The 288358-nt window shown below is 35.9% G+C and overlaps 16 protein-coding genes, 1 long non-coding RNA gene and 2 pseudogenes across 39 annotated transcripts in view; 10 read left to right on the top strand and 9 right to left on the bottom strand.

The window, feature by feature from the left end:
• LOC127802044 (peptidyl-prolyl cis-trans isomerase FKBP42) overlaps positions 1-6414 on the top strand; it is a 14377-nt gene extending 7963 nt beyond the window's left edge. For both annotated transcript variants that reach the window (XM_052337690.1, XM_052337691.1), the window contains exons 3-8: positions 2683-2865; positions 4066-4155; positions 4469-4653; positions 4757-4879; positions 4988-5140; positions 5975-6414. In XM_052337690.1, coding sequence (XP_052193650.1) covers positions 2683-2865; positions 4066-4155; positions 4469-4653; positions 4757-4879; positions 4988-5140; positions 5975-6301 — 1061 coding nt within the window. In that variant the 3' untranslated portion in view covers positions 6302-6414. The remainder of the gene's footprint in view (positions 1-2682; positions 2866-4065; positions 4156-4468; positions 4654-4756; positions 4880-4987; positions 5141-5974) is intronic.
• Positions 6415-7015: 601 nt separating this feature from the next.
• Positions 7016-7827, bottom strand: LOC127802045 (uncharacterized). The gene has a single exon (XM_052337692.1). The coding sequence runs from the start codon at positions 7626-7628 to the stop codon at positions 7266-7268; it is 363 nt and encodes a 120-aa protein (XP_052193652.1). The 5' UTR covers positions 7629-7827; the 3' UTR covers positions 7016-7265.
• Positions 7828-8832: 1005 nt separating this feature from the next.
• Positions 8833-9610, top strand: LOC127801027 (ferredoxin-thioredoxin reductase, variable chain-like). The gene has a single exon (XM_052335802.1). It carries the CDS (start codon positions 8903-8905, stop codon positions 9392-9394), a length of 492 nt encoding a protein of 163 aa, XP_052191762.1. The 5' UTR covers positions 8833-8902; the 3' UTR covers positions 9395-9610.
• Positions 9611-19884: 10274 nt separating this feature from the next.
• On the bottom strand, positions 19885-25739 carry LOC127800975 (cytochrome b5 domain-containing protein RLF). Its single transcript, XM_052335693.1, has 6 exons — positions 25568-25739; positions 24412-24469; positions 22480-23095; positions 21701-21835; positions 20741-20791; positions 19885-20222 (listed from the first exon to the last, which is right to left on the bottom strand). Exons 2-6 carry the CDS (start codon positions 24442-24444, stop codon positions 20149-20151), a joined length of 909 nt encoding a protein of 302 aa, XP_052191653.1. The 5' UTR covers positions 24445-24469; positions 25568-25739; the 3' UTR covers positions 19885-20148.
• A 14919-nt stretch (positions 25740-40658) lies between these two features.
• On the top strand, positions 40659-47878 carry LOC127802732 (cycloartenol-C-24-methyltransferase). Its single transcript, XM_052338735.1, has 14 exons — positions 40659-40867; positions 40996-41130; positions 42711-42777; positions 43434-43507; positions 43661-43745; positions 43851-43906; positions 45323-45377; positions 45658-45705; positions 45789-45872; positions 46070-46186; positions 46278-46361; positions 46476-46601; positions 46932-47029; positions 47584-47878. Exons 2-14 carry the CDS (start codon positions 41048-41050, stop codon positions 47645-47647), a joined length of 1041 nt encoding a protein of 346 aa, XP_052194695.1. The 5' UTR covers positions 40659-40867; positions 40996-41047; the 3' UTR covers positions 47648-47878.
• Positions 47879-57907: 10029 nt separating this feature from the next.
• Positions 57908-74310, top strand: LOC127800984 (pentatricopeptide repeat-containing protein At3g53170). Of its 8 annotated transcripts, none has more exons than XM_052335705.1 (6): positions 57908-58389; positions 59005-60100; positions 60362-60438; positions 64945-65233; positions 65711-65767; positions 74127-74310. In XM_052335705.1, exons 1-3 carry the CDS (start codon positions 58051-58053, stop codon positions 60385-60387), a joined length of 1461 nt encoding a protein of 486 aa, XP_052191665.1. In that variant the 5' UTR covers positions 57908-58050; the 3' UTR covers positions 60388-60438; positions 64945-65233; positions 65711-65767; positions 74127-74310. The 8 variants fall into 8 exon arrangements, with proteins under 8 accessions (XP_052191665.1, XP_052191666.1, XP_052191670.1 ...); XM_052335706.1 differs by lacking the exon at positions 74127-74310 and adding an exon at positions 67444-68094; XM_052335710.1 differs by lacking the exon at positions 74127-74310 and having other exon boundaries at positions 59005-59953; positions 60040-60100; positions 60365-60438; positions 65711-66856.
• A 2326-nt stretch (positions 74311-76636) lies between these two features.
• Positions 76637-84345, top strand: LOC127800968 (polyamine oxidase 1). 2 transcript variants are annotated; one of them, XM_052335684.1, is made up of 10 exons: positions 76637-76798; positions 76890-77139; positions 77378-77506; positions 77605-77666; positions 77914-78068; positions 80072-80215; positions 81331-81480; positions 82494-82748; positions 83326-83407; positions 83576-84345. In XM_052335684.1, exons 1-10 carry the CDS (start codon positions 76747-76749, stop codon positions 83773-83775), a joined length of 1479 nt encoding a protein of 492 aa, XP_052191644.1. In that variant the 5' UTR covers positions 76637-76746; the 3' UTR covers positions 83776-84345. The 2 variants fall into 2 exon arrangements, with proteins under 2 accessions (XP_052191644.1, XP_052191642.1); XM_052335682.1 differs by having other exon boundaries at positions 77602-77666.
• A 1513-nt stretch (positions 84346-85858) lies between these two features.
• LOC127802446 (protein ARV 2-like) lies at positions 85859-92179 on the top strand. 7 transcript variants are annotated; one of them, XM_052338271.1, is made up of 11 exons: positions 85883-86010; positions 86167-86286; positions 86317-86415; positions 86528-86575; positions 87220-87309; positions 87627-87672; positions 87774-87856; positions 87947-88041; positions 88918-88984; positions 89135-89210; positions 91774-92179. In XM_052338271.1, exons 3-11 carry the CDS (start codon positions 86320-86322, stop codon positions 91869-91871), a joined length of 699 nt encoding a protein of 232 aa, XP_052194231.1. In that variant the 5' UTR covers positions 85883-86010; positions 86167-86286; positions 86317-86319; the 3' UTR covers positions 91872-92179. The 7 variants fall into 7 exon arrangements, with proteins under 7 accessions (XP_052194228.1, XP_052194234.1, XP_052194233.1 ...); XM_052338272.1 differs by having other exon boundaries at positions 85897-86010; positions 86252-86286; XM_052338268.1 differs by having other exon boundaries at positions 85859-86010; positions 86077-86415.
• LOC127802448 (uncharacterized) lies at positions 89653-90493 on the bottom strand. Its single transcript, XR_008023283.1, has 2 exons — positions 90352-90493; positions 89653-89712 (listed from the first exon to the last, which is right to left on the bottom strand). It is a non-coding gene; the product is annotated as an uncharacterized LOC127802448 (long non-coding RNA).
• A 784-nt stretch (positions 92180-92963) lies between the features above and the next one.
• LOC127802445 (alpha-N-acetylglucosaminidase) lies at positions 92964-135729 on the bottom strand. The gene is made up of 19 exons (XM_052338267.1): positions 135300-135729; positions 130102-130175; positions 128401-128612; positions 126253-126374; positions 124677-124762; positions 122185-122279; positions 122009-122090; positions 119188-119294; positions 118523-118553; positions 116134-116251; positions 111383-111433; positions 110742-110851; positions 110446-110548; positions 107460-107558; positions 105100-105210; positions 104598-104845; positions 93823-94060; positions 93528-93606; positions 92964-93434 (listed from the first exon to the last, which is right to left on the bottom strand). Exons 1-19 carry the CDS (start codon positions 135570-135572, stop codon positions 93196-93198), a joined length of 2478 nt encoding a protein of 825 aa, XP_052194227.1. The 5' UTR covers positions 135573-135729; the 3' UTR covers positions 92964-93195.
• A 1662-nt stretch (positions 135730-137391) lies between these two features.
• On the bottom strand, positions 137392-143701 carry LOC127802289 (phenylacetaldehyde reductase-like; annotated as a pseudogene).
• Positions 137392-165133, bottom strand: LOC127802290 (phenylacetaldehyde reductase-like). Of its 2 annotated transcripts, XR_008023264.1 has the most exons (7): positions 164907-165133; positions 164117-164286; positions 162584-162775; positions 162160-162325; positions 160256-160439; positions 159659-159906; positions 137392-137495 (listed from the first exon to the last, which is right to left on the bottom strand). XR_008023264.1 is itself a non-coding variant. In XM_052338006.1 (6 exons), the coding sequence occupies exons 1-6, from the start codon at positions 165028-165030 to the stop codon at positions 159762-159764; spliced, it is 981 nt and encodes a 326-aa protein (XP_052193966.1). In that variant the 5' UTR covers positions 165031-165133; the 3' UTR covers positions 159559-159761. The 2 variants fall into 2 exon arrangements, 1 of the variants encoding a protein (XP_052193966.1); XM_052338006.1 differs by lacking the exon at positions 137392-137495 and having other exon boundaries at positions 159559-159906.
• Positions 153974-157085, top strand: LOC127802288 (receptor-like protein EIX1). The gene has a single exon (XM_052338005.1). The coding sequence runs from the start codon at positions 154359-154361 to the stop codon at positions 155439-155441; it is 1083 nt and encodes a 360-aa protein (XP_052193965.1). The 5' UTR covers positions 153974-154358; the 3' UTR covers positions 155442-157085.
• Positions 165134-169339: 4206 nt separating the features above from the next.
• LOC127802286 (receptor-like protein EIX2) lies at positions 169340-172925 on the top strand (annotated as a pseudogene).
• An 89-nt stretch (positions 172926-173014) lies between these two features.
• Positions 173015-193773, bottom strand: LOC127802287 (U3 small nucleolar RNA-associated protein 21 homolog). Its single transcript, XM_052338004.1, has 18 exons — positions 193549-193773; positions 193330-193357; positions 190730-190830; positions 188057-188260; positions 187682-187925; positions 186846-187021; positions 183716-183798; positions 183292-183364; positions 181001-181066; positions 178665-178707; positions 177568-177707; positions 177061-177273; positions 175705-175789; positions 175297-175591; positions 174391-174652; positions 174019-174241; positions 173686-173900; positions 173015-173477 (listed from the first exon to the last, which is right to left on the bottom strand). Exons 1-18 carry the CDS (start codon positions 193672-193674, stop codon positions 173328-173330), a joined length of 2727 nt encoding a protein of 908 aa, XP_052193964.1. The 5' UTR covers positions 193675-193773; the 3' UTR covers positions 173015-173327.
• Positions 193774-200143: 6370 nt separating this feature from the next.
• LOC127802790 (uncharacterized) lies at positions 200144-206942 on the top strand. The gene is made up of 5 exons (XM_052338814.1): positions 200144-200559; positions 203636-203713; positions 205156-205255; positions 205915-206057; positions 206547-206942. Exons 1-5 carry the CDS (start codon positions 200242-200244, stop codon positions 206754-206756), a joined length of 849 nt encoding a protein of 282 aa, XP_052194774.1. The 5' UTR covers positions 200144-200241; the 3' UTR covers positions 206757-206942.
• A 3282-nt stretch (positions 206943-210224) lies between these two features.
• Positions 210225-251050, top strand: LOC127802063 (structural maintenance of chromosomes protein 5). The gene is made up of 30 exons (XM_052337725.1): positions 210225-210444; positions 210696-210873; positions 210963-211116; positions 211617-211690; positions 213114-213263; positions 213368-213472; positions 213580-213725; positions 214078-214189; positions 214285-214440; positions 215373-215494; positions 215572-215716; positions 215805-215870; positions 220242-220370; positions 220444-220542; positions 220848-221013; positions 221097-221242; positions 221636-221699; positions 221789-221913; positions 222128-222205; positions 230324-230396; positions 234107-234210; positions 246417-246533; positions 246607-246684; positions 246804-246903; positions 246986-247040; positions 247186-247234; positions 247320-247407; positions 247512-247584; positions 250493-250596; positions 250681-251050. The coding sequence occupies exons 1-30, from the start codon at positions 210404-210406 to the stop codon at positions 250737-250739; spliced, it is 3156 nt and encodes a 1051-aa protein (XP_052193685.1). The 5' UTR covers positions 210225-210403; the 3' UTR covers positions 250740-251050.
• A 14916-nt stretch (positions 251051-265966) lies between these two features.
• Positions 265967-269642, bottom strand: LOC127801469 (N-terminal acetyltransferase A complex catalytic subunit NAA10). 6 transcript variants are annotated; one of them, XM_052336666.1, is made up of 2 exons: positions 268956-269642; positions 265967-266740 (listed from the first exon to the last, which is right to left on the bottom strand). In XM_052336666.1, the coding sequence occupies exon 1, from the start codon at positions 269530-269532 to the stop codon at positions 268966-268968; it is 567 nt and encodes a 188-aa protein (XP_052192626.1). In that variant the 5' UTR covers positions 269533-269642; the 3' UTR covers positions 265967-266740; positions 268956-268965. The 6 variants fall into 6 exon arrangements, with proteins under 6 accessions (XP_052192626.1, XP_052192629.1, XP_052192624.1 ...); XM_052336669.1 differs by having other exon boundaries at positions 268963-269642; XM_052336664.1 differs by lacking the exon at positions 265967-266740 and adding an exon at positions 268628-268871.
• An 884-nt stretch (positions 269643-270526) lies between these two features.
• LOC127801503 (F-box/WD-40 repeat-containing protein At3g52030) lies at positions 270527-285027 on the bottom strand. 2 transcript variants are annotated; one of them, XM_052336713.1, is made up of 9 exons: positions 284753-285026; positions 282934-283134; positions 281016-281070; positions 279785-279883; positions 277940-278043; positions 275628-275717; positions 274745-274884; positions 272986-273070; positions 270527-271218 (listed from the first exon to the last, which is right to left on the bottom strand). In XM_052336713.1, the coding sequence occupies exons 1-9, from the start codon at positions 284911-284913 to the stop codon at positions 270855-270857; spliced, it is 1299 nt and encodes a 432-aa protein (XP_052192673.1). In that variant the 5' UTR covers positions 284914-285026; the 3' UTR covers positions 270527-270854. The 2 variants fall into 2 exon arrangements, with proteins under 2 accessions (XP_052192673.1, XP_052192674.1); XM_052336714.1 differs by lacking the exons at positions 277940-278043; positions 281016-281070 and having other exon boundaries at positions 284753-285027.
• Between the last annotated feature and the right edge of the window lie 3331 nt (positions 285028-288358).

Raw genomic sequence — 288358 nt, 5'->3', positions numbered from 1 at the left:
GAGTCTCCTATGGGGGGACACTCAGGCGTACAAAACACGTACCATAAGGTAAAGTAGTTGTTTTATTGGCCAAAGCTCAAGGAGGAAGTCATGCATTACGTTCTAGCTTGTGAGTTGTGCAAAAGATGTAAACACGAGACTATAGCCTACTCGGGGTTATTGCAACCACTTCCTATCCCAAGCTAGGCATGGGAGAGTTTGTCGATGGATTTTATAGAGGGGTTGCCGAAATTAGAGGGAAAGGACTGCATCCTTCTTGTGGTAGATCGTTTTACAAAGTTTGGCCACTTCTTAAGCCTTGCTCACCCTTATACTGCCTAGGAAATGGCCTGGACTCTACTAGATCAAGTGGTTAAGGTGCATGGGGTTCCCAAAACTATTGTATTGGACAGGGATAAAGTATTTACTAGCCTCCTATGGCAGACTTTGTGGAAATCCTTAGGGGCCAAGTTGAACCTATCCACCCCCTATCATCTTCAAACAGATGGGCAAACGGAAAGGGTCAACCAATGCTTGGAGACCTATTTTCAGTGTTTGTGTTTTGAGAATCCAAGAGGCTAGCACAAATGGCTTTCGGTGGTACAATTGTGGTATAATTCCAACCACCACAGTGCCATTCAGAGGTCCCCTTTTGAGGCTCTTTTTGGCTACAAACCACCCTACTACCAGCCCTACCGGGACCCACAAGTGTAGCAACAGTGGATGAGCACCTATAATAGAGACAACAGGTCCTACAGTAGCTTAAGAAGGACCTGGCCATGGCCCAGAATCGTATGAAGCAATTGGCTGAACGGGGAAGGAGTGAAAGGGAATTTGAAGTAGGCAAAGAAGTGTAATTGAAGTTGAGGGGGCCTCACTCCCTAGCTGCAGGCCCCATCTCCAAGCTCAATCCAAGGTATTTTGGTCCCTTTCCCATTATGGCCAAGATTGGCAGGGTGGCCTATAAACTTCAGCTACCAAAAGCTACCCAAATACACCCGGTCTTCCATGTGTCCTTATTGAAGAAAGTAGTAGGAGAACAACGGGTGAGACCCCAACTACCTTTGGAAGTGTTTGAGACCAATGGGATCCCGGAACCCGCTGCTATCTTGGATAGGCAGGTGTTCTACCACCAAGGGGCACCCATTGTGCAAGTATTGGTGAAGTGGTCCAATAGACATGGGGATGATAGCACTTGGGAGTACCTCCTGGACTTGCTCAACGAGTTCCTGTGAGCAGCCAGCCTACTAACCATTTCTTCAGGACAAGAAATTGCCCCGGGGGGGGGGGGGGGGGGTATTGTTATGTACTAGCAATAACTAGGAGGGTACTTACGTAAAATGTAATTGTGCAAGTAGAAGAGGGGATAGAACAGAATGTAGTTAGGCCCTGTTTGTAATTGGCCATTGGCGGGAACATACATGTGTATGCGGGGAGTGGGTATAAATTGCAACCCACCCCCACATGGAGAGGTATCCAGAAGTTGAATACACATTTCTGAATTTCCCTCCAACTCTCTCTCTCTTTCTCTCTCGTCTTTTTGATCTCTCTCTCTCTCTTCTACAATTCTGTTCTTTCTCACTTACCTTCAGGAATTCTCTTGATTCCCCGGTGATCACTACCAATTCAGAAGGAGCTCCGAATTGATCATTGCCAGATCCCTGTGGATCTGAGAGTAGTGTGTCATCAAATCCATTTTCAGGTCATCTTCTCTTTATTAGGTTTGAAATCAGGGCTGCTTTTGTTTTCTATTCCTGACACATTGCTTGATTTGCTTTTGTTCACACAAGAGATGTTGCAACATGTATTTTGAATAAGAATCTATATTAATTAGCATTTGAAAAAGTAGACAGAAAAAACTAGAGTGAGTGAACATACTTTTCGTGAGGAGAACGTTGCTTTCCTGATGGTAAATTTGTGGCTGCAAGCTTTACAAATTATAACTGATGCTTCTTAACTGCGTACTGTATGAAAATAAAATGGTAAATATACAACAGATATTTCTGAGCTTCCATTGGCTTTTCAAATCTATCATATGATGCATGAGAGGCTGAATATGCATGCATTATCATTTTTTTTTTTCCCCTGAAGAGTTTGATCACTGATTCATTTTATTCATGTGTACAATAAAAAGTTTATTGAAGATAAATTTTAAATGCAAGATGTCATGATTGGTTTTCTTTTGCATTTCTGCTATGATTTCTGCCTCCATCTTTACGACAGCTAAAAATATTTTTGATAAACTGTTTTCTTTTGTAAAGATAAGAGTTTGGCATACATCTAGATCTTTTCCTATGTGAAGAAATGCAAACTTAAAATTTTGACTAACCATGCTGTATGATTGGGAGAATTTGTGATAACAGACAAGGAAATGCACTTTGATTCTGATGGAAGTTTTATAGGGCAAAAACAAATATATTGGACGTAAATTCCCCAAATTGGTGTTTTTGTAATTTGTACTGAGTGGCAACTTGTTAATACTTCTTGAAAGCAAGAACTCTACTTATGTCTGCTTGGAATACTGATTATTAGAATCTTCTAGTGCTTGTCATAAACCTCATTTATACTGTCCAATAATATTACCTTCCCCAAAAATATGCCATTTGCAATCTGCTCATGAAGGATCTTAAAATTGTCTGCTGTTGGTGGCTGTATTAGGAAGAAATACTTTTAAGGATTATTGATGTCATCATCCTTTTCCAGGTGAAGATGGTGAAAGTGAAATCATTGCTGAAAGTGCTTCAGTTGTGCATGGAGAACTTCCTCAAGATGGTCATAGGCCACCAAAAGTTGACTCTGAAGTGGAAGTTCTTCATGAGAAAGTCACTAAGCAAATTATCAAGGAAGGTCATGGTCAGAAGCCATCCAAATATTCAACATGCTTTTGTAAGCCCCCACAGCCAATTCATTCTTGAAGTTATAAGGTGTCTCTTATGATTGTAATTGTTCCTCATATTTATTATTGAATCTAATACCTTCAGTAGCATGACATCACATGTTTTGAAGTCCAACAACCGTCAAACAATTGAATTTGGACTGCGTCTTCCACAGCCATAGCAGTTCTTTTGAAATTTGTGTCACAATAATGTTAATGCAAAAAGTTAGGCATGAAGGAGACCAAGAAAGCCAAGTAAAGGGTCCTGTTTTTATGCAAAATGTTTGATGAATTTTACAAAGTTGAGAGAAGTGGTTAAGAAGGCGTTGGCTAGGCTATATAATTGGTAATCCATAACCAAAACAAATTCAGAAATGTTGTTAGAAAAGGAAAAAAATGGATGAAGTTTTCAGGCTCAAACTAAGGGTCTATCCTATCCATTTATCCATTATTGGTTTACAATTGTAAATATTGTCTTCTTGTGATAATAATGCATCTATGGGATCTTGATTCTCTGTTATTGTGAGTGAAACTGCAGTGAAGATGAATTAACATAGTAGAATTCAAGCTTTTCATACTAAGGTTGAAAGATTGTTCTATTGAATTTGAGATCAGATTCCGCTGGCAAGAATTATCATTAATGAATTTGTTTCTTCCAGTCCCTTTCTATTCTTAAACGGTAAGTACTGAATGCTAAAAAAAAAAACCATTAGTTAGCATTGAACCCAGTGGCACAATGCACTCGAGCTTCCCTTTCATAATTTTAGTTTTTAATTTAGCCATGAGAACTTTGCATATACTTTTGCTGCCAGAATTCTGGACCACGGAGTAACTATTGTTTTTACTACAACAATAAATCAAGCCTTAATCCCACTAGGTGGGGTCAGCCACATGAATTCTCTCTTGTTTATGGCCATATCTTCAGTGTGGCTATCACTATTTGTCAAATCATGGAAACTAAGGAGCCGTACTTTTGAGAGCGTGGAGCATCCAACATGACTAATCCATCCTCACATTTCAAAAGAATAAAAAATAAAAAAAAATAAGGATAAGATTATTAGAAGAATTCCCTACAAATTTTTGAAGTTAAAATGGTTAAAACCATTGGTGACCCTTCTGGCAAAAATATGTCCAAGGAAAACTTGATGTATTCTATCCCATGGGAGTTGACTAAACACTAACCTATTTTTGCTATTCTGAACACTTGATAGTGCACTATAGGGCATGGACTGAAAGCACCCAGCACAAGTTTGAAGACACATGGCAGGAACAGCGACCAATCGAGTTGGTATTAGGAAAAGGTACTCTCATAATCAATGCCTGTTTCTGTAAGTTCTATATTTTGGTAACAAAAAACTTTTACCTGTATTAGTATGTGTCATCGTTGGGCAAAATTGACTGTAGAAGCATCAGGTGTTATTTTTATTTTCTTAGTGCAAATTATGATACTGTGTTGATTGCTTCAAGTAAAAGTTTTTATCTGCATATACTTTTTGGAACCATTTTGAAATTGTAATATTATTTGCCAAGAATAAGAATTTAAGTTGCTAAAATTTCTTCACTTCAAACTTCTGCTGAACAAAATAATAAACATCTGTTGCATTTTTTAAACAGAGAAAAAAGAAATGACAGGTCTGGGCATTGGTGTGTCCAGCATGAAGTCTGGTGAACGTGCACTACTCCATGTGGGGTGGGAACTAGGCTATGGGAAAGAAGGAAGCTTTTCTTTCCCAAATGTTCCACCAATGGCAGATATTCTCTATGAACTTGAACTCATTGGTTTTGACGAAACCAAAGAAGTAAGTTGCCTCTGTGAGTTTTTGATGAATATTATGTGTTCATTCTTGAAATATGATGACCTTGTCAATGTGCTCATCACACTAGATTTCCAATATGTTGCAGGGAAAAGCTCGTAGTGAAATGACAGCAGAGGAGAGGATTGGTACAGCTGATAGAAGAAAGATGGATGGAAATGCTTTGTACAAAGAGGAAAAACTGGAGGAGGCTATGCAACAGTATGAAATGGTTACAAGATCTTATCTCTGCATGTTATTCCTGTTCTATTTATCACTCAGAGGCATTAGTGAGTATAGTTTTTCCTCTTTTTAACACACTGTAGTAAATGTTGTGCAGGCCATTGCTTATATGGGGGATGACTTCATGTTCCAGTTGTTCGGAAAGTACAGAGATATGGCTTTGGCAGTAAAGAATCCATGTCACCTTAACATGGCAGCTTGCCTGATAAAACTGAATCGCTATGAAGAAGCAATTGCACAATGCAGCATTGTACATGTCACTTCTTGGTTATATCTTGGTTATGTTGCCCATTCTCTTTTATATCCAGTTTATCCTCTCACTTAATGCTGCTAGATTGACGAAGGAGCCCGGAGCCTGTTTTTACACATCTGGGTCTACAGGCTTGTTAAACACTGAAACTTCACATCATATGATATTTCCTTTCTATTTCGGGTATTCTTCTTTGCTTTCTCTCTGTTGGTCCGGGAGAAAGGAGAGAGGGGGGAGGGGGGGGGGGGGGTTGGAAATTCTGAGTGCAATCTCTGTGAAGGAATTGCATCCATCCATCCAGTGTCGAAAACTTTTAAACTTGGTAGACAGCATTTTCTCTTCATTGCTGGGTTTAGCTTAACTTAAAGCATCCGTTTTAAGTTTGTTTTTTATTCCTCTAGAGGTACCTTCTTTTCATTGTTCACTGTGTTTTACTTCTTTTACCTGCTTTGAACACATCATGCAGTCTTCTTATGATGCCGTTTTCCAAACTTAATTTGGGTGCAATGTTGCCTGCCATGATAAGTTTCTCAAAGTCCATTTTAGTTTATTAAATCATTTCTCACCTACTTTTTGCCTTTTTCTTTATCCTTTCAGGGGAATGGCCTTGGTGCTTCCCATTACAGATTCTGTGCTTTGATTTAACCATAATGGCAGCTATGTCAAAATAACCCTTTGTTTTCCACACAGACTGCTACTTATCATTTATTGCCAAATAAATTGGTAGTTTTGGCATGCTTCTTGATATCCAGGAAAATTTCCTAGCATTGTGTGTGTGTGGAAGGTTGAACTGCATAAGTGACTCTTAATCTTATCGATTGAAATATGTTCTAGGTGTTGATGGAGGATGAAAACAATGTTAAAGCACTATTCAGACGAGGAAAAGCTAGAGCAGAACTTGGACAGACAGACGCTGCTCGAGAAGACTTTCTCAAGGCTCAGAAATTTACTCCCGGGGACAAAGCAATTGCAAGGGAGCTACGTTTACTTGCTGAACATGACAAGGCTATTTATCAGAAGCAAAAAGAGCTCTACAAAGGATTATTTGGTCCAAGACCTGAGCCTAAACCGAAGAGAACCAACTGGCTAGTTCTCATATGGCAATGGTTAGTATCACTACTGTATCGCATTTTTAAGAGCGGGAGGCAGAAAGCTGACTAAGCCATTTGTTTTCGGAAACGTGTTAACTGAGTGATAGGCAAGTGAAACTGTTTAATAATATTACATTACAGTAACGCGGAAAGCAGACATGGCTGTGACACTCTTTTTGTTTAGCTCATCTTCTTGCTTGGATGTTGTTTAGATTACCTGTATAATACTGTCCAAAAATTAATCCCCCCCCCCCCCCCCTCCCCCCTCTTCTCTTTCCCCTGAATCTTCCAAGCATTTTCGGCTCTCTCTCCCCCTCCCCCTGAATCGTTCAAGCATTTTCGATTATTTCCCCCTCCGTCGCTCCCGCTTGGTTGGTTTCTGCGGCCAGCAACTTGAATTTTGCCCGTTCTGCTCAAAAGCTTGGTTTTTAGTCTTTTAGCAGAAACTGCAAAAGCGGTTTGACGTCACAATCCAATGATATGTTCATGTATCTATAATTGGAATAAATAGCAGTCGTTGATTTTTTATTACGTCAGGATTTAAAATAAAATTTCCTTCAACTACTTAAACCAAATAATAATAGTGTATTATTAATGGATTCTGATATCACGTTAGCACAAAATTGTAAAATCTTGTTACAATGAATATTTCTCCATGAATAGGGAGGTGACCTGACATGGCCACAGTTCTATTTTGGAATAAGTTTGGTGCAGGGCTCGTGATATTTTGTAAAAAAGAAAACTCCAGAAGTGAAGCAAACAAGTTTTTGATGATCTTCCAATTGACCTTGTCCAAAGAAGCTTGGAAACCTAGCCTCTTTGAAGCTCGTACTCCCAGTTTTTATAGCACAAATTGAAGATTTAATTACAATACAAAATATCACAAAAATCCCAGCTCTGTATCCAAAAGAGAAAACACAAACTTAGTTGCAAACAAGGAAAAGGTAATCCAAAGAACAATATCCATTTAGCCATGAATGGCTTATGATGAATCCATCTTCAGGGAACAACACTATTCCTCTGATCATGCTGTGTTACCATGGCTGCTTGAGCATGGACGTCCAAGCACAGTAAGCACAAACTATCTTCTGAGATATGTACACATACACAGCAAATGACAAACTCATCAACACCAAGTCCTTCCAGTCACCCTTCTGCTTGGGACTCAAACTATCCTTCAATCTCTTCCCAAAATTCTCAACACTGACAACAAGCTCTGGCAAGAACTGCTTCTTCTCCTTCTCCTTCCTTTCCTTGACTTCCGAGCCCGGCCGATCGATCGGTATGCGGCTCTGGCAGGATACGGTGATGAGAATTCTGGGGCAGTTTTTGCTCTGAAGAGCTTGGCCTGAGCAGTTTCTGCTCTGGCAAGAGTGACCAAGAAAGAGAGCAGCCATGGCAGAGAGGCAACTAAGGTTTTGGTTGGATTGGGTCTTGGATGTGGAGTTCTGATGAGTTGATTCAAAGAAGATTGGGATTTTGGAGCCTTGTTGGAGAAGAAAATGGATTATCCATCAGGTCTAAGAGAAGTTGGAAGAAAATATCTTTCATAGAAAGCAGTATATACCTTAGATTTCAGAAGGAAGGAAGCCAGTATGGATAAGGTTCTTGATTGGAAATGTCTATATATTCCATTATTATAATAAAATGTCACACTTGGAATTGACTGTTAATATTGATTATATTTATAGATTCCCATTTATTTATAAGATCAAATGTACAATAGTATTATTTACTTATTCTTAGCATTATTCCACGTTAAACCATTTTACAATAATATAATTGCTCGAATTATTTAATAAAAATTTGAAACACAAACAAAAAAAATTTCTATCCCATCAACGTCTGCAAAATTTGTGTACCAATTTAAACATTTCAAATCTAATTGGAGGATGAAATTGATTGAAAATTATATAATTTAAGAGTGAAGTTAAAATAATAAAAAATTTAAGATACAATTAGCTCTAAATTATATAATTTAAGAGTATTTTTTAAAAAAATTAAAAATTTAAATAAAAAACATACAAGTATATAAAATAAAATATATATTTGACTAATTATCCAAAGTCAAATAACAAAAAGAAAGAGTAAGAATATTTAGTTTTCAAGACATAAGTCGAGCGATTGGATAAATGATATGTCAATATCAGTTTGATGGATCGTGAATTCGATTTTCACTTTGTATAGTGAGGTTAAATTTTATGTCTATAATTTATTTTTTATAATATAATTAAGAGTAAGAGCATACAAGTAAGGGCACTCGTTCCAAGAGTAGGGATATTTGGATATTTCACAAAATTCAAAGACAAATAAAATAATATACACTCCCCCCCAAAAAACGTATATTTACAGAATGATAAATATTTTCCAAGGAAAATGGATGTCCAATCAATCACGTGGCGGGTCGCGTGCCCATCTCTCATTCCTGGCTGGTTCCATGACCATAGAAACTGGATCAGCTACCCCCACACCTGGTTGGTTGGATCAAATCAAACAAATCCGAACATAACAGATCAAATAAATTCACTACCTCACTACTAAATCAATAAAAATAAATCTCACACTTACACGCACACCCACACACACACACACACACACATATATATATATATATACACATACACGGTGTGAAGAAGAAAGAAAGAAAGAAAGCGCAAAAGTGAAAACCAGGATGAATTCTCCTACCTTCTTCTCTCCCGCTGCGACCTCCTCCCTCAATCACCGTCCTAATCCACTCCTCAGCACTCCTTCCGCCCACGGGACCTCGTTTCACAGGCGGCCGCCTCATTTGGTCCCCGGCGGAGCCGCCCGGAGACCCGCGTTGCCGCCGGTGAGGGCGTCAGATTCGACCACTCCGGCCGCGGCGTCTTCGTCCGGGGCCGTGGCGGTGCTGGCGGACGAGGAGGAGAAGGCGGCCGAGGGGAAGATCGGGGCCAGGGTTAGGGTTAAGGTGCCGTTGAAGGTTTACCACGTGCCGAAGGTGCCGGAGATGGATTTGTGTGGAATGGAGGGGGTTTTGAAGCATTACGTTGGGGTGTGGAAGGGGAAGCGGATCTCGGCCAATCTTCCGTACAAAGTTCAGTTCATCACGGAGGTGGAGGGTCGAGGACCGGTCAAGTTCTTCGCGCATATTAAGGAAGATGAGTTTGAATATCTTGATTGACTTGCTATTGAGTTTTGCACTGTTTGCTTGAATCCTGTTGCTGTCATCAGTGCCACCTGAATAATAATATCTCTTTACAAGTTCTATTCTGATAATTGATGTAAATAATTCAGCTAACCTGGTCTTCAAATCTGTATTTTTGCGGTCTGGATATCCTTTTTTGGCCGTTTAAATAGTTGAACCAAACAATTGGTATCAGATTAGTCATTTAGCTGATTTTAAGTTGCCCAAAGGGTTCTTCTCCATTGAAGGACTTGTTAGTAGTGAATTTAAATGGTCATACTTGTTGGTGGACCAAAATCTGTGAATTTAATGTATTTGACTGAATAATTCATCAATGGTGACTCGCATACTAAATTGCTAAAAACAATTTATTTAGATTGGAGACCAATCATATTTAACTACAACAGCACATGAAGCCTTAGTTAAAAGCCTTAATCTCAATATGTGAAGTTGACTACATAAATCCTAACTCACCAATCATTTCCATGTCACGTCTAAGAGTCTCTCACTAAGTTTTTTGTTTCCTTCCTTCATCTCTTTTGCTCAAGACTTGTTTCATTGCATCCACTCTCCTTCCAAGAGCTTCTATTGGTCATTTTTTCACATGATTAAATAATCTTAATCGTGTCTTACTTATTTTATCTTAAATATCAACCACTTAAACGTTATTATGAACAACCTTATTTCTAATTTCATCTTTTTTTGTGTGACTGCACGTTGATCATAACATCCTCATCTCCTATATACTCATATTTTACACATGTTGGTGTTTTACTGCCAACATTTTGTGCCATGATTTGACCGAATTAGGTTTTTGTGTTAATTCATGAGCTTTTGAAACTAAACTTACCTTTTTTCAACAGTCTATTTTTATCTAGATCACTATTTAGTTGGCACAAGTTGGCGAGTTGAGCTTTTCTTATTTCATTATCAGTGATTGATGCAAGTTACAGAAGTATTAGACGCAGAGCAAATGAAGTATTCCTGCATTACCTTTCTTTTCCCAATTGGTTACATTTACTTTAGGGCTAGTAAAAAATGTCAAAATTCACTTCAGCTCTTAGATTTTTAATCCGGTTAATGTGCACAAAGGTTAGTAGTTCAGCAAGTTACCAAGGGTGTGTTTGATTGCATTTAGTTGGAAAAGGAAACATTTTTCAACTTCCATGGAAAACAAAAACCACCACCCCCTTAGAATTAATTTTCCATGGAAAATAGGCCAAAACATGCTTTAAAGTGTTGTTTTAGACTCACTGGTTTAGGCAGATTTAGACGAACAATTATCTCTCCCAAACTCTTTTCCCACTCTCAGATCAACAGTAAGAGATATTAACACAAACAGGAAGTAGAGAATTCACAAAACTAAACAGAAACCAGAAAATCAAACCACAAGAAGCCGAAATTTATCCTGGTTCGGATTGCAAGTGTTGCAACCCTACATCCAGCAGTCAAAACACCCCGTGAGCAGTCTTTTTATTCCAAAAAGAATGATCAGTACAATAGCAAGTCCCTTCCCTTCTATTCCCGAGTACCACACAACCCTCATTCTCTAAGATTACAAAGCTACCTTTTCTCTAACCTTTCTCTTAGAACGATCACTGCACTCGTTACAATAGAAGTGAGAACCCTTACCTACCGTCAACTCTTGCCCTCTATTTATAATAGGGGTGGACATCCCAATATAACAGATTGAACTTAGATAATTTCAGTTTTAACCCCCAAACTTTTACTAATTACATTTAGGGTATAGAAAACACAACTGCCTATATAAACCTTAGCCAATATAAGCCATTGTCTTCACTGATCTTCTAGTCTATCTCGAGGCAAACATCAACAGAAAGGGTTGTACCATAGAATTCAATTACATGGAAAATGTAATGTGTCAAACAACAAAGATAGAATTCAATTCTTCGGATGTGACATTTTCCATGGAATTTCCATGCCATCAACATACCCTAAGTGAAATGTTTTGGCATAAAAATTTTCAATATCTGGCTGGACAGGTCTGTCATTGAATCATGTTTCCTCCTTTTGCTATATTTGGGAACTTCCCTGGCCACACCAGCTATGGATAGTTGCCTTGTTGATACATATGTTTTGCTTCCAATTAGGTTTTGAAGACTATTTACAATACGAACAGGCTGGCTGCGTCATTTTGAACTGAGTGAAACAACTAATTAATTTTTCAAGTTTGGTGAAAGTATTAAAATACTGTCCTTACTCATAGCTAGGATTTTTTTATTGCTTTTCATGTCTTTAATTTAGCGCCCGTAACTCCAGCCTGAATGTTCAGCACCAGTTTATTTTGTTGAGCAAATCTAGAGCAAGCTAGTGAGTGATTATTTGATGGTCGAGATTATTTTGATATTCCCTTGTCAAGGGGTCCCAAACAGAGCTTTCTAGCATTCCCTAGAACTTTCAGTGCCAATTTATTTTGTTGAGCAAGTCTAGAGCTTGGATTGATTTAGTAAGCTAGTCAGTGATTGTTTGATGGTTGAGATTATTTTGATATTCCCTAGACAGTCCCAAACAGAGCTTTCTAGCACTCGTCTGCTGCATACATGTCAGGAGCTAGTGTAATTTGGTTTCATTGTTGACATCTGGCTTTGTTCCCAAATTGCTGAACAGATACTGCATGCAATGGGATTGGTTTTAGTGTTTCAGTAGACAACGTTATAGATAAAAAAAAATTCTTGCTTGTAGAACTAAATGAAAAAAAGAAATCTATCTGAAAAATGAAAAGGGAATACAGGTTATTTAGAAATGTAAATGTTATGAGAATATATCTTCAGACATATATCACTGACTGCTTTTGGTGTATTGGTCAAACATAGTCCTGCAAACTTTCCAAGGTAATTTGTATTGATGGAATGCTATTATCCTTTCTCTAGTTCAGTTGCTCACACCAGTGAATATGCTGAAACTTGTTTTTCCACTACTCAACTGCTGTGTGAGAGAAGATTGCATGAAAGGTAATTGCTTTTGAACACTTCTTTTATGTGAAATCAAGTGAAAAATGTGAAACAAGTGAGGGATCTTATATCACCAGTGGAGAATGGTAGATATATAACTTACATTACTATCGTGATAGAACTAAAACTTACTGCTTGCCTATCTACTTGCAATTAGAAAACTCAACAATAGACATATAATTCTCTTCTGCAGCATAGTTTTTAATGAGAAATCTAACTTTTCTAGTTTATACTTTAGCTATGGCCTTGGACTGAATGGAATCACTTGTCAGAGTGATGTTTTTTCTTCTCTAAATATAATGCAAAATGGCTGAGCAACATATAAATACTTTCCAGTGGATTTGCAGTATTTCAAATTGCTTGAAATGCTCTTCTGTATAATAGCTGGAGCTTAATTCATTCATTATTGGCATTGTCTCGTACAGCCACTATTAGTTGATCCCAGAGCTGATCTAACTACATATATCAAGTTGCAGGGCTTTTCTGAGTCATTTTTCACTTTATTTCTTTGGCATTGTATTGTTATTACGCATTTCATTTCTAATTAAACTAGTGTCATGGTCTCATGGCCTGCCAAAAGTCATTCATTATCATCTGACATGTTTGCCATTTAGGAAATTTTGGGGGTTGTGCTTCCTATTTCTCAAGTCATTTTTAGTTGGAATCTTTGTACTAGGTGAGAGGTTTATCTGTTAGTTTCCAAATCAAATTATGGTCATGATCATACCTCCCCTACTTTGAAGGGTTGGCTTGTAGTGAAAAGTTATATAGCCTACCTTTGTGAATGGGCTCTAAATCTTCCTAGACTGACTTCACACACAGTCTTATCTAGTGTGTGTGTGTGTTATTGTGCATATTAGTTGAAGCACCGAATACATACCCAAAAAACAGTGTCGCAAAATCTTCATCAATAAAGAACAAAAAAATATGTACCCAGAAAAAGGGGGGGAAATAGATAGGGAATTTAAAGAAAAGACTAAATTCACTAAATGCCATTTTTTAAAAAATTATTATCAATCTACTACCTTTGGGGACCATGATGCCGCGCTGAAGGGGCTGGTTTGTAAATGTGTAATTGCTTGTGCCACGGGGCAAATTATAACATGGAGTCGTTTCTGCCCAATATTACTTGCTCAGCACTTGCACACAAATAATCCAAAAAAATTAAAGACTTAGAATTGCATTCGCCAGAAGCAGCTATAAAGAGTAACTGCTTCCATTACAAGTAACTATAACCTGTCTCGTGAGTTTGGGGTTTAGGATTGTCACCATCCTCAATCTCAACCTCTCTCCGGAAGAAGCAAAGAAAGTGAGTGTGAAGCGTATACACTTTCTGTTCCCCCGTGACAACTTAGAAGGAAGATCTATCGCACCGGCTTCCAAGATTTTCCTCAGTACAGACTGTCTGCAAACATGAATTTCCTTAGGATATGAAGAATTGTGGAATTTGTTTCCGGGGTATGGGGGGGTTTGAGTTTTTGGAGCTCAGCTCAACCCAGTTGAAGAAGAATTCAAGAACTGTTAGATGGGGGCAATGGAGATGGATTTCGATTGCTGCCCTTTAATTCTTACTCAGTGGATTGTAGGTTTTGCCAAGTTAGTATCTTCTTTAAGCGAATCAATGAGGGCTCTGATAATTCATGTTTTTCTTGCCCCCCACAAACCTTTGGATTATTTGATTTTCCCCTATAGCGAAGAGTGACGCAGACCTTGTTTTAAAGAGTTCCTCACATATATGGGAATCTGGAAAGAGAAACCAGAGAGAATGATAAGTGGAAAACAGAAGAGGCCAGCGGCTCTTACTAACAATGCAAAAACATCGATGAAAATACCAAGCAAGCATGGGGTATTTTTCCAATTCCTGGTCTTCTAGTCAGATTTCTTTGTGTATACATATGTGAGTGATCTGTTACGGATCTTGCATGTCTATTGATTTGTTGATTTTCTGTTATCCCGTATATACAAATACATATATTTCATCTATAGATGCAACAGCAGAGTCAAGTTCGATAAGCACGCAGGCAGACAGAGAGAGAGAGAGAGAGAGAGATGAGCATCTGGTTAGCTGAATTTAATAGGGGTAAAGAGATACAGAAATTAGGATAATTAAAAGTAAAATAAAAATAATAACAAAAATTAATTAAAAAATAACCCAAATCCAGCCCATTTGAAGATGGAGTTTACAGCACTAATTAATTCTTAGGAAAATGCTATTTGTATTTTTTTGCTACACCTTGGATTACACAATACAGTTAAAATGATAAAAATATACATCATCCAAAGCGGTGAGGTGGTGAAGCGCATGACTAAAATATTCATCACCCAATGCAGTGATGCACGAAAAATATTTTAGTCATTTACACGTATATGTAACTTAAGGTGTAATTCTTGATGTATAAATAACATGATCTTAATTCTTAATGATATGTAGTAATAATGAATAAAAATAAAAGGTTTAAAAATTAATATCAACCAAATCCCCATGAGAAGAGGTAAGGCTGAGGATAAATGGAGGATGGTAGCTTGAATTGGCGGTATGGTTTTGTTGGGAGTGAATTTATTGTTGAATTACATAAATTTCATCATACGTAGCGGAATAAAATTAAATTTTTATATGTATTACATTTTTCAAAATATATGATTTACAAAAATCAAAAGTTAGACAGAAATATACACGTTAATGAAATTTGATTCTACCGTTAAATTACCCGTTGTATAATTCTTCAAGTGTAGAGTTAGTCCATTCGAAATTACTTAAATCACTTAAATCTAAGAATCTTAAGAGAAGAAGAAGTGAAATTTTTTTCAAAATTTCTAATTAAAGAGAATTTATACACATATTTTTACCTTCTCACAATTCTCCAAATGTTCAAGAGAGCAAGAGAGGTTTCATGGGTTCATGGTGCTATTTACAGCGTACCATGATAAAACCCTAGTGTTCTATTGGGACAAGCTTTAACAAGCCCAATCCAATAGTATTCTATTGAGTCAAGCTCAATCCAACTAATGTCATTGGGCTAAGTTTAATGTGTTAGCAAAAAGTTTAATTAAATTAATAATTAAATAATTATATTTATAATATAATATAATTATTCTTATTTATTTAATAAATAAATACATAATAATTAGTAATTATTAATTTATCTTTTTTTTCTTTGAAAGTTATTTTTTATTAAGTGAAATTTTTTAGGTTTACAATTAAATTGACAACGAGAATAATCAACTATTAATTCTCGTAAATCATGAATGACATTTAACAATATATAATAATCATCGAATTTATTGTGAAACGGGTATTATGAATATTTTACTACGATATCATATAATATGATCCTTCTATCTTATATCCCGACAATATATGATATCATGGACAGTATGTCAAATATCTTAATTTCGTCATATGACAAATCCAAAATTAATCTTGACTAATTATGATACAACCTTATAGAACACACATTCCATTATTATATTACCTAGACTAAGGATTTATTGTCAAGTTATTATTAGATCGCATAAGATATTTTTTTCATAAATCTCAAAATGATAGATTACATGTCTGATGTACATATACCTCGTGTATTATTGAATTAGGCACATATATACGTATGATCATTTTTAATTAGAATGATCATATAATATCGCTGATATCCTAATCCAACAATACACAGATATCCATGTTATCACAGGTCTAAAGATTAGTTGCACATCCATAGTTAATATTGAATCATTGACCCTTGAGACAAAATCCATGTGATTTAATATTAACAGTCTCATTCATATAACAAGCACACACTCATATTGTTTTTATATCTCATATAGAATAGCACGAAACTCCCTAACCTTATCTTTCAGTATCTTATACTGAACAAGGAGGAAGACGATGTGCGTCGTTAGTTGTTACTATCCAGGTTATGAACTTTATAAACAGAACAGGTTTATAATATAATAAATCGTGGATTATCTGTTATGCATATTTTTAACACATAAAAATGGTATTCACTTTTTATTATATTAATAAATATATATTTAATTTAAATTATATTATAATTTAAATAAAAATATAAATTTATCGTTTAAATATTATTTAAAAAATTACAAAATCAATCTCTTTATGTGTCAATAAAATTGATCATCAGCACTCCATATCTAGCACTTACTGCTGCCGGCTCAGGAAGTTCAGACAATGGAAGGACTAATGAGAACCTTACTGGCTCCGCGAACGCTCGGCCCAGCGGGCCAACAGGCTGGGCTCCTTGTGCCTTTAACGAGGAAATTCTTTCAAAACTCAAATAAATCATATCACAATCGAATAAGAATTCAGTAAATAAGGAAAAGGTTAGAGTCCAAATCCCACCCCCTCTCTAACACATTATAACAATTTAGAATTCCAAGTGAAAGATGATCTATAATTTGTACATCAGATCCCTTAGTCTTGCGAAAAAACAGAGATAACCATGGGAAATTAGGATCTAATATAGAAATTTTGATTTGATTAATTTAATTTGATTGTGTTACTTTTATTTGCGATTATTCTTCTACCGTACATAATTACTTATTTGGCTAATGCTTATTGTACGTAAATAAATAATACAAATTTTGTTGCCTCGTCGATTATAATTTATAAATAATTTCTCTTTACCTTAAATGACATTTGCCATCCTTTCATGGAAAGAAAATATTTTTTTATTTACTTTTAGTACTATTTTTGATTAACGCTCCATCACGAGTGCCCCCGCTGTTCGGTCCCCACAATTTTAGCATAAGAGGTAAATCGGAGAATTCAGCAGACAGATTTCGACCTCTAGCACAACTGCAAACGTAAGGACGATAAGTATTTTTCATTTTTCAGAGTCGCTCCTTGCCTACTGAATTATCTCTTGATCATAACTCAAACACAAAATCTGAAGACTCAAAGAACAACACCATAATGCATTCTTTTTTTTCATTTTAATACTAACACCTTATGTTTCTCAACATCCGTGGATTAGTTATACAATCATGTCATTGTCATGTCTAGTGACTATTATGTGAAGTGTACAAATAAAATTTGAAAATATTGGTTTTGACTTCTTATAAAAAAAAAGAAAAAAATTCTTGAAAAATAATTATATTGTTTGTTTATGAAAATAAATTTTTCTTGCATTATTTCTTGAAAAAATGTTACGTGTTTATGTTGTTTGTCTACATTCATTCCCCCAATCCCCATAGGATATGTTATGTTGCTCCATTTATTGAATCTGACTTATCATATATTGTTTTAATTTTTCGTTGTGCTATGTTTCGAATTATTCTTGTTAGCATTAGTTTTTGTCTTAATATTTATATTTTTCCTTTTTGAGCATCATCAATTCATATACTATTAAACTTGTTTGTGATTGAAATCTCAAAGTTTGATTGTGATTGAGACGTTAAATTTAATTGTGATGAAAATTTCATCTACAGTTAAATATTTATTTTTGTGACTATTTTTATCTTCTTATCAGGATATAAATTTATATAAATTAATTTTTTTCTGTATATATCTATAAATGAGTGAAAAATTTATAAACAAGTATCAAATATCTTAAAATTATTGTAATAATATTACTATTGTAATAGCAATATCATTATAGTAATATTTTATTCTTTTTGTCCATAATTTTTTTTTATCCTAAATTCTTACACCAACCACAAAAAATATAACCAACAAAACTATAGCCTCATACTAAGAGAAGAACATTATTATGGGAGGGAAACTGATGATGTAGAGTAGAAAAGGTTTATTTTGTCTTAGATATGTCAGTGATCACAAATGTCGAAGACACTTTCTTTTATAAGATTAGATGGCTTGGTCAGCGTCCTAGGATATAGAGTGATCCGATGAGTAATATATTAATATTAATTTAGTGGATTGTGAATTCGATTCACATCTTATGCAAGAATAAAAGATATAACTTGTAATTTATCTCTTCTAACATAATTAAATATACGCGCACAAAAAATCATGCAAAGACGATCATTCCAAGATGACTTGGCTAGAATGGGAGAGAAACTGATGATGATTTAGTGTCGAGTAGAAAAGTAGATATTAAGATGAGTATTATTTATCTTATTTCTTTTGTTAAGTTTTTATTTTAGTTTGATTCTAATTTCTTTATGTTTATCTTTTAGATAATCATTTAACCATTAGGTTTCCACAGTCCTAATAAAATTTGAGCTCTAGCGCGCGCTCTCTCTGCCTCCCCGTAATTTTGAAGTTGGGTGAAGTGTGATGTCCTACATAGTGTGGGTAAATTTTTAAAATTAATCGAAGTTTTCTTACTACTACTATTCTAAAAGTCATAATTCTTTGTCAAAGAGCAATTCATATTTTATATTTTTTATTATAAAAAATTCAATATTTAGTAAATGTTGACACATATTTTTGTAACATCTCGCATCGAACAATAAGAAGGTCCGGAACAACTTAGCATGATAGATCTACGGGAACTTCCCGGGGGTCACTCATTTTTCGACTTTCCTAGGTCAAGTACGCTTAACCCTAGAATTATTTACCTACATTCAATCCAAAAAGTATCTAGTTGATATTTTTTCATTTCTTAATTATTCTCGATATATACTATCATTCTCTAGACTCTTGAGGTATTATACACATCGTGTCATCATTATGGGACCCACAGCTGCAAGTTAGCTCTTAGCTCTCGCCTTTCAACGATCAAAAGCCTCACCGCACTTATAAGCCCCTCCGTCGCCCTCTGGGCAACCTGATGTGAAATTCATGCCTAAGGATCAATGTAGATAAAGAACTCTAAAATTAAGCGTGCTAAACCTGGGGAAGCCCAATGATGGGTGATCCTCCTGAAAAGTTCGCGTAGACCCATCAGAATAAGTTGTTCCAGACCTTCCTATTGTTCGATACGAGGTGTTACAAAAATGTGTGTAAACAATGAACTTCTAACTTAATTCATTTATTAAATGAGTAACATTTTTTAATTTATATTTAACTTATTTAATTTAAGAACTCAACTTACCAACTAGTTAACGAGTTCAGTCATGAACGTCTACAAATTGCCTCAGTTTATTTCTAATCTCACTAACTAGATCATCAGTAGAAGAGATCTTAGTACTAAGCGTGTATCATATCATTTTGATTAATTTTCATAGTTAACAAATTTGATATGCGACAAGTCTCCCAAGCAATCATAAAATAGGCCCTTTGTATCTAAATGATTAGAGTTTGAACTATAGAAATAACCCTTCTACAAAATAAAAATAAAATTACATACAAAAATAACTCTTTCATTAGGTAAGAAGCCTAATAGGAGAATATGTTTCTTATTTTTCATCTATCTAAATGCCCTTGTGAGAATAATTTATTTACATATTTTTCCCATTTTTAGCATTTTGGGAGTAATGTAATGATATTTTTTTTCCATCAATTCCAACTGTTTGATACGTAAAACATGAAAACAATGAGCCATCAATCACCTCTTATATTTGCTCAAAACAAAAAAAACAAAAAAAATCAACAGCATGTACTCAGAAGCATTTTATTATTGCAGTAAAAATATTGGGCTGGACATGATACACCTTATTCCAACTTCCAGGATAGTACAAACCAAGTAATGAATATGCTGGAGCAAACTTATTGCACAATATGGGTATACAATAGCATCAACCAAAGAGATTGTATAACTTACATTCAAAATGGCATAATTGAGCATCTGCCCAATGATATCTTTGTATAACGGCTGATAAAAAAAAATTAATTCTGAATAGCTTTAAAATGGTAGTATGCCTTCAATGGCCATCTAAAAGACCCACAAGGCACTTCTCCAACAAGGCATCAGCATTCACCCAAGCATGGTATTTATCTAAATAAAAGATTTAAGGATGCAACTCTAGATAGTAGTGATCTTTTACACTGAATTAGACATGAGGTTAAAAACAAAACAAAAAATTAGTAATTGACATCTAGCCTTGCAAACTGAAGAACTAACAGTTGGAACCCATAAAGGCCCGGGGTGCTCAATCCATATGCATATCAGGAAAGATTTCGTTTGAATCTCGGGTGTTGAACTATGATTATTTGACAATGGGATCCACGGATTTCAGTTCCAAACATATATGTGCAATATACACACAGACAACAACAACGGAAGTTTCAGACCAAAAAATAAAAAAAGAAGGTTTTTATGGGTTCCCATAACGATATGTGGATCAGAGTTTCATGTTGTTCTTCTGCAGAATTTCACAACCCAACTCACAAAAAATCAAAGTGGCAAGTGGCAACAATCCAATAATCGTAGGAGACTGACCTCTACCCACTATGCAAATTTCAAGACTAAATATGCAAAGAGTTTTAATTTTAGCGACTAATGTCAAAGGATACTGAATAAAGATGTGCAGTCCTTTCCAACTGCCTTCATCAGCATATCAACACCTGGTTGTCAAAAATAAAAATAAGATGTAGCAATAATAGATGGAAAACGACGAAAGAAAAATGATTCAGTAAACTTGAAATGCAAGATGAATATCCCTGATTGAGACAATCTTCAGTGAGAAAGACACAAGAAAAAATTAAATTGTAAAAAGTTGTATTTTTGTCTCATAAGGAAGTGTTTGAACATGTCATAAAAAGTATTCTGAATTTTGAACGTAACCAGTAGCAAATGCAATTTTGCCTTGTCTCATAAAGAATTAGCCTCCATCATAAATTATGGCAAATGCTATTTTACCTCCCTCCCTCCCTCTGCTTGATATTAAGCTTCTCAAAGTTATTCACTTCAAGAAGATTCTTTATGAATGACAGACTTTGTATGGCTGCTATGCAAGAAAGCAATCCAAAAACCAAATGGAAATTCTAGAAACAAGCTATAAAATCATCAACGAGACCCACAAGTAGGAAGCCAAATAAAATATATAAGTTGCCAAAGAAAAGCATTATAGGCTGGCAGTTCCAGTATTGCTTATTCAGGAAGCACCAGCTGTGAAAAATGTTCCCAGCTAAGAAGCAAAGGTATTGATATAGACACAAGACATGGCAATTTCAGATACATGGCAGAGATATGTCAAAATAATAAATTCTGTAATATTTTTACAGACATGTCAATGCATATAAAATTCAAAAACCAAAAAATAATGAAAAAATAAACATTAAATCAACATAGAAGGTACCATTCAATCTATATACTATCATTCAACACAAAAGTAATGTCATCATAAATCATATACCACTAACATGAAAGAATGATGCCAATGCATCAGCAGTAATTTTTCTACAATTTATTAGGATGTTGGAGCATATGCTTCATTAATTATCTGAAATTTGACCTAACTAATAAATCCTTACCTCCTGGATGAAATTTCATGTATGGAGCTATATTGTATACACGTCCTTTAAGAACAGTCCACATTTCACCTCCATTTTGGTGTTCTTTGACTTCACTCATGGGTATAAGCCTCCTATTTGATTGTCCCTTCAATCCTAAAATAACAGACAAAACATGAACCCTGAGAAAATATGAGCAATTTTACCTCAAACCCAATAAAGAACACATAAAATTTCACTTGATGAATACAAATATTGTGTGCCTTAAAAGTTGATTTTTTATATTCCTAATATCAAAGACAGATGTGAATGCATGTGTTAGGCATTGCAGGGTCCAAAATATTAGCAAACAAAGAAGTAGCCACCCAACTATATGCATTCCTCCTAGATTACACCCTCCCATTCAGACAGAGCTAAGCTTATGCATACAACAAGACTTGTACAAAAAGTAATTTGTTAACAGTGAGTAACGAGGAAATTTACACACGGACAACAAACTCAATATTATTCTCACCATACAAAAAAAATTAAGCAAGGACAACAAACTCATGACACCCACATTGCACACCTTGAAGCTCACATTAACCTGAAGGAGCCTCAGACATCTATTAAGAATATTATATGACATATTGGAACATGAAAAAGCCTCTATTCAGTTAAGCCTACTGCCTTGATAACAATGAGTCAGATAATGTTAAAGTGTCTCTGGTAGCATATTCAACACTCCTGAATCATATGAGGAAATACACTAGAAGAGCCATTAATCATTTTGACAATGACACATTCTAAAGAGTACGTACCAGCAAGATCAGGATGAGTTCGAGTAAGCTTAAGCCAGTCCATTTGGCTATAACCCTTCTCAAAAGGAACCTTGGCACGGGGAGCAGGCTTTCTAGCAGTGGTGTTCTGTTGCTGTGAACTTCTAATTGAGTTTCCAGTGTCTTCAGATGCTACTGGTTTTGGAACTTTGGTCAACCGGTCTTGAGGAGAAGTGTCAATAACATTAAAAGACAAAGAACCAACATTGGCCTCCTCCTTCAGAATGGCATTGCTTGATAACTTATCTTTCCACAAAATACCGCTACGCTTTTTAAAGCCAGAATAACTTGTAGACTCGTCCTTTATAGTGATGCCACCAGTATCTGGCACAACCCTATGCAACTTTTGACCATCTCCAGGTTTTGGATCTTTAGTCAACCTGTCTTGTGGGGACATGTCAATAACATTAAAAGACAAAGAACCAACATTAGCCTCCTCCTTCAAAATGGCATTGCTTGATAAATTATCTTTCCACAGAGGACCACGACCATGCTTAAAGCCAAAGGCACTTGTAGACTCATCTTCTATAGTGACCCTGCTCATATCTGGCACAGCATCATGCAACTCTTGACCATCTCCATGAGTAGGCAAAGCAACCTAAATGATAACAATCCATTTTAAAGTTCAATTATGTCAAAGAAGAAAAAATATAGCTATAGTCATAGAGTTGGGTCAAAGCAAAGTAAAATAATCACAGTATTATACAAAAGGACAACTATACAAATCTCTATTGAACAATCATCCTACACAACTTAACCCCTTTTTCTATAAAATGCTACAGTTACCTTCCACAAATAACTAACTTCAAGATCAAATTATTAAAGTAACCTTTTTATCTATCTATATCTATATCTATATGCATCCTAAACATAGAAGAAAAGACATCTGAAATACTTATAAAACCTATATGCATGCATATTGTTAATAAAAAAAAGAAGAGAAAACTTTCAAACTTTGAAATGAGCATTTCATGGTAGGAAGAGAAAGAAGAAGTTAAGAGGGGTTCCTAGATAAGAACAAAGATAATGATGCAAAATTTGATTTAGATTTATTATATCTATGGGTATTTGTATGTACATGTGAATGTACTTGTTTACCAAGGCCTCATTCATAACCAGCCTTCCCCAGCCCCCCAGCCCCAAAACAAAGCTAGCTTAAAGAAGTGACCGGAAAGAAAATGGTTTAAAAGTTGTTGTAATAGAGTGTTTGATAACTACTTTAAAAAGTTGTCATTTTTGTTTGTTATTTTTGCAAGAACATAATTTAGAAAATAATAACAATACTCCCAGAAAAACAGAATTGCCTTATCTTATGAAAAGAGTTATTAAAAATAAGAAATATGTTTGATCCCTTTTATGAAGGTGAAAAATTAAAAGAATATTTTTTTATGCTTTTCGCTTTTTTAAGTATTTTGCAATTTTATGGCCCAAAAATCTTGCTTTATTTAAGCCAAAAGTCCAGCAAACAACAGTATTTAGTTTTTTAAAGGGAAAAAATAACTGCTAAAAAATGTTAGTCCAAAACAAAATCTAAAAGTAGGTGACTGGGTAGTGAATCTAGTGATTGAAGGGAAAATAGTTGTTCTTGTGGAAAAGGTGGGGGAAAATAGTGATCATTTGGATTTGCTATAGTTGAGGTTGTGCAAGAAGGGAAAGATGGCAAGAGGAATAAAATTACATGCAATGTAATGGGTATTTAGGTACTTTTCTAACTTCTTTTTTTTAACACTGTTAAACCAAAAGAACAAAACAAGCATTTGATCTATATGTGTACCATCTTATAAATTAAGAGAATTAAGTGATGAAAGAATGAGAGTTTAAGAGGGTTTATGTAATTTTCCCTTGTACAAAACCAACCAAATAAAAGAGAACATAAAGTTGTAAATGTTCCACAGACTTAATTCAAGAACTTACCGGATAAAATGTGAAATCGTCGTCGCTTTCCATCTAATTTATCAGTTTCCAGAACAACCTGACAGGTTTTTCACGTTTCATTATTTTATCATTTGACAAATATAAACAAAATCATTATGTCTGCTATTATGAGTAAAGATCATTCCATAACCAAAAAGCAGACTCAAAATCCACAACAAAAATCAGTACGTCCAGGTAAATTGTGCTCTGAAAATTTAAAAGAGAGCAAACTAGGCACAGTCCAACCTAGTTGCACGGAAATAGAAACGAGAAACAAATACGATACAAAACGAAAACGAGAAATGGCATTTTTCAAAAAAGCAGGAGACAAAAATGCAGGGGAAATACGTAACTAAAAAAAGATATGGGCTTTTGTAAATATATTTTTTTTAAATATAGAAAATTACAAAAAAAATAGTTATTCAATCTAAAAATAAACATAAATTTCATAATACATTCAAACAAACATAAACGTTAGTTCCATTATCGATGAACCATAACTTACTAATTAAGAACAAACAATAAATTTAAAAAAGAAAATAATCAAACATAAAACAATTTATAAAAGTTCCTCCACTTCATCATTCTCTTTCTCTATGGTCTCTTGGACTTCAACCAAGTCCATTATCATTTAATCAACACATCGACCAAGTTCACACTTCAATTCATTCCCAGACTAAAGCCTAGCAGCATGAATCAGTACAACTAAGAGGAACGGAGTAGATAGAGAGATGACAGAGTCATTAAAAGCATAGCAGTTGGCGGGTTGGGATGGATAAAGAGTCAGCTCTGCTAAATCCTAAGCATCTATTGGGTTGAAATGAGAGTGTGCACATCCCTTTAACTGCCACCAGACAAATTTCACTTTCAAATTAAGAAAACCAACAATAATTCATTTTGTAATCATTCTGAATGAGTTTATTTGATCAAACAGGGGCAGCCTCATAATTAGGGTGACACGAATCACAACCCTAGCAAGAAAAGGTTCCCATCACTCTGAAAGATTACAACAACACAATCAAATTATCACAATGAAAGCAAAATCATTAGCTTACGGACAGGAGTCAGACCCTTTCAAGTCAAAACGAAACAATACGGGAATCACAGAAATAAGACCAAGAAACAGACAAAAGAAGAAAAACAAAAGAAATCATACCCCTTTAAGCTGAATCAACGGCGGCACCGAGCAATCGGAGTTTGTGTTTGTGAATCGAGGGCGGAACCAGACACCGAGCAACCTGGCGGCAAGGGGGAACGATGATAAGGGGACGGTCGGAGAGATGAGAGAGTTGCTGTAAGCCGAACCAAGGTAAACCTGCGAGATAGAAGGGTTCAAAGAGGGCAGCCCTCGAATCAGAATTAATATTATGCCGCGCGTTTTCAAATCGGTCCAATATTTTTTTAATATTACGAATAGCTCCAAAATGTTTCTCAAATTGAAGAAATAGCCCAAAAACATTTTTTTTTTCCTCGATATTTCGATATAAGAGACATTTTGTAAAGAATAATGTTATTTATTTAAATTGAAGATTTATCTAGAGTCTAGTTGGTACCTGTTCATTGAGAAATAAAAAGGCGTAATATAAACATAGATACTTACATATTTTCATTGAAAATGTGCCAACTATACTGAATTTTTATTCTAGATAAATAGTATTACTCTTTTAAGAATACCAAAATGATACCCCCAAGATGTTCCCGTGCATCATAGAGTCCAACTTATTCAAACAAATTCTCATTTTATGTTAGATAAATCATTTAAAGATTGAACATCGATTTTGTAACTTAATTTATCCAACAAAATTTCGATTCAAATATAATAATAACATCGTGATGTTGCAATTAAAGACTGATGTTCCTATGAATATCACACAAAAAGATAAAGACAACATCTAAAATAAAAGAAGTTCCTAAGTTTAATTTATATGAGATTTCAAAATTTGGGATACAACAACAATCCATTTTCGAAATTCCCTTATTTACATTTACATTCTACATGTGCATTTACCTATTCTCATTTATTCAGTAAAATAGCCATAATCACCACATTAAAATTAATCTATCTTTAAGATCTTATGTTGAAACCTTAATAGGTTTGGCTCGTAGTAAGGTTGCATTTTTGTTTGAATTAAGCTACACGAGGAACTAGGAATTTATCAAACTATTTGTTAATAGGTTGTTACCAATGATCCTACAAGCCAATCTCTTTCACTCACGAAAACCAAGTCCTCTTTTCTTAGCATGTACAAAAAGAATAAATTCTTATTTATCCCAAAAACTATGTCTATGGCTCACAACATTCCTCCCCTTTCTTTTGCTTAAATTTATTCCAATTTCATCTAGCTAGTAAGATTTGTTTCAAGGCTTCAAATTCTTTAAATCCCAAACCACTAGAATCCAAAAGAGATGTAATCACATGCTTTAAAGTAGCAAATTTTGGGAGTTTTAATGACAATTTACCAATATTTTGCCACAAACAAACTTAATCGCCATGAAATAAGTTCACAAAAAGCCAATCAAAAGAAAATTAGTATGTCAGATATATATACCTATATATATTTCATTGACGTAAATAGTCCTGGAATCATAAAATTAGAAGATATTTGCAAGTATACTTATGACGCATGACAATCGATGTTTGTTGTTGCTAAAGCGATGAAGAGAGTGAAAAAATGAGAAAGAGAGAAAAAAAAGTCAAAGGGACGTCAAATAAAGGGAATAAGGGAAAGATTGAGCAGTAAGTGGAGGGAAAATAATGGAATAAAAAGAGATCTAAAAGTAATGACACTTTATGAGATTTCAGACATTGACTTGTTGTTAAATTATATTTTACCAAGCTCCTTTTGATGTTTAAGTAAAAATAAAATAGTTGATTTAGTTTGTCGAACGACCATAAATTTAATTTTACCCTTTATGCATTTTACAACTTGGAACATCTCATCGCAAATGGTGGAAAGATAAATTTTTCTTTTTGGTTTTATGCTTTTTTGCATGAAACAAATAGGAAAAGGCCAGAAAATGATTATCAGCATGTTAGCATACAATATTATTGATGTGGCACCAACTGAAATTACTAGAATACCTCTACGCGCTGATAGTCTCACCTGCCACGCGGATCACCTGAGAGACCGACACATGGTAAGTCAACACTCCGGAGCGGAGCCCGAGAAATCCGGGCCGAACCGCAAGACCCGTTCCAACTTGACCGGGATTCTCGGGAGTCGTGCCCACTCATCTCGGGTACCCCAAAACGGGTTCACCTATAAAAGATAAGGACTCTCGTCAGGTACAAAAAAGCTCTACAGCTCTCTCATTTACTTCTACTCGCATTTACTCTACTGATTTGAGCGTCGGAGTCCACCTCGGGGGATCCTAGCCCCGGCCCTCCATTGTCTTGCAGGTTCTACACCCGAGGTCCGACATCCCCAAGTCCGAGGTTCCATTCCCGAGGTCCAGTCGCAGAGGTGGCACGTGGTGGTCGGTCCCAAAAACCATCATCATTTGGCCCCCCTTTGAAGATAAAGGCCATACTCGAGATGTCCTCCCCCTCGAAGTATCAAGGAGGTGCAGAGGCTAACCGGGAGGATAGCAGCATTAGGGAGGTTCTTGTCAAGATCTGCGGAAAGACAGTTGCCATTCTTTAAGGCCTTGACTCGAGTCCAGAATTTTGCATGGACAGAGGAATGCCAGGAGGCATTTGAGCAGCTGAAACAATGTCTAGTCTCCCCTCAGTCCTGGCAAAACCACAGCCAGGAGAGTCACTATATATTTATCTAGCTGCCTCAGATGAGGCTGTCAGTTCGGTTTTGGTACGAGAGGAGGACAAAATTCAAAAGCCGATCTATTATGTGAGCAAAAAGGTTGGCTAGCGCTGAGATTCGTTACACTCCAACAGAAAAGTTGGCCTATGCCCTAGTCATCTCCGCTTCGAAAGTTGAGGCCTTACTTTGAGGCACACCACATTATCGTCCTATCAAGTCAGCCGCTGAGGCATGTGCTAGGAAAGCCGGACTTGTAGGGGAGGATGCTCAAATGGGCAGTAGAGCTGAGTGCTTTCGACATCGACTATCGACGTCGGCCGGCCATCAAGGCGCAGGCTCTTGCCGACTTCATCGTGGAGGGTACCCTACCAGAGAAAGCAGACGAAGGGATTTCCCAGACTTGGACTCTCTCCGTAGATGACAGCTCCAGTGTCAGAGGCAGTGGCGCTGGATTACTACTGCAGGGCCCCGATGGCCAGGCTTAGCCGTATGCCCTCCACTTCGAGTTCAATGCCTCTAACAATGAGGCCGACTATGAGGCGCTCATTGCCGGGCTCAGGCTAGCGGAACAGATGGGAGTCAGGGATCTGGAGGTATATTCTGACTCGAATTTAATTGTGCAGCAGGACACAAGAGAGTTCGAGGCCCGAGAGGACGTCATGGCCCAATATTTGGCGATAGCCAAAGATCTTATGGCACGATTTCGGACAGTGAAGATCAATCATGTCCCACGGGCACAGAATGCAGTGGCGGATGCTCTCTCGAGGATAGCTGCTTCTTTCTTCCCTAGGAATTCCCGAGTTGTTTACATGGAGTCGTTGCCCCAGAGGAGCATAGAGACTGAGGCAAAGCAGCTGTGCGTGGAAGGGGTTGAAAGTTGGATGGATCCCATCGTAGCACATCTGACCAAGGGATGGCTACCCGATGAGGAACAGGAAAGTCGAAAACTCAAGCGCCAGGCTGCCAAGTTTCTACTGGTGGGATCAGACCTTTATAAGAAATCCTTCACTCACCCGATGCTGAAGTGTGTGGGACCGGTCGAGGCCGACTACATCCTAAGGGAAATCCACGAAGGGATTTGCGGCAGTCACATCGGAGCTCGGTCTCTCTCCCAGAAGACACTTCGGTAGGGGTATTACTGGCCGACAATGATGAGCGACGCTGGGCATTTGGTCCAGACTTGTGAGAGATGTCAAAAAACTTCCAACCTGGTTCACACCCCGGCAGCTGAACTCACCCACCTGGCTTCGCCTTGTCCGTTTGCCAGGTGGGGAGTCGATATGCTCGGGCCTTTTCCACTAGCGGCTGGACAAAACAAATACTTGATAGCAGCCATCGACTGCTTCACTAAGTGGGTGGAGGCCGAGCCTGTGGCGACTATTACAGGACGGAGGGTAAAACAATTCCTTTGGAAATCCATCGTCTGCCGGTTTGGTATTCCAAGGGTGCTAATAACTGACAATGGCACCCAATTCGAAGATCGATCAGTGCAAGAATGGTGCCGAGAGTTGGGGATTAAGCAACATTTTACCTCGGTCGCCCATCCTCAAGCTAATGGGCAGGTAGAGCTTACGAACAGGACCATTCTGCAAGGACTCCGAGCTCGAGTTGAGAAGGCGAACGGTCAATGGGTAGATGAGCTCCCCAGTATACTATGGTCTTATCGAACCACACGGCGAACGGCTACAGGAGAATGCCCTTTCACATTGTGTTATGGCTCGGAGGCTCTCATCCCTGTCGAGATTGGGGTGAGGAGCTACCGAGTGGAGCATTTCGATCCTGAGATTAACGAGCAGGGGCTAAGGTGTAACTTGGATTTGATGGATGAGCTCCGAGACCTGGCACGAATTCAACAAGCCGCATATAACCGGCCCATTGCTAGGTACTACAATCGACGAGTCCACGCTAGGAGCTTCATGCCAGGAGATCTTGTTCTACGACGGTTCGACGTGAGTCATCCTCGAGACATGAATAAACTAACTCCGAATTGGGAAGGGCCGTACCGAGTGGTGGAATCCCTAAGTCCGGGGGCATATCGACTAGAAGACATAGAAGGCAAGCCCCTGAAGCATACTTGGAATGTGCAGAACTTAAGGAAGTTTTATCAATGAGCAGGGGAATTCCCTGAATCTCTTTGTACTCTTTTTCTTTACGACTAATGGAAAGGCTTCATATTCTCTTCATCTAATAGCAATTGTCCAAAGGATTATACTTCGTCGAAGAAAAATCCAAGGGTCACGAGCCCTAGGCCGTCCTCATAAGTGGACTAAGGGCCATGAAAAAAACTCTAGCCAACACCCTCCTTCGCGTGGGAGTGGCTAAAACCCAAGGGTCACGAGCCCTAGGCAGTCCTCAAAAGTGGACTAAGGGCCATGGAAAAAACTCTAGCCAACACCCTCCTTCGCGTGGGAGTGGCTAAAACCCAAGGGTCACGAGCCCTAGATCGTCCTCAAAAGTGGACTAAGGGCCATGGAAAAAACTCTAGCCAACACCCTCCTTCGCGTGGGAGTGGCTAAAACCCAAGGGTCACGAGCCCTAGGCCGTCCTTAAAAGTGGACTAAGGGCCATGGAAAAAACTCTAGCCAACACCCTCCTTCGCGTGGGAGTGGCTAAAACCCAAGGGTCACGAGCCCTAGGCCGTCCTCAAAAGTGGACTAAGGGCCATGAAAAAAACTCTAGCCAACACCCTCATTCGCGTGGGAGTAGCTAAAACCCAAGGGTCACGAGCCCTAGGCCGTCCTCAAAAGTGGACTAAGGGCCATGGAAAAACTCTGGCTAACACCCTCCTTCGCGTGGGAGTCGCTAGAATCCAAGGGTCACGAACCCTAGGCTGTCCCCAACGGTGGACTGATGGCCACGAAAAGGTTCGTTCATGGGTCACGAGCTCTCGGCTGTCCCCCAAGGGTGGACTAATGGCCAAGGAAAAATTACAACACAGCACCCCCCTGATTGTTGACCTAGGGAGAACCAAGGGTCAAATTCACCCTCGTCAACTATGGAAGGGATCGAGGTTCAACTAGTCTCAGCCCATATGTTCGCAAGCAAAAGATGAACAGTCAAAGTGAAACGGCACTGTATAAAAATGAGATGATCCAATACATGATAATAGAGGAAGTACAAAAGGCCCTAGCTAGAAAAAAAAAAGAAAAAGAAAAGCTCAAGCATCAGAAGGCGCATCACCATCGTCGGCCATCTCCGAGTCCTCTATCCCGGCCACAATCTCCGCAACAGGACCGAACAGTGGACATGTCCAAGTCTGGATGAGCTCGTAATACCTCTGTCTCATGAGCTTGGAATCCCTTTGTCCAAGCGTCCTGCAGGTTCTTCTGGAGGAACTCCTCTACCTCAGGAAGCTTGATGGGCTCGGCATACTTGCGCTCGTATTGGCGAATGACTGAGTTCGCCCGAGATAGCTTGCAGCTCGTCCGAGATAGCTCTGCCTCTAGCCCCTGAATACGTAGGTCTGAAGCCTGCCGCTGGGAGGATAACTCATCCAAGTTCTTCCTGTGGCTCTCCAGTAACTCGTCCCTCTCCTACAGCTGGGTGTCTAGCTCCAAGGTCTTCTTGGAAGCTTGAGAGAAACGTCCAAAAAAGTCCGAAACGAGTGTGACCACCTGCAATGGGCAAGGCAAGTAAGGATAACATAGATGAGACTGGAGGATGTTGATAAAGTATAGATGATTACCTAGGCCAGATACTTACACAATGTGGCTTCTATGGCCTTCGAGGACTGCTCGGCCAACACCTGACGATCGGCAGGAGTGGCAAAGTGGTGAATCATACGTCTTGCCACCTGAGTGTTCCGGCTGAGATCGCTTGCCTTCACTCCCCAATCGGGAACATGGTCTGGACTGTGGGGAGGAGACTCCGAGGCTGGCATGAGCTCTCTCGAAGGATGGGAAGTCTTCTTTCTCTTAGCACGACTAGGCTCTCCTTCCTCAGCAGGAGGAGCATTCAAGGAAGCCTTTCCCCCCGTAAGAGCTGGGGCGCCCTCGTCCTCCGCGGGTCTCCGTTTGTTCTTCCCCCAGATGAAAGCTGTGCTCACCATCTCAGCTGCAAATGCGCAAACAAGATATTAAGGGCAAGAAAAGCGAGTTAGAAAAGTATGAAAATAGTGGGAAAATGACTACCCAAAGTGACATCAGGCTCGAAGCAAGTGTGAGTGGATAAACCCCCTCAGGTACAAGGTGCGATCACATATCAGGACCCGAGCGCTGATAGGGTTCAGCTCTCTCAAGATCTGAATATTGTGAAGCTCGTCCTGCGTGATCTTGCGACTACGGACCTTTGAGGGCTGGAAAGCCCACTCAACTGGCACCCCGAAGCTGACCCCCCCGGTCTTTCAAGCCAGCAAAGAAAAATCTACTCTTCCATCGTTTTACCGATGTGGGGTTATCGACTACAAACTGACGCTGGTTGAGGGGGGAAAAGGCAAATCGAGGTTCAGTTTTGCTAATGGAAATTACCTTGAACATCCTAAAGAAAAGTTGAGCAGTGGGCTCAATGTCCCGAGCTCGACAGCAGAGAATGAAGGTAGATAGGCACCTCCAGCCATTGGGAGTCAACTGAGAGGGGCATAACCCCACGATAGCGAACACCTCAACTACAGGAGTCGCGAGAGGAAATCTAAGGCCGGCAGCCAAGGCCTGCTCGTAGACGATGATACAGCCATAGGGGGCCTGGTGAGCTTTCAGACCTCGGGGTTCACTATACCAATACTCATCATGAATGAGGCGATATTTTCGGAGGAGGGGAAACAACTCCCTCTCGGTTATGGTAGAATGGTCCGTGGTTAGATCCTAGGGTAAGCTTCCTAAGTTGGGATCACTACTCACATGAGACTCTGAAGTGGGATGAAGTGAAACTCTTTCAGGCCTCCTAAGTTTCCCGGGCCTACGAAGGGGGCCGTGGGGGGGCTAGATAACTCGGTGTGTGATTCCTCACTACTAGAGCTGGTACTAGAGTTCTCGGAATCAGAGGAAGAAGACATGCTAAAAAACGAGCAGAAGTAGTTAAGAGAAGGTCACTGACCAGGAGAGTAAAGGCCGAGATCAAGAAAACACAACCACGACTGGGCTAGAGCCTCGGAGAGCTCAGTAGGCGCAATTTAGCTTGGGAAAATCTCGAGTCACGCCTGCGAAAAAGAAGAGCCAAGGAAACAAGTTAGTGAAGTTAAGCCTTGTTTTAAAGATTGTTTTGTTATTATTAACAAAGGAAAAGCCCAAGGGTCGACCATGGCTAACCCGAGGGGATAAATATATATATATATAATAAATAAATAATAAAAAAGGGGCAAAAGTCTCAAGGGTCGGCCATGGCCGACCCAAGGACGCCCCTGATATATATATATTATATATGTATATATTAAAAAAAAAATTGCAGAAGGAGAAGCAGGAGGGGGGTCGGCCAGGGCCGAACCCCCCTGCCCTGGCCGACCTCGGCCAAGCCGAGCCAAGCGCTCGGCCTCGTCGAGATCTAGCGAGGCCGAGCATGGCCGAGGAAGCTCGACCTCGGCCGCAACCGAGGTCGGGCCAGGCCAAGCCGACCTCGGCCATGATCGAGGCGGCCTGGCCAGGTCGACCTCGGCCAGGCAGAGGCGCCTGGCCGAGGGAAAATTTGAGTTTTTTTTTTTTTTTAAAAAAAAAAAGCAAAATGGAAGCAAAGGTAAAAAAATAAATAAATAACAAATAAGAAAAAATAAAAGCAAATGAGGATGGGAAAGACTAACCTCAAGAAGTTGAATGCTTGTTTTGAAATAATAATTGTGGGGTGGGGCCTTAGGGCTTATATAGAGGGGACCCAAGGGGGGAAAAAATTCAAAATGACAATGTTTCCCTCCAAACAAATTTTTCCCTCCAACCAAAACCCATCCCTATAACCTCAATAGTCAGGTAACCTACTCCTCGACCCAGCATGATTTTCAACTCGGCTCAAGGAGTGGGGGGCAAATGATGTGGCACCAACTGAAATTACTAGAATACCCCTACGCGCTGATAGTCTCACCTGCCACGCGGATCACCTGAGAGACCGACACGTGGCAAGTCAACACTCCGGAGCGGAGCCCGAGAAATCCGGGCCGAACCGCAAGACCCGTTTCAACTTGACCGGGATTCTCGGGAGTCGTGCCCACTCATCTCGGGTACCCCAAAACGGGTTCGCCTATAAAAGACAAGGACTCTCGTCAGGTACAAAAAAGCTCTACAGCTCTCTCATTTACTTCTACTCGTATTTACTTTACTGATTTGAGCGTCGAGTCCACCTCGGGGGATCCTAGCCCTGGCCCTCCATTGTCTTGCAGGTTCTACACCAGAGGTCCGACATCCCCAATTCAAGGTTCCATTCCCGAGATCCGATCGCAGAGATAGCACGTAGTGGTCGGTCCCAAAAACCATCATCAATTATTTTCCTTGGTAAAATTATTCAGATCAAAAGGCATCTCAGCTTGAAAGAGAGAGATATCTAAAAGCAATGATGCGTTTTCAAGGAGATTTCAGACATTGACTTGCTATTAAATTGCATTTTACTAAGTTTACTCTTACGTGTTAAGCCAAAAAAAGTAGTTGATTCAGTCTACCGACTGACTATAAAATTCATTTTGTCTTTTCTGCATTTTACCACCTAGAACATCTTACCCTAAATAGTAGAAAGAAAAATTTTCTTTTTGGTTTGATGTTTTTTCACAAGAAACAACAAAGAATAAGCTATTGATAGGCTATTAATTACCAATGATCCTACAACCTATAATCCATTTCCACGCACGGAAACTAGGTCTTGTCTTCTCAACGTGCACAAAAGAACAAATTCATTGCAATATTCATCCCAAAAACTATGTTCACGGCTTACAACATCCCCCCATATTTTGCTTAAATCTATTCCAATCTCATATAGCTAGTAAGACTTTTGTTCAAGGCTCCAAATTCTCTAAATCCCAAACCACTAGAATCCCTAGGGTTTAACAAATATAGTCACATGTTTTAAGGCAACAATTTTTGGGAGTTTTAATGACTATTTACCACTATTTCACCACAACAAATTCAACAACCATGAAATAAGTCCACGAAAAATCAATCAAAAAATAATTAGTATGCCATATATATATATATATATACCTATATATATTTAATAGATGTAAATAGCTAAACTCTTTCTTATGTTTAAGTCGAAAAAAGTAGTTGATTCAATTTGCAGATTGATCATAAAGTTCATTTTGTCTTTTTTATGTTTTACCACTTGGACCATCTCCCCCAATTAAATGGTGAAAAGAAAATTTTTCTTTTTGGTTCGATGTTTTTCTCAAGAAACAAATGGAAAGATGCTAAAGAATGGCCATTGGCATGTTAGCATACTGTACTATTTTTCTTGGTAAATTATTAAAATAAAAAAAAATCTTAGATTGACAGAGATATATATCCAAAAGAAATTATGTGCTTTTAAGAAGATTTTGAACATTGACTTCATGTTAAATTGCATTTTACCAAGCTCATTCGTATGTTTAAGCTAAAAACAATAGTCGATTTAGTTTGTCGATTGACCATAAAGTTTATTTTGCCTTTTCTAACGTTTTACCACCTGGAATGCCTCACCCCAAATGATGGAAAGAAAAAGTTTCTTTTTGGTTTGATGCTTTTTCATAGGAAACAAACGAGAAGAGGCTAGAAAATGGGCACCGACATGTTTTCATACTGTACTATTTTCCTATTAAAATTATTCAAATTAAGAGGCATTTCAACATGAAAGAGAGAGAGAGAGAGATCCAAATACAATGTTGAGTTTTCAAGGAGATTTGACACATCGACTTATTAAATTGTATTTTACCAAGCTCTTTCTTATGTTCAAGTCGAAAAAAAAGTAGCCTATTCAATTTTTCGACTGACCATAAAGTTCATTTTACCCTTTTTCAATTTACCACTCGGAACATCTCGCCTTGAACGGTGGGAAGAAATTTTTTCTTTTTGGTTTGATTTTTTTTGCAGAAAATAAATGGGAATTGTCAACATTCGGGGTTAGTCGACCGTGATTCGTAAGCCAATAATGAGAAAAATGAGCACAAAATGTAAAGATGAGGAACTAATGAAAACCAACAATAAGTCACACACAGAGAAGTTTTTACGTGGTTCGACCAGAATGATGCTTAGTCCGCAACTGTTCTTTAGTTATTCCGGCAGAGTAACAGTATATTATTGTTGTCTCTCCTCTTACAATGGTGTTTTGACTCCTATTTATAATGTGGAGTGTTTACAATTTTCACAAAATTCATAAATTGAAGGATAATATCATGGGGACAAAGTGTCCTCATCAATTCCATAAAATTAATAATGAGTTCCGTATTACCATGGATCTGATTTGCCTCAGATAAAGTAGACGGGTCCTTACTTCCGGTTGTTCAGCAGTCTTATTGTTATGCGAGGTGGACGGTAGGCCAGCGAGCTGGAAGTATCGTTAAGAGCTCGTTTGGTTAGGCCAGCGAGCTGGAAGCATCGCTAAGAGCTCGCCTAGTTCCGTGATCTAAGCTCGGGTCTTAGCGACGTGTGACTTTATTCTAACGAGCTCGGCCTTTGGACCTATTGGGTTTCAGGAGATTGAGCCAACCTGTTGGGTTGAGTTCAACCCATAAGAAATGGTCTGGGAAATACCCATAACACTAGCCCCCTAGCTCGTAGTGCGATTTTCGAACTCGAAGCAAATGTATGCCAACTATTCCAACTGTCAATCCACATTTCAGACTTTTATCCAATCGCTTCAAATCACGTCGTTTCATGTCACACGCCTTGTCTAAGGCATATTTAATGTGCATGTTCCCCTATTACTGCGCATGATCATAACCGTGGGACCCACGAGCCATCATGCAACCAGTGAATGTGGGGCATGCCACGAGCCGTTTTGATCCGACGGCTGGGATCATTCGAACTAAAAGTATAAATAGCAGAGATACCCTTATATTTCCCTTTTCATGCCATTTTGAAATCATGTTCTTGATTTCATTCTGCTCTCGAGACTTCCATTGCGATGAAGCTTCTCCGGCTACGATCATTCGAGCGTCCATCATCGTTTAAGGCTTGATCAAGACTCTTATACCAGCTAGAGATCCACTAATAGGTAAATTTCTTGAGACCTTCGTCTTTTTCTTGAGATTTCTTTCATTGGGTCATCCATCGTCAGTTTACCGTTATTAGACCTCTGGCCTTTTTGATTCTATCAGTGTCACTTCTCACTTTCTGGTGCACTGATTTGAATCAATTTGTTAGGTATCCCTGAGCCTTCGGGCTTGATAACTTTATGATTACTTTTTAATGGAGTATCGGGCTTGTAGTCGTAGCCCCCCTCGTCTTAGGCGATGCCCTATTACAAAGCGCATGACCTTTCAGATATGGAATACCTTTAGGGTTTTTGGTTCTTCGAGATTTGGTTCGCAAACTACTACCTATCTGTTTTTTCTTTCATTGTAGATGTCCAATTCTATTCAAGAGAACTCAGGCTAAAAGCGTTGTAACCATATCATAGGAAACACGATACCTCAAACTCGAAATATTGCCTTGTGATAGAGATGCATAACCTTGAGAGAGCGAGCTAACTATTCTTTCTTTCATTGTAGATGTACTATTTTTTTTTTATAAAATTATTCAGATAAAAAAACGTCTCAAATTTAGAAAGAGCTTGCCATAATCCTAATTTTATTTTCAAAACCTAATAACCAAAGACTTGATGGAGCTCACTCACAATGAAGAGCCAGAAGCCTCTACCCTTAGGGCGTAGATCAATTGGCAAAGGAAGAACCGTTGGGGTATTACTCTTTGGATCTCCAGATTTCGTGTTCGAGCCCTAGTTAGGAGATAGTTCAGCAGACAATGAGTGTTCCTGAAAATGAAAAATGCTTGTCGCTCTTACGTTTGTGGTTGTTCTAGGGGTCGAAACCTGTCTACTGGATTTCTTGATTTACCTCTCCTGCTGAAATCGTGTGACCAAATTGCGGGGGCACTAGTGATGATACGTTAATAAAAAATTAAAAAAAAAAGAGCCAGAAGCCTCTTTCGCATAGACAAAAATAGATAAAACATGAGGGGGTGCAGAATGGGGAGGTTATATACAAAATTTTAAATAAAATTAGTTTTAGTATAATGATAAAAATCTTTAAGAAATCAGTTGTTATTTGGATATAATAAATATAAATTTTGTTTACGTAGTTAATTTTTGTTCTTAATCAAGATGCTAAAGATTTAGATAAAATATTTTTATTAATAAAATTTTGTAACACAAAAACATGGTATTTACTTATATAATATAAATATAGATTGTCGCTTATACTTCAAATGTTAAAGTTTTGCAAATTTGTGAAAACAAAACCAAAAATCTTTATATATATTTATATATATAAAAGTAAGATAGTCTTGAAAAAAGAAATTTTTCCCCAAAACTTGCATTAATGATTTGCAATTAATACTTACATTAATAATTTGCATTTTGTAATTTGCATTAATAATTTAAATATTTCAATTGCTTTGAAATAATAAATAGTAATAAAATTTCCCCCAAAACTTGCATTAATGATTTGCATTTAGTACTTATTGTATTAATAATTTATATTTTATAATTTACATTAATAATTTAAATCTTTCGATTGTTTTGAAATAATATGTACTAGTTATTGTAAAATTAATAATAGATTTTAAATACACGAGTTTTTCAATGCTAATTATGGATTTTTCAATACATTATTACGTGAATATTAAATATTTAATTAATTCGTCAATCAATCAAAAATAAATATTATTTATGAACAATATGAATAGACATTTAAACTATTAATTAAGTCATAAAAAATTATTCATTTATATAAAATTTTATCTTTATATAATGTAATATAAATATTATATATTATATATAATATATAGTAGAATAGTATGTAAATATTTATTCCCTCCAAAAATCTGTCAAACTATTTTTTACATCTAAAATTTGTATTAAACTTGAATGAATTTTTTAATGCTATTAATTAATTAAAAATAAATATTTTCTTTTATATCTTCTCATAAATTAATCCGTCAATCAATCAAAAATAAATACTATTTATGAGAAATATAAATAGACACTTAAAGTATTAACTAAGTAACGAAAAATTATCCATTAAATAAAATCTTATCTTTGTATAATTTAATAATATATAATATATTATATTAAAGTATAATAGTTTGCACATTTTTGTTTTCTCCAAAAATATATCAAACTGTTTTTTGCCTCTAAAATTTATATTAAATTTGCATGAGTTTTATAAAAAATACTAATAGACAACTTAAACTATTAATTAAGTCATAGAAAATTGTCTATTTATTTAAAATATAATAGTTAAACAAAGTATCTTGTCAAGTGTCAATCAATGGTGAATTGTTTTTCCTCAAAAACTTGTATTAAATCAAAGGTAGTGATTAATTAATTATTAATTACTTTAATAATTATATTATAGTCTTGAAAATTCATAAAAAATGCTAGGATTTTTCAATGCTAATTAATATTTAAGGTATCACATTTTTAAGACTATGGAAGAAATCAAAATTTATATTTTTAAAATTTTGTTATTATTAAAAAAAACTTATTTTACTCATGTTTAAGAGTTTTAATTTATATTTATAATTATAATATAATAAATAAAAAATAAAAAACATCTTTGAGTGTATATATTATAGATTTTATAATATTTATTTATAAATAAATATAATAGAATAAATAAAAATATTTATAAGTATTTTGTTAAGTGACTTACTTAATGTGTTAATTATTCTTTAAAACATTAAATAACAGTACATTAAATTAAAAGTATTATCCATTAGTATATTGAATAACAAATAATTAATTAAATTTAAATTTTGATAAATAATTAAAGATTAAAAAAATTATAATTATTAATTTTATAAAAAATATTTAAAATAACAAGTTTGTTTTTTTATTTTTAAATTAAACTCTCCAGATTCACGGATTCACCACTAGTTGAGTGAAACGACAAAAAAGGGTGAATTTTTGACATCTCCTCCTTGATCATATCATCATTTAATAAAAATTATTAAATAAAGAAAACCAGTATATCATCAAAACCAAATAATAAATTAAATATAATTAATAAAAAATAAAAACTCAGTATAATATTAAAAAAAGTCAGTATAATAAAAATATGGGTAATGCAAAAAATAAATTATACTATGTTATTTGTCCATAAAGATATTAAATTTATTAATATTTTTAATATATATTTTTAAAAAATAACACTTAGTGTGACATTCTTTTATTAATATATTATCTTAATACAAATAATATATAATATACTAATATAAAAATATAATGTTAAATATCCTTTGAAATTTCTAAATAATATCTTCGTTTATCGTTACCTTTGTTTTTTGGAATATTCAGATCAATCCCCATGCGAACTGGACGAGCGGTATCACATCGGTGAAACGCTGGACTCCACAACGTGCACGTGCACGTGCTAACATGGCGACCGGAGGGAATCTGTCCCTGTACGGTGCGTGTCGTCTTGTAATTCGGCGCTTTTCAACCTTTCCTTCCTCCTTTGTCGCAGTCGCAGATCCACCCAAATCCACAAAAACCTTAAGTACAGAATCGACATGGAGACGGCACGCTTTTCCTGAATCCATTCGGGATCCCCCTCCCTCTCTCTCTAGGGTTCTTCGGATCTCACTTTTGAAGTAAGCAAGCAGAACAAGCCACATTGTTCTTGATGTGCTTTTTCTGGAGATGCTTTCTCAAAATCGAACTCTGTGTTTGTTCTTTTTTTTTTTTTTTTTTTTTGATCCGTTTTATTTCCCATTTTCAGTATAACTGTGGTGGCGCCGGCGGTGTCTCGGTGAGAATTTCGCTTCTGGGAGATGTCGAGAGCCGGAGCCTTGGATCTCGCCACTGGCGTCGGCGGAGAGATTGATAAAGGGGAAGTTCTCGCCGCCGTGGAGAAGTATATCGTCTCTCTCAATTTGATTTGTCTGCTGAAAGATATGCACATCTTTGTTGATAAAATGATCGTTGCTTTATAAATCATGTCACGTAAATTTGGTAAAATGTGCATTGTAGCTTGGTAATCGTTCATGATTAAAAAGGACTAGAGTTTTGGTTAGTACTATCCATGACCTATTCCAGTAAACCGTCTTAATCACGGCAGTTTTTAATTGCTTGCCAGCAAACCTTTGTCACCATTTTTTCCAGTTTATTTTTTACTGTGATGACGCAATGCACCAAAAAATTATGTGATAACAACCATTTGGATGTCTGGATGTAAGATTTTGTCTAGGGAAGTAAAAATGGCTTAGCTTATTTCTATCCACTTGTTTATGAGTAACCATTTTAAACTCTGTTTTTTTTTTCGGAAATACCTGTTCAATGTTTTTCTAGTTTCACCCCTATTGGGCACAAAAAATATTTAGCTTCTTTCATTTGATTGTTGTTTTTCTTTTGTTTCTCCTTACATACCTTAATACCTAACAAATCCAATAATCAACGAGATTACACTTCATCTTGAGTAACAATGTCATAGATCTTTTACTCTAAATCCCAGGATCTAGAATCAAGGACATTGTGAGGAGATTACACTTGTTGTGAAGTCACAATTTAGGCCTTTTAATCTAAATCCAAGAATCAGAATCAAAGATATTGTAAGGAGATTAAACTTGTTCTGAAGTTGAGAACGAGGAAGTTCTTGCTGCTTTTAAGCAGTATACGCTCTCTTTTTTAAATTGATATCCATACATCACCAATATGAACATATGTTGATGAAATGATCATTGCATCATAAAAACATATCATGTGAATTAAGAAAAGCATGCGGGAGGTTGGTTGTGGTTGATGTTGGAAAAAGGACTAATGATCTGGTGGTCCCTATTCTGCAAACTTTTTCCAGTTAACCATCAATTTTTTTAACAATTTTATTACTTATCAGAAAATTGTTATCATCTTTTTTATTTTTAGAAATTGAATAGATTTCTAAGTTGTAGAGTCAGTCTGAGGAATTAGAATTGTGTAGATTTTCCATCTTTGACCAGAAGCCAATCTTGACATTCTTCCATGCCTTCTTTCCACGCCCCCCCCCCCCCCCCCCCCCCTCTTTCATTTTTTGGACACTAATCTCCAATCTCAAAGGTCTAACTTTCTTGTGGTTAAGTTTGATATCATGATAAATTTTGTATAATTGATGTGCATTTTGATTCTGCAAGAAATGCACCATACATTCATTAAGTTTTCATCAGTCCCATCCTCATTTTCTGAAAATTACATTATGAGAACTTGGGTTCTTACCCCACTTTACCTGGTTACTTGGTATTATGGAAAAGTTACTAGGAGTAACCATTAGATCTAGATGCTGCTTACATAAAAATAGTAAAAGAAAGAAATGCCTCATGCTGGCAGCAGTGTTGACATGGCTAATATATGTCACCCTTAATATTTGAGATCCTGGTCTGTGTTTATTGGCGCTGGATTTACATGGTCTGCTTGATATTCTGTGGATTTGAATACGGTTAAAGTAAATGTCTATTGCTTCAGGTATGAGAAGTATCATGGCTACTATGGAGGTGAAGAGAAGGAGAGAAAGGAGAACTACACTGACATGGTAACAGAATTTCACTTTAACATGTTCTACATTTACAGTGTTATTTTATACCTGCCATCAGTTTATTTGACCCAGTTACCCTATAAACATTGAATTTTAGAAATAATCTAATGTTGATGGATGCTTGCTTCATTTTCATCACATGGTTTAACCCATGGTTCAGCCATTTGAACAAACCTTACTGTGCCATGCCTCTTTTCCAGTAAAGATACACTTACTCATTCTCTTGGCTTCATTCATTCAGGATTCTTATTTCCTAGTATATCAGCTCCTCAACCATTAGATTGCAAACTTTTTTAGGGCTGGGAGATATATAGCGGCAACCACAGATATTCTGTGGACCATGTTTCCTTAAAGGAACAGCCTCCTGCAGTGAAGGAGTTGAGAACAAACTCTTCCCTTGTCTGTTTGGTAGCCTAACTTTATAAATAATTGGATAGTGAATGGATACAGCATCTCTGCTCTTGGATCATTCTAGTGAACTGACTTCAAGTTATGAACTTATGACCTGGTGGTGGACCCAGTTAGTGATTCAGTTTTCTTAAAATTGGAGCCCCCCCCCCCCCAAGATGATTCTCTTTCAGTGCCAACTTACTTGGACTTCACAAAAAAAAAAAATGTTGCTATGTATAAAAATTGTCACATTTGGTTTTCAGGTGAACAAATATTATGATCTTGTGACCAGCTTCTATGAATATGGCTGGGGAGAGTCATTTCATTTTGCTCCCAGGTTAATGTTTAAGCTCTTGATGGTGCTCCCTCTCCACTTTCTTCAATTCTAAATGTTACCCTCAAGCTATTTACAACCATTATGTACATCCTGAGATGTGTTTGCAACTGTTGATGGAAAAACTAAATGTGGTAATGACATCTGTGCCTGCAGATGGAAAGGGGAGTCTCTTAAAGAGAGCATTAAACGACATGAGCACTTCCTTGCTTTACAGTTAGGCCTAAAGCCTGGACATAAGGTCTTTCTCTTTCATTTTATTGTGCATGAAAATTCAGGGACCGATAATGCAATGACTCTTGTGTGTTTTGAGATTGTTGATTTTAGCTTTCTGGTGTCACCATAGGTGTTGGATGTTGGGTGTGGAATTGGTGGACCATTACGTGAAATCTCTGAGTTCAGGTAAATGATTTATTCACGAGTGAATTAATTTGTGGGTCAAAAAATAATAATGAATAATAGTTCATGCTTTTGTACACGGAAGCTTCCCCCTGGAATTACTCATTGACCTTTCTGGTGATAGCAAGCTGAAATCTTTATACATGCACACACAAGTAGAAGCTAAATTTAAACCTTTTGACTATTGCAATAAACTTAGTGTACTACTTAAAATATCTATACTACACTTTCTTGAATAAAAAATGTTAAAACTTGAATGAAGCTAATTACAACTAGTCAAAAAAGTAAAATCATCACTTCTCTATTTAGCCCACACACTCCTTACTTTTCTCTCTTCCTCATGATTATCATTCACGGTTTGCTAATGCAATACCTCATGCTTTACCTGACCCACATGCCCCATCTCTTCCAATCTACACACACACACATTTGTAACACCACAACCTCCTAACAAGGGTAACAACCTTTGCCATCTTTCTTGAGAGGTGTGAAAGTAAATAAGGATGATGGTAAGAGACGCAAATTACAACATGACAAAGTTTCTTGTCTCAATTTTCATACAAATTAGGACGAGATAAGAATGTTATGCTAGATGTGTAGCCATATAAGAATAAACAAAATTGAAAAGGACATTATCTGTAATATGGTTTCAGTGTTGCCTAAGATATGCAAGGTGCAATTAAGATGGCTCTACTCATCTGACAAGAAGACTAATAAACACATTAATGAAAGAGAGACTAATAAACACATTAATAGAATGGAAGAAGGTTGTGGCAAAGAAAGAGAGATGATCAGATAAAACTTGATGGTGAACACTTAATAGAGATGGAGTGCTAGAATTCATGTAACCAATCCCGCTTTGTGGATTAAGGCTTGTGATCATGATGTAAGTTATTTTATTTTTTCTTTTCTTTTTGTCTCCCCAATACATGCACAAAGACGTTTATACTCTGCCAGAGTTTCTGCCTACCCAGACTCTGCCATGGCAGCATGGCCAATCCCTTCACTACCTCTTACCTGGTGTCAACCCTCTTAACTTCATGCCTATATTGAAACTCCACTACCATACTTGAGATGAAGAGAGGAAATTAATGTTTTAAGGACAAGTGTAAAGCTGAATTTGTAGGTACTAAGTAATAACAGTTGTTAATGAAGGTTATTTCATTTTCTTTTTCAAACTTCTAAATCAATTTGAAAATGCCAAATACTATTTACGTGGCATCGAAAAACCTGCCACATTTCTTGAACAGCAGGGAGGACTCTGTTTACAGTAAGAGAAGTCAGTCTAATTTCCAGTACGTGGGAAGTGTTGTCTCTATTTTCAGTAAACATCAGGGCTGATTGATGTAATTTACTCTAATTTAATTACAATTTTAAATAGTTGACTCTGACATTCTTTCCTTTTACTGATTTTTTCAGCATGACATCAGTTACAGGACTGAACAACAATGAATATCAGATAACAAGAGGAAAGGTACATACTTATGCATTATCACTTGATGATTATGTATAGTGGCAGAAGGTTTTTCCATGAGAACAAATAATTAAGTTACTGGATTTGACTTGATTTCTCCCAGTTCAGATGATGCTTTTCGGTGGGTTTTATTTTGTTGAATGTGGTTAAGTTATAGTCCTATTTGAACTGGGATCATAATTAAAAGATTACCATGATGCCCTTCTTTAGTTAAATTTATTCTGGCAAAAATGCAGTCACTTCTGTGGCATAATGCCCGTGTGCTTCTGTTATTCTGCAGGCACTTAACCGCAATGCAGGAGTTGATAAGACTTGTGACTTTGTGAAAGTTAGTATTTTCCTAAATATAATTCATTTTTTCCCGAGACGTTAGTGTTTCCAGGTTATGATCATAGTTTCAAAATGATGCAGGCAGATTTCATGAAAATGCCATTTCCTGACAATAGTTTTGATGCAGTGTATGCAATTGAGGCTACGTGTCATGCTCCAGATCCGGTAGATATATCAAACACGTCTAATCTTGTTTTGTTGTTTTAAGTAATGCTTTGATTAGGAATAACAGATTTAACTTTTTGCCCTGGTGATGTGTAACATGGTTTCCTTTTGTTTATTATCTTCTTTGTTTTCTATTGGTTTAGCCCGTGTTTTGGTTCCCTAATGTTCGTTTATTTTTTTATTCATGTGCTCTGAAGGTTGGCTGCTACAAAGAGATCTATAGAGTATTGAAGCCGGGCCAGTGTTTTGCTGCGTATGAGTGGTGCATGACTAATTCCTATGATCCCAATAACACAGAACACCAGAAAATCAAGGTTTTCAAAAGAATAACCAGAAACTTGCTATTAACTGTTTTTTAATGAGTATATATAGATGATTGTACTCATAAAAAAGTCCTTTACACAGGCAGAAATTGAGCTCGGTAATGGACTCCCGGATGTGAGGCTTACGGGACAATGTATTGAAGCTTTGAAGCAAGCTGGTTTTGTAGTAAGTAACAAGTTGCTGCTCCACAAAAATCTGTCTCATGAGATATTGAATGTCAGGCAAATTGGAAAGAATTATTGACCCTTTTTTTTTTGCTACTATCTTTTATCTATCAAGGTTATATGGGACAAAGATCTTGCAGCCGACTCACCTGTCCCTTGGTACCTGCCTTTGGACAAAAGTCATTTCTCACTGAGTAGCTTCCGTCTAACGGCTGTTGGACGTTTTGTAACCAAAAACATGGTATGAACTTAAAACACTGTACTACCAGTTTAATTCTAAATACGGTTTTCCTGGTATTATTTTGAGGGTTTGGGTGAGCAATCACCTGTTTTAGCTTGAAAATTGTGTATTCCACCTACGACAGAAGTAGAGTTTAAGTTTGGTCGGAATGGACTTTCCTGACCTCACAGTAATAAAATGACATTTTTAATTTGATCGGTGTTGTGGATGATATCAATCAAAACTTGAGAATTTTGTGTTTCCCCCCGGCTCCTCCCCCCACCCCACCCAAAGAAAAAAAAAAAGATGCTGGTACCATTTAATATAAGTGTTTTGTTTTCCCTGATGAAGGTCATGGCTCTAGAATATGTCGGACTTGCCCCTAAGGGAAGTCAGAGGGTTCAAGCTTTCTTGGAGAAAGCCGCAGAAGGGCTAGTTGATGGTGGAAGGTGAGAATTACTCCCATTCATATTTTTTATTTTTCTTTCCTAATCTTTAACATATCGACTAGTTGTAACTAGCATTAACTTAGCAGGTCTATCTTGTTTCTGTGCATAATTCCTTGATCAACTGGTGCTTAGCCCTTTGGAATTTGAATAGAGCACAAGCCACTTGCTTTAGTGAATAATAAAACATAACCACTGTGGATTTCTATCCCATAATAAGAAGGGGATAAATCTGGGCTTGGATTTGATTTGCTTTCATTAACTAGATTAATAATGCTTAGTATATTGAAGAAATTATTTTGTGCCTCCGATCTTTGTGTCTCAAACCAATGATTTACTGCCAATTTTATCTTCCATCATTCCTCTCAACCACAGAAGAGATACAAAGACCATTACCATCGTGAAATGTTAGAAAAGTTGTTGATTTTTGTCCTAGTTTTTGTATTCAAAAGAAAAGTATATCTAATCTCCCTTTGAACTATCATCTGAAGTTATTGGATTAGAGAAGTTGAGAGGGGAGAATCCATTCTAAGTATCCGACTCACATGATGTTTCAGGAAGGAGATCTTCACGCCAATGTATTTCTTCTTGGCTCGGAAGCCGCACACCGATAGTCAGTAACGCCCAAGTGGAACTAGTCAAGAAGCTGCTTCGTTTATTGAATCTTTCTTGGCAGTTCTGACCAGCTGCTGTTGCTTGTGGGGATTTTCTCCCGTGTTTTAGTTTTAAACTTCCTGCTTAATTAACTGTAATTTTTGTCTCTCTTCTGGCCCATCAAAATTCAAGAATCATATGTTGTGCTTGAGATACAGATTTCCCTCTCCTTGGCAGGAATTTAGTGCTTTGCTTTTACTTTGGTCTACAGTTTCTAGAGAACTCTCTTTGACAGAAGAACCCTCTTGACCTGGATAATAGAATCCAGAAAATTTAGAAAAAAAAGTATCCCAAAGAGCCCTGGTTGACTTAATATCAGATTAGGCAGCCTAACAAAGCTGGCTAGCTAGCTAGCTCAACTTTGGCCCGGGTATTGCTGTGGGGTTTGGCACGGACAGGAGTTTTGAGTTGTCATCTATTATAGCTAACAGCTATTCTTCTTTAAATTTCTCAAAAAATGACTATTCTCTTTTTCTGTAAATGCAAAAAAAAAAAAAAAATACTTATATCTTTAAGATGCACCACATATTTGATCCCAACCTAATCAGACGAGACGATTGGATTTATTGATAGGGATAATATTATGAGTTTTTTCGAGCAATTAATGGGTTGGCGTCAAAATTATTTTCCATTTTAAGATTTACATACATTCAATATATGTTCGGCATCACAATTTCATTAGAAATTTCTTCTTCTTGCCTTCTTGGGGGGGGTTTGGTAACATTAGTAATTGTTATTAAATCCAAGTCAATGCCTTCCAACCATAGAATCCACAGTAGGAAAATTGCGCCGTGAAAGGTATGTCCATATTAATTAATTAATCTCAACAAATAAGAATATATACAGCCCAGCAATTGACAACAACAATCTTACATAATAAAATAATTCTAGAGATAAACAGGTTTTACATGCTTATTTCCTCTTACAAATTACAATTGCAGTTGCAGACCACAAATTCAATCAAACTGCAGTTTTACTAGACAATTTTGTGAACCAAAAACTTGACAAGGACATTGATATTTCATATTGAAAAATGCTATTAAAATGTCTAAAATACCATCACCTAAAACAATGAGGTGAGGCAATAAAGCGACGTGTGAGATGATGAGACATATTACTAAAATACGCTTCACACAAAATGATAAAATATAAAAAATATTTTTATCATTTGTGTGATGAGGCATAATACTAAAATACGCTTCACACAAAATGATAAAATATAAAAAATATTTTTATCATTTATGATGCATTAAGCACACGATGGATATGTGGGCCGACCTATTTTTACATATTTATTTAATATTCGTAATTTAATTTATAAATTTAATCTCCATACATTCTTTCATCGACAGATCCAAAAAGATAAATCTGACATACTCAGCGATGCAATATGAAATTTGCAGACGATTTTTGCCGAAAGAAAATCAACACAGAATCAGTAAACAGAAAACAGAAAAATCAATAAAACAACAACAAAGAGAACCCTGAATTCATTCATTGAGAAGGAACAAATCTGTGTATTGGCAAATCAGAAACAAAATATATTGTTGGGACAGATGCTTTTATCGTCAAACAACAGAGTAAAGAATCAAATCAGTGCTGTCAAAACCCACAACCGCCTTGGAACCGCAGTATCCCAGCCGGGTCGAGACGTCGCCCGCGGCCCCTCCGCCGCGTGGGTCCCCATCGTGGCGGGGTTGGAGGTGGTGGTGGTCGTCGTCGGCGTTGGCCGGAGGGTGGTAGTACATCCGGGCGGTCTGGGGGCAGTGGGAATGAAATCTGGCAGCGATTCTCACCCCAGCGTCCAACAACTCCGCGTACTTTCCCATCGTTTCTTGTATTAATTCCTTTCTCCCTCTGCAAGAAAATATTTTCTTGGGGGAGAGAGAAAGGAAAAGAAAGAATAGGAAAGGAGGCGAAGAGCAGAAACGTATGAAAGAACTGCTAGAAAACGTCCCAAACGTTGGAGCCCATGAAATGGGAGAGACGGACGAAGAAAATACTTTGCCTTGAGAGAAATTTGGAGGCTTCAGTCCGTTATTTATGGCGGCCCTCTGGCCCCCCAACCCCCTCCCCTTCTCTTCCCTGTGCTTTGATTTCAGATCTGTTTAGTGTTTTAATGTATTTGCAGAATAGTCCTCCGTTTTATTGCATTCTGATTTCCTACCAGGCTACCCACGTACCATCATTCCTCCCTTTTGCATAAATTTAATATAATTTATTTATAGTACTTTTGAGTTTTTGTAATTTGTTTATAACAACCCCATTTGTTAGGTAAAGAATTTGTGGAATTGTTTCTAATTTGAAATTTACACGTTTGCACAATTAATAAATTCTATAAATATTTTTTGAAATTCATTTTGAATGTTAAATTTTTATATTTGAAATAAAAGAAAATATAAACTTTAATTCTATGAATCCATTTACATTGGAATTGAATTATAAATAAATTTCTCATTTGCAAAAGGTATTTGTAAAATTAAAAAATATCTTAATTGCAACATAATATAAGTGGGATTTGCCTTATTTCTTTAATTATTAAAGAAGAAAAACTTTGGGTTCCTCCCAACTCAAAAGGGAGGCGGTCGAACCTAAGCTTACAATGATAAGGAATTTACTCTAAGTGGTGGTTTGTACTTGTAAGCATTCCGATGCTCAAATAAGTAAACGGGTAAAAATAATAGACTAAAGAATAATATACATTGCCTCTTAAGAGAACTGGTTTATACAGAAGAAAAAAAGTCTTTCTGTATGTATGCGTTGTGCGTTTGCAGGGTGATGAGACTGGATATCCATCGCCGACAAAGTTTCTTGATGGTGGTATGGTACTGATGAAACTCTTATTAATGTGAATGAGATATGTTATTAATGAAAATAAAATGTTAAGCGAGCATGAGAATACTCAACATGCAGTTATAATGATATTGTTGCAGGCTGGCGCAGGGTCAGAGTTGAGCCAAGACCAGTATTAGGTCAAAACGGAGCTTGATTGGTCTATGGGCCAAGATAGAACTGGATTGGGCTAGAAGCTCGATTTGAGTCAATATGGTCCACTTAGATTACTTAACATAATATTATTTTTCTTTATTAATGTCGTCAACTCAAATATCTTGAAACTTGTATGTTATATAATGAACTTTAATACATTAACTATTGATCCTAAAAAATATAACTAATAAACTTATAATTTTAAAAAGAAACATTAATTTTATTTTTTATGTGAAAACTCATTCATTTTGGTTGGACTTGGACTTATTATTTGTGCACAACCAATCTCATACCTACTTTTATTCGGTGAGTCAAAGGACATTCATGGCATGAATTCCATTTCCTTTTGGGAAAAGTGGAAATTTGAAAGGATAGGGGGCAACAACAAAACATGATAAACATCAGGGACTTGTTCATAAATACGCTATAGTCAAGGACGTGTTTGGAAACGTGGAAAAAGGACGCGTGAAGCTTGAAATGCGTGCCGGGAAATATTCGCCGCGTCGGTCGCTGACTGCTTAAGCCGGGAATGCCGGAATCGTAAATTCTCTCTTCTTTCCTATTCTGCCCCTAAGTTTCCTAAAAATTCACAGACCGTGCCCTTAAAAAGAATTTATATACTAGCTGAGCTGTTGTAAGTTTAAAAACAAATACAAAATATCTATTTTATTGGAATAATAATGTAAATACGCCAAGATTTTTGCTACTTTCTATGCAGTTAAGCTAAAGATATGCTCACAGATAGATAAATGTTTTTATTATTATTATTATTATTATTATTATTATTATTATTATTATTTTATTCATTCACGGGTGACCATTGCATTATGATTCCCCCAATATTAATAGATTACTCTCAACTCTCAACCACAACCAACCCATCAATATTATTCTCTTGCTAATTAATTAATTACGTTTCTTTATAAAATAATACATAATTCGAAAATATTTTTTATTTTTTGTTAAAATAAATAAGATAAAATCAGAATACTTTTCAAATTAAGATATGAATCGTTAAGATAAGATTAAGAAATATTTTAAATTTTTATAAAATTATTTATTATTATTTTTTAAATTTATTAAGAATTATATTTTTTCTTTATATATTTGTTAAATACATATAATAAAGTATTGTGATAAGAATTTTTTACGAAGATATCCCTATTGTCAAATTCATTCAAAATTGTATATTAGTGTAAATAACAAAATTATGATTAAAATAATATTTTATTATTAATGTGAATTGTCAAAAAATCAAAATAAAAAATAATAATGTTTTATTTTCTAAATTTATGTTCAAAAATAAATTCAAATAAAATTTAAAAAGAAAAAAATAATTATTAGTGAAATTACAATAATATCACTTGGATAATTAAAAAATGTCAAACTATAATTTTTTTAAAAAATAGATCATGGGACGAATGAAGATCAAAGAAGAAAAATAATAAGATTGTAATTTTACGTAGATAATTAAAAATTGTCAAAATATAAAATAATAAATTTAAAAAAATAGACCAGAAAAAATATTGAAGAAGAATAATAAAAAGAAGATTGTATGAAGATCTAGAAGATTGAAGATCGAATGAAGGAGAAATCTAGAAGATCGTTGGTTGGATAGTGAAGCCAAAGAGAAAGATTGGTGAGAAGATGAAGAATATGAGGAAGAAGATAAGAAATCGGTGAGCATGAAAAAAATTCAGTGGCAAGAAAAAAGATGAATATGTGAAAAAAAATGAGTAAGGGATAAGATGAAGATGTGAAAAGAAATGGGTGAGAGTTTTATATAAGGGCATACAGGTAATTTAAACTTATCTATATAATATCAGATAAATTTATCTAAATGAGAGATCAGATAAATTTATCTATAAAAAGTCAAATAAGAGTCGCGTGAATTTTTTTCTTGAATATTGTCAGGTAAATTTAATTAACAAATATGTTAAAAAATTAAAAAATCTAAAATACTTTTCATATCTTAACTTTTTCTATCCCATAGCTTAACAAATACTATCTCGTAAAATTTTTATTTTTTGATAATTAGCTATGCAATGTTGTAGTTTGTCCCAGACATATTAGATGACGTGTAACTACTTAAAATTAATAGGTTTATCATCTCATAGTTAGAATTTTAACCGGTAGCATTTTTTATTCTTTTTTACCTCATGATACCTAAAAAAAAGAAAAGAGAGAAAATAAAATAGGTGTCCGTCCACTTGGGAGATACTGTGATAAAATAAAGCCCAAGAAGTGACATTTGGTGAAAAGGAAGGGGTCAAACAGACAAAGTCAAGAAATAGGCCGTCCAATCCAGAAGCTTTGAATCAAGAATGTACCTGCCTCCTCCAAACAATAAATGTGTCTTTAATAGGGTGAAAAATGAAGATCAAATTTATTTTTAATTCAATTTTTTTAAAAAATTATTGAATATATATATATTTTGTATGGAATTCAAATTCCATCTTAATAAAAAAATAAATTTTTTTCTTAAAATTAAGAAATTAAAATTCTTAGAGAGTGGGGTGACATTTGGATCTAAACATATGATGGTTGATATAACTCTTTTAATTCGAAGTGTTGACGTTAAAATACTTGGTCAGCTCTCATTTTCTTATTGTGAGAGAATATAGAGTACTTAAATCATCCATATAATTAATAAAGAGAAACAAAATTATACTGTAACTGTAACATTCCGCATCAAGCGATAGGAAGGTCCGAGACAACTTATCCTGATGGGCCTACACGAATTTTCCAGGAGGTCACCCATTCTTGGATTACCCCAGGTCAAGCACGTTTAACTTGAGAGTTCTTTGCCAACATTCAACCCAAAAGGTATATAGCTGGTGTTGTTTCTTTCCTTACACTATCCTCGATATATACTAACTTCTTTGGTCTCTCGGGGTATTACATTCTCCCCCCTTGAGCACATGACGTCTTCGTCATGCGACCTTACAACTGGTCCCAGACCTTCTCCCCTTGGGGGCTGCTATCCTAGAAGCCTGCCAGAAGCCGTTCCTTGTATAGGCCTTCGAGCCCTAGCGCCACTCCCCGCCCTCATCGGACCGCTTTTGCCAAGGGTCGGCTTTGATACCACTTGTAACATCCAGCATCGAGCGATAGGAATGTCCGGGACAACTTACCCTGATAGCCCTACATGAACTTCTCAGGGGGTCACCCATCATTGGATTACCCCAGGTCAAGTACGCTTAACTTGGGAGTTCTTTGTCAACATTTAGCCCAAAAAGTATTCAGCTGGTATTGTTTCTTTCCTTACACTATCATCGATATATACTAACTTCTCTGATCTCTCGGTGTATTACAGTAACGATTAGAATATTTGATTTTTGTGTATACTAGTTTTTGTCTCCTATCGAAAAAATCTCCACAAACAATATATGGAATGTGAAAGCAAGACGTGGGATATCGCTGGAGATGCTTTATGAGACTATGAATGATATAGGGATACTACATTTTGCAAATATATCTCTTGATGAGTTTGAATTTGAGTCTATATTATTTTCAAATGATAATAATGTGCCAACAAATTTGGAACGCGATGATTTTATAATCTTTGATGATGTTTTAAAGTTGATGAACAATTTGTATTTTATATTATGGTGCTGATTTAATGATAATTCTTTTGTAATTATTTGTATAATTTTGTAAATTTTGAATTTATAAATTATATTTTTTACAGTTATATAAGAATAATATAATGTATGTGTGAATATATATATATATATTGTTGTTTCCGTATCTCAATATTTTCAATTTTTATATTATCTCGTATTCGTATAATGTCGTGTCTGTGTCCATACAACTTAAAAAAATTCATCTTAAAACAAACAATATAAACGCTAGTCCTAAAAAGAGAAAAATAAAAAGAAAAAAGATTCATATACATATCTTTTTGTTATTTTACTTAATTACTCATTCTTTAAATATTAAATACTAAGGCTGCATTCTCTTTACTGTTTTCAAATTATTTTTAGTTTTTAATTTTCTAAAATAATGAAAACACGTTCTTTTGGTTGTTTTTAAAAATATATTTTTGAAAATAAAAAAAATTGTAAAGAAAACTGAAAATAACAAAAAGTTATTTTGAATACTTTCATCCAAAACAAACTCTAAACTCAAAACATATTTATTTATTCATATTTTATTATTTTAATAAAAAAATATTATAAAATTCATTAACTTTAAAATATATATATTTTTAATAATATATTAATATTAAATATTTTTAATTTGCTTAATAATCAAATTTATTAAATAAAATATTATTAAAAAATTATTTTTAAAATTTGAAAGAGAACGCATTTTCTAATTTTCTGTTTTAAGAAATAGTTTTTCAAAATGATAAAGAGAATGCATTTTCAATTTTTGAAATACAAACTACAAAAAAAAAAAAACTGAAAATGAATTCAAAACTCAAAACTGAAAATTGAGAAGTAAAGATAACACAGCCTAATTTTTTCGTAAAAAATTATTCAGAAGGACAATAAACTAGTAATTACGAAAAATTCAACACATGATATTTTGGATCTCAATTTGAGTAAATGATATCATTTGGATTACCATTTAAACGTTTATTGTATCATTTGGATTACCATAAACGTTTTCTAAATGGTAATGGTAAAATCCAATGTTGATAGAAGTGACAACAAACAAATAATAAAATGTCCCTTAATTTCTTCACAACCATTTAGAAAACGTTTTCTATTTGGGATTATTAACATTCAGAAAACGTTTCAATTGATTTTTATTAAAGTGTTAGCACTACCATCCCTTGATTTTGAATAATACCATCAACAGTTAACAACAATTATTATTATTATTATTATTATAATATAATACCATTTGCATCATCATATCTTCAACCTAATTATTATTTATCACTGTCACTGATACAAGTAGTAGTAAGAACAAAGAAGTGCAGTGCAGTACGACACGAATTAAGGGATACGGTGTGTATGGTGTGAAAATAAGGAAGTGCAGTGGGGACACAAATTAATGGGTGTAATTACCATTTTAGACAAGTACGGTGCGGGGGGTTGGCGTGGTGGCTTCCCAAAATTTTAGGTATTTTATAATTTAGTAACAAGTTGACTTAAAATAGGCAATTTTATTGACATAGTCAAATAAGTTGAAAAATATTAGATTAATGTTAAAATTTATTAGTCATCTGTCCTATTCTTATTAAAAGATTTTTTAGGTATTTGTCAAACCATTTTTTATGGACTGAACTCGATTTAATAGATCGGTTCAATCTCCTAAAGCTCAATAGGTCAAAGACCAAGCTTGTTAAAATAAGGTCACACGTCGTCGAAATCCAAGCTTAGACTGCGGAATCAAGCTAGTTCCCAGTGATGCTTCCAACTCGCTGGCCTAACCACGTGAATTATTAGCGATGCTTCCAGTTCGCTGACCTAACCGTCCAGTTCATCGCGGAACAACCAGAGGTAGGGATCCACCTACTTTATCTGAGACAAACCAGATCCTTGGTAATACGGAATCCACTCCCAACTTTATAGAGTTGATAATGACACTTTGCCTTCCATGACATTATCCTTTCATTTATAAATTTTGTAAAAATTATTAACACTCCACACTATAAATAGGAGTCAAAAACACCATTGTATGGGGATGAACAATAATAATATACTGTTTCTCTGTCAGAATAATCAAAGAATAGTTGTGAACTAGACATTATTCTGATCGAACTACGTAAAAATTTCTTTGCGTACTGTTTGTCATTCGTTCTATGTGTTTTTTCTCTTCATTTTTGTGCTCATTTTTTTTATTGTGGGCCTACAAATTACTGTCGATTAATTCCGAACTTCAACAGAAGATTTATTAAATAAAAAGAATAATAACATATTTAATAAAAATAAAAATTTAAAGGTATGCAAAGTAAAGGGCAGTAAGACACGAATTAAGGGATGCGGTGTGAAAATAAAAATTTAAAAGTATGGTGTGCAAATAAAGAAGTGCAGTGGGTGTGGGACACCAATTAATGGGTGTAGTACCATTTCAGAGAAGGAGGATGGACTTAAAAAAGAGGGGGCGGTACCAAAATTGTAGGTATTCAATAATTTATTAACAAGTTGACTTAAAAGACAATTTTATTGAGAAAGTCAAATAAATTGAAAAAATATTACGATTTTAGTAATTGGCGCAATCGGAACATCAACGCAAATTGCGTCCCCACTTGAAGAGATTTAGTAATAAAATATAATGTGCAAGCAGTGATATATATCGTTCAAAAGCAAAAGGTCGAAAGGACGGACAAAGTCCAGGGAGAGGTGGGAATTCAGCCGCCACCACCCCTTCAAATTTTAGAAAGTTAGAAACCTCTGCTTACTTGATGCCCCCTATCTATGCTTGGCTGTGGAAAGGACATTCGCCTAAACAAACACCATTCATTCTTCCTTCTTCGCCCCTCGAATCTCTCTCTATGCATATGTATGTATATATATACAAGAAATGTTAAAGATATGTTTTTATTAGATAATAATAATATATATCATATTTTATAATATTTTAACTTAGAATATTTTCGTTTGATAATATAATAACAATGTTGAATTAATTTTTGTTGATTATTTTATTAAAAAATTATATAATAGAATCAGAGACGGATTTAAAGAAGAGCCGGATTGGGGTTCAATTCAGATCTATGTAAATTATTATTTTTTTCATTTTTAAATTATCAGCTTGTATTCTTTTTAATCAACTCATGTTCTTTAAACCCCAATTTAAATATGTTATCGCAAACTAAACCCATAATCTAACTAAAATTATTATTTTTTGAATTGACCCAATACCCAAACCCATTAAATCCTTTCCATTCTCTCTCTCTCTTCCTTCACGTTCACATACATACATCGCTCCTGACTTTCTGATTTTCACCCCTCGCGTTCTAAATTATTGAATTTGCCCCTAAATAGAATTGCATAATACATTTTTTTTGTATCGGATAATATCTCATCTCATTTATAAAAGTAAATATAAACTTCTAAATCTAAAAAATAAAATATTTAACAATTACAAATAATAATATGTTAAAATAATGTGTATGCTAAATTATATATTAGCATCATTTATTTATAATTGTTATTTAACGGGCCATTAGGCCCAATAAGCCCTTAGTCCAGCACTACTCATGTCGGGCTGGGCCGCCTACAAAATGCCTAAGAACTAATAATATTATTTACTTTTTAAAAAAAATTATAATAACTGCGAGTGGGGAAATATGTTTCAAGCCAATCCACTAACCCGCGCAATGCAGTTCCAACTTCCACCTCCCGCAACTGCCAATTTGCGCTGCTAATCTTCCACCTCCGATTCCTATTCCTAACTGTAAGCTCCTCTCCACCCCCGTTGCAATGAGCCTCCACCTGATAGATTCAACTAGCCTGAGCTGGACATCGTCATCCCTTCTAATCCCTACCACCCGCTCGACAAAAGTCCTCACTGAACCAAAGAACTCATCAGACGCTCCGTCGTTGCTAATAGAATCAGCGAAACGGAGCTCTCGATCTCCCTCAAAGGGTCTGCAGAAGCAACCCAAGAAGGACCTATCTCGGATTCTGAGAACAGAGGCGGCCATTAAAGCCATCGAGAGAAAAGCTAACTCAACCAAGTACAATCAGCTGTGGCCCAAAGCGGTCCTGGAAGCTCTCGACGATGCTATACGAGACAAACGCTGGGAGTCTGCTCTCAAGGTTCATCAACTTACCCTTTCGCGTTCTTTACTCTGTTTTGTATTGCTTCTTTAGATAGCGTGCTTTTCAGTTTGTGTGTTTTCCGGCTTCTGGATATCTATCGCTCTCCCGTTGATCTTAATTTTCTCTTTTGGAGAAGTAATCAAGTTTTCTAGTGGTAACTGAAGATAAGTGAATTGATAAAATGGTCCGAGACTGTGGTTTCTTTTGCTGCTAAATTGTGGTGCTCCCTGGCGACTCTTGTTTGTTTTATTGTAGTTGAACTGGATTAGCGACAATGTGTTAGATTGTTTCAAGTACTTTTGGGTTGTTGGATTTATTTTAGTTTATGGCTCAGATATTAGATTTTAGTTTATGGTTCTGAAGAAGAAGATAAGAAATGTGTGAGGTGGACTAATGAGCCTGAGATTTTTGATGTTGATGCTATTCATCAATTGCAAAGCTCTATTTAGTTCATCTCATTGGAATTTGTAACTGAAAATTGAGAATGACCAACATTATCTCAAGTGAAATGCCTAATATTCACAATGACTTGGTTTTGTTTCATCTCTAAGTTATGGGTATGTTCTTAATGATTCTAACATTTTTAAACAAATATTGATTTCCTGTGAATAGATTTTCGGTCTTCTTCGTAAGCAACACTGGTATGAGCCGAGATGCCGAACATACACAAAACTGTTAGTGATGCTAAGCAAGTGCAAGCAGCCGAAACAAGCAAGCCTTCTTTTTGAGATCATGCGTTCTGATGGGCTCCAACCCACTATTGATGTGTACACGGCACTTGTTAGTGTATATGGTTTCAGTGGCCTCCTTGACGAGGCATTTCATACTCTCGATGATATGAAGTCAGTTTCTGACTGCAAACCAGATTTATATACGTATTCAATTCTTATCAAATGTTGCACAAAACTACAACGTTTTGATCTCATTGAAAACATACTCGTGGAGATGTCATACGTGGGAATTGTATGTAGCACTGTAACCTACAACACTATAATTGGTGGATATGGTAAGGCCGGGCTGTTTGAACTGATGGAAAACTCATTGACAAACATGATTGAAAGTGGCACATGCCTTCCTGACGTTTTCACCTTTAATTCTGTCATAGGGGCTTATGGGAACTATGGGAAAATGAAGGAAATGGAGAAGTGGTTTGACAAATTTCAGCTAATGGGGATAAGGCCTGACATAATGACGTTTAATATCCTGATTAGATCATATGGGAAAGCAGGCAAGTATGAGAAGATGGATTCAGTTATGGAGTTTATGAGGAAAAGGTTCTACTCCCCGACTGTTGTCACTTTTAACATAGTTATTGGAACATTTGGGACAGCTGGAAATATTGAGAAAATGGAAGAATTCTTTCTGAAAATGAAGCATCAGGGAATTAAGCCCAATTCTGTCACTTATTGCTCTCTCGTTAGTGCTTATGGTAAAACTGGGTTTTTGAAGAAGGTTGACTCAATCATGAGGCAAATAGAGAATTCTGATGTAGTTCTGGACACTCTATTTTTCAACTGTATCATTAGCGCTTATGGTCTGGCTGGTGATATTAAAAACATGGGTAAGTTATTCTTGACAATGAAAGAGAGAAACTGTAAACCAGACAATATAACATTTGCTACCATGATCCAAGCCTACACCGCACAGGGAATGGTCGAAGCTGCTGAAGATTTGGAGAAAAAGATGTTCATAGTTGAGAATAATTCAGGTATATTTTGTTGCTCTTTACTCAATGAAATCTAGTTGCTGCTGGTTGATAGAGCATGCGGGTCTTCCTTTTTAATTAGTTTCTTTCTTACGAAGGATGTAAAGTCCTTTTTTGTTTCTTTTGATTTTTCTAAATATCTGTTTTTATTTTTGGCTAGAAAATACCTATTTTTTTTATCTGTATAAACAGCTTAATTTTCTGAACAGTGAGAAACATATTAAGGTGCAAATCTGAAAGAACATACTCTGTCTTAATTTCTAGCAGGAGTGATGTTAATAGGAGACTGAGATGAGCAAGGGAAATTCTGGTCCAAGTTTTGTGATTAGTTTCTGCAACAGGTACTTATAATTATTAGTTTTCTCCACTTGATGATTTTCTTTTACCTTGTATTCATTGGTTGGCATTCTAATTTATTGCCACAAATAACGTCTTAGGCAAACACACTTCTGACTACACACTAATTCATAGAATACCTTTAATTCATAAATTCATAAGCATCTCATTCAGACTTTTGCTTCTATCACTTAGGATGGTGATCTCTGGCATTTTTCAGATGTTCACAGGATTCTTTAGGGTCCAAGAAAGGTTTTATTGTTTGCGATTTCATTCAACTGACACCCAGCAAACTCAAAAATAATAACAGCCACCACTGCCCGAGATTTAATCTCTTTAGCTTTTGATCCATGATTTATTTGCTGCCATAGACAATGGTGTTGGTTCCTAATGATGGTAAATATATCCCAAGAGGGGGGGTGAATTGGGATTAGGTAAATTTTCAATAATTTAAAACTTTGATGGATGGCAAAACACTATGTTTCGAAATAAACTTTTTTGTTAAGTAGGTTTTGAAACCTACTATATATGTTTCGAAATATACTTTACTGTTTTGCAAGATTCGAAATTCTTTACCTTGTATTTCAAAATAACGATATTTGGAAAAGATGATTTATATAATTAAGAGTATACCAAAGATGTGTGTATATCAAAGATATGTTTTCTATGAATATGTATAAGTTTATGCTCAAGAAAACTATTTTAGACTTTGATAACAAAACATATGAAAGTATGTGCAATAGGCAATAATGATATGCGAAAGCTAAAGAACACTTGCACACAAGATTTATAGTGGTTCGGCACTCGCCTACTCCACTACCTTCAAGCTTACCCACTTGAAGGATTTGCAATCCTAATAACTTTTACTAGTGATTACCACAATAAGGGTTTTACCACGGTTCACCCCAAAACCTTACAAAGTGAGTTTTTACGGGCTCAACTCAAACCTAGCACCAAGTGAGCTTTAGACTCAACTCAAACCTTACACCAAGTGAGTTTTAAGGCTAAACTCGAACCTTCGACACAATGAGTTTTAGGCTCAACTCAAACCTTTACACCAAATGAGTTTTTAGACTAAACTCAAACCTTACAACAATCAAGATAAATGAAGTTTATCTTTACAACCCAACAAATGTATAGCAATAGAATGCCTTACCAAATGGCTGTACAAACCTCTTAACTTGAGGCGAGGAGAGCTGGAGAGATGAGACTCGTTGTTTGCACTTGCTTCTTATTTTTTACATCACAATGCACATCTAGGATCGTATGAATGGATTTTCTTGAGAGCTTGTCAAACGGATTTAGATCACTTGTGCTTGTGTGTGTGTCTCTAGTGTGTGCTCACTTGTTGTGTCTTGATCAATCTGTTCTTGTCTTGAAATGCCTGCTATTTATACCAAAAGATAGAAATCTAGCTGTTTTATAGCCGTTAGAGACAAGACATAAAAGTAGGTTTTGAAACCATAGTTATTAAAGGCGTGCCTAGGCGCAAGGCGCCTTAAGGCGCCAGTTTGGCGCCTCGCTTGGGCTGAGGCGAGGCGGTTTCTGCAAGGCGCACGCCTTGCAAGGTGAGGCGCGCCTAGGCGCGCCTCATGAAAATCGGCCCTGCATCCTGCCTGCATCATTTCTTTCTCTCCTCTCCAGCATCCTCTCTTCTTAGTTTCAGCATGTATACATCACTACTTATTTACATTTATTTAGTTTAAGTAAATGTCTACATTTTCTTTTATTTATATTTTACCTTCCATTTACTTTAATACATAAATGTAAATAAGAAAGTACCCCTCATTTGGATTCAATAAAAATATCTAAAAACTCAAAATCCATAACAATAAGAAAATAGAATTTTGATTTTAGTACAAATTCAGGATTTAGCAATTTTACCACCCCCAAAATACATACCTACTATTTCTTGAAAAATTCATTAAAAATCATTTTAACAACAATGAATATTAACTATCAAAATACCAGGAGTTAGTTTTTCAAAATGAAAACATTTTCTTATATGTCTCCTTATAATGCCCTAATCTTCCAGACTTAGAAAAAATGCGCTAATCTTCCAGACCTAGAAAAATAGCATTTTTCAAAATGAAAGCATTTTCTTGATTGTGGACTTGTAGTGTTTATTGATTGTGGAGAATACTAAAGCTATTCCAAAATGTCCTCCATCAATAAAACAAGAGATTGGAGAGTACATGCAAAAGAAGAAAAATAACAGGGAATCAGGGATGAGCAAAATATGGCACCGTAAGATGATGATTTTCAATTTGGTAAAGGGTATGATGATGATGATGATTAAAACTTCTTTATTGATTGTGGACTTGTAGTGTTTATATGTTTGTTTAGAACTTTGCACGATGGTTGATACTTGTTTGAGTTTGAGACTTTAAGTTTGAACTTTGATGATGTTTCTAGTTTAGAAATTGTATGATGAATGAATTAACTTTGATGTTGTTAGTTTAGAATTTGAAGATAATGAAACATTAATGATATGCATGTGTTATTATTGATAATTTGATAGTTTTTTATTATTTTACAAGATTTTTAGTTTTTTTTCTAAAAGGTGCGCCTCGCTTCGCAAAGGCGCGCCTCGCCTCGTGCGCCTCGCGCCTCAGGCTCCAAGACCCTTTGCGCCTCGCGCCTTTCAGAACTATGTTTGAAACATACATAACAAGTTTCGAAACATCACAAATTTACACATAGGTTTCGAAACATACTCATAATGTTTCGAAACATACAGCATTTCCAGTTGTATTTGCACTTAGAGACAGCATTGAGTGGGAGACATAATCTATTCCCACTTTGAAAAAGCACTCACATTCAAATTTGAATTTGAATCTCATAGCATGGAGAATGCATTAAACAAAGAATTTTGATAAAAACAAAATTGCAAAACAAATGCATCTCGATTTTCAAATGATCTGCTGACAAAATGTCAGAGGTTTCAAAACATACTATCATAGGTTTCAAAACATACCTCTCTGGAGATGAGGTTTCGAAATATACCATCATAGGTTTTGAAACATACCTCTCTGGAAATGAGGTTTCGAAACATGATATATAAGTTTCGAAACATAGTTCAAAACTTGAAACAAATGCTAATACATAGATGTTTCGAAATAGCATATGAACTTGAAAACATTGAAAACCTTTTCAAAGGGGTTTCGAAACATGCATAGGAACATGATAGATATTCAAAAACATTTGCATGAAAGCACAATCCACAGCATGTATACATCATAGCTTATTTATATTTCTTTAGTTTAAGTAAATGTCCACATTTTCTTTTATTTATATTTTACCTCCATTTACTTTAATACATAAATGTAAATAACAAAATACCCTCTATTTGGATAAAAATATCTAGAAAATCAAAATCCAAAACAATAAGAAAGTAGATTTTGGGTTTTAGTACAAACTTAGGATTTTGCGATTTTACTACATCCAAAATATATACTTTCTATTTAATGAAAAATTCATTAAAAATCGTTTTAGCACTAAAGAATGTTAGATATCAAATTGTCGGGAGATAGTTTTCTAAAAAGAAAACATTTTCTTATAGGTCTTCTTATAAGGTATTAACCTTCCAAACTTAGTCAAAAATAGGGTTTTCATTTTCACAAAGTGATACTTGATATCGAAATTGCTATATGTTGAAAACCACACACTTGACACATGACTTAGGGATTAAACTAATATATGTTTTTCATCATTAAAACTAATGTACAAAAGTACAACAACAAATGGTAGTTGAACTTGATCTTTTCCTGAGCAGGTATTCCATGAACAATTTAATGTTATCCTTAAATTGAAAAGGGTGCTTGGCTAGCAGGAAAAGAGTGCTTTGGTGCTCATTTATAAAAATGAGAAAGATGTTCAAAGTTGTAAAAGTTAATAGAAGTTAAGCACAATGCCACAATTACAGTAAATTAAGGTATTATTTAGTATGAAAATGTATGTTGCCCGTGTCGGGCAAATTGGGGGGGGGGCGCGTCGGGCAACATAACAGCCCTGTTATTTAGTAAGTGTCAACTGGTCTGCAAATTTAGATTGAAGTGGTTGCCAGAAGAATGATTAAGATGGAAACTGCTATGGTGGGGTGTTGAGTGTCCATATCTCAGTCATGGTTCACTGGAAGAGAGTGGCCCTGTAAAATACTAAAATTACCCAAAATAGCAGTGCAGGAGCTACAGTAGTAGGAGTGAGTTGGCTTGTATAGCAGTTATTGGGGGTGATTATGGTTTTTAATTGCATGAAGTAGCCATTTTTACCGTTATGACAGGAGTCTCAGATGCTTCTGCAGGTAGTTTAAGGACAGGAAGGCATTTATTGCAGTCAACTGACTTGAACTGAATTCCATTCTTGCAAGTGATTGCTTTTCTTTTGTTCCTTCTTTCCTTCTTTATTTGTTAACGCCCCAATTATTCTTTGCTGCTACTTTTATTTTCTTAGTTATTTTTATGTCATGCACTTTATAACAATCAAACTAAAATGTTTTGTGCTTCTGTAAGTGAAACAGGGAAATCTGCTTGTTTCCTGAACCACTGGTGCAAACAGAACTGGTTTCACTGTGGAACCAATATTTATGGTTCATTCATGACTTAAGAACAGAAAGGAGGGATGGCTGGATCCCTTGTTTGATTGCTTGGCATACTTTGCATTCCTGTTAGAGCTGTGGTTGCAATTTAGGAGTTTTTTTCATCAAGGTCAATCACTCATCTGTATAGGATATCATGCTGTTCTGGGAATTAATGGAGATGACAGTGATGCCAATAAAGGTTTGAGGGAGCTACAGAATGGGTTGGTATTATTTTGTAGATGTTCGGTTTTGATTTTCATTTTCAGAACCCGGAAATGAAAATTTTGAGACCACTGAATTCGTATCACTTTTATTCCTCTAGGCAGAAAAGTTTTGAAAATTTGGTTCTGTCTCCTTTCTTCAACTTCATTTCTTGTTTCATCTTCAGAACCTAGAGTGTTCTGTATATAGATAGATTTTCAAGAGCTCAGAAAAAGAAATTTTGTTTTGCTATTTCTTAGAATTCAGGTGTTAAAATTTCTGAAAAAAACAAGTTTCCCCAGATCAAAATTTGTTCTTCTCTATTTTTTTTTAGAAGAAGAAAATGATTTTCATAGACAAAAAATAGATATATGTTCCCTGTATTTCTTATTCCATGTTCTTCCTTTTAATTCTATTTGACTTTTACTTTGTGATTTTTAAGTACTTGCTAGAATAAATACTCTCTAACTATGTTTTCATGTATTGCAACATTGCAGCTGCCTGAATATGAAGAGACCAGAAAGAGTTTTCCCAAAATTTGCATCTGTCAACAGGTCAGGATCCTCTCCTTGTGCTCTTTGTCCTTCTTTAGTTGTTTTAGTTACCTTTGGCGTGGAATTTCATGCGTTGAGTCTCATTGACAATATCAAATGGAAAGATGGAGTGTTGTTTCTAGAGATTAAGGTTGCTGTATTCTAATATAATGTATTAGTAAGCCCTTTTAGGCAATCTCCGTTCATCTTGCCTATAGCATTAGGGTAGATTCATTTACGATGGTTTGGGGACATTGTTGCCCGGAATCAAGAATCATGAAAATAATATTTTTCAAAGAATATTGTCATATAAAAATGCTATCAAAATGGTTTGGTAGTGACAGTTTTGTGTGAGATACTGTAATTAGAATTTTACATCCTTGATGGTGTATGAACTAATAATAATAAACAATGAATTGATTTAACTCAATGGTGGAATTGTCAGCGCCCGGAGACATATGGTAGCAATTTTAAGACTTGTAATGGGAAAGCTTTTTGATACTCGAGAATGCTACAGGGCTCGTGGAAGTAAAAAAATATATAAATTCACGTACAAACCCATTATGAATGTAAGGGCGACACAATGTTAACGACAGTATGGGTACAGATTGCTGTTTTCTTGTATTTAGGGACTTGGCCCTTTTATACTTGATAAAATATAATTTTAATAAATATCTTGGTAGTCACATACTTACTAAAAAAGAGTATTTAGGTAGTTTCTTATCATTCATAGTGATGCATGTACATTGCGAATGTTATAGGGGAGCCCATTTTTTCATTTGGAATTAGGTTTTAGATATTTTATCATCATCACTAGATGCTTTGCTTGGCAAATGAACATGTGAAGAAATTGACGACCAACTTCCATTGTAATTGCCTCACTATAGCCCATGGGATGCAGCTAGGTAGAATTTAGGGTAGTTTGCATTCATATTCATTATATATGTTAATAGGGTAGTTTACTATACCCTAGGTAGAGTTTAGGGTAGTTGTTTTTAGTTTATTTGTCCTATAATAGTAAGTTATGTGTGATCCATAAGGGTTAGCCCAACATATCCCATCAGCTAGACCTATATAGGTCATCTCTCTTGACCCATGGAGTCATCTTGGGTTGGTCCACTAGGTCTTGCACATCAACTATTTTTTTTAATACATTTTTGTGTTATTTTAATACAAAAATAAAAAATTACAAATAAAAAATTTTCAATTTTGAGTGTAAAAATTTAATATAACACATAGAAATAATGTTACCTAATAAATAATATCTCAAAATACTTTTATTATCTCAAAATGTTGACAAATGAAGAATTGTGTTTACAATTATAAAATAATATATAATGTTTTGTTTATAGGGTCTGCAGGCCGTGCAGGGCTTGGTTTCTGAGTGGGCCGGGCGGGGTTGGGTGGCCCGTGTCTTGCTTATGTGTTGGGATCCGTACGTGAATTAGGCTAAAGGTCTTAGCAAACTTTTCGACGAAAAAATGCGCTCTAATGTTAATGTGGGTCACGGAATTGTTTTAATTAATGAAACATATTTCAAAACACCATTCTTTATGAAGATAATAAAAAACTTTTGAGTTATATTAAAAATTATTATCGTGCAGAATAAGAACTATACGAAAACAAATGTGTCTTTAGAGGGTTAATAATTTTTTAAACCAAATGATTGTAAGTCAGCAGTAATATTTTTGCCGCAGTGGGAACAGAAGCAAGAAGCTGCTTGCAGTGTATGTAGGAGCCATCAATGGGACTATGGGAGTCCACAAATTTCAGTGGAAATTATTGAAGCAATGAGGGATGGGACTCAAAAGGGCAGAGCCCCTGGGAAGAATTATCATTGCTTCAAAATAATTTCTCCCATCTCCATAGGTTTCCGCTTCACATGGTTTGGGGCATCTTTTCTTGTTCATTTCCACATGGGAAGGGAAGGTCTACCACAGTGTAGGACAATAATGAATAGAAATGGAGGGTCAATTCCTATGAATAGTGTGGATCTTTCAATTCAAGGTACATTTTTAATCATTGTGCTTGAAATTAAGGTTTCTTTGCTGTCAACATGACATGGTGGTCTCTTCCAGTCTTAAAAAAAAGAATAAAAAATAATAATAAAGAAAGAAAAACGGAGACAAGAATTCATGTCAATTTTTGTTCATATTATTTACCAATGTTATACAAGAATTAAAAAATTTTCTGTTAAAAATAACTATAGATATTAACTTAGAATTCATATTACTTACCTAACTATAAATATTTAAATTTAAGGTATTTTAATGTTTATTGACTAAATATATTTTTTCAAATAACCCTTGTAATTTGTCGGGCAGCAAAATTAGGAAATTGATTTGCACATCTAAGCATTCCATTTAATATGGAGAATAATAGATTTTAATTATTAAAATTAAGATTAAGATTGTTTTTTAAGATACTACTACTTAATAATAAATTTTATTAATTTAATAACAAATAATTTCAAAGATCTGCGTCAAATTTAATATAATATTTACTTTTCATTAAACTTTGCCACCTTGCAAAGTCTACTTAGGTCATCTATGACCTAAGAGAGACCTATTTAACATTTAAATCCTCAATCTTTCTTAAACCTTCCCAACAATAACATTTGAGACTTAATGCTATTTTTGCAAATTTTTCCCAAATTTCTAAGATCTTTTTTTTGGTTTATAATCTCTTTTAATACGAAATAGTTTTAAGATTTTCTTTTGTAATTATCTTCATGGTACCTAAGATTTCTTGAACTTGTAACTTTATCAATCTTTTTTCTTATATTTGGTAAGTGAGGTTATTATTTTTGTCGAATTTCTCTATGAAAAGATAAGACTGTAGATCTTAAATATATTTTTGTAAGATGGGCTAAGTAATTTTTTTTAAAAAGTACAATATACTTAATTAAAACTAATATTTTACCAAATAGGTTTATGAAATTGTTTCAAATTAATTATAGACAAAAATCTTAGGAAAACAACCCATTTGACCATTGTCCATCCATACTAAACCATAATGATTGAATAGAAATGGAGAGACTTAAGAGAAAAGAAAAAATAAAAAAAGAAAGAAAGAAATGGAGATGGTAAGAAGGTCAAAGTCCAAGGAATGCTTCATATTTTTATGGAGAATACTGGGAGATTGTCCAAACCAAACTAGATTGAGTTTGAAATTAGGGCAGCTTTAATAATAACAAAATAAGTGGTAGAGAACCACTGCTCTTCATTTTTCATTATTTAGTGGTCTTTGTATTATCCTGTCTTTTTCTCTACATGGTCTAGGTTCCTATAATGTTCATCTTCATTCTAGAAGTCTCATTTTACCACTAGAGAAAGGGTTGGTGTAGAAGATTTATCCCATTTGATCATCATTTCTTGTTGTTTATCAATTTTAAGTTGATTAGAAATTGAGAGATGTAGTCCTAGTTCTTGTTCGTTTTTCAACTTAATTCAATTTTAAAATTAAGAATGACAAGTTGTAATAATTTTTAAACATTTTAATCAATCCATATAAACAAACAAGAAAAATTGATGGATGATGGTTCTAAAACACTTCCATAAAAATATTTCTAAATTTTATGAATGTATCAATCCATCCGAATAATGATAATGTTAGTTCTTTGTGATGAATTTTTTTTTTCCTTAATGTTTCGATAAGTATAAAGTTATGAGAATGATTCTTCGAGGTTAGATTGAACACCCTTGATTCTTGAAGGTAAATTTAATTGGTACTTGTTATAAGGTACCTACTACCATATTCACAACTTATCCAAAATGTTATACTTCTCAAGGAATGGTATAATTAACTTACAAAATTCCACAAAGACAAAAAAGACAGAAAGAATAAAATAAAGTGGTTGGGGTTTAGTTCTAGATTTTCCGGCTGCCATGGACCACCAGGAGAGGTGGTCATCTGGGAATCTTGGGTTGGGGGTGGTTCAATCTGAAAGCAACTTAGTTATATTACTCTGTGAAAAGCAGACTTCAACAAGATTCCTTTTCACGTACTTAGTTTTTTCTGTGTTTTGGTACACACGACATCTTCTCAAACTAATAAACCACCCTTTGTTTAATTAATCCATCCATCTTTTCCCAACAACACTTGTTTACTTCATCTAATTCGATTAGGTATTGTTCCATATTAAACAAACTATGGTTGTTTTAACTTTCCCCAACCCCTTTTTTTTTTCTATTTCAGTGCTTAACTTGTCAACAAATCTATGTCTTAAGAACTCGACTTTTGGAGCTTGTTAACTTTTATATTAAAATAAATAAATAAATTTATTGTCCATATAGATATAGTTTAACACTGTTTGATGTTCGGATTAATTAAATAATGATGTGATAAAGTTAAAAACGATGTAAAATAATAAATAATCATATCCTATGTTTGGTCAAGTTTGGAGGAGATATAAATCTAAATGAATCATATCCTATGGTTGGCATCAAACATGTCTATTCCAATCAAAAAGTTATTTGTAGTGGGAAGAGATGGGATAGATTTATCTTATTTTGGTGGAGTATTTAATATGTAGCTTAATTCATTATTTTTTTATTTAGATATAAAAAGTGATGTAACTCTATTAGATAATGGTACCACCTTATTTAATATTCCTTAGTGACATGTAATTTAATATAGTTTAGTAAATTGTCTCCAATTAACATATAAAATTACGAACGTTACACTTATTAAATGGTAAACTTTTCTGTTAATAATCTTTTTGGATGCTAAAAACACATTTTTCAATCATTGATTGTACTCTAGAATAATAATACTCGTAACAATACTTGTGAATTTTTTTTTAAAAAATAATATTTGTAAAGATAATTTTCGTGACACCAAAAATTTTGTCTAATATAAAATGGATATTGAATATGACCCGTTTGCCTTAAAAAAAAAAAATCCAAGAATGTAGGAGCTTATAGCGAAAGCTTCTAGGAAGATGACAAATTATGAATATGATGTGCAAGAGGCCGGCTTGTGTTGTGCCTGTGTAGTGTGTTGGTCTTACTCTTTCGGCAAAAAAGCTTTAGTCTGTAGCTGCGCAGAGTCTACAATTGAGGCTCCACGATCTAGAATTCATTGCATCTTGGATTATTACTCCACTTGTCTCTTCTAGACTAGGCTTCTAGATACCTAGGACCGAAGGCCTATCACAATGGGACAGAGGGCCGAAAACATCATCATCCTGTGAGTTTAGGACTGTTCGCTTGTTTTTTAAGTGATAGTTTTGGGTGATTTTACGTTGTAAAGTTGACAAATTTAAGCAGAGAAGGTAATTATGTTGTGTTAATTTAATCCTAGCAAAGTATGAGACCAGTTGAGTACATACTTGGGAAGCAAACATGATATTTATCAAAATTGAATCTCTATGTGTATCGCTCTGTGTATTACAATAATGTATCAATATACAACTTAATATTTATAATTCCAAGAAATATACAAAAGAGGAAATAAAATCAGTTGACCTATATGATTTAGCCTAAACCATATCTAATATACTCTAATTTAGTTAACACAGCCATAGTACAGCTATTATTGTAACATCCTCCCTCAAACTCAAAAAAGGTGTATTAAAACAAGGTTGGGTTTGGATGCCAATTTTCAAAAGCTACCAGGTGGATGAGCTTTGGCCAAAGTATCAACAACTTGATTGAAGGAGGGTCCAAACTGAAGTGTTAAGAGAGTCAGAGTACATTGTCAAATATGAAACTAACATGAACAACACCCATATCTTCTAACAACCATCTAAGCCAAAGAATCTCATCTATAGTATTAGCAACAGCTCTATAATCTGCTTTGGTGTTAGAGTGAAAAACTACTATTTGTTTCTTGCTCCGCCGAGAAATTAGAGAATCATCCAAAATAAAGCGAAATTCAGTAATAGAGCGTGGATCCCCAACCTAATCAACATCTAAATAAGTAAGGAAGAATAATTTAAAAATGTAAACCATTAAAGGTAGTTTCTTTGACATAGTAAAGGATGTGAAGAACAGCTGCATAATGAGAAAAGCGAGGGGCATACATAAATCGATTCACTATATGAATCACATAGGCAATGTCAGGATAAGTGACAGAAAGATAGACTAAACTACCAACCAACAATTTGTAGTGAGAAGTATCAAGAAGAACAATACTATCTGTTGGAGTGAGACGAACATTAGGCTCAAGTGGTGTAGAGGTGATCTTATTATTTGTCAACCCAGTTTGAGAGATAAGATCGGATGCATACTGAACTTGAGAGACACAATAACATTAGATGAAGATGTGATCTCCAATCCCAAAAAAATAATTAAAAGATTCCAAGTATTTCATTTTGGAAGATTGACTAAGATATTTCTTGAGATCTGTAATACCTAGGATATCATCTTCAGTAATAATCATATCATCAACATAGAGTAACAAATAATTAAGAAATCTCAATTTTTTCATTTTGAAAGATTAACTAAGATATTTCTTGAGATATGCAATACTTATGATATCATCTCCAGTAATAATCATATCATCAACATAGAGCAACAAGAGGGTAATACTATGGTTAGATTTGCGAATGAAAAGAGTTGAATTATATGAGCCTTGACGAAAGCCAAATTGAGGAATAGTAGTGCTAAATTTGGAAAATCAAATACGATGAGTTTGCTTAAGACCATGCAATGCTCAACGAAAATAACAAATTTTATTGGGTGGATGGTCATAACTAGGTGGTAGTTGCATATAAACTTCTTCAGAGAGATTACAATTAAGAAAAACGTTCTAATATCATTTTGAAAAAGATTATGTTTTCTTATAACAACACCGACAAAAAGACTACAAATTGTCGAGCAATTAAAGCAAAAGTCTCTTTGTAATCAATTTCAATTTCTTAAGTATAACCCTTAGTTACAAGACGGACTTTATTATAACTAATATTGTAACATTATCAATTCTTCTGAGTTTCTCGATAATATGTAGTTTTGAATTAATATTTCATCTTTTTATTAAAAAAGTGAACGCATTTGAAAGAAATCATAAAATGTTGAATTATTGGGATAAACCTTAGTGAACAAGAAGGGTTCACTATCACTTTTTTTTTTTTTTTTTATGGTATTGTACATACTTGTAACATAAAAACCCATATTCCTTTTCATTTTTTTGTCTTCTAATATTGTGAAAAATTGGATAAAAAGTAAAGTGTTTAATATTTTTAAATATCAAATGTAGCCAAGTTTTTTAAAAATAGCTATATCTGCATTTAAAATATACATAACAAGGTAATCACTTAACATTAGCTCATATATATATATTGCTAGTCAAACAGAAGAAAGCAAATACTTTGTTTTTAAGAAATGATTAAATCATTAAAAACACATTTATGTTTAGAGCATGGCCATGTATTGTTTTAGGGGGGGGGGGGGGGGGGGGGGGGGGTGCTAAAATTCAACCAAATCATCATCACAAGGATATTATATCTATCCTAATAGCAACATAGGTTGTTCAACAAAGCTTGTCCTACGAGCATTAGAGCTCCAAATCAAGAATGCTAGTACACCATGTAGCCACAAGAACTAGAAATAGACTCTAGTGGCTCATCACATATATGCATCAAATTGTCCTAACACTAAAGTGTTGATAATTAAGTCGAATTAGTTTTAATTTTACACCATTTGTATGGGTTCAAATTTAACAATTATCCTTCTTGTTACTGGGTTGATCATCAAATCACATTAATTTAATTCAATTCTCCAAATTACTAACCTCACAAACTCTTTTAATTTAAAGACAATCAATAGCCCGTAAAGATGACCCTAAATCCCACTTATATTAGCAAAAAATTAACAACTAACAGACGAGGAGGATGGATGGGTTACAGACAAAAATTTAGCTAACTTGGGTTTGGTAGATTTGTAAATCCGACTCTGGAGTTGGATTATCCATCGTAATATCATATTATTATTGGGAGTAAGGGTTGGTACTTGTCGCTGTTAAACGTCGCTTTTGCAGTGGCACCGCTTAATAATAATAATAATCTGTTTAGTGTTGCCTTATATTATTTTACAAAATAAAAATTTTTAAACTGTGGAACCAGCTTTTGGTCTGAACATATAGCACCCAGATTTCGCCCATTCGTGGCCCCAAAGCTTAGCCAAGTCATAATCCAAGACTCTGTTACTGTTAGTTTATTTACTGATGCTTAAGAGGATGACATTTTGAATCGGAGATATCTTGTTATGCGGGTCATGATGACATTAATGATGACCGTCTCCTAATCTTATTAGTTATATGATTTTTAACATAGTTTACTTTTACTTAGGTGGGAATACATATGAATAGTTGAGCTACTAATGATTAGATTTTTTTTTTTTTGTTTTTTAAATAACACTATTGGATTTATAATCTGCAGTGGCTGTGGGCTGTGGCCAGTGGACGACCGATGTTTGAACAAAAACCAAATGCTTGAAACGCTGATACCTTTTGACCAATGATTAGTCTTTTGCGTGTTATTTTTGCTTTTAAATCTAAAATGTGTCACGTTCCCATAACAAATCAGGCCAAGCTTCACTTCTTTTTTTTTAAAAAGAAAAAAATAAATCTTCCTAAAGTACATCCATGTCCTTAATTTAATTTTAATATTTTAACTTATAATTTAATTTTTTTATTATTTTAATTACACCTATATATTTATATCTTTTAATTAATTTAATTTCTATAATTTAATGTGTAAAAAACAAAAATATAGTGAAATGAGTTAAAAATATAATTAAAATAATGAAAATTTTAAATGATAATAAAAAAATATAAAAGTATAAAAATAAAATTATAAATTTAATCATTTATTTTTTTGTTGAGAAATCCGTTACAAGAGCCAAGTTGAAAAATTTTCAATTTTAACATACTTCTCCCCACTTTACAACGTCAAATGAACTAGGACTAAGATCCCTTACACATTGGTCAACGTTGTAATCACTAATCATTCATCATAGCCAATCACAGTGGTTTGTGCAATTTTATTTTTTTGAATTTATGTACACTCTTGTTTTAGACGAGGCTCCATCACTATAATTCTATTCTCGTTGCTCAGTTGCTCGAATTTAATAGAAGAGATTAATTACGAGATATGTTTCACGCGGTTAGGGTTCGAATTCATACACACTAGAAAGTTTAGAAAACTAACAAATCAGCCTTAACTGCTGAGCTGATCACTCAATGTGAATATTAACTAGTGGTTTGTTCAGGTTTAAGATTGGTTTTAATGTTAATTGTTATTATAAATTAATTATAATTTTAAATTTAAACAAACCAGTCACGAGATTTTAATTAAAAAATACACTTCAAAGTTCAAACCGTCCACCACACACCTCTACTTGCCGCCACTGTATTCAAGATTTGTAATATAACAAAGCACGATTAGTAAAATAATATGTAGTTAATATAATGATGTTTAAGTTTAGCTAAACGAAAAAAAAAAAAAAAATTATTATCGTTAATATGTAGTTTATAATTTTTTTTATTATTATCGTTACCTTGAACAGTTATGATACACGTGTCAAGATTCATATGTCGTCAAAGGTGTTTGTGGGTTGGGTTATATAATTCGAATTTTATATAAGAAATTTACAATTTTGAACCCAAATTGATTCATCATGACACAAAATCGGATGGACCCAATTAAATTCGGGTTCGATTGAGCTGGGTTTTCTTTTCATAGTCCATAAAATTTGGGTGAAATTCAGATTTTTGATAAGGTAGTTTTATGTTTTTTTTTTTTTTTTTTATGATCATTTAAATTTTTTATTATTTTAATTATACTTTTAAATTTAATTTTAAAGTCAATTTAATATTTATATTTTAATATATTTTTTATGTGGTAATTCAAAACTCTTCGTTGTTTGAGTTACACATTTAGATCTGTATTTTTGAATTAATTTAATATCTATATTTTTATATATAAAAATTTTAAAAATAAAGTAAAATGATAAAATATACGTTATATTCTATTCACATCAAAGTATAAGATTAAATTGACTTTAAAATGAAGGTCTAGAATTATAATCGAAATACTGAAAATTTTGAAGTGTCGTATGAAAAAAAGTTAAAATATATAAATTAAATTGAGTTAAAAATATAAATTCAAAGATATAATCAAAATAATAAAAAATTTAAACAATCAAAAATATAAATTTGGTCATAAAATTTTATTAAAAATTTTTGTAATTTACATTGTGTAGGGCAAACAAAAAAAAAAAAAAAAGATTTGTAAAATTTATTTTAATGTAAATTCTAAAAAAAACATATAACCACTTCTTTGAAAATGGAAAATTTTGACAATTTAGGTGTTTTTTTCTTGAGTGAGGAGAGTGCGGAAAATTACAAAAAAAAATTAAAACATAATTAAAAAAATAAATTTTATATCATCGATTGAGCTCCAACTATAAACTAATAAATAATCTAATAACACCAATGGAATGGAATCTACTATCATGGAGTCAAAAATAAAATAAAATTACTAAAAAATGGATTAACTTAATCCAATTATATTAATTAATTCAGTTAAATTAAATTAGGGAGTCTACTTAACGGTGGCCCTATTAGCTATGTTGTCACTCCCCGACGATCATCGGCGGCATCCCGGCGTCAACACGAATTCAGTATTTCCTCACGTGCAGCACACTCCACACCACACGTATAGCGCTGCTCAAGTGCGACTCAGGTTTCACGCGAACTTTACTGTTCTTCCCGGAATGCCCTTTTAAAATGACCAAACTGCCCTTCCTCCCTCCCAGCGCCATCTCATCTCAGCAGTTCAACGCCCGTCAATATAGAGCGAGAAAATTTATTATTCATATAAATATATATATATATATATAATACTGTTTAAGAAAGAGAAAACGTGACTACTATATAAGCAGGCTACCGCTGTTCTGCCTTCCCCGCCATCGGAAACACAACTCTCTAGCTTACACCATATCTATATACAGTTACACAAATACACACATATACTTTCTGTCTCTTTTATATTATCAATGGCGCCTCCTGTTCGTAGCTCCGTCGTCATCGTCGGAGCTGGTATTTCTGGTAAGAATGAGAGATAAATTAAGAGAGCGTTTTTCTTCACCTATTTATGTATCTATGTGTATATTTGATGTGTGTGTGTGTGTAAATTAAGGTATATCGGCGGCGAAGGTGTTGGTGGAGAACGGCGTGGAGGATATTGTGATATTGGAGGCGTCGGAGCGGATCGGAGGGAGGATGAGGAAGGAGCAATTTGGAGGCGTGTCGGTGGAAGTAGGTGCGGGCTGGATCGTTGGCGTAGGCGGAAAAGAGTCCAATCCGGTTTGGCAACTTGCCAGTGAATCGAGCCTTCGGACTTGTTTATCTGACTATAGCAATGCTCGCTACAACATTTACGATCAAAGGTAGGTAGCTAGGTTTCTCTGTTTGTGAATTTGCTATATTGCGCCCGAGGTTGAATGCCCTGCCGAGCTTCGCTGGGGCAAATTTCAACTTCTCCGCAATTTTGCAGCTCGATTTTTCGCGCTTCATTTTGAGTTTAGGCTCCATTGCGATTTTCTGCTTCTTTTTTTTTGTCGGTCTTATAATTATTTTTTGTAGTGATTTTAACTCTTGCTTGTGTGGTGACATGATTTTTTTCAGTGGGAATATTGTTCCGAGTGGACTCGCAGCCGAGTCGTACAAAAAGGCTGTGGACTCAGCAATAGAGGTGCTGAATGACCAAAAGGCCAACCAACAGACTGGTGTCTCCGAACTATGTCAAACGCCATCGTAAATGCTCTCTCCCTCGTCTAAATTCAATGCATACTTCGTTTCGTGTTAGATTCTGTATTTGTTAATTTTTTTCGATCATTTTCTGGTCATAGCAGTTCTCCCAGAACGCCAGTAGAGCTAGCCATTGATTTTATCCTTCACGACTTCGAAATGGCAGGTGGGGTCTCTGCCCTCATTTTTAATTAATCAATTAGGACCTTCTGCACAATTAATCGATCTCTGAGTTTTGGAATTGAAGAAAAGAAATGTTTTAAATTTTAAAAACTATTTTTACTTTTTTACACAAGGAAAAAATTTTGTATCTTATGTTTTTCACTCAAGTAAGGCGAAGTTGAACTGAGATTGTACATATGTATAGATTTTCGATTATGAACCGTAAAACTGAGATTGACTTTTGCCTGCAGAAGTTGAACCAATATCGACTTATGTGGACTTCGGGGAACAAGAATTACTAGTCGCTGATGAGCGAGGATACGAGCATTTAGTGTACAAGATCGCCGAAACGTTCCTTCTCTCCTCAGAGGGTGAAATCCTGGACAATCGTCTAAAACTCAACAAGGTACGTAGCAATTATAATAATATATTGTTAAGCATATTGTATTTTTTTTGTTACGTGAAAAAGAACGAAAAATATCCGCGCCAAAAAACATAAAAAAATATTAACACATAAACACATGTTTGTCTTGAGGTGCTGATCACACCCACCCGACGGGTCAGCATATGGTATTTATGTCTTTCTTTGTTTTTTTTTTTCATTTTTTTACATAATAAATTTTTATACATACATATATATATATAACCCATTAAATAATATCGTTTTTTCTACTAGCAGAAAAAACTTAAAATAATATGACAATGATACTTGTTTAAAAGTATAAATATATGGTGACAGGTATACTTAAGTGAATCCTATCTTTCAACTCAAAAGTTTCTTTATGAAATTAGGTCTGCATGGCGTTTCATATAGTCTTTTTGTTACCAATGTAGGATAAACAAAGAGGGACAGGGAGGGAGATGAGTTATAAAGGCAAAACGAACAGACAACGGCAATGTAAAAAAATCTGAAACTATATTTTTTATGCATGCACGCAACCACCTTCTCCTTACTGTTATTGTTGGGGTTGAATACCCAGATTAAGGCTTCCCATATAACGACACTTCCTGAACAGCGTTATTAATGCGTTATTTTATTCTGTTTTACCTTATTAAAATCTGTTATTTGGGAAACTGTAGAATAATACCTACAGATATAGGTGACCGAATGGGATTCTCTTTCTGAGTTTTTTTTTTTTTTTCTCCTTTTACTGTTCTACCAAGAGAACTACTTCAATATTGGGGACTGGGATTGGTTAGTGATGATAGTGGACTTTTGATGTCTCTCATATGCTTGTTACCATGTCCTTCATTGTCAATTTGGATGCAATAATTGGCTTATGGGCCTAGCAAAGTATATGGGAGCGAATTAGCCTGGTAAAAATTGGGCATGCTTCTATAATAACTTGAAATATGAAATGCAAACAATTGGTTTCTCATTGTTCGTAATCTTCACACTGTAATGTAATGTATATTCTATGCCTTCCTTCAGGATCTTTAGTTTACTTTTTTTAAAAATCAATTACACGAATATCAGTGCACATCTAGGAGACTCAGATCAACCCACTTTGTGGGCCTGACCAATCTGCATATATACAATTAATGCACATTTACTGCAAAAACAGGCTTTTTTGAGGAACTCCACCTCACCATGTATGCACCAATATAACGTTGACCTACCGACATTTTGGATGATTATAGTCATGAGACAGAGCAGCTGGGTTCTTTCAACACTCTGAATTACCACTTTAGGCCATCACCATAGTGGGTCCTAATCTCCACTATCTTGCTTAGTGTTCATATGGACTGGTTCTTGCCATAACAGCTAGAACTGACACGAGACAGTTTTTGATCAGTGGGACAGTGAGAGTCCAATCAACTCAAAACAGGAGCATGAAGTAAAGGGTATTTGTTATTTTCCTCATTTAATTGTTTGGTTGTCTGTTTTCCCTATCATTATTCCTGTGGAAGTTATTAGTTAATACCATAACAATAAAGAAACTGTTCTTACCAAGCAAAAAAAAAACTGTTCTTCAACGCTTATTGCTATTGATCCTTTTGGAACCGAGGAAGCTGGTGTAAACGGGTAATTTGTACTTGAATATATCTTCAGGCGTTCTCTAAATATCATCAAATCACATACTCTTAAGAATTCTGAATGAAGGTTTACTGTTTCTGGGCTTGACTGCGGGAATTGCATGGCTTTCTATCGTGGTGGGAGCTCTAATCCTCTATCTCTCTCTCTCTCTGTGCTCGTGTGTGATTGTATGAATGTTTATATAATATGCATTGAAGATTAGTTGATGTCTAGCCATCATTTGACATGTTCATAGATAATGCAACTATTCCCCTGCCATTATTTACGTTCTCATCACGGAATGGAAGGTTAATTATCTTTGAAAATAAATAAATGAAAAGATCAATGTGTAATTGCTTATTTTTGGTAATTTTTCATGAACTGGGGCACAGGTTGTTAGGGAGTTACAGCATTCGAGAAATGGGGTTACTTTAACAACGGAGGACGGATGCATTTACGAAGCCAACTATGTTATTTTGTCAGTCAGTATTGGTGTTCTCCAAAGCGATCTCATCTCCTTCAGACCACCCTTGCCAGTTAGTAAATCCTATTTATTTCTTTATATTTTTCAATGAAGATTTTATATATTACATATCCGCACACGTATGAGTTCTTATCCATTGTAGAAATTACCACTTTTTGCGTACCATGACATTGATTTGATGATTTTTTGCCTTCATTGTTGGTATGCATCTGGGCATTGCATTGATCATGACACTCTGGCCCATGTAGAGTAGTAGTTGTTGGGTGAGGCTAAGAGTTGGGTCCCAGTAGATAGGAGTAGGCAAGTTGTGCACTTTGCATCTACATGTTTAGGCATTCTAATGAAGTCTGAACTTAGATATTAAACAGACAAATGGTCGAAGATGTATATATCCTTCGTTCCTTTCTAAGCTCCAGGTTCCGTTTCAATCATGAAATGGATAAAAGAGAAAATTCTTCACATACAAAGCCTTGGCACAGAAAGGGTGGAACACTGAACAGGGTAAAGGTTAGAGGTTAGGAAATGACTGAAAAACCAACAACAATAGGGGAAAAAAATTAAAATTCAGTGTTGGAACAATAATGAGAGGGTTCGAGTTCAGAAAGCTGATGATCAGAGAATGGTGAGTTCAGTCGGCTTTAGTATTGTTCTAAAGGAGATACCACTAAAATAATTTGTTCTAAACGGACAGTAGTGATGAATTAGGGGATACTGATGAAGAATCACTTCACAGATTACATCTATTTATATAGGTGGATCTTTACTAATGTACAATTGCAAAAATCCTTACTTCCGATAAAGTGACCATGTGACAAGAAATAACAGGGTGATCATGGTCTCTAAGGCTAGCGGGGTCCCGGTTACTTTAGAGAGTTACTTTGGCTAGTAACAATGATAAAAATATCTATTATTGATTGTTCAGTGGCCAACTTTTGTGCTTAAAAGTTCTTTTCAGGAAGTTTTCTGAATCAATCTACACCAGTCACTCCTAGTACAATAATGCTCAGGCAACTTTAATATATATAGTACTATTTATTATTTAACACCTTTATTTGTTTGTTAGTGGTCCTTTATCTAAGAAACCTTGCTGTTGGAACTTACTAGGTCATGCTATCATTACAATTGTGCAATTTAAAAAGTGGACTAATTTAGATAATTGTTAAACAGAGATGGAAAAAGGAAGCCATTCAGAAATGCGATGTGATGGTGTACACGAAGATCTTCTTAAAATTTCCATATAAATTCTGGCCATGTGGATCTGACAGCGAGTTCTTCATATATGCCCATGAGCAGAGAGGCTACTACACATTCTGGCAGGTAGGGGTAAATTTATTCAGAATTAGTGCTACTGGGTGATACAAGCTACTGTATCATTCTTTTAATACTCAGTTTTTTTTTTTTTTTTTTCACAAATCAAATAGTTGTACAGCGTAAATCTGGTTGTTTCTTGAAACGTGAATGATTCTGTCGTTTCCTTGTGATTGCTTTTGGCATTGAGATCCAGTCTTACCCGATTTCTGTATTCAAACTTACCTCCTCCTACAGAGATATCATTTCAGTGTTATATACATACTATTTAGTTCGTAGAATTGCAACTTTAAAGTTGCATCATACCCTACCCTACTTGTGATTTATATTTTCTAGAACGAGCAGGACAATTTTTTCATTTTATAGACCCTTCATCTGTAGGTATTAATTGCCCTGTCATAATTTTTCAAAACTGATGGATTTGGTCTTTACAGCCTCTCTATTAGGAAAATGTTTCATTGTTTCAAAAAAGAAAAAAGAAAAAATGCTATATTCCAAAAAATGCTATTTCTTACTAAATGACCATGGTGCCCATTTGCAATTTACATCAATGACCCTCTAAGTGTGCTCCATTATTTTCCCGTTCAGTCACAACTACTGGTGGATATCAAAATCATGAATTAGTAAATTATCTTAATAGGAAAGCAAATCTTCTCTCTGCTTATTTCTTATTTTGAATAATTCTTGCTTGAATGAGTATGTCATGTTTCTGTCACTATCTCTAAAGCTGGCAGTGCAAGCTAATCTGCGTCATGGTCATGTATATTTCTTAATTCGTTTAACCTTAGAATACTTCATTTGCCTTTGTTAGGCAATAATTGACGAATTCTTCGCCACACGTGGGCTTCTGTGGGATATGGTTGTCCACTTGTCCTTATCATTTTAAACAGAAGTAGATTCCCAAACTATAATACAGTAATGTAGTATATTCATGTATGATTGTTGATTGGATTATCTGTTTGCTTCAACCGCTCACCAAACATTGATCCATTTTGGCGGTTGATCTGTTCTTGTGTCATCAGCACATGGAGAATGCTTACCCAGGATCCAATATTCTTGTTGTAACACTGACAAATGGCGAATCTAAACGAGTTGAAGCTCAGTCCGATCAAGAAACACTGGATGAAGCCATGGAGGTGCTGAGAAACATGTTTGGTCCTGATATACCTGATGCCACTGATATACTCGTCCCTCGCTGGTGGAACAATCGTTTCCAGTGCGGCAGCTACAGCAACTACCCCGTATATTTGAATCACCAAATTGTTGATAATATTAAGGTGCCCATTTCATTTCCCACTTTTTTAAAAAAAATATATATTTTATATGTTTTCTAGTAGAAAGCGAGTCTTGGTAACATGATGAAATTGTTCATTTATAATAAAAGTCATAAGTTCGAGTTGGGAAAATAATTTATTTGCAATCAAGAAGACTGTGTACAAAAAATAACCCTCCCACTATCACACCGGGAGTCTCATTCATGAAATGCCCTCCCTCTCTAAACATGTTTCCCAACACATTCCCACCTCATATGTATTGCTTACATAAATTAAAATATGAAAGGGTCCTATTTGATTTGGAAATCATTTTCAAACTTAATTTATAGGATACAAAATTCATGCACCTCTTTTTGTCTTCCTTCTCTGTTAACCTGAGTCAATGTATTGTTCTTCCATTCACACACGGAATTGAAAACCTTTCACCTGAAAATTTGTGTGATTCTTTTATACTTGTAATGTGCAGTACAGAAAGCGTAATGCATGAACAAGAACATTCTTAGACTGAAAAATTGGAGGATAAAATTATTGATCTGAAACAGAAATTGCCAGTGAGTAACAGTTCTCGTTGTTTGGTCAGGCACCAGTGGGGAGGATCTTTTTTTCAGGGGAACACACGAGTGAGAAATTTAATGGCTATGTCCATGGAGGATACCTTGCAGGTAACTGTTGAAGGCCGTTAATTTTTTGTGATCTTGGATAACAAAATAAAGATAAAGTCATAAATAGAAATGATTGGCGAGCTGAATTCATATAGCCAGCCACATAATCGGATAAAGGCTCGACATGCTTTTGGGTAACAAATGTGCTTTCATGATTGTTTTGAGCAGGTATAGACACTGGGAAAGCTTTAGTGGAAGAAATGGCGATGAATGAGCGAGAAGATGAGAATCAGACATTTCTGCTAGAACCCTTATTGGCATTGACATTGACTCAGACAGATGCAGTATCAAGCCTCCACAAATGGGAAATTCCCAGACAGCTCTTCCTCAGCAGTAATAAGCTTGGTCTTCCAGAGGCCATCTTATGACTGAAAGAGAATCCCCACTTCGACCATGGAAATAATTTGTCAGCAAGGAAGATTGCTCAAGCAGTTCAGATTCAATATACAGAGCGAAATAAGGGCATCCTCAAGGCTAAGCTTGGAACGAGGATTTTTCAGCAGGAAGTAAAGGAAAAGAAGTGAAATTACTATTTTGTATATGCGTTTTTACGTGCACATAAGGAATATCTATTTCCCCTTTCCTTCCACAAAATCCTAATTCCAAACATAGCAAAGAGGGAGAAAAGTTGCTGATGATGTGGGGGCACAAGGGTTATGGAGATTTTAATTTGAAGTGAAATATGGTTTTGAGCAGCAGCTACAGAGTTTGTTATTCGTTGGAATAAGAATTGAAATGAAAAGGGTACCTTTGATTTCAGTTGCAGTGGTCACTAGTAGTTCTTTTAGTTGCTTTTTACTGGATCATTATCGCCTCTATGTATTGATGCATTTGAAGTAAATGCAAAGCCTGGGTACCATTACGTAGGGATTCTGTGATGCAGAACTGGTTATTTTACAGTCTTCTGATGTATCTATCCTAATTGTTTCATTTCCTAAGCAGAACTGAACAACTATGCTTTCCATTTGCTTTTTGTCAAGGCCATGATAACATCTGTAACCACCGCAACACTCCTTATCCAAAATCACCACTTAAAAGTTAAAAAAAGATAATTTATATGTTTATGAAATAAAATAATATATATAAAATCTCTCAAATAGACTCGGGTGGGTAGTGACAATTTTTGTCTTTTAATTCATGATATCTCTGTTAAGAGTAGAATTCTTATATTTCAATATTAACTAACAATTTCAATCACTTTTATACCTTACATTCACTCAAATGGTGATTTGAGTTTACTCCTTATATAGCACTTGTAAATTTTAACATGGATATCACAAATTCTCTCTAAAACTAACACTGTATAACTAGTATTTTTAGGCAATACCTTTGATGTTGAAAATATATATTTTTTTTCATTGCATGTAGAGAAAAACATCGAAAAAAAATTCTCTTTTTTTTTTTCTGTTCAAATACCTTTTAAATGCAGTTGGAACCATGTTTATATTAAAAAGCTTCTTTCGTGTGCACAATCAATAAATTTGCTCTAACATAAAATATTTTTAGTAAAACAATAACAATCATTAATTTTTAATATGTAGATGAGCCGTGCCGTAAATAGTAATTTTTTAGAGAGTAGAAAAAAAGATAAATATTTTAAAAATTATCTCTCTTTCCTTATATAGTACCACAATTATATCGTGAGCGTAGTGAGTCGTCATCTTAATAGTTGTTAGGAAACAATTGTTGATTCTTCGTCTTCCATTTAAGAATGAGTGCGTAAGGTTAATTTAAAAAATAATAATAATTATGTTTAATGAATATAATTAAAATTCAAGAAAAATAAATATAGACACAATTATAGTTAAAAAACATAAAAGATCATCAATTATGATTACAATTACTATTTTTAAGATGTTGTAACCAATCAATAACCGGAACCCACAATTACATATAATAAATTAGTTTATAAATTATTAATTTAAATGTACATTCTTCTATAAAATGTCTTTAAGTTAAAATTTATTACAATAATGTTAAATAAATAAAATTGTGACTCTAAAATGTATTATCATTGGTGGGTTCATCGCCAATAACTTTAGTCTTTCAGTTATGGCTTTATTTTATTATTAATTAAATTTAATTAACAGTGTTAGCAACGAAAGAAATCCTCAAGACAAATGCAAGCAAAAATTATTAAAAATATTTTTAAATTATACGAAATTTTTGTACGAATTAAGTTAAATAATAAAAAGTCTTAATGTAATTTACTTTAAATTTAACTTAAACTAGCTTGTTTAAATCGCTTAATTTGTTTTGATTAAAAAAAAAAACTAATCTATCTAATTTGTTTAAAAGATGTATATAATAATTAAAAAGCACTAAATTTTTGCGAGAAATTTGAAAAATGGGCTTGCCTAATGCCTTGTAATTGTTGGAGCTTTGAGATATTGGATTTTCTTGAAGGAATTTTTTATATTTTGTTGGTTGGAGATAAATGTGTATATGCGTATGTATTGGAGCCTTTTCCTTTTCCTTCTTTCTGGTTTTGGCAAGAGACTAACTAGGGTTTAGGATCGATTCCAGGAAGAAGACTGATTCGGGTTTCGCAGGCGTATCGACCCTTAGGGCACCCTCAATGTAGTTTGCTAAAAGAGTTGCAGGTATGATGCATCTAATTTTTTTTTTTTTCCTGTGTGTTAATTTCGATTGACACTTGATAGTTTCAGGAAGATGAGGAAGAAAAACTACGTGTTGCTTGGGTGGCTGCCCCAAAAGTTTATTTATTATATATAATATATTTATGATGGAGCTCGCAGTTTACCTGAAACCTTTGAACTTGCCCCTCCTCCGTTAGCTTTATTATCTGGTTATTGGAACATTGGTTCATCTTACATCATTCAGAATCTGGAAATTTGGAGAGAGAGAGAGAGAGAGAGAGAGAGAGAGAGAGAGAGAGAGAGAGAGACGACATGGAATTTCGATGCGTTGAATGTGGATTTCAGCTTGCTAGCGATAAAGCACTGTTCATTCAATATTCTCCTGGAAATATCCGCCTCATGAAATGCGTCAGTAATATTTACCATGCCTTATCTTAAATTATTATGTTTCCCTTTCCCTTATTTATTTATTATAATTGTGAATGCAATCCTCATCAAATTTGTTTCTTTGATATGGCAGGAGAACTGCAAAGCAGTTGCTGATGAGTATATTGAATGTGAAATTATGGTAATGACTTTAAGATATAGGACTATGTGCATGCGTGTATGTATCTTTTGTAAAAGTTCCTACGACCAAAATCTGTAATTTCTGTTTTCCTTGCTGATTGCACTGTCTAATAATTTTTGTTGGATTGCTTCCCCATGATGTTTTCTGCATAATAATGTTTTATTTATCAAAGCAACACAACAACAAAAACAATAGCAAGACTTAGTTTGATTTGGTGGTGGTAAGTTAATGAATTCTGAATGCTAATATTCTTTATCCATGACCCTATCTTTTTCCTTGGCCGTCCGTCATATCCCGTGTCATGCCTAAGAGTTCTGGTTTTTCTCAGTATCTTTTGCTACAAAGTTATATTCCATTCCATCAACTCTTTCTCATATGTGTATCTATTAGTTTTCTTCTCACATATATAAATCATGTTAATTCTGAGCCAGGATCAAACTCTTCTTTTGAGTATGAAAAAATATGGGTTTCATGCCTCTTCAGTAGGTGCTACTCCAACCTTTATAGATAAATTCATTCTGTTTTTTCCTGTCACATCTACTGTGGCATGCTCATGTATAAGGTCCTAAAAATACATTTTAAAATTTTTGGGTTGTCTTTTTAATGGAGATTGAAAATGTGCTTGCAACATTTGGTGTTTGTAGATCCTTTTAATTGACCTGGTTCTACACAAGCCGAAAGCATACAGACATTTACTGTACAATTTACTGAATCGACAAGTTGTGAATCTTGAGGTATGACAAAAAGTTGCCTTAGTTTCTCTCTCTTTCTGTTATGTTCCAACCTATTAACTCTATGAGATTTTATATCGCATTAATGTTGTAATGTGAAGTCCTTGATACCCTACTTGCCCCTCAAACCCCAGCAACAAGTATTCCATCCATCCTTTCTAAGTATTAATTTGCTGGACTAGAGCATTTCTTTTTTCCCCAGCTCATTAATTTACACTGACCTTCTATTACCACATGCCTAGCAGAACTGTTTTTGTTTTTTCATGCATTTCTGAATCCAGATTCCAATATAACATGCAGATAACGCTGTGACTTTGCAGGGCTTGTTTTGGAAGTCAATTTCTGCTTTCCTTCTTCTGGATGCCTGTATCCATTTCATGCAGATGACCTCAAATTTAAACATTAACTATCCATATTGTATTTAAGCTCATAGCTCTGTGCAACATCCTAACCCTTAGCATTTTAAGTCACGATACTGGTCTTAAACTGGAGTGAAGAAAATTGGAGCTTGTCTGTGAGCTTTTCTTCATTAGTTTTGGGATGTACAAAGGTTTGCTATCTACCTCACTATGCATATCTAATGAATTTCAATCATGAAACTGAGTTTACTAAAATGGGCCTAAACAATTTCAAATTGTAGATGCTGATGAATCTTCTTTTAAGAAACTTCATGTTTCTTTGTATTTTGCTCCTCGCAAACAGATACTTTTTGGATGCACATGTTGGAGTCTCCCGGTAAACATTTTCTTTATTTATCTGTTTTATTCTATTTCTTGAGCTTGTGCTTTTTCAGTGAGATGAATACTACTCGTTACTATTGAGAACTTGTAGTGTGGAATGCTAGCAAAGGCAGTTCTTTCCCTTACTGTGATGTCTAATTTTCTCTTTGCATCTATGTTCTACAAATCTTAGGGCCTATAGTATATAATGTTCAATATTTATATACTTACTTTCAACAAGGGAGATTGAGAAGGTGCTGTACATAATTACATTGGATGCATGAAATGGAGAAGCTATTTTAGTGTCCTGTAATTGAATTTTTTCAGATTTTTGAGGAAGCATTTTCAGTCTAGCCATACTTTCAAGTATTCCTGATATTGAAGAATTAAGAAAAATATTGATGTATTGCTAGGACTTTGAGACAAGCAATATGACAACACTCTGCATAATTTAATGAATGTAATTCCAAACTAATCAAATTTCCACAAGACATAAACTAGTAAAGAAGTTAATGAAGCAACAAGCAGAGCATCTCATAGAGAGAAAACAACCAAAAGCTAGTAAGTTAATTAACAAGGGAAACAAATTATAGTCAAACTAAGGTTTTATTTTGTTTGAAAAAACCAAGGGTTTGTTACAAAACAAATTTTCATGCAATGCTCTTTGGAGAGGGCTGTTGTGGTTTCAAAATAATATGCAACCTTATGTTATGTGAACTGAGAATTGCTTCTGATTGAGCGGCACATGTGAGAAGAGTGAAAGAACTACATGTAGCAGCAAATGGCAAATTATGCAGAGGTTTTTATTTCCCCCTGATAGATATTTCTAACTAGGGGTTTGTCCTATTTGTACCTCTGCAAAACTCTTGACTATTGCTTACAATGTATGAAGGTGCACAGACATATTGTTCGCTATATTTGTTTCTAGCTACTTGAAAATCTTTCTCATCACCATGCTGGTAAGCTTTCTCATGTCACCAACCATTGACAATGGCTACTTGTGCAAAATTCATTAAGTATTCCCTTCAATTTCATTTATTTTCTTAACTTAATCTAATCTACATTATATTTCCAACTTAGTTTATCCATTTCATAATGCTTTTTTTCAGGTGTGGGAATTCCCATATTCAGTGCTTTTCATAATTGATATGTTTGTTCTATCATCCAATGTTGTGGCTTTGAAAGGTCAGTTTACTTACATTTTGGAAAGGAGATTGGCATTATTATATAGTGTCTTTCATATGGTATTCTGTGCTTCATGAAGCTTAATGAGGTTCATGACACATTAGATTGTGTGTTGTATGATCAGCATCACCCTTCAGCAGGTTTGGGATCCACGTGTGTCCTTGTCACCATGTTAAGAAGATGCTAATAAATCTTTTATTTGGTTAAACGTTATTCAACTAAATTGTGTTGTTGGAAAACCATTTTGTTGTCTGTGATTTTTTTTTTTTTTTTTTTTTTGTGCTAAGGTCATTTGTTGTCTGATTTTATTTGAGTCATTTTTCAATTGAAAGTAGTTATTTTCTGCTATTAGCTAAGTTCATACTATAATTGTAGACCAGCATTAAAATTAGGGCAAAATTTAATTTTGTGTATTTTTTTATCTTTTGTGAAGTTCAATCACTTTTTCTTTTTCCTTTTACCTTGTTTACCTATATATATTCAAGACAAATAAATGTTGCAGCTTACCATTTCTGTAATACCCCGAGAGCCCAGAGAAGTTAGTATATATCGAGGATAGTGTAAGAAAGGAAACAACACCAGCTGGATACCTTTTGGGCTGAATGTTGGCAAAGAACTCCCAAGTTAAGCGTGCTTGACCTGGGGTAATCCAGGGATGGGTGACCCCCTGGGAAGTTCGTGTAGGCCCATCAGGGTAAGTTGTTCTGGTCCTTCCTATCGCTCGAACGGGACGTTACAAATGGTATCAGAGCCGACCCTTGGTGAAGGCGATCCGATGAGGGCGGGGAGTGGCGCCGGGGCGCAAGGCCTGATCAAGGAGCGGCTCCTGACAGGCTTCTAGGATGGCAGCCTCCAAAGAGGAGATCTGGGACCGGTTGTAAGGTCGCATGACGAGGACGTCATGTGCTCAAGGGGGGAAGAATGTAATACCCCGAGAGCCTAGAGAAGTTAGTATATATCGAGGATAGTGTAAGAAAGGAAACAACACCAGCTGGATACCTTTTGGGCTGAATGTTGGCAAAGAACTCCCAAGTTAAGCGTGCTTGACCTGGGGTAATCCAGGGATGGGTGATCCCCTGGGAAGTTCGTGTAGGCCCATCAGGGTAAGTTGTTCCGGTCCTTCCTATTGCTCGAACGGGACGTTACAATTTCTGATGGGCCAAAAGCTATCAGTTTGGCCAAAATATAATTTGAAACATTAAACCTTATTCATTGTTGTGGTTGGGCTATTTAGTTGTGAAAATTAGGCAGTTTATTGTATTATGCTTTTGGGCCATTCAAGGTTGTTGCTTGTGAATAGAAATGCTTGAATTGTTGAAGGGAATGGATTTATACAATTTAATTTTCTTGCAATTATCAATAATTTAAGCCCATATAATTAATATCATTGAAAAACATGGATTGAACATCTCTGTTGGAATAAAAATAATAATATAAAAGATAAAGTTACCTGTTTTTTTAATAGCCTAAGGTTTTAGATGAGTTGGTAGTCAATACTTTCACATAGTATAAAGAGTTGGCAAAGTTCCTGGATTCATACCTCATTGCCAACCCAATATTCAATTGATTGCTTGTGTTCGGCTCAGTTACAAAGTATAGTCCCATGTGAGGGGTGCACTGAGAATAAAAATAATAATATAAAAGTTAAAAGTGTACTCTTCTTACAGTTCAAAATTTTTAAGTGAGTTGGTGGCCAATAGTTTAACAGTTGTTTTAAGTACGAATGTTATGGAGAACCCTTGCCCCCAGTTTTGCCTTACAAGTGTAATCGAATTCTTGTTCAGGCTATGAGCTTGATATAGGTCTGCATTGCATACTTTTGGCAAATTGTGACTAACTTGCTGCAATTTGTGAATGCGCCTTAGTGCATGAATACGGCACAGAGGACAATGCCTTTTTTGTGCTCTTTTCATGCTGCATTAGACCAATGTCATCCGTCTTACCTATAGAATCCCCACATGTTAGCTTGTATAAGGAATTTTATGAGATTACCTGGGTGACATGTTTTCAGGAGTAGCAAATGCACTCATCCTAGATGCATCAAAATATTGGCCAACGGTTGGTCCAATGGTTTAAACGTGCATCTTCCTCAAGTTGATGGATATAAGTCGTTTCCAGAATAATTAAATGAATTATGACATTGTTCACTTTCTCCCAATTTTTGGGAAAGGAAAATGCTCAAAATTATGGATCCTTTCACCCTTCCCAAAAATCCCAACCCCCTTCACTTGCTTCTTTTGGCCCCCTCAAAATAGAAATATACGAACACTTAATCTTTCATTGTAAAACCCTTCGTCCACTCCAAATTCTTCAATCCAAATAGATCGTATATCTGAAGGGTGTAAAGATGGGTTATCTTGTTAGTTTACCCTGTCAGTTTTATGTCTCTCCGATTGGTTATGATTGCTATTGCACATATTCTGTGGATTTAATGATGTGTAGACATATTCATTCAGTGAAATTATATTTTGATGTAGAATATGGCTGATTGGTTAGGTGTTTTATCTTATAACAGCATTCTTGTTACTACAAACAAACCGATAAATCTGTTTTTTTCATGTAGCAGTAATGACAGAGTCGTCCATTGGTAAATGTATCGGCACTTGCTTCAGTGCACACGCTGTCAAATGGTTGCTGCACTTCATCTGCCAAGATCATTGAGAGAATTCAATGGCTTCGCTGCCAGTTTTTAGGTTCAAATGCGGCAGATCAAGTCTTGATTCTAAGAAAATTTTGGATGCTTGGTAATGTAGCTTGAATCAGATCACGATCATATATTCAACACCTTCTGTAATGAAAATGCTCAATATAAACTCAAGAGTGACGAGAGGGCGATTGTAAGCCCCAATCAAGGTTTGCCAATGGCATTTTGTATGTTGAGGCCATTTTTACCCAGGGAAGGGTATCGCAAGCCATGAAAGTTTTTGATTTTTCATGTAGTTGATCCACATCTCCTCTCTATCGGTCTTTACCTGCGATTGTATTCTTTGGTGAAACGTCCACCATGAGGAAGTAACATGCATCATCAAGGACGCAATGTTGTACGCAAAAGGTAATCTTTATTTAATGAAACCACTATCATGTTAGTGTGTATGATATCACTATATAGTCAAATATTATCATATATTTTAATAGTGAAGTTAAAATCAATTTGAAATTTTAATTTTTAAATTTGCATTATATCACTAAATTGTCAGAATTCATGATAAATACACGATAACATATGATTTAATGGTGTGACACCATGTCAAACACAGTGACAAGATATCTCCAAGTAAATATTCTCTCCAATGGGAGAGGGAAAATGAAACCTGCACCTTCAACCAACACGGGTTTTATTCCTGACCCTAAACCAGGCGGCTTTTATGGCATGCATATTTAGATTTTCATGAGGATTATTTTCAAGGGCAGCAAATGATCTTTCAGTAGGTGGGGGGTCAACTATAACCACTAGGCTAGGAGATGCTTATGCCATAATGAGGTTTGTATTAAAGGACGTCTTCAGAAAAGGTGTTATAGGATGACGAAGTGCACAAACGGTCTAAAATCAGTGCTCCAAATGTATCAGGCTAGTTCATAAACGCAGTCCAGGAACTTTAATATTCATAATAACCCAGCTAACAGCATTCTTTTTTTATCCTTTTTCATAAAATAGGAGTTTCAGGTTTTGCTTTACAAACTTTTTATGGATTCATGTATATAAACCCGACCCGCACATATAGATCAGGAAAAACTCCAAACAGATGATGATAATGGTGGCCCAAAGAAATAATCTCATTTGGTACTCATATGGTTTCCACCTTAATTTAACTAAAGTTCTTCTCACTCATAATACCATTTGACCTATCCTTCTAGGCTAAATCAAAGCAATCTTCAATCATGCTTCCTCTCCCATCCATGTGACGGGGGCGCAAAGTCTTATTAGAAAGAGAAGTTGGAAGATTTTGTGACCACTGGGACAATGAACATTCAGGCCATTTATAATTTATTGGCCGAAATACTTATCATACAAAGCTTTTGAAATGGCAAGGGCATCTCCTTTGGCCTTTACGGGGTAAAGTTCATTACCTTCTTGCCATTTGTTTGAAAATGCTATCCATTCTCTTCTCCAGTCCTCCAGCTTGAAGCTCTTATTCTCCTCCAAGCTCTTCAATAGATGACTGAAATAAGTTGATGCTCGTGGTAGATAGTAACCTTCTAGTAGTCCACTCCAGAACTTGTTTGCTGACCATGAATCAGTGAAAAATTGCACTATTATGTCAAGAATGAAGTCATTAATCAAACAAAAGTCTCAGAGTATCGAGAAATTTAGTTTACCGTAATCATGAAGTTTACTTTGAACAGATTTTGAATTGTCGAACCACATTGTCACTTGTGTCCTTGCATTCCACTCATACTGAAACAAAAGAGGAAGCAAGGAAACTTTTCTACATTATATCCTTCGATTGTACATATTCAAAACCGGGATCTATAACTTAAGATTGATTTAACTTGTAAACATTTATCTAGATAATAAGACAGAAGCCAACACAGAAGAAATATTAACGTGATTTGAGTGATTTTGAATCACATACAGCATTACATGTGGGACAAAAAAAAGTTTTGTTCTCACCTGTTTTCTCTCTTCATGATTTAAAGCCAACTTTCTTGCACTCTCTAGCCAAGTTCCAAGCAGAAAATTATCATCGGCAGCCAGAAGCTTATCAATGTCCTTGATGAGCCCTTCAAATTTTTGGATCAGGGAACTAAATGTTTTTGTATCCTTGTCTCGGAAAGCTGTCACTGCTTCCAAATATACCTGGTTTGCTAGCTTTGACAGTACTTGCCTAGTCAAGTCAACCAAGTCATACCTGTCATAAGTGTATATATATTAGTGCTATCTGAAATACTCATCTGCCCTTCATCATTCTGCAAAATCATCATCCTCAGCTGCTTCAGACAAACAGCAAAAATTTTTAATGGACCCAGACCGATTCCAAACACCTCACTATGATTTTGACAAGGAGAATAACTTATTGAGGTACTAAATGGTACCAAGGATATTTTGTAATGTGAGCACATGTTCAAATTTGATAAAACAGAAGATTCATCATCCCACTGTGGGTCTTGTGATCCCATCTTTTTCATTTTTCTGATTACTATTTCTCTGCTTTACAAAATGGAGATAGGATTTTGATTTGCCAGCAACAGACAAAATGTAAGTCCTTGTAGTTGTTCAGTGAAGTTGTGAGGAATTCACAGATAAAGAGGAGGAGAAAATGCGTATTTTTAAGAGTGGAGGGAGCTGCTGCAGATATTCTTCTCATGTGGGATACTTTCAACTTAGGTAAGATTGACATTATCTCCAGGTTTTGTCTTATGGATAATATGGAGGATGAGACTCCTGCTCTTCCCTGGAGTTTATGGTCCAAACGGTTATTTTCTTCGTAAGGTTTGTCATAAAAATTGAAGTGCAGGAATCTTGGGGAAACAATTGGTGCATTGGTGAAAACTTTGAGGCCATTCATTTTCTGGCAGAAAGTTCTGGTATTCCTAGAAGTTCATTGGGGCAATGACAGATCTAGACCAACGACATTTATGCGGTCAATGGAACCAGCATTTTCCCAGATATCTCCCAACTTAGTATTCCTATGACACAGTAAAGAACTTGTTCCTATTGTCTGATGTGATTCAAGACAATAGATAGGATTCCAATGAATTAGGATAGTCACTGCTGGTATTTCAACTCCAAATTACAAGAAAAACATGTAAACAAAGAACAAGAATGGGCATTCGAGAGGCCCAGATCTCTCCTGCAATTCTACTCAATATTCTCCACATTTTCTCTCTTCTAATCCCTATTTATAGGTTATTATTCCCCCCTCCATAACCGTATTTGGTTATGCACATGTTGGTTTGTTACACAAACCAGCCAAGTTCCCACTCTACCCTTGGCCCACATGCTGGCTGTTACGCCATCCAGCTGTGTCACCATCCTCCCTTTGATTCTTGTAGTGCCTTTGGTAAGTCCGCAGCACTGGAGGCCTAACATTACTCCCCTCCCCAACTTTCACCTTGTCCTCAAGGTGGAAAGTGGGAAATTGCTGTTGAATTAAGCTATAGGGCTCCCAAGTAGCTTCCAAAGGCTGTAACCCCTTCCATTGAACTAGAACATCCAATCTACATAAATTACTTCCTGTTCCTGGCCGGACCCCCAACACTACCTTTGGTTCGACCAACATAGCCGACTGGGAATCTCCACAGTGGCTTGCAATGCACCTTTGGCTTCACGTAGCTGAGACACGTGGAAGACGGGGTGGATGTTATAGTGTGATGACAGCTTTAACTTGTAGGCTACAGGCCCTATTTCTTTTTCAATTACAAATGGACCATAGAATCTAGGAGCCAATTTCTTATTTGAACGACCAGCCAATGTTTTTCTACGATAGGGTCTTTGTTTCAAGTAAAATAAGTCCCCTATCTTATACTTCACTGCTCTTCTTTTCATATCTTCCCCCTTCTTCATTACCTCTTGGGCTTGTAGTAGCTGTGCCTTAAGTTCCTCCAAATTGTGATCTCTTTCGACCAGCTGTTGCTCAACCACTGAAACAGGAGTAGATCCCCTTTCAACCCTCAATATTGCTGGTGGTTCTCGCCCATACACTGCCTGGAATGGTGTCATTCTCGAGGCTGTGTGGTATGAAGTGTTGTACCATAGTTTGGCCCAAGGCAGCCACATGTACCAAGCTTTAGGTTTAGAGGAAGCAAAACAGCGAAGGTATGTTTCCAAGGTCCTATTAAGCACCTCCGTTTGACCATCCATTTGTGGATGGTAAGCTGTGCTGCGGTGGAGCTTGGTGCCTTGGAGGCGAAACAATTCCTCTCAAAATCTGCTCATGAAAATCTTGTCCCTATCGGATACAATGGATCGTGGTAAACCATGAAGCCTCACAACTTCCTTGATGAAAATCCCTGCCACCTCTCCTATCTGCTCATGAAAATCTTGTCCCTATCGGATACAATGGATCGTGGTAAACCATGAAGCCTCACAACTTCCTTGATGAAAATCCCTGCCACCTCTCCTGCTGTAAAAGGATGCTTAAGCCCAATAAAATGCCCATACTTACTGAGCCTATCCACCACCACCAAAATAGAATCCATTTTGCCCGACCTTGGTAAGCCTTCAATGAAGTCCATAATAATGTCATCCCAAATTTGATTTGGGATAGGAAGGGGCTGCAAGAGCCCTCCGAGCTTTAGGGCCAACACTTTGTTTTGCTAGCAAACAGCACAATTACTCATATACCGGTGGATGTCTCGCTTCATCCTTGGCCAATATACATTAGCTGCAATCCTCTTGTAGGTTTTCAAAAACCCCGAGTGTCCTCCCACATTCCCATCATGTCCCTCATGTAATAGCAAAGAAATGAGAGAAGAGCCCTTTGGTAGGTACAACCTACCCTTGTAGAGGAGGTCGCTATCCACCAATTGGAAATTGGGTCTGGAGGTAGGATCCAGCCGGAGATCCTTGACAACACCTTGCAGCCACTCATTGTCTTCTACTTCCCGAGCCAATTGATCAAGCTGGAGCACCTTAGGGACTGTTAAGGCTAATAGGGCAGCAGAGTGACTAATGTAGGACAGGCCATCTGCTGCCTTATTTTCCAATCCGGGGTGATATTGAATTTCGAACTGAAATCCCATTAATTTAACCATCCACTTCTGATATTCTGGACTCACCAACCTTTGCTCCATCAAAAATTTGAGGCTCTTTTGGTCAGTTCGGACCACAAACTTCTTTCCCAACAAGTAATGCCTCCACTTTTGCACCGCAAAAACAATGGCCATCAATTCTCACTCATAAACTGATTTCCTCCTTCCTAATTGATTAAAGGCATGACTAAAATAAGCAATAGGTCTATGATCTTGCATTAAAACTGCCCCCATACCTTGTCCTGATGCATCCGTTTCAACCACAAATGGCTTGTCAAAATCCAGCAAAGCTAAAACAGGTAGCGACACCATGGCAACCTTGAGCCGTTGGAAAGCTTGCTTGGCTGCCTCATCCCAAAAAAAATTGTTCTTTCGTAGTCGCTTCGTGAGAGGCCATGCCAGCTTTCCATAATCCTTAACAAATCGCCTATAATATCCTGTGAGCCCAAGAAAACCTCGCAATTCCTTCAACATGGTAGGAGTGGGCCAATCTATCATAGCTTGTACCTTGCTACAACCAGCTGAAACCCCTTGCTGTGATATGATGTGGCCCAAATATTCAATTTCCAGCTCTCCAAACAAGCACTTCTTCCTATTTGCAAATAATTGGTTAGCTGCCAGCACCTCCACAACAAAACATAAATGTTGTGCATGCTGTTCAAAGTCCCTACTGAAAACCAATATGTCATCAAAAAATACTAACATAAATCGCCTCAATTGCTTCCTGAAAATGTCGTTCATCGGTGACTGAAACGTTGCTGGTGCATTCGTCAATCCGAAAGGCATGACGAGGAACTCATAATGGCCTTTCATGTGTCCTGAAGGCGGTCTTCGGAATGTCCTCAGCCTTAATGCAAATTTGATGATACCCAGATTTAAGATCGAGTTTAGAAAAAATTGTGGCCCTATGAAGCTCATCCAACAGCTCCTCAATCACTGGAATTGGAAACTTGTCGAGCACGGTCACCTTATTTCAAAGCCCTATAGTCCACACAAAAACGTCACCCTCCATCCTTCTTCTTGACAAGCAAGACCGGACTAGAAAAAGGGCTGGAACTAGGTTGTATAATCCTCGGAGCTAGCATCTCTCCTACCATCTTCTCAATCTCGTTTTTCTGTAGGTAAGGGTAACGATAGGGCTGCACACTGACCGGTACCATGCCTGGAAGTAGGTTTGATTGCATGATCTTTTTTCTGGAAGGAGGCAGCCCCTCCGGTGTTGTGAACACCTCCTCAAACTCAGCAAACACCTCTTTTAGGAATGACAGAACCTCTACCTGACTTTCATTGAATTCAGCTGCCATCATTTCTAGTTCAAGCAACATTCCTTCTCCATTCTCCTTGAAGACCTTCATCATAGCCTTCAAGGATACCAAGCTTTTGCTCAAGCTGGGATCTCCTTGCAAGGTCATAGCCAATCCCCCAACCTGAAACTTCATAGTTAAAGCCTTCCAATCCACTCTCATCTTCCCCACTACTACTAGCCACTTCATCCCAAGGATTACATTAGAACTACCCAACTCCAAGGGCATAAAATCTTCCACAATTTGTAAATTTTGGAGGGTAAGCTTCACCCCCTTGCAAATTCCCGCCCCTTGTACGGCTACCCCGATCCCCATGATCACCCCATACCCGGCTGTTTCTGTCCTCTACAGGCCCAACAGCTGCACCAAATTTGTTGCAATGAAGTTGTGGGTGGCTCCTCCATCAATGAGCACCACCACCGGCTGCCCCTCTATATCTCCTTTAAGCTTTATAGTTTGTGGTGTGGTTAATCCAACTACTGAATTCATGGAGAGCTCAATGACCTCCCCACTTTGCCCAGGCTCTCTTGCGATTTCTTCCAACGTTTCTCCCCCATTTACCTCCTCGTCTACCTTTTCATCGTATATCATAAGCACTTGCAGCTCCTTGTTTCGACACTTATGGCCTATAGTATACTTCTCATCGCATCTAAAGCATAAACCCTTATCTCTTTTTGCCTTCCACTCAGCTTCGCTAAGCCGCTTGAAGGGTGGGTTGTTCCCTTTTCTTATGGCTTGTGGTCGATAGGAAATAGGACTGACCGTCGTTTGTTTTTGGGGGTGCTGGGAGGGTGGTAGAATTCCCCCTCGTTGATAAGTTTGAGCTGGGTTCAGCATGGCCTGTCCCTTGCTCGACCCTGAACCACCACCTCAAACCACCCAATTCCGCTCTTCGATGCGTTGGGCTAAGTCCATCATTTGCTCTAAGCCCCTCGGCCTCAACACCCTCAACTTGGCATTGATATCAGGTTGCAATCCATTGATGAAATGCCCCTTAGCATGGCTTCCAACAGGTTTTCAAGCGGCGATGCCAATGCCTCGAAGCATTGGTGGTACTCCTTGACAGTTCTTTTTTGCCGGAGGGCAAGAAAACGCTCTTCGATTGAGCCTTCTTGGGTGGGTCGGAAGCGGTTCCTTATCAGGAACTTGAAGTCCTCCCAACTCCCAACCCTTCGCCGCTTCTCCTCCCATTAAAACCACGAGAGCGCAACACCCTCCAAGTGAATTATCCATAGCAACCCCCTGCTGCGAAATAATGTGGCCTAAGTAGTCAATCTCCATCTGCTCGAACCTGCATTTTTTTGCATTGGCAAACAACTTGTTTTCAGCTAATATTCCCAATACACAACGCAAATGATCCTAATGTTCCCGCCTCATTCTACTGTACACCAAAATGTCGTCAAAAAACACAAGAACAAACTGTCTCAATTGCTCCCTAAAAATCTCGTTCATCAAAAACTAAAATGTAGCGAGTGCGTTTGTTAATCCAAACGGCATCACCATAAACTCATAATGGCCCTCATGAGTCCGAAAAGCAGTTTTCGGAATGTCCTTAGGTGCGATACATATTGATGGTAACCCGATTTTAAATCCAATTTCGAAAAAACTGCAGCTCCATTCAGCTTATCTAGGAGTTCTTCAATAATCAGAATTAGAAATTTATCGGGAATAGTTACCTTGTTTAGAGCTCGGTAGTCCACGCAAAACCTCCGCCCCCCGTCCTTCTTCTTAACCAGCAATACGGGACTAGAAAAAGGGCTGATGCTTGGCCGGATGATACTTGCAACCAGCATCACTCTAACAAGTTTTTCAATCTCAATCTTCAAGAGATGCGGGTATCGGTAAGGTCTCACACTGACTGGGAGTACCCCAGGCTGTAGCATGATGGTATGATCCCGCCTTTGGTGTGGGGGCAGCCCACGCGACTCTTCAAAGACTGCCTCGAAGTCGGACAACACCTCCTGCAAGTTGTTAAGGATGTCAACTTCCACTACTTCGGCCATTAAACAGCCCAACTCCAATAATACTCCTTCCCCACCCTTCCAAAATGCCTTCATCATGGACTTCATGGTCACTAAAGTTTTACTAAGGCTAGGATCCCCATGTAAGGTAATGGCCGTGTCTCCCACCTTGAACCTCATGATCAGGGAACCCCAATCCACTTGTGTCTCTCCCAATGTGGCCAACCACTTCATCCCAAGAATGACATTAGAGCTGCCCTGCTCCAAAGGGAGGAAGTCTTCCACAATCTTCACATTCTGTAACAACAAGGGGACCCTCTTGCATACTCCCGCCCCTTGCACTGCCATTCCCGAGCCCATTATCACCCCATATCCTCGAGTAGGCATCCTTACAAGTCCCAATTTTTGCACCAAGTCAGCTGCTATGAAATTGTGGGAAGCCCCGCTATTGATCAGGACAATCACTTCTTGGCCTTCTATTGTTCCTTTAATCTTCATCGTTTGAGGAGGAGTTAGCCTCACCACGGAGTTTAGTGATAACTCCACCATTTCCCCTTCCTTGACAGTGTCTTCCCACTCCCCGGAAGCCTCCATTGCCCCATCTGGTTTAGTCCCTTCTTCTTCTCCCCTCTCTTCCTCATAAATAACCATCACTTGCAACTCCTTGTTCTTACACCTATGCCCAATTGAATACTTCTCGTCATAGCGAAAACATAATCCCTTCGCCTGCTTGGCTTGTAGCTCATTCTCACTCAATCACTTGAATGGTGGTGTGGACAGCTTTCCGCTGACCAGCGATCTTGGAGAATTAGAAGAGCTAGCTGTGACTATCTTAGGAGGATTAGCAGCTTGGAACCCCAGATTTTGCTGCACCATAGGAGACGGAGCTAGGTGTGGGGTTACCTTACTTGGGCCGTAACCAAAACGATTCCCTTGTAGCACCTGATTCCGGTCCTCAATCCGTTGAGCCATTTCCATGATATTCTCGAGGCCCAAGGACCTCAACACCCTGATTTCCACCTTGATCTCCGGTTTGAGCCCATTAACAAAGTGTCCCTCCAAAACTGCTTTGGGCATCTCTTCAATGGGTGATGCTAGAGTTTCAAAGTAAATTCTATAGTCTCGGACCGTTCCCCACTGTCGAAGGGCCATGAACCTCTCCTCCACGGTCCCTTCTTAGGTGGACCTGAATCGGTTCCTCAGTAGCCCTTTAAGCTCCTCCCAATTTCTTACTCGCCGCCTCCTTTGCTCCCATTGAAACCAAGACAGAGCCCCTCCTTCAAAGCATAAGGCTGTCGACTCCAACTTCTCTGCATCGGTCAGCTGGTTTACTGTGAAGTAGCGCTTAGCCCTCAAGACCCAGCCACCTGGACCATCTCCCTCGAAGATGGGCATCTCCAGGCGCCTCCCACGGTACTCTTGCCTTCCGACTCCATCAACCCAGTCGCCCCCTTCGCCACTTCTCCCTCCAACCGCTGGCGTCCCCTCCCTTGCCAAGGACGATCCCACAAGTTGGTCTTTCCCATCTCACTTCCCCTTCCTCTCCCTCTCCTGCTCATCCCATTGCGCCATTAATAGGTTGAATCGGTCCATCATCCCTGCCATGCTCTTTTCAATATTTTGCACTCTCATGACCTTTGCCTTCACCGATTCTATACTATCTTGTAAACTCACCATACGCCCCTCCAACTCACCCACTCTTTCAGAAATAGTCATCCCCGTGGATCGATTGCTCTGATGTCAAAATGATAGAATTCCCACTCAATCTGCAGCTTCCCTCTCCAAATAAGTAGATAACAAACTGATTTACAGTGCTCAATTCTAGTAAACTAATCAAAGAAAAGAATAACAGAAAAAAATGAAGAACAAGGCCAATTCGAGAGGGCCTCCTCTCCCAGAATCTTCTTCAAAAATCCTCCACACCTCTCTCTTCTTTCCACTCTCTCTTATAGAGATTCCCCCGATGGTTACAGCCACGTGAAGTTGTTATTCCTAACTGTCTATGACAATTTTACCCATGTATCCTTTTCCTCAATTGCCCTCTTGCTTCCTTTCTTACCCCTACGCTGATATGTGTGATGTATCGGTGCTCTATCACAACGCTACCGTGTCCATCTTCTCTTCTTCAGTCAGCCCATTCACTGCAAAGTATCTATCGGCTCGGAATATCCTATTATCGAGGTCTTCACCTTCGAAAAGGGGCATCTCCAGTCGTCGGCCTCGGATCTCCGGATGCCAACCCCCCTTGGAACCCTCTGCTTCCACTCGCCGCACCTCGATTTCCGGTGTCACTTCCGAATCTTGGGCGAATTCCGGAGGCTGGCCTCCTAGCTTCTCCTTGTTCTTCCTCTCCCTCTCCTGCTCTTCTCATCTCGTTCTCATCCAAGCGAACTGTTCCAGCAAGCTCGCTATACTCTTCTCCACCGATTGAACCTCTCATCTCATGGCATCAACACCCCTTTGCATGCCTTCCATCCTCCCTTCCAATTCACCCACTCAATCAATCAGGTTCACCATTAGGATCAGTGATGCTTTGATACCAAAATTGATGTGATTCAAGACAATAGATAGGATTCCAATGAATTAGGATAGTCACTGCTGGTATTTCAACTCCAAATTACAAGAAAAACATGTAAACAAAGAACAAGAATGGGCATTCGAGAGGCCCAGATCTCTCATGCAATTCTACTCAATATTCTCCACACTTTCTCTCTCTTCTAATCCCTATTTATAGGTTGTTATCCCCCCTCCATAACCGTATTTGGTTATGCACATGATGGTTTGTTACACAAACCAGCCAAGTTCCCACTCTACCCTTGGCGCACATGCTGGCTGTTACGCCATCTAGCTATGTCACCATCCTCCCTTTGATTCTTGTAGCACCTTAAGTATGCAGCACCAGAGGCCTAACATTGTCCTGACAGGGGCCATAACTAGGCTTTCTAGTAGGATTATATTACCAAGCAGGAATACTCACGTTTTGGGTAATTATTGAATATAAAGAATTTGGTTCTCTATTTTCTTCTTAGAATTTGGTTTTCTAGTAGGATTATTTTCTTCTTTGTTGACCAAAATCCCTCTTCGATCACTCATTATTCAACCCTCAAGAAAGACAGAATTCCCTCACACATAAAAGATGAACGCCAAAACAAGAATACAAGAATAGAAACAAGATCACACACTCACAAAAGGACACCGGGATTTATCCTGGTTCAAAACTCAACCTGCGTCCAGATTGTGTGAGGCTTTCTTCCACTATCTTGAATGAGAAAACAATTACACCCGTACCACAATCACAGCTCTATGAATTGAGCTATCCTCATAGAGATTACAAAGTATTTTGACTTTCCTCTCTAGCAATACAAAATCGCTCAAGATACAAAATGAAAGACATCATAAGAAAGAAACTCCCTCAGCCCTCTATTTATAAACCATAGGGGAGAGAATTACAATATAACTTCCTAACTAACTCAACTGGTAGTTACCGTTACATTAATAGTTTCTAAGACAACCCTTTTAAAGCCTTTTAAAGCTCCTTTCTCGACCTCTTTCTTATATCCAAACCTTAAGTCTAATCTCTAGGAAAAACTTTAACATTCTTCTTTCTTCTAGTTTCTTTCCTTGATTAAGCATCAAATTTGATGAAGAAAATATTTGGAAGAAAAAGAGCACTCTCTCTCGCCCTCCTCTTCTTTCTTGCCCTTCTCTCTGCTCATCAGTTGGCTACTATGCAAGCATTTTTATGATTCTTGACATTTGTGTTAAGTTTTGATGCTTTGTTCATTGCTCTAGTAAAAAAGAAACTGGATCTTAGCGATAATGGACTAATTAGCCTGATTTGAAACATGTAAAACACTTTTGCAAGTATTCTTGCATTGAGGCTGAAAAGAGTGATTTCGCAGGTTATATGAGGCTGAAAAGAGAGATTTTGTAGGTTATACCAAAGCACAAAATGGTTTTTTGGCACAAGGACAAGTCCTGAATGTTGTGTTAGTGTCCAATTAGGGAAATCTGGGCATGATAAGTAAATTAGATAATGAAAAGGCCTATGCTCATCTTAGTGGGAATTTTGTAATGTACATTATGGAGAGCCGGGTGTTGTGGATCACAGTGTTAGAAGGTTCATTTTTCATATTCACACAGAGGTTACATTTTTCATGAGGTTGCTAAGATTTTCTTCTAGCAAAGTATCTCATTCCTGGATTAAATTAAACCAGGAATAGTGCACGTGACAAAGAAGTTAGTTTATATTTGGTTGTCTGCCTTTTTACATTATTTTCCTAGACATTTTCTTATATTTTCTATGAGATGGAAGATGAATACATTGCCAGCTCAACATTGATTCCCTGTGAAGTCTATTCAATTGCCTCTATTAACTATATGCAGCGCCATTTCTACTAAAAAAATAAAAAAGAAATGATAACTTTTACCTATATGTGAGACTTCCAGTCAGAGAAGTTCCTGCTTCAAGGAATAGCCTTAAAGCATTGATGACATCCTGAGTAGAATACCATAAATGTGCCTGAGGCAAGGAAGAACTCCTTTCACTGAAAAGAAATCTTCCATTTCGGTGCAGCGGAATCAGATTTTGCTTCAAGTGTTCCCTTGATATGTTAGATGATGTGGGTGCTGATGGATCCCAGTCTGGCAACTCAACTATGAAATCTGTGTTATGGTCCTGCAGAAAATTAATTGAACAAAAGAAGATGTATAATCACTTCAGACAGAGCTGTAGCATACACACAAACCAAGTACAATTGTTAACTCAGCAACTGATTCAGAGAAAAAAAAATATGCATCCTTTTAAGGATATAAAAACACACCCGCAAATTAAGATACCTGTACCATGTTTTTGCAGTACACAGGTTTGTAATGATGCAAAATACTATGAAATTAGATTCTTTTCAGTATAAAGAAAAAAAAAAGCCTTACTGCAATTCCATCTGTACAATTGTAAATGGTGGCATGAAGAATCTCCCAAGCTGCCTCAACTTGATAAATTGCTTTGCTATAACGCCTCTGAGAGTAGCTTTTCAGCCATTCCTACACAGTTGTGTAGTTAAATGTTACAACTAAGCAATTAAGAAAATTAAACATTATAATTGCTGATGGTTTTAAAGTGGAAAGCATCATGCAGCTAACTAGAGATAGGAAGAAGGCAGTACCCCATGAAATTTATAGTAGAAACACTATTTTAAGACATTTTTAATCTGATGATTTTACATGTCCAAGGGCCTCTATTCTCCAGTATTAAATCATATACAATGTATCAGCTCTTGTGCATTGGGGGTAATCTGGTGGTTTATCTGACAGGATATAGCATTCGTATAGGTTTTTTGCAGAGTAACTGGATCCGAAACCCCTATGGTTTAAAAATGTTTCTGAGGGTCTTTGTTGTTTACTTTCTCCCTTTTATTTCACAACCATCCTCCGTTAAGTCAATAGCCCAAATAGATCGTCTTTGATGTCAGTTTTGAATTACGAAAAATAAAAGTAACTTGTGGGGGTCTTTGTGAAAATGGTCAAAACCACTGGGGTCTAAGTGGAATTTAGAGTAAACCATAGTCACCCAATGGGGGCTTGACTCAACAGAGGGGAGTCTGCACAAGAAAAAAAAAAAAAAAAAGAAGAAAAAAATCACAAGAATCTTCAAAGACATTTTTAAGCCACAGGTCGCCTTGCAAATGGCCCAAATCATAGGTGTTTGGGTGCCGTGGTGTAATTTACTTTGTACAATTCCCTTTTTCCAAAATCCTGGTCCTTTTGTAACTTGTACCAAACCCAATCTATTTTCTGTCATGTTTTCCAAACACCTCACTAAATTTTAAGTCATGTCTAGAACATACAATTTATCATTTGTTTAGTAGAAAAAAAAAAACCCAACTATGAAGTCATTGGTGTGTCCAGACAAGTTGAAGTCAATTTCTGTATGTTTGTGGGTCCAACCTACAACTTAATTATTTCATTTTGTTTATTTTATTTTATCTTCTAACAAAACATTGTGAAATTATTGGTTCAGGACATATTCTGTTCCCAGCAAAAAAATAGAGGCATATTCTGTAACACCAGATTAACAAATATGCCAAAGACCTCTCTAGCAGATTATCTAGGGTTGAGTTGTGACAAAATGGTCTTCTTTCCAGGCTTTAAGTCCTCTCCAGGCCATAGATCTGGTCTCACTGTCCCATGGTCAGTCTTAAACATTCCTTCTTGGCATGCTCTCATGCAATAGTGGTTCTAGATCAACTGTCACACCACTCATAACACTATGAGTCCACATCCAGAAGTGCTAAACGAAATCAATTTTTGAATTCCTAAGATCAATTAATAGATTTGAAGACCTTCCTAGAAGATAACCAATGTGGGATTGGGTCTCGACAACTTAAAAGTTGAAATCATGTTCGGCAAACACAATATCTAAAACGAACAAGTTTGGGGAGAAAATCTCAAACTAGGACTGTGCTGAGGAATAATGCATCTAGGGTTGGTAAAATCTCAAAAGTTCCACAATTTTCATGTGATTTATGACTAAATGTTTAAAGGTTCATTTTTGTATTTTTTATTATGTGATAGTTTGCCAATATTTTAGAATGCAAATGCCGGTATCATGGAAAACCCAGAAACTCAATAACAGATGTCAAAAAGAATGCATGAGTAAAAGGCAAAAGAAATATGAAGAACCTGAATAAACTACATATTCATCAAATAAAATATCAAATTCAACTATCAAAGTGATTTTCAGGAGAAAATGAACTTCCACAACTTGATATGATTTTATAGGAATAAATTACTAAACTATTATGATCAGTTGATCTTGACAAGTGCAGTTGTCATTATGCCAAAGTCATAAATCATGCGGAAAATTTCGAGACTTGGTAAAAATAGATAACAGTGAACAGATAAAAAACACAATAAACAAACAAAAATTAACACTTCAAGCAGAACTAATTATTATAGTAAAATTAAAGTAAAAATGGACACCGCCTTATTTTCATCCTCTAGAAGTACAGACATCCTGGCAACACCAGCATGAAAAAGACTAACTCACTGCACATCATAAATGTCAACAAAAAGAGATTCACAGGTTCAGCAAGAACTTGAGATTGCATTACCATTACACATTTTCCTGAAATTGCAACAGGTTGGTGTAACTTTCTCAGATGATATGAAAGATGTCTGTGCCGGCATAGAGCAAGGAAAGGAGAAACTTGCTGAGCACTCTTAAACATTAAAGTACATGCAGCAAAAGTCATTAAGCATGTATAGATTAGCATCTAGAGGTATCCAATTACCTTAACATGCACCTTATCACTTCGAAAAGCCATTTCAGACATCAGCTCATATACAACTGGATTTTGTTCTATTCCTTCCATACACATGCCAACGCCAACCTACCAGTAACATGGAAACAGAAATTCTCTAAGAGAATAATAAATTCATGGAGACAATGATATCCACTTGAATGGAAAGACCTAGTATATCTTTTGTGCACATGAGGCAATTTGTAGTAGTACAACAGATGAATGCAATGCTCAATGGCAGTTTCCCCAGACCATTTTCTTTTCTCATAGATGCCAATGTGCCAAGTTATGAAGTACTTCACTATTACATATTTTATCATTTATCATAATCCATAAACAAATAGCAATTACCTTCAATGCTTACTGACAAGGTTCAATTATCAGACTGTTTCAGAATCTTTTTCAGTTTGGCGGATTGTGTATTCCTTCAGCTACCTCTGCTTTCAGAGAAGAAATCCCATCTGCCAGCTATTGGTGTCCTTTCAGAAGCAGGGCCAGAAGGAAGGGGCTAAATTCTGGAAAATCCTTCCTCCTATTGGCTACTTGATGTAATATATATGTTTTTATACAGTACATATACTCCTAAACTTTTGGTAGGATGGATATCCCTTACAAAAAGGAGAGGATACAACCGATTGTAAGCACCACTGTCAAGATTCCTTTTGCCCATGTGACAATATATATATGCACATCAAACAACACCAAGCCCATCATCTCTATCTAAATTTTTGATATGATCCATATCCCTTACAGTAAGGAGAGGATAGAACTGATTGTAAGCACCACTGTTAAGATTCCTTTTGCCCATGCTATATATATCCTCATTTGTGATCTTCATGGGTTTGAGTTATGAAAACAGGCTCATTGCAAAGTAAGGGTAAGGCTACATACAAAAAACGACCCTCCCCTAATACGAAGTAAGGTGTACAGTAGTAGACACCTCCTCAGAACCAAAGAGCACAAAGTGCCACTCAAGAATCATCTAAAGCACTTTTCAAAAGAGTTCTTCTTGTTTATGAATTTGAAACTAACGATAACTGTTTGTTCAAGATGGAAATTTAGTAGAATTAATCATGTAAACCCAAAGTTTGGAGTCCACTGGAGATTTAATAAAAAAAGAAATATAATATAAAATTTCTTTAGACATCTTCTCAGAAAACCGAATAGAATCATAAGCCTAAATATCTTGAATAAATTATATGATCAAATTTCTTAAAGGAGCGATATCACTCTCTCTGAGTACATTTTTGCTCCCTCTTCCATTGTAATAAGATAGTTTATTTGATGTTTGAATTTTTTTGAGAAAGTTTTCCTTATAGTAATAAAGATAAGCATGTTAGCAATTGGAACCCAAGTCCTCTCAAAATATCAAAATGACAGAAGGAAAGTGTTTGATAGTGAAGAAATTGTAATGGAGGAGCAATATTTAGCGTTTTTACACACTTTATCAGAAGCAGGATTCCTGCATCTTTAAGTAATCAAGCAAGTGAATCAAGCCCATTAATAGAACCTTTACTTCCCTCAGAAATTAAGACATCATCTTCCCAAGGCATGTTAGGATCATCAAATCTATGATTCATCCAATGTATTGTAGATTCACCAACCTTTTAAAATATCCTCCCCAATATTGAAGTCCGAAGTCTTGTTTTTCTTCTTTGAATTCTATTAGTGACAATTTTTTTACTGATGCTCCCTTTTGCTGCCCTTTCCTCTCTGAGATACTACATTCCTTGTCCATAATGCTATAGTTTGCAGGTTTGTTTGGGATTTTAATAATCTGCAATGAAGGACATTCAGCAGGAATCTTTGGTGTGCTTGCAAATAACCTTCGGGTAAAGTTTTTTGGCTTTTTTTTTCTTGGGAATTTAGCTGCCCCTTTTTCCTTTTCCCTGTTCTTATTCCCCCCCCCACCCCCCCCAAACAAGTTTTTGTTAAATCAAATTTTGTGCTTCGAACAGAGGTCTTGTCCTCATAAGAGGTGGTTATCATCCATTTTTTCCCACCATTCATCTAAGGAGCAAGTCATATGAAAGATGAGGAGTGAAGAAGGAAAAGTGCTCTTGATTGAGTGTTGTCTCTCTTAATGAGATGCCAATATCTGAGAGCCATTCTCGATTCATAGAATATGTATCTATCTCAATGCCATACGAAATGTCTTGATGAAGTCCAAATTGTCAACTGAAGTGAAGGCGCAAAAGGGGTTTTTCATGAGATTGGAAATGAAAACTATTAGCCCAATATGGGATTTGTGAATAAGTGATTATCCAATAATGAGCAAGGGATAACCTAGGGTTTTCATTTTCTCTTGCATGTACCTTCATTCCTCATTCGTTCAAATCTAAGGAAGATTTGTTAGGAAGGGATAGGATGGCACATTGGCTTGGTTAACGACTGGTGAACTTAGCTTAGAAAAAAACGTTACTTTATGGTTCCATGAGAAAGGAATTATTGCAATGAAGGATCAAGTACCTAATACCTAGGACGAATGCTAAAGAAGTCCAATAAGACAACAAGTGGCCTCACAGATGATATTTCCATCTTCATAGGGAATAGCAAATATGCAGAGCCAATAAGATTATAAGACAGCCAAATAGACCTCCTCCCCAAGGTTGTCCTCAATGTCAAGGCACAAAAAGAATACTTGTTTTTCCTTTTATAGCTTCTTAGGATGACCAATGTCATCATTTGGATGTTCAACAACCTTAACACGGAACGATTTGTTTGCTTTACATATGAAGAACTCCCTTTTTAGAAGAATGGGATCCAATTACCAACATTAACATTGCTTAAGGGGAAGAAGATATTTATGTAGCTGACACGAAAAGTTGGATCAGCATTTTGTTATCTTGACAAATTGAGTTAAAACTTAGAAGCACATTGGTCTTCAGTCTCTGAAGTCATACTTGTTGATCCAGAAAAATGTATTAGAAACACATGGAAAACATTCTTTCTTGAATGGTAATAAGTCACTACTTACCATGGTTGAATTTTTACTGACCCGGGCATCAATTGGGCCAGAAGCAATTGCATCCAATATGCCATACATTTCGATATTCCCACCAAAGTTGTGTAACATACACCTGATATATATATATAAGAAGTTGGCACTTACTATGCATGCAAATATACAATCTCAAATCAAAAAGATCACTGGTATTAGAAACTGGGCTTCATTACATGGAAAGGCAATGAAAACTCAGAAGGGATCAGGGAAAAAAATGTAACACATAAAGAGACATGTTGAGGCAGCTTTTAGAAAAAAAAATTGATTACCATATATAAGGGGTTCCATAAAATTGAAAGGATGTCCTCCATATGGGTTTAGCATCAGCAAACAAATCAAGAACTATCATCTTCCCGAATGGAACGGAATGCAGAAGTGCCTGCCAAACTTTAAAAAGTTAACAACTAATGGAGAAATAGATATCTCAAAAAGGATAACGTTTGCGCCATTCTTTGACTGATTCTTCGCTGAATAACAAAGTTTATATCTAGATTCTATCATTATTTTATCCTTCTCTCTAACCCATCTCATCTCTTGGAGGCACATTATTTTTAATTTTTCTCCTAATCATCACATCCACCACTTCCAAAGATTTTCCTGCCAAAGTCCCAATATTATATAATCCAATCCTTAATATATGATCTTGGACTTCTTTGCTCCTATCCGTCCATGAAAATCCGAGAACCTTGCAGATTAACACTACATTTGGGCACCAATGCAGCAGCTCTAGCTCATCTTCCACTACATGCAACCATTGTGGTGCTTTTTCTATGAAGGATTATGCCCCTATGAGCTTTCAAGAAACAAATAGAAGAAAAAAAGGATGGAAAATTTCTATAACATGACTTTCAAAAGATAAATGATATGACCAGCTACATGATAAGAATTCTACTTCTTACTCAGTTCATACTTTCATCTGTGGTGGTTTCCAGAATGAAGAATCTGAATAAAATAGCCAACCCTGCACGGCAGTAAATCAGTCAACTTTAAGCCATTTGATGTATACGCCTTTACAGACAAGAGAACTTCTGAGAAGTAGACTTCTATACAGGAACGTTTTACAGCCTAATAAATCTTTGCTACATTACAACTCTTAAAGACCTTAAGAACAATGCAGTTAAGAAAAATGCAATCAAGAAAAACATATATTCACCCCAGAGAGAAGAGTTTGAAAGCACGCAGTATGCCTGTTTCAAGTATGATTATGTGCATACATGTAAATAGACATCTATGCAGTAATATGCAAAATATGGGTGGCTAATCACCAGATTTTCAAGTTTATGCCTAGTGGTCTCCAGTTATGTGACGCAGCGTGTAGCGCGAGTGTGAAGAAAACACACTAAAATAAACCCTTGAAAGAGCAAACTTCAATGATGCGGTCACCAATCAAGACTCGACCCAAGGCCGACCCAACCAAATCGGAACAGTATCACCAATATAGTAGTGCCATAATGTTATTTTAATACTTCTTAGGTTTTAGAATTCTACTTGGTTTAGGATTCTACTTTATATTTCTACTTGATTTAGGATTATATTTCATGTTTCTAATTGATTTAGGATTTTACTTCATGTTTGATTAGGGTTTTATTTTTTTATTAGGATTCTAGTTGACTTTTATTTATGATTTATTTTTGTTAGGATTCTAGTTGGATTTTGTTTTCCAAATATTAGATGGATTTGGATTAGCCAAATACTATAAATATTCCTTGGAAGACGCAAAAACAAGATTGTTTTGCTAAGAAAACCCAAATAGGTTGCTGAAATTTGATTAAGAAAATCTCGATTACAAACTCTAGATCCTAGGCATATTTATAGTATTTGGCTAATCCAAATCCATCTAATATTTGGAAAACAAAATCCAACTAGAATCCTAACAGAAATAAATCATAAATAAAAGTCAACTAGAATCCTAATAAAAAAATAAAACCCTAATCAAACATGAAGTAGAATCCTAAATCAATTAGAAACATGAAATAGAATCCTAAATCAAGTAGAATCCTAAACCAAGTAGAATTCTAAAACCTAAGAAGTATTAAAATAACATTATAGCACTACTATTTTGGTGATACTGTTCCAGTTTGGTTGGGTCGGCCTTGGGCCGAGTCTTGATTGGTGAACGCATCATTCACCTTCACTCAAGAAAAAATTCGACCTCGAATTTTGATTCTGTTTGGACAAATCCACATCCGGTAAGTACGAAGAGAGATTAGTCACATTGAATGTTTGGAAATATCCATATGATTAGGCAAATCCACAACATAAGCATTATCATTGGTCTTCTTCGTAATCTTGTAATGACCATATTTCTTTGATTTGAACTTGTTTTGCTTTCCTGCTGGAATTCGTTCATTCTTCAAGAATATCATGACTTCATCCTCAACCTCAAATAACTTGTGCTTCCTATGCTTGTCAACTGTCGCCTTGTACTTCTTATTTGTGCAATCGTTGCTTGACATTTTCCTGAACCGCTTGAACTTTTTTGCTAAGGGAACATGAGCAAAGACATTCCTCCCCTTCTTAGCCATATCTGGGTTGGCATGGGTCCAACCATCGCCATGTTTGTTTCCATCTGCCTCCACTGTATTATTACTGTTAGATTGAGGACGTTGAACATTCCATCTTGAGTGCTTTTCTAATATGGTAAATTTTATCATAGGTCCTTTTTTCATCAGCTTTCTTGATTTTGACTCCTCAACAGCTTCCGAATTCATCTGTAGATTTTTCTTGCCTGGAGAAGTATTATTTTGCAATTGTTTCGAATAAAAGCTTATTCCATGACTACCAGCAATCTCTCCATCACTTAAAATATTGATGCTTGAATCCTCTTTTGGTCTAAGCACTTGATCAGCTATAGCAGCAGTTGAGTTAACTAGCCTAGGAGATCCAACACCCCTATCCACAAAGAGACCCATGTGACCATCTTGCTTTTGCAATTGCAAAGGTGAATATGTTCTTATTGCCTTAGATTCAACCATGCCAGAGCTTGAATAAACTATAGAAGGATTTGCTACCATGACCTCCATTTCCTTTATAGTCGCAAGTCGATCAGAAGAAACACCACCATCCTTGGGTTGCAAGGCAATGCTTGAGCCATCGAGACTGGAAAATACCCCAGTATGAGTTAATAAACTTGGAGTTTCTGTCATGTTAGCAGCATAAATCAGACCTGAGCTTGCAAACGTTGAGGTTGCTGGGACAACATAATCTTCGAAATCAAGCTCAACTTTAGAAGCTTTGGTTTGATTCTTTTCCACTATGGGTAACAAAGTATAACGCACACCTTCTTTCTCAAGCTGATATGTGTTCTTCCTACCCGAGTGCTTAGCATCCACATCAAATTGCCAAGGCCTCCCAAATAAAATATGGCAAGCATCCATATCAACAATATCACAATAGACTTCATCAGAGTACTTACCAACAGAGAAAGGCACCCTGCAACGTTCATCCACATGTATGCCACCAACTTCTTTGATCCATCCAATTATGTAAGGGCTTGGATGTTTTTCAGGAGTTAACTGCATCTTTGCCACCACATCTCTTCCTATGATGTTCTCCTAACTTCCACTATCAATAATCAACTCAAAGATTTTTCCTTTCACCGTACACCTCGTGCGAAAAAACTTATGCCGTTGAGTAGTATCTTCATTCTTTTGAGATAGCATTAACTTCCTCACTACACAGGTATATTCCCCATGTCCATAATCTTCTTCGTCATCCTCCCCATCAGGCCCGCAATATACTTCCTCTTCAGCAACATCTTCCTTTTCCTTTTCTACAATGTTAACTGTTTTCCTCCTTGGACAATCACTAGATCGATGCCCAACCTCATTGCACTTGAAACATTTTAAAAGAATAGGCTTTGCATAAGGATTAGGGGATTTTGAAAGATTAGAAGTAGTACCTCGAATGTTTCCCCCCGTTGTAGCCTTATTAGGGTTGACTGTATGGGGTGGATTAGAGGGTTGACCTCCTTGAACCGACTTGTCTTTATCAAAAGCTGGTTGTTTATTTTCATTCCCACTATACTAACGATAGTTGTCATTACGAGATCTCTCACTCAACATTAACTTAGTCTTTAAAGCTAAGTTCCTTGCTTCTTGCACACTCAGAACCATCTGAACCCCAATTTTATCACGAATAGTAGGCTTCAATCCATTCAAGTAACGAGCTGCTTGTTGATTGTCACTTTCTGACAATTGGTTTCTCTCTGCCAATCGCAAAAACTCAAAGGTATCTCAAAGGTATATTCATTCACACTCTTCATTCCCTGTGCACATTTTTGATAAGCTTCAAACATATATTGTTCATAGTCAGGGGGCAAAAACCTACCTCTTAACAGCTGCTTCATTCGTCTCCATGTCTGAACTGGCTGTCGGCCTTCCCTCAATCTCGTTTCTCTTAATCGCTCCCACCAAACAGATGCACCGCCCTTCAACCTGTAAGCCACTAACTTTACTTGTCGTTTATCTGGGATCTCCATGTATTCAAAAAAACGGTCAACCTCAGTGATCCAATCCAGGAACCCCTCAATATCAAGATCTCCACTAAAGGTAGGAATATCAACTTTTAGTTTATACTCATTGTTGCCCCAATGGTTGTGTTGATGCGCATTCCTCCTAACCCCTCTACCACCAGGGTTAGCTATTGCTCGACCAAAATCATCATCTTCATCGCTATCTTCAATCACTGGTCTTCTAGGATTAACAAGGACGTGATTAATGGGTGGTCTTCCCGCTCCGGCTTGATTCACCCCATTATTCAGGTTCCTGTCATCATCAACTCGTAGTAAGGTGCCCAATTGGTTGCTAAGTTGCTCCAATCGCTGCTGAATAGTACAAGTAACTTCCTGTTGTTCTTCAATTGCTCTCCAAACTGCGGACAACCCCTGATCACCGTCACGAGGCTGGTCACTACCATTACCTTCAAGATTGGCCATCTGATTGGTTGATTAACTGCTCTGATACCACCTGACGCAGCATGTAGCGCGAGTGTGAAGAAAACACACCAAAATAAACCTTTGAAAGAGCAAACTTCAATGGCCGAAGCTTGGCTTTCAAGAAGACGCAAAAACAAGACTGTTTTGCTAAGAAAACCCAAATAGGTTGCTGAAATTTGATTAAGAAAAACTCGATTACAAACTCTAGATCCTAGGCATATTTATAGTATTTGGCTAATCCAAATCCATCTAATATTTGGAAAACAAAATCCAACTAGAATCCTAACAGAAATAAATCATAAATAAAAGTCAACTAGAATCCTAATAAAAAAATAAAACCCTAATCAAACATGAAGTAGAATCCTAAATCAATTAGAAACATGAAATAGAATCCTAAATCAAGTAGAAATATAAAGTAGAATCCTAAACCAAATAGAATTCTAAAACCTAAGAAGTATTAAAATAACATTATGGCACTACTATTTTGGTGATACTGTTCCGGTTTGGTTGGGTCGGCCTTGGGCCGAGTCTTGATTGGTGACCGCATCATTATGCAAGATATTTCTTGTTCTCATGATAGTCAGTCTTGACTCCAGAAACACACAAATAGTGCAAGTAAATGCAAAGACTTGACAAACTACCAGAGTTGACAGCATGAAAGACACTGGAAGAGGGACAGCAGGAGGACTAGTTGGACAGAGTAGAGGAGAGGAAAGGAAACATACTTGCATTAGCCACACTGCATCTTTATCTCCTTTGGACATTGCTTTATAGACAGCAGCTCCAAGAGATGAGATATATGATGTATTGCTTGTTGGCGGGGGATTCTCATTGAATGTGTCACTGTAGATATGTAACCAGATTTCTTATTAATACACAACAAATGAACTCATAGAGTAAACAGTACAATCAAGTATACAACACTAAAGTTAAATAAGATCACTTACCATTAGATTTTGTACAGGGAAAAAATTTGAGAAAAGAACTTATCGATATGGCATGATAATAATTTTAAGGCAGCAATCATCAAAAGTAAATTACGTCAATTATACCCTAAGATTTGCCAAAATACACAGGATACTCCCCAATTTTGAGTGGTACACCAATCACCACCTATGCCAAAGTTCTTTGGAAGCTGGGGAAACAAGTGCTGAATAATCTTTTTCATCCTTTGCATGGAAAATGTACCTTAAAAAAAATCCAAACAATTCCAAGGTAAAAGAGAGAACAGCCTAACACCTTCCTATCGACCACCTGGTGGTCATCATCCTACTTTCAACACCATCTTTTCTCATCTCACTCTCTGTAACTAGCAGTGTACATGGCAAAAGGATCAAATTCAATACAGTTTAAAGACTTTGCAACCTAGCCACCTCACCTTAACCTCCCAAAAGTTGCTAGTACTGATTCCTCCAGACCTATCTCTCTCTTATACACAAATACATGTAATATGGATGTATAATAGAGAGAAAGGGGGAGTGAGATGGTTATCAGTGAAGCTGCAATGGAAAGAGTGATGAAAATTTTAGGTCATTTACCAGATGAAAAGAATGGTGGTGTTGGTATGGTCCGTAGGGATAGAACTTTGCCCATGGTGATGTGGTAGTCAATAAGTCAATAAAGCTTCAGCTTTGAGATTAATTTTGGTTAAATTTGGAGAAATCTAGTAATAGGTGACTCTAGTTTTTGACGGCTGATGATGAATGGTTTAGGGGTGGATGATTGCAGTGACCATAATGGATCTAGGGTGGTAGAGCAGGGGGTCATGAATTATGATGGTGTTATTGGTGGTGGTTCAATTGTCATAGAGGAGATGTCAGTCTTCAGAATGATGGTGTTGGAGAAACATAAGATGAGAAGAATAGTTTGTGACTTCTAGCCATGGGGATCAAGAGATGGTAGTTTATCACAGGGAGAGATGGAAAGGTGAGGATAGGGTGGGAGGAATGGCACTACAATAAAGACTTCTGACCAAAGAAGGTTTAGATATAGGAAGACAGATGAATAGTGTGATATGGTAGAAAGGTGGCTTAGATAGTAGGCTCCAATGGTGGTTAGTTGCAATGGTTATGGTGACTTTCATAGTGGTATGACGTGGTCATTTAACAGAAGGGGGCAATTTTTTATGTGTTTAATGATGGCTTGTATAAATCGTCAGCCAAGTGGACACGTATTTTAGACATACCTCAGTGTAGTCATTGTAATTATCCAAAGAAAAAACGATCAAAACAAATTTGCATCTAGGGGGTGGGTATATAAACAGGTTGGTAGAAGGGGGTATGCAGCAGATAAGAACTCATGAGGAAATTTTCAGACAAACCCATGATACTAATAAGTTTTGCCACACATGATAAATAAATAAAAATAACCAATAATGATAATATTTTAAGCTAGAAGATTTGTTGGAGGTTAGGAGGAGGCTCAATGTTTGGGAGGTATCCAGTAACATCGAGTACCAACATAGTCAGTATCAACCAATGATCTGGTTTGTTTTTTTTTTTTTTTGGGGGGGGGGGTGCACTGAGAACCAATGATCTGTTGTTGTTCAGAGTTCAATTCTAGAATAGGCTTGAGGAGGCATTGGGTACACATGCTATTCGGCACAACTTTCCAACCACGCATAGAAAGGTCAATTACGCTGAGATTAGCTTATGGACAGGACAGTGTGCTAGACTTTCCTGGCAGCTGGGAGGGCTATTTGGCATTGATCAAGTTTATCCACGCAAAAAATCATATACATGACCTTTATATAGGGCAAAGCAGGCAAGGCTGCAATTGTTATGCTCCATCTTGTTGAAGAGACCACCAACACAGTAAATTGTAGCACGTGGACAGAGTCAACTCAATGTAACACAGTACATCAATACCCAAAAAATTGTATTTCTTCTTTTTAAAAAACATAATATGTTTTCAGAAGACAGCAATGAACCTAAATATTGGGTGGAAATTCGAGGAATATAACGGAAATAAAATTTTAAAATTCTATAAGACCATAAAAGCAAAAAACTCATGAGATCCTAAAATGTTAGGTAATATGACCTAATAGAGAACACTTCAATCTAATATATGCTCCAAGATGGGAGGATACAGTAAATATAGAATGACAGAAATTACCAGTTATAGATGTCTGTCACATCCCCATATTCTGCAACAGGATTGCAACAAGAAGCAAGAAAGCATAGTCAATGAATTACAAAACAGAAAAGACTGGATAATACCAAGACAAAGTAATTATGAAAAGCCAAGAAGAGAAAATTTAAATTGAAAGTCAATGTCAACAGATATAGCTTAACAAACTTTGACATGAACAAAATAAGTGCAAATATTGGTAGCTGTATTGTGACACCCACTATTAACAATACACCCACTATTAGCTTAAATCCCTCTCAGGTCCATGGAGAACCAGAAAGCCTTACTGCTTCAGCTTGTGCCTTGCATGTTTATCATTTAAAACTAATCCTAAAGTATTGCATGCTTAAGACTGCAACCAAATAGTTGGAATGCCCCAAAAAAGATTGGAAAAGATGGGGGAAAACAAGGACTACCATAATCTGGGAAGAACCTACCCTTACCACAGTACAAATAACACAATACTAAGGAGGATGTAGCCATAGAAATTTCAAATTCCCCTTTCAACTGCTAAGCTACACTACATAAGAAGCGGAATTTATCAATTTCAGTGGTGAAACCATCAAGTGCTACCATAATTGCAGGTTGCTAACTAATAAAGTTTGATAATCATAGCTGTTTTAAGTGACTGAATATCTGATGTGTCACACCTTTGATTTGCTGCTTAATAAAAGCCTCCCCAATCTTTATGAACAAAGGATCAGAAGGATCAAGAAGGAAGGTACAACACCAGCGAGTATCACCATCAACAGTATTCCTACAGTAATGACAAATGCATTTGAGATCATCCAAAATAGAAAGTCAGCATATGATTACTAATGAAAATACCCAGATGCAACATCATTTCAGAAAAACAAACAAAATTAATTTAATCCCAGAATTTTGGTAGCATTTATAGATTTCCACCATAGATATCTCTGTCCAAGCAGATTTGTAGACATGACATCAGTTCAAAGTAAATTCTCCATTGCATGAACTGATGCATTTGAGAGAAGAAGTTTGTCTTGCCTCTAAACAGATACCCTTTTTATTCTCATAGCTAATGAACTGGCTCCTTTCTCCCAAAACCACACCCAGAAGAAGAGTTCAAGGCCCTTTGACTATGGATTATTTGCAAGAAAATAGTCCACATAAAATTCAATGTGGTACCCATTTGGATGCATGCTAATATCTGTTTCTTGGAGGGCGGGGACAGGTTTGAAAATTTTCATACTGGACCAAGCTCCCTAACCAGTTTCAGATATTTCAGGTTATAAATTAAACAATTTTATTGCCAAAGCTAGCAGTTTTAGACTTAATAATGCACACGGCAAACTTTCCACACACAAAGAACTCTGTCTACAGATAAGAAATGACCCATTTTAAGTTGGCAAGGTTCAAATTCACAGGGGATTGAGAAGCCCAAGCTCTACTATTCTTCTGATGTGGAATTTCAGCATCTTCGGCAAAATCAACTAAAGAGCCAATACCTTGCTTCTTAAACCCTTATCCAAGTTGTCAAATTGGAGTGGACCGAGAATTTTGGTTCTAAGTTAAATACAAGATGTTACTTAGTATCTTCATAAATCTGCAGAATTTATCATATACTAGGATAATGGAAAAAAGAAAAAAAAAACAAATAAAATTTTTAAAGGAACCATAAATGGAGTAGAGTTGGCTTGATTGACCTTAGTGATCTCCATCCTTTAGTGCAGGTAGCATGCATCTATGTTATCCCCACCCCTGTGACAGTAGCATATTCTAAAAAGGGCTTACAACCTGTTGTCAGTGGATGCTTCTGAAGACACCATCTTTATTTGTGCATGTGAGTGAATTAAGAATGCATTCTGTTCATTAGTTCTAGAGGGTTGTAGTGCTAATCTGGAAATCACAGAAGGCATCAAGCACACATGGATGGCTGAAATATAAAGGGAGAGGGCTAAGAAATCACTAGAGTGGCATTGAATAGAAAATCCAAATGTGTAAAATGTTCTGATGCTCAAGACCTTATAGAGGAGGTCATAATCTTTAACGCCTAAGTTCAAAGAATATGGCAGTCACTTATGGCTGGACACTCCATTAATGGTTAAAATGAGCCATTATGCAGTGATGATATAATAGTCACGGGATCATGTTAGTAATAAAGTTGAAGGTTGGTCCCCCTCCCTTCCTCCCTCATACTTAGTCAATACCAAGCTCCTAAGAAAGGAACAGGCCTTGATGAAACCCAGTGCTGTAGCCTCTAATCCACAAAAACTTATGAGGGCCTTACAAGAGGAGACCTGGGTCCTACCTTGGTCTAAGGTGCCAAGGTTCAAAAATAAGAGAAATAACACATTTGGAGATCTCAACTTCACATGGCAGAAAGGAAATATGGCAAAACATTCAAGCAGAGTGTTATATCAATGAATGCAAGGATATGCTGCAAGTCTAATCAAGTGTCAATGCCCAGGGGAGACAATGTGAAGATGCAACATGCCATCTCCCGAGGCCACTTGAGAAACATTGCAGAGAACTCAAACAGGAAGAGATTATGAAGAACTTCATCTTCAAAGGGAGAGATTATAGAGATGCATGTGCCACCACATGAGGCTGAGACATGGATGGGACTAGACCCTCAAAAGGAAAGACTGGATGTTCACATGCTCAATCCCTTCAAGTGGGATTGGAGATTCACATGCTGGCTTCAATAAGCTAGCATTTGGAGACTCATTCTTGGAGGGAGACATTATGGAGATCTGATCCCTTGTGGCATCATTCCCCATAAGGGATTCCCTCCCTCTCTCCCCCCCCCCCCCCCCCCCCATTTCCCCCTATTTACCACTCCCACCATAGGTTAGGATGATCCAGAAGCTAGGAAGACAATTTTGCTCCCATCATTCTCGTGGTCTTTTCTCTTCTCCGTTTGTATCTATTCCTTCCTTCCCTTATGCACAATAGGGTTGGAAGACTTTTAACACCCCCATCTTTGTTTTCCCATTCTCTTTCTTTTTTGGCCTTTCTTACTTTCCCATCAATATATTCTCCACATCTCCCCAAGGACAGCAGGAGTGTGTTTGTGGAAGAATTGTAGTCAACAAATGATACCATTCTGCCAGCTCCAACAAGCTGATGAGTATCATTCATGCAACATGAGGAAAATATGTGTAGTTCTATCTTGCTACTTCTCAAAAAGGCAACTTTCATCTTTTTCCCCTTCGGTTGGCACAATTAACTGAAAGAATGAAATTTGAAACACATGAACATTGAAATAAAATCATAAAATTTGATTTTGACACAGGAAGTAATCTAGCCTGGTTCACCCAATCATGCTATTGAAGGATGGGACCTCAGAGTTAAATTAATAACAGTACTGCACATGTGACATTTACTTGGTAAAAGTTAGACCATATAGAACAAAACTACTTAAGACACAGTAGTATCTCAAAAAGGAACATGAATAAAGTACTACATTGAAAAATAAGAACTTCAAAGAGCAAGAACATTGAGTACCAATCCCCTAGTCTTGTTATTTTGGCAGAAGGAAATATTTCTTTGAGAGCTCCTGGGACATTTCCGGAGAAAGATGGCAGCACTGATAAAAAAGGAAAATCCTTTTTGATTAGACACAAGCAAAATCACAGGATTTAGCAAACATAAGGCAATATGGAAACTGTAGCAGGCTAGACCTGGAGTCATGCCCAACACTATCATCCGTGATAAAATTTGTTTTTGTAATCCCAACTGCTGATCCAACCAATTCTGTGATAGAGGCCCACCCCAACTGTAATTTTGAAAAATTTCAGATTATTACAAGAAAATTGGAAATGGAATGAAAGCCAGGGCATCTTAGAGGTGCAGTAATGGCATAAAGATAGAGGATGGTATAAGAATCAAATTTTTCATTGAAAAAAAAAATACAAAATGTTCAGAAATATAAAATGGAAAGCACTGTTGAGGTTCGTGCTCAAGGTGCACATGTAAGTAAAACAATACAAGGGACTAAAAAGGAGTACAGGTTGACATAAAGATAATGTCAGTATTCACAGATGCAACATGCTCTATCAATCTTATTGATCGGTTGACACTGGTGTTGATACATTACTCCTCATCAATCCCATGTCTAATGTTGCGTCCTAACTCTAGTCCCCATCACATTAATCCTTAATACCTCTTTGTCTTCTATTCCACTCCTAACTCTTTATATGAAGCTCTAGTTGATTCTGACTGGAAAGAGAGACATCTTTTGTGCTCTAATGATACTTGGGGGTTCTTAGACCTCTTTCTCAATATAAATCTACAAAAAGTGTATTGAGATGGTACAGTGGACAAGTTAGAAGCTCACTTGCTGGCAAAGGGTCTCAAAATTTTGAGACTTCCTCCCTGGTAGCATAAATTGCATCTAGCTTGTCTATCAACCTGATGTGAAAAATGGCTTCTTATGTTTTGATCTTAATGAATAAGCCTATATGAAACAACCTGCATAACTAAGTACAAATTGTTTCTATATTTTGGTTTCACACTCTGGCCATAACTAATTTTTTGCTAGATCCCCCATTGGTATTGCTCTTTCTTAGTGAAAATATGTTCTTGATTTATTATCTAAGACAAGGATGTTATGTGTCAGGCTTGTTGAGACTCCTATGGTTAAAAATACTAAATTTGCTGCAGATAAAAAGTGATCAAACGATCCCAGCTGATATCATAGACTAGTCCAAATATGAATTATTTGACTATTACCAGACCAAATATTATTTTTTCCATGAGCATTTTCAGTCAATTATCAAGATGCTGTAAGTTGCATTTTGAGATACCTTAAGGGCGCACTTGAAACATGTTTAATTGTATCAAGAGCTTAACATATGCGAGTTCAGAGATTAAAGCTGGCAAATTCTCCATCCACAAAAGGTCTACCATAAGATATTATTCTTGTTGGAGGTAACCTAGTATTTTGGAGGAGTAAAAAGCACATAGTGATAGCTTAATCTACTGCTAAATCAGAGTTTAGAGCCATGACGCATCCTACATGTGAATTCATATGCTTAAAACAAATCCTCAAAGAGCATGGAGCTCAACATTCACAGTCAATGGAATTGATGTATGACAACCAGGTAGCAGTCCACAATGTTTCCAATCCCATGTTTCAGAAAAGACTAAACACATTGAGGTTGATTGTGACTTTATGAAAAAGGCTTTAAAAATTATTGTTAAAACTACTTGCACAAAGTTTGAAGATCAGCTCAAAACTTTGTTTGCTGAAATTTTTGGGGGAGCCAAAATAAACTTTATCTGTAACAAGCTTGGAATCTATAACATACTCCAGCTTGAGAGGAATGCTAACAAGTATTTAAGTTCTCAGGAGTATTATATAAGGGTATAATTGTAAAGTGTACATTACTATGTTTTACAGTATACATTCAAACTGAGGCGATTGTAACTGTTTATTCTGCATTCTCCCATTCCGTATAAAGTTTATAGTTTGGAAACATATGGCTATTTTTATTCTAGTTTTTACGTCACTATTCAACTTTAGCCTGAAATTCAGGGTCTCAATTTTTTTTAGAAAATTCCCCTTGAACATTCAATATCCCCCAATCTGCAGGAATTCACGACTTGAATAATGTAACTTCAAAAAATTGGCAGAAAAGTAAAGCAGGCAGCTCTGGAATATGATTGATTTAATCAACCAATGGAAATATTTAGATGGAGCTGGTGGCAGAGGGTGAAGTGCAGACAGGATGCAAATGCTTATTTTTAATAACACCAACTAAACATTAAGACCAAAACATGGTGAAGAAGTGAAAACCAGCATCCCCTCTTTCTCATATGGCAAGATAAACGCATTAGATCTTTCAATTTTATGCTCCATTTTAAACATATCTAATAAACAACATCTGTGCACTTAAGCACAGTTTTCATGACTGCAAAATTTTGATATTTGTATGTATTCTGATTAAATCTATAGATAACTCCAAATGGTAACATGAATTTCCTTTTTCTGTTCCTATCTTTCAGTCAAAAGTGCCAATAGCAACATGTTTGGAAAGAACAACTATCCACGTCTACAAATATTTTCCAAGCATAATTTAAAAGGATGAACAAATCAAAAATAGATATAAGAAAGCACATTTCACTTCTATAGAATAAAATCTCCAATTTAGATAGGCATGCAATAGCTTACCCATGCAAATTTCCCATACGGGCCCAGGCAAGAAAAGCAGGGCCACCAAAGAAATTATTCAAATCTCGCATACTGATATTAAACCCCTGCAATTGAACAATCAGAAATCCTCCGGCAAAAAAAAATATATATATATATATATATATATCTGAAATCAGAATATAAATGAACTTGCAGGTATTGATCTTAGCATCCATGGATGGCAGCAAGGATAACATAAATGATTCCTAGTCAAAACTGTATACTGAAACCAGAAGTACCATCAGAGAAATATATGCATCCTAGGAACTAGAAAATGATTTTTCACTCAATAGACATCCTCAAAAAGAACAAGACACAAAGCATGAGCCTATACACTGTCAGCAATCTAGCACCAACGAAGTGATTGTAACCAATATGACTCAACCATCATGGATACCATGGGATCATTTTACACAACTAGAGAAAGGGCACTGCTGAAATTTTTCATATAGTCACCAACAGAAAGTTACATTAACAATTCCATGCTCAACATGCAACGGTAAAGATGCATCTGCACAAGAAAAAAGTCCACAAGAAGCTGAATTTAGCTTAGACCAGCAGGACATGCTAGTGCATCGAGTTGAACAAAAAAAAATGAACTCCTTAATCATGTAAATTAAAAGACAAATGATGTCTTATTTACTGAATTTCTTATGTACAGAAAAAAAAAAAAAAAAGACAAATGATATCAGGGCAAATGTTCAGTAAATAGAAAAAGAATGTTTCGAACTTGGTCTGCAAATGGCAGGAACAGATCGCTAATATCTTATCACCATGAGTAAATGACCTAAAATTTGTCCTCTATTAAATGAATTAGTTTTATGACTAAGGGAAATATTTTCAAAACACAGATAATAATACATTGCATAAGAAGTTTGATTCATTTCCATGCATACAACAAAAAGAGTACCACAAAAAAGTTTGTATATTCACCGTTCTCTTTAGATTGAATGTGATTCCCTTGTAATATATCTTGGATTTTTGTACAATAAGGTGTTAGGAACATACTTTTATGCTACAAACAAAATTTCTCCAAAGAAACAATTTTCTGCATTATACTATCCTATTTTCCAGTATATTTTGAAGCACATGGCATTATTTGACAGTACAGGACATTTACAAATGGTTAGAGGAACAACTTCCCATGAGAGGCCCTGAATGTCTGAAAGATAAACAAAAAAAACTCCTCCAATAACAAAAGAAAAACTTTGGCAGAGATATACCCAATAAGGATATTCCATGTTTAGACCTGAAAAATATTAGACAATTTAATTTACTGACACGGGTGCAAAATCAAATTTTGGTCAATCATACAATCTTATTCCTTTACTATGACCCCAGAATATACGAAAGCAAACTAACGGGCACATGTTTTCCATTACCGCTAAAGAAAGAGAGAGAATATTTGACATGCCAACAGGTCTTGTGCTAGAATTCATATGCCAGTTGCTACAACTCTAATTTTCAGCCAAAATTGTTCAAGAAGAATAACAGCTAAATTGATTGGAACATCAAAAAAATAATAATAATAATAATAATAGGTCTATTTGCTCACTGAAAAAACTTTCTGCCAAATAGCTTCTTGCCCTGTGAATGCTAGGGGCAAGTTAATTCCTTGAAGAGCCATCCAATCAATCTCTTTCTCCCATCTTTCCCAGTCCCACCAAACATAGGAATCTGTAAATATGGCCATATTATCATATCAACAAAAGCAGGCTGTGATACCATAATGGACTAATGTACCGCTGGACTTAAGAGAGTTACATTTCTGTTCACTCATAAACCTCAAGTTCAGAACAAGTCAGACTCTTTATTTTCTAAACCTCAGACTCTTTATTTTCTAAACCTCAGAATCTATGATTAAGGTTTATTCTCCTCTCTGTGCCCTTTAATAACAGATTAGATAAAGCTGTGACAAAAGGCTTTGTTCACAGAGACCTACAAGAAGGAAAATTAATTTAAAAAATTAAAAACTGATAAGAAGGAATACATGCAGTTGTTAGATGCCATCAAGTGTTACCACTTGCAATAGGTCCCTGAATGTAAGCACAACTTTTCAATGGGACTTTCCCAAGAGCATCCCATAGAAAAACACCTTGCTTCTCTGACCCAATACCACTACCATGATTTGAGCAAGGCCCAATTAGGCTAGATAGTAGTGATTAATGGAAGTTAATCCTTAACAAAGTACCTTCATATGTTCCCAACTCCACATTATTTGGAGAAGGAAAGAAATTGGAAAGTAAGCATGATAGGGAAGGACAGAACTGTGAGATTCCTATGCTTTAAATCCTATATATTAGAATTATTTTTTTCCTTTACTCCACATTTAAGTTAACAGTCTTAAAGTACTTGAATTAGAGTCAAATTACCGGCAGGTGGTTCACAGCAACAGGACTGCAGATCAGGGACAAATAACTCGCACACCATTAATTCTCTAAGAAGTGTAGTGCCATCAATTAAGGTCAAATTTCAGAAATTCTCACACGAACAATTATGGTTCTTTTCAAACCATACCCAATGGGAAATTAGTATTATTTGTTAGCCATCAAAACTCAGCTGAACCATCAAGATTTAAGGCATTGAATATGGGAACATCCTCATATGCAGACCAACAAGACACTCATATCCCAGAAGTCTTTGATCCTTACTATTGGGTGCCATTGTGAATATAGTTATTTTTTTCTCAAAATAATGCACTAAATACCTCCTAGAGCTCTTAGTTTAAAGGTCTATATTTCAGAAAATTCTTCCATTTAAAGGTTTCTACTGTGATCTCCCACAAATTTTTTTATTCCCAAGAAAGAAGGATCCACCATGGGAACATGGCCCATGTTGTTGCAGTTTCTAAGCCCTTTCCCTTTATTTTACTCCCTTGGTATAGACTAATTCCACTAATAAATTAGAGGTGATACATGGAATAGGATAAAACATTCTCCAAGATAGCTAGATCTAAAAACTTTCTTAGGAACAATATTTGCTTTGGTAAGAGATGCTCATCAAGAACTCTTTTTAGGCTAGCTTCCTAATTAACAAACAGGTGCATTTCACCACTTAGCATCCAATTCATTCAGAACAGGTGGACGCCTATCAGTTTAATCAAGTCAAATCTCTCTTATCAAAATTTGACAAACCCAATTCCATGCTCATTTCTTTTTTGTTCAATATAACATGTCCGTCCCAAAGGCATGGAATTTTGGGTTGCGAAGGGCCATTTAAAGAGCACCAACATTTTCTAGCTGGATAAATTACAAGTCAAGAAACTATAAACATGTTAGATTGTCAAAGTTTGTGTCACGATCTCAGGGGTAGGAAGGGAATATTAATAAATTACAGTTGTAACAGTTAATTAGATGGTAATTGTGAGAAGTTATAAACGGTTAAAGAGAGACTATATATGTAACCAAAAGTAGTAGGAGAAGGGCAGGCATTGAATAACAGAAATAATCTTTTGCCTCTCTCTCTTATTCTCTCTCTCTCTCATCTCTCTCTCTCTCTCTCTTCCTATTCTGTTCTATGTCCAGAATTCCATAATTGTCCAAGCCCAACTCTAGGGACTTGACAGTTTGTTATTTTTCTTTCTCTCAACTTAGGAAATCAGACAGACAAAGATACACGGTGATCAATAAACACTGCCTAGCTAAGAAGCCTAATGCTGTAGTAACCAACAGGAAGGAGGAGTATGTAGTGATGTAGCACTTACAACTGGAAGTTACAACATTTTGGTAATAGTTCCATGGAACTGGGCGTTGAATTCTCACTCCTCCATCTGAAACAAGAGGCAGAGATCCTGGCCTGGGAACAGAAGCAATCTGTATGCCACCAGTCTTGTCCCATGAAACATGTGCTCCACACCAATATTTTAAATACCAATGGAGACCAGATGCAATTTCAACTGCAGCAACACCTTCTATCCTAGAAAACATAAACAAAAGAAAACTTTATAATCACGAAATAAGTGCCTCACTTACAAAAATGCAAAAGCATCCATCCTGTTTTGTCAAGGATATATTAGTACACATTTTTCCAACCTTAGGACCTTCCATCCTTTTCTTTTATTAAAATAAACAAATAGACAAGAATTAAGTACTATTTTCAATCAGAAACCACTGCCTAAAGTTCATCTTGAGTTTTTGAACTTATGCTTCCTTAAACACACATCTATCTGTAATATTTGTGACATCACCAATGTCAGAAATGGAATTAAGCTTTAAATCAAATAACCAGAAATTTTACAACACCCCCCTCCCCCCCCCCCCCCCAAAAAAAAAAAAAAAATTACAAATTCACATACTCTAAATTAAATTAAGAAAACTGCATGTTCATGTCTTGATGTCTCGTGGAAATTAAAAACCACCATTTTCTTCTAGACAGGTCCATGAAAGCTGAAGGAAAGAGGTTGCTGATAACAGAGGAAATTAGTTGGAAATAGAAAATTAAGGTTGATTTTTTCTTTTAAAGAAAGAGACTGTAGACCATCTTCTACTACATTGCCTGGTATCTTGGGAGGTTTAGAGTAGTATGGTTTGCATCTGGGCAATTTATTGGATTAAGCCAAAATCAGTGAGGAAGTATTTGGGTTTTTGGAGCAAAATTGCCAGCCCGTGATAGAGAGACCCACTTGGTGAGTATTTTTTTGTGCATTTCCCGGTACCTTTGGCAGGAAAGAAAGAGGAGGGTCTTCAATGATGAGAGAGCTCAGTTTTGAATTGAACAATAGCATAGTTTCTACTTGTACTCTTAATTGAGGATGGCCCCTACTTTTGTTTGTCCTCCATTGTATAATTTTTCGATGACCTTTAAGCATCTTTATTTCCTGCTGATTCTTTTGTAAAGTGTTTGCCCCTCAAGAGGCCTTTTGTAAAGAGTTCACCCCCTAAGGAATTCTTTTTGTTTTAACATTTTACTGATTTACTTGTCTAAAAAATACATAGAAATGAAAGGCATCTTAATTATACTGCTGATTAAGATAAAACTAAAGAAGTTGTCAAATCATAAGGCGTAAATTAGTTTTTCTTTTCATGTGATGCATACGTTAATGCCTCGTTATCAATTATTGCTTCTCACTTTCGGTTGGATGTTAAAAACAAAAGAGTCTTCCAATTCTAAAGATGCCCCAAGAAGTCTAATAAGCTTCAAAACAGGTAATTTATAATTGCAACAGAAGCATATGAGAAACAAAAAAATCAAATTAATTTTTTCTCAAAGCTATCATATATATCCACATCCATCTCAAAACAGCATTGACTTGAAATCTAAGTAAAGTGAAAGCCTGATGATTGAGATTATATGGTAATTGAAGACAAAACAACTTGGAGAAAATCTAACGACTTTAAGCAAGTCACCAACAAGTTTGATCTTTAAGAAGGTGGATTAATCTCTAGTAATGGTCAAAACTACCCACATTATCTCAGGGACATTCCCACTTGAGTTCTTGTAATTTGTTATCTGGAAGCAACTGGGTCCGCCACAAATGTCCTAAAAGTTGATAATGAGATAACATAATCAATTATGAAAAAGGAGAAAACAACATTAGCATTCTGTAAATATAAGAACAGTTAAAAGCATAAGAGCATTTGACCAACCAATAAGTTATTGTATACATCCAGAAATAAATTTTAGGAACGGAGAGCACCTTACATATTTCTTCCCAGCTCAAAAAGTTTAGGCTATGTTTGGAACAAAGATTTTTTAATGGGAAGGAAAGGAATGAAAATGACATAACTCATATATATGAATTATTACATGTACATAAGGACATTTACTTTCTTATTTTCCACATAACCTAGTTTTGAATGTAGTACTATGTTGTCACGGTCCTAGACAATGGTGACAACAAGCTACCCTAGGCTCGGTGGTTTAGAAGGAAGAGAGTCGAGTAGGAAGGTAGAAAGAACAGAGAGAATAGAGGGATGCGAGAGAGAGATAGAGAGAAACAGAATGATTTTGTATTCAATCTTTTCATACCTCCTCCTGTGGAATGGGAGTAGTACATATAGGCGCATGGAGTGGGAGTGGATACAGCAGATCCTTCCCTCCCCAGCAGGTTACAACAGAATGTTTTGTCTTTTCCTAAGGCCTTACACGTGGCCTCCTATAGCCTACAGAATCTGTTAGCGAGAATATAAATGCAATAAGGAAATACAGCAGTACATATTTAAACAAACAGAAATAAGACTGAAATTAAATGTAAAAGTAGCCATAGCCATGACATATGTTTCCTGTTTGAAAAGATTGGTTTTTTCAAAATCTTCATACTGGTAACTCATTGGTTTGTGGGAGGACAGAAGTAGAAGGCAAAATTATCTTTCTTGGGTAATCTTTAATTTTCTACTCATTACTTGTAAGATAAATTGCTGTTTGCCAGCATTTCCATTTTCCGGTAATGTTAATCATTCTTCCATTTCATATGCTTTTCAAGAACAAGATTTTTTTGTTCTGATATTTTTAGAAACCATTACACTGATGCATTACAAACTGCCTTTTATCTAGCATTGTGCTAAGGTAATGACAAAGAATGATTCTAACTGGATAACCATTCCAATATGCTTACACTGAAAAATAAATTGGAATTGAAAATCTGTCCTACCACAGCAGTTTATATGGGGCTATATATCAACTTTGCTACTTTACATAATATTTCACTCTTGAACTGCCAAGCTCAAACAAGCAAGAAGGAGCTTTTATCACTATTTTTGATAAGGCTAAATTACACAGGGTGCCGCCGAGATTTGACTAAATTACAGCCAGTACCCCCATATTCTAAAAATTACAGTGACCTCCCTCCATTAAACATAAGCTAAGAAGTAGGGTAGTTGACAATTTTGCCCCTAGTATTTAAAATTCAAAATAGGCACATGCACACACTCTCTCTCTCTCTCTCAACCCATTTCTCTCTCTATATATCAATCCCTCTCTCTCTCTCTCTCTCTCTCTCTCTCTATATATATATATATATATATATGTATCACTAACTCTCTATATAACTCTCCATTTCCCTTATTTCACTCTTTCTTCCCCCCTCCCTCATATCTCATGGTGGGAAGAAAAATCTGATGTTGCTGGGAACTGGGACCCAAGGCACCACTTACTAACTCCTGCAAGCACGGGGGGTTTTTGTGCCCCTAGGTAATCCCCGGCAATCAAGTTAGTTCCCAAATTTTAGAGAACGAGCAAAGGAAAATAGTACCAAGCAGGTTAATGTCCTAGGCCTCTCTTTTACCTCTAGAATTTAGGGCTTATATAGCTCAATCTAGGATGGCCCAAGCGCGATTTATGTTGGATCATTTCCTATGATGTGAAACCCATAAGTATGGCCTTGGACAATATTTGGCCCATGCTTCTCGAACCACTCTAGAGCCCATATCCACATCAACTAGAGAGATAAGAGATGACACATGGCAAATTTTTAGAAGGGGCACGTGTCACTCAAGGACTAGTCCACGTGTCGTCTTAGCCTTCAGCAAATTTAATCACTCTCCAGCACTTGCCCCCTCTCTCCTAGCTGAATTGGCCAAAGGATTAGGTAGTGGAGCACTTTAGGCATCAGTTTCTCTACCTCTTCTTCTTCTTGAATCTTTTCTTTTCTATCTCTCTCTCCTCATATTGATAAGGCATCAATTTGGAGACTCTAGATTTGCCACATCATCGTGCCAAGAATAAACAAAATGGGTACACGTCAGTTCAAGTTCCTCCTTGGCCTTTAAGTATCTACCTCATTCTCCTACCTTCATAGACTCTTTGCTTTCGATAAAGTGCTCGCATCTCCCTGCTCAGTCTCCTTTGTTTGGTTCCTTTTGCTCAGTCCTCTTTTCAACATAGTTCAGTCTCAAAAAAGTATGTCTTCTGCTGTTGATTCCCAAAATCAAACTTTTATTGTCTTACTATCGGGTCCAAGTAGCACTAGTAGCAGTATTAGTTCTAGCAATGTAGGGCCGGGCAGAGTTAGGCTCCCATTAGTGTGTCGTGTGAGGGAAGTAGAGATTGTTGAAGCTTCTTCACATCCCACCAAACCGAAAGCCAATACCTCGAACGCATTTCCAGCGAGTAGAGTTAGGTATTGCTTGACCCTGGTTTGATCTCTTCGCTCATCCAATAAATCCATCTACTGCCAGAGATTTTGCTCCTTCACTTCTACTGAGAAATGTTAAATTTGATGGCTCAGGACCCCAATTTCAACTAGAATGACCGCCTCTGAGCCATAACATAATGCGAAAGGGGTCTCTCCCATGGAAGTCCGAGGGGTTATTCAATAAGCCCATAGGATGCTCGATAGTTCCTCCACCCAACTGCCCCCTACCCCTTCTAGTCGAGCTCGTATGACCTGGAGTATTATTTGATTCGCAATCTCAACTTGACCATTGACCCATGGGTGCCCACCTAAGGTGAAGTGTTTGGTGATACTAAGTTCTTTGCACCAATAAACTATTGAGTGATTTGAGAACTAGGTACCATTATCAGAGATCAAAACCAAAGGAATCTCAAACCAACATACCACATTTTTCCATAAGAACCATTTGACCCAATGCACAATGATTATTGAGACATGCTCAACCTCAAGCCATTTGGTGAAGTACTCAACAACAACAATGATAAACTTAATTTGCACCACACAGCCACTTGAGGGAATGGGGCACATATATCAACCCCCTGTTGAGCAAATAGACAAGGCGTTGCAAGTTGGGTCATCACAATTGCAAGGACATGCAATAAATTAGCTATTTTTTGGCAATGTTCACAAGTCCGCACAAAGTGTTTAGCATCTTGGATCATGGTGGGCCAAACCGCAAGCCCTTTTAGGAGAGTGACCAAGCACCCATGTGACTACCACAAATTCCCTCATGAATCTCCCTTAATATATAGTCTGTCTTGGTAAATCACACAAATTTGAGCAAAGGGTGAGTAAAAGACTTATTGTATAACTCTGACCCGATTAACACAAATCTAATAGCCTGCCACATCAAGGACTGACCTTCTTGTTCGTCCTCTAGAAGGTGTCCATAAGCCACAATGGGCACCAAGTGATGTTGCTAGGAACTGGGACTCGAGGCCATTTGCTAACTCCTACAAGCACAAGGCTTTTGTCCCTCGAGGTAATCTCCAACAATCAAGTTAGTGACTAAATTTTAGAGAACGAGCAAAAGAAGATAGTAACAAGCAAGTTAAGGTCCTAGGCTTCTCTCTTTCCTCTAGAATTTGGCTATTTAGAATTTAGAAGGATATGGCCCGAGGATGATTCTTGTTGGATCATTTCCTACGATGTGACCCATGAAAATGGCCTTAGACGATATCTAGCCCATGCTTCTCAACCCATTCAAAGCTCATGACCCCAACAACCACATATATATATATATATAGAGAGAGAGAGAGAGAAGTGGTGACATGTGGCAATTTGTTAGAAGGGACACGTGTCGCTTGCAGATTTGGCCATGTGTCATCTTCGCCTTTGGTAAATTTAATCACTCTCCATCAAAATCCATTGAAAGAATGTTGGTTCTTTTAAAGGTTGGATTCATTCTATCTTCGCAAAGCACTAACATAAGAAGTCATTGAAGGAGACAAAGGAAGGTTGTTGAGAAGCCATTGATAAAAATCTGTTTTTTTCACATATTTGAGAAATTAGATAAGTGCCCGCATAACCTAAATCTCTCCAAATTTAGGTTACATGCTATACTCCTCACCTAACATTTTATATACTTACACGAGGTAACCCTAACATTATATATACTTACACAAGTGTGCCCCTCTCATTTCTTAACTATACAAATAAAGAACCCTCAAGGTCAGATTTTTTTTTTTCACATTTCAAAAAGTTTTCCCATCATTTTTAACTTTCCTATTACTCCTTAAACACCAAATCTGTTAGGGTTTAGTTTTCATTTGCAAAAATTAATCCTCAAAAATCCTCACCTTTCCACCCCCAAGCTTTAAAATTTTGGTTTCCTCAAAACCCCATGTTTCAATGAAGCTATAATGCTTGGTTTAAAGCAAAATGGTATATCATTGATTGGTGTTGGGATGTGCTTTTTGGTACCCTCAAAACTCCATATTTCAATGAAGCTATAAAGCTTGGTTTATGGGAAAATGGTATGTCATTGATTGGTTTTGGGATGTGCTTGTAACCATACGAAAAAAAGGAGCAAAATGAGTTTGCTCTTAATCAAGCGGAGGAGTGAAACATATATATATATATATATATAAAGAGAGAGAGAGAGAGAGAGTGAGGGCATTTTGGAAAGTTCAACATACTTTTGCTAATGTCATTTCCATTAGAAGCCATCGACGGCTGTCCAACGGCAGGGCAATGTGATACAACCTTTGTAAGTAAGGTCACTGTAATTTCTAAGATGTAGATTATTGACTGTAATTTAATCAAACGTTGGGGGGCCAAGTATAATTTACCCTTTTGATAAAATTGAAACAAATCATAGAGGCTAGAGCAGACGCAGAACTAATTCTAAAGTGTAATCTTCTTTCCGTTTCTACTGTTTCTGGGCAATTGAGGATATGAACACTCCACTCAGTTCCAAGATACCCAAAATTAAAATTAATTAATAACCAGTCACCGAAGAATGATTGAATGCCGCAAGAAGACGATAGTACCTTGGTCACAATCTTGAATACAAAACTTGAAACATGAGCGGGAAGCAATCTGTTGAGAACAGCTTTTGCCGCTGACTCCTGTACGGACGCAGGTGGCCTTTTGGCGTCCAATCGTCTGAGCAACGCTTCTACTGCCTCCGATTGTGACGACGACGATGACGAAGAGGAAGAGGAGGATATAAGTAGTGAGAGAATCAAAATCAGAAACAGAAATTTCGAAGTGCACACGTTTTGATTCGGATTCTTGCTGTTCTTCACCAAAGGAGTCAACATTGTAGCCCAATTTTGAACTCTCTGGATGCTACCCAGACGAAGACTCGTTTCCTCAACCAAAGCCAAACCTCAGATACATAGTTATCTGGAATCTCGACGACCCAGAGACCATTAGATTGACTTCTTTGTCACCTCATCAACAGGGGAGAATCACTGCTAAAAGATAACTAAAATTAAAGGGGCATTTAGGATTATTTCATAATAATAATTTGTTACAAAAGAAAGGTTTTTCTATCACATGAGTTAGGGTGGTAGAATAAAAAAACAATAAGAGATTAATTTGGATGTCTTATATTTCTTGCAATCGCATATGTAAATTAAGATTTAATTTGTTTTGGCATTATCTATTTGGACGAAATTCTCTCACAAAAATAAATTAATTGTAAATTTAATTAATTGAATGTCTTAACTTAAGTCAAAAATATCTTAATCATTCTTTCTTAACTTTAAGTCCATTTCTAAATTAACAATAAAAGTTGCATTTATCTTCACTTTAATTATTTGAGCTTCTAAGAATTGTTTATTACTGAGAATATTTTGACTTTCCAGTAAATCAAATCAAAATCTTCCAACATCTTCTCTGTTTTTTTTTTTATCTCAAAAAAATACATAACTACCAAATAAATATATATAAATTTATTTTTGGACCCCTCCTAATCACACATAGAAAACCGTTGCAATGAGTAATCTTTAACTATCAAATTATTTTTTTAAATTTTACTATACTTTATTTGATGTAATTTACCATTTCACACATTATTTATTTGTTAGATATGATGAAATAGTGGATTCAACTCTTTTCAAAAGCATGTTAGAAGTTTAGTCTACTTAACTTGTATAAAACTTGATATTCTCTATGTCGTTGGACTTGTGAGTCAATATATGAAGAATCGACAATCACCAATTTCAAATCTACAAAGAGAATTATTCGCTATCTGAGATGTACAATTAATTTTGGCTTGTTCTATTCATTTTCTAATGATTGCAAGCTTGTCAAATATAACAAAAACAACTGAAGTGAAGATATATATGATAAAAAAAGCACAAGCGGGATTGTGTTCTTCATGGAAAACATAACTTTCACATAGATATCAAAGAAGTAACCAATTATCACTCTATCTAGTTGTGAAGCTAAATATGTAGCTGCCACTTCTTGTGTTTGCCATGCAATTTGTCTAGTTAAAGGGGCTAAACATAACACATAAAGAGCCAACTAAGATTTGTATTGATAACAAGTCAGCCACAGCCTTAGTAAAAAATCTTGTTTTCCATAATCGAAGCAAACACATCGATGCTCAATATCATTACATCAAAGGGGGCATCACAAGAAATGATATACAAGTCGAGTACGTGAAATCTCATGATCAGATTACAGATATTTTCACCAAGCCACTCAAGTTTGAAGACTTTGTGAGGTTTAGAAATTTGCTTGGTGTTATAAAACAAGCTTAAGGAGAGGTGTTGGTTTATAAACTTGTTTCTAAGCCCAAATAATCTGAAGAAGTCCAACCCAACTACTTACAAATTCATTGTGACTTCTAATATTTGTATTTATTAGACATATTTGTTTTCCCTTCCCTTCCAAATTTGTTTGAGTTGAATGCATGTGAAGTCTATAGTTTTTGCATTCAACAAGCTTGTTTTGGGTATATACTGCACATATGCACAACAACAATTTGCTACTCTTTGTAAAGTCCATAGTTTTTTCATTCTAACAAGTTTTTGTTTTGTGTGTTCTGCACATACAACTATGTTTTGCTTTTTTGTCTAGAATTCAGAATATAAGATTCAACAATTAATTCGTACACATGCCATCGGCTAAATACAATCATCATCTTTTATTTTTTCAGACTAATTAAAAAGAACACTTCCAATCTTAGAAGTGTTAAAAGAGATTGTTCAATTCACAATGAACATAAATGCCTAAATGCATACGTGGATTGGCTTCCAAAATCATACAATAATTTTCAGTACATAGTCCAACAAATAAATGCACCACTTGGTGGAACACATTATAGGATTCAGAAACTGAGCAAGTTCTTCTCTTTGAAGTTTTCAACAGTGTCCTTGACAGTAACCTCAAGGGGAGTGAACTTCAAGCCTAAACTCTCTGCTCTTTGCTTGGACACCTGGTAAGGTGCCCTATCAGGCTTTTCATCTTCAATTCTGTCACCATGAGAAACAAATAGGTCAACTTTAGACTAGCCAACCTCCACAACAAATGCTGTGAATTAAGCAGCAGGAAATGACATCCACTAGAAGAAAAAGAAGCCTAAAGGTTGTAGTTTAATCTTCTTATCATTTAATCTGTCCGTTTTTATGATAATTAGTATCAATGATTCCCTGTTTTCCATGTGAGCAATAGTTCCTTTGTTCTCGCATTTGGTAAAGGGAACAAATTTTTGTAGGAGAAGGCATCATCGGACGTTATGGAGTAAAAAAAAAAAAAGTGTGACATGGAAGGTTAAGTTAGTTAATACTGTAGTTTCCTCTGCTAACTGCATTAACATGCACAAAAATATAGAGAAAATGGCAAGGACATACCTTTTAGGAAGGTTGAGAGTAGGATAAAGTTTGTGTATAATCTTCATAACCTCAGAACGGTGTGCTACTTTCTCAACTAAACAGTACCGGCCACTAGCTGAAGGATTCTCAAATGCTAAAATATGTGCATAAGCAACATCTCTAACATCAACACATCGATATGTTGCATTTGGGATGGCTTCAGTTCCTGCATCCGTCGAAGAATTTTGCTCGTCACAAAAATTGTGCATTTAAGGGGGCTGTTTGATGAAGGATTAGCATTTGCTGGGAAATTAACAACCAACTTTGTAATTTGCATGGCAATCACATGGTAACCTGGTAAATTAACACCATTCCTAGTCAATTACGTCTTGTATACTTGTCAGTGAATTGTTGAGATGTGCTTGTCAGTCTTGGCACTAACATATCAAGGAAGTTATGACAATCACTAATGAGCACGGGGTCTCCCAAGAAAGCAAAGGAATGCAACAATGGCAACCATGAGAATATAAGGAAAAAATATCCGGCTGTAAAGCTAAGAGTATTCTTGTGTTTTAGACTTTTAGGCCTTGATGGATGACAAGGACTGGGGTCTAAGTAGTTTAGTCATAGACAGAGTTGTTAAGCCAGTGCAAGGACTAGCATTAGGGCAAGAGCCAAAATCTAGTAAATAGTGATAAGAGATTGATTTCAACTCTTCCCAATAAGTAACGTCCCTTTTGTAGGCCTAAGTGAGACCTACTCGCTGTATCACTCTAACAGGGATTGCAACACTAGCAAGAAGTGGCATGTTTCCCTTGGTTATGTAATAAAACAAATGGTAATAGCAATCTACCTGCTCAAGCTGGTGTAGCCATTCCCATAGCCATGTGGACAATTTCATGTTAGATTCAAAGAAAACCTCTGTGCCACATCCAGCTTCTTGAGTGGTGCCACATGGTTGTCACGAACAATCCTTATAATTACAAGGCCCATATGTGTTAAGTTCCACGTGAGGTGAAGTTACTCTTATCAACTTGAAGAAAAATTTATGTGGACTTGTGTCCTTGTTCCGGGAAATAAATTCCGGCATGCATGCATGCCTCTAGTTGCTCTACATTTCTGTTTACTGTATGCAATATTATTCATTTTCTATCTTCTTATTTTTTTGCTCTTCTTCCTTATCTTTTTCAACTTTCAACATCTACTGTCTTAGTGGCCTAAGCAAAATTGAATAGCTCAAAATTAAAAATAATAAAAAAAGATATTATCACCATTTCATTGTGTTTAGCATTTGTCTTCTGTAGGACTTCTAACGGATCCTTTGTTACAAGTATTAAATTGTGAAGAGATGAAGTTAAAAATGGGATAAAATAGTGATGGGACTAAATAGTGTTATTCAACGTTTGGTAAGGAAAGTATTACTTGAGGCTATACTATCCCTTGTTTGGTTTAGAAAAGGAGTTGAAGTGGTAATACTTTGGCTTAATGTTTAATTTTACCAAAATGCCCATCACGTTCAAAATGTCAAACCAACAGACTTCAACAGCTCAAGGGCATTGAATGAAGAGAGAAACGAGAAATCAATTTATATACTACAAGGGCATTTCTATCCAATGGCATAAATTTTCCTCAAGACTTGTGCCTGGACTAAATTATCCCGGGGGAAAGTGGGAAAAGTTTGTCCACCTCCATGGCATTACATAATCCCAGGGCTAACTAATCCTAAGATAAGGGTTGTACCAAACATGGGTTACCACTTACAGACGGTATTTTACCAATTCTATTGCCGTGTACCAAACATGCTGTAAGTGAGTTAAATAAATAACTGCAATAAAGTGCACAGTGACATTTACACTGAACAACTAACCATGCACACTTATATGAATAAACACTGATTCACACAGAACAGCGTATGATATGCAACATACACATATATTGAAGAAGTTTACCATCTTTTATGAGGTTCAGGATTGCTTCTGTACTGTAATTGAGAGTTGGCTGCAAGAGAGGACCAATCACCAATCCTGATGCAATGTTACCAAGTCTATTCCGTTCTCCTTTGCAAATTTCCAGGCAGCCTCCTCAGCCAAGGTTTTTGCAAGTGGGTACCAATGCTGTTACCAAAAGCTTGATCAACATACAGTGACAGAGTGAATTCAAATTAAAATTGCATCTAAATCATACAGTTAGCAAACCACCTGTAAATATTTCAAGCAAAAAAAGAAAGAAAGAAAGAAAGACTAGTTCTCCCATTTCATTAACATCAACTCTATCCTTCAAAGATACCAAACCAAGTAGTTTTTATCCACATGACATTATAAGAAGACAGTAAGAAAAAATTACAAAGGGGCAAGCTAATTTTGAACGCATACACACCTGCAATTCCTTACAAAATTCTTGATCCGAATACCAAGTCTCATCAATTATCACACTGGGGTCCAGAGGTACCCTATTGATAAAAACTGAGACAATAGAAGATGTTATGACCACCCTTTTGATGGATGGAACTTTCATGCATGATCTAAGAACATTCAGTGTTCCCTTCACTGCAGGGTCAATTAGTTCTTCCTGGAAGAGGGAATAGAGATGAGAAGTAGCCTTAGGAATAAAGATGATAAGGATCCCAAAAAAAAAAACTAGAATAAAATAGCATGATAGGAACAAGTAAAACAACAACAACAATCACAAGCCTTAATCTCACTTGACGCAGTCAGCTACCTGAATTCTGACTTCACCCTTTCATGATATTTATCCAACGAGTTTTACACTGGCTATCAACTACCTAATGCAACACTCCTCTTTAATCCAGAATTTGGACCATTCCGACTGTGAATGGGAGGAAACCTTCAACACTAAAAGTGTTAATGGCACTGATAGAAAACACGATTGTATACCTACCTTACATAATTTTGATGACTTGTACCCATAGTTGTTAAATCGAGATTCGAATCGAGAATTGAAATCCTTATTTTATGAATCGTGAATCGAGAATCAAATCGAATCGTAAGATTCGCTACACATTTTCAATTTCAAGTATAAATAATACATATTCATAGAAAATAAATAATGTGCCCACTATGATCAATTCTTTAAAATATAAATAGATAAATAAACTTCTAAATATATTTGCTAAATTTAAAATTATACCAAAAGACAAAAATATATTCATGTTGCCTTTAAATTCAAATTGCACCAAACCAAACCACTTTCAAAATAACAAGTTAGGAAAAAAAAAAAAAACTACAACTATAAGGTTACTAATAAACTCCATTGTCCATAATCTTCACTAGTTATCAATCATCTTCATCTTCAAGTTCAAGAGCATTATTATCTTCATCATTTTCATCATCTTCATTATTTTCATCATCTTATTTGTTTTCAAAGATAGCCAAATCAAACGAATATTTGATTAAAGCGCACATGCAGACGAAGTCGCATGAATTGGACGAATCGTGCTATTCATGTGATTCACGGTCGATTCGTCCGATTCATAGTTGATTTTAAGAGATTTTCAATTCACCCTATAAATTCGACTCGATTTCTATATAAATCGAGTTGAATCGTACGATTCGAATCGTGAATCGTACAATTCTAAGGGATTTTAAATTCACCCTATAGATTCGACTTGATTTCTATATGAATCGAGTCAAATTGTACGGTTTGAATCGTGAATCGTAAGATTCTAACAACAGTGCTTATACCTATAGACTCATAATGTTAGCACTAACAACAACATATGTTCCGTCATTCCCACTTTTAGGCTAAGGCATCCAAGTGAACTTCCGATATGAGACTCACCACCAGCCATCACAAGTCAAAGTCACGAGGCTCCCACTCAATGAAAACACCCATGACCAGTTTGTGATAAACTCACTGGATATAATACAGCTCTGCAGTAGCATCAAGTTTACGCATTCATGTGCACTAATCAACTTTGAACCCAAACAGAACAGATCCTCATCCTAAAGGAGTATTTTGTGATGGCAATTGAGTTCATTGTTTCAGGTCATATACACAAGACCCACGTGCTGTAAGATCAGTACCTGCCAACATAGGTTGCCGTCCTCGTAGCAGGAGTCTCATGTTTCAGTTTTATTTTCTCTATATTGGGGGAATAAGGGACAACGCCACTAAAGTTCAACAATAACTTCATATGCCTGGCCCCCTAACCAGAAGGAGGCAGTGCTTCATGCTATTACTTACATTTTAACCTCCATTGTGTTGATTTCACAATCAATACTCACTTCCATTGAGCCGGTGGCCTAAGGAGTAAGGGACATGCACAAAAAAGAAAAATACAATGATTGCATATTAGTCACAAATTAATTTAATATGTCCAATATTTTGACTCATTTTCTCATTGAGCGAGGGTTACAAGAGGGTTAGAAATAAATCAGATTCATTTTTCGATCAAAAGTAATATGTGAAATTTTTGATTTTTTCTTTTTCCTCTATCCCTATCCCAGAGGCACAATGTTTGAATCAATAAAAAACATTTCTTCTGTATGAATCAATAATATTACATTTCAATTCCTTGCCGATACCTCCCAAAGGAAAATCTCGACTTGGATCGCAAATTGATGGGTTAGTGTGATCTTATTCATGCGGTTTAATTGAATGATGTAACTAAAATAATAAAGCAATAGAGTCATAGACAATCAAAAGGCAGAAGTACAAAAAAGATATTGCATGGAAGCATCACGGTGAACCTGTGGGTTGCTGGAAGACAAAAAAACTGGAGAAGCTGTATGGAAGACTCCTACACAACCATCAATGGCGAGATCAAAAGATCCGTCTTCAATTAAGTTTGCTTCGAATAGATTCAGTCTTTCCCTGGCTCCATCAAGTGAAAGTAAGTGTTCTGTCCTCTTTGGATCATCTGTAGCACATAAAACCAGAAGGAACAACAATTGGAAGATAAGAAGTTAACTGACAATCTGCAAAAACGCCATTGCCATATTATTCTATATGAATTCTACACATAAAAATAAAAATATTATTGTCTTTAATGAAAATGGACATTTTGTATCCATCCGGCGCCAAAATGACAGGTTAGTTAACCTACCTACCCCAACTTGAGCATCATACTTTTTAGAAGACCACTAAGCCTAACGTTATGGGTCCGTTTGATAAAAAATTTATTGTTAAAAATTTAAAGATTGACCGTTGACGTACTGTTTGATAACTAAAGTTGGTTTTCAGTTTTGTCTTTGATTTTTGTTCTCTTTATTCCACTACTATCTCCGCCGATCGAGGCGAAATGGAAGTTAATGTGGGCATTTAAAACCCTCGATCTTCGAACTTTGTTGAGAAGTAATACTTGTTAAAAGAATTGAAACGATCAAAAGAATGAATACTAGTAAAAACAACCTTTACAAGAACAGAAAACTCAAAGCAAACCCAGAAAATGGAAAGAAACGACACCAAAATCAGCGAGAAAAGTCAAGTCGGAGACAAGATGGATTGGGGGCGGGGCGAGAGAAGTAGAAAGAGTATTGACCCAGGCTGCGAACGGTGCCATTCACGGTGTAACCACGATCCAGCAACAGCTTCACCAGCCACGATGCTATGAAACCCGACGCCCCTGTCACGCACACCACCTTCCCTTCTCTTCCCCTGCTCATCTCTCTCTCTGTATGGCTGCAAAATGTTAAAGATCGAGTCGTTTTATTGTTGAGGACAGCGGACAAGACGATGCTGTCATATGTATGTTGTAAGCGAGTACGTATCACTGCAAATCAATTTTTGACTTGGAAATTCTATTCGCAGCCACTTTTTTGTTTTTTTTGCAGTTATTAAAAATTTATTTTTATTATTTTATTTTTTACAGCTAATTTAATAATTTTTTATGGTTAATATTTTTCAAAAATACCCCCTTCTACATATATATAGCTATTCACACACATTCATATCTATAACATCTTTAAACCTCAACAATTTCAATTCACAAATACAAACTTCACGAGATAAGTTTATAAAATAAAAAATACATATATACATACATAAACACATATATACAATGCAGATACACAAATATATATTTTGCTCACTTTCTCTCTCGTCACCAGCCATACGTTGCTGCCCAAACACAAAAAAAATTCACAATGGACAAACACAAAAAATAGATGAAAATAAATAATCACACACACACTATACATATATATATACAGACACACAAACATATATATGTATACTCACACATACATATCTATATATATATATATAGGAAGGAAGCTTGGCGGCCATGGCTGCCAAGCTTCATCAATCACGCCCCCTGAACCCCATATATATATATATATATAAAGACACATATACATATATATACATGTACACATACATATAGATATATAGAGAGAGAGACAGCTGTCGAGTTTCATCAATCACGCCCCCGAACCCCAGGATTTTGGGGGTGTATTGATGAAGCTCGGCGGCCATGGCCGCGGCCGCCGAGCTTCCTTACTCTCTCTCTCTCTCTATATATATATATATATGTTTGTGTGTCTGTGTGTGTGTTAATGTATATATGTATGTACAGATGTAACTGTTAATATATGTATATATATATGTGTGTGTATTTTTTATTGTATTGATATTTTTTTGTTTTATTATATACATTGAATATGGTATTTTTTTATTGTATTGTCTTCGTTTTGGAAGGGATGGATGGCGGTTTTGAACAGAATGGGTGGCCTGTAATTGATTGAGAAAGAAAGTGAATGTGAAGGTAAAAATGAATTTTCAAAATAAGATATTTTAGGTATATTAAAATATGGCTGCGAAGAGTAAAACTCTAGCTGCGAATAGAATTTTCTTTTGGACTTCGCTACTTTAGACGGAGCTTGTGAAAGCAAAACTCAAATAATAAAAATACCCTCGCTTAATTATAAAATTACACAATCATTCATTTCCTTAATTAGTCCAACAATTGTCTCTGGCCGCTCTCTGTACAGCGGTAGCAAGAGGGTCGATTGCTGGAGTAAGAGAACGGGAGAAACAGAATGAGCTGAACAAATTTTTATGATATATCATAATATTATCTCGTCTATCCATACCTACCCAATTTTTAACAAATTTATCTTTTGTTCTTATAAAAAAAAATTCATTTTATCATCACGTTCACACTTGAAATTTCAGGCTCTTAAAGGGAATAACGATCTAGCTATTGAAAAATAAAAGACCCTCTTTTTAAAATTTTAATATTTTGTTATATAATTTAAAAAATGTGGTAAAGTGAGAAATGAACCATAAAAAGTGATAAGATTATTAAAATTCAAACTAAATTAACATAAGAAAATTCTATTGGCAGCCCGATAAATCACTCTTCACAGCCCGATCAACTAAAAATTCATTTTTACTTTTTACAGCCACAAGAATTACTCTTTACAACCCATAAATTTTCAAATATGCCCTGAGCCACGGCCACAGCCACACCATTTCTCACTTTTCTCACACAAACCCTGATAATTGTCAGCCATTGTTTTTGCGAAGAAGAAAAAATCCAGAGACTACAAAATCAGGTACGCCTTCTCTTCACAGTTCTATTTCTTTAACAATTGCACTCGCACATGGCGGTATCGCCATCAGCAACGATGGCAGCCACCATCGCCGCCAGGGTGGAGGGTTTCAGTGGGGGGTTTCGATGTGGGGCTTGGGGTTTCAGAAACCCCCGCACCTCGCGGTGCGGAGGGTTCTCAAAAACCCGGTTCAGGTTTCTCGAACCCGGGTTGGAGAAACCCGAACTGAAATTTTTTTGTTAATTTTTTTAGCAAGCCTTTTTAATTTTTTTAAAATATCATTAATTTCATATTATTCTCACATGTTATTTTTCATATTAATTATATTTTTACACTTTACCTTTTTAATAAATTCAATTGTTGTTAATCTTATTATAAACAATTTTATTTGTCATCATATATTTAGACATTTAATATAACATTCTTATATGAATTAAATTAATTTTGTAATAGATTATGATTATTTTAAAAATGGCTAAATTAAATTAATTTTGTAATAGATTATGATTATTTTAAAAATGACTGAATTAAATTAATTTTGTAATAGATTATTATTATTTTAAAAATGACTGAATTAAATTAATTTTGTAATAGATTAATATTATTTTAAAAATGACTAATATGGTACATTCATTTATAGGTATAGCACATACTCGAGAGAGAGGAGTAAAGAGAGCTCGCCCATCTTTATCTCGTTAGCGTCCGACAGCTTCCATAAGAGGAGAAGGGTAGAGGGTCATGAGCAGCCATCTACTAGTGCTCTGGAGCAGCCATCTACTACTGCTCCAGACGATATTGCTGGACCATTTTTAGGAGACCCTAAAGATCCATCCATTTTAAAGAGTTTTAAAAATCATGTTGTTGTTAGCATATGAGCTGGAGAGATAAGCGATTATAAAAATAATTTTATATTTAAATTAATTATTTTATTATTTTTATGTAATATGAAAGATGTGTATTAAAGTGCAATAGCCATGAACAAAGAATTCTTGATTGGTCATTGGCAGATCAGCAACGTATTCATGATATTGTCATTAGATCTTGGTTGGTACATTTGATAGAATGCACGTATCGATTTGTGAATTCTACAGTCGTGTCAGCCTTTTCAGAGAGATAATAGCCAGAGACTAACACATTTCATCTACTATTTGGTGAGATAACAGTCACGCTAGATGACGTTGCTACTATTCAGAAGATACCAGTTGCTGGCAACCCTGTATCAGTCCCTCATTTGATAAGTAATGAAACTCAGAACTTATTATGTCGTTTACTTGGGGTCTCAGTAGTAGAAGCAACAGGCCAGATAGCGGAGACTCGGGGACCATATGTAAAATTAAATTGGCTGAGAAGAACATTTATGAATGTGCCAGATTCAGCTCCGGATGAAGAGATCTACAATGCGAGTATGACGTATTTGTTATTTTTATTAGATTGTAAATTATTTGTGGATAAGAGTGGTACCATGATTTCGGTTTCCTATCTTGAATTGTTGGAAGACTTAAGTGTATCTGATACATATGCATGGGGGCCTGCTTCTTTGGCATATTTATATAGGCAGTTGGGTATCGCGAGTAGAAGAGATGTCAAGGGAATCTATGAATATTTGGCATTACTTGAGGTAATCATTTAAATTTTATTATTATGTGTATATATTTGACATATTTTCACATATATTAACAATTGTTTATATTAAATGTACACAGGATTGGATATATGAACATTTTTCATTGATTAGAAGTAAACAAAACTTAGCATATATTGACGAGTTGCCTAGGGCTCACCGTTGGCTTTCTGTTCGTGAGTACGATTCTTTGCAATCTTTGCGAGAGCAACTTGATGACTTAATTGAAGATCAAGTATTTTGTTCACACATTATATTTTACAACTTAATATAGCTCGTCATTGAAATTCTGAAATATGTGCAGGTCATATGGACACCATATAAGAGGCATCGTGCACAGTATCCACTGCATGAGATTGCGTTCTTCTCCGAATGTCTTAAGTGTGGAGGTGTGATTGAGCCATATTATTCGAAGAGGGTTCTGCAACAATTTAGGCATATGCAAAATATACCTCCACCTCCATTATCCCCTGTTGAAGCCAAGCGGGGTACAACTACGACAACATATAAGGTAATTTATAATTTTATCAATGATAGTTGGACTAGCTGGGATTTTCATTTATTGCCAACATACCAACGGGGTGGACTTGCCTGAGTGCCATGTGAGTGCAGTGAAAATTACTTGGCGTGGTATCATCGCATTACGCATTGAGTCATACAAAACCCTGCACATAGATCTAGGTTTGACAGAGGTGATCAAGATAGAGTGACCATTGTTGATATGGTAAGATTAATTTTGTAATTGTAATTTTTTGAAATATATTTTTTTAAACATATTATGTTTAATTTTTCATATTTAAAATAATTGTGTCTTGTAGTGCATCATGGCATCACTATCTCTTCTTACGCACGTCATATCATGTGGATCCACTCAGGATATAGATGCGTGGAGACGGGCATGTCTTCAAGTATATGATATTTTAACTATTCCTATTGGGTCTTTTTCTATTGGGTCTCATGCATATACAGTATCCCACGGAGCATCTTCTAGTATGGTACGAACACCGACGGTGGTTACATCACCTCCAGCACCAATTATAAATTCACCACCTACGAGTTCAGATCCACACCATTCAACCCCAAGCCCCCCTCAAGAGATAAGAAAAAAGACTGATAGAGATTAGATTTTTGTTGTAATATGAAACTATCTGTATTTATTGCAATGTCACTAATTACCCTTTCAGGATGTTATACTTTATATAGTTTAGTTATCATGTGTTTGTTATTATTTATTTATTTTGTATTTATTTTTATTTTTTTGTTAAAAATGAAAAACTAAATATTATGTCCATAATGTTGCTTCTATAAATACTTTAAAATAAAAATGTAAGAACAACATATACGCAGACATTATTTTTATTAACAAAATGATAGTCTTTTAAAAAAAAAAAAAAACAGTGATAGATAGTTAGAAGTTACATTAATAAAATAAAATGATATAGTTGGCTGATCGATTATTGTAAGGAAGGCTCAGATATAGGCAACAAATCACCACTTAGGTAACTCTAAAAATAAGACCACCAAGCCCCAACGAAACCTAGCCCTAAATCGCCCAACCATCCTCCTCTCTAGGCCGAAAGCATGGCTAACATATGTAATGGGCTGGGCTTCTCCATCTCTTGAGCAAATGGGCTTTTTGATTTCAAATTGAGCTGCCAATAAGTGGTGATATAGGTTAATATTTCAATCACGGGCTGAAGCCTATGAAGATTAAACTTGCCTGAAAAATCATCATTACTTTGGGTCTTATTCGGAAACACAACCTAAGAATCACATGTCAGATAAGTCAAAAACTTCATGTATTGTGACATCTTGACCAACTAGAGATAAAAATGCCTGATTTCTGAATATGTATGGCATTTTCCAATCACGTGCATTATCACATCGAAATCTGTACCAATTCAGTACAACAGGAGGAATTTGTGAGCTTGGCTTAAGAAATACCTAAGAAATGACATATGCAACAAAAATTGTTGTTAAAACAAACATATGAATAAATAACTATATAAACAAATAAATAATAAAATAAGTAAGAATACCTGCACAAATGGACAACCACACTTTTTAAAACCTATCATCATACGATTTGTTTCTCCTATTGTTTTATCTCATTTTTTGATGATTTATACTTTCCACTCTGTTCACAAGCAAGACAAACTCTAGGTTTTCTTCCTATACCCCCAGATTCAGAACTCTTTACAACAATAACAATAACCATTCCATTTTCTTTTTCAACTGTCTTAACCCATTCAATAAGTGTTTCTCTATTACTAAAAATCTCATTACTAACAAAAGTTTGACTAGCATCAAACGATACGGCATTTTCATTCTCAAAATTCTCTAAACTTTGATCATCAAATCCCTATTATCAAAACAAAAATAAGATACATAAATTAAAAATGCGCAAACAAAATAAAATATATAAATTAAAAATAATAAGATTTATATAAACAGAAAATTATATAAGTGGTTTCGGGTCTTGCAGGTCACGGTTCGGGTTCCCGATCGTTGTGAGTCGGGAACCAAGGGTTCCCTGACAGGTGCGGGTCGGGGGACCTGAAGGTTCCCGACTCGTAGTGGTCGGGGAAGCTCGACTTCCCCGACTGAAACTCTTCGGGGAACCCAAGCTTCCCCGACGCATTGTAGTCAGGGATACCCAGATTCCCCGACCACGAACCTTCGTGGTCGGGGAAGCTCGGGTTCCCTAATATTCGGCCTCTACTCCAACCCATTTTCTAATCATTTTCAAACATGCAGCAATCCAAAATTAGAAATAAATTGAGTTACCAAAATATTGACGTGCTGCTGGTTTAGGGTTTACCCTTCATTGTAGTTCACGAGATGCTACTCATTGTGCATGATCTACTGTTCATCATCTTCTCCATAAAACTCTTCACATCTCATCAATTTCTGAATATAATCATCCATTATAGAAAAGTAGAATAACAAAATTAAAACTAATAGAAACAAGAACAAGAAGATAATCGCTGTGATCAGAAACCTTCAAAGTGAAAGTGATCGGAGATGGCTGCGCGAAGAATAAATAAAAAGAAAAAGTAGTTGGAAGAAAGTAGTTAGGTAAGGGTAATATAGGCTTTTTAATGGAGGGTAGTTGAGGCAATATTTGACCGGACTGTGAAGAGTAATTTATCGGGCTGCCGATAGAATTTTTCATTAACATATCACTCATACATACAATATCTCATAAACTACATCTACTAGTTAAATATTGCATGAATAAAGACATTGATATCGACATCAATATTATAGTTAGTTTAAAAGATAAACATATAAAAATCTATGTATAAATTTACTATAATAAAGTTTGTGAATGACCACCACCAAAGTTGTAGGTTAGTTTGTTCTCCATTTTTATATATGAATATTTATAATACTTTATCTTGAGTAACTTAATCTTACTTGATTAAAAAAAAAAAAATACATGACCTGCAATATACATCAATCTATAAGTGCCCATAAATCAAACATTTTGATTTTTTGAGTCTTTAAAGAGACAGATGTGGAGGTTTTCGTTGAAATTTTGGAAGAGACAGAGAGCAAAATGCAATGTTTTAGAGTACCATAAATGAGTTCCTACAGTTTGGATGCATTCACTCTGAAATTTTGCAAAGAAACCAGATATTTTTATGAAATGACATTTATGCTATTTCAAATCTCCTTTACGAATGAAATGTAAATAGTCTTTGGATTCATGGGAACATCCCCAAATTCCACATTCAAAGTTGCCATATAATCAATCCTAATAAAGAATTTTGATCAAACTGTTATTTTTTTGTGATAAGAATCAAAATATTTCCTTAAATCGTAGATTGTCCAAAGCAATAATAGACACTGCATATTGGGGAATTTTGATTCAACTCCAACCACACATTGACGTGTATGGTGGTGGAAAAATTGTACAAAGAGGGGATGGCCCCATTTGAAACCCACTAATTCTCTCCACTTTGTAAACCTTTTTTCAACTTTTCTATAGTTGTAAACATTTGCACAACAAGCACGTTAAGAAATGATAGTATTTTTTGATTTAAAAAAAAAAAAAAGACCAAAAGAGTGGTCTATTTTATCACATGGAATAAAAAGGTTAAAAATTGGCAATTTCAATCTGTCACTTTAATCACAAAGACAAAAGTTAAAGTTAAAACAAAAAAGAAAAAAATAAAAATTTAACTTGATTTGATTTCAAAAGTTAGAACCAAACTTGTATCATGATCTAGAATAGAATAACTCAATTATAGCTTTGTTTTACTTTTTGCTAATCAATTGTGATGGTAATAATGTGAGGTGGTTGATTTGGAATTCCATTATCTTGCTTTCAAAATGAAGTGTAGAGTACTCTCAACTCGATGTTTTTGTTATTAAAAAATTTTAATAATTTTTAAAATAATTTAGAGATTAGGCGTGGTTCATGTTATATATGTGTAAATTAAAAAAATGTATTTCAAAACATATTAATATAAATTTTTATTTTTTAAATAAAATAAAAAATGATATTTTGAAATTTACCTTGTTATTAATATTTCATAACCTCAATGTTGAGAAGAGTCAAAACTCAACCTTAGATCAACCCTTTATAACTTAAACAAACAAGCCTATTTCATACACGAAGATATGGATTGAATCATACATAAAACATAAATAGAATAAAAAACATAACACAAACGATTTACCGTGGTTCACCTATTAAAGAGGGCTACGTCCACGTTGAGTTCCGACAAAAAGAGTTAACTGCACTATAAGGATAAAAACGCTTACAACCACCGATTAGAAATAAAGAACACTTTCAGATCTCACTGTACAAAACGATCTCTCAGAAATTAAACCAACCCCGTAACCACAAGATAAGATCAGAGACTTACAACTTAGAGAAAAAAATAAACAGAGCATCTATACAGAAAGAATGAAAAGCAAAGAATGATCAACAAACTTTAATTGATGCAGATAATCGGAGGCTGTCTTCCATCGGATCCCGAGGCGACTGTAGCTAATTTAAATGAGACTCAAGCGGTGCAGATTGCATTGTATAAAGATGAAGTAGAGCATCAACGATCGGGAAGAGGCAAGCTAAAAGACAAACCGAAGCACGCCAAGTGAAACAGCAAGGCGGTTGCCGTTTTGGCCCTCCACCCAAGGCCCAAAACACTGCCGTTTTGGGCAGCCATGGGAGTTGTCAAAAAAAGGCCCTCCTGTCCTACCAAAACACTGTCGTTGTGAAGATTCACTCAAATATAACACTCAATAAATTACTTATTTAATATCTTATATGTGTATATATAAGATATATAGAATAAATAATATTTTTATAGTTTTTACATTTAATTGAGTAGATAATTTATATATAAATATAATATATAGAAAGAGCATTGCGAGGATGGTGAATAGCATTTCCATCCCGACCTTGATTGAAAAATAATAAAAAATTCTTTAAACCCACTCAACCCTAATCAAGTAACCTTTAACCCCACCCTAACTAAGGGAATGAGTCTCCATAAATTTAGATCATTACGTTGACTCGAATAGTTAACTAAAGGTGTACCTTTGAATTGAATAATCCAATTATCCTTCCAATTTTAACAATTCTGACAACCTTGTTATTAACTGCACCACCACCAAACCTATATTGAGAGAATTAAAATTTTAAATTAATATTTAAGAAGTTATTGAATATAATATATAAATATTATTAATATAACATGAATGAAAACAAAAATTAATATCATGGTAAAAGACATTTTTGACCTAAAGACATTTATTGAATGTTTAAATAAATATAAATATTCAGTTAAAAATAAATTGGGTTTGACTCAATTCTATCTTAAGGATATAAGTGAAATTTAAGAAAATACGAGAAAGATAAGGTAAAATATTGTGATGCAAATGAAAAGAATTGAAGGATTAAAAAAAAAACAAATGACCATTAATGTCATCTTAATGACATTAAAATTTAAAAGGAGAGCTTAGATTAGCAGGGTTAAAATTAAGTATTTTTTTTAACAAATAGGATATTATTAAATTTAAAAACTAATAAATTATTAAAAAATTTAAAATATGCATGAGATAAAATTAAAAGATCTGGTAGATAAAGAAGGATATCAAGAGATTTTTACAGAGAGTGTATGGAGAGATAGTACATGAAATAAAACTAAGTAATTAATAAAAGAAGTAAAAAGAAAATAAACAAGAGATGTTCACAAGAATTTTTTAAAAAATAAAATTATAAATAAAAAATAATAAACTGAAGGTATTAATAGATTAATCTTGATATGTTTTATTTAATCCAATCCAATAAAAAATTGTTAATCAAGTCTGATTTTTCCAGTGTTGACAACTTGACACTTTGACAAGCCTCCTATTTTGAATTTGTGACCCTCTCTCTCTGTGCAAGGACAAGGGAAAGTCTTGTGACAGGCTTAAAAGACTTGTGACAGCTTTTGGTGGGAAAAAAATAATAATACGTGTAAAATAAAACAAATATCATATTTTATGAAAATAATTGCACAACATTATATCGCCAATAGCCAAAAGAAGTTCCGCATAAATTGAGTCGAATGTCTAATTTTAAGTGTATATAAATTATGTCTATATCTAAATTTATCTGACAGTATATCAAGAGAAAGTCACCGACGCCACACTTTAGAATTAATTAGGCGAAAATCAAACACCCCAAATAAAAAATAAATAAAAAAAATGATCATATTTGTATTCAATTTTATTTTTACTTTGAAAAATTATTTCCACAGCTCTGAAACTATAATACTCCAATCAGAGACAAACTATAATCTTAATGTTACAAGTAGGAAGACTCAACCTAAAATCTTCTCACCTTTGATTTCCGTTTCCTGTGGACAGCCACGTGCTCCTGTGAAGCCAATCCTCTATCATTCCTGTTTTTCAACGGTCTTCCAAATTTTAAATTCCTATGCCAATCACCTCATCACATTTAGCTCATAATTAAACACTAGATCTCCACTAAAATATGTTGCCTCTCTTTGACTTCTTTGTTCATATCCATAAAGCTTCATTCTTTAATTCCTGTAAGGACGACGTGACCTCCTTGCTCGCAAGAAAATGCTGATCAAAGAGAACGGAAGAGCCAAAGTACATATAGAAACTCAAAACACCTGATTGATGGTGGTGATTCATCAGTTGTTAACGGCTGAGTTCATGGAAAGATTGCTAGTTCTTCTTTTGATAGCTCTTTGTTCAATAGGAACAGAGTTTGTCTGCTATGGTGATGTTCATCTCATGAACTGCACAGCAGCTGACCGTGAAGCACTAATGGATTTCAAGGTTGGTCTGAATGATCCCGAGAACCGGCTTTCGTCCTGGCGCGGAAGCAACTGCTGCCTGTGGCGGGGGATATTGTGTGATAGCAGATCTGGAGCTGTCATTAGAGTTGATCTTCACAACCCATATCCATTAGGCTTTGATTCTCCGAAGAGGTATGGATTCTGGAACTTGAGTGGAGAGATAAGGCCTTCCTTGCTTAAACTCAAGTCTTTGAGATACGTAGACTTGAGTGCCAACACATTTCAAGACACTCCAATTCCTGGATTCCTCGGTTCTCTGAGGAATTTGCAATATCTGAATCTGTCCAAGGCTGGGTTTATTGGCAAAATTCCTCCAACGTTGGGAAACCTTTCTAGCTTACAGTATCTTGATGTTTCATCCGAATTCCTCACTAGTGTTGATGATCTTCAATGGGTGGCTGGCCTTGTTTCACTGAAACATCTTGAAATGAACCAAGTTGATCTTGAAATCGTGGGCTCAAACTGGGTTGAGGCACTGAACAGGCTTCCCCACTTAACCGAGCTGCATCTTTCGTCCTGCAGCCTAACCAGTTTAGCTTCATCTCTTAATTCCGTCAATTTCACTTCACTTTCTGTTCTGGACCTTAGCTTCAACAGCTTAAATTCAGGACTGCCCGATTGGTTTGCAAATCTTACCAGCCTTGTCTATGTTGATATCAGCAGCAGTAGCTTGCACGGAAGGATTCCTCTCGGTCTAAGCCACCTCCTGAGCTTAAAATACTTGAACCTAATCAACTCAAAGCTTTCTGTTCTGAATCGCGAAACGGTAGCCTTTCCACCATCCTCTATTCTAGAAACTAAGCCAAGGGCTTGTCTCTTGACCGAAGAAGCTGTTACAGTATCTCTTGTTAGACTCTCATCTTGGGTTAGTCTTTTATCATCCACTCTTGATGGTGAGTGAATAAGAGCTCTTGTGCACGTAACATAAAGGCTTAGACAGGAAAGCAATTGACATATATTATATACAAAAAATGTTGCAAACATAACTAATTGCTGAGCATCGGCTCTGTCCAAAACGCCAACCACATGGTCTTTAGTGACGAAGGCGAATCAGTGATCAGTTGCGAATTGAGATTGCCACTATGAGAGCTAAGCAACTCTTTCTCTACTGAGAAAAGCTTCAAGACTTCTGCTCTTGCAGCAAGGGACTGGGGATAGAATAGGTGAATGCAATCACCATCAAAGTCGGCACTCAAGGGCCCACATATTATAGGATTTCTCTTCACTAAAGTACTGGCAGGGAATGTATGTGGGTCATTGGCGGTCTGCTGATGAAAACAGTATCTCCATCCATAATATAAAGTGAAATTTGACCTGGTCGGAGAAATGTATGCCCCTTGGGACCTCCTCCTCACGCGGATCTCACTAAAAGGTTTTAAGGATATCCTATTGATGAGTTCATTTCAATTGTATGTTTCCGGTGGTGCAAAATGTCGGGACGCCCTTTCTTGCTGATGGTCATGTTCTTCCTTTTCGACCCATGCTTTATTAGTTGAGGAGAAAAACCTTGTGCATAAACAACAATACCCCTAGCTTGGAAATACTGATCATTGGCTTCAACTTCATGAGACTCGAAAGGGAAAACGGGAAAGGTAGCCCGGCAGGAGTGGCGATTTGATGAAATGCAAGCACAAATAGATGCTATGAGGAGGAGCCTCGAGGAGGCGCAAGGGGGACTAACTCACAAGAAGGCCAAGAAGACCCTAAGAGCAAGGGAATCTACATCTCTGAGCCTAGAGAAGAAAGACGGACCCGTCGAGAGGAGCCTGACGAGGATTACAATCCCTCAAGTGCAGGAAGAAATAACAAGGGCAAAGGAAAGAAACACTTGTAGGGTTTGTAGTTGGGGGCAAGGGTTGGGGAAAGGTATTGCAACTAATAGTTGCTCGTTCATAAATTCACTCGACCACTTGTTAGTTTAGTCTTGCTACACTACAGGACACGAGTGACGGGTGAAGTTGAAGCAGACACGATCAAGTGAAGTCGACTTCACAAGCGATTCAACATAGCATATGGAAATAATAAAGAAGAGAAAGGTCTCGCTTTCAAGTTTATCTGCTGGCAATATGCCGCCAAGTTTAGAATCGGACCGGTTTAGAATCGGACCCTCGCACCGAGAGAAAACCAAAACTCTTTCAAAAAGATAGAGACAGAGCAAAAAATGAGTCATTTGCCAGAACCTGAGTGCCAGCTGCCTTCAACTGTTCAGGGGAGGCTGGGGGAAGATAGAAGTTCTTGATTTGGCTGCAAATAAATTGCATGGGAAACTGCCTGCTCCCATTGGAAACATGACATTTCTCATTATGTTTGATCTATCCTCAAATGAAGTTGAGTGTTAGAATTGCGGTTACATTAGGATAAGTTCCCTAGTGATAAAGATAAATGTTATGAATTTGAATTTGTTTCAAATTCATTAACATTTGAATTTTAACAATAATGGGATAAGTAATTAGAATTTGAATGAGATTCAAATTCCGATAAAACCATGTCTATCTGTATCTTTGTGATACCTATAAATAGACATAGAGGTTAATGGAAAAACAATAATCAGAATCAATTTCTAATCGCTTATATACTGTCTTCAGCATCACCATTCAAGCCTTGGACGGACAAGGGGTGGACCGATAAGAAAGCTTTTATAGTTTTCTTCCATGGAGATTGTTAGGCAAATCATTTTCGATATTCCGCTGTGATTCAAGTATTTTACATACCGCTTTGCTATTTGATCTAAAAGTTCTACATTGAGGGTGGAATTCCGAGCTCCATTGGCAAACTACAATTTGATCAATCTCGATATGTCGGGTAACAACTTGACAGGAAGTTTACCCCAAGTGCTCGAAGGGACTGAAAGCTGTTCAAATTCTAGCAAACCTTTGCCCAGATTGATGTACTTGCAATTGAGCAATAATCAGTTAGTTGGGAAATTACCAGAGTGGCTGGGGCAGCTTGAAAATCTTCAAAAAACTTGGACTGAGTTATAACTTACTTGAAGGTCCTATCCCTGCTTCTTTTGGGACACTGCAAAATCTAACTGAAATAGGACTGGGAGGGAACAGACTAAATGGGACTCTCCCAGAGATTTTTGGGCAGCTCGCTGAGCTGACTATTTTTTATGTCTCCTCCAATCAGTTGACCGGGACCATCTCAGAATCACATTTTGCAAAGCTAAGCAAGCTGAAGATCCTGTGGTTGTCTTCCAATTCTTTTATTTTCAATGTCAGGTCTGGCTGGATTCCTGCATTCCAAGTTCGAAATTTGGACAAAGGCTCATGCCATTTGGGTCCTGCATTTCAATCTTGGCTCAAATCTTAGGAGGAGCTAATGTTTCTCGATTTCCCCAACGCAAGCATTTCAGGCTCCATACCTGGCTGGTTCTGGCGATTGTGACGACGACGATGAGGAAGAGGAAGAGGAGGATATAAGTAGTGAGAGAATCAAAATCAGAAACAGAAATTTCGAAGTGCACACGTTTTGATTCTGATTCTTGCTGTTCTTCACCAAAGGAGTCAACATTGTAGCCCAATTTTGAACTCTCTGGATGCCTACCCAGACGAAGAATCGTTCCCTCGAGCAAAGCCAAACCTCAGATACATTGTTATCTGGAATCTCGACCCCCCAGAGACCATGAGATTGACTTCTTTGTCACCTCATCAACAGGGGAGAATCACTGCTAAAAGAGAAAAATACTAAAAAGTCCGACGAGCTTATTGATGGGGTTACCGAAATGTGACAAAAAGATAATTTTGCCTCTACGCCCTACTCTCTCTCTTCTCCTCCCATGAATTTGCCCCACCTGCTCTATGCATCTCCCCTGCCATGGCAGCCGCCTCGCCTCGCCTCTCGCCATCACCATGCCGCCTCGCTTAGCCTCACCGACAATCGTTGCATCGACTGTCAGCAAGGTGAGGCGGCACAACGATTCGACTGTCAGCGAGGCAAGGTGGCACGGCAATGACAGAGAGGCGATGGCAGCGAGGCGGCAGCCATAGTAGGGGGGACTTACCAAGGGGCAGTGGCCCGCTCTGCAAATTTGCAAAACGAGTGGGGGTAAAATCATCTTTGAGCCGCTCGGTAAGTTCGTCGGGCTCTATAGAATGACTTGCTAAAAGATAACTAAAATTAAATGGGCATTTAGGATTATTTCATAATAATTTGTTACAAAAGAAAGGTTTTTCTATCACATGAGTTTGGATGGTAGAATAAAAAAATAATAAGAGATTAATTTGGATGCCTTATATTTCTTGCAGTCGCATATGTAAATTAAGATTTAATTTGTTTTGGCATTATCTATTTGGACGAAATTCTCTCACAAAAATAAATTAATTATAAATCTAATTAATTGAATGTCTTAACTTAAGTCAGAAATATTTTAATCATTCTTTCTTAACTTTAAACCCATTTCTAAATTAACAATAAAAGTTGCATTTATCTTCACTTTAATTATTTGAGCTTCTAAGAATTATTTATTACTGAGAATCTTTTGACTTTCTAGAAAATCAAATCAAAATCTTCCAACATCTTCTCTGTTTTTTTTTTTTTATCTCAAAAAAATACATAACTACCAAATAAAGATATATAAATTTATTTTTGAACCCGTCCTAATCACACACAAAAATCTTTAATTATCAAATCAATTTTTTAAAATTTACTATACTTTATTTGATGTAATTCACCCTTTCACACATTATTTATTTGTTAGATATACACAATAAAATAAAATAAAAATCATTGTGACTTATAATATTTGTATTTATTAGACATATTTGTTTTCCCTTCACTTCCAAATTTGTTTGAGTTGAATGCATGTGAAGTCTATAGTTTTTGCATTCCAACAAGCTTGTTTTGGGTATATACTGCACATATGCACAACAACAATTTGCTACTCTTTGTAAAGTCCATAGTTTTTTCATTCTAACAAGTTTTGTTTTGTGTATTCTGCACATACAACAATGTTTTGCTTTTTTGTCTAGAATTCATAATATAAGATTCAACAATTAATTCGTACATATGCCATCGGCTAAACACAATCATCATCTTTTATTTATTCAGACTAATTTAAAAGAACACTTCCAATCTTAGAAGTGTTAAAAGAGATTGTTCAAATCTGAACATAAATGCCTAAATGCATACGTGGATTGGCCTCCAAAATCATACAATAATTTTCAGTAGATTACATAGTCAAACAAATAAATGCATCACTTGGTGGAACATATTATAGGATTCAGAAACTGAGCAAGTTCTTCTCTTTGAAGCTTTCAACAGTGTCCTTGACAGTAACCTCAAGGGGAGTGAATTTCAAGCCTAAACTCTCTGCTCTTTGCTTGGACACCTGGTAAGGTGCCCTATCAGGCTTTTCATCTTCAATTCTGTCACCATGAGAAACACAGAGGTCAACTTTAGACTAGCCAACCTCCACAACAAATGCTGTGAATTAAGCAGCAGGAAATGACATCCACTACAAGAAAAAGAAGCCTGAAGGATGTAGTTTAATCTTCTTATCATTTAATCTGTCCGTTTTATTTAGTAACGATAATTCCCTGTTTTCCATGTGAGCAATTGTTCCTTTGTTCTCGCATTTGGTAAAGGGAACAAATTTTTGTAGTGGAGTAAAAAAAAAAAAGTGTGACATGGAAGGTTGAGTTAGTTAATACTGTAGTTTCCTCTGCTAACTGCATTAACACGCACAAAAATATAGAGAAAATGGCAAGGACATACCTTTTAGGAAGGTTGAGAGTAGGATAAAGTTTGTGTATAATCTTCATAACCTCAGAACGGTGTGCTACTTTCTCAACTAAACAGTACCGGCCACTAGCTGAAGGATTCTCAAATGCTAAAATATGTGCATAAGCAACATCTCTAACATCAACACATCGATATATATTTGGGATGGCTTCAGTTCCTGCATCAGTCAAAGAATTTTGCTTGTCACAAAAATTGTACATTTAAGGGGGCTGTTTGATGAAGGATTAGCATTTGCTGGTAAATTAACAACTGACTTTGTAATTTGCATGGCAATCACATGGTAACCTGGTAAATTAACACCATTCCTAGTCAATTATGCCTTGTATACTTGTCAGTGAATTATTGAGATGTGCTTGTCAGTCTTGGGACTAACATATCAAGGAAGTTATGACAATCACTAATGAGCACGGGGTCTCCCAAGAAAGCAAAGGAATGCAACAATGGCAACCATGAGAATATAAGGAAAAATTATCCAGTTGTCAAGCTAAGAGTATTCTTGTGTTTTAGACTTTTAGGCCTTGATGGATGACAAGGACTGAGGTCTAAGTAGTTCAGTCATAGACAGAGTTGTTAAGCCAGTGCAAGGACTAGCATTAGGGCAAGAGCCAAAATCTAGTAAATAGTGATAAGAGATTGATTTCAACTCTTCCCAATAAGTAACGTCCCTTTTGTAGGCCTAAGTGAGACTTACTCTCTGTATCACTATAACAGGGATTGCAACACTAGCAAGAAGTGGCATGTTTCCCTTGGTTATGTAATAAAACAAATGGTAATAGCAATCTACCTGCTCAAGCTGGTGTAGCCATTCCCATAGCCATGTGGACAATTTCATGTTAGATTCAAAGAAAACCTTTGTGCCACATCCAGCCTCTTGAGTGATGCCACACGGTTGTCACGAACAATCCTTATAATTACAAGGCCCATATGTGTTAAGTTTCACATAGGGTGAAGTTACTCTTATCAACTTGAAGAAAAATTTATGTGGACTTGTGTCCTTGTTCCGGGAAATAAATTCCGGCATGCATGCATGCCTCTAGTTGCTCTACATTTCTGTTTACTGTATGCAATATTATTCATTTTCTATCTTCTTTTTTTGCTCTTCTTCCTTATCTTTTTCAACTTTCAACATCTACTGTCTTAGTGGCCTAAGCAAAATTGAATAGCTCAAAAATAAAAATAATAAAAAAAGATATTATCACCATTTCATTGTGTTTAGCATTTGTCTTCTGTAGGACTTCTAACGCATCCTTTGGTACAAGTATTAAATTGTGAAGGAATAAAGTTAAAAATGGGATAAAATAGTGATGGGACTAAATAGTGTTATTCAACGTTTGGTAAGGAAAGTATTACTTGAGGCTATACTATCCCTTGTTTGGTTTAGAAAAGGAGTTGATGTGGTAATACTTTGGCTTAATGTTTAATTTTACCAAAATGCCCATCACGTTCAAAATGTCAAACCAACAGACTTCAAGACCTCAAGGGCATTGAATGAAGAGAGAAACGAGAAATCAATTTATATTCTACAAGGGCATTTCTGTCCAATGGCATAAATTTTCCTCAAGACTTGTGCCTGGACTAAATTATCCCGGGGGAAAGTGGGAAAAGTTTGTCCACCTCCATGGCATTACATAATCCCAGGGCTAACTAATCCTAAGATAAGGGTTGTACCAAACATGGGTTACCACTTACAGACGGTATTTTACCAATTCTATTGCCGTGTACCAAACATGCTGTGAGTGAGTTAAATAAATAACTGCAATAAAGTGCACAGTGACATGTACACTGAACAACAAACCATGCACACTTATATGATTAAAAACTGATTCACACAGAATAGTGTATGATATGCAACATACACATATATTGAAGAAGTTTACCATCTTTTACGACGTTCAGAATTACTTCTGTACTGTAATTGAGAGTTGGCTGCAAGACAGGACCAATCACCCATCCTGGATGCAATGTTACCAAGTCTATTCCGTTCTCCTTTGCAAATTTCCAGCCAGCCTCCTCAGCCAAGATTTTTGCAAGTGGGTACCAATGCTGTTACCAAAAGCTTGATCAACATACAGTGACAGAGTGAATTCAAATTAAAATTGCATCTAAATCATACTGTTAGCAAACCACCTGTAAATATTTCAAGCAAAAAAAGAAAGAAAGAAAGACTAGGTCTCCCATTTCATTAACAGCAACTCTATCTTTCAAAGATACCAAACCAAGTAGTTTTTATCCACATGACATTATAAGAAGACAGTAAGAAAAAATTACAAAGTGCAAAGCTAATTTTGAACGCATACACACCTGGAATTCCTTACAAAATTCTTGATCGGAATACCAAGTCTCATCAATTATCACACTGGGGTCCAGAGGTATCCTATTGATGAAAACTGAGACAATAGAAGATGTTATGACCACCCTTTTGATGGATGGAACTTTCACGCATGATCTAAGAACATTCAGTGTTCCCTTCACTGCAGGGTCAATTAGTTCTTCCTGGAAGAGGGAATAGAGACACGATAAGTAGCCTTAGGAATAAAGATGGTAAGGATCCCAAAAAAAAGAAAAAACAAACAAGAATAAAATAGCATGATGGGAACAAGTAAAACAACAACAACAATCACAAGCCTTAATCTCACTTGGCGCAGTTAGCTACGTGAATTCTGACGTCACCCTTTCATGATATTTATCCAACGAATTTTACACTGGCTATCAACTAGCTAATGCAACACTCCAATTTAATCAAGAATTTGGACCATTCTGACTGTGAATAGGAGGAAACCTTCAACACTAAAAGTGTTGATGGCACTGATAATTTTAATGACTTGTACCTATAGACTCATAATGTTAGCAACCAACAACAACATATGTTCCGTCATTCCCACTTTTAGGCTAAGGCATCCAAGTGAACTTCCGATATGACACTCACCACCAGCCATCATAAGTCAAAGTCACGTGACTCCCACTCAATGAAAACACCCATGACCAGTTTGTGATAAACTCACTGGATATAATACAGCTCTGTAGTAGCATCAAGTTTACACATTCATGTGCACTAATCAACTTTGAACCCAAACAGAACAGATCCTCATCCTAAAGGAGTGTTTTGTGATGGCAATTGAGTTCATTGTTTCAGGTCATATACACAAGACCCACGTGTTGTGAGATCAGTACCTGCCAACATAGGTTGCGGTCCTCGTAGCAGGAGTCTCATGTTTCAGTTTTATTTTCTCTATATTGGGGGAATAAGGGATGACGCCACTAAAGTTCAACAATAACTACATATGCCTGGCCCCCTCGCCAGGAGGCAGTGCTTCATGTTATTACTTATATTTTAACCTCCATTGTGTTGATTTCACAATCAATACTCACTTCCATTGAGCCGGTGGCCTAAGGAGTAAGGACATGCACAAAAATGAAAAATACAATGATTGCATATTAGTCACAAATTAATTTAATATGTCCAATATTTTGACTCATTTTCTCATTGAGCGAGGGTTACAAGAGGGTTAGAAAATAAATCAGATTCATTTTTCAATCAAAAGTAATATGTGAAATTTTCGATTTTTTCTTTTTCCTCTATCCCTATCCCACAGGCAGAGGGTTTGAATCAATAGAAAATATTTCTTCTATATGAATCGATAATATTACATTTCAATTCCTTACCGATACCTCCCAAAGGAAAATCTCGAATTGGATCGCAAATTGATGGGTTAGTGTGATCTTATTCATGCGGTTTAATTGAATGATGTAACTAAAATAATAAAGCAATAGAGTGATAGACAATCAAAAGGCAGAAGTACAAAAAAGATATTGCATGGAAGCATCACGGTGAACCTGTGGGTTGCTGGAAGACAAAAAAACTGGAGAAGCTGTATGGAAGACTCCTACACAACCATCAATGGCGAGATCAAAAGATCCGTCTTCAATTAAGTTTGCTTCGAATAGATTCAGTCTTTCCCTGGCTCCTTCAAGTGAAAGTAAGTGTTCTGTCCTCTTTGGATCATCTGTTGCACATAAAACCAGAATTAACAAAAATTGGAAGATAAGAAGTTAACTGACAATCTGCAAAAAAGCCATTGCCATATTATTCTATATGAATTCTACACATAAAAATAAAAATATTATTGTCTTTAATGAAAATGGACATTTTGTATCCATCCGGCACCAAAATGACAGGTTACTTAACCTACCTACCCCAACTTGAGCATCATACTTTTTAGAAGACCGCTAAGCCTAAAGTTATGGGTCCGTTTGATAAAAAATTTATTGTTAAAAATTAAAAGATTGACCGTTGACGTACTGTTTGATAACTAAAGTTGGTTTTCAGTTTTGTCTTTGATTTTTGTTCTCTTTATTCCACTACCATCTCTGCCGATCGAGGCGAAATGGAAGTTAATGTGGGCATTTAAAACCCTCGATCTTCGAACTTGTTGAGAAGTAATACTTGTTGAAAGAATTGAAACGATCAAAAGAATGAACACTAGTAAAAACAACCTTTACAAGAACAGAAAACTCAAAGCAAACCCAGAAAATGGAAAGGAACGACACCAAAATCATCGAGAAAAATCAAGTCGGAGACAAGATGGATTGGGGGCGGGGCGAGAGAAGTAGAAAGAGTATTGACCCAGGCTGCGAACGGTGCCATTTACGGTGTAACCACGATCCAGCAACAGCTTCACCAGCCACGATGCTATGAAACCCGACGCCCCTGTCACGCACACCACCTTCCCTTCTCCTCCCCTGCTCATCTCTCTCTCTGTATGGCTGCAAAATGTTAAAGATCAAGTCGTTTGACTCGTTTTATTCTCTCTCTCTCTCTCTCTCTCTCTCTCTCTCTCTCTCTCTCTGTGTGTATGGCTGCAAAATGTTAAAGATCAAGTCGTTTTATTTATTGTTGAGGACAGCGGACAAGACGATGCTGCCATATGTATGTTGTAAGCGAGTACGTATCACTGCAAATCATTTTGGACTTTGCTACTTTACATAGAGCTTGAGAAAGCAAAACTCAAATAATAAAAAAAACCTCGCTCAATTATAAAATTACACTCTTAGTCCAGGAGGAATCGTCTATCGCCGCTCTGTGTGCAGCGGCAGTGAGAGGGACAGTGGTTGCTGGAGCAAGAAAAAAGGGAGAGACAGACAAAATGGAATAAACAAAACTTCATGATATATCGCAATATTATCTCATCAACCAACAACTACCCAGTTTTGGACAATCTTATCTTTTCGTCTTATAAAAAAATTCTCATTTTATCACCACGATCTCACTCGAAATTTCAGGTTCTTGAATGGAATAACGATCTAGTAACTGAAAAACAAAAGACCCTTTTTTAAAATAAATTTATATTTTGTTATATAATTTTAAAGAAGTGGTAAAGTGAGAAATTGGTCATAAAAAATAATAAAATTATAAAAATTTGAACTAAATTAACATATTATGGCTGATATATATAATATCTCATAACGCACGTTTACTGGTTAAAAAGTTTGCGTTTGCACGAATAAAGACATTGATATCGACATCAATATTATAGTTAGTTTAAAAGATAAACATATACAAATTTATGTATAAATTTACTATAATAAAGTTTGTGAATGACCACCACCAAAGTTGTAGGTTAGTTTGTTCTCCATTTTTATATATGAATATTTATAATACTTTATCTTGAGTAACTTAATCTTACTTGATTAAAAAAAAAAAAAATACATGACCTGCAATATACATCAATCTATAAGTGCCCATAAATCAAACATTTTGATCTTTTGAGTCGTTAAAGAGACAGATGTGGAGGTTTTCGTTGAAATTTTGGAAGAGACAGAGAGCAAAATGCAACGTTTTAGAGTACCATTAATGAGTTCCTTCCTACAGTTTGGATGCATTCACTCTGAAATTTTGCAAAGAAACCAGACATTTTTACGAAATGACATTTATGCTATTTCAAATCTCCTTTGCAAATGAAATATAAATAGTGGTGTCTTTGGATTCATGGGAATATCCCCAAATTCCACATTCAAAGTTGTCATATAATCAATTCTAATAAAGAATTTTGATCAAACTATTAGGCTACGTTCTTTTTGTTTTTTAATTTTTAGTTTTGAGTTTTGAATTCATTTTCAGTTTTCTGTTTTGATAGTCTATTTTTAAAAAATTGAAAATGTGTTATCTTTGTCATTTTAAAAAATTATTTCTTAAAACAAAAAATTAGAAAACGCGTTCTATTTGAAATTTTTTAATAATATTTTATTTAATAAATTTAATTATTTAGTAAATTATAAATATTTAATATTAATATATTATTAAAAATATATATATACATTTTCAAGGTAATGAATTTTGTAATATTTTTTCTATTATAATAATAAAATATGAATAAATAAATAAATAAATGTATCTTGAGTTTAGAGTTTGTTTTGAATGAAAACATTCAAAATAACTTTTCTTTGTAATTTTTTTTTTTTTTCAAAAATATATTTTTTAAAACAGTAAAAAAACGTGTTTTTATTATTTTAAAAAATTAAAAATTAAAAATAATTTAAAAACAATAAAAAAAACATAACCTTATTTTTTTGTTATAAGAATTAAAATATTTCATTAAATCGTAAATCGTCCAAAGCAATAGACAATGCAAATAGGAGAATTTTGATTAAATTCCAACCATTTGACAAGAGGAACTCACTAATTCTCTCCTCCACTTGTAAACCTCTTTTTAACTTTTCTATAGTTGTAGAGACTTGCAAGACAAGTATACTAAGAAATGATAGTGTCTTTCGGCTTAAAAAAATAAAAAGACCAAAAGAGTGATCTATTTTATCACATCAAATAGCAAGGTTAAAAATAAACAATTTCAATCTGTCACTTTAATCACTAAAACAAAAGTTAAGATAAAACAAAAAATAAAAAAAAATAAAAATTTAACTTGATTTGATTTCAAAAGTTAGAACCAAACTTATAACAGGATGTAAAATAAGATAACTCAATTAATGTTATAGTTTTGTTTTTCTTTTTGCTAATCAATTGTGATAGCAATAATGTGAGATGGTCTGATCCGAAATTTCATTATCACGTGTTGTTCAAAGTGTAGAGTACTCTAAACTCGATGTCTTAATTATTAAAAAATTTAAATAATTTTTAAAATAATTTAGAGGTTAGGCATGTCCTATGTTATATATGTGTAAATAAAAAATATATATTTCAAAGCTTATTGATATAATTTTTATTTTTTAAATAAAATAAAAAATAATATTTTGGAATTCACTTTGCTAGCAATATTTCCTAACCTCAAAATAAATTACTTAATTAATAGAATATATAATATTTATATAATTATATATTTTTTTATATGTGTATATATAAGATATATAATATTTTCATGTTAGATCTTGATTAAAAAATATGAATGAATTTATCATTATCTTTAAATATATATATACATGGGAGCTTAATTTTTACTTTTGTCTCGAGCCTTAAAAGATTTACGACCGCCCCTGACTCTAATAGTTAACTAAAGGTGTACCTTTGAATGAATCATCCAATTATCCTTCCAATTTAAACAATTCTGACAACCTTGTTTGTTAACTGCATCACCACCAAATCTATATCGAGAGAATTATTTACAACTACTCAATTGAGGTTAAGTTTTTGAAAATTCTCAGAAATTTTTAAATTAAAATTTGAAAAGTTAATAAACATTATTAATATAAAATGAATGAAAACAAAAATTAATATCATGGTAAAAGACATTTTTGACCTAAAGACATTTATTGAATGTTTAAATAAATATAAACATTCAGTTAAAAATAAATTGGGTTTGACTCAATTCTATCTTAAGGAAATTAAAAAGAATACGAGAAAGATAATGTAAAATATTGTGATGCAAATGAAAAGAATTGAAGGATTAAAAAAAAAACAAATGACCATTAATGTCATCTCAATGACATTGAAATTTACAAGGAGAGCTTAGATTAGCAGGGTTAAAATTAAGTACTTTTTTTAATAAATATGATATTATTACATTTAAAAACTAATAAATTATTAAAAAAAATTAAAATATGCATGAGACAAAATTAAAAAGTCTAGTAGATAAAGAAGGATATCAAGAGATTTCTACAAAGAGAGTACATGAAATAAAACTAGTAATTAATAAAAAAAAAGTAAAAAGAAAATAAATAAGAGATGCTCATAAGAATTTTTTAAATAATAAAATTATAAATAAAAATAATAATAAACTAGAAGTCATTAATAGATTAATCTTGATTGTTTTATTTAATCTAATCCAATAAAAAATTGTTAATCAAGTCTGATTTTTTTATTCTTGACACTTGACAAGCCTCCTATTTTGACTCTGAGATCCTCTCTCTCTCTCTCTCTCTCTCTCTGCGAGGACAAAGGAAGGTCTTGTCACAGGCTTAAAAGACTTGTGACACAGCTTTTGGTGGGAAAAAAATAATAATACGTGTAAAATAAAACAAATATCATATTTTATGAAAATAATTGCATAACATTATATCTCCAATACACAAGACTCCACTTTATAAGAATTAAGAATTACCTTTTTGGTCCCAAGAATCATCATTTTTTTTTCTCATATAAAGTACTAAAATTTAAATTAATATAATAATTTAAAAGGTAAAATTATTATTTAAAGATAATAATAAAGTTAAAAGATAAATTCTATATGGATTGTGTCGAATATCTAATTTTGAATGTGTATAAACTGTGTCCGCATCAGAATTTATTTGACAATTTATCAGAGAGAAGGTCATTCGTCCCTGGAAATTAATTGGGCAAAACTTGGACATCCCATCATTTTTGTATTCAATTTTATTTTTACTTTGAAAAATTATTTCCACAGCTCTGAAACTATAATACTCCAATCAGAGACAAACTATAATCTTAATGTTACAAGTAGGAAGACTCAACCTAAAATCTTCTCACCTTTGATTTCCGTTTCCTGTGGACAGCCATGTGCTCCTGTGAAGCCAATCCTCCATCATTCCTGTTTTTCAACGGTCTTCCAAATTTTAAATTCCTATGCCAATCACCTCATCACATTTAGCTCATAATTAAACACTAGATCTCCACTAAAATATGTTGCCTCTCTTTGACTTCTTTGTTCATATCCATAAAGCTTCATTCTTTAATTCCTGTAAGGACGACGTGACCTCCTTGCTCGCAAGAAAATGCTGATCAAAGAGAACGGAAGAGCCAAAGTACATATAGAAACTCAAAACACCTGATTGATGGTGGTGATTCATCAGTTGTTAACGGCTGAGTTCATGGAAAGATTGCTAGTTCTTCTTTTGATAGCTCTTTGTTCAATAGGAACAGAGTTTGTCTGCTATGGTGATGTTCATCTCATGAACTGCACAGCAGCCGACCGTGAAGCACTAATGGATTTCAAGGTTGGTCTGAATGATCCCGAGAACCGGCTTTCGTCCTGGCGCGGAAGCAACTGCTGCCTGTGGCAGGGGATAGAGTGTGATAGCAGATCTGGAGCTGTCATTAGAGTTGATCTTCACAACCCATATCCATCAGGCTTTGATTCTCCGAGGAGGTATGGATTCTGGAACTTGAGTGGAGAGATAAGGCCTTCCTTGCTTAAACTCAAGTCTTTGAGATACGTAGACTTGAGTGCCAACACATTTCAAGACACTCCAATTCCTGGATTCCTCGGTTCTCTGAGGAATTTGCAATATCTGAATCTGTCCAAGGCCGGGTTTATTGGCAAAATTCCTCCAACGTTGGGAAACCTTTCTAGCTTACAGTATCTTGATGTTTCATCCGAATTCCTCACTAGTGTTGATGATCTTCAATGGGTGACTGGCCTTGTTTCACTGAAACATCTTGAAATGAACCGAGTTGATCTTTCAATCGTGGGCTCAAACTGGGTTGAGGCACTGAACAGGCTTCCCCACTTAACCGAGCTGCATCTTTCGTCCTGCAGCCTAACCAGCTTAGCTTCATCTCTTAATTCCGTCAATTTCACTTCACTTTCTGTTCTGGACCTTAGCTTCAACAGCTTAAATTCAGGACTGCCCGATTGGTTTGCAAATCTTACCAGCCTTGTCTATGTTGATATCAGCAGCAGTAGCTTGCACGGAAGGATTCCTCTCGGTCTAAGCCACCTCCTGAGCTTAAAATACTTGAACCTTGCTATGAACCCGAACCTGAGTGCCAGCTGCCTTCAACTGTTCAGGGAAGGCTGGGGGAAGATAGAAGTTCTTGATTTGGCTGCAAATAAATTGCATGGGAAACTGCCTGCTTCCATTGGAAACATGACATTTCTCACTGTGTTTGATCTATCCTCAAACGAAGTTGAGGGTGGAATTCCGAGCTCCATTGGCAGACTCTGCAATTTGATCAATCTCGATATGTCGGGTAACAACTTGACAGGAAGTTTACCCGAAGCGCTCTAAGGGACTGAAAGCTGTTCAAATTCTAGCAAACCTTTGCCCAGATTGATGTACATGCAATTGAGCAATAATCAGTTAGTTGGGAAATTACCAGAGTGGCTGGGGCAGCTTGAAAATCTTCAAAAACTTGGACTGAGTTATAACTTACTTGAAGGTCCTATCCCTGCTTCTTTTGGGACACTGCAAAATCTAACTGAAATAGGACTGGGAGGGAACAGACTAAATGGGACTCTCCCACAGAGTTTTGGGCAGCTCGCTGAGCTGACTATTTTTGATGTCTCCTCCAATCAGTTGACCGGCACCATCTCAGAATCACATTTTGCAAAGCTAAGCAAGCTGAAGATCCTGTGGTTGTCTTCCAATTCTTTTATTTTCAATGTCAGGTCTGGCTGGATTCCTGCATTCCAAGCTCGAAATTTGGACATAGGTTCATGCCATTTGGGTCCTGCATTTCCATCTTGGCTCAAATCTCAGGAGGAGCTAATGTTTCTCGATTTCTCCAACGCAAGCATTTCAGGCTCTATACCTGGCTGGTTCTGGCAAGACATTGCTTCCAATCTATCGTTATTAAATGCTTCGATCAATCACTTGGAGGGTCAGCTTCCAAATCCTCTAAACGTAGCCGCTTTTGCAGACATTGATCTCAGCTCTAACCTCTTTGAAGGGCCTATTCCTCTCCCCATTCTCCAAGTTGAATTACTAGATCTCTCCAACAACCAATTCTCTGGTTCCATCCCACAAGGTATCAGTGAATCCATGCCAGACTTAATCTTTCTATCCCTTTCCAGTAACCAACTAATCGGAGAAATACCAGAGGCTATAGGAGAAATGACACGGCTTCAAGTTCTTGATCTTTCGAGCAATAATTTAACAGGAACCATTCCTTCAAGCATAGGAAACTGTTCTTTACTCAAAGCTTTAGACCTTGGAGACAACATTTTGTCTGGAGAGATTCCAAATTCCCTAGGTGAGCTAAAACAGCTCCAATCACTGCACCTGAAAAACAACAAACTCTCCGGGCAGCTTCCAACGTCATTTCAGAATCTGTCGAGTTTGGAGACTCTGGATCTCGGATACAACAGATTATCAGGCCAGATTCCGGCGTGGTTTTCAGATGGCTTTCCCGATCTGAGAATTCTTAGTTTGAGGGCTAATTCCTTTTCTGGAGGACTTCCCATAGGGCTTTCGAATTTAACTTCACTGCGAGTCCTCGACCTTGCAGAAAACAACTTGACAGCCAAGATTCCGACAAGCTTGGGCCGCCTGAAAGCCATGGAAGGAGATCAAAAGACTAACCAATACCTCTTTTATGGGAAGTACAGAGGCGGCTATTATGAAGAAAGCTTTGTTGTGAACCTAAAAGGAACATCTCAAAAATATACCAAGACTCTCTCCCTCATCACCAGCATAGACCTATCGAGCAACAACTTGCATGGAGATTTCCCAGAGGAATTAACGAAATTGACCGGTTTAGTGGTGTTGAACCTGTCGAGAAACCATATGAGCGGCCAAATTCCGGAAACCATTTCTAGAATGCGCGTACTTGAATCTCTTGATCTCTCAAACAACAAGCTCTCCGGTCCAATTCCTCAAGGCATGTCTTGGATGTCAACCCTAGGTTCTCTGAATCTATCGAACAACGACTTCACGGGCAGGATCCCCTCGACTGGTCAGTTATCGACTTTCGGCATGTCTTCATTTGACGGAAATCCCGGTCTCTGTGGAGCTTTCTTCCCTGTTAAGTGCCATGGTGAAGACACAGAAGAGCAAAACACCATTGACGAAGAAGATGAAGGTGGCTTCCTTGATAAGTGGCTTTACTTGAGTGTTGGAATTGGATTTGCGGCAGGCATTCTGGTCCCTTGTTTGATCGTAGCAATCAGAGAACCTTGGGGTGATTCCTACTTCAATTTTGTGGACAACATTGTGTACGGATTGCCATGGGTCAGGCACAGACATGCAACACGTCAGAGAGGGAAGCATCACCGGAGATAGACCCATGGAATTGGTAACGAACCGATTCGTCTTGATTTGCAAGTGAAATAGACCTTGGACTTGGAGTTATTCATTTTCAGTTGTCAACAAAACATAGAATTATTTAAAGTTTGAGACTGTTTGTAAACATACAACTCTATTCTATCCATCTGCAAAGAATGAACTAGACATTTCATCTGATTTCAAACTAAATATCAGTGTTTTATAAAATATATATTGAATAACGTAATAATTAACCTCACTATATTTATTCCTCTCCAGAAATACATTTCTTGATTGGAATTAATATGAACAATTGCCTTATTATCACTCTCACATATTAACTTTTAAGAATTGTACAAATATATATATATATAAACATATTAAGAATTGTAAATATCCCCAGGTGCTTCTAACATGCTTGTGGAACTATTCTCGAGACTCACCAAGAACAAGTAGTTGATCATTCAACATTTTACTCTCATCTACTACAAACACTACCTACCTGGAGGCTTGACTGATTTAAATGTTACACAGACTAATTTACAAATCCAAAATTGGAGAAATTAACAACATACTGCTTAAATTGAACTAAGCAATCAAAATTGGGCTTAAAAGGAAAAAATAAAAAACAGAGAAAGAGGGTATCTTGGGATACTTAGAACTGTGAGTTACTGAGAAATGTGACCATGCACCGAGCACTTTGGAATAACTTATCTACTCTTTGCCATACTGCACTTTGAGTTTCCAGAAGCTTCCGTGCCTTGTCTTGTAACTCCGGCTGTCGCCGAATTGTTTCACCATGGATCTGGACAAAAATAGAGGTTTCAAATAAAATTCTATTCCTAAAAAAACCACCTCAGATCAAGTCCTAAATTATGCACACACACAAAAAAAAAAAAAAAATCCTAGAAGTTGCAAACGCCCTGGACATTTTAAATTCTAAGGCTCCTGCATCTATAGACTATATATAAATATATATCTATTAAGTTGGATGGGAAAGAAAGAATGTATACCTTTAAAAACAATCTGATGATTGCTTGTACAAACTCAAAGTTATTTCTGCAGGAGACTTCATGAATGAAATAATCCAGAAGAAGTTCAATAAAATACAACTCAGGTCTTTTCTCAGGCTCTTGCTCATCATCATCATCAATAATCTGAAGCATTCGAAGTTCCATATCCAGTGTTGATGCAGACAAACTTTTAATATAATCAGTGAACGCCGAAACTGCAAAAACAAATATGTTTTAAGACATTGTTAATGATTAAATTAATTGTAATTCGGCTTCCACAGGCTAAACTTGCATTGTAGAAAACACTAAAATGATTTAAACAAGTGAACTTACAATTTTTCATTTCTGCAGAGGATTTAAGGAATTCGACAAATGGGGATGCAACCGTATCAGTTTGTCTTGATTGTCTTTCAAGTTGTTCAATTTTTGTATCCCTCTCACCATCAGCTGATTCAGTAGATTTAAACAATATTCCCCCAGAAAGAGATGGAATTGAAGGCAAGAAGAAAGGTGCCTTTTCAGGTTTCTTTGGAGGCTCAATTGGCTTATTGCGAGCCTGAAATTTGTCATCATATAAGTTGGAAATTGAAACAAATAATCATTACATCTAACAAAACATAAATATTAGATTAGTAATATAAAGCTCTAGGGACTTAGCAAAAAATAGATATATACATATATAAAGAAACAGGGAGCAGGAAGAACCTTAATAATGTCTAAATTGATCAAGCTTTGCCACTGACTTTTAGGTAATAATGACAGAGTCACAAGATCAGGAATTTGCTGCTTTGAATACAAGGCATCTGAATCATGGGCAACTATCGACTGGGTAACAGTGGGATTATCAGAACCTTTATCTTCAGAAACTTCTATTGATGAGATAGATGGCAACTTAACACCCACTATTTCCTTGCCGCTACCATAGGACTCGGCATTAGCAGCTCCCGAAAACATTGCTTGGTTAACCCTGACAAAGTTACAGCTTGCTGAGTTCATATATTAACTTCTATCATTTGTACAGGATTTGTTATCTTTAACTTTTCTTTCCATCACATTCTAATTTATCAAAATAAATAAATAAAGGATCCAGATGAACAAATAACTTCATCAAATGGTAAATGAAATAATAATTTCCTATTGGGTATTCCCTGAGTTATCCCCCTCATCCTGCGACTCTGCATTTGGATGGTGGGTGCGGAGGGAGAAGTGACAGGACAGGAGGAGAAGGGGGACTCTTTTCCCTTGTTTGGGAGAGAGTTCCATGATGGAATGGAAGGGGAAGGGAGGATACATGATACCCTTCTGTCCCCTCCCATACCCTTATTTTCCTTACACCACGATTTGAAGTGCAAGGAGAGGGAAGAAAAAATATATTTATATATTCTTATTATTTTCACTATATTCCATCCCCTTCCATTCTCCTGCAAACAAAAAAAGTTATATCACATTCATTTACGTTCCATTTTGCCCAAACAATGGGAGGGTATCAAACTTTATGTTACTTCCTTTACCCCCTCCATTCCATTCCATTATTTACTGTTCCATATCTACGCCATCCCTCTCTCAAACATAGGCTTAAAGAAAGTCCAACTAGGTAGATTAAAAGCTTACCACAGATAAACACCATTCTGATCAACATGAGTTGTCGCCAAAACATCCATATTTGGCGACAAAGACAAAGCAGTGATAGAAACATCAACATGCAGCGCATCTATTTGTCTTGCTAAGATGACATCCCAAATTCTAAGACTCCCATCCATGCTGGATGAAAGAAGCCATTTCCCATCCTCACTGAAGCACAAATCTGTAATACGGTCGGAATGACCTTCAAATTTGCGAACCATTCTTAGTGCCACAACATCAAATAAACGGATGACAAGATCATCTGCAACTGTTGCCAGAAGCCCTGAAAATTAAATTTTCAAATAGAATTAAAAAAAAATCCTAGTGTTTCTTTGCTGGAGGGGATGCAGAAAGGGATTCACAATATTTGTGCATACACGAGAAAATATATACTACCATTGGAACGATGATAAACAATCTTCACCAGTGGACAACCAATATCCCATCTGGATTTTAGCTCACGCCCCTTGAAATCCCACACCTGCAATCAAAAACATGGAAATACCCTATTAAGTAAATGACCCAGCAAAGCGCATTAGATGCAAACATTTGAACTTTTAACTACAAAAAGCAAAATAAGGCACATCCATACAAGAAAATGGAACCTATCCATGCATGTATATGAAAATGGCATAAGTCATAACTAATTAACTAGCATCATAGCATTCTTGTGCTCCCACAATCTTATTTGATACTGAATAGACCCGAGCAACGAGTTTTGAAGATTCTCATCGGGGACTTGGAATCAAAATGGAATGATAGTGAAATCACGATTCAAAATAGAAAATGCTTCAGCTTTCAAATAGTAGTGATTTTTAAATATAGTGATGAGTTCTAAACTTCTTGTTTGCTCTCTATCGCAGGGAAAAACATGATCATATCTCCAAAATGCAGCATTGCCAACTTTCTCTTATGTTGATGGAATGTCTACATCATCTAGTGATGAGAGAAAATCTGTCTTATTCCATTCACTCAATGCCCTTTAAACAACATCATATAAGACAAGACATCATTTGTAGATGGGATACAAAAATAAGGTGTCTACAGACATGTTAATCAAATGTTTCAAGATGCAGGAAGCTAAGAAACATGGACACATACTGGTTTCAAAGAATTAGGATATGACACAGAGGAATGCGTCAAATATGCATAAAAACAACTCACCAACACAACAGAAAAATTAAATCATGCTACATATTCTTGAAAAAACTCTTACCATTTTTAAAATTTAAAATTCTAGAAATTAAAAAAAAGTGAGTACCAATAGATATAAAATCATTTTGTTTTTATTTGAAGTTGCTTTTTTAACTTATATTTTTAAACCTATATTTTGGTTAAATTTTCTTCAACCAAAGGAAGCCAGATGCCATGATAGACATGGGTTTCCTCCAGGTGTTAGAAAAGCATTCTGGTACTAGAAAAATTACAAGTATTAGCAAATATACATAGAAATAAGTAATAAGACATTTAGAAAAGTGACAAGCAAGAATTTATAACTCCTTCAAAGCATGTTCGTGTTCAATACAGGTGTCAGACAAATACATGGTGTTTGCAGATGTATCCATGATTCTCATAGAGATCCAGGCAATTGAAGGAAAAATAATCACAGTCATAGTTTTTGAATGAGGAACTCAGACCTGTATATCCTGAACTTACCAGGAAGGTAAAAAAAAAAAAAAAAGGGAATATAGAGATCCAGGCAATTGACGGATAAATAAGCACAGTCATAGTTTTTGAATGAGGAACTCGGACCTTTATATCCCCATGAAATCCTGCACTTATCATGTAGGTATTTATTGAATCACAGGCAACACCAACCACCTCTCCTTCATGGGCACAACTATTTCTTTCTAACACATCCACATAACTGCCACGGCTGATTCCCGATTGAAGATTAAATCTCTCAATCCAACCACCAGCTGTACCTAAAATGGCAAAATTGCCACAGGCACTGATTGCACAGGCCTATCAAGAAATTAAAAAAAAAAGGAGGAATACCAATTCTGATTAGCTGTAATCAAAGAAACTATTTAAGATTTTGCCTCAAGTTTCCAGATTCTGGAGGAAGTAAGTAACCAGCCATTGTCAATAAAAGCTCAAGAAACAACATAACTACTAACATTATAGCAATTTGGAAAGTAGAAAATAATTGATTGTTCATAGCACAAAATAAATAAATAAATAGGTACCAAGAATGACATGAAAACCTTGCCAGCCACCTCCAATACAAAAGGATAATAGGATATATTGAAATATTACCTTAACTGGCTTTGGATTATCTGGGGATGGCTTCAGGATGTGCTCACCAAGGACAAAATTCTGAAGCCTCCATACATATGCCTGTGTTGTATCCACATGGCACGTGACCACATTGCACCAATCACGCTCTCTTATTTCAGCTAAATCGAATTTTAACCAAAGAAATAAAACCAACAAACAAAATCAGATCATTACTAAGAAAATCAGATCATAGAAGGGGACATCACATAGAGAGCAGAGGAGTTATCATTTCTGTAGCATATCTGTTTAACAATCACTTCTTCAGTACTTGAGGACATTAAAAAACATATTCTAAAGCAACAACAGCAAGCTGCCTTCTGTTACAAATTATCCTCGAAAATGTCCATTAGTTAAGAAAGCATCACTGTGGAACATGGTCTTACCATTTCGTACTGTAAGACCTACTGGTTCACAGGAAAGTTCCATCATGGTATGCCACAGTTTACATGCCTAAAACCTACTTGAATATTCAAGATTCAAGGCAATATACTCAGGTGATTTATTGGACAGCACCTCATAGGTCATTGTAACACTTTTTGGAGGCAAGGTTCGAGAAAAAAAACAAATAGGTTTAATTCAGAACTATGTACAACCAGGGGAAAAAATTTTGAGGGTATCATTTCCATAACTGCCAAGAGAGGAAGGAACAAAGGTCAACACATGGATCAATCACAAGAGAGGCAGTTAATCAGGATAAGAAGGGGATGCATTTGCCCCTTAAGAGAGAACTAGACTACAAGTAGCTGTTAAAGTCTACAGCAGCCACAGTGCAGATGAGATCGACAAAAAAGCATCTGATTGGCATTTTCTACACATCAGAAATGTGCTCTGATATAGCAGGAAGCACAGGAAGTCATTCTGGGGCATGCAAGGGTGATTGAGAATCTACAACCCAACAATGGGAACAAGAAGAACAGGAAAGTATAATTGGCCATAAAGTTGAAAAGAATTCACATCAGAACATAAAACAAATATATGTGCACATACAAAACTAATGAACATATTTTATATTCTTCACATAGGTCAATGAAGAATCTTTGCATGAATTAGAAGAACAGCATAAAAAAGTACCATACCAACATCAAATGCTATTACAGGCTTCAATTTTATCTCTTCCTCCTGAAATATAGGCAAAAAACGAAAAGAGTTAATTGATAAAACATCAAAGTTGCAATAGCATCATAAATCAGTAGATTTTTACATAAAATCTACAACCACCAAGCACCTCTGAGGAAATTCTGCAAGTGAAAACAAGATGGACTAAAGACTGCAAGTCAATGCACATCAAACAATTAAAAAGGCAAGCAGGTAAAATAAAGTCAAGAACTGTGTTGCATGGATGGGTGTAGTTCCCTAAGGTGGTTACAGATGGATGATTTTGTCTGACCACCACATTGAAGTATCTGTTGTCTAATAGTGGCAAGGAACCCAGTTTTTAGACAAGTCACACTCTAGAGATTGCCTTTTCAGTCTTACACAAGAAAGTCCACCCAAGCATTCACAGAATTAACTTTAAGTGGCACTGGAGAAAAATAAAGCATTAGCAAACTACTCAGAGAATAACAGACTGCATAAATAATAATTTAAAAAAAAAACACTATGAAGTAGAGATGTTAATCATTTGATAAGAACACTAAGTGCTAGGTTCATTTGAGTAATTGAACAGAATTCTAAAAAGGAAAAACTTAAAACTAGGGGAAAACTTAAAAGAGAGATATAAAGTCAAAAGTTCAATTGTGGATTTAACTGGACGCAATCCAATAAAAATTAAAAAACTCAAAGGTCAAAGCTAGAAGAAATTTAAGAAAAAGAAAATTCAAAATTCAATCATGGGGGCAGAGACTGAGGAATCAAATATCTGTGAACCCAATGGCAAAGAGAATCCTGTAAGTTAATAAAAGACGTACACAATTAGAGGGAGAGAGGAAAAAATTCTACAGTGCATCTTTAACATGGAAAACCTGATCAAGAAGTACTTATCTCAACAAGCCAGTAATTTCAAAACTCCCAGTGTCAATATCCAATTTCACCCTCAAAGCTTATAATATTTTCTTTTGGCACTTGTCAAATCAAAGTAAATACTCAATTTGCACATAAAACGTCATTTTGATCACCAAGCACCAAATCCAGGACTCAACAATGGGCAACAAAGGCAATGCCTGCAACATTCACATCTCCAAAAGGCAAGAGACCAATTTTTGGATATCAATGATAGGAGAGCACTTCACTTTCTAGAAATTGGACTGTCAATTAACAGCATGTACTCAAATCGGCAATCCATGAAAAGGTAACAAATTGGAAAGAAACTGAGCATTGCTGATAATATGAGAAGTATAGTTCTCAAATATATATATATGCATATATAAACATCGTCCCCAATGCATGAGGCTCTCCGCTTTGTGAGGATCAAGGAAGGGTTACATAACCTTCCCTTTGCTTTTTGCAAAGAGGCTGTTTTCGCTGCTCAAACTTGTTACCTTCCGATTATAAAGGAGCAACCTTTCGGGTACTACCAAGGCTCACCCTCACAGTTCTCCAAATATCTCCTAATCCTGGAGATACTTTTCAAGGAAAATGCTTCCGGCCCCTAGTGCTTCTTCCCAATAATCCTATTGAATCATGGCAAGCTTCCTGCAAATTCAACCTTCCAGTTCTCTCAAATAAACAAAAAAAAAATTCAATTTTTCAGAACATCAGTCCTTGATCCACCATACGAGCATAATTCACCACTGAAACACGAGCATAATTCACCAATGGAAAACAAGAATAGTTAAGAACATAGGCTGCAGAGCACCGAGCAAATGCAAAGTCAATCTATTGCTGCCACTGTCACATACTTCAGTATTGTTGGCTTTTTATCTTTGCTCCATTCAGAGGATGTTATATAACATACTGCTTTTCCAATGCATGCAGCAAAGATGTCAGACCTACAGAAAGCAAACTCAAGGGCACTTGATTCTTGTATCTGTAATTTCCCTCAGAAGCCTCTATCTGTTAGTACACTGAAATGATCTTTATAGAAATTTTCTTTCTTCAAATTGTTCTAGAATATGTAAAATATTTGCTTTTTTCAACAGCAATTTTAGCTGATTGGGCTTCTGCACACCTTCTATTATAATAACACTTCCCTATCAGTTAAATTTCATGCTAGAACACATTAATGACCAATTCTGTGACCTCGTCCAAGCAAGAAAAAGACAGAAGGTGAGCTCATTTACTTAATACAGATTTGATACAACAACATATTATTACATCTATGATAAACTCAACAATATCAGGTATAACTGAAAAAGGGAAAGAATTGAGGCTGGAAGACATTGAGGAGCCATGTCTGTGAACTAATTTATGCTGCTTAAAAAGAGACCAAAATCTTGTTACTATCATGAAAAGTATTAGCTGTTGCCCCTCATACCTTCACCCGGAGTTTTTTTGCTCTTCTGGATACATGACGCTGAGAAAGCTCTCTGCTTTGCTGGTCCTGATCATAATATAGAGAATTCAATACGTAGAATACTAATAAGAAGGAAAATAATTTTAAAACCAAGAAAGAATAAGCATATACATATCAATTGAATAAAAGGAGACCAGCCAGCCAAGGGAATTGGGGAAAGTACAAACTGATAAAGAGATTCAAAATATAAGCTGAATTCAAAAAAGAAAGTCCAATAGGACACTAAACCATGCCAGTACTCATGCTTTTTTCTCAGCCATATTAATTGATGTGCCTTAAAATTACAACTCTTTTGATTGTAGGATCAGCTGAACAAGTAACATAACCCACACACAGATTATCTACCAATTGTTGTATAGTTTTCTGACAAGAAGAACTTTGCATTATTTAATTAATTTAACGGAGTTAAAAAATGGTGTTTGATATGAAAAATATTTTCTGAGCACTCTGATAAAATGAGAAAGATAAAAATGTGATTGATACAAAAAAGATTTTGTAAACAAATTGAAAATAAAAACGTTATACATCCTACATTCATATTATTAACAATTTTTTTATTTTATTGGATATGCTTGTTAGCCTATCTACTATTATCCACTAATATTGTTTCAAGCAGAATGGCATTGGTTATCATTAATTGATTCTATTAATATCGTTACTTTAGAGCAATAATATATGTATTGGTATCATATATGATCAACACAATAATATACATAATAACATTAATGTTTTTCATATACAACAAAAATCATCACAAGCTTTAGTGCCACTAGGTAGGTTTGGCTATATGAATTCTAGACCTTCAACCATCTCTATCCATGGTTATATCCTATTCCTCTGTTAGGTAATTATAGCCTCTATGTCATATTTGATGACTTCCCACCAAATTTTCTTTGGTCTTCCTTTCCCTCGTTAGCCACAAACTTCCTCTGTTTCATGTACTAGACTCACAAGTGTGTCTATCAATCTTCTTACATTCCCAAACAATGTTAATCATGTCTCCCGCACCTTATTTCCAAAATGCACCACTACAACCTTATTACACATGATCATAGTTGTTAAATCGAGATTCGAATCGAGAATCGAAATCCTTATTTCATGAATCGTGAATCGAATCGAATCGTAAGATTCGGTACATATTCTCAATTTCAACTATAAATAATATATATCCATAGAAAATAAATAATGTGCCCACCATGATCAATTCTTTTAAATATAAATAGATAAATAAACTTCTAAATATATTTGCTAAGTTTAAAATTATACCAAAAGGCAAAAGTATATTCATGTTGCCTTTAAATTCAAATTGCACCAAACCAAACCACTTTCAAAATAATAAGCTAGAAAAAAAAATAATAAAAATAAAAAAACCGACAACTATAAGGTTACTAATAAGCTCCATTGTCCATAATCTTCACTAGTTATCAATCATCTTCATCTTCAAGTTCAAGAGCATCATCATTTTTATCATCTTCTTTGTTTGCAAAGATAGCCAAATCGAACAAATATTTGGTTAAAGCGCACATGCAGATGAAGTCACATGAATTGGATGAATCGGACGAATCGTGCTATTCATGCGATTCACGGTCGATTTGTCCGATTCATAGTTGATTCTAAGGGATTTTTTATTCATCCTATAAATTCGACTCGATTTCTATATGAATCGAGTCGAATCGTACGATTTGAATTGTGAATCGTACAATTCTAAGAGATTTTAGATTCACTCTATAGATTCGACTCGATTTCTATATGAATCGAGTCGAATCGTACGATTCAAATCATGAATCGTAAGATTCTAACAACAATGCGCATGATCATTTCCTATTTAGTCTTTTCTTATACGGCCACACATCCACCTTCACATCCTCATCTCAGCTACACTCATTTTACACATCACTTAATTGCCCACACTCTATACAATAAATATAGTCTTGTAGCCATCCAAAAAAACTTACCTCTTAGCTTTAAAGAGATTTTACAATCACATAACATGTTGTGTGCACTTTCCCACTTAACCAACCTGTCTGGCTTCTACAAGTAACATCATGTCTATGACTGTGTCTTAAGAAGAAATGGAACATACAGGCCAAAACAACTTTACAGGAGCAAACAGGCAGAAAACCCCTCTTTAATTTTGGCTGGGGGAGGATCATAAATTCAACTAAGGGGACAAAAAAGAGATTCAAAAGATTAATAGAAGGTAATATACATATCGGCACAATTCAGTAGGATATTGGATGATGGAATTAAACCTGGATGACAGAGAAAAGACGAAATGCACGATCTTGACCAGCTGATAGAATGTGTCGCCCATTAGCATAGAACCTGAGACAGATTAGTAAGTTAAAACAAGAAAAATAAAATGTAAAAGTATGTTCCTCAAACACAGATCATATATCAGTGGTTGCATAAGACAGAAGGGGAAAAAACAATGTTCAGTGAGTGCTATGACATACTTTAAAGTGCATACCAGAAAGTCAAGAATTCTTTTTCTTTTTTTTTTCTTTGGCTAAAAGTTACAAGTCAATCATTCTGAATGGTATACACATCAGGAAAAGACTACAAGCACAGAATCAAAAGTCAAATTGATATTTGAAAGTTGTATTCACTATTTTTTTTTACAGTCAAACTGGATTTCTACACAACTAAGATTGATGTATCTGAAGCATAACCCACCTTATGCAAAGGGGAGGAGCACTATGACCACTTCTAAAGCGCAACAAACGAGGATCACCATCACTTGTGTCAAAAATCCACATCTGAGGAGACAATAAGAGGGAAGATAAGCAATTCATAAATCAAATATCACCTCTATATATATTAATGCAAAAGGCTGTAATTAGAATGAATATGAAAATTATTCAAATAATATTATAGGTCTTAACACATAAATGAAACCAAGATATAAGCATAAAATCCAGTATCTCAATTCTTAAAATCCAGTTAAAACTAATATGAAAAGTCAAAAATGATAGTACCATTTAATCAATGTATATATGCCAGTTTCCCTGAACCCGTAAGAGAAACAATAAATTATAATATCCAAATGAGAAAGTGCACAAAATTGCCTAGTAATCGAATGATAGCATAAGGAACTCCATGCAACATTTTTGCAGATCAACAAAGAGGGGGAAAACAAAAAAATACTGCTTTGCTTCAGCATTGTTAGTGAATGTACTTGATTAGTTTGCAACACGCTTTTTCCCATGACCAGTGAAAGTGGAAAGAGAAGATAGATTTAAATAAATAAAACAACAATTACTAGTCAATAAACGAGCAGATTTAATTCCATTATTTCTTAGTAAACAATAATTCAGTTGCAGCACATCATGAACCAAAAACAAACTCAGCGATCATCAGCTAATAGCTTTGTTATGGTAAAAAAAAGCTCATTGATGATTATCTTTAGCGACCACATGTGCAATCAAGACACACGCACAGCACAGATCCACCCACTAACATTTTTTTCGTAACAGCCATTTACTAATAATACACAAAATATTTCAATTTAGTCAAATCCAAATCTGATCCAGACTGAAACACCTAAATAGTAATCCAAGATCTTAGGTTAGTGGACTAATTGTGAATGACAGCTAAAACTATTGACTTCCCTTTCAGCTAAAATAAGAAAAAGAGGATTTCATCATCTGTCCATTCTGATTGGCCATTCCCCCCAAAGCAATCCCATAATGTTGATGGTCTCTAATCCACTTCACTTCAAATTCCGTGTAGAATGAATCCTTGGCATAGTTGTCAAAGGGACAAGGTGCACCAAGAAAAAAAGGTGCTTGGAGCCTGAGATGCAAGGCATAGGTACGAGACTCTTGGGTGCCAGGCACACATTTATTCAAAATGTGTAAAAATACTTAATACATTATTATTTCCGGTATATGCCCATAAAGAGGTAAATGCAAACTCATAAATCATAACAAACAAATAACCATCACAACATCTAATATTATTTCAAATGACTATTTCCAAACTGGATCCTTTCAAGAGACAGAGGGCATAGACTTCTTCGCAGCACTAGCCTCTCTTTTTTTTTTTTTTTTTTTTTTTTTTTGGGGGGGGGGGGGGGGGCTGCTAAGGGCAGCACTTGCCATTTAATCGAAACCTAAGTCTTACAAAAAATAAATAAACAATTAGAAGAAGGAAAAACATAATATTGCTTTATCGTTAATAAATAAATCATTGAAACAGAAAAAATAAAAAGAAAACGAGTGGAAGAAAACACAAACACAGATGAAAAACAAAAGAAATAGCTAAAATTACAGAATAGGGAACAACCAACAAGCAAAAATTCCTTGAAACAGAAAACAGAAAAAAGAAATTCCAAAAGTAAGTCGTTGGAAAGAAAATCAGTGAAAAAAATTAAAAGAAAATCATTGAAACAGGTCACCAAAACAGTGAACAGAACATTGAACAGTGGACGACCAACAAAAATATTCAATAATATACAAATGAAAAGCAAAATATAAAGAATAAGCAAGTCCCTCTGAATCCCATGCACACATTATCCCCTCTTAATTCCCATACCCTCCATTGTTAACAACCTCAAGAAACTCAAGAGGAATTTTAGTAGACTAGGTATAGGATTTGAGTTCAAGTATCATCTTCTAATTGTCATAAGGTCTATCTATCCCCACGGTGAGGGTGCTTTTGGTATTAGAACCTTCACACTCCTCAATGCCTGCTAGGTGAGTTAGTTTGGTGTTTTACTTATGAGGAGTTGAGATTGTGGAGAATGGTTATTGCAGGTAGTATGGATGCCAATGGGGATACACTAATAAGTCATTTTAGTCCTTGCTAAGATGCAAGTCTCTGAGGACCATTACAAGGTCTTAGGATGAGTTCTATATATGTGCTTCTTACCATGTTAGCGATGGCTTGAGAACGAGATTCTGGTTGTATAGTTAAGTCTAGCCATAGACCTTTAGTAAGTTGTCCCCCAATTATTATTATTTTTATTTCTATTATTTGGCTAGGGTAAGGTAGTGGCACATTTGTGATTCTCTCTTTGTTCAGATGGTCTTATGCCTGGGTGCTTTAGATGGAATTGGAAATTGATTCCATGTCAACGTTCCATAGCATGCTTAAATGTCAGGCTCAGACCAATTAATTTTAAAAATGCACATAGAACCCATTAGGAGAGGAACATTTCTAGTTTCCTCGTTATATAATGCCTTCTATGACAAAGTAAAGCCAGGGCATACAAGGTCATTTAGGGTTTAACAGCTCCTGCAATATCTTCTTCATCTGGTCTGCATTTCGAGGTGCTATTCTCCTTTCAGAAGTCTAACGAAGTATATCAATGGTGATGAATGGGGGTGTTATACAAGTGATGCACTTGTTTGTGAGTTGTGGGGCCTATTTCACTCAATTTTGGATATTCAGTGGATCATCCAGTCTCAATACTCTTGGGATGAAGCTGCTAGGGCACATCAAAAGTTGCACTAGGAGCTATTTCATTTTGAGTTATATGGTGCTAAAGAAACAATATGTGAATCACCAAGAGTTCAATTCACTCTGAAGGGGCACTCTTTGTTGCCTACTTTTTATGTGATTTGTTTTTACCTTCAAATAAATAGAGAGAATCTTTAGTTTACTATGTATTCCTTTTTACACAAGGTTTGCCCCGTTCAACCAAGTTTGTTTACTGAATTTCTTATTTGTCAATTAATAAGGGACATTTTACCTTTTAGTAACCAATCATTGGACTGTGGCCTTCTCTAAATCTTAGGAAACACCACACCAACAAATGACAAAAAATTAATCAGGGAACTCAGAATATACAATGTTATCTTACCTTTACAGAGTTGTCCGCAGATGCACTCATTAGTATAGGCTCGTTAGCAAAAAAGTGCAGTGAAATTATTGAACTATCATGAGCCTCTCTGATGACTGAGTGAAGCCGCCTCTTCTCAAGATTCCATATACTTACGACACCTGATGAACCTCCAGAAGCTAAAAGTGGTTGTCCATCTAAAAAGGAAAAAGATATAGGTAAGTGCCCACAGCTTACAGACAAGTGCAACAAGCTCAAGGAACTACAAATTGTATATGATTCCTAAACATACAAGCATTGACATGCCAACTAGGATCTATCATATTTTTTTTAATTGGAATATCAAGATTAATACTTTGAAGTATGACTCTTCAAACTGCACTACCTGAAAAAAAGACAAGTAAATGAAATAGAGATGCCAAAGACTGCACGTGATATAAAAGCAATGGGGCTCTATTATATATAGATGATGTATAGGATTATCAGCTACATGCCTTTCATTGACGTTTCCTTATTAATGAATACATATTTAACAATCAAAAGGAAAGTACTACATCCCCAAGTGGAGTTACATCCCCTTTAGTGGAGTTAATGAGTTATATTATAATTTATAAAAAAAAAAACTTACAAAGCATGAATTTGTGACAGAATAATTCCAGTAACTAACATGTTAACCAACACGTGCAGTTTAACAAATATCCCATGTGGACATAAAAGACCACACACTAGAACAGCCAATTGCAGCAAAAAAATTATTATAAAGCTAGCTCCAAGAACCAACTATACTAATTTCACCCACACATATGTAACCAAGAAAATTATGCAGTCCCAAAATGAACCATAACCCCCATTCATACCAGTGCTAAAAGATAAGGCAGTTACATCCCCTTTAGTAGAATGTGTAAATGTAACAATCTCTTCATCATAACGAATGTTATGAACATGAATCTTTCCATCAGCACAGCCAACAGCAACAACATCTAGTGCAGGTGATGAAATACAACAGCATATTGTTGATTTCCAGCCCTTGAACTCGTAAAGCTTTTTCTTTGAGCTGATGTTCCAAAGTTGCAAAGAACCTTCTTGACTCCCAAAAATAACCTGTTTGCACAAGTCTCATGAAAAGTGAATCTACCAAGAGAACAGCCATAAAAGAAGTGTCTGACAAGGCATACTATAATTTTTAAGTTATATTCTTATATCTACTTCCTTAAGACAAAATACTTAGTTACCTTGTTGAGATAAGTATCTGGATGCATTATACAGGTTGGAGTGAAATTATCTTCCAATAAAATGTGTCCAACTGGAGCATGATTTCGGTCAATTCCTTTAAAAGGCCAAATGAAAATATTGCCTTCGACATCAACACTTAAGACATGCTCTCCAAACAGAAGCAATAGTTTCACCTTAGCTGAATGACTGCTCCAAATTGCCACCTGTTTAGGAAAAAATATCATCCTTTTGCCAATTCACTTTATATATGCATATATATTAATTGTCTCACTTTGTGGCGTCACGAACCAATAAGTTATAAAACAATAGAAGTCATGGATGTCAATACAAATAAGTAAAGAAAATCCTATGGAAGATTTGTTGCAATTGCAACTTAGATAATTTCCTTTTAAGAATCAGAATAAACCATGAGATGTCAAATAAAGTAGTTGTCTGCGTCTGCCACATTCCCTCTTTGACGGCAGATATTTAGAAACCAAGTTAATGCCACATAATATGATTGAAAAATCTCTTAAATCTAAAAGATAAGTTTTATCAAATGATGATAAAACCAACTATGTTGTATGGCATGGAATGTTGGGCAACTAAATACCAACATGTCAAAATATGAGTATAACAAAGTTAAAGATGTTACGGTGGATATGTGGGCATACAAGAAAAGAGAAAATGATAAACGACCTTATCCATACTAAGATATAGAAATGGCATTAAGATCATTCTGGACATATGAGACATAAACCAATAAACATGCTTGTGAAGAGAATATGCGGAATAGAAGAAGTTCTTAGTAAAAGTACTAGATGAAAACCAAAGAAAATTTAATAAAAGACTCTTAGACCTAACATAGAATAAAATGGTTTGAAGGACATGATTACAAATATAGATTATTGGCAATCTATAATCTGTGTAGTGGGATTAAAAAGCTTGGGGATTGTTTTTAACTTTTTACTGTTATTGCAAGCTATAATTCATGAAGCTGGCCTCACCTGGTGGGATTAAGGCTTATTGTTGTTGTATACATTTTGGTAAGTCTCCTAATAGCAAAGAATTTTAATTGTGTCAAAATCTCATATTGAATTTGGATTTGTGGAACAACCTTCAGATTAACCCATTGGATCCCTTTTCCAGACAAGTTCTCGTGTTGAATCTTTTCCATTTCCCATGACCTATGATGCACGGAAACATCTTGGGGACATCGTTTCGTCGTTTCCGAGACGTTTCCATTTCTAAATGCCAAAAAATGTTTTTGGACTGTTTTTGCAATTTTAAAAACATTTTGACTCCATTTCATAATATTAAAAAAAAAATCAAAATGCATTTCTAATTTGGAAACACATTTCTATTCACGAAGAGGTTAGAAAGGGGAAAAAAATGATTGAATAACTATGTTTTACAATTTTCTATATTAAGAATTATATTTACAAAGAGGCCCCTGTATTTTTTTTATTTATGCTTTCCATTTCCTACTTTTTTGGAAAATGCCGTTTTCCCGTTTCCGTTTCATATCATATCGTATCTGTTAGGATTATGAGTTCTTTAGACAACTCAATCAATGTTTACATGTGCCAATCTCTCACACTTCTCACCCGAAATCAACCCAATCAACAGAAATATGAAACTGTAATGCAAGAACAGAATTAAAGGAATGAAAAATAGTGAAAGAAACAACCAAACCAACACAAGAGGCACGCGATATATCCTGGTTCAGACCGACAGAAATCGACCCTACATCCAACTTACTCCAATCCAGAGAGCAATCCACTAGAACAAGAGATCAGTACATAAGAGTCCCTCTCTTCTCACACCCACGAGTACAATCCTCTCTCACGAGATTACAAAATCTATTCTACTCACAGCCTTTCCTCTCCTTCACTGCACTTATTCAACAACATGAGAATTGAATGATTGATGCCAAGCGACTGCCCTATGCCCTCACATTTATAGACATTTTGGACGGACTAACCTAGAAGTACATAAGACATCACAATCTCCAATATACCCCTAATACATTAGTTACTGCTAGACAAAACCCTAATTAACTAATCTGCCGCTTGTATATCATAACCAACTCTATTGATTTCTTCTAAGTCTCCAAAGCTAAACCTCGGGCAAAACCGTAACAGTATCTGTTTTCCATTTATATTTCTATGCAATCTAACCCATGACTGGTGGACGCATTTACCAATATCAAGCCTTGAGATTATAGTATTATGTGCATCAGATATGGAACTGTTTCGACGTGCATTTACCATAATAGCATGTGGACCTTTCCTGTGCATCAGTTAATACAAATGTTTGTGCCAGAACCACACAATAGATATCATTTATAGATTCAAAACAAGCTGACCATAGCAGAAGAAAATTTCACGGATGCCAATGCATTATTACAAATAAAACAAAAAATTTAATTCAAATTGCAAGCCATATTAAAACATAATTGCATTTGCCCCATTTTAGACTACATTATAGGGGTGTCAAATGACCATTGCAAACTGGTATTTGACACAGAAGAAAATTTGGTCAAAATGATGACAGCATGAAATGACAAAAACAAAATATGAAGAAAAGAGCATCCAACTCTTTCTTCTTAGGATAAGAATACCAGTATTTGACTCACCTCTAACCATAATGATTTTATCTACAAAAGAGTTCATCAATAAGCCAATACAAACCTGATGGACACGCTTGAAAACTGCAATATTATTCCCATATGCAGCAAATGTGTAATCACGATAGGAAGCAAGAGCTCGTATCTTCTTTGGCAATTGAGGACCTTCATTTAACATTACCAGAGTGAACTAAACAAAATTGATCATGACAGGAAGAAAAAGAGAAAAAAAAAAAAAAAAAGTCCAATACAATCAAATACTACAATCTGTCACCCAATGCAAACAGCAAGGTAAGGTATCATTACATTTCTAATAGGCATATTCAGTCTAAATGTATCACTCGATATATTATAATCTGCCAAGTGTTAATAATATGCAATAAATGTGCTATGAATTGCAATAAAAATCATCATGAACAACACCACCAAATTGAAGGGCCAAAACGTCCAAAAAATAAATGTTGGATACAATACCATGACCATAATATCCCTCCAAGTAGCTGTCCATATATTCATTGGGAGGAACTCACATATACATGAAATTTTAGAACATCTATCATAATCCATAACTGCGTCCGGCAGGCACGATTAAAAACAAAATAAAACGGATACAGACATGGTTACAGTTAAAAATTAGAAAAAAACACCAGCTGTGGTTATGATTATTAAAAATTAACCATAACCATAACTGTAACTGATCCATAAAATAACCAACAATGATATATATAATATTAATTTTTATCTATAATATAATATTAGCTTATAAATTATTAATTTAAATATATATTCCTTTATAAAATATCCTTAATTAAGCTATAATTTATTTACAGCAACGTTCAATGAACAAAATAGTGGCCTTAAAGTATATTATAACAATATTCAAAAAAATAGTAAAGTCATTTCAATAAACTTATAACACCTACCTATCTATGATATTTTGGAAATATTACTAGAATTCTTTTAATGGCCAATTCTTTTTTATTACTCTTGTATTGGGTGCTCGTTTTGATATTTTCATTTCAGTTGCTAGATTTGTTGAGGCCACTTCTAATTTAGTAGTGTAATCATTAGTTTAAGTCTAATTTAAGAGTGCATTTTCAGTTTTGGCAGCCAATTTTGTGTATTTTTGTGTGTTGGCCTCCCATTCTTTAATTTAATAAAAATTGTTTCTTATTAAAAAAATTATTTAATTATGCAATTTAACAAAGTTATGGATAAAATTCATGGATACAATTAATCCATCGGTTACAGGCACAATTATGAAAATCCATAATAGTGCGGCTACAATTATAGACACAGTTACAAATGTAGAACTACGGTTACAGTTATAGTTATCCTAAAAATTGTAACTAAACTAATCCGTGTCCATTCCTAATCATAGTAAGTTCTAAAGTCTTATTGGGACTTTATATACATACATATATGTGATAAGGCAGTGCATCACTATATACAGCTAATTTAGCATCAGTGGCAACTGACCAATTTCACCAATTCCTCTGAACCGCATATAATCCATTTTTACTCCCCCACCCCAAAAAAAAAATGAATAAATTACAAAGCCTTCATTTCTGACCAGGGTATGGCACAGAGCTGCTGTAAACCTTTTGAGAGGCAACCCTTTGCAGAAATCAGACTATAGATATCTGTACTCTTAATGCCCTTGTAAGTTTCTGTAAGCCATTTATGAACCAAAATCTATAGTTTTCTAAAATTCTAGGAGTTCTGGTTTTAAACATAAAGCAGTACTCGAGATATATATTATTAAGAGTAAAGAACTCAGGGATAGAAGAACCTAAAATACATATAGAGAGATCTTGTATTTAAATATTGGATGAGCCAACCTCTATGTGAACTGATCAATTCCATACTTAAAGGGCATTGGTTCCCTCCTCTCCAGCAAGTTCAGCAATGACTATCATTGTGTTCACTTTTTATACCCAGTAGTGGACATTGTTATAGCATCTATTGGTTAAATAAACTGGAGAACCAGATAGGTATTTATCTCAAATAAAAGCTATTAAGTGCAAACCACTGAATCTGGAGATCCATAATGATAGCAAGTGGGGGAAATTTTTAGCAAGTGAGGGAAATTTTTGTCCATAATGAAATTAGTAATGTGGCACCTCATTGCTAAAGAAGTCCATTTGGTCTTTCACATTTCAGGGATTCAATGGTTGGGCCCTACTATAGCAAATCATGAAGATAATGCTCCTATAACTGCCAATTTAGTTAATTTTGAAACTTCTATTGTTATCTCATATAGACATGAAGACTGCCACAGATAGTACTCAAAACAAACTCTGAAAATCGTTGATGTTAAACATATCAAGCTAAGATTACACACTATTCTTTATCGAGTTAAGTGACAGAAAGTTCTATCGCACAATTTTCCTCTCATTTGGCTTCCTTTCCGGCTAGGCCCTGTAATGGGGCGTGAACTCCATAACAAGCTCCAAAAGTAGCAAACGGTGTCTGCATTCGGGCGTCCTGTTAGGTGGTGTTCCTATTGATGGCTGTACTATCCCTCAATTGCCAGACAAAACTATTAGCAATTTTCGCAGGGTTAATTTAAAACACAAACACGTAAAATAAGGATGTCATGCCAAGATATAATATGCGAAAGAAAAGGTAGAATTGGCAAGCGTGAAATATGTAAGGCCTTACCAACGAGCACCAAATTGAGCCTGGCACACTGCGAAAGCAAAAGAGGAAATCATAACGAGTTAGCCATCTAAGTTCCAGTTGGAAATACGCATACTAGTTGTAACAAAACTTCAATATATGTTAGGTTTAGTAGCACTCTTTTCCAACTTTTTCCTCAATAAACTAATCAAAAAACTGGAAAACTAATTTCCCGTAGAAACAAATAGAGTGATGTATTACATTATATATCTGAAAAGATTTGCCGATGCTGACGGTGACAAAGGTCTCGGTGCCTAATCTCTGAACAGAGAACGGAACGCTGCTCGTAATATATCCGATTGCTCGAAAGGGTTCGAAAATTCCCATTCTCTGCTCTCCCGTCCGGTTCTAGAGGCGGTGTGAGAAGAAACAGGGATGAGACTTGGTTAGGGTTTTGCGCGAGTCTGAGGCGGGGTTTTGGAAGAAAGATAACGAAGGATCCTCAACGACGTCGTAGTGGGAGTACTGGGTTAAATACAATAGGGAAATTTGCAAAAATAGGACATTCGGTACTAAACTTTCAAAAACTATGACGTTTTGAAATTTTCTTTGTTTTTTTTGCAAAACTATGACTTTTCAATTTTTCCTAGATAAAAATACCCCTGCTCTACCTTGCTTGTATTGGGTATAGGATCCTATCTTATTCTTTTTCACACATTCTCACTTGTCATCAATTTCTCTCGCTTGTATTTTTTTTTTTTTTTTTCATCTAGGGAAATTTGAAAAAATATTACTATTCATACTAAACTTTGAAAAAATACTCCATTTTCAATTAGCTCTCTTATTGTTTTTTTTTTAATTGTGCTTCTTCTTTCTCGATGATTAATTTGCTAAGAAGATTTTCAAAGTCTGTCACATATAACAACTGTGCGCCTTATTTTCTCCGCCTAAGTTGTTATTTTATTGTATTTTTTTTTTATTTCTTCACATTTTGCAAGTTATCTATCAAATAAGCACAAATGTTATTCAAATATATCAGTTTTAGATATTGATTTAAATATATTGATTATTGATAGATATCAGTTCAAAAATATCGGTGCAAAAGTTAAAAGATATTGGTTCGAAAATATCAGTGCAGAGATATATGTTCAAATATATCGATTGTTGATAAATATTTGTTTAAACATATCGGTACAAAAGTATCGGTTGTTGATAGATATTGATTTAAGTATATCAGTTCAAAAATATCGGTTTAAATATATCGTTTTAAATATATCAGTTGATTAAATATATATTAATAATAATAAAAATTACACAAAAGCATGAAATGATTTTTGTTACAAAGTGGATTAAACATACAAAGTAACATTAATTTTTTATAACTTGTTATTCATTTTTACGTGACACTCCACTTTAAGTGTCATATATGGACCAAATATATTAACAACAACGAGCATCCCTACTTGCGTAAAAGTTCACGTTTTGGACCAAAGATCCAGTAACGGTGGAAGTTGTTTGGGTCCCGTAACTTTCTGTGTCTTTGAGATAAGCTGACTCTGATAATGCCTTCCATTGTATGCAGCGATGAATGGTGGTGGTGTGAATGAATGAGGATTAAAAATAAAATAGAGCGATGAATTGATGACGAATAAATAGACAAAGATATTTTTGTCCATGTTTATTTCAAAAGTCATAGTTTTACACACAACAAAAAATAGTCATATTTTTCATTATTTTATTGACAAATGTCCTATTTTTTCAAATTTCCCAATACAATATCACAGGTTAAAAATTAAACTAGAATTTTTGTGGAGGTGAAACGTACAATCGATAGCAATAAGCGAGGCGACAAGAGTCAAGACAACGGCAAGAAAGGGAAGGGTGTGCAACAGAGGCAAGAAACGGCATAAATGGATGATGTAGAAGCGGTCGGTGGTGAGAGGCAAGATGGCAACGATCAGCCGTTGTTGGAGAATAAGGGTAACAGGTGGGTCATGGGTGTACAAAGAAAAATAAGAGAGAAGGGATAGTGGAAGAGGTTTTTTTGGAGGGTTTGTTGGAGTTTGAAATAAGGTTTTTGGAGGAAGATATTAGTTATAAAAATATATTATTTTTTAACTATTAATTATTAGTGAATGACAAGTAGACCATTTCAATCTTAATTTTTACTTGTAAATATAAGACTTTAGTTCTCATTAAGATATACACTTTATGAGGCATTATTATATTCATCTATTTTATTCTTTCTATTTCACAACACATTATCAACACAATCTTAAATTTATTTTCTTTAACATTGTCTTTCTATTGATCTCTTTCTCCCCTATCATGAGTCTTATTTTAAATTATTCCATAATTGTGTATGGTGAAAGGTAGTAATTGGATTTATTCTTTCTTGTGTAAAAGACTTTTTATTCTTTTTGTGATTAATCTTTATTTTTAACAAATAAGCAGCAAATACACCATCCTTTATGTATTTTGAAAAATGTGAAATTTGGAGTAATAGTGCACGGATGGATGTTTCGAATTCGAAAATTAATTAGATTAAATTATTTAAGTTTGATACGTGCGCATACTCGTATTTCGTATGAATATTTTTTTCTTCTCGTATATTTTTTAAGAATATTGTTTAATTTATGATGTTAATATATGTGTGATATATTTGATATGACATTATTATTAAGCAATCAATTAGCCATTCGTCTTTAATTGTGTTTCTTAAAAAAATATAATTTCACGATATTATTAATAATCCATAAAATTCTTATACTATTGTGATTCATGAGAAATTACAATTTCATCTTGTTTCAAATATTCTAGAAAACTATCTTGGTGTTGTTTCAATTTTTTTTTTTTAGTGTTGATTGTTCCTAAATAACATAATTTATTATATTGAATATGTTGTTGCTCACAAAGTAGCACAACTTATTGTAATATTCAAGAAAAATATTACATATTTCTGAAGAACAAACTTTTATCGAATTTAATATTATATGACATTATAATTTCAATATTATTGAAGAATATTAAACTATTGCTCCTGAAGTAGTAGTACAAATATGTCATTATTTTCAAATTATATTTTATGATGCTATTGAAATAGCACATATCCCAAAAAATATGTTTTCAATTAAATTGCAAATGTCACTATAGAGATTGAAACAATCCAGACCTATGTGGTATAATCACTTAGCGAATATCTGTTGAAAACATGTTACAAAAATGACGATGTCTACCATTTTGTTTTCATAAAGAAAACAACTATTGGATTTGCAATTGTAGCAGTTTATATTTATAATTTAAATATAATTGAAACTCATTAAGAGCTCAACAAAACTGTAAATTATTTGAAAAATGAATTTGAGATGAAAGATTCGAAGAAAATCAAATTATGTATTTATTTGTAAATTGAACATTTCCCTTAAATATTATTTGTTCATCAATCCTCATAAACAGAAAAATATTTAAAAGGCTTTTATATGAATAAAACACATCCATTGGCATCACATGTGGTCATTCGATCATTCGATGTGAACAAATATCCATTTCACCCACTTAAAGACAGGGAATATCTTATTGGTTACGAAGTACCATATTTTAGTGCAATTTGAGTATTGACTTATCTAACAAATTGTACTCAACCATATATAGTTTTTTTTTAAAAATCTCATTACAAAATGTAGCTCTGCACCCATTAAATAACATTTGAATGGTATTAAGCACATTATTTGATATTTGAAATGTACCAATGATATGAGATTATTTTGTTTAGAAAAATTTAGATATTATTTAGTGGGATATGCAAATATGTTGGTTATATTTTTTATCCACAAAAAACTAAATCACAAACAATATATATGTTTATGTATGGAGGAACAACCATATCTTAAAGATCCATGAAGCAAGCATCGATTGCAACATCTTCAAATCATTATGAAATTATTGCAATCTATTAAGCAAATCAATAATGTGTATGGACGAGGAACACGATCCATCATATCCAAGTGTCCTGCAAATTAACTTCAACAAAAAACAATCAACAATATTGTATGAAGATAACGCAACTTGTATTGCAAAGTTCAAATGAGGCTATATTAAATGGGACATGACAAAGCATATTTCTCAAAAGTTATTTTATATACACGAGCTTAAAAATAATGGCGACATCTATGTTCAATAGATTTGCTCAAGTGACAATGTGGCTGATTTATTCACAAAGACATTGCCAACATCTACATTCAATAAATTGGTACATGGAATTGGAATGCGTCGACTTAAAGATCTTCATTGATCGACATTGAGGGGAGCAGTTGTACTATTTTTCATTATTTCAGGTTTTGTCCCACTGGGTTTTCCTAGTAAGATTTTAATGAAGCAACACATCGACACTTCAGGTTATTTTACAACTTATATGTATTCATTTTCTTAGTTTGGTAATTTTTTGTTTTTTTTTTTTCGCGTTTTTCCCAAACAAGATTTTGAATGAGACAGTTGCTGTATAGAATAGTCATTCAAGAGAAAGTGTTGTAAATTAATAATTATTAGTGAATGACTATTGTACCCTTGCATCTTTAATTTCTACTTATAAATATAGGGTTTTGGTTATCAATAAGATATATACTTTATGAGATATGATTATATTTATCTCTATTTCACAACATATACATATATTTTATGCCCAAATAAAAATATATATTTGACACATTATTTATATATAATATGTTAGATTTTTATTATTGAATTTATTTAGTTGAAATGTATTAAACATGAATTAATTATACCCCAAATAATTTTCGTATAGCGAATGTTTAACTAAATTTTCTATCACATTTAAAATATATTGAGATAAATAATACTTGTTTTTTTTATTATCTCGGATTGTTTTTAATACGTTTCATTAAACAGACTATCATTTTGGATTAAATGCATATAGACCCTCAATTGTTATGAATCCACTATTGCCCCCTCAAAGTTAGGGTTAATTATATATAGTGCTGGAAAAAACACATCCACCCTTATCAAAAATGATAATAGCCTCCTATAACTTCATTATCCTCATACCTCTTTTTGATAAGAAGTTTGATGTTATATTTTTTGAAGTACCAAAAATATTATTGTTCTCATTCTTTTTTTCTACTTCCTCATCTTGCCCAATTAAGAGATAAAATTACAATTAATTATTAATATTTGTAATATTAAAAGCTAATTAAAATTCAATTTAACAATTAATTTGTGAGGTAAATCATTCTCCACATCTCTTTGAATTTAATCAAAACAATAAAAATACCATTGACTTATTTAGAATAATGTTGATATCAATTGACTCTTAATTTTTCTATCATTATTTAGATTATTCTTGATCTCAATTGACTCTTAATTTATATGCCAAAATTTGTTCATGTCGTCAAAAAACAATTGTTAACAATTTTAAAAAATGTTCACTTGGTGTTTTTGCTTCTCAATTTTCTATTATGCCCTTTTAACATATTTGACATCAAATTTTACTATTTTTTCTTAATTTTTTGTTGTCGTCATAGCGGTGATTAATGTTACGAATAACAAGTCTCGAAATAAAATTCAATCATGGAGAATTTGAAATATCTTTCATAATTGGAAGTATACACAAACGCACACACAGATTATAAACATAACTGAGAAATAAAAGAATAAGGCAGGGGATTTACCGTGGTTCACCTTAAATTAAGGCTACGTGCACGTTGAGTTCTAGTGAGAAGAGCTAATTGCATTATATGAGAAAAATATATTACACCGTCTAGAACAATTCACTATACATCATTAGTTTACTAACATAAATATTCCAATAATCACAAATATATATTAGAGACTAATACCTATCAAACCAAAAAACAAGGAAGATGAAATATATACAGAGTATTTACAAAACAAAAATGAATGAACCCCTCAAAAAACCCTTGGCCAACATGAGACTCGCATATCTCTTTCATTTTTCTCGCACACCGTTTCAAATCTTGATACAAGTGATAAATAATTGTCATGGACAACTAGGATAAAAGTTCATAAAGGTAGGATAATTGACCAAGATTTGATTGTGCAACACGATTAATATTTTAATGGAAAGGCAACTAAGCACCTTATAGAGAAAGAGGATGGTTGTTGCATGACCAACCTACAAGCACCACATGGCAGCTTGCGGTTGTCAAACGTGGCCAACTAATTCCCTAATCCAAATGATATCGTTTGATGCTTTACCAAAATAACAATTAATTATAAATTTTAAATATATTTTTTCTCTCTATCTTTATATATATACCATGTATTATATTAGTGGATTACTAGTGACACTTATAATAAAATAGAAAAAGAGATAATTGAGTTTGCACTTTTGTAGTTTATACATGATTGTTGAAATCATATTATGGTAATGACAATAATAATAATAATAAATAAAATAATTTATTTGTATCCCGTCTCATATCATGTCTCTTTATATCACCATATTAATTATTATATTTTCTTCCTATTTTAGAGTAAGATAATGACTAACAACCATCACCAAGTATTACAAATGAACTGTTAAAACTCTAAAATTGACATAATGTGCAATTGAGCTCTTTTATTTTGTATGGTATATTTTTAATCGAAGGGAGATAGAAAGAGAAAGAGGGGATGGGTAAAATAATTTCTTACCATTTTCCAAAACAACGTATTATTCTTATCTATTTACATAACCTCTGAGATAGCACGTGTTACACACCCTTTAGAATTGTTGGTAAACACTACAGACAAAGTTTGATGTGGGCACACTGCCGACGCTAGGCTTGCCCCACTGCAAACGGGGGAAGTACTCAAAATATCTTTGGTTCAACTCAACAGCTACCTGCCCCCAAAAAGCCAAAACTCAATTGGGAATTTCTCAATGCATCTCAAGCTCCCTTTCCTGAACACAACAGGAAAATTCACCCCCAAGAGAGAATGGCTCTGTTAGCTTCAGTTTCAGCCACTCCCCTCGCCTTCTCAGCCTCATACAGAACTCACCCTCCAAGACCAACACACAGGCGCTTGTTTCCTCCATCACTGGCTTCTCTGAGCTCCTCATCGTCGCCTGTTTCCCCTGATCCGCCACGTTCCAAACCCGAAACTACTGAGACCTCGCCCTCGCCCTCCTCTTCAAAGCCTCTGGTCGAATCCTATAAAGTGCCGGACAAGGGCCTCAACTATGCCCTTGCCAGCCCCAATGGGAAGAGCCCTGTTGTTCGGTTTGCTCAGTCCGCCGAGTCCTCCGTTGAAAAGGTAAGTTCGTTCGGCTTCCCTATAACATGTTACATTAGGTGTTGCATTCACCTCTACATGTTTGTTCAGCTGTGGGATACGACGATACGTCTCTAAGCCGTTTTGATTATCCGGTTCAAGTTTGGAGCTGTACAGTATGGGCCGAAAATGAAAAAAACGAAGAGTAGGATGCGTCAACCAATAACTTAATGTCTATTCGCAGCATATACACTAGCCTTGATTGTGCCAAGAGTGGACAAAGATTTGGGAAATGTTCAAGTTATCTTAAGGCTTGTACACTCCTGACTTTTTCTGATGTTTTGGGATTGATCGATGCAGTTTAAGAGTTGCAGATTAGATGCTTGATATAATTGCTGAGACAATTTAATTGTTATATTACTGTGGGAAAATTGAAAAATAAAAGTTGAGAAGTACGTAGTAGTCCTTACTCGGGCCCTTAATGGATCAGGACAGCATGACACCAGAATCACAATTTCGAGATTGTGCGCTAGAACATGCATTGATCTATGTAAAGATATGATAAATAAGTTCACGATAAACACAACAACAGGATGAAATAATCTTGCATGATAATAAAATTTATCTGAAAATATTTTCTGAAGAGATATCTTTCACCGTTTGAAGCTCTTTTTACATGTCCCTGCCTGTTTGCTATTGAATTTCTTCACAGAATATGAATGTCTTAGGCTTCAATGAATTATTAAATTTTAAATGGAAAAATGCACCTTTGATTGAATGTCAACCATTTGAAGCACATTTTAGAACATTGAAGCTGAGTTTGCCTTAATTTTTTCCCCATTTTTATCATAGCTAATGGGTATGTCTATGCCACATCTTATCCAATCCCCATGGTCACATGTCCATGCTTTGCGACCAGAAAGGTTGTGTATTTGAGTTGCAGAAACAGACTCGGCAAAAAAAAAGATAAAGGGAAGACTGAGTACAAAGACCATCTCTCAACCCTCCCAAAGCGGGAAGCCGTGCACTGGCAGCACCCTTTTTAGGCTATATCAAAGCACACCTAAGCTAACAACTATAATAGTAATACATACATGATACAACAACATATTAGGTGTTAAAGGTTGTCTCGAGTATATAGTATAAGAAGAAGATGATGGCAGTAGCAGTGAATGATGGCAGTTTGCTAGAGTTCATTTTGAAGATTTTAGATAGAAGTTGTAACCCAAACTGTAATTAGTTATAGTTTGGGGGTTAAACTGTAAATATCTAATAATATTCATTGGGATATCCACCCACTATTATAAATAGAGGGCAAGGGGTAGCAAATGGAGAGAGAGTTCTCATTTTTCTGTTTGTAACGAGTGCTGATTGTTTATGAGAGAAAGGCTAGGGCTGTTAGCTTTGTAATCTTGGGGGAAAACAATTGGAGCACTCGGGAATAGAAGGGAGAGAAGGGCCGCTACTATACTGATCGATTTATGGAAATAAAGACTGCTCTCGAGAGGATCTTAGAGGCTTGATGTAGTGCCATTCACATGGCATGAACTAGGATAATCTTGATGTTCTTGTGGATGTGTGGTTTGTGTTTCTTGTTTGGTTTAATTCTGTTTTCTGTTTTATTTTCTGTTGATTCTATTAAATTTGTTCCTTAGATCAAATCCGTGAGTGTGTGAGAGCATGTGTGGTAGAATTTCTGTCCAAGAAATTAGTTCCAGCAACCCTAGATATAACATTAGGCCTTAATTCCTCTGTACGGACTACATGAATTCTAGTTAACCAATTATTTCTAGGCCAAACCCATATTTCCCCCCTTAAGCCTTACATGAAAAGCCTATCACCCCCCTGAACTTCAAATTTGACCTATTGAATACTTAATCTTTATAATTTATGCGTATTGACCATCTGATTATCCAGTTAGCATTGAGCGTGTAATAGACGTGTCATTAAGCTCATGAAAACAAAGCATCAAAGCGCCATGCCTAGCAACCGCCGGATTAGAAACTCGCTAATGGATAGGTTGTGGGTCACCGGTTGGAGCAAAGAGGACGGGGAATGGTGGTTTGGTCATGGGTCGTTGATTGGAGCAAAGAGGAAGGGGAAGGGTGGGTCGGTCGCGACTCACAAGTCATCGGTCAGAGCAAAGAGGACGGGGAATGGTGGGTCGGTCGTGACTCGCAAGTCATCGATCAGAGCAAAGAGGACGGGGAAGGGTGGGTCGGTCGCTAGTTGCTAATTAGAGCAAAGAAGAAGGGGCATGGTGGGTCAGTCGCAGGTCACTGGGAAGGGTGGGTCAGTCGTGATTTGCGGGTCATTGGTCGAAGCAAAGAGGAAGGGTCAGGATTAGGTCGAGATGGCAACGGCCGACGAGAGACTCAATTCTTCCGTTCAGGTCGATAAGAGACAGGAGATAGGAGCAAAGATGACAGCCGAAGGCGAAAGAAGGATTAGTTCGGTTAGTTCTTCTTCTATTATTCCTTTCTTCTATTTTTCTTCTTTCTAGCTCACCTCGCGTGTAACTCACGTATTATTTTAAACCAAGTTAGGTAGTCAATATGTGTAAATTATAAAGGTTAAGTATTCAATAGGTTAGATTTGAAGTTCAAGGAGGTGATGCGTTTTTCATGTAAAGTTCAGGGGAGAAAATATGGGTTTGGCCATTAATTCTATCTATGTTCTTATCTTATGTAAGGCTCTCATAACTCATATCATACCTAACAATCTCCAATAATAGTAATACATAATCTAAAAAACTTCAAAACAGTCAAAGTGACCAAGCAAGCCAAACTTGCTTACTAAACACTCTCCATGTATTTAGTTTTCTCCATTACAAGTTATTCCAACATTGGCTTGACAGTTTCTAGTTGCCATCATCTTAACCATTAGTCTGAACTCAGCTTTATGTTCATATCTATATACCTGATACGGTTTTTTTCCTAATTATTTCATCAGACGGTTAAAATGTTATTCATTTTTTCACATGCATAAAATTTGTACTATCATGCACCGTCGTACATGTAAAGAACTGTTGCCCACTTTTTCTGTAAACTTGTGATGATTATGTCTCTAATCTGATAATCTGATTGATTGAAGACAATTTCTTTCACCTGATGAACAGGTAATATTTGACTTCCGCTTCCTGGCACTTTTTGCTGTTGGGGGCTCATTGGCTGGTTCTTTGCTATGCTTCCTAAATGTAATGTCTCCTTAGACCTGCATAACTTTGTCAGTTATATATCTTTGCTTTGTGTTTGAAGGCAAGAAATGTAATTGTTTCTTCGTTTTTCTTGATCCTTTGAATCCCTTGCAAATTTCTGCAGTTGAAATTTTAGAATATAGTGAATATGGCTAAGTCTCATGAAAGGGCATCTCTTATTGTCTATGATGCCTCACAGATGGTTCTTACATTTCACTCAGAAAAGCATGATCAAACCACAAAGATGAATGCAAGTGTTATATGTTCTGCTGCTAGTTGGATTGCTTTCACCATTGATTATCTGTTTGTTCAATTTCAATATATTTGCTTCATACAAACAAGAGGAGCACATAAAATTTGTTTATCAGAAGAGTTGGGGCAGTAGGGTTAGGTTAGTCATGACTGGTTTATATAGTTACTAACAGCAGTGAAGTCCAGAAACAGTTTAATACCATTCCTGCATATGGCCTTGGGATTGTTGCACTGCAAGAAGACTTCTAGCTATATCTCAGATATTGGAAAATATTTGACTTATCTTTCTAACAAAATAACAAATACACGGTCAGTTTTATGAAGCTGTAACACAGGAATTACAAATTGACTTATCCTTCTTTATCATTTGAAGCTATTATCTATTACTGACATGCTGTATATCTGAACCAAAATTACCACCTTGTCAAAGATATCTGACCTTCCTTCCTTACAAGTGGAAATTCAATCCTGTTTTATCTTCTTTTTTTTTTTCATTTGAAGTAGCCAGCCCATTTATATAAATAAATATAAATTTACTGCTGGTGCATTTCTTCCAACCTTTTTTGGAAAGCGCACAGTTTCTTCTCCACTAAAAATTACCAACCTTGGAATGCCTGGTATATTTATCTAAAGCACTATGCCCCTTGGTAGATCCCACATTAGCCCCAAGATTTTGGTCTTTAACTAGAAAACTAAATTTTTGAGCTTGAGTAAGGAAGCCTCCTTGCTTATTGACTTGAACCACTGACCTTTAGAGTAAGCCTAAAGCACAAAAAGAACTTAACTAACAGTACCTCATTATGTTATAAGTTGAAAAAGATGCTTTCTTTCATCATTTCATGTTCTGGAGTGTAAACAAATTGAGTACTAGTCCTGATTGCCTTTACCAGGTGGAAAACCCTTCATCAAGTTAAAACTCTTTCTATTAGCCCAAGTTCCCAAGACTTTATGCTTTTGGTTTTTGTACTCTGTTATATCTGTCAAGAAAAATTGCTTTATGCCTGCCTAGTTTCCCATGAGCTATCATATTCGGTTTTGTGCCACTGTATGAATTATAAGCTTCTTATTTGATATGATCCAATGAGGAATCAGATGGTTAATATTAATTTTTTTAATGAAATTTAGCAGTTTCTTTAGTTTGTATGCCTCTGGGTTAGATTTTGTGGAACTGACCAGTTTTATATTTGTAGGGTTGTGTTTATATTGTTGATGCATACAAAGTTTACTGGACAAACTGTGTCAAAGGGATACACACGGGGAAGATGGTACTACGATTAGTTGAAGCTATTGGTGAGATTCTGAGTTGCTGTTAAGAAATCTTCTACCTAGTTGATAGCCTATAGTCCTGTTTTTTTGTAAAGAACACATTCAACAAAGTACACTGAATTGGAGAATAGACTTACTTTACCTCTTATCAATTGCCTCTTTAACTTTTAGAAAGTGAATGGTCAACTTATACAGGATGGAATTTGACATCAAGCAACAGGGAGACCTTTCAGTGGAGATTTTTTAAGGGCTTTTTACCCATCTTCTTTTTCCCTATCCTGTGACAATGCCTTCTAATTTTTCTTTCAATTTCTACATTGTTGTTCTTAATTTCTATTCTTTCTTTTGGCTTAGTTGCATTCTGGTTGCTTCCTTGTTTTTACTGGTTTGTGTTTATGTTTTGGTGTTGCTGAAGAACTTTGAATAGACTATAAAAATTTATTAACATCAATTGACAGCCAATTATTGTATGCCTCTCTTGTATCTTTATCTCTTCAAATGGATGAATTATATTTCACAGATATAGACTAAGTGTTTTTGTTTACATTTTGTTCTGATTTCACTTGTAGCTACTCCTTTACTCATTCAGCCTTCAATGTAATTGTTAATAGCTTTGTTTCTATCTATTATTCTACGGTAGCTCTCAATTGCTGATGTAATATTAAATTTGGTCCCTAATGCAGACGTGTATCTTGCTGGGACTGTCATGTTGATATTTGGCATGGGTTTATACGGACTATTTATCAGTAATGTACCTCCTGATGAACCTCCCTCAGTTGATCGTGCTCTCAAGGGCTCTTCCTTATTTGGGATGTTTGCTCTGAAGGTAGTAAACTATTTTTAATCTGTTTATTTTCTTTTGCCTGAGATAATCAGATTCTCAGAGACCTTCTAATTTATAATCTATTTTAATGAGAAAACATAATGGAGCGGATTCTATATTTGATCTGAATTTCAGCGTAAATACTCCTGCATTTGCTTGTTGGTCTGTTCTGTTGTGGCAAACGGAATGAGAAACTTAGAAAAACAATTGAACTTAGAGTTTTATATGTTAGGACACACTTTTTTTTGAGTTCAATTAGTAGTTACTTGTACAGCGCACCTCTGAGAAAGTTTTGAGATGGTCATACGCCCTTTTTTCTGAGAAAGTTTTCTTATAGTTTGCTTCACATTTGTGAATGTTTTGATTGAGTAATAGGAGTGACTCTAGTGCACCTATTTAGACAAGCATTCAGCTTGGGCGACTAGGTTCTCTGTTTTCATATTGCTGGATCGCGAGACATCACTTCTCATCGATGCTTCTTGCTGGTTGCAGGAGAGGCCTCAATGGATGAAGATCTCCTCGCTCGATGAACTGAAGACTAAAGTTGGGCATGTTATTGTCATGATTCTCCTAGTGAAGATGTTTGAGAGGAGCAAGATGGTGGCCATATCTACTGGCATGGATCTGCTAAGCTATTCTGTGTGCATCTTCTTGTCTTCCGCCTCATTGTACATACTTCATAATCTGCACAAGGGTGAATAAATAGCCCCTCGCATCTAATTAATTTATGTTAACGTCTAAAAGTTATAAATGCTGCTTCAAAATATGTAATTCTTGATGTTAATGTCAGTAGCCATTGCCTTGTGGTTGCTCCAAGCACTTGAAATGTCCATCAACTTGTGTTAGAATTTTAATGTACAATTTTATCATATTATTTTTGTTTGTAAATTTGTATTATATTAAATTAACTTTTATAAATTAATTAACATTATAAATACTATGCTATTGATAATAATGATGGAAATAACTTTGTACATGCCACCATTATTTATTTGATTAGATTTCGCATTGCCATGATTAATTGGCAATGGCTAATTTGTCGCGTTGGACTAGGTATTGAGAATCAGTATTAAATCCATTTAATTTAAAAAATTAAATGAATATATACAAATTGATCAGAATTAATTAAAGATGACCGATTTTGTCAAATCACCCCCACATATATCTTTTTAATTTTTATCTAAATACTAAATAAGTCACGATTCGATAGTACATTTATGACGGGTCAAAAAATTGTGAAGGTGATGATAAGATAGGAAAAATCTAGAGAGACAAATAGATTACCGATCGGATTATAAGGATAAAAAGATGAATTTGCTCTCTCACGCCCTGCTCTCTTCTTTTCCTTTTCATGAATTGTCTCGCCCCTGCTCGCTCCTATCTCTTTTCATGGTTGCCGCCTTGCTGCCATTGCTGTCTCGCCTCGTCGATAGCCATGCATTGATTGTCGACTAGGTGAGGTGGCGATAACAGAGAGGCGAGGGCAGCGATGAGGCGACGACCATGGGAGATGAGAGAAAAGAGCATGGACGGGATAGTGGTCCGCTTTGTAAATTTGTAAAGTGGGCGGGGGCAAATTCGTCATTTTGTCCCTATTTGGTGAGACGTTTGGTAGGGGTATCTGGCCCTGTAGAACGACTCAGTAAGATATACTTGGTGGAGAAAGGGAAAATTATTATTTATTATTTTTTCATTTATTTTTAAATTTGTGTTTAAAATAATGTTCGGAAATCTTGATTGAAATATTAAATAAAAAAATCCGGGCCTGAGTCCAAACTAAAACGTAATTTTATTAAATATAATTATTAAAAATAAAAAATAAATATTAATATATAACTTCGCATTTATACTTATCATATATTATACCAAAGTATTCAATTAATCACGTATTTTAATTCGAGAGATCAATTGAATTTATGCTTTTAAAATGCGTCTGTACTTTTAAATTCAAGTTAAATAAACATTTTAAAAATTTCCAAATCTAATGCAAGTATTTAGCAATTCTGTATGCATGAAGCTGTTGAAACTCTAATTTGAGTTTTATTTTGAGAATTAAGCTTTGATTTAAGGTAAATTTAATTAAATTAAGAGAATATACATACATACATATCATTAAACTACATAAAAATAACATTACCATGACCTTAAATCTTATAATATGATAATTTATTTTATTCTTTTATTTTAAAGAGCCGATGCCCAAAATAAATGCGACAATTTGCATTTCAACCAAATTGTACGTATACAAATGAAATAGGCTAAACGTACCCATCAACTTTTACCTTTCTTTATTTTGATACATTTAAATTTACTTGATTCCAATTCATCAAATTTTATACTGTATGAGCATTTGACAAACATTCACGTATGATGTGCACTCGTTTGATAACAATCAGTAACATCTAACTATCTCTTGGCCATGGATCAATTTTTCTCAAATAATAGACTTCTCTATTCTCTCGTTGGCAACAATATTCGTTTTCTGATAATATAACGCACGTTAAACAAATCAATTTCTTTATATTTTTCAGCAATCTCATGCGGGGTATTTGTTAATCAAGATAAGAGAGAAAAAATGTTAGAGATGAGAAGCGTTCAAGATGTTTGATATTTCCAACGTGTTTGTTAAATTTATTTAACTATTTCTATAAAAACCTCATGTGACTTCTTATCTCCCATTTTCAAGATAAATTTATCTAACCTCTTTCCTAGGATAAATTTATCTGGCTCTTTTAAGATAAGCCTCAATTACTTATATGCCTCTTGTAGGATAGTTAATGCCATTTAATGTATTTTAAATATTTAAATTTATTAAAAAAACTTATTTATTTCAGTCTTATAATTAATATTATTTAATACATTTTTAAATTATTATATGTTTCGACAATTTTTAAAATTTAAACTACATTATTCATTTCATTGATTTTTAAAATTTAAAATTCTCTTTCTCTCTCTATATATATTTTATTAACTAATATAATTCGTTTCATCAATTTTTAAATTATCTTATTTAATTTTATATTTTATTATTTATTATGAATATATGTTTTGGCCATTTTTAATTATCTAGGTGGAATTATCGTAATTCTAATAATAATTATTTATACTTTTCAACTCCTTTTAAATTTATTTTTGAACATGCATTTAGAAAATAAAATATTATTTTTAAATTTAATTTTTATTTTCTTGACAATTCATATTAATCGTAAAATAGTATTTTAATCATAAATTTAATAATAGGAATATTTTGGTAAAAAATTCTTATATTGATACTTATCATGTGCATTAACAAACACATAAAAAAAAATACAATTATCAATAGATTCCAAAAAATTTAGCAAATACTTTGATATAAATCTTTGAATATTTTTCAGTCTTATCTTGATTTGAAATGTATTATAAGCTTATATTAATACCTCTTTTCTTACTCATTTTAACAAGATATGAAATTTGCATCAACTGTTACAAACCAAGGTATATAAAGTTGTTGGATTCAAAAAAATTAATTTATCTGGCTTACATGTTTAGGTGTATTATTTATTCATAGGAATCTTTAAGTTAAAGATTAATTTAAATATTTGTCTAATATATATATATATATTATTTTATTATATATACAAGCACAAATACACATGGTAAGACATTGTATTGGGATTAGTGACGAATGATGGTGAATATGATAATGGAATATGCGGTCACGAATAATAGTGAGGTATGAGTATTGAATTCGGTGATAAAATATTACAAGATAGAGAATAAAGTAAACCATATTAACGTTATAGAATTGCATGAGATACTTTTGAAGAAAAATACAATATGACACTAAGATGGAAATGGAAAGCTCTACGGGCTGATCGATCGTTCATGTCCCTCGAGATTGGCTTTCCTCTTGCAACTTTGTTTTTAATTATACATGTTAATTAAATTTTATTATTGTTGATACTCAGATCATGGCCATTAACAAGCGAATCTGCTCATCATTCTCTACCAGAGAGTCCACATTTCGTGTTGTGAATTACATTAGTTAAGTGTTCATGATGTGAAATTAGTCGGTTTAGCCATCTAATTGAAGCTAAATAAAATTGAAGGTATAACAGAAAAAAGAAGGATAAAAATTGAAGGTGAATTTGTACGCTTATCCAATAAAATAACATAACATATAATAATCTCCAGAGGGAAATTAATTTATCGATTGGCGCCATTTTTCGTTCCTGCTGAAGCTGTCCTCTTTACTCCTCTCTTTTTCTGCCTGGAAGAAACCCTAGGTCTCAATAATTTCATTGTGGGAAACTGCGAGTGGATAGATTAACGGAGGCCTCTCACACCAGATCTCCAGTCCCCTGCGTTCGATGGCCGAAGAGCGTCGCCCTAAACGGCCCAAAATCACAAGGTTCCAGTCCCTTTCTCTCATTCTACTTTGTCCAAATTATCTATTATAAATTTGGCGCTTTAGCACTAATTAAGAGAAATCACGAGGAATCCATAAAAAATCCTGTTGTTTTGACGAGGCATGCTTGTTTTGGATATTCTTTCTAACGGTCATAGGGGAAAAATAATCAGATTTTTATATCCGTACGCTGCAAATGAATGGTGCGTCGGTGTTGTTTCTGTTCATGTATCTTGTTTGTTTTTGTTTTTTAGAGGCGAAGATGATTACATGACGGGGAATATAGTTGAGATTGAGCTTCGTAACTTCATGACCTTCAATAACTTGACATGCAAGCCGGGCTCACGTCTAAACCTCGTGGTTGGACCCAACGGCGCTGGTAAGAGCTCTCTTGTATGTGCAATTGCGCTTGGACTTGGGGGTGAGCCACAGGTCAGTGCAAGAATATAATTATTGTTTAGCAATGTAATTGCAGTTACCGTCAACTTAGATATATGCGTTTTTTATATTTACCTGTGTAGCTACTCGGGAGGGCAACGAATGTTGGGGCATTTGTGAAGCGGGGGGAGGAGTCTGGTTTTGTCAAGATTTCCTTGAGAGGGGCTGGTAAAGGCGAACACTTTACAATTGCACGCAAAATAGATATTCGGAACAAGTCTGAATGGCTATTCAATGGTATGCCTGTTTGTTACATGATTGTTGACATCCTTCAAGGTGGTTCCTTTTATATAATTCTTTCTATTCAGGAAAAACCGAAGAAGATGACAATAGGTCTTATTCATGTTTCTCATAAACCATCAAAAGTAATATATTGATCTAGTAACCTCTAAAAAGTTAGGCTAGAGGTATTGTTCTTCTATTTGAGAAATAGCATTGAGAAGATGATTAGTAGAATTTTTCTAAATGTTGTGGTAATGTGAAGGGAAAGGTTCCCCCTTAGAACAAAGTCTCCTCATTTGTGTGGACATGTGCATAAATGTTTCTGTACTCTTTCGTTCATATATAACTCGTATCAGAAGATTCTTGCTTCTCAAATCAAAAGATGCATAGCATAATTGGTTTGATGATACATGTTAGATTTTGAATAAGCCTTGCATTTTTTTTCAGATGACCTATGGTGCATGCATTTGAGATGAGCTTACTTGCAATTATACCATTTGATATTTTGGTTTCAGGTAAAGTTGTTCCGAAAAGGGACGTAATTGAAGTAATCCAAAAGTTCAATATTCAAGTCAACAATTTGACTCAAGTGAGTTAGTGGACATTTTCTCTCAAGATTCCTATTTTGGACCATCTGTTAATTACATTTGGGCCTTCAGTACTTTGCAAGTACTTTTGTCAGTGCATGTCTTCAATTGCTTAGTACACTGATCAATTTAAATCATCATCAGTTGTGTATAATTTAATTATGGTAGTGCTAAAGGTAGTTAGTAAGCTTATGGATATAGCATAGAAGAGAAGCTGTTTACTTTTTGGGCTGTAAAGTATCACATCTGAATAGTTCTATAATAAGTGTGATTACCAGATTAGTGCTAGAGAATTAATTGTTAAAAATCCCAAATAGAAACTTCTTAAAGGTTAGATGCCCTCCAAGAATGCCAAAAGGTGTTGATTGCAAGTATCAAGGCCTTAAAACGCTGAACATCTAGAAAAACAATTGATATGAGGAGGAAGTTCAATTCATTGATGATTCTTATCCCTGGATCTTATGGAGTTTCTTGTCAAATTAAGGGAGTGATTGTGGCAAAGAGGGGCAATGGTTTCTTTCAGTGTTCTCTCTACAGGGTAGAAGTTAAATGAGTTTTTGGCAAGAAATCTAAAGGTAGGTAACAGAAGCACTGCAGCTTTTGTTGATAGATAGTAGATTGACTGGATGAGTGGATGGTATTATTAGCGTGCGTGCACACACACACACACACATATATATATATATATATTTGGGGCAGTCACTTCATTGAGTTGTTGGTTTTGTCTTTTAGCTGCATGGACAAAACTTCTTGGCATTGAATGAGTTTTGAATAAGGTCATTTGGAATGATTAGGTGTTATGGAATGATTAGGTGTTGGGGCGTAACCCACATAGAAGTCTAGAATTCATATAGCCGACCCCACGTAGTGGGATAAAGGCTGGATATGTTGTTGTTGTTGTTGGTGATTAAGGCACAAGGATGATTCATTAATCTCTTCTTTGGGTAGTTAATATTCTAGGTGCACTTTGCTGCATGGAAAACTTTGTGCTCTGTTGAAGACTGTGATATTGAGATAGAGGTAGAATAGCCTTCCTCATCTTTTTGATCTCTTTCTCAAATGTTTGTTTGGAAGATTTGGAAATGTGGTGCGTTGGATGGTGGAGATGGTTGTTCCTGTATGAGTTTGTAATAAGCATGGAGGGTAGATATTTGGTTGGTTCTCTTTCTTTAATGCTCCCTTCTTCTAAGGAAAAGGTAGACAGAATTAAACATTGAATATAGAGTTTAAGGTGCATCCTTGTTTTCTCGTTGTTGTCTGTCTCTTACACACTTTCTGTTCTATTATGATTATATAAACTCTTCTCTGGCTATATCTGATTTATGAATTCTAACCAGGATTCACCTTTGAAGTTTTTCTTTATATTCATGCTTTGTTCCTTCTCTTATTTATCTTTTACCCTTTTCCCCGTGTGGAGGGGTTTAGTTTTTGCCACAAGACAGGGTCTGTGAATTTGCAAAGCTAACTCCAATTCAACTTCTAGAAGAAACGGAAAAGGCTGTAGGTGATCCTCAATTACCACTCCAGCATCATGCCCTTGTTGATAAAAGTGGTGAATTAAAGAAACTTGAAAGAGTGTGTTTCCTGGAACTGTCTTTTTCTGTGTGCTTATGAAAACGTATATTTTTGTTGATACTAAAATTGTTTACTGAATTGTTAATATCTTGTTATTTCCATAGACCATCCAGCGAAACAAAGAGTATTTGGATCAGCTGAAGGGACTTAATGCTGAGCAAGAAAAAGATGTTCAACGTGTTCGTCAAAGGGCAGAACTCCTGGAAAAGGTATTCCCGCAGTTTTTTGTCATTTAATTTATTCCAAGCAAAAAGGCTGGATATGTTGTTGTAATTTATTCCAAGCAACAACCTTGTTTTTTTCACGACTTTTATAGGTTGAGTCCATGAAGAAGAAATTGCCTTGGCTGAAGTATGATATGCAGAAGGCTGTGTATATGGGAGCTAAAAAGCAAGAGAATGATGCTAAGAAGAAGTTGGATGAAGCTGCTAAAACTTTAAATGAAGCACAAGAACCTATAGAGTATGTTCAATTCGTAATTTGTCGAATAAATATGAACTAATTTTAGTTGGTTCTAATCAACTGGGAAGGTTCTCATATTACTTTAGTTTCTTGAATGAGTTTTATAGATTGTTAATAATGTGGAGTATATGCCTTCATTTATGATAACACAATGATTGAGAGGTAAATATTTCCCTAGATTTGTAAGCTTTTGGTGTTTCTCTGGCCAATCTGTTACTGTAGCTATTTTTACTGCTTGAACACCCCCCCTTCTCCTCCTCCTCAATACATTCTTCTTATTTCAAATTTTCTTATTGAGATGTCTCTTTGCTACAAATTGTGCATTTATTTGTATCATATAAACTGGTTACAGGAAGCAAAAAAAAGAGAAAGCAACAGAGGATTCTAAATGCAAAAAAGTACGCAGTCTCTTGGATGAAAATGCCAATAAACGCATGCAGCTTGTGGAGAATGAAAATCGTTTGGTATGTGCATGCCATTGATCTTGTTTGTTGTGCTAACTTTCTTTGTGCGTTGTTGTAGTTTGTTTCTTGTTTAATATTTATTGACAAACCCGTAGGGAGTGAAAGTTCGGGGTAAATATAATGAAATAGAGGAGTTAAAGAGACAAGAGGAGAATCGTCAAGAAAGAATATCAAGAGCAAAGGAAGAGCTTATTGCAGCTGAAAAGGAGCTTGCAAATCTGCCTCCCTATGAGCCCCCTAAGGAAGAAATTGTAAGTTATACTCGCAATGATTTGCTATTTTCTTTGCCCATGCCTGAGATGCTTTGGTTGCTGTTAGTACAAATATACTCAACTAGAAGCTCAATAATGTTTAGTTCTTTGTGTCTGAAAGGAATATAATAGTTCAGCTTCTTGAGGGATCAGTGTTAAAGCGTATGACTTACTAAACCAATTTCTGTTACTTATGGTGCTAAAGTAATGCATTTTGATGAGGTTTTCCTATTGGCTACTGGAAAAGCTTATTGATTTCAGTTTAATCGTGAAGCCACGAACCAATTGGTCATAATGAAGTAGATCATAGTTTTTCTTAGAAACTATAATCCATTGTTGGATTCTTCCCCACCCTAGTCATTTTATGGAGGATTTATGCTTCTCCTAATTGGTGTTGCCTCTCTGGTAAGGTGGACATTATTAATCTATCTATTTTAACTTTGAATAGTTAGGATCCTTTGGGGTTTTAATTTTTTTTTTTATTTCTTCATTTAGTGGGTTGATGCCAGAAACAGATCTGGTTTTCTATGCAAGTTGTCCAGTGGTGTCATTTGGAGAGGGTTTGAAGGGGTTGGATGATGGCACCTGTGCTTGACATGGTTACCCAGAGGGGTGAATTTGAACTTTCTTAGTTTTGTTTACTTCCATTATTGACTGTAAGAAAACTTGGTGCTTCTTTGTTTGTTGGTGGATTTTATATGAAAACTCATTTTTAGAAGTGGCATTGGCACAACTTTTCTCTTTTCTCTCTGTTTAAATCCATATACTAGTCTCTCCTTTCAGAATCTTAACTTTATATATACTTGTTATGTGGAAAAATGAAAACTTGGAAACTATGGTTCTATGAATTATCTTTTTCAAAAATCCTTGACCCAATGTTGTTTTGCTTGATGCTGACCTCTCCCTGTCCTTCGATTTAATACTTTCAAAAGGAAAGGTTAGGTGCTCAAATTCTGGAGCTGGAAGAGACTGCAAGGGAGAAGCGACACCAAAAGGTGGAAAAGGAACGGACCCTATCTCAACATAAAGGAATCTTAAGCCAGTGCATGGGCAAGTAAGAATTTAGTCTTAAGCTGATGATTTCACTCATATAACTAATCAATTCATCTTATCGACGATAAAATCTTCCAGATTGAGGGATATGGAGAATGCAAATAACAAACTTCTACTGGCATTGAGGAATTCTGGTGTGGAAAAGATATTTGAGGCTTATCAGTGGGTGCAAGAACATCGCCATGAGTTCAATAAGGAGGTTTATGGCCCTGTGTTGCTTGAGGTACCGTATGTCCTTCAGTGCTTTATTCCCTTAATTTATGAATCTGCTCTAGATGCGTGTTATGACTAATGTGTAACTGCAATTTCAGGTTAAAGTTCCAAATCGTGTACATGCAGGCTACCTAGAAGGCCACGTCCCTTATTATATCTGGAAGGTAGAGTCATTTATTTTTTTTCTTTAGCTTCTTCATTTGATTGTTGGATTTTGGGTGGCATTGCTTTGTATAATATTAAAAGTTAAGCCTATCAAATTTGAAGGTGGGATTTAAGTTGGAGTGCTTCCACTTGTGGACATAGAAAGTTAAATTTGCACGTAGCCCATCCCTCTTAGCAACCTGCATAGTCAAAACGATATGATTTCTTCATTTGAATTTTCCATTTGCTTTGTTTGCTGGCATGGTTTATACCATCATAGTTAGAGTAGTTTTTGGTTAAAGAAATTTCTAAATAGATGTTATGTCATTGCTCAGGAAGTGAATAGGAGAAATGCTGGAGAATAAATGGGAAGTGAAATTCAAATTTCTCTCTAAAAGTTGTCTGACAAATCAAATGTATAGAAGCTACTGATGCTAAACACAGTTAGATAAATGACAAAAACTAATGGAACGAAATAATGACCTTTGCTTGAAGTCTTCAAGTGTTTTTGTGATGTTTAAATCAAGCTTTTTCACTGTCCTTAGTTGTTTGCTTTTTGTAGACTGATCATTACCTCTTACAGTTTTATAGTGCTCAATAAAAAGCAGTTATTGCATAAAAGCCTTTTATTTATTTATTTGTAGACTTAGTTAAGATTATTTCCTTTGTTTCTGGAAGTAGGAGTCTTTTTTGGAATCTCAAGCAAGTTTCTTAGGCTTGAATAATAGTGCTATACGCTTGCTGCTTGCTGTCATGTGTGAAAAAGTCGTTTCGTGATTGAGGGAAGCCATTTTCATTTGAATAAAATCATACCTGCGAAGTTGCTGGCTTGTTTTTTTGGTTCACCTATCAAATCATCTTTAATTTGATGAGGCCAACCTTAGTATGGGCCTTTAGTCAGATGGTTCCAATGGCAACTGTGGAAAAGAGTACTGCTCTATATTCTCTTGTATATTTCTGTATGCTGTACTCTAGAGATTAAATGCAAGAGTGGATCCCTGATTTAGGTAACTAATCCCAAATAATTAGGGATTAGTCAACACAATCAAGGAAGGACAAATAAGGGAGACAATACAAATAGGAAAGTAGAATCTTATCCTAATAAAAAGGAAACTCTATCAACAAGGAAACTCTAGCCATAAGGAAACCCTAACAATAAGGAAAGGTTTCCAGATTTCTAACACTCCCCCTCAAGTTGGTGAGTGGATATCATCAATTACCAACTTGCTGATGATTTCTTGAAATCTTGACACTGGTAGTCTCTTGGTTAAAATATCAGCTAGTTGGTCATTAGTTGAAGCGTAAGAAGTACTAATCAATCCTTAGTCAAGCTTTTTCCTTTATGAAGTGCCAATCTACTTCAATATGTTTGGTTCGATCATGTTGAACTGGATTGTGAGCAATATTATGGCTAACTTATTGTTACGGTAAAGTCTTATAGTCGCTTCTTACTTTGAGATCTTCAACAATGATCTTGAGCCATATAAGTTTTCCTACCCCATTTGCCATTGCTCTAAATTTAGCCTCCGCACTAGATCGAGCAACCACATTCTATTTCTTACTTCTCCAAGTAAGTTCCCTCCCAAAAAAGTGCAATAACTTGATGTGGACCTTCTATCTATGAGAGACTAGCATGGTTAGCATTGGTATAGGCTTCAATAATCAAATTGGTACCTTTCTTGAATAGGATGCCTTTCTCTGGAGATGCCTTAAGATAGTGGAGGATTCTGAAGACAACATGCGTATGTTCTTTTCTAGGATCATGCATTGTCATGATCCTAGGAGTAATAGAGGGGTAATATGGTAATAGGCTTATAATAGTTGTTAGGAGATATTTTAGCAATTGGTTAGAAGCACATGGGTGTTGTTATGCATTCTGTTAGGAGCCAGATATGCCTATAAAATGCTATTGTAAACGGATGGGATCATTATGTTTGAATTGATAATTGAATACTCTGATTTGTTACTAGGAAGGTCTGAGGAAGTGTTTGGAAGTATTTGTTGATGGTAGTAGGAATTTTTTGTTTGTTTGTTTAGTTTAACTCAAGGAGAGAGGGGCTTTTGTAGGGTGGGGGGAAGCGTGTTGGCTGTTCAAATGACAAGCAGTGGAGGATATAGTTTGGCCATTGATCAAGGACAAGGAACTGTATATTGAGAATGGTAGGTTATTTTATGGATTAAGAAAATAACATGATCTGTTATTTCTTGAGATCCCTAATGCGTATGGTTATTGCCTCAAGCAGGTCTATAGAGGAGAGGAACAAGCATGGAGGTAATAGTGAGGGTGTTGGAAGGATCTATGTGGTAGGCGGTGACCTGGTGATCAATGCTATAAAGATTTAGTTATTTATTGAGTTCACTAGGTAAGCATATCGGCTTGCCACATCTCATGCTTGCAATCTCGATGAATCTTGCAAAAATTCCATCTGTCGACCTACTGAAGTTGACATGTGGATTATATCTAATATCCTTATAGAAGGTTCCATGTGTTAGCCTCATGAATGGGGCACATAGCCTTAAGGAGATCATTATTAAATCCATGACACCTCTCCTACTTTTGTTTGAGTATGCTTGAGATACTCCTCCATGCTTGAGCCCTCTATCCTGACCCACTTTGTCCATGAAGTTACATCTCCCTAAAATGAAGAAATCTTCTCGTTGTTGTGTGGTACCATAGACCCTTGACTCAAAAGTGTTAGTTGAAGGCAATTTGTGAGTTCATAGATACTCAATGTTTCCCCAGTAGACTGCTGATGTGGGATTTGGTTGTGATAAAACTCCTTTTCTTTAATTCTTGGTGTATACATGAGAAATGTCATACCTTAATATGATCCAAGTTGGTCTCAAACACATTTTGGCTTGTACACACTTAGTAGTGGTCCAGGGTTGGCTTGATACCACTTGTAACACCACATACCATCATCCAAAATTGTTAGCTGAAGGTGGCTTTTTGGCTTATGGGACCAAATAATATATCCAAGGCATCCCTATTAGACTACTGATGTGGGATTGAGTGGTGACATATCAGGTAACCTTACTTCAAAGCTATGGAGCCTTCGCATCTTTGCCTTGTCCCTTATAGGATATGTAGACGGAACTAGAGTTATGGCAAAATCAAAGTAGCAAGCTCCTTGATTGGATAAGACACCTTGGCCACTTTTGCACTAGCTTGTTGGTGTAGACTCAGGAGTTCTAATTATTTTGTAACTTTATAATAATAGTAATTTAGGGATTTGTTATTTAGTTATTTTTTGGTTCCTGTTTTAATTTGGATTTCAAGTTTACTTAGGATTGATGTTGTTGAAGAGATTGATGCTGAGTAGTATCGTTCACTGTTGTAATTGGTTATATTGTTTGCTATGCTGTTTGTTGTATTTAGTGAAGTATTAGTTTAAATAGCTAAGTTGGTTAGTCTGTTCACTGTTAAAAGGATAGCTGGATATAAATAGTTCAGCTATGCCTGATTTCATTTGATTTTATTCTTTGATCGAGGTATTTTTCAGAACTTCTCTTTCTCATTTTCTCTTTCGGTATTTTCTGCTTCTTTATTTCACATCTGAAACCCTAATTACAGATATTATGTTTTTGTTTCTTTCATGAACTTGGTATGAGTCTTGTTTCTCCAATTGATTAACTGCCTTTTATCAGCCATCAATCTGACCACCAGCAACAAGAAGCCTTTAACCTCTCTTTATTGCCACCAGTTTAAGAACCAACCTAAAAAATTCCAGAAACAACAGCTCTATCATCTAATGTTGATTTGCCCATTGTGAATCTACAACCTTTAGACTAACTGAAATCTATCTTGGGATGCTATGTTTTTGTTAGCCTGTGACTGAAGTCTATCTTATCTTCAATAGGAATCCACAGCCATTGTGAAGCACTGATTTAAACTCTAAGTTTAGTTAGGAAACTTGGGATGCTATGTTTTTGTTTCCTTCATCACTTGTTGATATCATCTTCTAGGCCTATAGAGAACTGCATGTGTCAAAGCCAATATGAGTTGAGGACCATTACAAGAGCTCAATGGTCCTTTAAGGAGGGCACTTTCTACTAAATGCATCACCATAATGCTTGGGAATTTTCAACTGCCATTCCTCCATCATGGCTTCTCCCCCCGCCATCAATGGTCCTTTAAGGAGGGCACTTTCTACTAAATGCATCACCATAATGCTTGGGAATTTTCAACTGCCATTCCTCCATCATGGCTTCTCCCCGCGCCCCCCCCCCCCCCCACCCAAAAAAAAAAAAAAAAAAAAAAGGTTTAAATATTGATGGTATCAATTACTGATTGTTGTTAATATGAACTGTAACTAGTTGATTTCTAATTATACATTTTTTCTTATTCTCATATTTACCTTTTGTTTTTTGGCTTCCCCCATAAAATGCAGTCATTTGTAACTCAAGATTCTGGTGACCGTGATTTCTTGGTAAAAAACATTGGTTCATTAGATATTCCGGTTATAAATCATGTCGGAGATGAAAATCGTGATGAAGGGATCTTTCATGCATCTGATGAGGTATGCTTTGCTATCATTCCATATCTTTCCTACCTGGGCTTGTTTCACTACTAATGTTTGTCGTTTCAAGCAGATGTGTGCCCTTGGCATCTATTCTAGGCTGGATCAAGTTTTTGACGCTCCACATGCAGTCAAAGAAGTTCTGATTGGGCAATTTGGACTGGAACACTCTGTATACTTACTGCCTCTCATATATTGGTTTATTATTTACTTCAGTTTATTTTTTTCTTGGTAGCAACTGCAAGGGTGCTCCCTTGTGACTGGAAGGTTATGAGTTCGAGTTGTGGAAATAACCTTTTTACAAAGCAAGGGTAGGGCTACTTACAAGAATGATCCTTTCTTGACCCTCCCAAAGTGGGGAGTTTCATGCGCTGGGGATGTCCTCGTAGTTTATTTAGCAGTTTGTTGTACTTCCCAAAAATAACTTGTGTTCATGATTATTTCATTTAGCTTCTAACATCCTTATCTTCTGGTCAGTATATTGGTTCCAAGGAAACTGATCAGAGGGCTGATGAGGTCCTAAGACTGGGAATTTTGGACCTCTGGACTCCAGAAAATCATTACAGATGGTCTAAATCTAGATATGGAGGTCATGTTTCAGCCATTGTGGAACCTGTGGAACATTCTCGTCTCTTCCTATGTAGTATGTAATCTTTAAACCTTCTTGGTGCATGAAAGTTCACGTGTGAGTTTGTGATTTTTCTTGAACTGCCATACTTTCTTCAGATCAGGATGTTGGGGAAATTGAGAGGCTTAGGTCCAGGAAAAAAGAACTTGATGAAACTATTGAAGTCCTAGATGGAAGTTTGAAGTTTCTTCAGACTGAAATAAGACATGCAGAGGATGAAGCAGCTAAACGTCACAGGCAACGTGTAAGCTGATTAGACCTTAGTTTCTTAGTTTTTATGGTTGATATGTAATATTTGTGGAAGATAAGTTTGGGCAACCCCATTCCGGTCCTGCTATTTCACCCCTATTGTCCAATGGAGGCTCAGATTTTATGTTTTCAAAATACTCATTTCTGAAAGGTCAAGTTTGTAGGTGTTACAAGGATGTTCTTGAGAAATTTCTATGACCAGTTCTCTGCCTGACGCTTCTTGCATTCTTAGTTAGATTTAGTCGTTATAGAAGAGCTCTTAGTGTGTTGATCTTCATCAAATTCAACATCATAAACTTGAAGGAGAATCTTCACAGTAGTCCTGTTTCCCCATGCCTTGATGTGTTTGTCTGTGAACAATTCTAATTTTAGCTCCTATTTTTTATAGGAGGAGATTATCAATATTGTACAGCTTGAGAAGAGAAAACGGCGTGAAATGGAAAACCGTGTTAGTAAGTATCTAGAAAACATTCCTTTTTGGTTTAAAATTTTTATGCGATTTAGATTGTAAATATCAACCCACCCTCGACAAATTTGCTAGATCAAAGGAAGATAAAGTTGAAATCAATGGAACGGGAGGAAGACTTGGACACTGTCATTGCAAATCTAGTTGAACATGCTTCAAGATTAAATGTTCAAAGATTCCAGTGTGTGATTGAGATTAAGGTATGTATATATTTTGGTTTCATGCTTTGGCCCTCCTCTTCTATCACCTCATTGTATTTTTTTATTAATGCATTTTTGGTGTATTTTTGACTGTTTCTAATTTCTAATTTTTAGTTAGTATTGGATAATTTCTTTTTAACAATGTACTCTATATTTTGTCTGCTTTTCAAATTTATGCTTCTTACTTTTATTTTTTCTTTTTCCATTTCCACAGAAATTACTCATTAATGCCGTGACTTACAGAAGAAGTTTTGCTGAAAAAAATATGGCTTCAATTGAACTTGAAGCAAAGGTGGTCAATTACCTTATTTTACATTGATGCTTCCCTGCCTGCCCTTAAAATATTATGTCAGTTTATATATGTATATTTTAAATCTTGATACCTGACTGCGAATGATTGAGATATTATAGTCAGCATGTCAGAGGTTACTAATTGTTATTGTCTCTCACCTTTGCTAGGGTTTGTAAGATCTTTGCATGGTTTGTAGGATTGAACACTGTTGGGGCTGAAACCTCCCATTATATCCATAGAACCGTGTTCTAGATCCCATTCAAGTTCTTTCTTCATGATAAGTCTAGGAAAACCTCTTTCTGCATAACTTCTTGCACAAACTGATTATGGCAGTCTTCATACTTAATTATTGCTGTTTTTTAATTATAATTAACGTGGGCAAATATGTGAAACTTTGAATATAACTGTTAAAATCTTTGATGCCATGCATAAACCCAATACAAGAACTTAAGTACTGGCATTTGGCTATTTTTTCTTTTTCCATTTAACTCTGACCAAATGTTCCCATGTTAATTATTAACATTTGATTATGCTGAATTCCAACATATTTTTGTTTGAAATTAAGACACTCCTGTTATTCTTAGATTTGAGGGTTCAATTTTGCTGATCTCTGTGTAAAATTAAATATTTCAATTTAGTGTGTAGCGGGAATGTTCCTTGGCATTTAACCTTGTTTTGAGTCTCAGTATATATCAGTTTCTCTCTCATATTCCGAACTTAAAAAGTTGAGTAATTTGTATGACAGTGTTGTTGACCAGAGTTTCTTATTTTGACTGGTGATGGATCTCTGCTCTTTGGAGATCAATTAGCAATTGCTATATTAGGCATTGAACTTCGTATTATCTGATATTGATTAGGACTTAGGCGGCAAGACCTTTATAATTGATGTTGCATGTGCAAGGCTGATAGTGAATCTGTCAATTATCTAATTGTACTTGGAATTGCGTGGGTATTCCTAGGAAATTGATTGACCTTGTTTTGCAATAGGGAGCAGTTTATGTCAGTAAAAGAAAAAAGCCAGCTTGGTTTCTGCCTAGTGGCTCATGCTTTACTTTGGATTATTTGGAAGAGCACAAACTGAGAACATTCCAAAGTTGGTTAGAATCTAGTCTAGATTGAAGAGTGGGCTTCTTTCATTTTGTGTAGTGGGTTCTTAGGTGGGGGTTGTGTTGAGCCATATCAGGACTAGTTTTAGACTGTGTTGGTATTTTTGAGCAAGGATGCATAAAGGATGGTATGTTTTGATCCTCTTCTTTGTACAAGGATGGTACCACCTTTGGAACCAAATTACTTTATCCAATCTTATTTATCAGGGCTTTTGTATCAATTGCTGTGTCAGAAATCTATCAGTATCCACCTCTTTCTGAACTGGCCACTTTTTGAGTGTTCATCTATATTCACTTAGAGAATCTGTAGACATGTCAGAACATGGTGCCTTTGTGATAGCCTGGGATTTTGTATAGGCATGGATAGGCCTGGAAGCCAACAGTGGCCCTTAAACTGAGCTGGAGTTGGGAACAGGGTGTGTTGAGGTTATAGAGGTTGGACTAGTGGGTAGCAATCTTGTTAAGTGGTAAGAGAATGGGTATGACCATATGATGGTCATTTGGCTGCCAAGGGAAACATGGTCATTTTGTTAGGTCAAAATGAGGAAAGTAGGGCCTTTGGGAGGGAAAAAGGGCCAACCTCTATCAATCGTCAAAATCTGTGGGCCAAGTTGAGCCGATGAAGGCTTCCCCGGTATAATAAGGCCTTTGTGAAGGAAAAGATTCACAGGATACTCTAGAGGGCTGCCCCAACCTGAAACGTTGTATGTTCAAGAGAGATTTTGTTTTCCACCCACCAATTAGGAAATGGCATGGAAGGTGGTGCAAATGGGGTTCGACCCACTCTAGGAATCCTTGAATTTTATCAGGCCATGTGGATGTACCCTTGTCATTATTTGATCCAAGAGAGTTAACGCAATCCAAACACTGGGAAAGACATGGGAAAATTAGGGTGTTGGTTGACAAGGGTTGGGGTTGCTGTGACTGAGGGAGTAGGGTAGTGATGTTTCCAAGGGATACTTAGAATGGTGGCTGTCATGTACCTAGGGTTTAACCTTGGGCGTGGATTGGAAATTGGTAGATTCTAAGGGAATTAGTGTGACGACCCGAAATTTCTCACTTTTTATTTTTTTATAAAACCAGTGACATCTTTTCATTAAGTAGCTGAAGCCATTATAAACATTGACATCACCATTTAGTTAACAAATTCTTTAGGGCCTACCTGCCCATACATCTTAAAATAAAGGGCACAAAATAAAATACAAAATTAAGCTCATTTCTATTGCCGTCAACATAAACCCCACGGATCTTTTAATCGGGATTACTTTGTACACATAACTAATCCACGTGAGTCAAACTCCATCGGACATGCCCACATCCATGGCTTTTTACCTAGAATGATGTGAAACAAATATGAGTCACAAGGCTCAGCAAGTGTATATATATCTAATAAACGACAACAATAAGATTCATAAAACTGATAAGATCAAAAACGATGAGGCAATAACAAAGAACTCATTAACATAAGAGAAGCAACGAGAGGAGAAACAATATGCTTGCTCACTATTAATTGACTCATCCATGACATATTATTCCTCATCGTAAAACCCATACAAATTTATTTCACGTCATGCAATTATACCCATGTTATACTTTACAACATTGCACATTCTTATGCGTACGCTTATCCTCATGACACACACACACACACACACACACACACAATCCTGCCAATGATCTTCTCTTTTTTTTTTTAATGGACCAAGTCCCACTTAATCTCACCCCTCTCCCTGGCAGTACACGCCTAGCCCACCCGGACATAACCGGTATGGTCCGCTAGTAGTACCCCCTCTTAGTGAAGAGGTCCACTTACTGAGTCCAAGTTTGGGATTCGGCCTTGGTCCGTGCACATAGGCGTCCTCATGACTAATTTTCTTTCCAAGCATAAACTGTGAATCATAGCTGTAGCGCAAAATAATAAGTGTGATAATGTATATATGTATATATATATTATGCACATGCATCAACTTGACAACATATAAAATTTCATGCTTGGTCTCATGTCCCAAAATACTCCATGCAATGCCCACATATGACAATTTCCATGCATAATAATTTTCCCTCATTATGTATCAATTCATAACAATACTATGCTCATGCCCCAATGCATAAATGATGTGTAAATTTCCATGCATAAATATACACTCTCGAATAATTATATATATTTTATCAATTTTCTCCCATAACCATGCTTTTACCCCTCTAAATGTCAAACCGTTATTAAGATTAACCCATGGACTACACCCTAGCTATTAATGACAACTAGGGCCTTACAAAAGCTAAACAAAAATAATTAGTTGACAACCGGGGATAAACCAAAAGTACACGCAAGATAGCACCAAGATCTTGCATAACACTAGACCCTAATTTAGAAATGCATCATTCCTTAAGAAATATAGGGTGAATCGAAACCCTATTGAGGCTTTTGAATAAAATACATCAAGTATTTAAGAAAATTAATAAGTTTAAACATCATCTAAATCATAGAAAGAATAGCCAACACAAAAAGGATTAATGAGGCAAAATTTTTGAAAAATTTCAAATTTTGAACGGTAACTTCAAAGGCATATTTCGGGCTCGTATCTTAGCTAAATGTTATGAATAATATACTCAAATCGAAGCCCTAGATCTCTAGTTACTGAAATAACAAATGGATTTAGAATTAGAAATAACCACAAGAAATTATTTCCCCAAAACCAAAGCAAGGCTGCTTACTCGGACAGTAAAATTTTCAGATTTTTGTCCAAGATTAACAGGGTTGTTACGGGCTCAAAACGCAACCAAAAATCCAAGTAATATATCAAACGAAGCTTAAGAAATCTATTTTACAACGCAACAAACAGATCTCGATTTGGATGTAAACACAGAAAGTTATAGGTCAAAAACCGAAGCAATGACAGATTACATGGAAATAGAAATTCTAGATTCAAGTAGGTATTTCACATGGCACTTACATGCTCAATACTTGGCCAAAAAATCTAAGTAATATATCAAAACGATGCTTAAGAAGTTTAGTTTACAATGCAACAAACGGATCTCGATTTGGATGTAAACACAGAAAGTTATAGGCCAAAAACCGGAGCAATGATAGATTACACGAATCAGAAAATCTAGATTCAAGTAGGTATTTCACAGGGCACTTATAGGCTCAATACTTGGCCCAAAAATCCAAGTAATATATCAAAACGAAGTTTAAGAAGTCTAGTTTACAACCCAAGAAAAGGATCTCGATTTAGATGTAAGCATAGAAAATTATAGGCCAAAAACCGGAGCAATGATAGATTACACGAAAACAGAATTTTCAGATTTGAGTATGTATTTCACAGGGCACTTACATGTTCAATATTTGGCCAAACAATCCAAGTAATGTATCAAAACGAAGCTTAAGAAATTTAGTTTACAACGCAACAAGCGGATCTCAATTTGGATATAAACACAGAAAGTTAATAGTCTAAAATGTACAACCTGCGCAATTTGGCCAAAAATTTAATAACTTGGAAATGAAAGGAACAAAAGGAATGGAACTTGCTTTGATTGATGATTAAATTTGGAGGAGAAGCAACCTGTTACATGCTAAAATTTCACTCTCCTTGGGCTCCAACTAGAGAAGAAGAAGAAGAAGAAGAAGAAGAAGAAGAATCATTCGGGAGGGAGTGAAAGAGAGAGAAAGGAGAGGACAACGGAACAAAGGAGGAGGAAAGTGAGGAGGGATTTGAGGAATGTTTGCGACCCCATCCCCCACTTATGCTCTCTCAAATTTGCCCCTCCCATTTGCACACTCACATATACAACCATACCCCATTTTGTCATTTTCACCTTTCTTTTTTTTTCTTTTCTCTTTTTTTTTTTATTTCCACTTTACACCTATTTTCATATATATATATATACACATTTATATACACTTAATCTCACTTTTAAAATTTTAATTTTCCCCTCTTTTATTTATTTATTTTTTATTTTTCACATAAAGTATTACCAACACCTTCCTCAACTAGTAGCACATTTTTTTTTTTACACATAAATTAACAACAAAATATTTTTAGACCAGATAACGGGTCGTTACGATTAGGACCAAGAACAAAAGTATTGGAGGGAGAATTGGATTGAAAGAGGGAGATATTAGACAACAATGAGGGAGAGTTGCAGACATAATAGAGAAATGGAGAGATTAGAGCGAAATCAGAGGGATCGAGGGAGAGATGAGAGGGAAATTGATGAGATGGAAATGACTGGATTTAATTATCATTTCAGAATATATCCTACAAACAGTCTTTAGTAGCTTTATATAGCTACTCTACAGAAAATAACAAACTAGCAGAAAAATACAACTAGTAGAAAATACAAGTGAAATGTAAAATAGCCTAATTATTGTTTTAGCCCTAGTAAAACCCTAGGTCCTGACAGTGGCATTGGGCATATAATTTGGGTGATTTGAAGACCACACTGACTGAGTTTTTGGTGACACACACGAGCTATTTTTAGGGTAAAGGAAAGGACCATGTCACGCTACTTGAGTTGCATGGGCCCTCATGTAATTTTGTTGAAGTTTGGGGTTTTTGTGTAGAAATGCTAGTAAATTTTAAACAAAAATGATGGTTTGAGTATCCGCTTAACTGCGCATAGCTGTGGAACATACAACCTTGGAGGGATAGTTGATTGCTAGTATGTTAAAAAAAACAAAACCCAAATGGCCCCACATAGTTCTGAAAGGCGAGAGATGCAGCGAAGTGCAAAGGGTCCTGGAGCCTAAGGCGTGAGGTGCGCTTTTGAGAAGCGAGACGCACATTTTAGAAAAAAAACTCAAAATATTGTAAAATCATAAACAACTATCAAATTATCAATAATAACACACTGATATCATTCATGATTCATTATCTTCAAATTCTAAACTAACAACATCAAAATTGATTCATTCATCATGCAAATTCTAAACTAAAAATATCATCAAAGTTCCAACTTCCACAAAATTCTCCAATCAACACGAAAACAACAATCGTATAAACTATAAAGAGAGAGCAGTAACCAGCAAGAGAAATTAAGCAAGAATGCAAGAAATAATCAAATAAAAAACAAGTAAATAATTCACAAGAGCAGGTTGGAACCAAGAAGAGGGGAGGCTGGAATGGAACCGAGATTGGCAGCTACTTTCGGTGGGCAACGGGCTGCTTAACAACTTGAACTTGAAGAGCAGAGGAGAAGAGAGGAGAGGAAGAGAGGAGAAGAGCGTGAGCAGAGGAGAATAGAGGAAGAGGGTGTGACTGGAGAGGAGAGGAAGAGAGGAGGGGGTCGCGGCTGGAGAGAAGAGGAAGAAGAAGATCGGGCCGAGCTGGAGAGGAAGATAGGATGCGGGCGCGGCTGAAGAGGAGAGGAAGAGGAAGATCGGGCGAGCTGGAGAGGAAGAGAGGAGGCGGGCGCGGCTGGGGCTGGAGAGGAGAGGGAGAGGAATAGAAAGAGGAAGATCGGGCGATCTGGAAAGGAGAGGCTGGAGAGGATTCGGGCGTGGCTTGACGCTGGAGTCAGGAGGAGTGAGGAGCGATTGGGCTGCCAGGTTTTAATTAAAAGACCTAAGTTTCATGAGGCGCGCCTCATGCCCCAGCGCCTAGGCGCGCAAGGCGATGGCCTCGCCAAAACCGCCTCGCCTCGGCCCAGGCGAGGCGCCAAACTGGCACCTTGCGCCTAGGCGCGCCTTTGATAACTATGCCCATAACAGGCCATCATGAATCCACAAGAGACTTTGAAGACAGACTATTGTAAATGTAACATGGAAATAGAGCCATGTGCCGATTGTGTAGTAGGTCAGGCAAGGAGACTTAGGGTGACCTTTGTAGCAAGGTCAAGGTCATGGCATTGGGTATGGGCATCCACCACAGCCTTCCAGTTGAGAAATTTCTATACTATGTTAGCAGTTTACCCAACTTTTTCTCTAATTTTCTTTGCGTTCATTACCCTTTGACTTCGTATTCAATATTTTGAACTTAGAAAGGAAAACCTGTGCGGATGCATTCCTACTTTGAACTTTGGAGAGGTGATTGGCTCCTTGTCTCTGTCAACTCAGCAGTGCCATGTTTCTGCTCAGCATCCATGCATAAGTGTTACTCCCCTTCTAATTGTAGCCATTATCTGGTTCAATTGCATGACTGTTTTTCTAATCCTCTTTTCTTTGTCCGTTTTGCTTTTTGTCTATGGTTTTCTTGTCAATACAGGATAGTTTGTTTTAGCTATTCCATCTTTCACCATTTTGATCAGCTCATGCCCGTCATTTGGTCTTGTTTGTATAGTATTCAATTTTGCTAATAGCATAGGTTATCAACTGGGATTCTTCTGTGGGCAGATCTGGAGACACGTGGTATGCATTCAGGGTCTTTTCAGGATGCATTTCAACAAAACTTTACCAAGCACTGATAGATGTACATGTACAGAAATCCAGCAAGTATCATGAAATTGTTGCATGTGCTGTCTGTGTGCTATACATGGATATCATTGTTTCGCTTAGGTTCCAAACAGTTGAAAAATATGATTCATACTTCAAGAGCTGATGTAGTAGTACTGAAGAAAAATGGATTCCGTACAGATTTGATAACTCAAGAGTATAATTTAGTGTTTCACGACTTTTTATTGTTATTGTGTATGTGTTTTTTTTTCTCCCTGTAGATATTGATTCTCTGTTCTACATGTTTGAATATGGTTTATACATCTTCACATCTGCTTTTTGTTGCTAACTTGCTGCATATGATTTTTGTAAATTTTAGAAGACAATTGAATCATATGTTGCTAAACTTTAATGTTCAGCATATTCCTGCATTCTCTTATCATAATTTAATATTCTTCCCATGCTGATATGAATTACATGAAAAATCTTATAGACTTTTTGTTGCTTTATCATACATGTTCCTTTTTAACTCTTGTTACCTTGGTATTTCACTTTGCCAGCACTGTGCTTTCATTGTGTGCGATTTAGAACTTATAAAGATGTATGCTTGAATAAAATATCAAATCCTTTTTTGTGACTCAGATTCGAGAAATGGAAATCAATGTCAAGCAACAAGAAAAGTTTGCCTTGCAGGCATCGTTGCATTTGGAACATTGTAAGTAAATATTTTCCCATGAGTCATTTTAGCTTCTTCCATTTTGGACTGTTTCTACTTTTGTATGGAGGTTGGGATGCTAGCTGCTTTATAACATCTTCTTGGTTCGTCCATCCCCCTCTTTTCCTAATTGTAGACTTTGATCTATTTTTAAGATGTGAGGAGATGGCTGATGAGAGAATACAACGAGGGAATCTTTTAAAGAAATATTCTTGACATGAATCATGGGCCCTTTCATTTTCTAGTCTGTATTTTCTTCTTCATCTTTCCGAAGTTTATATGCTGGAAAGAAATGTAAATAAAAGATCATGACATCAGTTGCAGAAGCTCTATCCCAAACAATTTAACAATTCTAGCGTTGTGATTTCTAAATTAAGATTCAAAAGAAAGGATTAACATACATGCCCATCAAGTCTAAGAAGTATCCTGGTGTAAAAAGGTTAAAAAAAAAGTGGAAGGGGTTATGTAACACCCCGCTCCAACCGAGGGGCGTTATAAATGCGGAAAACATCATCATGGATTTCGGGGATATATATTTTTTTCATAAATATATAATATAAGCGCCTGTACGTGAATAGTATACCAGGTAAGTTCCCAGGAAAGAGAGGTAGGTCACGAAAGTACACACTTAAATACCAAGTTTTTTCTTAGTCAGAACTTTCCTAGACATGCACTTTCACTACACAACACTTAAATCCATAACTTCCCCGACAATCTCGATTACCTTATCAGCATATCAAACTTAAAAACATTAAGCTAAGACGGGTAATATCATCATAAAACAATTGCGGAAGGTAGATCAAAACCTGATATGATACATAATCGAAATCATCTTATACATAACATCAAAATCGTATCATCGTCTAACATGACATCATCAAAAGGAAATACATATAATCCGAAATATATATGCTACGATTCACCTACAAGTTGCCGTCAATCCTCGGCAATTCCTTTCCCTTTGGAACCGTTGCTTCCACTTGGAACGTTAGAATATTCCAGAGATAAAGTCCAACATAAGATGATGAATCATCTAAGTGAGAGTTCAAAAATATTTTCATGAATGCATGCAAGACATGAAACAATAGAATATCACGACAGAACCCGGCCCAAGAGAAACCCACCCAGCACTTAATCCTAACCGAGGAAAATCCAATCTCTCTAAAGGCAATACAATCACATCGACACATTGGCACAATACAGTCCTAGCTTAAGAGGGAGCAACGTCAATGCATGAACCCGAGAACCACCCTGTCATCATTACGTTCCCACTTAGAAGCTTACGGAGCACGTCAACATCAATCTTGGCCAAATGATGATCAACACCATCCTGGGAATCCACGTCCACATCGAAAACGATACTATCGCGCAAAGGCCTCAAGGGGTGGTGTCCACTCGCAGCCTCGCCACTTGCGGTTCAGGTTGGTGTCCACTCTCAGCCCCACCATTTGACGATTCACATGGGTGGTGTCCACTCTCAGCCTAGGTCGCAAATGGGTATTTTTCCTTGCACACTTCCCTAGTGCTATCACTTCAAGTGCCACATCATAAGTTGACATCCCATTCATATGTACAACCCGTCACCCTAGGTTGACATCCCATAAAAACATGCTAATGCCACAAAACATAACTCGATGCATAAACAACATTTCATGTATACAATTTATCACAAAATTCAATGCACATGCATAAAACATTTCGGGACAAACCCGTATCAAAACAACCATCACAAGTTAAAACCGTTCATATGCAACAAAACATTTGCATGGATCAAATCAAGTTTAAGATATAATCAAACCAATTTTGGGGTTAGAACTCTCACCTTTAACAAAAATCAGGGTACCTCGAAAAGCGCGCACTGCCTCGATTTGCGTGCATGACCTCAATTTTCGTGCTAACCTAAAAAATTGCACCAATCACTTCACTTTAATCCTCAAAGTATCCTAATCATCATATCATCCATCAAAAATCCATTTTTCTTAATTTCCTCTCATTTTCCCTATTTTTCTCCCATTTTCACACACTAATCTTCCAAAATAAATATCTACAAAACTATTTTCTCAAATATTTTTACACAGAACTACCTAAAATAATTTTCTAGGATTTAAAAAAAAAAAAAAATCATATTTTACCTTATAGGCACTGGCCCCCATGTGCCAGGCACATCTGCTGTGAGTGAAGTCCGGCGCATGTGCCTCACGTGTTGGTCATCTTCTCCAGCTCCGGCACACCTGGTGACTGGAGATGGCTTCACCTCGAGAATCCTTGCTTCCAGTCGATCACGATAACACCAATTTCAGCCTGAAAGGATGCCTGGAAGAGGTCCAACTGGAGGCTTGAAGCCTCGGCCAGGCGGACCGCCTAGGTTTTCGACGAAGCCTCGAAACCTTGCCAAATTGCTTCCAAAACGCTTGAAATTCTCCAGAATACTTCCTTAGCTCATGGGCAACAAAAGCCCTCTATTCTTAGCTCTCAATTCGTTCAAAAAAGCCCTCGATTTGAAGCTCAAAGTTATCAAAATCTCGGCCACTTTGAGCTCTATTTATAGGCAAAATCGAAGCTCTAAATGCCCTTGGCCGCCTTACCCATTGCCTTTGACGTCTCCCCCTCCCCTGGATCGACCCAGAGACGTTCTCACCTGACCGAAAAAGCAAGTTGCAGGGCTCAACATTCGCGGCCAAGCTTCTGGTCGGATTTTTCTTGAAATCCAGCCACCCCAGTGGCCGTTGTTGGCCCAACCTTTACACCAAAGCTTCCCCGACCACCCCTCGTGCGAACCCAGTGGCTGAAAGCGACGTTCGACGACCGGCAGAAACCTAGTCGGTTTCCCATTGCCATGACTTTTCCGATTTTGCAGCTTAGCCCTTTAGATTTGGATTTCTCACTTTGGCCCTCTTTCACAAAGCCCCTAGTCTTTTGATAATTGCCTATAAGTCCCTCAAGCCTTTACCCTTTCATTTCTCCCTTGGAACTTTCAGAAAAATGCCATTTTGACCCCCCTCGGGCAACTTTGAAAAATTACACTTAGGCTCGAATCCTCTGTTTTGGCCGCAAACCCATTTGTTTCTTCCAAAACTCACTGAAGGGTTGCTTCACTCGATGAATCGAAGCTTCCTGAGGCTTTCGTTTTCATTTCAGGAGCCTCCTACAATTATTCGGTTTTACAGCCTATTCCATAGCTGTATTTTAGCTGTACCGAAAACTATTCCCGATCCAAAAATTCTTTCGATGCCATAAATCATACCTCGAAATACTCGATACTGCCATATCATTTTCTTTAAGCATCTCGGCTCCAAGGTACTCCTTGTAGTCGATTCGGTCAATTTCTCGAGCTATTCTGATACTTATTTTCCCCAAATCTCATTTTTTTTAATAAAATACTCATTTCTCATTTAACCCGAAGTTCTCGGGTATTATAGGTTAGATGCTTGTTGAGGATATATCAAAAATAAAAGTGCTCTGAAAGTGGCCATGCTTCTTATATAATCATATGATCATAACTCCTATTGGGCAAAACCATAAATTAGATGTTTATAAGCTAACTCTTATATAACTCACATTCTACCTTGTTACTATGAGTATTGAAATGTAGATGCATTTTTCCTATTTATGCTTTGATATCCCTTGCTGTATTTTCTGGCCTTTATCTTTTCAGGGAAACAATATACTAATATAAGGCATTACGAATGGCTTTTAATTTACTTGACAAGGTAAGAAAGAGGTGGAGGATTGTCGAAGGCAATTGTCAGCTGCAAAAAGGCATGCAGAATCAATTGCCATAATCACTCCAGAACTTGAACAAGCATTTCTTGAGGTTTGATTACACGCTTCGATTTTTCATATGCACTTCTGCTTGTTATGGTGGGATGCATCTTTAGATATATAGACAACATGTATTTGTGGTTGTATGCATATACTGTTAACTTGAGTGCTCTTGATATGTAGTGTATTGACATTAGTATAATTTGTCATGAGTCAAGCAATTTGCATTGCAAATGAAGGAGCCAGGGTGCCTGTCATATGGAATCATTCTGGCTTTTTATGAGCTGTTTAGTATGGGAATGAACAATTCTTGTGACTAAGACTATCTGCATATTCAATCAATTTTAAAAAATTCTGGTCTTACAGAAAGAACACATAAGACCTTTTATACCTCTCTTTCAGTTTCTTCAAATCAATCAATATCTATTCTTTGCGTACTGACAACAAATATGGTTTATCTATTAGGAAAATAATTAAGAGAAGAAGACGTCCATAAAGGGGGTGATCCTATATAAAGCAAATAAAGGAGAATAAATGAAACCTGTACATGTACAAGTATAATCTAGAAAATGAATAAAACAGGAGAGCCTAAAAGGAGTATTCTCGCTGAACCTCAAAAAATAGGGAAACAAAAATACTTCCCTTTAGGCAATGAATGGAATGCAGTACTTCTTTGAAGGTTCTTGTATTCCTTTCAAGCCACAAGCCTCAAAACACATAAAAGGAGATTACTGGCCAAGTGTGCCAACATCTCCTGAACAGTGACATATGAGAAAATAAGTCCTTATAGCAACAGAATTACCCCCACACACGCATATGTTCTGATATAATGCATCTATACAAGTGATCTAGCACATTATTTGCTGCAAACTTCTTATTTTTCTGAAATTATTTCTACTGTACTTTCTCTGAGTGGCATAATTTTCAAAATTTCTTTGTGCATTTAGAGAGCTTCAGGAATGACAGTTTTTCCTAGATTAATGAGCATAGCACTCACTGTGGTTTCCTACTTTTTCTTTCTTTATTTTCATAACTTGTGAATTTTCTGTTAAATCTGTTTGTATCATTGGAATTACTATTTATGAACTCTGATCATTCTCGCTTGTTTAAATATTTGGTTTTATCATCATCCTCTTGTACAACTCTTAAATTCAAGAACCATAGGCTACATTAGGTGCCAAGTTCAGATAGACTGCTGTTGTAGTAGGATCTGAGGAAAGGCTGGGATTCTTGCTTGAAATTTTTTTGAGGGGAATGAGTAGCTTGTGAGCTTTTGAAACCATATCCGGTATCAAGTATCAACAGGCAACCTTGAGCTTTTGGAACTATATCTGGTAATTTTCAACAGGCAACCTTGGGTGCTAGATTGGCCCTTTGCAAGGTTTCTGGAACTGGGATGTAGAAGTGGTAGATTGTGCCTAGGAGCACCTTCTCTCTAGGTCTTTTATGCAGTTGTAAGTGAAGGGCTAGGATATGCTTAGGCCTGAAATGGAGGATAACGACAAGAAGTTGTTTTATAGTTTAACATGGAGAACAATATGAGGGTGAAATTGGTTTATGGTCTGGGGTTCCAATCCTTTACTGGTAGAATTTCATCAATGAAATTGCCTTCTGTAAGAATTTAGAATCGAAAACAAACCATGATCAAACCATCAAGCACACAATCGAACACAAAAGTTGTAAGAATTGTAATATTATGTAAGAACTATAATATTTTCGTATATTCATACAATAGGGCTGATCACCCTATATATACATTTAGAGATTTACAAAGTAGGAAAGGTTACAAAATGGAACCAATGAGGAAAGGAAGCATAATCAAATCTGTACAAAAAAGTCAAACAATAAACATGGAAACCAATGTCACAGTTAATCCCACAATCACAGGAAATTGATTAGGATGAATCTCGACTGATTGATGATTGATTCTTCAACACTCCCCCTCAAACTGGAGAGTATATGTTAACCATTCTCAGCTTGCATGTAATCTCCTAAAATCTTGCTGTTGGAAGACCTTTGGTTTGGATGTTTGCTAATTGGTTTTCTGTTGGCATATAAGGAGTAGTTATTAAGCCATTGTCCAATTTTTCCTTGATGAAATGTCTATTGACCTCTATATGTTTGGTGCGATCATGTTGGACTAGATTGTGAGTGATACTGATAGCAAACTTATTATCATAATACAATTTCAATGTCCCTTTTGGTTTAATCTTGAGGTCATTTAAAATAATTCTTAGCGATAGGAGTTCACATACTTCATGAGCCTTATCTAAACTTTGCCTAGGTACTTGATCTTGCAACCACACTTTGCTTTTTACTCCGCCATGTGACTAAGTTTCCTCCTAAGAATGTACAATAGTTTGATGTGGATCGTTTATCCATAGATGAACTTGCATAGTCGGCATCAGAATATGCTTCTAGAGTTATACCACCATTGTTCTGAAACATGATTCCCTTTCTTGGAGTTGCCTTAAAGTAATGTAGGATGTGGTTTACAGCCTAGTAGGTGTTCTTCCCTTAGATCATTCATAAATTGGCTAACTATTCCCACGGAGTAAGCAATATTAGGCCTAGTATGAGACAAAGATATTAATTTGCCAACTAACCTTTGGTAACTACCTTTATTAACTGTGTTGCCTCCATCTTTTGACCTTATTCCATGATTTGGGTCAATGGGAGAACTTGCTGTCTTGCTGTTAAGTTTGCCTATTTCTTTTAGTAAGTCCAAAATATACTTCCTTTAGGATAGGAATATATTGGTTTTGGAATGTGTTACTTCAATTACTAGAAAGTTTCTCAGCGTACCAAGATCTTTAATCTCAAATTCTCGTGCCAAATATTCCCTTAGAGCAAGTCTTTCAATATTATCATTTCATGTGATAATAATATCATCTACATAAACCAACAAGGCTGTGATCTTACCTTTTCCATTATGTTTTATGAACAGGGTATGATCTCCCTGACTCTATTTATATCTCATTTGTCTTATTGCCTTTTTAAATCTTCCAGACCACGCCCTCAGAGACTGTTTGAGCCCATACAAAGCCTTTTTCAAATGACACACCTTATTATCCCCAAATTGTTCTTTGAACCCGGGTGGAGACTCCATATAAACTTCCTCTTTCAAGTCACCATGGAGGAAGGCATTTTAACATCCATCTGCTACAGTGGCCAATTAAAACAAGCATCTAGAGAAACGAGTATCGAACTGTATTCATTTTGGCTGCAGGATAGAATGTTTCTTGATAACTGATCCCACATGTTTGTGTATCCTTTGCTACCAGTCTTTCTTTGTATTTTACAAGTGCCCCATCAGATTTGTATTTCGTTGTAAACGCCCATTTACATCCTACTGATTTGTTATCCTTTGGTCTAGGTATAACCTCCCAAGTTCTGTTCTTTTCTAGTGCTCTCATTTCCTCCTTTATAGGAAATGCACAATTCTTATCCTTTAATGTATCATGAACCGACTTTGGGATTTCTATAGTGTCCAGTGAGGTAAGAAATGCTTGATATTGTGAGGACAGTCTATGGTTAGATACAACTTGGGATATGGGGTAGATAGGATGTTTTGTGCATTTTCGAATGCCTTTTCTTAATGCATTAGGTAGGTCAAGGTCATTTGATTTAGGTTCTTCCATAGAGATTAGAGAAGGGATAGTGGTATTATCGTCATTCATGCATGAATCTTGAACTTGTGTTGGTCTAGGATCAACTTCCTTCCTTCTTGAGTAGACGTGGGTTTCTTGTGGATTCAAAGTTGGCTATTGCAATTTGGTCGTGTGTTCATCACAATTAGTATCTGACTGAATTGGGGTAGATTGAGGAGAAAAGGTGGAAGTTTGTGATGGAAGGGACCCTGGTAAAGGGGTGAAAAAGGTTGAGAGAGGAAGGGAAGTTTTAGATGGGTGTCTGGAGTGAGATCCTCATCTTCACAATAGTGCTTCCCTTGAATATGAGGTTAGGGAGAGAAGAAGAAAGGGGTATCTTCATGACAGACAACATCTATGGAAACAAAGAGTTTACGAGAGGATGGATGATAGCACTTATACCCCTTCTAAGTGTTAGAATAGCCATGGAAGATAAACTTGAGCGCTTAAGGGTCAAGCTTATCATGGTTGTGTTTGTGAAGATGGACATAAGCCATGCCTTTGAAGACCTTTGGAGGCAAAGTAGGGGAAATGGGGACAAATAGGTAGTGTTGCAATAGGAGCCGAATAGGACTTTTGTTGTCAAGGGATCGAGAGGGCAGACGGTTAATCAAATGAGTTGCAGTTAGCACGACTTCCCCTTAGAATTGTTTAGGTACACAAGACTGAAACAACAAGGAACTAGTGACATTTAAGAGGTTACGATTTTTCTTTTCAGCCACGCCTACGCGAGGACTCATGAATAATGCTTTCTTTTAGAAAGAATTGATTTAGACATTGGTTGAAGTAAATCCTTGGCATTATCCGATCGAAACCGTTTGGTAAACACCTCAAATTGGGTTTTGATCATTTGATAGAAAATAGGAAGAATAATAGAAACTTCAGATTTGTCTTTTATGAGATAAACCCAAGTGATTCTGGTGCAATCATTAATGAAGGAAACGAACCATTGAGCCCTGTGTAATTGCGGACCTTTGAAGGACCCCACATATGAATTAAGGAAAAATGTAAAGCAAACCTTTTATTAACCAAAGGACATAGTTCTGAAAGGCGCGAGACGCAAAGGGTCCTGGAGCTTAAGGCGCGCCTTTGCGAAGCGAGGCATACCTTTTAGAAAAAAACTCAAAATCTTGTAAAATCATAAAAAACTATCAAATTATCAATAATAACATATGCATATCATTAATGATTCATTATCTTCAAATTCTAAACTAATATCATCAAAGTTGATTCATTTATCATGCAAATTCTAAATTAGAAACATCATCAAAGTTCAAACTTAAAGTCTCAAACTCAAACAAGTATCAATCATCATGCAAAGTTTTAAACAAACATATAAACACTACAAGTCCACAATCAATAAAAAAGTTTTAATCAATCATCATCAAGGAGATCATCAACATCAATGTCAATATCTTCATCATCCCCTTCAATCAAGAAAATGTTTTCATTTTGAAAAATGTTATTTTTCTAAGTCTAGAAGATTAGCGCATTATAAGGAGACATATAAGAAAATGTTTTCATTTTGAAAAACTATCTCCCGGTATTTTAATAGCTAATATTTATTGTTGTTAAAATGATTTTTAATGAATTTTTCAAGAAATAGTAGGTATGTATTTTGGGGGTGGTAAAATTGCTAAATCCTGAGTTTGTACTAAAATCAAAATTTTATTTTCTTATTCTTATGTATTTTGATTTTTTAGATATTTTTATTGAATCTAAATGGGGGGTACTTTCTTATTTACATTTATGTATTAAAGTAAATGGAAGGTAAAATATAAATAAAAGCAAATGTAAATATGTTATAATGTATACATGTTGGAATTGAGAAGAGGGGAGGAATTGGGCTACCTAGATTTTAATTAAAACCTAGGTTTCATGTGGCGCGCCTCTTGCCTCGGCGCCTCATTGTGCAAGGTGCGCGCCTCACTGAAATCGTCTCGCCTCGCCTCGGCCTTGGCGAGGTGCTGAACTGGCGCCTTAAGGCGCCTTGCGCCTAGGCAAGTGCCTAGGCGCGCGTTTAACAACTATGCCAAATGAAAAGAAGTTCTATGATGTTTAGCAAGTTTAAAAACTTCACAATGAAGATTGTCAAGAGAGACATTGTGGAATAAGGCGGGAACCATAGTTTTAACTTTTTAATAAGCTAAATGGGGGATGGCCAAACTGATAATGTTGTAGTAAGATCTTGGAAGTAGTAGCATGAGAGGAGGTACCTTGTGATGAGAGAGCCAACTGTTCCTTTGATCCATTAGAAGTGCTTGCTGCCACAAGCTAGTAGAGCCTGTCCTTAAGTGTAGCAAGTCTAATCCTCCTCCCTGAAGTTTGGACTTGGAAAACACAGTGTGTGTTAAAAAAGGTAACAGTGAAGTTTAAAGATTTAGTAATTTGGCTAATGGACAAAAGGTTAGTGGATAGCTTTGGAACATGAAGAACATTGTTTAATGGGATGTTTGGGATGAGCTTGATGTTGCCTTGACCAGCAATTGGTAGATGAGAGCCATTTGCAATAGTCATCCCCTTATTTCCTGAAAGATGTTTATGGGTTTCAAAAAGGGTGGGACATGGTGTCATGTGGTTGGTTGCTCCCTAGTCAAGAATCCATGAAATAAGATGTGGGCTTTCATTAGCATTAAAGGAACAGGTAGAGAGACATTAGAAGTTGTTCCAAACAGCATACCGGTGTTAGGATCAGTCGAAGTGGGGTTAGGGTTGCTGGTTGCAGAAATTGAAGGAATATCTTGTCGGGGCAGATCTGAGTATAGACTTCAACAGTCACTAGGAAAAAACAAGAATAGTCGTTGGAAATATGAATAGCCATTGAGAACATCAACAGTCATGGAAAAAACAAGAACAGTGACTAGAAATATGAATAGTTGTTAGGAAAACACCAACACTCGCCATAAAGAAAGTAGTCACTGAAAAAACTGATCTGAGTATTCTGGAGTAGCAAAGGATTGTAAATCAATGGTTGCAACAGCGTCACTAGAGCATGAATGCTTTGATGCCGAAGATGACAAGCGAACAGATTGACGAACAATTGCTTGAGCAGCTTCGTGATTTGGGTCAGCAACGACGGGCAAGAACGACCCCAAAGATGAATGATACATGAGAGACGCTAGAGATTAGCGACGCAAGAGGGACACCGAAATGTGGTTCGATTATAAAGACTGGCAAAGGAATCGAAAGAGTGAAGGTATGTCAGTAATAAAGGCCTGGCAGCAATGAAGGCAGAATGAAGAACTGTGCACTGTAGGACTGTAACAAAGGTAGAATCGTGGAACATAGCAGTGGCGATTAAGGCCAGAGAATGTCAATGAAGGTCGGAGAAGAGAAAGACAATGAAGGTCTGAGAGAAATTTCTCTAAAAAAATGGCTCTGATACCATATAAGAATTGTAATACTTTGTGTAAGAATTGTAATATTCTGTAAGAGCTGTAATATTTTCGCATATTCATACAATAGGGCCAATCACCCTATATATACATGGAAACCATTCCCACTGTCAATCCCACCATCATAGGAAATTGATTGGGATGAATCTCGGTTGATTGATGATTGATTCTTCAACAAAAGTTTTACATGGAAGACCCAAATTGGGAAAAATCATGGGTAAAAAGAACAAAATATCACTATGATATATTGCTACAATAATTCCAGGGTATTGGGTACCTATTTATAAATTTACCATTCATCTATAGATGGATACAAAAAATGATTTATATAAATCTATATTTTGATCAGAAGATGAGTCACAAAGAAGATGAATCTTCAATTGTAGATGTATTCCAATCACAGTTAAATTTGAATTTTGGGTTACAATTATCACAAATTCCACCTTGACACGAAATTCAAATATAGAATTATTCATAATTCTTTCTTCTAGCAAAATCATGGAGAACTAATATCTCTGATGAATACCAACTAAATCCACGCAACGCTCACTGTAATCGATATCTTTAGCCACATTGAAAACATAGGCAACAAGATCTGCCTCAGCATACCTTTGAGGGGGTTTGATATTTCTTTTCGGTCTATCTTTCACAATACAATATTGTGATGGATCGACATTTTCTTTTGGGCTTGACTTAATATGAGACTAGAACTTAGATGCATGGCTCTTATTAATTTCAAGCTCCATATGAATTTCAGAGCTCTGCTGATCTTTAGGGTTAGATTCTTTTAGAGACAAACCGCGAAACATGTCAATTTCATCAAATATAATATTTTTTTCTAATTATAATTTTAGATGCTTCTAGGCCTCGTAACTTATAACCCTTCACACTAGATTTATAACCAAGAAATACACTTTTTAGACATCGGTTCCAATTTTCCATCATCAACATGCACAAATGTAGAACATCCAAAAATTTTTAAATCAAAATAATTTGTAGGAGTATTGGACCATATCTCTTTTGGAGTTTTCTTATCAATGGTAGTGGAAGGAGACTAGTTAACCAGAAAACATGCAGTGTTTGCATTCTCAGCCCATAATGACTTAGGTAAACCTAGGGTTGCCAATGAGTTGAGTCGTTCGTGAGCAACTCGGTGTTCTACTCAATAAAATCTCGTTCGAGTTTGTTCGTTAAGGTAGATGAGTCGAATTTGAGCCTAATTTTGAAGCTCGATTTGTAAATGAGCCTTACTTGAGCTTAGTAAAGCTCAGCTCATTAGCTCGCGGGTTGGGTTGATTAGAGGTTTGCGAGTAGGCTCGATTAAAAGTTTGCAAATAGTTCGTGAACAGTCTCGTAAATACATTAATAAATTTATTTTTAATTTTATAAATACATTATTTTATGGTTAGATAATATATGTATGCATCAGGCATATATTTTATAAATATATTATTTAACATAAATATATATCATTATATCAAGGTATCTATCAAATTTAGTGGGGGCAGGGGAGACCCAAGGAAACCCTAGTAGCTGCCTACGCTTGTTCCTCTTCTCTTCCAGGCAACAACCGTCATTGGCTTCGCCTTCGCTTGTTCCTCTCTGGCTTATCCTTTTTTTCTCCTTCCGGCATTGGCAGGGATGGGAGTCAGATTTAGTGTGGGTTAGGGAGCAGCCAGTGACGATTGCAATTGTTCGTCTTCTCTGATGACGGTGTGTGACTCCGTGCTTGCGATCTTTTGCCTTCTTCGGTGAAGGCGACCATCTAAGGCTACAACCATTCGCTTTCTCCAATCAATTAACCTTCTTTGATGGAAATGGCGCCTGCAAGGATGCAACCATTCGCCCTCTTCACCGCTTGCAACCATTCTCTGAGGCCATGTCGAGCTTCTTGATGAGTTGAGCCAGAGCCGAGCTCGTGCTCGAGCCCATACATTGACTCACCAAGCTGAGCTTGAGCTCAGTGAAGCTTGGCTAGGCTCGGTTCGGTTCGATTGCAATCTTAGGTAAACTAGAATTAGACAACATACAATGTACATTTTCCATCAAGATTCTGTTCATCCGCTTGGTTACACCATTTTGTTGTGGTGTACTTAAAGCTGTTAAATGCCTTAGAATTTATTATTTCTTGCAGAAATCATTGAATTCATTTAAACAAAATTCTAAAACATTATCTATGTGGAGATGTTTTATTTGCCTTTCAGTTTGTTTTTCAATCATAGTCTTTCACTGTTTGAAGGTAGAAAAAACATTAGTCTTTTGTTTCAAGAAAAATACCCAAACTTTTTAGAAAAGTCATTAATGAAAGTCAGCATATATTTAGCACTTGCTTTAGATGGTATTTTGGAGGGATGCCAAAGATTAGAATGGACTATTCCAATGTCCCTTTTGTGTTGTGTATAACTTTATTGAATTGACTCGTTTTTGCTTGCCAATGATGCAATGTACATAAAACTCTAGTTTCCTGTACTTTGCCCTTTTAGAAATTTTGTTCAGCTTAATTCAGCCATACCCATTTCACTCATATGTCCAAGACGCATATGCTGTAATTTAGTGATAAGATTTCTCTTGAAGTAGAGAACATGTTTGACATTAGTTAAAATTCTAACAATGCTATCAAATATCATAATTTTAATTGTTCCAATGCCAACAATTTTGCAAGAAGAATTGTTTTCCATTAACACGTCACTAGTAGACAAAGTTTTATATGTCAGAAACCAATCCCTATTAAGGACATATGAAACGTGCATGCTATGTCAAGGATCTAATCTTCACAAGGTTTGGTAATTTCATTAGTTGCTACCAAAAGTTCTCCATCACTATTATTATTTTCAACATTGGTTTCACCTGAAGTATCTAATTGTTTTTCTTTTTGGTTAGTTTCTTATTTCTTAAGTTTGTTCTGCAACTTAAAACACTCTTTTTTGATGTGCCCTTTCTTCTTACAATAGTTATAGGTTTTGTCTTTATTTCTAGACTTGGATCTACCTTTTCCCTTGCCATAGACTCTCTCATTTGTACTCCCTTTAATCAAAAGACCTTCTCCTTGAATTTTTGAGTTGCCCAATAACTACCTATCGATTTTCTCTTTCGAAAACAAAGCATCATAAACTTCTTCTAAGGTGAGTGTCACGACCATAAAGTATAGTGTCTCTAAAAGTTGAATATGAAATCGATAGACATAACAAAGTTAAACCCAAATCTTCATCCTCATATTTGACCTCCATTTGATTTCATAACAAATTAAACCCAAATATTCGTCGTCATATTTGACCTTCATACTTTCCAAATCAAAAACAATTTCGTTAAAAACTGTTAAATGACTTTCACTATATTACCTTTTTGCCATTTGATGAGAATATAACTTTTGATTTAGATGTAACTTACTAGTTAAGCTTTTAGTCATACGTAGTTGTTCCAATTTCAACTATAGAGTAGCAATAGTTTTTTCTTTCAAAACATTCTACAAAATTTGATTCGATAAATGAAGATGTATTTGAGATAAGCCTTTACAATCCTTACATTGTTTTCCCTCCGTACTCCTTGATTGTGGCATTTTATCAAATCCTAATAGTGTATCATCTAAATCCATTTGTGTCAAAATTGCTTGCATCTTAACTTGCCATAATGAAAATATAATATTTCAGTTCAACAACGGAATATCATATTTCAATGTTGTCATTGCTAATATCAAATAACCCCAAATAGTGTCAAAAGCTAATAAAAGAACGGCTCGAACAAAAAACAGACTAGGATAACAGACCTGGATCTGTCGGATTTGGGCTTGACAAATTTGGCGAGTCAGATCTGGTCTTGAATGGATCAGATTTGGGCAGATCTGATAGATTCTAGCAGATCTGGGTTGGATTTGTCGAATATGGGCAGAGTCGACCAGCGGCAATGGTGGAAGTCCAGGAGATGTCAGCAACAATAACAGTGAACGACATTGGGGGTTGACAGTTATGGCGGAAGATGAAGAGGATAATTGGCTATGGTGAAGGGCAATCCATGACAAAAGGTGTCTATAAAGGCTGAAGTTGATGGCGGAAGGCGAAGGAGCCGTTGATCGAGAAGACGAGCTAGTTGGTTGCGTCAACTAAAGAAGATGAACAATTGACGGTAGAGACGAAGGCGAAGGGATGGAGTCGTCAGTGATCAAAGAAGGAAGATGATGAGCGAAGATTACATGTCAACTAAAGGAGGCATGAGAATAGGTGATTGGACAATTGCATGCGGTCAATGGCGACTGGTGAAGGGACTGACGATGGTGGTCGATAGCGATAGAGAAGAGGGGCTGACGGTGGTCGGCGACAGGCGAGGAAGTGGCCGACATCAACAAGAAACCTTAGGTGATGAAGAAGACGAAGGGCTACAAATCTGACGGCTGAGATTGAAAGATGCTGATGGTTTGGTCCAATGGCTTTCATACCAGTTTGTAAGAATTTATGATAAAAAAACAAACCACGATCGAACCATCAAGCACACAATTGAACACAATAGTTTTATGGGGAAAACCCAAATTAGAGAGAATCACAGATAAAAAGAATAAAATATCACTATTATGATATTACTACTACAATAATTTTAGGGTATTGTGTATCTATTTATAAATCTGTCATTCATCTATAGATGTATACAAAAAAAGATTTATATAAATCTATATTCTGATAAGAAGATAAGTTGCGAAGAAGGTAAATTTTTAATTGTAGATATATCCCAATCACAATCAAATTTGAATTTTGGTTCACAATTATCGCACCTTTTGTGCCTTTTTGTTTTGCTTCATTAGTTGACCATTGATAACTTGGGTGGCAGAGAAGTTGCTCCTGATTAGTGCTGAATGTCCAAGAGAATAGGGCAATATATAGTAGACCATCTTTATCGTGATATATTGTGGCAATGGATATTGGTTTCTGCACTATCCATCTGATTGTGCTAGGAATCATTATACTTTGGGACTTTGGCAATTTGTAGTTGGAATATTGCATCTTATGTTACAGGTTTACAATTTTTTGAGAATATGACTAATAATGTAAATAATTAAACTACCTCTCTCTATTATCTCAAACACCTAGATGAGTTTGTGGTTGACTTAAAATTTATGTTTTTCTACTATTTTTTTTTATCAGCAATTGATTTTGTCTAAAGGAAGGTTCAAAAATTGTTGTTCAGTGTTTGACTAGCTCTTTATGCGTCTTCTCATCTACTTGCAGATGCCTGCTACTATTGAAGACCTGGAGGCTGCCATTCAAGATACTATTTCACAAGCCAATTCTATTCTTTTTCTAAACAACAACATTCTAGAAGAATATGAAAGTCGCCAGAAAAAAGTAAACTCACCTTTTTAAGTTTCCCTATTCTTTCTAGATGATGTTTTTCACCTATTGTTTGTTTGTTTCTCAGATAGAAGAACTATCAAAGAAACAGGAATTAGATGAGAAGCAATGGAGTAGGCAATTGGATGAACTAAATACTTTAAAGGTGAGGGAAATTGGTGTTTTTATTCATTTAATTTGGTGGCAAGTTTGGTACAGACTTAATGCTTCCTCTTTTTTTTTTTTTTTTCTGAGCTTATATCTAATATTTTAGGATTTCTGCAGGAAAGTTGGCTTCCAAGGTTGAGAAACCTTGTTGCTCAGATAAATGAGACATTCAGTCATAATTTCCAAGAGATGGCTGTTGCTGGAGAAGTCTCATTGGGTATTTAAGATTGTTTCTATAGAAAAATTTTCTTTTCTTGTGGTCCCATCACTTTCTAAACTTGATTTGGCATTTCTATTAGATGAGCATGACATGGACTTCGATAAATATGGGATACTTATAAAAGTAAAATTCAGGTAAGGTGTGGGTTTAATTGTTTTATTTATTTATTTTGGCTAAGATGTATCTTTCCCTTTTATAGCTCCTTATTTTCATCAAATTATGATAAAACTGTTCTGCCTCCCTGGTTAACCCCCTCTTTTTTTTGGCACCGATCATCAGGCAAGCAGGACAACTTCAAGTACTTAGTGCTCACCATCAATCTGGAGGGGTACCATATTAAAACTGTTTTCTTCTTGGTTACCATCTTGCATTAGGACTGCTATTTTGATTGCCTTTGAGTTTCCGTTTGCTAGGAGCGGTCTGTTTCAACCATTCTTTATCTTGTGTCTCTACAAGACCTAACAAACTGCCCTTTTAGGGTGGTTGATGAGATAAATCAAGGTTTGTTAGCGTTTTCAGTAGTTACAGCTCCTTTTAATTATATATGCACTAAGTTTAAGATGTATTTTTATATTTCTTCTTTTTTTTCCCCCTCTTTTTTATAGGGATGGATCCCATGAATGAAAGAAAGATGTTTCAGCAATTAGTCAGGGCTGCCAGCCAACCTAATACACCCCAGTAAGTATGATCATTCAGACTTCATGTCTTTAGTTAGTCTTTTGTGCTTTATGCGTCCTATGATGGCTGACTGTAAGTCTACTTGTATTTTATGGTCTCCATCTGTATGTTCCCCTAATGGCAAACTATGCTCACAGAAAATATTTGAGGTTTACACATTGAAGAGATCACAAATAATGAACAAACCCTGTCAGGTTATCAGGTGGCTTCTCATCCTTAGAAAGACAAAAGAAGTCTATTTTTCTAAGACACGAAGGGAGGGGGGAGGACATGATGGTGAAAGTACTAACTCTGGGGCTTTAGCTTTCCATGTGATTTGACATTATCCTCTTTTTCTTTCTCCTGCTTCTCTTCTTGGACTTTTTCTCCATTCCTTTTATTTCCTCTTTTACCTTTTTTTTTTTTCCATTTTTGTTCTTGGTGGGGGGTGAGGTTTATGGGTGGGTTTGAGAAACTAAAAATGCGTAACCTGCAATTGTTTTGGCATTTTTGTTGTGTTTCAGTATGCTTTACTACATACACGAGTTTCAATTCTCCCAGTTTGAGTGTCCATTTAAGTATCCCATAAGTGAAATACATTTGCTTTGAATACGCTATTCCTTGTTCTTTTTTATGTACTTCCCATTTTCTTATATTTCTGTAATCTTAGTCCATTTATTACTGGATATTGTAGGCAATCTCTGTTTGTTTTGTAATGGTTTTTGTTTAATGACAAGTAATTGAATATATTGTACAAAAGAGGTACTGGAGGTTACTGCCCATGTACAAAAAAGGGTCCAAAGATAAAGGTATACCCTGCTCAATCAAAAGACTATTAAACCAAGGAACTTGTTCAAAGAGGGTCAGAACCACCTAAGAATCAGCTTACAAAAGAGAGATGCTTAACTTGTGTTGGTTCTCTGATTCCTTTCTTCCCAAATACTCCAATTTAGGGCATGAGCCTAAAGTGTGACATTCTCTATTATCTTGCAGATTGCTTGTCCTTGCGCAATGCAAAGGATATACTTAACCGGATGCTGCGCATTGAAAAATCTCAATTTGACAAAGGATAATACACTAGAATAATCTGACCACTCTGCATAAGTCAATGACCAACCTATTCACCAGTCACCACCTGAGTTACACGTACACATGCAATATTGATTATCATAAATTTGGCTTCTCGTTGTCTAGGCCTGACCATAGTTCGCTTATGAACCGAACTAGAACCATTCTTCTAAAAATTGAATCGAAACCGTCTTTCCGGTTTCAGTTAAGAAATCGGAACTGGAACTGAAAACTTACAGTTCAGTTTTGGTTCCTAAAAATAAGAAACCGGAACTGAAACCGGTTCAAACCATTAAAAAATAAATTAAATAAATATAAAATATATAATACAATCCACAATAACCTATGCTTCCGCAAATAATTCCGATTAAGGTAAGGGGGGTTACAAATTTAAATGGTTAGTGAACTACATGGGCTTTGATTCTTTTAAATCCCAAAGGGATACGTAGGCAACTTAATTTATATAAATTAAGTCCAAGACTTTTTTTTTATTAAATGGGTTCGAACTGGAACCGGAACCGTTGGGAAATAGAACCAAACCGTTAGGGAACCGGAACCAGAACCATCTATAGACGGTTCAGTTCTGGTTCCACCAGCAAGTGGAACTGGAACCGCCTGTTTCGGAACCATGATCAGGCCTATCGTTATCAACTTATTTATACAAAAAATACAAGCTTAGGTGCATTAGTCGTGGAATCCTTTCCAAGGAAGGAAACCTCTCCAAGATCTGCCACTGCTTTGTAGAATGGCTGAACCTTGAAAAGATCTGATCTAGGAGTTGACCAGATGGTATCGGCTCCATGAAAGTAGAATGGTCAGAGAATTGCCAATAACTTTCTGCATTCCTAACTTCATTTTGTGAAGCTCCTCAAACTAAATTTTTTTAGTGGATCTGCTATAAGCCTATGATAAATGATTGATTATTTTTTCTTTTTTGTAAATCTTTAAGCATCATAAATGTTTGATAGTGCACTTGAACAAATTATGATTTTTAAGTCAATACATACCGCCTATCACTGAATGCAGAAAATGTTTAGTGTGGGGGAGAGTATAAGATTATCATGGTGATTAATATAAACCTTACTCCTTGTTCAAACTAATTTTTACTTAGCCTTGAACTTTTAAGGAATAAGTTCTAATTTTTTTCAAACATCATCCTCAATAAAGTTTCCATGGCTGGGTTTGGCGATCTTTCCCTATCCTTTTCTGCTTTATTTGTCATTCCATAATTCCATGAATTATTTACACTGTAGATTAAAATGATTTTATCTTCCAATCAGAAGATATTTGGTAATTTCTTGGTTGGTTAGTGGGCCATTTGAAAATGCTGTCAATGTTTTTGTGTTTGTTTTCATTCATTTGTGTTGTGTCATTTCAATTAGATAAAATGAAAACTGAACTTGTTGCTTTATTTTTCTCAGTTGTCAAAAAAATGAAAAGCAAAATTGAAAATGGCATTTGATTTTCTGAATCACTGTTCAAAATTTTTCTTCCCTGAAAGCATTATAGAACTAAATTAAACAAAAATTTAGAAACTTCAGCAAAAATTCAGAAAATATTTATTATATCAAAGTCAGAAAAAATGAGTAAAAATTTAAGAAAAAATTTGAAAAATGGCAGAAAAGGCAACCACCTTTTTTCTTCATTGTTCATATACAGAGAGAGAGACAGAGAGAGTAAACAGTAAGTAGCATTGGATCTGGGAATAAATTTTGTTTACCGCCTGGGAGGGATGTGTGCTTCTTACAACAATAATATATGATTTCTCTATTTTGAAAAAAAAAGGGGGAATAGTATTGACTATTTAAGGAAATATGTTAGAAAAATGACCTGGAAGCTGTTGTGTGGCGCAAACAAACAGGTGTTTCTTACTCACGCCAAAGCTATTGCCAGATCTGGATTACAGCGAGGCATGTAGCATTCTGACTGTAATGAATGGGCCGTGGATTGAGCAGCCTTCTAAAGGTCAAATATAGTTGCAACCCCAAACAAGCCTTGTATTTTCACTTAATGGTACTTTTGTCTGATGTATTTGTGTTGTTAATGCAGTGTGGAGCGGCGGAGACAGCTGGGGATCTGTTACGGGGTTATTGGGTGCAAGTCGGTGATGATGAAGACCCCCTAATATTGCAATCCGCAGTGAAGGAGGTAGTATCCGGGCTATCTATCAAAATCAAAGTGCTTCGGTTTATATTCTCCAATATTGCAATCCACAGTTAATAGGTTTTGCAGTTTCCTCCAGGAAAAGGAAATGCTGGTTTTGTAAATGAATTATTGTGTAATCCCTCTGTTGGCAGTATGATATTTATTCTGTGATTTTGGTACTGTCGTCAGTATTGCATTGTAAGAACAAAGCTTCGTTTCAAGTAAAACATGTGGAAAGGAAACTGGTAAATACTTAATCCATGACTTCCAGTTATTCCGCCGCCTAGTGGGGTTCAGTGGCTGTACTGAGCTGCTCGTCCGACTGTGTTGTCGGATGAATTTACTTGTGTACCAAATAAATCAATCACTCTGTAAAAGGTGTAAAATTTTTGTAATCTTTAGCCCTTGTACTGGCAAGGCATCCATTAGTTTTATGATATTAAATCATTAAGTTGGCATGCCACTGAAATATGCAAATTTGCGAATATATCTTTTATTCTGTCTAAAGCTAGAAAGCTTGTACGCGTCATGCCCTCCTGCAGACTCTAGTACGGATTCAACAATTGGTTGACAAGTTTGGAAACATGGTGGTGTCCAGGAATGGTAATAAGGTGGTCTGGGCAGCTAACTCCTTCGCGAATATATCAGTTCTTTTTTTTATTTATACCCTCTCCTTCCCCTTTTCCTTGCGGTGTATTTGGTGGTATTTGTTAGGGGGAATGTAGTCGCATTCTTGAGACTTTAATGGATAGAAATATGATTCCTAATGTTTGATTCTCAATGTTTGGAATGTAGTTCATGTTTTGAAAGAAATGCTTTTCCACCCATAAACTTGGGAAATTTTAACTTTTTTAAGTGATGAGAATGTGGTATAATTTTTTGGACACAGTCAACAACATAAACCCCTCTCCCTCACACAACAAAATTTAGTTTCTTTTTCTCATTCATTGTTAATCGCTGTCAAGTAATTTCTCTATTGTCATTTTTTCTTATTTGTCCCCTTTATTTCTTGTCTGTGTCTTTCTCTAGCGACTTCTATTAGCAAAAAATGGTTTTAAGATTTGATTTCTCATCTCATCTCCTCTTCTTTGTCTCTTTTCCCCTCCATTTCTCTCGTTGTTTTCTTTTTAATTATATTTGTTGAACAGAATATTTGATTTCTCCAGCCTTTCTCTTCTCTGTCTCTTCTCCTCTCTATTATTTCTCTTTTCTTCAATTTATTGTTTAATAATAGAGTATTTGATTTTTTTTGATTTAAATATAATATTTTAAATTATTAATTAATACTTAATGTCTTTCATGCACACAATTTATATCATAACTTAAATAGAATATTCTTGAATATTCTATCAGGAAAGTATTTAAGATACCAAACATATCAATGCTGGGATTTTAATTCATACTTTTCTTCTATCTATACAAAATACATCAGTGTTCAATTTCAAGGAATGTGAATGTGATTACCAAAAATGACACTTCAAGGAATTACATTTTTAAGAATATAATTGGTGGAGAAACATCCAACCTAATCTAATTCTCCAAAAACAGAACTCAAAATAGAAGATTACTAGTACTAGTGAAAATCATCCAAATTACAGGAATTAGCAAATACAAGTGAATTTGGTGTGTAATCAAAACAGATGATTACTTGTACCAGTAATTACTAATGACTAAATTCCAAACATATTTGTGTTTGAGCACAGATGGTGGGGTCAGACGTCGGCTAATCCAACATGAATAATCTTTATTTTAGATGACCATCCAACGGCCAAAAGCCAACAGCCAACAGGAATGATAACTATATCCAACGAGCTTAACCGAAAACGATATATATTCTTTTAGCATCCAATTCCAAGGATCGAGTATCGACCATGGATGCCCACATTGACATTCACACACGCGCACTTCACAAGCAAGCTTTTTTATGCTCCGCTTTTTCTTTACATCGCGAGTTTGGTTTTTGGCTGCTCCCGGAAAGCAACAATGCCGGCGGCTGAGGTCTCTCTCTCTGCCTTCGTCTCGGTGCTCTTTGACAAGCTGGCTTCCGGCGAGCTGTTGAAACTTGCACGCTAAGAGGGAATTCATACAGTGATGACTAATTGGGCTGGAATATTGCTGTTGAATATTCAAGCCATGCTGAGCGATGCAAAGGACAAGCAAATCATGGACAAAGCCGTGCAATTGTGGCTCGAAGATCTCCAGGATTTGGCCTACGATTTGGATGACATACTGTACGAGTTTTCCACCCAAGCTCTGCGCCACAAATTGACGACACCCGCCTCGTGTTCCGATGCTCAACCTAACAAGAGCAACAAGGTTAGGGCTTTTCTTTCCGGATGCTTTACTGCAGGTTTGAATACCAGTGCTGTTGTTTTTCATTCTCGGATGATGTAAAAAATAGAGGATATTAGTACTAGACTACACTCTACCTTTAAACAGAGAAGCGAACTTGACTCGGTGAAGGTTACTGAAGAGGCCACAACTTGGCATAGGCCAGCCAGTACGTCTTTAATCCATGAACCTTGCATATGTGGCAGGGATGAAGATAGAAGAAAGATCGTTGAGCTTCTCGTTGGAGATGATTTTGATGCTAGCAAAATTGGTGTCATTCCAATTGCGGGCATGCCGGGAGTTGGGAAGACCACCCTTGCTCAGATGATATACAATGATGTGAGAGTAAAGGAGCATTTTGATTTGAGAGCATGGGCCTGTGTCTCCGATGAGTTCGACACCATGAGAATCACAAAAGCCATTCTCGAGTCTGTCACTTCTTAAGACTTGCGATTTTAAAGAACTGGATCAAATCCAAGTTAAACTACAACAAGCTGTGTCTGCAATGAAATGCTTAATTGTTTTAGATGATGTGTGGAATAAGAAACCCAGTGATTGGAATTATTTAAAGAGCCCCTTCAATGATGTTACCCAAGGAAGTGAAGTGTTGGTGACCACCCGTAGCAGTTCTGTTGCACAAATGATGGGAACTGTTGAGTACCATGTTTTAAACCAGCTGTTAGATGACGATTGTTGGTCAGTTTTTTTCCCAACACGCCTTTAAGAATAAGCAATTAAATATATCAGTGCAAACCCAAATTTGGTGTCAATTGGCAAGGCAATTGTGGCGAAATGTGGAGGCTTGACTTTGGCAGCCAGTGTCACGCCCCAGTCCCCGAGGCCTTGACTGCCATTACCGCTAAAAAGCCGTAGTCTCCAATAAAAAATAATAAATTTTATTTTATGTCATTTATCATCTATTATTTAAAACATCTCAAGTTAACTACCAAAATTACTATAACCTTTATTTCAGAATTTAAGTGCCCACCGGCCAGAAACTGAGGGCCCTCCTACCACACAGGTTTTGCTGCAACCATGACAGCGACAATTACACTTCACTTCAGTGGTTGGAGATGGATAATTTTCCTGCAGGAGGAGAAACTCTCTCTTTCTTTCTAGAGAAGGGGAATTTCCTTACCAACCTCACCTATCTTGAGATCAGCAACATCAAGATCGATAAGCTCCAATCGGAGTGGGGTTCGTACAAATTGTCTTCTCTTAGACAACTTCATCTTGAAGGCTCAAGTAGCGTGGCAGAAGAAGAATATTACTATTCAGTTTCAACCTTTCCTGAAGATGGAACAATGAAAAGCATTCTTGTTCCAAGGAGTTTCAAAAGCTCACCTCTCTTGAAGCATTTTCTTCCAAAGACTGCCCCAGGCTCTCTTCTCTTCCAAAGGATGGATTGCCTCACTCGCTTTTGCAACTTGATATCTGCCCATCTCCATTATTGAGGAAGCTTGGAAATGGCAAAGGCCAGTATTGGCCTATCATAGCTCACATTCTTCTTGTCCTCGTAAATGGTGTAGAGGAGTCAAATTGACACGGCAATATGAACAGCCAAACGGGCAGGTACATCATATCTCAAATATACAATTTTATTTATTTTTTATTTTAACTTTTTTCTCAGACAATAGTTTTCACATCCTCCTCATTACAACAGTGCCCATTTTCCCTTCATTTTTAATTTTTTTTTAAATATAGAACTTACAAAGACAACACCAAATACAGTCTCGTTTGCAATCTCTGATCAAACATCATCATTGGTTCAACTTGTTGCAAAAATGCCTCATCAGTTGCATCATGCAGACATGGGCTGCTGAAATGTGCATGAGAAGTGGTCAAACTGAACAAACTGAATATGCCATGTCTTACCAAATCTTTAGAAAGTTAGTAGCGGGTTAGTGGTGTTTGTTTTTTGCCTTGCTAATAGGAAGACCATGCCTAGTAATTAGGAGTCATTTTAGTTGTGTGTTAAAACTCTTTTGTATTTAAGGAAGATGTATTGAATGAAGTAGTTGGACAACTTTTTCAGTTTCACGTTCTCATTGTTCTTTCTTAAGAACTTTTTTATGCTTTGTCTCTATAAAAATTCAACAAAATTAGTAAGCTTTTGCTTTTGACTTTCTAGTCCTTTTCTCCTTATGATTTTTGATAAGAGAATTCGAGATGCTAAGAATGAAAGAGTCAAAATCCATCAAAGAGTACTCTGACAAGTTGCTCAGTATTGTGAACAAGGTGAGACTACTTGGTAAGGATTTTTTTAATTAGAGAATTGTGCAAAAAATTCTAGTTACGTGACCTGAGAAATATGAAGCTGAAATCTCTTCTTTAGAAGAGTCAAAGGATCTGTCAAGCATTTCTTTGGCAGAGTTGGTGAATGCATTGCAGGCATAGGAGCAAAGAAGGATGGCGAGACAAGAGAATTCTATGGAGGGTGCTTTTCAAGCAAAGGCACAGAAATCAAGAGGAGGCAAAGAAAGGAGGAACAATAGTAGGCAGAACAACAAGAAGCTCGGCAACAATGCAGGCAACAACAAAAGCAAGGATGGAACTTATCCACCTTGTCCACACTGCAAGAAGACCAATCATCCGCAGAAGAAGTGTTGGTGGAGGCCAGATATTCAATGTAGAAAATGTGGTTAGATTGGGCACATGGAGAAGATTTGCAAGTCACAGAAGCATGAAGAGGAAGCAAATGTCGCTGCTAAACAATATCAGGAGAAGCAGTTGTTCGTTGCATCATGCTTCGCAACAAACAGTAGTTCTAGTGACTCTTGGCTTATTGATAGTGGTTGTACAAACCACATGACAAATGATCGAGAGCTTTTTAAAGAACTTGATAAAACTGACATTTCCAAAGTCAGGATTGGAAATGGGGAATACCTCGTAGTCAAGGGCAAAGGAACAGTGGCATACATTACTGATGTTTTATATGTTCCTAACATTGATCAAAACTTGCTTAGAGTTGGACAATTACTTGAGAAGGGCCTCAAAATAATATTTGAAGACAAATGGTTCAAGATTAAAGATGCAGAAGGCAAAGACATATTTAAGATAAAAATGAGAGGAAAAAGCTTTGCTCTAAATTTATTGGAGGAAGAGCAGATAGCCTTTCCATGTAACACAAACAATGCAGAATTATGGCACAGGAGGCTTGGGCATTTTGATCATGCTGGACTTCTTTATATGCAAAAACATGATTTGGTGAAAGGACTGCCACTGCTGGAAGAGAGGATGGTAGATTATGTGGCTTGTCAGTATGGAAAACAAGTCAGACGTCCTGTCCCTCAAACTACATGGAGAGCAACACACAAGCTTCAATTGGTTCACACAAATGTTGGAGGACCTCAGAAAACATCATCTTTAAATGGCAGTAAGTTCTATATTGTATTTATTGATGATTATATCAGATTTTGTTGGATTTATTTTCTGTAAGTTCAAATCTAAGGTTACTAATGTATTTTGGAAATTTAAAGTATGCGTGGAGAATCAAAGTGGTTTCAGAATGCAGGTAATAAGGTCAAATAATGGAAAGGAATACACTTATGACAAGTTTAACAAATTTTGTGAAGAAGCTAGTATTGAGCATCAACTTATAGCACCCTATACTCACAGAAAAATGGAGTTAAGTGAAAGAAAAAATAGAACTATAATGGAGATAACAAGGTGTATGCTGTATGAAAAGGAGCTGCTAAAGAAATTGTGGGCAGAAGCTGCAAACACACATTCTTTTTGCTAAACAGACTACCAACCAAAGTTCTGCAGAAGAGAACCCCATTTAAAGCATGGTTTGGTTATAAACCAGACTTACAACATTTAAGAACCTTTGGTTGCCTATATTTTTCTTATGTGCCACAGGTAAAAATGGACAAACTTGATAAGAAAGCAGAACCAGGAGTCTTTATTGGATATAGCAGCTCATCCAAGGCTTATATAATTTTCCAATCACAAAATGGAAAAATTCTTATAAGCAGAGATGTCAAGTTCATGGAAGATAAACAATGGAACTGGAAGGAGTTAGAAAAGGAGCAGCATTTAGAGTTTCATCATATTCCTAAGGATGACATAGATGATGTACCGGTTAGAGGTACAAGGCCATTGTCTGATATTTATGAAAGTGCAACGTTGTTGTTTTTGAGCCTGCAGAGTTTAGAGAGGCAGAAAAGAATGACAAGTGGATTGAAGCGATGAAAGAGGAGATTGTCACGAACCTAGGGTTTAATCTAGGATTAGATCGGAAATCGGAAGGATCCGATAGGTTTAGAACTAAGCATTGCCTAGTTTGGGGGAGGAAATGAGAAGAATGAGGGGGAAAATCAGAAAAAGAAGGGGGAAGAAACAGAAGAGAGGGAACAGAAGAACGAGAGGGAGAGACGGGAGAGGGAAAGGAGAATTAAGAGAGAAATAGAAATCAGATTTTCATTCATTCAATCATCTCCTTCCCTTCTCCTACTAACAGCCTTATATAGACTTCCTCTAACAAAAATAACAGCATCCATGTGCTATAACAGCATTACAAAATATCTCCTAACAACTTGCTAAATCTATTACTATAATGCCCTTCTATGGAATCTTGGGTCATGACAATTCCCCCCTCCTTAAGAGAGTTCTTGTCCCCAAGACCTTGCAACAAGTAGCCATGGTTCTTCATCCAATTCCAGCCTTTTCCATCTGGTTCATCCTTCTTTCCTTCTTCCTCCTTCTAGGCTTCTTCTTCTTCTTCGTTATTAGGTTTACAAAATCAAATCCAAGCATAAATTGGCCCAGAATTTCAGTAGGGAAAACTTCATCACCGTCCAATACAAGTAAGAAGGGCAGATCTACAACCATTGTTGCTATTACTATATCCCCATTCAACCCACAACCATGTTTTGCTGCAGAAATATCAACAGTAGCCTCAAAATGCAGCAATGGAGGTTTGTATTCTTTCCTTGAATACTCATACCAAGGCTGTTTGTGAGCATTAACATCAGGAGATGCTGCAACTTCACTTCCAGCCAACGATTGCTCAATAATTGACATCTGGCCAAGTGTCTTAGCACTAGTAAGAGTGCTTGAGAGGCTATCAATTGATTGATTGCCTTCTTCTAATTCCTTTTCCTCACTTTTTTCCTCCTTCGGCTTCTCCATTTTAAGAAACTCTTCTTTGTTGAAACTTCCATGATAGTCATCAAAGTATTTGATAAGTGTCTTTTATACACTTATTTTGGTCTATAAACTTAGCATTTATACATTCAATGAGCATGATTTCTACTTGATTTGGTTCTATATATGGTTATGTAGATGTGGAGCATGTATTGAAGACAATTGGAGCAAAAAGTGATGATGATGTCGCATTTTTGGAGCTAAAATGGCAGTAAAGGCAAGGTCAAAAGTCTATTCGGGGTCGAGGATAATGATGTCGCAAAGTGCCGGAAGAATAACGTCATTGGTGAAGTGTTGGAAATCAAAGAGAAACAGCTCACGGTGCTGTCACGCAAAGCATTGCGTGGTAAGGTTGTGATAAGAATTATTTTCTGTGGCTCACGACCTTACCGCGGAAAGCATTCTGTGGTAAGCTCGTAACAAGGTTTTCATTCTGTGGCTCACGACCTTACCGTGGAAAGCATTCTGTGGTAAACCCGTGACAAGATTTTCATTTTGTGGCTCATGACCTTACCGCGGAAAGCATTCCGTGGTAAGGCCGCGGTAAGGCTCTAAGCTTCGTAAAAAAGCCGTTTTAAGCCCGTTTCCTTTCAAATCAAGTGGAGATGGGCTCTCTCAAGGGCACGACTTTGAAGACCTAAAAGGCACTATATAAGGAAGGATTCTTGAGAGATTGAGTTTTTTTTGGAGGAGGAGAAGACGGCAAGTCTAGGAGGAAGAGGGAGATTTTCTTGAAGATCTTCAGTTTGGTTGTATTTTTCCATTCTTTCTTCTCTCCAACATCATGAACTTTGTTTTTATTATTCTTTCATTGGTTAAAACTATGTTAGGCTAAGTATTTTGTGGCTAGGGTGATTGATGAAACCTAGTTCAATGATGGTTTAATATAAAAGTATTTGGGTTTTATTATATTCTTGTCTTTCGGGTTGATCGTTTGTTATGCACTAATTCCGTTTTGATGCTTGGCCGCCATTAGAACGTGTTTGTGATTTATATTGCTTTCGAGAGATTCAATATAGATTAACACTTGATAATAAATGACATAAGGTTCAATAATAAGTAGAGATACCGTTATGCCTTGTGAAATCTTATTTTGATGATCATTATGGATAAATGCATGTTTGTATATTTGCAGATTAATTAGAGATAATTAATCTCATATGTAAGCATAGATTCGATTGACCATCGAGAGAGGCTTTTGATTAACTTAGGATCATCGATTTTCAGCTTAAAGCAAGAATTATAAAACCCTGATCTCTGAAAGATTAAACAAATTAAAGAACTACGGTGAATTCATAAACTCTAGTGCATTAGATTTCTACATTTAAAACCTAAAGAATTATTTTGTGTTTTCCATTTAGTGAGTTAGTTTTAGTTACTATAGAACTTCCATTAAATATTCTTTTAATTGTGTGTGGCTTATTAAAGTTAATAGTGGTTAAAGTAGGGATTGAAAGCTAATCCTCGTGGGAACGATATTCTATTCATCATTATATTACTTGTTACGATTCCGTTCACTTGCGGGAAAGAATACGCGAATAGTATTTGGCAGGAAAACTGTAATGATACTCCTTAGATAGTATTATTGCAAACTCTTGCAACTTCTCGCGAAACATTCGACCAAATTCCTTGCACTCTTCATGAATCCCATTGCTTGTTCGTTTGTTCCTGTTGCTGCCCACTGAAAATGCAGCCTTCTTTCGCTGCCATTGAGGCTCCCTTTCAGCTGAAAATGAAGCATTCTTGAGTTGCAATTGAGACTCCATGGGACTCCTTCGTGCACTACTCCTCCTGGCCAAAATCTCACTGGCTGGAAAAGCAATAGGCCAAGAAACAGCAGTTCTTTCCATCCTAATTACCATCTGTAACTGCCTCACCCAATCATCTCTAAAATTGATCCAATAAGTGGCAAATTGCAGCCACTGTTATGCTTCAAGATCAAATCTATTGTAACAGCAGAAAAAATTGCACACTTACAGCAACTTGATCAGCCTTCTAAAGCATCTGACTCTCAGCCGAAAATCACAATCGGCATCACAGCAGTTGGATAATCAACTGCCTCAAGGCCAATTAGCCAAGAATCCCTCCGTCGGAATCAAGGAGGTTGATTTCGCCTGCAAGTTCTGATCAACCGGAACTCCTAGTGCGTCTGAATCCAATTTCGAAATCCAGCAGGAATTTGATCACGAGAACATAGCAGAGAGCGGTTGCGGTTAGAGAGTTCGCCTAGCTTGTCATAAATCATGGCCAAGGACCTTGCTCTGGTTAGTTCTCTTGAAGATCAAACAGCCAGCGCCGAGGTATGCTTCACCTTCACACGTCTTCAAATCTAGGCTGAGATTAATAACGTTTCTAGCCACAAAACTACCGATGCACCACTCTGAATCGCCTCCAAATTCAACTCGGTATTACTGCGGACCTCTCCTAGCCTACCTCGTCTTCAATTCTGAGCCGAAGTGACTTTGCTCGGTTTTGCTTTTCAAATCCGAGTTTGCTTTACTCGGCTACGCCTTCCAAATCCAAGTTCGATTCTAACTTCAGTCGTTGCTTCTTCTCCGAGGAGTGTTGCCTCCAATATTCAAGTCGCAATGGATTACGGAACCTGCTCCTCTGCTGCTTTCGACTTGCAACAGTCGCGAACCTCTTGCTAGTGATAACCCAACCAGTGATGAATCAACGCTTCCTTCCTCAGGTTCTGCCCAATCACCGACCACACCACGATTGCCAGAAACCCATTACACAACCGCGATTGCTTGGAACTCCTGCACCAGTCGCTACCTCCTGAGTCGAGGATCACTAGCCGATGGTAGCTCCTTGAATTCGCCTGGGTTGCTGAGAATCGTGGTCGTCACCTCTTGACGCTACTCCACCTTTCAATTTCGAACTGCTTAGGATTAATTGATGCAGTTGGCGAGAACTGCTTTGCTCTCGTTTCGGTAATGGAGGAAGAAGGGTGAAGCAACTGAAGAAGAAGGGTGAAGCAACCGAAGAAGGCCACTCGATTAACTCAAGCAGAAGGAGTCGACGGCCAAGGAATTGCTCTCACCTAGTATTTCCGAAATCTAGTAGCAACTACAATGGGTTCAAGAAGTCGCCCAGATCCGTTTCTTACCGTCTGGGTCGAAATCACTGACCAATCAAAGCGGTAGTACCCCACAGAACTCCGGTTGGAATTCTCGATCAAAATCGCAACACCCAGCCGCGCCTATAGGAAGATTATCGGTTTGGTTGGATTGGACTTCCGGTTTGGTCGCAACTCTTTGGGCCGTCCGCTTCACCTGTGATGGACTCCGCTCGCCTTGGATAGTCGCAACCCTCTAGCTGTCCACGTCAACACCTTCGATGGACTCCTTACTCACTGCAATCCTAACGACTGGCCGAGGATGGTAAGGCTCTGATACCAATTTGTCACAAACCTTGGGTTTAATCTAGGATTAGATCGGAAATCGAAAGGATCCGATAGGTTTAGAACTAAGCATTGCCTGGTTTGGGGGAGGAAATGAGAAGAATGAGGGGGAAAATCAGAAGAAGAAGGGGGAAGAAACAGAAGAGAGGGAACAAAAGAACGAGAGGGAGAGACGGGAGAGGGAAAGGAGAATTAAGAGAGAAATAGAAATCAGATTTTCATTCATTCAATCATCTCCTTCCCTTCTCCTACCAACAGCCTTATATAGGCTTCCTCTAACAAAAATAACAGCATCCATGTGCTATAACAGCATTACAAAATATCTCCTAACAACTTGCTAAATCTATTACTATAATGCCCTTCTGTGGAATCTTGGATCATGACAGAGATCAGAATGATTAAAAAAAATGACACTTGGGAGCTGGTGGACAGACCTCAACACAAAAAGCCTATAGGTGTCAAATGGGTTTATGGAACCAAACTTAATGAAGATGGTTCTATAAACAAATATAAAGCCAAACTAGTTGTGAAAGGTATGCTCAAGTGTTTGAAGTAGATTTCTTTGAGACTTTTGCTCCAATAGCACGACTTGATACAATCAGAATGCTACTTGTCTTGGCAGCACAAAAAGGATGGAAGGTTTACTAGCTGGATGTAAAATTTGCATTTTTAAATGTTTTTTTGCAGGAGGAGATCCTTGTGGAGCAGCCAGAAGGTTTCCAAGTTAAGGGACAAGAGAAGAAGGTCTACTTGTTAAAGGACTTGTATGGCCTTAAACAGGCTCCCAGGGCCTAGTACAATAAGATTGATAAACACTTACTAGGTCTTGGCTTTGTTAAAAACCTAAGTGAAGCTACATTGTATGTAAAAGAAACTGATGCTAATTCGATCATAGTTTCTATTTATGTTGATGACATGCTTGTGACATGAAGTGATGAGGAGCTAATAAAGGAGTTTAAGGCTGAAATGCTCAAAGTATTTGAGATGACAGACCTTGGCCTAATGTCTTATTTTTTGGGAATGGAGGTGAAGCAAAATCAGGATGGAGTCTTCATATGTCAAAAGAAATATGCAGGGGAAATACTTAAGAAATTTCATATGGAGGACTGCAAATACACAAATACCCCAATGAATCAAAAGGAGAAATTTAGCAAGGATGATGGATCAGACAAAATTGATGAAGGCCAGTACAGAAGTTTGATTGGTTGTTTGATATATCTTACTGCCACCAGACCAGACATTATGTTTGCAGTGAGCCTACTTTCAAGATTCATGCATTGTGCAAGTGAGGTGCACTTTCAAGCTGCTAAAAGGATTGTCAGATATATCAAGGGCACAGTAACTTATGGTATCAAATATTTCTACTATTAGAATTTTAAACTTCATGGTTATTCTGATAGTGATTGGGCAGGTTCAGTTGATGACATGAGAAGCACAATAGGTTTTTGTTTTAGCTTTGGATCCGGAATGTTCTCATGGTGCTCAAAAAAACAAGATGTGATAACTCAAAGCACAGCTGAGGCTGAGTATGTTGTAGCCACTGCAGCTGTGAATCAAGAACTTTGGCTAAGATACTTGCAGACTTACACATGGAAGAGAAGGAGCCGGCACATATTCATATAGATAATCAAGCTGCAATTTCAATCTCAAATAATCTTGTTTTATATGCCAGGACTGAACATTTTAACATCAAGTTATATTTCTTAAGAGAAGTGCAGAAAGAAGATGAAGTCAGTTTGCTTTATTGCAGAATTGAGAATCAAATTGCAGATGTGTTAACCAAGGCCTTATCCAAAGCTAGATTTGAAACTTTAAGAAGCAAACTAGGCCTCTGCAGCTACTGAGGCAAGGAGGAGTGTTGCAAAAATGCCTCATCAATTGTATTATGCAGACATGGGCTGCTGACTTGTGCATGGGAAGTGCTCAAACTGAATATGCCATGTCTTACCAAATCTATAGGAAGTTAGTAGTGGGTTAGTGATGTTTGTTTTTTGGCTTGCTATTAGGAAGATCATGCCTAGAAATTAGGAGTCATTTTAGTAACTCTTTTGTATTTAAGGAAGATGTATTGAATGAAGTAGTTGGACAATTTTTTCAGTTTCACGTTCTCATTGTTCTTTCTTAAGAACTTTTTTATACTTTGTCTCTATAAAAATTCAACACAACTTTCTGCAACCTCTGATCAAACATCATCATCATTTCTTAATCTTAACCTACCATTTACTTTTCAATTTTCTGCAACTTTTCCGCTAAAGGGGTGGCTATGGATGACAATTTGGTTCAAGTGTTCTTTATGTTATATTTATATTTTACCACTCATCTGGAGCTCAATGTAAGCATTATGATAATTGATTATCATAAACTAATTATTTAACTTTTTTTGAGGGGGAAATTTCACAGGCATTCCTGTTACTATGGAGATAACTGAGATATATCCAGTAGGCAGTACCACGGTAGAAAGAAGATGAATTTGTTTCTAAGTCAATCTGGTGAAAACACAGGTATATTTATTACATGCTATAGAATCCGCATTAAGAAATGTCCTAGAATTCCTTATTTTGGATAGTAGGTAACAACTGATCTTGAAATTGAAATATGCATTAAAAAATGTAATCTGTAAGTGAATTGCTGATGTAGCCAGTTGACTGCTGTTTGAATCTTTGATGTTTTATTGGGGATTGAAATTTAAGTAATGTCTTCTTTGGTCTTCTGTGAAACATGGTAGTTAATTGAAGATTCCTCTGAAATAATGCAAAATTAGTTCTTTAAATGCTGGAAATGTGTTCCATGTTTTGCCCGTCCTTTCTGAACACTAAAGTTATTATGTACAAAATGGACTTAAATATATTCTTGCCTGCAACTAGTGGAACCGGCCGAAGTTATTCTCATCTTCAGCTGATCCACCACTGCCATTAAAAGTATATGCTTCACAAAACTTGTGTGCACTGAATATGTTTTTAGTAGAACTCTTTTCCTCCCAAAACCAAAGAAACATTGTCAGAAAATGGTGAAAGCATAGTAGAAAAACAAAAGCAGAAAACTGAACTTTAATGGGCAATTTAGTTTAATAATCAGAAATTTGGTGTTTGTTCGTGAAGGCATAAGCTCTTGCACTGTTATTATGATTCAAGATCTAAGTTAAATAATTACCTAAATTATTTAGGTGAATTCATGAGTGAACCGTTGAGTGGTTAAATTTTGTAATTTTTTCAAATTTTTCAATGCAAATCAATTTAGTTATTCTATTTGTCCCATTTATGCTGGAATTTTACTTTTATCTGCTGTGTTAAACATCGTGAGGAGGAGAGTGATTGAAAAACTGATGTCTTATGTGCAGATCATTAATTTAGATGTATAAATTTTTATGTTTTTCATTATTAAGTTCTTCTTGTCCTATTAATTTGTGTGTAAATTTCACAGGCATTCCTATCACTACGGAGAGTACTAACATCAATGACCAAGGTACAAATTAAGAAAGATGAAATTTGTTTCCTCTGTGAGCAAATTGAGGGAAATGAAACCACAGATGTTATATTACATGCTAGCTAGTAGCTATATAATATTCTTCTGCATTGAGAAATGTGTGCGACCATTATTTGGTATTAGTAACAAGTACTAGAAAATGTAAACTTTCACTCAATTGTTGAATGTTTTGTTTAGGATTTGTAATAATGTCTTGATATTTTTGCTTTCTTTTTCGTGGTGGAAGATGTTATTAATGTCACTGAGTTTCATTATATTTCTTATTTAGGGCTTAAGGTGACTTAGGTGATGTCAATTTTTCATGTTAAATGCAAGATACAATGCCCTTTAATTATGGGTATTTTTTTATAATTTTTATATATAAAATATAATTAATTATTCTCCCCTTCAAAGGGATGAGGAGCATGGCAATGTTCATTTTGGCTGCATTCACGGGTTGTAATTTTATTGGTAGTATAGATATGAAACTAGAATTTGTTTACGATTTTTACTTTTTCATTAGGATAAGGAATTTGAGGACCAGTTACTCCTGACGAATATAACACCAACAGCCCTATGTCTCCAAAAAAGGCCAAGGAAGATGTGGGATTTTCCCAGCCAAACATGAAAATCCCTCGTACAGTGCACCCATCTTCAATGGTCTAGTTTTCTGTAAACAATAAGGTGACTTTTCCATACAAAGGTACGTCCTATGAAGCACAGAGAGAGACGGCAAGAATACAGAACAGCCATGGACATACCAATTTTGATGAAAAGGTTGAACGCAACATGCTAGGGAGAGGATTCATAAGAAATGATACAACTACTTAACAAAACAACCCATAAATACATAGAATAGGCCAAGAATTAAAATATTCGTTTCAATCCTTTGCAAATCATCAACCATCATCTAATACAAACCCATCATTCCAGCTGAGCAAGAGCCAGGTTATCAACCTCAAGCACCCCTACATTATCAACCATACCAAACCCATTCCCTGCCGGTTTGAACAAATAAAAACCAAGTCTTCCATTTTATTTTTTTTGGCTTCTGTTTTTTTTTTTTTTTTTTTTTGGGGGGGGGGGGGGGGGGGGGAAGGTTGGCATACGAAGTTTCAAACCTATAAACTGAAGCAGAGGTGTCAATGCAACGTAACTGACCCATCCATTGCGAGCATCCATTAACCATCTTATCACTAATGGAATCACAATCACTGATTGCATCATCATTCGTTGGGAATTGAGCACACTCAATCCCCAACTTGCTGCGTTCCACATGACTCTCTAAGTACCTTTATGCACTTGTTTCTCTGACATGAAATATTCACATCCATGCCTGAAGTAACACTCTATTTGGATCCTAGTTAAGCCACTCCCAGTCCCAAATTCCCCACCATGATACCTAGACTGAGATGGGAAAAATGGTTTTAGAAGTAAGTCTAACCACATCAACTAATAAATATAACAATTTAAAGTCATGCACTCATGAAGGTGTGCTGTTCTTATTCCATCGATCCACGAGAATTAGATGCACCACCATTTAAAAGGTGGAATCCACACTAGCTTTTTCCTTCATACCCATGCACTGCTTTCTTCATCTTCTCTTTCTTCCAAGGCCTGCATACCATAGACCAGGCATGCCCATGTCAGAATCTAACTCATTCAAATATCGGAGCTGTAAAGAAAAGAATCCAATGTATGGAATCCCATGTATAATTAAAGGCTTGCTTTGAGAATCACTCCAACCATCACTAATCACGCTTACCCCATGGTAGTCAAAGGCGTGCCTAAGCATGAGGTGCATGCCTTGTATATATGTGTATTAAAACCCTATTTTTTGTCCATTTGTCATCTTAGATTTTATTTCTTGTTGATTTGGTTACATATTCTTGAATATTAGTGAGAGGCAAACCTATCAGTACAAACCAGAGGTCTGCCAAATCTCCCACTTGCTGTTGGGATCCTTTGGCAGTGATCTTCACCCGCTGGAGAACTACTCACATCTGTGTTCTGCTTCATCTTTTTTATTTCTTTTAATTTCTTTTGCAATTTAAAAGAAACTCATTCTTTGCTATAATTGTTTTTCCTGTGTTCTACTCTATTTTTTTTTTTCTTTCTTCTAATTTCTAGCCAATAAACAAATGTTTTCATCGTGCTCTCGCTCTCTCTTTTCTAATTTCTTTTGCAATTTTAAAAACTAATTGTTTTTCTGGAACTGTTTTTCCTGTGTGTTTTTTTTTTTCTTTCTCCTTATTGCAAAAGAAATTAGAAGAAACTAACTGTTTTCCTGTAATTGTTTTTCACAGTTTGTTCTGCTATAATTTTTTCTTTCCTCTAGTCTCTTTTGCACTTAGAAAAAACTAATTATTTTTTTTTATAAATAATATTAGTTCTTATTAAAGGGTTGGTCATTTGTCATTTATGATTTTATGAATTTGATCTACCTTCTTATAAATACACATTGAAAAGTGTATTAAGGATTTTATAAGCATTTTGAATAAATGTGAGCCTCATGTGCCTAAGGCTCACACTTCGCTTTGCGCCTTAGTGCACCTTGCGCCTTTGACAACTATGGGTTACCCCACTTTGCCTCCATGTACTTTTAATTGGTTGCAACAACCTATCAATGGTTGCCCTTCCCCTAAAAAAAGGATAGGTCCTCAACAAATTAAAGCTAGGAGGGTCATGACCAATTGAAAAGAGCAAAAAAAGTAAGGATTGACAACAGAGAAACAACTACTTTGCTAAATGAAACATCCTAATAGTTCCACAATGCAATTGATCCCACTTCAATGGATTTGGTTCATTGTCCTATCTTCTTCTTCTATAACTTCCTTAACTCTCTCTTGCAATCCTTATTAATTCCAACTACATGGGCTACCATCATCTCCCACACGACTAGCTACTTGCCAGCTTTGCCTATCCATCACCACCTCCTGAATCATATAACTCAGATAAAGAAAGAAAGCTTCTCAAACACTTTCCCAAGAGCTTCATGGCAACGTTAGTCAACAAATAGATAAATCATAAAAGGCATGTTCATAAAAAATGTATGAAAATAAAGCAACAAAAATCTTTGCTGGCAGCACTGTTCATAACATATTTAACAAAACAAACTTATTTTTTTGAGAATGTGAACCTTCAGTTATTTGCAATGCTAGCTCTCGGCATCACAGATGAATGGCAACCCTCAGTGAATCAATCAGTTAGGTTACTTCGAAGCTACATCATGCCTCAACCAAATCAAAAGTAGATGTCTAACATCACTGATTCATGCCTCAACCAAATCAAAAGGAGATGTCTAACAACACTGATTCATCTTTTGTCTATATAACTAAGCCCTTACAGAAACAGAAAAGAAAACGTAAGTGCAAGTGAGATTATTTATTGTGAAAGCTCTTCTGAAGAAAGCTGTGTGAACATTGTTATTAATCCATGCCTAGAAACTTCAACAATTTAGTTGAGATCAAGTACCAACCATACGCAAAAGTAGAACTGTCAACAGAAATGAAAGCAAACTATAAGCAGCAACGAAATCCCAGAAGTCAATACAAATGAAAGACAAAACCTCCAACACCCATTAGAAAGAACCACTAACACGGACACCGAACTGCACGTACATGTACAAAATACAATGCATTAGTACATAACTTGCAAATGCAATTGAATCTGGAATTTCCACTGCATAACAAGCGTGCCGACATTTATTTTACTGTTAAGCACCCCGCGCACATAACTTCCAAGTCTTCTGTGAATAAAAGTACAATTTAACACAAGCAGATCAAAAAATAAAAATAAACCCAAATTCATCTTCAATTCTCCAAACGCCTACCTCTTACCCATCACTCTGCTGACCCTGCTTTCGCCTCCCCGCCCTTGGGAGCCTCGCCGGAGCAACATCCGCCACCGTGATGGTGATGGTGATGATGGTGGTGGTGATGCTGCTGCTTACCCTTCAATTGCTTCCGCATATCGTAGGCGTCCTCCCCATCCGCATAGTACTTGGCCTCCACATCATGGATCTTGTACCCCAGCGTCTCGGTGTAGAGCTTAAATGCTGCTCTGTTGCTCTTCCTGACATGCAAAGAAACGTACTCGGCGGCGAAGACCTGTTCCATGGCATTCTGGGCGGCGGTCATGAGCTTGGTGGCGAGGCCGAGCTTGCGGTGGGTGCGGAGGACGGCGAGGGATGTGATGTGGCCGTGGCACTCGGAGGTCTCCTCCTCCATCTTGGCGAGGACGTAGCCGACGATCTTGCCGCCGTAGTCCTCGGCGACGTAGAGGAGTTGGGGCCAGGAGAGGATGTGGTAGAGGTAGTACTTCATCTGGTAGTTCTCCGGGAGGCAGAGGAGGTTGCAGGCCTGCATCGCCAGAAGGTCATTGACGGTGGCCTTGCGTATGCACACCATTGTTGCCGCGTCTTCGTCTAGGGTTAGGGTTCGGTCTCTTCGCGCGACGGCGAGTGTGGCCTGGGGCAGAGGCTTTAGGCCGTGGTGGCTCTTCTGGACACATTATTAGAAGAAAAATCGGTCTATCCGGTTCATATGCAAGGTTTTCCAAGAAATTTTTTTATTTAATTTATTATTATTTTAAGTTAAAATATTATTATTATATTTAAATAAGATTAAAATTTTTAAAATATTATATTTCACATTATTACATTAAAGATTATCTCACTTTATTTTCACTTTCCACTTCTTTCTCTCTCTTTTTTCTTTATTTTCTAATTCTCCCCTCTTCTCTCTCTCTCTCTCTCTCTCAATTCCAAACCCAACTCCAAACCAAAAACCTTCTGCATTATTATATTAAATTTTTTAATTTTTTTATTAATGAATCTTTTAATTATTATTATCACTTTTATCTTTTAGTTTTTAATTGTTTATTTATTAAAATTTAACACCTTTCTTTAGACTTTTTCTAAAAAAATGTACTGATTGTAAATTGATCACAAAATTTTTAATTTTTTTATAATATAAGCACATTTAAAAATTTTCGATATGCTCTCATTGGAATTATTGTCATTCCAATAACGTCATGTTAACATGTCAATGACGTGACAATACAATCACCAGAATACACAAAAAAATAACCAATAAAAATATATATATCAAAACCCAAATTCCCATATACCCATTTCCTTCCACTTTTTTTCTCTCATTCTTTCTTCTCGAGACTGTTGCCCTCCCTTCTTCAAATTTACTCCAAATTTATTTTAAATTTTATAAATAGATAAATACATATTTAATATTTAAAAAATAAAAAAAATTCTAATTTTACTACTTTATCTCATTTTTACCTAACTAATTAAAAAAATACAATTTCAAAAAATTCTTCTAATTTTACTACACATCAACATCATATCATCAAAACGGTAACAATTTCGACAAAAACATGTCAAAAAGTCTTAAATATGATCACATTACGACAAATTTAAAAATTTTATAATCACTTTACAATCAATTGAAGTTTAGTGACCACTGTACAAGACACCCAAATTTTGTGACTTTTTTGTGAATTACCCCCAAAAATACAGTTTCATACTTTAGTAGACACTTAATATTATAATTATATATATATTAAAGATTTATATTCAACATTTTCTGGTTTCGGCCCTGGAACCTTTGACGTTCTCACACGAGCCTTCGGGTTTTGGAGGATTGCCAACATTGGCAATTTGGCACTCCGAATGCTAGAACATGTGCTCCAAAAACAAAGCAGTAAAGTGTACGACTCATCTGCTGAATTTCCACAAAGTGATATGCTTCTGATTGTGTGTTGTGACGATCCTCTCCATTCCAACAGCCAAGCATCTGATGGCCGGCCGATAGCCTCTGGGAATGACATCGATCCGATCATCTTCTGATAGCCTTCTTGCTTTGTGTACTTGGACTCGTGAGTTAACCGATATTCTGCTGCTGCTGCTGCTATCATAATCCATAATGCACCTCGAAAGCACCTCACCAGTTTCCTGGTCCAAAATTCGTAGGACGCCATCTATGCCCCCAACAGCTAACGTCGAATTGTCACTTCGCATATGGTTCATCGAATATATAACATTCGGACTCACCCGGTTGTTCCACAAAGCTTTCCCCATCCTGCAAGATCAACAACAAAGCCATGAAGCTGCTTCATGCAGTTTCACTTTCACAATACAAAATCACTAGGAAAACATCAGTAACTAAAAGATGAGGGCTATCTTGAGATTTGCTTTTGACTAGGTCTTCTAACATATACTTCCAGTTTGTTTGTTGTTTAGCACTGGATAACCTCCTTTTGTTTCTATGGCTCAAACCCCACTGCCATTCATCAAGTCCATGAGGGACTTGGTACACTAAGCACATGACGGAGGTAGGTGGTGGTTTCGTTGGATTACATCTGGCTGCACTTAGGTAGCCAATTGCACACTATTGTCAATATCGACTTTGACCAATTATCATATAAAGGTGGTTTTACTTCGTTTTCTTATGTGTAGGCCTTGTTGCGGTATTCCCTTTTGAGGGGGTGTACCGGGTATATTGTCGACCTTCAAGGGTAAAGAGACTTGACTAAGGAATAACAAATAAAAAAAAAAAAAACTTCAAGCCCAAGCGTGACACCAAAAAAGAAAAGAAATGGTGTCCCAGTTAAGACTGCAGAAACCACTAGGCTTCAACTTGAGATACTCTGGAACAAAACAGGTCCAGCCAATGAGATGAAGAATTAAGCCTAGAAAGAGAAGCCTCCATACTCTTTAACTTCAAGAAAAGAGCCAGCCATACCCAATTGGAGTCTCTGGTCAAACAGTGATCCTGGGGCTCAAACAAAGGCATTTTTTTTTTGTTTTGTTTTGATAACGCCCCATCACAAGCGCTCTCACCTACTGACCCCAGAGTATGGCGAAGAAGTTAAATCAGGGAAGTTGATGGCCCTTGGTTTTTGATCCCAAAGCAACACTCTAACCATGACGGAGAAGGCTCCAAACGGGATCGCCAGGACCGCCAGCCTATGCCCCTAGGGGCCAAACAAAGGCATGTTTTTTGATAGGAAGAGTAGACACCCATGAACAAAAGAGTTGCAAAGCTTAAAGCAGAAACACCTATCTTACCCTAGAAAAGTGGAGATCCAGCAAAGATTAAGAGCTCAATTGTTTAATCACAGTCTAGGTTTTAAGGTTCATTCTATGATCCCAGCCTGCAAATACTCCTAGTCAACGCAGGATGTGGCAGGGGTCTTCTGTTGAGGCTCAGGTGTCCAATCATGGTAAACAAGACAGGCCAATTTCTGGCCCAACTAGGGATGTGGGAAACTTTTTATGACAGGATACATTGACATAGAATTAGAAAATAAAACGATCTATTGGCCATTATTCATAAATCAAACCAACAAAATGGAAGACAAGATACTCTTTAGTTTCAAAAATGTGTCTGGCTCAGGGAACTAGCATGGCCTATAAATATGCACCATCTCTTTACATATGGAGAAAGGACAAGAAGCTCATAGCTTCAGAAGACAAAGTTTATCTACAAACACCACAGTTGTCATTTGTCATTTATCTATTCATGGTTTCCAGCTTTCTGGCAATACTCAGAACAAGAATAAATCTGTGTTAACATTCTATATTGTGCAAACCTCTTTAATCTAAGATTAAATTTCTTGATGATTCTCACTTTCAATCAACTTGTCAAAGAAAAACTCTACTTTAAGTTAAAAATTTGTTTTGTTACATTAGTTTGACTTAACTTGTGCATGAAGATTATGTTAATACAAAATATACATTGACAACTATTAGGTCATATATGCGAATGCTACAGGCAATGGCTAAGAGCCTAAGCATGAAATCATGCAGTATGAAATAGTATCACTGCCTTGACAGTTTAGCATACCTAAAGTCCCAACAAGTTACATATCCTGCAGTCGTTCCAGCAAAGACTAAATGGGAACATGGATTCAAAGACAAGCTCCTTATTCCTGTCAAGAGAGAAAAATAAAAGAAAGAAAGAAAAAAAAAAGGGGGGGCAGTTACATGCCAAGTTAGAAATGAAATAAAATGCTCTAACAAACTGTAGAAAAGATATACCTACAGTGTAATATCCTGTAGAGCAGTTCATAGATGAACATCTTGAAATAAAAAGTTGCCAACACCCATCCAACTTGTTACAAAAAGGAGAATACTCAATGTAGCATGGACAAGAGAGTACATGATTACTATTCCACAAAGCAAACATTAAATCAAATACATCAAATGAAGAAATGAAATAACTGTCACGTGAGAATCCCACGTAATGCAACACCTTAGAATTAATGCTGTTGGTATGGGAGAAAGGGTGGACCTATGTTAAGGCTTGGAGGGCCCATGCCCCCCCCCAGGGGGAATTTCAAACCCCTTTGAGCATATACTGAAAATTAAAAAAAATAGAAATTTTATTAATAATAACCCCCCCCCCCCAAAAAAAAAAAAAAAAAAAAAAACTAAAGTCCAAATCCTAAAATTTAAAAGACTTGTACACTTTAGGCATATTAAGAGAATATCTGAGGCATAATTGTCCTAATGTTGAAATTTTAGCCCCTCCCAACCTTCCATCCTGCATCTGCCCCTGTGTGGGAGATGGACAAGATCATTATCCACCGTGCATGGACATGTCTCCAATGCTAAGTCAAAAGACCAATAAAATGATCAGTCAGATTTAGCAAAATAGCTGTGCTTGAATGAATCTTATTGCCAAGCTGCTATTGCATGATATTTTTCTATAATTGCCATCCATTATTATCTTAAATATTACTCAAATGACTTTGAATGAGTGTGACCATGAAATAAGGAGTGGTTTTGTGTCTCTCTCACACAGCATATTTGAACATTTATAGAGGTTGGTATTCAGTTAGTCCCAATACTACAGAAAAAATTTACAATGTCAAATATCCATTAGAAACTCAGGTACGATGTACCTCCTTTGTGTATTTGTCCAAGAGGGGTATTAAACATGGACCCATTAAATGTCCCCCTGGTTTATCTATATTAGAGATGCATACTATTGGACATGAATACTGGGGAAGATTATTGACTTCAGTAATGGTACTGGATGCACAAATGAAGTTGCAGCACTTATCGATCTGGAGGTACATATTTCCACATTCTATATTCCCAAATGCAATTTAACTCAGTTTCTTTTTTATTTTGATTAATATATAAATGCATTTGAATGTAAAAAGTTGAGAATATTTCTTATTTTGATGTATGCATGTAAAATATGTATTTGTTGTCATGTTCTTATTGTCTAGTGTCAAATTTTATGGAAAATATGTCAGAGTATCTGTGCCATGTTGTATCCATATCACATGTCTGTATTGATGCTTCTCAATATGGAGAGGCCTTGAGTCCTCCTTATCAGATATCTTCTTTTCTTTTAGGGGTAGGGAGCTTTTGAATTATCTTCAAGTTATTTTCTTTAACCAGTGCAATAATGTTTATCTCCTTTCAGTTTTTGTAAGGGATTCCTCGTCTTTAATGCCTTTGTTTTCCTCCTTTTTGTCCTCATTTAAAGGAACACATTTATACACAAAATGTACATATATAATGCACTTTAAGTATAGCTGAAAAAGAAATGATAAGAAGACATATATTAGTAGAGAGGGAAATTGGACAACCTCCAGAATTAGTTGGCCTTAATGCAGCCACCTGCTGATCAGAGGAAAGATCTGACAGTGTTACACCACCAAGAGATGAACCACTAACAATCAATTGATCATCACTTAAAGCTAAGCAAGTTACAGTCCCGGAATGCATCCTGCAAGAAGGAATGACAATCTACATAATTTCATCCTTATTTTCACCATTTTTGAAAATATTTAAGAATCTACCCATGAGTTCTCCCAATATATCAGTTCCCTATAGAAAAACCATGCCCACATCTCAGATCTGGCTGAACTAAACACAAGCTTACATTTTTACTTTTCACACTCAAGTACTTGTGAACAAAGCTACTAGCCTATGTGTCTTGTATAAATTTGTTTGCACTTTAGACATATAAAGATGAAATATCTCAAGTCCAATAAAAGAATAATTATATTTAGTTTCATAAATTCAAAGAATGCTCGTTAGTATCTCCACTTGGTTTCAGAATAAATACAATAATTAAGTCTCCCCAAAGACGTGCAAAGGAGATGATAGCTAGAGGACTGTATCCATTTTACATCCTCAGATTAGACAATTGAATCTTGCATAATTTTATATATAATTCATGTTGAAAGGCCGGGTGCAGATATTCCAAAATACAACTAAGATTGGTAGGATCACCTAACCTCATTTGCTCTTTTCTTCTTCCCTGCACTTTATACCATCATCCACATCAAAGTGCAACCGAGTACATTTTATATTTGAAAGTTTTAAATTACTAAAAGAACTGTTTTTTTATTCAACTTCGTAGTTGGGTGATTATGTTTGTGATTGTATATTCTAATCCTTGAAAACACCATCACAAGCATTAGCTGAAATATAAAGGACTGAAGCTGATCATATTGGAATACATACTTTATAATTTGAGAGCAACTCCGACTATACATGTCAAATACTCGAACTGTCCCATCCTCACATCCAACCACAGCCCCAGGATCGACATAACTGCAAGCAATAACCAACTGTAAAAACATGTTCCCAAATAATACATCATTCAAACATAAAAAAAACCACAACTATTAGATATTTATCCTAATAATCATTCCCCTCTTCCCGAAACATGTTGCCTGCATTCGGGTATCTTAACTTGTTGAGGTGCTCAAAGAACTTGAAAATAATTCTAACATCCAGTTCATCCACCAACCCTTACACCCTAACTTTTCCATGAAAAAATAATTGTCTTCATCTAGTACCATGGCAATCTAATTGAGAAATGCATAACAATGTCACACTCAACAGTCTAACAAATGCAAAACTAAAACTTGGTCTGTGACAATTCTTTTGTCTAATGGCAGGTGGTATTCCACAAACATTTAATCAAATTCAGCAGTCAAAGAAAAATGTTGGAAAATTACCCCCACATCTATAGGTATTAAGTCTCAACATTAACAGGTCATTTATTCTTTTTTCCCAGATTAACTATAGTTTCCTTGGTTATATTTAAGAGTTGGTATGCAGCCAATATTCGTATAACCTCTTCATGCAGAAGGTAGTATACAGTAGAGTCCAAGTTGTTCCATGTGGTTAAAGTAAATATTTCCTTGGCCTCTCGCTGATGCAGGGCAACAACCATAGCTGATATAGGCAGCGTGGTAAAGGGATTTTGGGACTGATTGTTACTAGTTCTTAGTGGCTCAAAGTTGGTTAGTATGGCTGCTTAAATGGTTATTTTAGGTAACAACAAAATAGGGTTTTGAATATTATTCACAGAAAGAGACAATGAAGATGGAGCCCATCAAGGATGTGGGTAGACCAAAAAGCATTAACTTAAACAGGGGTTGGGTCATTTCACGCAGTTCTACAATTGAAGGAATAATATACAAGATCTATTCAATGGGGATAAAACTTACCCTACCATGAAATAATGTTAGGTTGACATCTTCTGATTTTATTCTTAAGGCTCAAGGGTACTATCTCACATCGCTTTCATCATGTAGAAAGATAAAGTTATTTGCACAAATAGCTTAAATTTAAGGACCTCACAATAGTATATTGAGGACAATACTGGTCACATACAAAAATAGCCCGACCGAAAAAGCAAAATAGATATCAGAACCTCCCACAGGGGGCATGTATGGCCGAGTCTACTGCAGAATTGACAGTGCATATCTAACTCATTGTTCAAGGAAGGTAGTACCACAAACATCATTAATTGTATAAGCAAAGTCCCACCCAGATTAATAGTACGAATGAAAGACATATTCATGGCAAGTAATGAGAGTGCCCAATGATGATGCCTTCCCAAAACTGGCATGTAGCTATCAAACAATCCCTAGCATTAAAATGATTATCGATACAAAATACACAACTCCAAAACCACTTATACTGATTCCCCAACAGAACCACCATCACGACCTCTCCCCCGTGGCCAGAAAAAGGGAAGACAAAAAAATAGATAACAGGAGAAAAGCATGAAAAGTCTAATATTGTTTCTTGAAGAGCATAAAATGGAGTTAGCCAGCAGTTTTAAGGTGTTGGTACAGGAATGCACAGCACTAGTCCTTTGGTGCTTCATTAAGCATTGTATATATGAAGGAAAAAGTAGGCACTACATGGTGGACTAAATGACTTCCAAGCTCAAGCATTGCTTATTTTAGCTGTTAGCTATTTACATGTCCTCACTTCCTTTTTACAACTTTTTGGGAGAGAGATCTTTTCTTTTTGTATTAACTAGTTCCTCTCTTCCACATGACATCTGCATATTGTGCCTTCTATGATGGTGAATGCCACAACAATAGAAAAAAAAAAGTGAAAGAAACTAAAAAAAGAAAAAAAGAACTTGAGCAGCAAATGTTAAAACCTATACCTAATCCTGTGGATATATAATAGATGATGATTTTTTTATGATAAAATAGGGAAGAAGGTTTTTAGCTTCAGTTCATTACAAGTATAGACTTCGTTGTTCTTTTCTTGATACTAGCATACAGTTAATACGAAATTTTGGCAGTAGTTCTGTGTAACTTTATAGTGCCAGTAATAGACTTTCTGGGTAGGTTAGATGTTTTATTAACATACCATTTCATATATTATTACCCTTTAGTAAGGTTATAACCAGCAATTATTTTTCAGGAATTCACATTTTTTTTTTGCACATTCTTTTCTTCATCATAAAAGTGTATAATCAGCTGCAGATATCTTCAAAACAGGACAATAATAGCAGAACACACCGCATACACAAACCCTTTGTAAACAAGCCTTCACGAGAGGAAACTATATTTCTTTTCCCATTGCGCCTCCATATGCATATGCGAGTGCCGACCAAACCAACAACCTACATGTATCCAACGTTTAGAATGCTTACAATTTATAAACTTATTAATTAAAATAAACCGTGTCAATAAAACCATAGAACTTTAGACCTGAGGTAGAAAGATATTGTCATCAGCTATTGATGTGAAAGCAATGAGGTCAAAGAATGCATATATTCTAGGAACCAGTCTTCTAGAGTTTGAATTTCTATGCAGTTGCTTCCTATCTTTTAGTGTATGTCTAATAGTTTCTCTTGTGTATATACTTTGGGTTGCACCTTACTGAACACACTTATTCTCTACATCTTTGCAACTTGTGCCCAGCAAACCACAACAAAGGGAGAGCACTGTCATAAAAAATAACATATAATAGTAATTTAAAAAGAGTTAGCTAAGCACTGGATTGTTCAAGTTCAGTCCTTCTGTGATCCAAATTGTCAGAGGCATATTATGACCATAAATAGGCCTTGGCAAAATATTTCATTCATTATTGAATTGGTTAAGGATCTCCAGTTCCTTTCTAAATGAATAGCTAGCAGCATAGAGGAAGCCGTATCTCACACCTTGTGTCTTTCCCCCCAAGCCTACCTGCCACCTACTTAACTCAAACTGACCATGCTCATTTCAAAGGATGACAATGGGCCAAGATCTCTTATTCTTTGCTCATAGATGCATCACTAACAATAACAGCATGGAGAGAACTACAGCTCACAACTTTAGTCTGTTCCCAGAGGAATTCCTCCCATGCCATGAAATTAGCCATTCTCCTTACTCATTCCAAAGTAGATAAAGCATACACTTAACTCTTCGATTATTTGAGATTCAAAATCATTTTCCACATTATCTATCTTTTTCTCTCATTAGACTATCCATTTCTGACATAAGTTGCATTTTAGGTAGACCATAGCCATTGGGTCACATATGGAGAGATGTAATCTTTTCCTCTAATAAATTAAAAACACGTGACCCTCTATTTAACATAACAGTATACCTCAAGCAGCAACCATGACTGGGGGTGATGATGGTAATGCATGTCAAATTTCCACTACTTTTATTAGGTTTCACTTTTTTAAATTCATTAACCTTTTGTATACAAAGAACAAATTAGCAAGTGAATTTTAGACAATAATGGCATTTGACATTTCACCCTCACAGGTAATTTCAATTTTTGATAAATTCTTATAGGTGATGGCAGTGTAAAGACTTCTTGAATGTGAAAGCCATTTTTCTAGTACCCTTAAAACACAAGGGTGTTTGGTGTTATTCAATCTTACCTCATAATTTAAGAAGTCGGTACTTGATTTCACAGCATCATGCTTAGTCCTAAAATTTTGGTATTTTAAATTCAATTTTATCAAACATGACTTAACTTTCAGGGTATGTAAAAACGTCATATATTTGAGTGTAAAGGACAGGCAAGATTCATAATCCTAAACATATAGTCTATACAAGACTGTGCAATGACACACATGAAGGATTTATATGCATTATTCTAATTTTGCTTTTCAGTTTTCCATTTATTTATTTTTCCCCAGTCAGGGTGAGGAGGATAAGAATGGGACTTGCACTTCTTCAATAACGCAGGGAACTTTAGACCTCCCTTTTTGGTGACAGTAGCCTAGGAGTTAAGCCATCATCAAGAACTGATGCAACTCAAGCTGAACCATAGGCACAAAGCAAGTCCAGGTGGTGAATGGCAAACAAGAACAGGTTTTTAATGCATAAAAACCAGAAAGCAAGATCATATTTAAATTTCTATGTTACCTTGGCCTCGTCAAAATCAAAATCCACAAGAGGTGCTCTATCTGGGAGGCCAAATTCATCCAAAAATCTACAGCTTTCTGAAGACCAGAGACGCATAACCTAGCAAAATTGGAAACCAACTGTAATAAGGTGGGTATGTAGATCTTCCAGTAAAGGTAAAGCACATGTGGAATCCTATCAAAAAGGGCAATTAATAAGAATAATTGGATATTTCTAATATATATTTCTGTGGATCCCACAAAAAACTTGTGAACTTAATGAAAGCCAACTGTGAGAAAGCAAGAGTCCAATTCAAGAAAAAACAATAACCAAAACTACACTTAGTGGAAAGATACACAAGTTATGATGATTGATGAACACACTATAAGCACAAGGGGAATTCTCAAAACCATGTAGATTAGACAAGTTAGAACATATATTTACGCCTCTAGGACTTAAAATGGTAACTAAAACCACAAAAGTTGCAACAATTTCTTGCTCAGGCCTAATGAATTTGTGTGCAAGCATTCTTTCAGTAAACCAGAGTTCTATGGACGAAACATTCCAAAACATAATGGAAATCACACTTGGAAAAGAACACTAGAGAACCAGATCACAGAAGATCCAGGGATACACAGATATACAAGTTCCCAAAAACTAGACAAATTGATAATACATCTGATGACAATTGATGAAAAAAAGAGCAGTCATCAATACTTTAGTTGAAAAATTATTATCGCATTCAGGATATTTATAACAAAAATATTAGCACAAAAGTTCAGTATAAGGAAATATCCTTCAGTGGGCAGTGTGTCCAGGAGATGTATAGCAACATTTCAGTATCTTTTTAGCGAAGACACAATCTAGTCCATGGTCAAACAAAAAAGAAGATATTAACAAGCTTCCATCATCCCTTCACCATGAAAAGAACAAGTCCCTTACTCAAAATCTTGCTTGCCTCTACAATCTCTAGTTGCTATGCAGACATAAGGTAAAACATGGAAGTTTATTCAAACAATCATTTTTTATACGTCAAAGAGGTTCTTTGTGTACTCAGGCATATGACAAAAGGGTATAACTATAAACTACACACATGTTCCCTATAGTATAAATACAAATAGAGAGAGGCATAATTGGTTGCCTAGCACTCCCCCGTTTTGTTATTATACTGAACAAAAGATATATGTAGTTTACAGTATAACCTTATATTAAGAACCTAAGTACATAAATGAACTCAACATAGGACTCATACCTTATCACCTACGCCAGTAAGAATCAACCCCGTCTTCATTCGGCACTGGTCAATCCTAAGCAAAAGTGAGATTAGAGGAGTACACATGTCTAGCATACTACAATATTTAGAACCTCTCATGGCATAATAAGCTTTAATGCTTTCTAGGAAATTAAGGATACTCCTTCTCCAACAGTAACAATAAGCAAATGCACAAAAATGGAGACAGGTTGACATGTTAATGGAGGTTCACAATTTGGTCTATTTGTCAACAAACCCCATTAGAATAGTGATTCACATGCTGCAATCTGAAATAAGCATGCATAATTGCACCATGGAAATATAAAACTATCTACAAAGGAGATGTTTGCAAGCCTAGAAAAAGTTCATATCAAGCCCCCTTTTTTTGGGATAGGTAAGTTAATGGAACTTGAGCTTGAGCCTCTTAATTGCAGGATGTTGTCATGTCCCTAGGAGCAATAGAGGGGCAATATTATAATAACGATATAATAATTGTTAGGATTACGGTTGTATTGTACATGGGTGTAATGGTTGTGAGGCTATAAATAAGCCACTGCTGTAGGAGGTGTCATGTACGAACGAGATAGGGGGTGGTATTGTAATTACACTATACTAGAGGTAGTAAATAGCATATTAGAAAGTATGCAGTAAAGAGTTGTACTTTGTTTGTTTCTGCATTAGGCAGCTAGTACATTCCCAGCAATGGTAATCTGTTACCGCACATGGACAATAGTTTATCCCTTCTAATCTCTCTCAATTTCCATCTCTTTCTCCCGGTTCTCCCTAATCTCCCTCTCTGTTCTGTTCTTCCCTAATTTTCTCCCATTTCTTCCGATCTAACTCCCCCAATTCCTTCCAATTACCTTTTAAACCTGTCATGAACAGATGCTACCTAAGTTGTGGGAGCCCATAAAGGACAATAGTTTATCCATCAATCATGGCTTAAATCTAACAAGCACCCATACAGATTCAAGTACAAAATGGATACAAAAACAGACACAGGATATGACAATTTTGAAAATAATAAAGATGCGTATAAATCAGGGATATGACATCATAATTAAATTATGTTACTAGTTTACCACATTATGGGTGACTTCAAAGTAATGCTGCTCCATTTCAATCATTGGGGATGCGTTCACAAAAACTTCCTCTACGCAAGTGGGGGTAAGCCTATGTATATTTCATCCTTTTCAAGCCTTGGATTAGCAGGAGAATTGTATATTGGATAGTCTTCTTTTCACTTTTCTATATCTGGTAGAAATCAGAGCTTGTTTATACATTTAAATAGAGCTCCTGATAAAAACAAATTTGATATTAACTTAAGAATTCACTATTGGTGTATGCAAAAGAAGAAAGGTGGGTCGCGGGGCAGGGGGCTTGGGACTTCCATTCGGGTTAGTACTTGCTGTGGTCAACTTTTGGTTTCTAATTCCTTTTTAATGTTTTCTCCAAGTTTGCATGCAGCTGGAGAACTTCTATCTATGTACTCCAATTTTTTTTTTTATTCCAAAAGATTTCAAATACCAATATCCTGCGATTCTATCTTAACCTCAGAGATTGAAGTCCAAGTCTTTGGGGCTAATTTCTTCTCTTTAAACAAAATATAACAATTAGACGATCATTTCCCCCTAAAATTTCTTTTTTTCTTTTCCCCTTTCCATCACCTATTTATCCGACTTTACCAACAAGCTGATGAATATATTTGTCTCAAAAGAAAGACAAAGAAAATGTTATTTGGTAATTCCCAAAATCTATACTCTATCTGTAAGGACTCTAACATTGTAAATCCAACAAATTGTGGTCAATAAGTACTTGGGTACAATCCAATAATATGGATATACGGTCAGATAGTTAATATTCCATGAGTTATGTCCAGTAGACAATATCATCAAAATAACAAGAGGAGAAGATTTACCCAATTGAATGACCTCTCCATTGAAAAATATTGGCAGCACCCTCTTGTAAAGAAAGTCTGTGACGATCCATTGCTAACTCCTGCAGACTTATCTTCAATAACCCTCCTGAACTGGAAGACACATCGGATAGGCTGACAGAACTCTTGTCTTGTTTGCTAAGAAGTGTGTGCAATAACTTGGAATTTGCAATCGTTACATTCCTTGAGAAGTTTACACCACGAAAAGGATTAAAATGAGAAAAATTACATTAAATTATAAAACTAACCTCGTAAAGTATAGCAAAAAAATATAATAAAAATGGAATGAAATTGGTATAGCTATGACCGGACATGGGCCATCATTAATACCTGTCATTTACAAAATATTTTGTTTATTATTTCACTACACTATAACACAAATTCTGCAGCAGATTAATAGTGACTTGTAAAAAAGGCAACTGAATTTACTTATTCTTCCAAACTGCAATGATAATTCAGCTATTTTAAACTTGAATTAAGCAGTGTTTATCCTGATAAGATAAATAATATATAGGCCATATATATAGGTGGCACACTGAAAGGGTATTATTCTTCATTCAATGGGCTTGCATGAAATGTAGTAAGGTATGGGAAATCCAATTAAATCTTCTATGGGCTTGCATAAAACTCAGAGCATTTTAGCCATATTCTGATCTAAATTTAAGAAAATATCAAGTTCACTTAAGAGGCTCGAGATGGAAAATTTTATGTACCATCAAGGATAATCACTAAAATGAATTCTCGATAACCTTAAAAGTTAAAACCCTTTGACTTAATGGAATAAGCACAGATTTCTGTGTACTTATATTATTCTCTCTTTTTATAGTAATAGTAGTAATGTTGTGTTTCCATATTGTACTTGTTGGTTTCACCATGTCAAGTAAGTGATGGAACACAACTATATCAATTATCTTCATTCACCACCATCTCATGAAACTTCTCCATATGAAGATGGTGTTGAAACTTCATTTCATCATTACTCTGCCAGGGGATGTTATCCACTGCCAGTCCCAATTCCGGATAAAAGATGAGGGTTGCGTTAGGTAGCCGAAAGCTAGCGTAAAACCTAGTCGGATCCAAATATAAATTCTAGACAAACTATCTATTGGGGCATAACCCACATAGAAATCTAGAATTCAGGTAGCTGACCCCACATAGTGGGATAAAGGCTGGATATGTTGTTGTTGTTTGTTTTTACAGTAGTAGTAGCAGAATTTACAGTATTTATAACATAGAGATTTGAAACAATTATTCTAAGTGAAAGGTGCAACTGTTTTATCGTGTGTGTTTACGTGTTTAACGCTATATTATTTGAAAATAAAATTAATTTACATAAAATAAATGAAATTGAGTGAGGGTAGATTTGTCATTTGGCATTTGCCAAACCAATTCTTTACAGGACTTCACAGACGGTCTTCACCCTTTCCTTATCTGTGTTAATGTACCCATTTAAACCTAGAATAGCACTGTTCAAGAGAGTAAATATGTAAGTAACTCGAAAGCGAAACTGTGAGCACCAACTGTTGTTCTGCCGCCTTTATGTAGCTATACTGGTAGCTAATTGCATTAACTGAGGAAAGTGTTGGAATTTATGACTGGAGAGTACTAATGAAGGACAAATAACATAAGATTAAAGTGAAATTGGCGTAAATAGCATAATCTAGGGTAACAAGCACAATTTGAGAAGCCAGAAAAAATATTATGTAGCACAAATTCCACCCAATTTCAACTATCTTTACGTGTTTTATCGTCAACCAAACGCGCGGAGGATAGAAAAAGGAAGTGGAGACGAGAGAGGTACCAGAATTTGCAGACACCGGAGCAGCGAGCTAGGTCGAGGAGGTCGAGGAAAGAGAAGACCATACAGAGAATGTCGTGAGTCAGGAAGTGGACTGTCGTCGGGGCCGTCCTCTTCCTCAATGGGGCGGCGCCGCCGGATGCGGTGGCTTGCCTTCCCGTCATCACCGTCTTGTTTAACTTCCGTTGGGGTTTAGGGCTTGGTAGGGAGAGACAGCAGCGAGGAATGCGAAAGCGAATTGAAGCTAAATTGAAGATTTTCTTTTTAGACTACAAACATTTTGGGATTGTATACAAAAAAATATATGTTGGGATTTATGGATTTCGGTAAACCTTTTCCAACTACTATACAAATATGCTTCAATATTTAACAACACGTAACTGCGTTTTTCTAATCAATTTATGCTTCAACCCTTAATTTTCAAATATATAATATATGAAAGAAATAATAGACAGAAAAGGTGGAGTAGATTTTTAAGAGTTTTTATTACTTTAAAGGAATTTTTTGAATAAAAGCGTTTATACTTTTTTAACTTAAAAACGCTAATGCTTTAAATACATTCTTAACAGAAAATGATACGTAGAAAGTATAAAATAAATTTTATATTAAAAAATTAATCCTCTTAAAAGTGTTAGAAAACAGTTTTTGTGAATATCAAAACTAAAACTATATTTGGTAACAAAAATGACACTTGCTAAAAAAAGAATGAAAGTGTTGAAAAAAAATAATAATAATGCAGTATACAAAGAATTTTATAATGGTTCAGCTCAACTAGTCAACTCCATTCTCTTGTCTCCTTACCAAAGATTTAACAAACTACTATAGTTTTTTAAGGTTAACTACAACCTCAATTTTTCATGAGTGTAATTATAACTTTTATTTTTTTATAGACTCAGTAGTAACCAAATACATAGCAAAAATCTCTTACACTACATTTTTTATGAACTCAAGCACTAATTACAAAAGTAAAAGTAAGATTTACAATTTGAACACATTGAGAAATTTTTACAAGATAGAGAATAAATAACATGATTAGTTTCTAACAAAGAAAAAAGAGATAGAAATAATATAAATGATATAAGTATTCATTATAACGACTCTATTTTTCAATTTTAACACAAAATTAATCAATTAACTTTGGTCTTTACTCAAATAAAAATGCTCATTAATCAATTATCAGAGATCATTAATCGACTAACTTTTGACTATACTCGAGTATACAGAAAGAACAAGATATATGAGGACATTAAAGTTTTGGTATAATGTAATCATCATCAAAACATTTAGAACATAAAACTCAACAATATATCTTAATTAATTTATTTTTCTAATCAAACAAATGCCTAAAAAATAATTGTTAATTAATTGTATTCTAACTTTTAAAGTAGTTAGGATAGAAATTAATTAATGTTACATATCATCTATAAATATTATTTCAAATGATCAAGGGTAAAGTGGTCACATGCAATTCAAATCATTTGACATCATTACTTCTCACCCATAGTTTAACATTCAATTATTTTCTATTATTAAATTTATTACTCACCCTCAAATTGATTATTTTTATACCAAATAGTTTGTTTTGTTTTTATTTTTTAAAATAAAAAACTAAACAAATTATCAAACAATTTGCTCCTATTTCATTTTTATGAAACATAAAATGGAAACTGTACATAAGATCTTACTTTCTTTAGTTGGTTATCCAACTATAAGCACTTCATTTGAACATTGTTTTAGTTTGTTTAGTTTAAGTTAGTGGATTCAACTTGTAAGGCCATCTCTAACATGAGTAGAAATTACTTGCGAAGCCAATATACGGAGAGCTAATTGATGGAAACTCATTCGAATAGTGCTCCATATACGTCTTATCACTCAACAAATATTTGTTGAGCTTCAAATTGCTTGCTACATGTTGGAGAGCGAAAATATGAGCTGCTCTCCTCGCCATCTCTCGTTCACCCCCCCCCAACGGTCATCAATGCAGGAAAGGAAACACACGTTGTAGGTGAATGCGAAATCGGTGACCAGCAACTAAGGGAAATGGACGAGCAAAGAAGACGAGTATAACAGAGAAGACGAGTTGTAGGTGCAAAATGATGACTAGCGGAGGCAGACAAGCAAAGAAGACAAACAGAACAACAACGGGGTTAAGAATAGATAGAGTGATAAGTGGGTTTGTGAGATTTTGATTTTTTTTATTTTTATTTTTGTATTGGATGATTGATATTGTGTATTTAGTTATTGATTTGTATATTTAATTTTTAATTATTAATTTTATAGATATGTGTATTTGATAATTTTGTGTATTTAATTATTAATTTTTGTGTGTATTTAATTATTAATTTTATGTATATGTGAAAATTATAGAAAATGTAAAATAAATAAAATTGAAGTTTAGTAAAATAAATAAATAAAATAGAGAAGAAAATAAGGAATGTGGTTGAAATATGCATAATTTTTGAGGTAAAATAAAAATAAAGAGTAAATTATTTATAATATAATAAAGGTAGATTGAGAAATTAGTTAAAAGATGACCTAAATGTGCCCTAATTTAGGTGTAGGTAAGGATAAAATGTATTGTAATTAATATCTTAGCAGGCATATCTAAACTATCTTTCTTTCTATCATACAATACATGTAGGCCGTTCCAAGTACCAACACCCTTCCCAAGGCATTGACTACCCCGCCTTATCCATCAAAGATAATTAATTAGTAGATAAGCTTATCACTTTTCACAACCTCGTTATTGTTAGATATGAAAGCAATGAATTTGGCGATCGTATGATTTTTTTTTATAATTGCGCTTTATGCATTTTCATACTCTTTTTTTTTTTGAAATTTGTACAATCGTTAATTTAAACAAAAAAAAGTTAAGTTTTTCTAGACGCACCTCATGAATTTTTATTATTATTATATAATTCGGAATCATCATCACCTAATATTGCCTATTGAAAATTTCAAATGGAAGTTGAAAGGCATAGAAAAAGGGGCGCAAAATTAAAGTCGGGTTAAATTAGGTTAATATTTTTAAAATCCCAAATTCTATGCAAAAGCAGCTCCCAATTAAAATTGAGACCCTAGTGCCATGCGCGGAAATGTCAAAATGCACATAATTGTCAAGTTGGTTTGTAATCCCTAGTGCTATGGGTGGAATGGTCAAAATGCACATAATTGTCAAGTTGTTTGAATTTTTTGTGGTCATGGTCCATGGTAGTGCACTATTATAGTCTCAGATACTGAGAGTATGCAAGGGATCGAAATTCGAGAGACTATAAAAGTCTCTTGATTATCAAAAAATTAAGAGACCATTACAGTTTCTTGAAAATTTATGTTGGGAGACTATTATTGTCTTCCAAAAATTATATCAAGCGCTCGCTTTGGGCTTGTTTTGTAAATTTTCTTTTAATTAGGGTGTTTAGGACAAAACGCAAACATAATAATTTCGATATTCAAAAATTTTACTGAGAATTCTGTGAAAAAAATAAATATTATTTATAAAAAATTTAAATTTAATAAATTTTAAAATAACATGATAAAACATTATTTATAAACACTAGTGTTCGCCCCTGCGATGCACGGGAGGTGTAATCATAATAAATTTAAAATTTA

This window comes from Diospyros lotus, chromosome 5, assembly GCF_014633365.1.
Source record: "Diospyros lotus cultivar Yz01 chromosome 5, ASM1463336v1, whole genome shotgun sequence".
NCBI lineage: Eukaryota > Viridiplantae > Streptophyta > Magnoliopsida > Ericales > Ebenaceae > Diospyros > Diospyros lotus.
Note: the sequence above shows the minus strand (reverse complement) of the source record. Positions and strands in the feature narration are given on the sequence as shown.

Excerpts from the sequence above, each read along its gene's own strand:
- LOC127802790 (XM_052338814.1), top strand. The coding sequence starts at position 200,242 with ATGGCTCTGTTAGCTTCAGTTTCAGCCACTCCCCTCGCCTTCTCAGCC. Across the intron at positions 200,560-203,635 it reads CCGAGTCCTCCGTTGAAAAG|GTAATATTTGACTTCCGCTT; the intron begins GTAAGTTCGTTC and ends CCTGATGAACAG. Across the intron at positions 206,058-206,546 it reads TTGGGATGTTTGCTCTGAAG|GAGAGGCCTCAATGGATGAA; the intron begins GTAGTAAACTAT and ends TGCTGGTTGCAG.
- LOC127801469 (XM_052336666.1), bottom strand. The coding sequence starts at position 269,532 with ATGGTGTGCATACGCAAGGCCACCGTCAATGACCTTCTGGCGATGCAG.
- LOC127802063 (XM_052337725.1), top strand. The coding sequence starts at position 210,404 with ATGGCCGAAGAGCGTCGCCCTAAACGGCCCAAAATCACAAG. Across the intron at positions 215,495-215,571 it reads TTAAGCCAGTGCATGGGCAA|ATTGAGGGATATGGAGAATG; the intron begins GTAAGAATTTAG and ends AAAATCTTCCAG. Across the intron at positions 215,871-220,241 it reads TCCCTTATTATATCTGGAAG|TCATTTGTAACTCAAGATTC; the intron begins GTAGAGTCATTT and ends CATAAAATGCAG.
- LOC127800984 (XM_052335705.1), top strand. The coding sequence starts at position 58,051 with ATGAGCCTCCACCTGATAGATTCAACTAGCCTGAGCTGGACATCGTCA. Across the intron at positions 58,390-59,004 it reads GCTGGGAGTCTGCTCTCAAG|ATTTTCGGTCTTCTTCGTAA; the intron begins GTTCATCAACTT and ends TCCTGTGAATAG. Across the intron at positions 60,101-60,361 it reads CATAGTTGAGAATAATTCAG|CAGGAGTGATGTTAATAGGA; the intron begins GTATATTTTGTT and ends CTTAATTTCTAG.
- LOC127800975 (XM_052335693.1), bottom strand. The coding sequence starts at position 24,444 with ATGGAAAGCGACGACGATTTCACATTTTATCCG. Across the intron at positions 21,836-22,479 it reads AACTCATCCTGATCTTGCTG|GATTGAAGGGACAATCAAAT; the intron begins GTACGTACTCTT and ends CTGTTATTTTAG. Across the intron at positions 20,792-21,700 it reads CATGAAATTTCATCCAGGAG|GTGTTGATATGCTGATGAAG; the intron begins GTAAGGATTTAT and ends TTTGACAACCAG.
- LOC127801503 (XM_052336713.1), bottom strand. The coding sequence starts at position 284,913 with ATGACGGGAAGGCAAGCCACCGCATCCGGCGGCGCCGCCCCATTGAGG. Across the intron at positions 275,718-277,939 it reads ACAAAGGGTTTGTGTATGCG|TTATGTCGATCCTGGGGCTG; the intron begins GTGTGTTCTGCT and ends TATTGCTTGCAG. Across the intron at positions 273,071-274,744 it reads AAGGCCAACTAATTCTGGAG|GAATAAGGAGCTTGTCTTTG; the intron begins GTTGTCCAATTT and ends CTCTCTTGACAG.
- LOC127802445 (XM_052338267.1), bottom strand. The coding sequence starts at position 135,572 with ATGTTGACTCCTTTGGTGAAGAACAGCAAGAATCCGAATCAAAACGTG. Across the intron at positions 111,434-116,133 it reads ATGCAGTGTGGCTAATGCAA|GGTTGGCTATTTTATTCAGA; the intron begins GTATGTTTCCTT and ends ACTGCCGTGCAG. Across the intron at positions 107,559-110,445 it reads TCAGTAAAAATTCAACCATG|GTTGGCGTTGGCATGTGTAT; the intron begins GTAAGTAGTGAC and ends TGTTACTGGTAG.
- LOC127802288 (XM_052338005.1), top strand. The coding sequence starts at position 154,359 with ATGGTGGTGATTCATCAGTTGTTAACGGCTGAGTTCATGGAAAGATTG.
- LOC127802290 (XM_052338006.1), bottom strand. The coding sequence starts at position 165,030 with ATGAGCAGGGGAGGAGAAGGGAAGGTGGTGTGCGTGACAGGGGCGTCG. Across the intron at positions 162,776-164,116 it reads TGTCTTCCAGCAACCCACAG|GAAGAACTAATTGACCCTGC; the intron begins GTTCACCGTGAT and ends TCCCTCTTCCAG. Across the intron at positions 159,907-160,255 it reads ACTCTCAACCTTCCTAAAAG|AATTGAAGATGAAAAGCCTG; the intron begins GTATGTCCTTGC and ends TCATGGTGACAG.
- LOC127801027 (XM_052335802.1), top strand. The coding sequence starts at position 8,903 with ATGAATTCTCCTACCTTCTTCTCTCCCGCTGCGACCTCCTCCCTCAAT.
- LOC127800968 (XM_052335682.1), top strand. The coding sequence starts at position 76,747 with ATGGCGCCTCCTGTTCGTAGCTCCGTCGTCATCGTCGGAGCTGGTATT. Across the intron at positions 80,216-81,330 it reads CCTTCAGACCACCCTTGCCA|AGATGGAAAAAGGAAGCCAT; the intron begins GTTAGTAAATCC and ends ATTGTTAAACAG. Across the intron at positions 81,481-82,493 it reads GCTACTACACATTCTGGCAG|CACATGGAGAATGCTTACCC; the intron begins GTAGGGGTAAAT and ends TTGTGTCATCAG.
- LOC127802045 (XM_052337692.1), bottom strand. The coding sequence starts at position 7,628 with ATGGCTGCTCTCTTTCTTGGTCACTCTTGCCAGAGCAGAAACTGCTCA.
- LOC127802732 (XM_052338735.1), top strand. The coding sequence starts at position 41,048 with ATGTCGAGAGCCGGAGCCTTGGATCTCGCCACTGGCGTCGGCGGAGAG. Across the intron at positions 43,746-43,850 it reads GCCTAAAGCCTGGACATAAG|GTGTTGGATGTTGGGTGTGG; the intron begins GTCTTTCTCTTT and ends GTGTCACCATAG. Across the intron at positions 46,602-46,931 it reads GTTTTGTAACCAAAAACATG|GTCATGGCTCTAGAATATGT; the intron begins GTATGAACTTAA and ends TCCCTGATGAAG.
- LOC127802287 (XM_052338004.1), bottom strand. The coding sequence starts at position 193,674 with ATGGGAATTTTCGAACCCTTTCGAGCAATCGGATATATTACGAGCAGC. Across the intron at positions 187,926-188,056 it reads CAGATACTTATCTCAACAAG|GTTATTTTTGGGAGTCAAGA; the intron begins GTAACTAAGTAT and ends TTGTGCAAACAG. Across the intron at positions 181,067-183,291 it reads GTCTTTTCTCTGTCATCCAG|GACCAGCAAAGCAGAGAGCT; the intron begins GTTTAATTCCAT and ends TATTATGATCAG.
- LOC127802446 (XM_052338268.1), top strand. The coding sequence starts at position 86,320 with ATGGAATTTCGATGCGTTGAATGTGGATTTCAGCTTGCTAGCGATAAA. Across the intron at positions 86,416-86,527 it reads ATATCCGCCTCATGAAATGC|GAGAACTGCAAAGCAGTTGC; the intron begins GTCAGTAATATT and ends TTGATATGGCAG. Across the intron at positions 86,576-87,219 it reads ATATTGAATGTGAAATTATG|ATCCTTTTAATTGACCTGGT; the intron begins GTAATGACTTTA and ends TGGTGTTTGTAG.